Source organism: Candoia aspera, chromosome 2 (assembly GCF_035149785.1).
Source record: "Candoia aspera isolate rCanAsp1 chromosome 2, rCanAsp1.hap2, whole genome shotgun sequence".
Classification (NCBI taxonomy): Eukaryota; Metazoa; Chordata; class Lepidosauria; order Squamata; family Boidae; genus Candoia; species Candoia aspera.
In genome coordinates this window covers 139,304,402-139,592,759 of record NC_086154.1, presented here as the reverse complement: position 1 = coordinate 139,592,759, position 288,358 = coordinate 139,304,402, and the positions used below count along the sequence as shown (strand labels likewise).

Genomic DNA, 288,358 nt, shown 5'->3' with positions numbered 1-288,358 from the left:
AACAAATAGTGCACGTCTCACAAATGGCAGTGATGTCTATGGTACATCTGTTCTGTTACTATGGAGTATCACTCCTGTGTGCCTTTCTCAGCTTTCTCTAACCTGGTGCTGTCTAGAAGTGCTGGGCTATATCTTCCATTGACCCCAGTCAGCAGTTTACATTGATTCTATCCCTTGCTTCCATCCTGTTAAACTTTCCACTCATCACACATTCATTAATGTGAAGCATTGCAAATATTTAAATCAATCTGAGATAAGGTGAGATTTCATGCAATGCCTTCTGATGTCACAAAGTCTGCTGATGTCACAGAGGCTTCTTAAGCAAGGGCTACTCATGGTCAAAGGTAGATGCCGTAGTGGCAGAGAAGAGGCTGAAATGATCTGTTTCAAGTAACATCATGAGAATGGGTGGAAGGCTGGAATGTATGCCTAAATGGTACAAGAAAACCCAAGGGAAAGAAGCAGAGGCTCCATTTTTCTGGGAAATTCTGGAAGCAAAACCCAGTATATTTGCAGGATGATACTAGTCCTCACTTAACAACCATTTGTTTAGTGATGGTTCAGACTTACAGTGGTGCTGGAAAAACCAACTTATGACCAGTCCTCACACTTATGTCCATCACAGCATCCCCATGGTCATGTGATCATGATTTGGGCGCTTGGCAACTGGTTTGCATTTATGACTGTTGCAGCATCCCGTGGTCACATGATCACCATTTCTGACCTTCCTGGCCAGCTTCTGGCAAACAAAATCAATGGGGAACCACGTGATTCACTTAATGACCATGTGGTTTGCTTAACGACTGCAGTAATTTGTTTAACAACTGCTGCAAAAAAGATTGCAAAATTGGGTTAGATTCGCTTAATGACTGCTTCATTTAGCAACTGAAATTCTGGTCTTAATTCTGGTTGTTAAGTGAGGACTACCTGTAGCAAGTTAAGGAAGGGTTCCTTAGAATTTGGCACAAGTGGAGGAAGAGCTAATGCCTTTCTCTCTTGAATTCTATTTATTTCCTGCTCTGGAAACCTGTTTTTTAGTTGATGATAAACCTCTAAAACATTGGCACGAATATCCTAATTTAAATCTGAAAAGATGACACCTCTCTGTTTACAACAACCTTTAAGGCAACATGCGAGCCACAAAGCCTAGTGGAACTGGCTTGCTATTCACGCCACTAGTTCCTCATCCCGCTGTGAGGAGCTATTTTCTCAGAGAATTTTTTTCCACAAGAGTTCCTATTTTTTTCAGCTATGACACACGCTGGAGGGTATGTTTTTGTTTTTTGTAGACTATGGCATTTTTTGGCAGGGCCAGTGTTGGGGAGGAGAAGGCATGGACTCAAGCCATTTGGGCGGGGCAAAATACTTGCTGGAGAAATGTGTTCACAGCCACATTTTTCAAAGGTTAATCATGTGTTTCTGCTGAGATGCCAAACTCAGGTTAGGAAACTGGGAATGAGGAGTCAGGGGTCACCTATGAACCCACCCAAGTGATCAAAATTTGGATAAGGATCTGAGAGCCTTTGCACACTCATTGGGGTTTGGTCTCATTCAGCCTCATGGGACCTGCTGTTTGTGCACACGATCAGCCCCCAAGTCTGCCATTCTAAGCACTTACTGGGACATTTTCCATTATAACCAGCATGGGATTTCACGTCAGTGTTGTCAGGGAGGCAGTGCAAATTATCCAACAGGGATTAGTTCATTGGGGAACCAATCAGTCCCAGTGGAATCCACAGACTTGTGTTCCACTTCAGGATTGTTTGCCATGAAGTGAGACATAATTATCAGACATCAGCCTTTCCCAACCAGGGGACCTCCAGATGGGTTGTACTTCAACTCCCATAATTCCCAGCCAATTTGGCATTGACTTCTGTTAGCTTTGCAGGGTTCTGAAGCCTACTTTCACATCTTCTGGGTTCTCGGGGCTCACGGAAACCTCAAAGATATTATTTATTAGGGTTATGTTTTTTGGGGTCGACTACTCACTACAGCGAGTAGTTCAGAGATAGGAATGCTCAGGCACTCATTTTAGGAATTAACTGGTTTGGAAGGCGGGGGGGGGCTAATCATGATTGTGACCCTTTTGGAATAACATAAACAGTTATTCCAATGTAATAAATCCATAACACTACCTCTCCCAGTCTGATGTTCACCAGAGGTAGTGGGGTTACATTTCTCAGAATTCCCAGGCAGGGTGAGAGATTTGGGAGCTGAAGAGATGAACAGGCATCTACAAGCAGGATCATGTTTGGGCAGAGGGGTCTGGCATTTGGGAGCGGGCCCTGCTAACATTGGGCCCCTCTGTCACAGAGGACTGCTCTCCTGCAAGAAAGCAGAGGAGAACACTTTGCAAGCATCTCCGTGTCCCTGATGAACTTGACAAATATAGCCATGTGCACAAAGGCCATTTCCCCCACTCTAGGTTTCAAATGCTCCCACCCTTCCTTGTGTTGTCAGAGAAACACTGCTTGTCATAAATTTGGTTGTTCGGACTGTCATCTCCATCCTGGTTTGACAGCGTTTGTAGCAGCTCAGTGCTTGAATTATGCTGCCCTTGCTGGTGGGTGAGGACAGCGCCCTCCCTTTCCATACTGTCATCCTTCCCTTTTGTGATTGTCACCTGCCAGTGGGAAAGATGCACAAATCAGGCTGCTACATTTACCTTGGTGGCATTTTGGTCTTCACTCATTTCAGCCTTGTATAGCTCACGTTTGTTTAAATCTGCCTTTGCTCTGTTTGCTTCCTTCCTGGCTTCCTCTTTTTTTTTGTGGGGGCGGAATGGTGGTATTTGCATTATGGAAAACTTTGAAACTGAAAAGGAATCCTTGGGCATTTGGAAATATTTCTCTCTCCCTTCCTGGATTTCTCAGCTGCACACTTAGCTAGATCCTCTCTTTTCTGGGTTGTGCTGTAGTGGGTCGTTGTGTTGGGGGTTGTGGGGAGGGCAAGAGAAGCAAGTGAATTGGGAGAGGTGGCTGAGTTTATGTATAGCTAAACTTCCCACTGTTCAGTATTTGAAAGTGGGGAGCAGGGGGAGGCTCTTGAGACTGATCCCAACAGAGAGGCCAAATGCTGAACTGGATCTTGGCCAGCAACTAGAGGAAAGGGGGTCCTCTTTCCAGAAGGAGATCTGCTGTTAGGAAAAGGTGGCAAAGCAGCAGATCTTTTTACACCCTCTCTTGTTACGGTGGGACTCTGTCGCTTTAAGCAGGAAAATTTGTGGGATGGCTTGGGGGAGAACAGGTGAGTGCTGGGGCACCCTGTTATTGAGTTGAACTGCAAGAAGGGAGAGAGCCAAGTGGATTGAGCAATTCCAAATTAATACACCTTTTGTGAATGTATACTTTGCAGAAATGCTACCTAAAGCCATTGGCCTTAACTCATAGGAATGCCGTTGCCTTCCTTTGTGAGTGCAGCCACTCTTATTTCTAACAGGAATGCAAAACCTGGGCTGATATATTAGGCTGCCCATGAAGTTCTTGGCAGTTCTGGACCCCAGGTAGGTGTTTGGCTGCCCAGCTGCTGGCTCTGCCTGTTACTCATTTTCCTTGAACTCTCGCCCCGCAAGCTTTTCCAGAGTGCTGTGCCATGCGCTGAGGTCTGATCTGCAAAACACATTGCCAGGCGCACACTGTATACTGTGGTGGTTTCACAATGAACTATTCAGTCTGGATTCAGATGGGGCTTCAAAGCCAAATTTCTCTCTGCTTTTTTCGGTGGCTACTGGTGCTTTTCTCCTGCCAGGATCCACAGTTTGGCAGACCTTTGTTTTTGGTGTTTTTTTTAAACCACATTCCTATGCAATTCACTTGTGGAAAGTCTCCCCCTGGGAAATCCACTGCCAGGTTTTTTAATAAGAGTGTGTGTGTCTGTTTTCCCTTACAGCTGAAGCTACAAAAAGAAAAGAGAGTTGAAAAGCTGAGTTTCAAGACTGGGATGCTTCCCTGCCCCGCTGCCCCCCCCCCATCCCCAGTCCCCTCTCACTTGCAATTTCATCTTCTCTTTTTTTCTTTTTGGGTAAATGCTTCGTTTTGCAGCTTGTTCCTTGCAACCACACCCTGGGCTGTGCTGAGTTAGCTCTTGCCAGTTAAACCTGTTTATAATTAGGAGCCTCTCCCAACAGTTTACCAGCCAAAGCAAAACTGCCTTCTGAAAAGCAAAAATCCAGAGAAAGGGAGCTTTCCTCTTTCCTCTCCTCCCTAAGAGGACCTGATTCAGAAATAAAGGACAAGCTTTTGTAAAAGGTCTACCTTCAGTCAAGAAAGTGTGTGTGTTCAGGGGGGGCTTTCTTGTGAGTCTTGGAGGTGCAGACCGCCCCTGCAAGTTGCATGGGGCGTAACACCTGCATCCAAGATGTGGGGATGTCTTGGAGTGTCTGCACAGCAGATGTGGAGAGATTTTTCCTGACTAGAGCACCAGGCGCCACATGCTTTGTTTTTTGTCTGATCCATGGGCCTCCTCTCTGAACGGTGGATAACTGTGTGGTGGGAGAGAGATTCTTTTCAACATGCAGCAACCCAGACATGTTAAATTGTTCACGCAGGCAGGCAGGCAGACACACGTTTAAACTAGTTGGCAGGTGAAGGTAATCTTTGCAGCAGGAGTGTGTCTGGTGTAGTGTGGTAAGACATATTCTCCCAGTGAGTGTTCGTTGTATGAACCTTGAAAGGGTGTTCACATGTATGGGTGGTGATCTCTGCCCTACCCAAAATTTTCTGCTTTTGCTCTCTGTTAATTTTAATTCACAGATCCCTTATCTCTTGCTCCAAAATTATTCTGCTTTCCTGTTCTTCTATTGTATAACCATGATTCCATCCAATCAGGGGTCTTGCTGTAGATGTGATGAGGCCCTAATGTTACAGAACTGGCTATGTGGTGAGGTCACAAAGGCAAGTAAGAGGGAAAGTAGTATTTTCCACTCCAGTATTTAATTGGTTTTGTGATGATATGCCGCCTATGAGATTTGACTACAATGTTACAAGGCTAGCTCAGATTGAGGGCAGGAGAGTAAAATAGATCCTTCTCCTCATTGTCTATTGCACCCTGAAAAATTGCTAGAAGGGGAAATACATTTCATGGAAAGGGGAAATGTTCCTTAATTGCACACTATGTGGATGGCTCAGCAGTTGATACCTTTTTATATCTGTAAAGTGTCCCTGAGCCCTCATTCAATAATCTGCAGTAAGGAAATTCAGAATCAAATTAGAATTGGAATACAACTTGACATAAAACTGCTCATACTTTGCACAGTGATTCTGATACTAGTGATTGGCTATACATATTTCATAAATAACACTGAGCTTTTGATCAGATTCTGTTGTCTATGGCCTCCAACTGTCTACCAGCCAGATTGTACATTTCTGTCTTCAGGAATGCATCAACATGTAGTATCCTCAGAAAATAAGACAGACTTGGTTGGATCAAAGCTCAAACATATCTAGTCCCGTTAGCAATTCCCCACAGCAGTCAGGAGTATGCCTCTAGGAAGCTACAAGCTGGCCAAAAAGGCAATGGGCTCTCTTGATCTCACTCCCAACACTATATGCTGAGCCTCTAAGTTAGGATTAAGATATACCCACTATGGGCTCGTTAAAAAGTGGGCAACTTTGCTGGATACTTCCTGTAGTATATTAGCAGAAGCACCTGGCTTGAGAAAACCTATGAGAAACCTATGAGAAAAACTATGGTGCATGCATTTTTCAGCCCCCTGAACACCCACATTATATTCCTGACATTGGGTGGCAAGCCCATTAATTTTCAGCTGGGGAGACTTCCTTTTCCTGTCCCCCCCCCCCCTGCTAAATTAAGTGGCAGGGCTTAGGGCACTTATTTGGTCCCTTAATCTCTCCCCAACTAAAAAAGATTGAAGTTTCCAGTCCTGCTCACTCGACTGAAACGATGTCATCTGCCACACCTACTGCAGCCCTCAGGATTTGGGAGAAACTAAAAATATGGCTCCCAGACCCCAAAAGGTTGACTAGTGGATTGCAACCAGGACACAGAAGCATCCTGATCTAGCTACTGCTGTTTGCAAACCATGGAACCTCATGGCTTCATATGAGGTGTTGATACAACCATAATACCTTGTTCAACAAACCACAATTAAAGCAAATCATAGTTCCATTGCTTGCTACCTTGCCACCTGATGCATGGCACATTCAGGAGTCCTACAGTATTTGTATAATGGGCAATGGAGGAAGTGGAGTGAATGACTTGGAGTGGAAAAACAAAATTAAAAAAAGGGAAAGTGTAAAGGGGCAGTGCCAAGTCTACTGTGGAATTGAAATCTCTAGGTTGCATCTTGGCAAATCCAACGTGTCCCCATCTAGCCTCCTCAAACCTTCCCTTTCAAAATCTGAACCTTGCCTCCCCACCTGCCCCTTCCCCAGTGAACTGAACTATGATACTCTTTGGTTTCACAGATGGAACTAACTTCCCCTCCTCCCTCAAATTCACTCTATGGGGACAGGAGAGTGTTGGATATTTTGGGCCTTGCTGCCAGGCAGTGAAATAATCTGTCCTCATCAGAAAACTATGTCGTCTTACAAATGTGTCTGCCTCTACCCACCCAGCCGCCTGCCATTTAGAGCTGAAGAAGGGGCTGCCCCTGGAAACAAGAGCTTCTGCAGATGCTCATTTCCCCCCCCCCCTCACTCTTAAAAGTGCTTTTAGCCAATTCCCTCTTAGCGCTCACTTTATTTCTGAGACCCCACAACTCTCATGCAACAAGTATTCCTATCTAATGGAAAGAGACTCTTGTCTTGCAGCGGAGAGCCGAACTTCGCTGGAAGCAAAGAGCTTCTTTCTTCTTCTAATGTGGGCCAAGATCCTGGGCCAGTGAGATGGGCCACAATCCTGTCAGAGACAAACAGTAATATATTAAGAAGAATATTTGTTTTAAAAGGATAAAGCCTCACAGAAAAAAAAAAGAATGTTGCTTTACTGACCTTCATCACTTTCTTCTTTTAAAGGGCTGAAAGAATACTAATACAGCCCATTCATGAAATGTTTAAAAAGGCTGCTCCTGAGCACCATCACTAAGGTTCCAAGATTTTATAGAGATGGGGAATTGTGCCTTTTGTCATAAGTGACAAGATAGAACTTGTCTGACAAGAGACATGGTCCTGATAGTATGGTGTGAGGGATAACGTCGGGGAGAACAGCCACGGATTGTTTTTCAGAGCAGAGTGATAAGTTCATCTGCAGAAGTGCCAGTACTGTTGATTCAGCCTCCTTGCTCTAGAAGTGAATGAGGTGGTATTTTTACTGTTAATTGCAACAAGTTGTCATAGTCAGCTTGAGTTCAATCAAACACTGGTGAAGCCTCAACACAAGTGAGATCACTGAAGGTCATTGAAGGAGAGAGAGAGAGAGAGTGTGTGTGTGTGTGTGTGTGTGTGCTGGGGAAACAATTTCTCTGTGTGAATCATAGGGTTTTGCAAACCATTTGGAGAGAGGGATGTTTCATTTGTGAGCAAATCTCTGTACTGGCTGCTTGAAAGTTTTACTATTTTTACTGTTGGACTGTCCCAAATTTTCTTGGAAGCAGCCTAGAAAAGTTCTTTGAATCTTAAAAAAATGGTGTTGAGTTACCAGCAAGGCCTGAAAGATCAGCTGTTGGGTTCATCTTTTTAGATGTAAATAAAACATGGACATGAACAACTCTGAGCTTTAGAAGGGTTATTGGTGCTCTGGCTGGTGCATGCTGGGTTGTTCCCAGACTCTACCAGTATTAAAAGAAAAACAGAGTGAAGCATGTGGCAACCATTGTGTGCTCAAGGCTCAGAAGGGTAGAAAATACTTCTCACAGACTTTGAGTTTGTAGTAGCCATCCCCACTACTGATTAATTTCGGTACTAGGCTTAATTGCCCTAAACCCTAGACTGTACTGTCTATTGTCCCACTGCCACTTAATGTTTTTGAGGAAGTAGACTGACAAAGAAAAAAAAAACTGTGGTAGGAGGAGAAATTTTTGCTAGCAAATACAAGAAGCTGGCTGATGCATAAGAGAAGGATTGTATATATGCCATCATTCTATGCAAGCCATGATTCCATAGCAGTACAAAAAAGCCTCTCATTTGGAAACGTCAGATTTCTTCTTGAGAAACGTAGATTTCATTTCAGTTTTTTTCTTTTTAAGAAAAGAGGAAAATATTAGCTCTGACGTTTAAGAAGAACCGATGAGAGCGCAGGATGCAGAGAAGATACCCAGTGATCCAGTGCTACCTTCTGTAACTTTAAGAGAGGGACATTAAACATCCATCCTATAGCACCACTCATTGAATTACTTGCACCTCTTATTAAAGCAGAACTGATTAAGGGGTCTGTTCCCCTTGGCCTAATCTAGCCCACAGGCTGACCTATTCAGCCTGCAGGCCACAAGCCCTGTCCGTACAATTGCTAGTGAATAGCTTGGAACTTTTTTCTCTGGACTGATCTGCCAGAAAGTCATCTGTTTCAATGGAGTGTTTCCCTTAATGGCTTTAACTCTGAAATTATTCCAAAACTTCAGCCTGCAGATTCAAAGCTCACGTCCAATTTTAGACTGAATGGATTCAAAACCAGTGGCCATGTCTGGATGTAGCAGTGAATTAAAAGGTGCCCAGTATTTTAGGAAGGGAGTTCTCTACCTGGATGTTAGTTTCGATGAATTGACTGTTGTCTGCTTTAGAGTAGATTTCTATAGGAATGTACTTTTAGTAGTATAATTCCCTTCGGTTTTACATTCCTGTGTCACCAGTGGCTGGAAGTGTGGGAAAGAGAGTCCCCCCCACCCCGCACTATCATTTATCAAAATTTGTGGGATGGGATGGCAAGGCCAATCCTTTAATTAAGCCCTTTTAAATAAGGCTCAATATACGCCTGCAGCAGAATGAGGTAGCAGAGATCTGAAATGATTGGATGGACTATAGCAGTATATAATATATAATAATACAATAAGCCAATGTGCCAGGGAGAAGTGTTCACTATTTTCACTGGCATACTATATATCTTCCCCAGTCCTGACCCTGTGAGTTCTCATTGAGAAGAGTTTGGAAACCATGCTCCCGAAGGGTTGTGATGCTCATTTTAATTATCTTTTCATCAACCCCCCACTAGTTCTTACATCCACATAATTACTTTGGGGTTCTAGCTCGAGAGGAACTATTACACAGTACCCCTTCTACTGAAAAGCCGTTACTGCAGTGGAGAAAAAGACAGGATAACTACAGTATCTTTTGTTTGGTAGCACTAAGAGTCTTTCTCTGGGAGCATTGTTGTCTGAATTCCCCATAAAATTCTGGGAGGGAAGGGAACAGGTTGATTGCACGATCAACATCTTTTCTGAAAGCATCCTCAGAGTAGCAACTGTGACATGAAAGAAGAGTGAGCGCCTGACTGTTTCGGAAATGAAAGGGATCCAATGGATATTGTGGTAGAGAGAATAATGGTACCCATGTAAGTGAATGGATTCCACCTGAGGAAGCATAACATGTTATAGTTGGGACAGTTGGCATATGTCACCTTCCTGAGTCTGCACTTCTAGGGGAATAAGAATTTTGTTAGAAAAGTAGTGAATTATTATTTACACACTCCTGCATGAGAATGTGTCTGTATTGGACTGAGGGAGAAAGGAAAGCGTAACAAATGATTTTTGTTTCCTAACCTGTATTTTGAAATTGAATCTGTAAAGCAGGGTCCTGCTATGGCAAAAAATAACCAGGGATGCTTCTCCTTGCCACTTCCAGGAGAGCATGCAGGAGGTCTACGGGCATGGTATCAAGCCTGCTGGATTCTGCAGCTGCAAAGGGTAGCAGCCAGGTGTGCTAGGCCCTGGCTCTTTGACAGGAATCTACTCACAGAGCGATGATGGAATCCAGGGTGTGGCATGCGCAGGCCAACAGCCTGACTACCATTCCACATTGTGAGCATACCTACTCTGATGATCCCTGGGCACTGGCCTCAAGGGTCACTTTGGTTTGGGCAGCAGGAGAGTCTGGTTCTTTCAAACCAGGCTCTCCTGCTGTACCCTTCCAGGTCTGCAAGCCAATCTCCATTTGGAGACACAAATGAGCCCAAACAGCAGCTGACTGGCATGGTTGGATTGAACGGTGAAGTAAAAGAGACAGATGGCTCTCTCTGCTACTGCCCAGATGTTGTTCATGTTGCTTTTGAACATGGGGCTAGCACTTTTCTAGAAGTATCAGCTGATAGACTGGCTGCTTTTGAACACAGGTTCAGCACTATCTTGGAATAGCCCTTAACTTGTGTTTAGCTCCATTTGAACATGGATTGAGTATTCTTTTGGAATAGCACTAAACTTGCATCCCAAAGGAGTCCAACTATTATTTGTATCAGCTCACAGGCTCCTTTGAATGTGTCTGTACAAAACGCTTTTGAAAGATGCCTAAATCTACTGATCTTGCTAACCGTCAAAGATTGCTTCCTCTTCAACCCTACCAGTATCCATTGGTGGATATTTTCCTTCCAGCTGGTAACTTGGGGAGGGGGAGGGAAAGGGAAGCAAAGCTCGAGAATTCTACCAATCCCTGTTCTTAATGTGCCCAGTTCACCATAATAAGGAGAGCACCATTTGCAGTCTCATTGTTAGGACAGGATAGGGATTGCTAGCTGGGCAGCAAATTTTATGCCAGTATAATTTCTGCTGGCTTAAAGACTGGTGGGTAGCCCTTTCTTGGCAGCAAGGAAAATCCTTTTGTTCCCAAAGCAATTGCAGTGGAGGGGGGAGATTTAGAGTTTAGAGTTTGAGTGCAAACTTCCTATTAATTATGGGCTACAGTGAGAAGAAGGACAAGAGAAAGTGAAAAAGTTCTCCCTGTTTTCCCTCATCCATGTAATCAACTGTGGGCCCACCTTTTCTCCTACTTTTCAATCTACTGGATCTTAGCCCAGATAATACAGCCTTTGCTTTGCAGGTGGCATTCAGATTGCTTTTTATATGGCAACTAGACATAGCAGTGTGGAATCTTCTCTTTGACATGTTGAACAGCCTGGCATCTCTTACCATTTATTTCCTTAGCTTCTCTGCCATTTTTGTGGCCCATTGAATTCTTTCCATCATGTCTTTACCTTTTCTGGAAACTAGAATAGATGGCTCATTAACAAAATCACCATCCCTCACTTCAAGAGGCTAAGAACTGTGATTGGCTGCAGCCTTTCTCAATTTGGTGCCTTCCAGATGTGTTTGGAATATGACTCTTGGAATTTCAGCCATTACGGCTATTGACAAGAACTGGTTGGGAATTACACGGATTGTAGCCAAGCACACTTGGTTTAATGCATTTTAGAGAAAGATTGGGGGGCCCTTCAGACAGTCATGACAGACTCATGTCCTAATCACCTTGTGGCTTGATATCTGCAACACACACTACATGGGGCTGCCCTTGATGACCACCCAGAAGTTTCAGCTGGTCTAGAATGCAGCAGTGCAAGCAGTACTGGGCATGCCTCCATATGCCCATGTAACACCTCTGCTTCATGAGCTGCATTGGTTTCCAGTTTGCTTCTGGGTGCAATTCAAGGTGCTGGTTGTTACCTATAAAGCCCTACATGGCATAGGGTCTGGTTTCTTGAAGGCTGCCTGTGTCCCATAACATCTGCCTAGTCGATTTGATCCTGCAAGGTTCGTGCGCTCCGAGTGCCTTCAGTTAAGCAATGCCATGTATTGGGACCCCGAAAATGCACTTTCTCTATAGCAGCACCTGCCCTCCAGGAAACCTGGAACAAGGTTTCCTCTGAGATCTGGATGGCCCCCCCCCCCTCTGCTGTTGTTTAGAAGAGTTGTGAAGACCTGATCTTCTCCCAAGCCTTTGGCGAGGGAGAATGAGACCCCTTGCTTCATTCCATCTGGTCTATCAAGCTTGCCATCTTTTATCTTTATCTTACACGTTTTATTGATTTTATTGTTCTATTGATTTTATTGTAATTGATTTTATTGTAAAGAAATTTATTGTAAATTCTTTATTGATTGTTTTGAGCTGCCCAAAGTTGTTGAGAATCAGGTAACATAGTTTAAACAACAAGAACAACGACGTCTGTATCAGGCAGAGAGAGAGAGAAAGAGAACATGCACAGTTTATCAAGGCCATAAGCTGAAGCTGGGTTTATCTGAGATCCTGCACTAGATTGTGCTAGTCTTTGGCAGCAACCTGGCCAATCTGGCCAGAGACAATGTTGGTTGTGGTCCCACACATCAGGACAGCCCACTTACAAGAAGAAGAGAGGTCATGTATCTCAGTATGTGATAACTGGCAGTTCCTTGGCTCCCTTTCTTGGATTGATTTTCTCATGTTCTTGTACATTTGTTGTTAACTACCAGGCAGTTCAGGAAGGGCAAAGATGGTCATGTCTAGTTCTAGCATCCATGAATCAGAGGTCTAAAAAAAGCAAAGGAAAAGCACAAAAGGTGGAGCTATCAGCGGTGGAAAAGCTGTCTGATGAGAGAGAGTGAGAGATCAAGCCTTCATAACCATGATGGTTCTTGGGGCCCTAATACCTGAGCTGTGAGGTTCCTTAGATCATATTCCTCAGGTCCAGAGAGTTTGGGGTAGGGATCAGACACCCGTCAGGCGTCCTGCTGCCAGGCTGATGATGTAAACAATGAATGCCCTTTTTGTTCAAGCGGCATATTCCCTCCGGCACTGTGGCCTGGTGGAAAAGCAGCCCATGATGTTCATCGTTCGTCCTGGTGGGTTCATGTGGGCTCCCTTTGTATCGCTGTTGCTTGCCCTTAACCTTTTGCTCAAAACGAGGAGATGCGGCCAGAGAGAGAAGGGCGGAAGGGAGGGAACGGAGAAGAGCTTCCACAGATTCACACAAATCTGTCCCTCATAAAGAGAGGCAGCAGCTAGAAAAGAAACAGCAAGGTACAGAACCAAGGAGGCTAAGAAGTGTTAGGCCATGAAGGCTGTTGTCCTCTACCTGCTTCTGCCAGAACGTGGATTGTGGTGGCTCTGTGCAAAATCAGGCATGGTGCCTCGGCTCCCTAGCTGGGATTAAACACAGTTGGAGCATTCTGGACCTGTACAATTAGAAACAAACAGAAGGAAAACTTTCTGCAGGAAATTAAAGTTGTGTGTGTGAACTGGTTGTGGTTATTAAGATAATTTTCTCTTTGGCTGTTCCTTTTCACAAAAAGCAAATTCTGTTCTTCCTCCTACATTTCCTTTATTTCCCCCCCCCCCTCTCTGTGGTCTGAATTAGGCCTTTTCCACAATCCTATATATGTAAAGAATATACTTGCCATTCGGTAGGAGTGATGATGAACTCCACACATGTTCAGATGATTCTTTTTAACCCCATTACTCTCAATACAGTGTAAGTACTAGGTCAAGTCAATGCTTGTTTTCCATCCTTTTCAGAGAGGAAAAGGAGGGGTGAAATTTTCTAAGAAAAGAATCTACATACTCAGAATAGCATGAAGCAAGGCCTAAGTGAAATTGTATTTTCCTTATTAAAAGAGATGCTGCTTCCCCAGATTGTTTCCTTTTTTGTGATGGTGCCTAATTTATAAAGGCCTGATTGTTCTTGGCAGCCCTGAACCACCAAGATGCATGGAGATGAGCTGTGGTCTCTTGTTAATGAAAGAAAAGCGCTTTGCATGTTCTCAGAGATGCCTTCTCATTGACTTCATGCCTCTTGGAGCTGAGGTCTGGCGCTAGAGACAAATGCTGGGGCTGAGCTTCAGCTTAAATTAAGCTGTGTGGTGCTGGTATACTGGATTCCTTCTGTTTTCTTAAGGAGGATGACATGCCTTCCATCCATGGGAATCTTGCCTGCATCAGTATGAAACGAAAATATTGCACAGTAATTGTGGAGCGGGAAGTGAGAATAGGGGGTGGGAGGTGGTGGACACCAGCCTGGCATAGGATATGCTGCCAAGCAGAGCAGGGTGTGAACTTACCAAACCAGGGACTCTGTATGCCTTGGAGGAAGAGTGTTTGGTTACACAGCATGGGGGGAGAGATGTGCTGTGTATCTAACACAAAGGTCCACACGTGTATTTAAAGGACAGGAAATATGTATAAGAGTTGGTTGTTTAAACAGAACTTTGCTTTTCCATCTTTAGCACACCAGCCTAATGGGAGAGGCAGGCATTTGGGGCTGGCCAATGGGGCGACTCAACTTGTTGAGGAAATGGAAGAACTGAGATAGGAACCTGGGTGAAGTCTAATATCTATTTAGTCTTTTTATTTAGTCTTTTCTTATAAAAGAGGGGCAGACTCCTCTTTTATATCCCCTTTTATATCCCCCTCCTTCCAGAAATGGCAATTTCAGAAGATTTGAGAATCTTTAAGAAACCAGCCATCGAAACTCCCCTTATTCAGTAGCTGTTGCATTAAAAAAAAGGATATCTGAAAATTACACATCTCTGCTTCTCTCTATACAGAATGCTAAGCCCAGATTTTGTTTTTAACTTTGGCCTCTTTGAGAAGCCATATTGGTTTGATTCTCATATAACGTTAATAGGGAGGTTCACACGTTGTGCTAAACCAGAGTAACTACATTTTGGCTTACTCTATGCATAGTTGGCCAATGTGTTTTCTTCCTATCACCAGTAGCATTAATGCTACTCTTCTGGCTTGCTGCCCTCCTTGAATTCCTGAGTAAAAAACCATTATTTAATATTGTTTCTATACTTGTCAGTATATTACATGATAGTTGATGCCCATGCTGGGCTCCTTCCTGGTTGCATCCTTGTTTTGTAACTTTGCAATCACCTCCTAGTTGCGCCACTCGGTCCCACCCAAAGCACTTGCTTTGGGGCTCTGTAGGTGACACTCAGTTCAGGCAGAGCAACTGCTGTGAAGAGCCTTGTTTGAGAGCTGCGTTCTCCCCTGGTGGGCAAGGGTGGCCTCTCAGTCTGGCCAGGGCCCCATCATTGAAGGACTTTTCAAAAGTGAGCAATGTAAAGAATGGCATTTGGGGTCACCCTGGGAAGGGGTGGGGGCTGCAGGTTGGCCATGGGTGTCTGTCTTTTCATTTTAGTCTCTCTCTATTAGAAGAGGGTCATTGTTGAGCAGGGTGCTTGACGAAGCATAAGAGAGTGGATCCCTGACCTAAAGAGCAAACAATGGAAGAGTCCTGGGGAGACAACAAAGGGAATGAACACAGGGGCAAAAAAGAAGGAATGAACAAGTTGTTCGAAGAGCCTAAAAGTGTACCAGGGTGGGGTGGTAGCAAAAGAGTTGTTTTGAGAAGGTGGCTTTAAGGAGCTGTCTCACCACATGAACACGGGGGGACAGAAGGATGGGACAAAGCTTGGGAGATCTTTCCAACTGCAATGTGAAGAATGATGTCTTTGCAACAGTGACTCAAGGGCCGTACATGGCCCTTAAAGCCTTGGATAGGCCATGCCTCCAAACTCTTCTGACGCCAAGTTCCAGATTGTAATTTTTAATATGAAGAGGGAGAAAATTATTGAACACCTGAGAAGTAATTGTCAATGGTACTTAACTAATTTAATTTCCACTAAGCTTAAATTAAGTTTTTACCTACTTTTTTGTCCTGACTCAATTTGGCATGTCTCTCAAAGGATCAAGTTTGGTCCTGCTTATCCTCCCCACCCACCCCCAGTTGGGCCATCCACATTTTTATTTTGAAGTTCACCATTGGTGTGGTTTTTCCATATTCTGTGTGACTGAGAGTATTGTCAGCGTGTTCGTAAATTTCTGAAACTAGACACTCCTGGTCATGTGGATAGTATTTTCTTGGTTTGGTGTAACATTGCATACAAAGAGTTGTGTTATTATTACGATTGCCAACTTATTTATTGGCCCTGCTTCTGTGCTTCCTTCAACACCAACTGACACCAGTAGAAAGGGTAGAAATTAAATCAGAAAATTCTTTGCCTTTGGAAAAGTTGAGCCTAGTAGATCTCTATGCTGACTATCAAGAAAAGCAAAGCAGAGGGGGAAAAAGTTGGCAGTCTTAGTACCTTGTATATATATGAACTTAAGCATTACATTATACCTTTCTTTCGAGGAGCATAGTAGTTAATGTGATCCTTCCTCTCATTTCATTTTCATAATAACTTTGTAAGGTAAGTTAAACTGAGAGGACTCAGGACAAAATTTTCAGGAGGACTTATAGTAGAATGGGGATTTGAACTCAGCTCTCCCAAGACCTAGCCCAGTAGCCTGACCTAGCGATTTTTCACACTGGTGCCCATTTTTAATATTGATGCCCATCAGTCTCAGTCCACATGGTCAATGGTCAGGGATGATGAGGTTTTCTTTTTATTGATTGGACAGGCATTAGGTTGAAAAAAGCTGCTCTAACCACTACAACATACCGGCTCTTTGCGTTGCTGTTTCTTCTGTATGAGAAGAGCTGTGCCTGGCCCTGAGAAAACTGTAAAAGGACTTGTCTGTAATGCATCGGAGTGATATGTTTCGTCGGCTTGTGTTTGTGTGCTATCGCCTGTGTGTAATTGTGTACCACGCATGTGCTGAGTATGCGTTTGATTGGGTGTGACTCTCTCCGAGCGACTGCTTGTCCTGCTTATGTGCTGTGCCTCCCCATCTTGAATGGATTAGACATCGGTGACGCCAGCTGAGCCCAACCCGGCCCCACACTTCCCTTGGCTGCCTGGAGAAGGAGGGAGGATCAGGGGTGCAGTGCCTAAAGATTTTGCTGGCGTTCTTCCACTGTGAAAACATCAGCTGCTCCAGCCTCTCTCAGCGTCCCACATAGATTTATCCCTCTTGCCAAAGAGCGGTGCCCAGTTCTGCAGAGGGAAGGCGGGCCTGGAGCTGAGCGGATGGTGCCTTTTCTCTTTGCTTTCTCTATGGTTTCTCTGCATCCTTGAGCTTCTGCAGTAAAAGCAGGCCCCTCGCTCCCAGGAGACAGACAACTGCACAGATTGAAGGCAATGTGTTCTGGCATTACTAAATCAAGGTGCTTCACATTTTGTTTTGGTTTGCATTTGCATTTGCATCTCCTCCAAACTGAAGAAGCCCTGAAGAGGCCCTGCACTACAACTCCCATCCCCCACCAGCACTGACATAATGCCTGGGGATGAAGTTGTAGCCCAACCTATCTGGAGATGTGTCTGATTGGAGAAGGCTACTTATCAGCCACCGCCTGTAAATCTGAGCTAGGCTAGTTAGCTGTTTGGTGCCAGAGGGCCTGAAAGTTGATCCTGGTCTGGAGCAAGTAAACTCAAATGAGATGCTGTATTAATAACTGAAAGACTTGTGTTATTCACTGGTACTTAACAATAATAAACTGAAAGACCGATCCACCTTCCTCCTCCCTCTAAAATTCATAACTGCGATTGGAATATGAGACTCTTTAGAACACTTACTTTTTTATGCAAGGAGGAACCGTTCAGATGTTTTTCTCCTTGTTTCTAGACACATGCATGTAGGATAGCATTGTAGGGTAATGCAAACAAAAGTAATACTAGTAGTCCTCACTTAACAACCATTCGTTTAGTGACAGTTCAGACTTATGACGGTGCTGAAGAAAAATGACTTGTGACTGGTCCTCACACTCATGACTGTTGCAGTATCCCTGCAGTCATGTGATCACGATTTGGGCACACAACAAGTTCACATTTATGATCATTGCAGCATCCAGTGGTCACGTGATTGCCATTTTCGACCTTCCTGGCCAGCTTCTAGCAAGCAAAAATCAATGGGGAACCATGTGATTCTCTTAACGACCATGTGGTTCGCTTAATGCCCACAGTGATTCCCTTAATGGCCACCACAAAAAAGGTTGTAGAATCGGGTTAGATTCGTTTAATGACTGCTTCACTTAAAACTGAAATTCCAGTCCCAGTTGTGATAGTTAAGCAAGGACTACCTGTAGGCTCCTACTCTGAGAAACGGTATGTCAAAATGTTGACAGCAGGAGAAGAAATGAAAAGAAGATGAGGGTCACAAATGTAAGAGGGAAGGGATTTGAGCAAACACAGCTCACGTCTTTACGAATGCCAGGTTGCCACACAGAGAATAAGCATTTATGCATTGATCAAATAGGAGGCAAGAGAGCCAGCCACAGCTTCTCTCATCTAGTCCTCCCCTTGACTTTTTTGTCTCCTCTTTTCTAGCCTGAAGTAATGCAAATATCCTTTCTTCCAAGAGGGGAATAAGTGGAAGCAGACTGGACAAGGTCTTAGATGCTCATTCTGTGAGTTGCAATGTGGCAACATCTGCACCCAGCGCATATCTTGCTATGAAGACAGGCCTGAGGTTGTGCTGAAAACTATGATGGCCTATCCTCAGTTTCGCTATTTCTTTGCCCATCAAACTGCAACCAGTGAAGTGAACTGGGGTGGAATACAGAGCCATCACATCGTGCCTCTTAAGGAAGCTGTGTATCAATATATATGAATTGACTGCAAGGGTAGCATGGGCCTCCATGCTCATCCCTATTGAAAGGAAGCCCACAGGGTAGGAAGTCAGAAAGAAGCCCCACACTGGTGGTTACTTGGAGGCAAAGAAGATCCAGAGATATATCAGTCTGCCCCTCTTTTCTCTAGCATGAGACAGCAGCAATTTTTAAAGGTTTACAGGTACTTGGCAGAGGCACAATACCTTGTTTGCTCCTGCCTTTTGCCTCTGGCACACAACTTCAAATTGAGTTGTCTAATCCTGTGGGTGGTTGCCATGTAGATAATCTTTCCTGGGGTGGGGGGTATACAAAAGAGGGAGGAAAGATCTTTGTGTATGTATGTGCATGTGTTTGTGTCTATATGCATGTGTGTAGGTGTGTGTGTGGTCCCCAGCTTCTGACCTGGCAAGACAAAGTGCCCTCAAGGCTGAAAATATTGCCCATCCCTCCTGTGACTAGATTTTTTCACTTTCTGATCCCTTGCTTTCCTATGATTCTATGAAATATAGGTTGACCCTGCCTCCCCCTTTCTGGGTTGATTCTCCATACTGTATATTCTTCTCTTCTTTCCTTTGCAGAAAAAAGTGCTTTTATACACAGGGCATCTAAAGTCTGTACTTAAAAGTACTTAACATGTGACAAGGAGATGGATTCTACATAAAATTCCAGGCTTAGAATTAATCCTTAAATGGACCACCAGAGAGGCTGTTTTCTATAGGTACAATCCAGCATGCAATTAGACAAGCGTGTATTGAAATGCCATTTCTGGGTGCTTTAAAGCATCCTGTGTATTTTCTACATATACAAAAATTTCTATTCCACCTTTCTGATGTCTGTGTGCTGCAGTATAAAATATAGATGTGAGAAACCAGATTGTTGTCCCTACTTAGCTGTGAGATATTTTGGGTGGCCATGGGCTTCTCTTGAGTCAGAGATGAGATGTGAGATAAAATTTGGGTGCTGATCTGTGCTTCTTGTAAGACGGGTATGACATTAAAAAATTGTACATTAAGCTAAGTCTCTGGCACTTCTTCAAGGTACATTCATAAGGTCTAGAAGCTTGCTGTTGTATGCTAGTGTGTGTGTTTTTTAAATGGTGGTTGAAATAGTTCAAGACTCTGTTCAAGCTGATTGGGTAAGTTACAGTATATCAGGGTTAGTGGCATAGCTGTGGCTGTGAAAGTTGCCAGAACTGAAGTAAGTTCCATTACCATGTTCTGGTCTAGTTTAGCCTGATGGGCAATTTAACTAATGACATAACAACTTTTGTAAGACTATGTTCATCAGGTCCACTGAAGATCATTTATGTGCACATACCAATCAAATACAAAAAAATGCTGCATCCCCAAAGACCAATAATATTGGAGAGATGAAGAATTGGTATGTGTTGTGCAAAACATAATGTGTGTGGAGTTTTGCATACATGCATCAACGTAGTGCAACTGTCACTTGACAGCAGTACGTAGTATAGCTACTGCTGTAGTAGAAAATGCTCAACACTTATATGTTCATTTCCATGCACCCCAAAAGTGTACTAGCATAACCTGTGTTTCAGGATAGCTTTAGATGGTAGAAAGAACTGTGGCACATAATTCTCTTCTTTCATTAGATATCACAGTGCTGGTAATGAATATTCAAAGAAGAATGTAGGCATTTCTGGGGTATGGCTAATAAATAGGAAGGTGTTGACCAGCTTGGATGAAATATCTCTTCTAGAAGTAATAAATTACGTGGCTCCTTCTCCAATGCATTTTCTAAGCTAGGGAAAGGAATGCTGTTTCCCAGCATCTGCATCTAACAAAGAGAAGGAAAGCTCTATTGCCCGCTGAAGCTAAATCTTATTTTTGTTTTCATGGTAAACTTGAAGGAGTCCTACTGTAGTCCAGAGTTTCATGTCCTGATGTGGCCATGGCTGGGTCATTGGAATCCCTCATGTTGGAGTCAAATGGAGGTGTGCAGTCACCGCCCAGACTCAATTCTTTCTTCTGGGACTTTCTCAATATCCTGTATCTCAGTGAGATGCCAGGAACCATATATGCTCCAAGAAAAGGCTGTCTGGCTGGCCGGCTGGCTTATTTTAATTAAGAACACTTCCCTCTATGATGGATTAGTAACAGAGATGTGAACTACATTGCATGTTGCCATTTCTGAAGAAGTCACAAGACTGCTTTACTGACATTGATCTCCATGCTTTTTAGCCATCTTGTCCTTGCTTGTCACAAGAAGAAACCCCTAACTGGATCATATCAAAGGCCTATCTAATCCCACATTCTGTATCATAAAGTGGCTAGCTCCATACATCCAGGAAGTTCACAACAGAGATGTGGATGATGGTCCCCTTCCCTTGCTGCTTCATAGGATCAGTAGGGAGCAAAGGGTCACAGAATGTGGTGCATCTCACTTCCTCATAAGCCTCTGCTAGGGCAATGCTTGGTGTCTCTGGCTGCTCGCTGAAGTCCCTGGCTGCATGCTGATGGCTCAAGCCATTTCTGAAAGGCTTTCCACATTGTGCTGCCTAGTGATATCTTAGTAGCACAAGAACAGTTTTTCCCACCAAAGTAGTATGAAAAAAAATCTACTATATGAGATCTTTATTTAAGCCATTGGCCTTTGGCCCAGGATTGCATACTTGGGTGGGTAACAGCTATTACTCCAATTAGTTGGGCTATTTTTTTTTCCAGCGCCATTTATCCTTTTAAATGAAATGTGAAGAAGCCAACCTAGGACTCTTTGCAAGTAAAGCGTGATCTCTTCAGTGGCAGAGCTTTGCCGCTCCACAGCCCATTAGCAAGCAGCCTAACTCTAAACCACCGAGAATGGCATGACGCAGTTTGTAGGAAGTGTGGTTTTCACTGTATCTGAAGTGATATGGTATTAACAGTGGCATTAGTTGTCCCCAGGTATAACGTATCATCTGTTTAGGAAGGAAGGCGGGCAGATGTTATTTTTAAATGTTGGCAGCTGCCATCGCATGGCAAACAGTGTACAGTGGTATCCTTCGTGGACTTGTGAATTTTGTCCCCATCAGCAGAATTATTTCTCATGACTAGACCATGAAGCATCTATCTCTTGAGAACTGTAATTATGAAGTTGGGTAGGGTAGTTACTTTGGGGTTCACATAGTACGCTGAGCCAAACTGTGGTTGTTGGTTTTGGCTGTTAGTGTGATGTGTGAATGAAAGAACGGAACCAGTAAATAAATTACAGTTTGATTTGGATAGTAAATCACAGTTCAAAATCCTGGTTACTCATGACCATTTTGGTTTAGTGTTATAGGCAGATAGGGGTGTGATCATTTGCATTCTCTGGCTTATTCTTGGCTTGTTTTTTTCAACTAAGGCATAAGTCAGTCTTGAGTCCAGCCTCAGAGCTATGAGATAGGAGCTGCAAAAAAGGAGGGAAAACAAAACAGGAATTAATCAAACAAACTACAATAATTTTATCTGCAATCTTGGCTTATTTTCCACATGATGTTTAAAAAAATCATGGCTTAGAGTAAAGTATGAATGCAATTTTAATTGTTATCCTAGCATGAATAGTCTTTTAAGGATTGAACAGGTCTTAGGTGTCTGTTTTGTTTTTCTTTCAGGATTTTCAGAGGACCTTTGTCCTTTTCTATGAGGGCCAAACTAGAAGAGGCACCAATACTAATGGCGCAAGTGGCTTGTTAAAAGTAAACAGCAATTATAACCCCTGATCTAACAGGGCCCTGGCATGGGAAGAGAGGAGTTTTATGATTTTGACCCCCTGAGGTCCCAGTTCAAAGGAGGCACCCGGCACATGCTAACTGTACCGGGAACAAGAGCAGAGGATGGTAGACTGGCCCAGTTCACAGCTTCCCCCTCTCGGATCCATCAGAGAAAGCAGAAACCCGGTAGCTGGGCTAGCACGCAAGGGCCAGACCGTAATCCATAGGAACAAGAGAGGGAAGAGACTCCCAGAATGTGAGCAGCAATGCGCAGAAAACAGGCAAGTGGGGAAAAAGAACAGGACAGGAGAGGCATCTTGTTGGAACAAGCAGTCGTTGCCTGATAAGCCTGCAGCATTTATTGGGGGGGGGGGGCAACCAGTTCAGACAGGACTGCTCAAGCCTATCCATCGAACTGGGTTGGAGGCTGCTGCCTCCCTGTTCCACCCTTGGGCTCAGCAGAAGAGGGGCCGGGCTCTCTACTTCACATGGCCCCAACACAGACTGTGGGGCTGAGTACTCTGCAGGGAGTCAGGGGCGTGGAGACCTGGATTTCTTCATCCCTCTCTATGGATTTGAGGAGATGCAGTTGTCAAAAGAGTGATATCCCTCTCCTGCTGCCAGGTGAATTTCTTACTTTCCCATAAAGATGAGTTAGTGGTGGCAGGGGTGGTAGGTAAGAGAGGCCTCTGTTCTCAAACATATTCTCCTTCGCTCTGTCCCGTCAGGACCTCAAGCTTTGGAATTCATGAAAAGAAGAAACATTTGTGCTCCCCCCCCACCCCCCAGATTAGTGGGGTAATTTTCAAAATCAGGTGGCTTTTCATACTCTAGCTAGCATGATCAAAGCTGCCAGATCACACAGCCCATGCTTTCCCAGAGCCAGTGGTTGGCATGAGCATGGCATAGGTTCAAACCCTTTAAAAATGAGGGTTTAGCGGTACTGGTGCCTGCCAGCAGGCTGCATAGTGTAAATGCTTATCATGTCCAGGGTGGATGATATATGTAATTGTCATCCCAGGAGGCAAAATGTGGCATTCTTTAAAAAGGGCAGTCTTGACAATTATTTTGGAACCAGTGGAAGAGATTTAGCTCCTGGCATCTCCAGGTGGGGCTAGAAAAGTTTTGGACTGAAATTGGGGAAGTCACCTGCCCACCTATACAGACAATAGTGAGCTAGGTGGATCGGTGCTCTGACTCAATATGAGGTGGTTGTCTGGACTGTTTAGTATTTCCATATTGACTTATTTGTCAAAGCTCAGGAGAAGTTGCCGAAAAAAGACTTTTTAGTGTCCTCCCAAAGTGTCGATGCCACAATGCCCAGAATTCCATGCCAATGTCTGAAGGGCACCAGGTTGGAGAAGTATGCTGGTCAGGGTCAACCCTATTAGCTAAGATTACTGCTTCCTTTAAAGCCATGGTGCCTTGGCACTGCAACAATTAGGAAAGGCTAAGCAATGGTGGGGATAGAGGAAGAAGAGATTAAGAGCAGGTGGTAAGCCAATTTACAGGAAAGGTTTCTTCACTCTTACTGGTCTTCACTTAGAGCAGAGAGGTACAGCCCCAGATCCCCAGGCTGAAAGCTTTGATGTGCCCCCCATCCCAGACCGCCAAAAGTTGTTACCACTGGGTAATTTCTAATCTGACAGAAGGGGGAACTCATTACACCGATGACAACAGAGCAATCATATGAACTCTATTTATTTAAGTGTAATGACATTTAGTTTTTGCCCTGGTTGGTCCCACTGGGTCCTTGTGGGATAGGCCCTGCTGGCACCCTGTTCAGAACCAGAGGCATACCCTGACTTGGAGACTAGTCCCCTCAACTTCCCCAAAACGGCAAAGCTGCTCGACAAAGTTGTGACTCACAAATGCACTCACAAAGTGCCTCGTGTGGTGGAAGAGCAGCCCTCGGATGGTGGCAGGCAGAGAGTTAACTGAAGGGTTGACACGGGGTTTGGGCTTCCTCAGACAAAACCCCGTGCGCTGGGGCCCACACGGACGCCTGCCCGTCTTTGAGGCTCGGTAGGCACAGGCAGGCTCCGGGCGCATCCTCGCTTGCTGGAGGGAGCCGCCGGCTTGCGGGGCTTGGGAACAGCCCTCGCCGACAATCTGACAGACGCCTGGGCTCAGGGGGAGCGGCCGCGGCGGCGGCGGCCGCGGCGGCAGCAAGAGGAGGAGAAGAGAGAAAATATTTTCCGTGTCTTCGCCTGAAGTCATTCTGTGGTTTTTGAAAAAATGTGCTGTATATTTTCAGGGCTGTGTCACATGATCTACTGGGGTTATGAATAGCCGAGTATAATGATTTCTTAGTGAACGTTAAAAAAGAGAGAGAGAGAGAGAGATTCTCAGCGCGAGGGACGCTCATTCTCGCCCAGGAGCAGCGGGGAGAGACAGGACGTGGAAAGTTCCCCGCGGCTCCAGGTGTCTCTCGGGATCCCCCCGCCCCACCCCGCGTGCAGCCTGCCCAGGCAAACAGGTGAGTGGGCAGCACGCTGGGCCTTGAGGTTAGGCGGGAGGTCAGGTCCCTCATCTGGCGCTCGGGTTTCTTTGCTGGCCACTGGGCTGGCCCGCTTGCTTTTGACTTTCCAAGGGATCTTCGGAGTTTTACTTTAGTGCGGCACTGTGGGGATCCGGTGGGAGGGGGAAAGTCTGCTTGAATGAGAGAGAGAGAGAGAGAGAGAGAGAGAGAGACGGAAACAGAGGGGGAGGGAGGGAGAGAAAAACTGTATATCTGAGTCGGATCTACACACACACACACGCGCGTGCGGGCGGGCGGCAGAGATTGTGTGTTGGAGCAGTCCTGTGAGGGATTTGTATGTCACTCCTTATGAATGGCAGGAACTGTGGCTCTGAGAATGTGTGAGAGTGACCAAGTTGGGGTAAGGATAATTTTATGTATGTATGTATGTATGTATGTATGTATGTATGTATGTATGTATGGTGGTGGGGTTCTTTGGACAGAGGACCCCTCATCTGGGTGAACTCCGGCTTGATAAACTTGGACAACCCTGCTGCCCTTCTCTTTTCCTTCAAATTCCCTTCCCTCTCTAGTCTTAGTGTGTGGAGCGATATCTCCCCTGAATACTGGGGTGAGATTTTATCTGAGTGCTATTTCCACCGAGGCTGGAAAAGTGTTGAGTCCTTGGCTGCTTTCAGTCATGGCACATCTCTATTGAGAATAGTCAGAAGTACGGGGTGGGCAATTAGACAGGCAATTTGTGATTGCAGAAGGAAGCATGTCACTCCCCCCCCCCCTCCACCTAGCTCTCTAGGACCATTTCTTTCCTCTCTTGAATACTTGAACAAAGTTTTTTAAAAGCGGGGAGCAGGCAGTGGCGGGGGGGGGGGGGAATTACTTTGTGAATGTTTGTGGAAGGAGAAGGGGTGTGGCAGCCCATACTGTCTCTAAGGAAAGAGTGCCCAGCATCTGTACGTTTTTGTGGGAAGGCTCTAGGCTTTGGCCGGAAAAGCGTTGTAGTGGTGGGTGGCTGTGGATTAGGTGGGGCAACTTTGGGCCTGTTCTCCAGATGCCTGGACCATCCTATGAACATGGTGCTGCTCATTTCTTACCTCTGAAACCCTTAGATGCTATGAATAACTCCTCTCTCCTCCAAAAGCTAACCAAATCCTTGAATATGTGTCAATTAAACCATGCTGCCATCTTGACATACATTGCTAAAATGGAGAAAGGATTGTTCTGATTTCATAGTCAGATTGTTTCTTTGGTTCTGCTAGGCATAGGAGAAGAACAAAGTAAACTTTCCTGTAGTTCCATCTGGGCACAAACTTTTTTGTCCATCCATTTACTTGTGAGTTGCTATCAAGTCAATATTGCTCTATTTTATGCTCATATAAAAGAAACACTTGCCTACATAATTAACTTATCCATCCATCCATCCATTCTCTATGGCCAACTTCCTGCTCTCCAATCTTTCCTCTTCTGCATTCAGTACCTCCTTGTTGCTTGTATAAATAGCATCCTTGTGTAGACTATTGACTGCACAATGGGCTTGGTTGATGATTGTGGTGCCTACTAGTATGTGTACCTGGATTTGTTCTTTTGAGTAGGCAATAACTCTGTTTCCTTGGTGATCTTCTCTAGATGCCTGCCTAGCAACAGATCCAATTTTCAGGCCCAGATGTCTGGACCTCAGTAAAAGATATGATGGTGTGTAGGATTCCAAAAATAATGAGGCCAATATGTCTGTACTAGGAGTCGATTAAATGCAGATCTAAAAAGTCTCCACTATGTCTCTGTTGGACTGTTTTGTATAGATTAACATATTAATGTTAAGGTTTTCGTTTGAAAATGGAGCCAGATTGGATGGTATAGTTTGGATCTTTTAAGTGAGCACCCCCTAAAGGAAAATTTGAGGATTGCTCCCTAAGATCACTTATTTTCAACTCTCTTTCTGTCCTGTTTGTTATGCATCTGAGCATCTTCAGTTGTCCAATAGGGAAGGGTGGGATGAGTCTTCCTGTTGTAACTATAAGAGATATGAGGCTGAGAGATGTATAGGTTGTTTGACTTATTACCCAGAACAGCAGTGAAGTAAAGTGATGAACAGATTTTCCAAATTGTGTAGAGTGAAAATAGTAGCATATGAACATTTTGTGTTGGTGGAAACTGATTCTCTTGCCTTATTCATTTGCTGCCTGTTTAATTACAAAGTAAGACTTGTTTCTGCTCTCGTCTTATTAGTGCAGAATAAAAAAGGGGAACATGGTATTTCTGCCTCACCTACTAAAATAGCTTTCTGATGGGCCACTGGAACCCTCCTATCTCAGGATTCAGGCTGCTTCTACATGGCAGACAAGGACCAACAGTGAGACTTTTTTTTACTAGAAAATCCTTTGGGGTCCTGCTTACTGTTACTTTTGGTTCCATTGAATGTTTCCTTGATGTTTCTCATTAGTAGGAGCATTTGGCCAAAAGTAAACTGTTAAAAGGATGAAATTAAAGGCAGGTTTATAAATAAACCCATGGTGGATAAAATCTGTATTCAGGCAAACCAAGTAGGGAAGTGCAATAAGAGCTCTTTTTTAACATTGGGCCACAGTAGACTGAAAGAGGTGTCAGTGGCCAGGTGGTGGACTAGGAACTTTTGCAGACTGTGTAGGCTTCTTCTCTAACCTTCTCTAGGGCTTTTTTGGGTCTTTCCCTTTCTTTATGATCTCATTTATCTCAGGACATCAAGAACTTCTGCCCATTTCATCTTCTTAATAATGAGGATTACACTAAAAGATACGGACTGGATGGTAATCATCAAGTGAGCATGGTTGAGGGTGGTTTAGAACCAGATCTCTGTCCTCCATTTGAGCTACCATACAACACTGGTACTCTTGTCTATTTGGGTTCTTCTTAGACATTTCTTTGCTAATTGCTATAGTCATGTTTGTTTTCCATTTTCCTCTTAAAGAATAGTCAGGAAATTGAAAAATATTGGCCTTTATATTACTCCCAGATATGTATGAGACAGTCTTACTGAGTCTTGAATGAGCACAGAGTTGGACAAGATGGCCTTTAAAACCTTTTCCAATTGTATGATTTTTGGTTTTCATTTTAAAAGCTGTTTCTAGCCCTCATTATAAGTTGCCTCCTGCTTATCTTTTCTATTTGTTACATTCTTTGCAAAGCTTTATTTCTTTCCTTTCTTCCTTCAGCATTGCCCTGTATCTCCAAAGCCTGTTGTGCACAGTTTATTTCCTTATGTAGTTGATTGAGTAGAATCTCTTCTCTGGTCATTCACTATGAGTGGAAGCTGCAGTTTTGTTTAACCTATTGTTAGAAGGTGTGCATATATCCATATTTATACAGTATTATAAATTCTTTGAGCAAGAACAGTGTTCCTTTTGTCTCGTCTCTATTGCATAGAGCATGCTATGTTCACTGAAGAGTTAAATGGTAGCCATGGTGTTCATTGTTGTATAAATAGAGCACAAAAAAATATGATAGCAAAATATCATCTTTGTTCTAATAAAGCCATTCTGAATAACTCCCACCCATTCTCCACTTCTGTGTCTCATATGTTCTGTCTAAGAGCCTTTACCCACTTGTTAATCTTTACCCACTAATCATAGCACGAATGTGCCTGGACCACATCTCTTTTTGCCATGTCCTCATGAGATTGCCTTCATCTCATCTCCAGTCCATGAATGAACAAGCGTAAGTCAGCCTTAGCTGTATCAGGGTAGAAATAATACTTTCATCCTTATTTTGGCACCATTCAACGGGAGCCTCCAGGTGTGTGAAATCTGTTAGGCTTTGCCACCTATTACCTTGGAGGGTAAGTGAGTAAGTGAGATCAGAGGCCAAAGAGGCTAGATAAGGAACAGCAACGGAAACAGCAAATTTCATGCTGGTGTAATTTTCTGCTGATTCAAGGAAGGGTAGGCAGATCTTTGACTCAGCAACAGGGAAAGGCTCTAAATGTGACACTTCTAAACAGGATCCAAATTTATGATGGCCAATCAATTCTGAAGAATACAATGATTGCTGCTGAAGAGTGTTTCTTCAAAGAATATTTTGCTCTTGCTTTTCTTTCCATTTACAGGGGATCTAGGAAAGTGTTCTAGAGTACACATCTATCATTTATCAGCTTGGATAGGACTTCACTCAGGCCTCTGAGAGAGAATACAAGCAACGTTGCATCTTGCTCATGGCAGGGAAAGAACAATAATTGTGGGCAATGTGTCATTCAAGACTTTTGTCATTACTGGCCAAATTAAGAAGCTATATACAACTTTCTAGGGTTTTCCAAGACACACCTTTTGTAACCAACTCAAGAATCTTAGAATATACTGGGGGTGGGGGATTAAAAATAATGTGCAGCTGAAATGTGTTTCTTGATTTGTACCTCCTGGCCATAGATGAAATCTGCATAACAAGTACAGGTACTCTGGACAGATAACAGGAGAGATGTGCAAGAAGGTAACAGGTCTCCTACTTCCCAAGCAGGGGTTATGCTACCTTGCCATGGGGTTACTTTGAGGTGCTTCTATTCAAGGTTATAGGACAGCCTTCTCCACTCTAATACCCTTCAGAGGTATTAGATTACAGTCCTGCCATAGCAAGCCAGCAGGGTCTGTAAGGAGACCAGCAGGGTCTATAAGCAGAATTATGCAATTTGTAGTCTAACCTACCTGAAGGCACTAGGTTGGGATTGATGATAGAAAGACAGTTGTGGGTTAATTACTAACAGGAGAACTAGCCAATATAAGATTATGGCAACTCCTGACTCCCATGGGATACATTTTCTTCTAAATCTCATCATGGTTATCATTAGACTTGGATTTTCTATATCCAGTGAGATAGAAAGCTTGTTGTATTGGCAAGGAATTGGCATTTGGGCAATGCAAAATATGTATATTTGAAAAAAAATCCAAGTTTCTAGTCTTTAGGAATATAGAGAATAGAAATATACAAGCACTAACCTATGAAGATTTAAATAAAGAATTCACAATGGTCTCAAGGTAGGGCATTCACTCTGTGTAGCATTCTCTCTCCCATGATTTACTGTCCCTCTGCTGGGCTTCGCTTTGGACTCTGCACAAAGTCAACAAGGCATGCAAATATAGTCAATTCACATAATTCTGCTTGACTAATTGGGTTAACTTAGAAGAGACATTTGTGTGTATCACTATCCCTTTTTTGCTCCCTTTCTTTTTGCATATCTTTCTTCTGGCCAAAAAAAAAACTACTTAAAGAATTGGTTGCTGACCAAAATAAATGTGAATGTACTCTTTTCTACCCCCTGATACTGAATTAAGTGGCAAGGTAATAGTGATTCTTACTAATCTAGCAATGGCAGAGAGAGAACTGTGAAAGCATGAGAAGAAACTCAGAAATGATTTGGTTTGGTATTAGATGGGGCAGAGAGAAACTCTGACGGACTTTCAATGGTCTGTTATTATCCCTTGCTACAATAAAGAGCAATACAGGAATCCCCACTTAGCTACCTCAAAGGGCTGGCAATCCTCTAGATCAAACTTCCTTATTCTGGAGCCCCACAGCATTGGACTAACACCTGTAATTCTATTTTAACTGTGGAGGAGCAAGTCTAAGACATCTTGAGGGCACCAGGCTGGAGCAGGATTTCAGAACTAGTGGAGAGGTTGCACTGTGGGATTTCACCTTTCAAAATACTTTTTATGGGACAGCAGTAAGCAACTGTAGACTGCAGTTCCTGGCATCCCAATAATGCTGGCTGAGAATGATGAGACTTGCTATCCAGACAACTGTAGGAAATCTTAAAGGTATGGGATTTGAGTGGGAAGAAGGAGTTTTCCAGAAGCTAGTTTGTTCCCAGAAAATAATACAGCAAGGTTGTTTATGTTGACTTGCCATGCCCTTTCTCTTGCTATTGTGGATAAAACTTGACAGGTGTTGCTGGCAGGCACTAAAGAGAACTTCATTGTCCTGGCACAAATGATTCATCTTCCAGCTTCTCATTTGTAAATCCATTGCAACTCTTGCCCCATTAACAAAGTAAAGAATTGAGATCTAGTTGAATGAGTAGGAGCATGCCTTTCAAAAGCTTATGACATTTTGATTGGGTCACTAAAGGTTGTGGATTTCAGCGGCATCCAAAGTGTTGCCCTGCTTGGGTATAAATTGAAGATGTACAATATATGCTCCAGAAGACTGGAGAAACCAAATTCAGTGGGCTATAATCTCAAAATGAGTTTGAACAGATTGAAATAACAGAGCCAAGGCTAATTTAAGATGTACTTAGAAAGCAGCTTTCTTCAACATGATAGCTTTCAGATGCATTGGACAATTGCCATCACCCCCAGTCTATATGTTGTCTGGGAATTGTGTGGGTCCGGAAGGAAGGCTACTGTAGTGTATGGTGAGGGTAGCCATGATATAGATCATCCTATCTCATCTTGTGGCCCTTAAGATGTGTTGAACATCAACATCTATAGTTCCCATCCACCTAGAAGTGGCTATGCTGGTTAGCAATTATAGAAATTCAAGATCGTTGAGGTAGAATAGATTATGCCAGGAGACATCAGACCATATGAAAGAAGGGAGAAGTAGCCAGACAGACATAAAGAACATCATTGGTGGAGATTCAGAAGTGGGTATTTAAAAGGAAGATTGCATATGTTAGGGCAAAGGAAGAACTAGACCCAACTCCCAGTGACTTAATGGATGTGTCCGCGCACCTTTCCTGAAAAATGTATGAAAAGGATTTGTCATCACCTTCTTCTGCAATCTTTTTTCAACTTCTCACTTTAGCCTAAGGCCCTAGGATTTCCTAATGGTCTCCCATCGAAGGAGAGAGGGAGGAGACCTGACCAAGTCTGACCCTGCTTAACTTTTTTGAAATCAGCCAAGTTTGACTAGGAGCTTCTCGTAGAGTCATTATTAAATCTGACCTGTGGAAAAATGCCAAGTTATGCTATAGAGATCTAGTTAGATTGTGAGAGCAAGCAATCAGCCACAAGCCAGAAATAGTGACAGAGGAAGTGTTATTAGTTCAATTTGAATGCCATTCTTAGACTAAATGGCGGGGGATACAATATGATGGATCCCAACAACATTAAACTGTTCAGGCAAGGAAAGAAAATGTTGTAGGAAAACAAACGACTATAGTACTCGAGTTCACTGTTTTTTAATTTGATATTAACCTAACATAGCCCTGGGCTAAGGCCTGGAAGGGCAGGGCTGCCATTTGCACCCACACAATGCAACTACTGTTTTCACAAATGATCTTGGCTGAGCTTGGGTGAAGTAGCCATAGTTTATGTGGCAGAGCCAAGGACATAACTTGGAAATGTGGTAGGCAGTGTGTTGGTATAGATTGGGGAAAACCTGTACTAGTTGTTACAAATTAGGACAAACTGGGCACATAAAAATAATTTCTAGCGTTTTGGTCTGTGAGGGAAAAATAATCAAAATCCATAATGGAGTAATAGCTTTATTAGTACTAACCAAAGCAGCAAAAAAGGGTGGATAAGCTTTCAACTTTTCTTGAATTTTTCTTCTGCCAAGTGTTACCAAAAAATAACAACAACTGATGGGCAAGAAGAAAGTTTAAAAATTAGACTGATGTTATAAGATCTGAGATGGAGTTTGTTTACTGAATGCATTTTTTTAATGGAAAGTATCAGTATCCAGTTATACCTTGTAGTCAGGGGCAAAGAAAATAGTCCCCTTCTTCTGAAAACACAAAAGCAGATTAGTCCCCATTCTGCCTTGTGCTTTAGGGGAAATATACTGATTTCTGGTCAGGCAGAAAGCAGAAATAAAAGTCTTTATTTCAGCCACTTTGTCCAGGAGGAGAGAAATAAAAAATCTGATAGTGTAACAAGAGGCATGCAATTCCATCATTTATAATGAAGAGAAAACAAATTCAGAGCAATCATCCAGCTCAGATTTACAATTAGTGAAGAGATATGGAGGGTATTGATTGCAATCTAATGATAGATCTGCACAATTGGCAAAGGTTATTTAATAATAGGATGAAAATAACAAAAAAGCTGCCATGTTGGCCTGTGGGCTAATTGCTTCTCTAAGTGTCAATTATAAAATGTAAGTCTTAACTGGTTGCCTTTGTTCAGTTCTTTATAAAGTCTTGCTAGCTAGCTTTGAAATTTTTTATTAGGAGTTCTGATCTGGAGTAGTTCAAATCCATATTTCAGTTTTCATGTGCAGGTCATGTCTTTCATGGAATGCAAATTGAATATTGACTCTTCCTTTGATCCATACTGCATTTTGTATGTGGTTTCATCATCCACCATCCTGATTTTACACCTGATCTCAGAACTGTACAACAACAACAACAACAAGCATATTCTGCAAGTCTGAAGTTTGACCACTTCTGAACAAATGACACATAAATAGGTTGGTCCACAAGATGTTAACTCTTCTGTGGGTTTTGGGAATTGGCTGCTAGCACCATGACACAACATAAAGTATCTTCCCAATATCTGTATCAATGTGGTTATGTATCGGGTAAATTTTGGCTCAGTTGCATATATCAATTTGGACTAGGAAATAACAGGTTGTACTGACTCTTAGTATAAAAGTATCAAAAATAATTCCATATGCATGATTCTGTGACATATTCAGAATGTGCACGCTCGATACCCTACAGGCTTGGAGTAGAAGATGGAAGGCTGCTGTGTCATTTCATATTCTGAACACTGCTAATCCAAACTGACTATGGGATCGAAATGGAAACAGCATAGATGGTACAGTTCATAGTGGAGTGTGAGACACTATGTGTTGAAAAATACCTGTTTCTAAAGATAAATCTTTAGATATTTATTTATTGTATTTATTTATCAAATGTATATGGCCACCCATCTCACAAAAAGTGACTCTGGGTGCTGCACAGCAAAAAAATATGAACACAATAAACATGCCAAAATCAGTCAAATTAAAAAGTAAAAAAAAAAAAAGGATAAAAGCAGAAGAGATCAGATCAGCAAGGGAGCCACCTCAAGATTTCACCAGTCCCCTGAGATCCCCAGGCCAGATGACAGCCAGGTCTTGAGGGACTTCTGGAGAATAGGCAGGGATGGAGATGACCTCACTTCGGGGGGCGGGGGGAACGTTCCATAAGGCTGGAGCCGCCTCCCTGCTCCCCTGCAGCTCTCACTGGCTGGTTAAGGGCTCCCTCTCCATTCACCCCCAGCCCCACCAATCCTTCCTATTCCTTTTTGGAACATGAGTCTAGGATCAGTTTCTCATCAGGCTTGAATTGTGTTTATTGTACCAATAATCACAGCCTGTGCTAAAAGGAGCCAAGGGTTGCACAGACTGCAAGGCAGAAATGTGGAGACAAAAATCCATATGCCATGTTATATTGGCTGAGGATGATGGAAACTGTGGTCCAGAATATCTGGAGGTTCCTGGGTTAGAGAAGTCTATACTAAACCATGAAAAGATGGAGTGCAGAAAGCTTTGTTGTGAGTGCATAGTGACAACAAGCAGTCTGAACCCTGGCTTCTATAGGCTATCCGTTTGCCAGAGCAGTTTCAGCACCATCACAAATCTAGGTTTTGGTACTGGGCATGTGGTACTGGGCATTGTCTCAGGGTGCTTGCAGCCTGCACCTATGAAAAAGCCATAAAGGAAAGTGTGACAGAGAGGTGGGGAAAAGACAAGCAGTTGCAGGTGTCAGAAGACAAATGCTGGATGCAACAAAGGATTAGGGAGACAGATTAATTTATTCATACCTGCCCCTTTCCTTTTTTTTTAAATAATAATTTTATTAAACATTATAGTTAAACAGATACAAACTGATACAAACTATGAAAAATAAAAGAATAGAAAGAAAAAACAGAGAGTGGAGAAAAAATATAGATAGAAAAAGAAAAAAGAAAAAAATATAGCAGAGGAAAAGAAAAGAAATATATAAAGAAATGACTTCCCCCTTTATCACAACAAGTATAAACAATTTTATCAGCTTATCGCCTCTTAAAATACAACAAATGATCTTTTCTTCCCATATCTCATCTCTTACCTACAATATAAACAAATCCTTAAAGCCTCATTGTTCAGTCCTAGTCAGTAAAAGTCCATAAAGGGTTACCAGAGATAACAACATATCTACTTTAACCTTGATCAAATAAACCCACTTTATATTCCTTCCTTTTACTTTTAACAATCTTGATCTTTAATCCCTTCAAATAATGTCCTAGAGCTTGTTTTCTTTTCATTTTTTTCTTTGTCCCTTCTCACAAAATCCTTCAGCAATTTAACAGATCTCTTTTGTAGATCCAATATTGGATCCACGCCTGCCTCTTTCCAATTGATTTTGGTGGGACAATGTCTGGTTATGAAGTTTGGTTATACTGATCATATTGTAATTTTTGGTGAACTTGAGCCTGCTGAACGTTTTCCAAAGCCAGTTCCTGTATATCTTTAGAACTTCTCTCATTTGTGGGATATAACTGACATTGTTCAGAAAAGGTCTGGGTTTCCCTTCCCGAGTTTCCCTAAACATTCAGTAGGGACCCCTGATCCCTACAACAAGTCAGAGGAGGATGAATCCTACAGAGGCCTGAGGGACCTCCTAGTAGGCAAACAATAAACATTGGGAGCCACCTGTCCCATTCAGAACCTGTCCCCCAAAATTACTTTTTCAGTATCCTTTTAAAGGTCTGGTTAAATCCTTCCTCCAGACCATCAGTCTTGGGAGGATGGGGGATGCTTTGATTCCTTTTATTCTTAGGCCTGCTTGGTACTGGCAAAAGGACCAATGTTTTTTTTTTTCAAACTTTGAGGAGGTCCAATTTTTCAAGTATCAGCTTTTTCAAAAATTAATTATTTTAAGAATAATATAAGCAAAGTACCAAGGTATACAACAATAACAAAATTAAATGAAATAATCCATAAAAATAAAAATAATTTAAAAAGAAAAAGAGAGGTAAAAAAGAAAAAAATCTACCTTGTATCTTAAACTTATAATCAATCACTGGATCACAAGAAATACCATATAACACTACATTATAGTCATATACAAAATATTATTGTAAAATACATAAAAATATATGCCTACGTATTGTTTCATTCTTTGACTGGTAGAAAATACTGACTTTTCCAGGAAGGATTAAGTTACACATTTCCAAAAGCCAATCCTTAATACCTGGAATAATGTCACTTCTCCAATTTCTCAATATTATTCTTTTTTCCACATTCTATGCATGGTACAACAATAATTCCTCATAGACTGTCAGATTCCAGTGTTTTGGTATATATTTCAACACTACATTAACATCTTTCACTTTTAAAGATTTTCTCATAAATCTACTTAAATACATTAAAATGCTATTCCAGAAAAGTGTCAAGAATTCTCAAGACCACATCAAAAGGGTCAATGAAGCTTCACATTTTTTATATCTCCAACAGAGAAAATCTGATATCCTTCATTTTGAGTACATTCTTTGGGGATTCCAGTACACTCCAAATATGTTTTGATGAACCAGCTTTCATCTCAAATCCATCTATACCATTCTAGCATTTTTAAAAACATGAAGCCATTGATGGGGCATTATCGGGGATTCCAGTTATTTTGGTCCAGGTCAGATATATGCCAGTAGTATCTGCTTTAAAAATATTCTTGAACTTTTGATAAAGGTCCATTGTGGGTTTAATTTTGCTATGGATTTGGCCAAAGCATTTAGCCCAAACTGAGCTGTTAAAATGGCTTTATTTGAAAATACTACCTTCCCAGCCACCCAAACACATGAACAGTCTGGGCATATGTTCACTGATGCCCTCGTGTCCTGCTCAGGGGATAGTGTGGACAATTCTCCTTACTGGGGCTCTGCATTCAAGAGGAACCATTTATCTAGATCTGTGTCTATCAGTTGCATACTGAATGTCATTCCTTTGGATGACTGTCTTATCCTGGCAACTGATTAGTTGGGAATATATTTTTTTGTAAAGGGAGATCAGATGCCTGGACACTCCTGTATTTTCCAAGAATTTCCAGCAAGATTCTATTCCCCCCTGGGATGTTGATTGGGACCCTTATTGTCCTAACAACCAGGAAACACACTGAGACAATGAACTGGTCTCTAATATTTATTGCTAGTACTTAACAGGAATCCTAACAAACTGAAGAAGCGTGGGAAAAACCCAGACATATAACCCCCAAGGGTTAAGGCGGTCCCGATCTGTGTCTCTTTGAATGGCTGAACAATTCCTCAGTGCTACGCATGCGCTTGACAGTCTGGATGGGAGCCCCCTGCTCGCCATCCTTACTCATGACACTTATTGTTGGAGCCCCCTCCTTCTTCTCCATCTATTTTTGCACTTTGGACTTCCTACTTTCCCTTGGGACCTTCCTCAATGATCCCTGAACATCACGTAGCTCATCCCATTGCTGACACCTGTAAGGTCTCTGGCATAGGGCTTTAAAGAAATACAGTCTCCTTTAAAGCTTCAGTTTCTCAAATTATAATGCCCAACTGAGGAGATAAGTCTTCTTGGCAGTACAAGTTTATGTCCTTCAGTCTTCCCCTTCTCAACCGCCGTATCTGGTATGCCAGCTTCAGTTGAGGAAGGACAGCCAAGGCAGTTCTTCTTGACAGTAGCTGGCTGTTTGAAGGAATGGCTCAGTTTTCCATTAGGGAAATGAACTGTTTCAAGGCCAGGCTTCTTTGAAGGGTTGGGAGAGATTTACAGGCTGGGATAGAGAAGTCCAGCAACAGAAATTCTGTCTTTTGCCTTTTCTCTGTCATCAGCTTCTCCTCCTCCTCCTCCTCCTCCTCTTCCCTCTAGGTGATAAGGGTTACTCCCAAGGAGGCTGGTGTTTTCCTTTTGCACAGGAAGATGCAGGGTTGACATCTGGGATCAGGTGACAGTATTCAGAGTTTTTGACTTCAGATGAAGGTGGCCTGTCATAACATTTTTAGAGTGCACAACCCAAATGTACCATTCCTCTCCAGGGCTGAGCCTGGAAAAAACTAGTTCAACAAGTTTGAAAGAGAAGCTGTCTGTGTACAATACTGATTGGTTGGTTCCCATTATGTCAGTAAGATATCTTCCCCCTCAGTTCCCAGGCAGTTTTGTGCTATAATTTTTTGAGGGTAAAGTTGTCTTTTTTAAAAAAAGAGGCAATAATTTCATTAGAGATACATAAATGCCTGTTGGGCGCTTTTTAAAAAAAATCCAGAATGGATTAAAGTGTGAATAGTTGGGAAAGTTGGATGGCTCAGCTGGCAGTTGGCAGTAATTTTACATCTGTCATTTCACTTCCAAAGTTGTGGGAAGGTTAGCTTTATCCTGCAACTGAGGAATATGCTGAGAATTCTTTTAAAAAGTTAGATCTGACTTCATCTTTTCCCAAGATGGTGACACGTGTCATTCAGTGTGATTAATTGTGTAACCCTAAGCATAATAGTGGAACTTTAGCTCAAAATCATAATGCTTCTAGGTAAAACAAGCAGTTTCAGATAGTGATTGGGTTCATACATTGCACTGAGACATAGTTTGCCTCATCTTGGTTTTTAAATACCCCATGAATGGCTGGATTTGCCCAACATGGGAGCAGTGTTTTACAAGGTAGAGCAACTGGATTCATGCAGTGTGCTAAGCTAAAATCAAACAACCATATAATGGCATAGCACACAATGTGAAAGCTTCGTTGACCTAACCATAACTGATGTTTTCAAACTAAAAATGAACATACAATGGTGCTGGGTCTCACAGGGGATTGGAAGTACTGTTAAAATGCTGGTTGTGTTGCTACTTCCTGTGGCCTGCACCTGCTAGTATGTCTCTACTAGCAGTTATCTATGCTGAGATAACTACAGTTACACTTTGTGGTCCCTGTCTTGTGCAGACCAAAGTTCAGGAATGTCCTATAGCTGACCTCCGTTAGGAGGAGTTCCATCTTTTAAGGAGCACTAGCCTGCACAAATCCCCTCAGTTCTTTTTTTCCACCATCTTGGTGACTTTGTCAGGAGCATTTCTTTGTGCTTCGTCCACCATACCTGAGTGTTGTTTCTTTTTTCCTCTTTCTCTTTTTTTTAAGCAAATGAACAAGATAGCAAGGTAACATTGTCTCTTTCTTGCTGGCATCTCTTTCAAAAGGCATCTGCTTTTTGAGGCCTAAGACCCTGTGGTCATTCTTTCCAAAGTGTTCTGACTGTGAGACTAACATTCCTCCCAGAGGCTGCCACCCTAAGTGTCTCTCCTGTCTTGGAAAGTGTCACACTGATCTATGTTTCTGTTGCCAGAACTTATGCTGCAGGATTCTTCTGCTGTTGCATGTCTCTCTGGAGGCAGGCTCTGAAAGCGGCACCCACAGTTGCAAGTCACCCTATTTTGGGCAAGGGTTAAACATGAATTTTGACCTTTTCCCAACATATTCTACATGGAAATCTGTGATGTCAAAATTCCCACAATCTAAGATGATTCTGGTTTAGGAACCAAAATACCTTACCCAAGACACTTGTGCCATTAATCCAGGGCAGATAATTTTCACCTTCTGCTTCAGTACTAAGAAGGCTGAAGTAATCCAATGAGGTGCAGCCAACTTTCTGCACCTCACTTCAAGGAACCCTCTACTGCCAAAGTTTCAGTGTTGGATGCTTATGACAATTTGGTTCCACCAAGATTACCTCTCTTTCTCTTCTTGGTACTGACCATCACAGAGCTGGAACACCAAGGATCAAATTCAGTCAATATCTGCAGTACTTCCCACCACTTTTCACAGGCATGATTCTTGGTCTTGGTGTTTGCTCATCATCAAATTCAGAAGCTTCCAAAGGTTCTGTCTTCATGGTTTCAAAGTGTACTAAAAATAGCGACATTCTGCAACATTGACAACCTCAGTCCCTTCTGGATCAGAGTCATTCCAGGTACTATTGGCCACTATACCCAGCCTACCTGTCATGAGTAAGGATGGCGAGCAGGGGGCTCCCACCCAGACTGTCAAGCGCATGCGTAGCACTGAGGAACTGTTCAGCCATTCAAAGAGACACAGATCGGGACCGCCTTAACCTTTGGGGTTTATATGGCTGGGTTTTCCCACGCTTTCTCAGTTTGTTAGGATTCTTGTTAAGTACTACTAATAAATATTAGAGACCAAGTCCTCGCCTCAGTGTGTTTCCTGGTAATCAGGACACTACCATTATCCACAGCAGGATCCCTTCTACCCAGGTTCTTCCTTTTGATATATTTGCAATCATTCCTCTTCTCCACGTAAAATGTCCCCATAAACAATACGTATAATCTCCAGTCCTCTGCTAGACGATGCCTATACAGCAACAGCAGTACACTTCATTAGCAGTGACTGTTACGTTTGCCCTGATGCTGTCTACTGTACCACACAGGGCCACACCCCCCATTCAGAACTGAGTGCCAGGATTGGATTCAGAGAATTTTGCTTCTGATTCAGAATCTTATGCTTGAGCATTTCTTTCTCCTTCTCCGGACTCAGCAATTAGGGATTAACGACTGTTCTTCTCTTGGAGGATGTCCATCTCCATTCATTCCAGCTGGCCAATGCTTGGACTCTCTATTAACAGCAGCAACTGCGCCTTGATGACCAGCCTGGTCCTAAACAATCTGATGCCTTGGTTCCAACATCCCTATCAGTTTTGCCTGTGCTCCTTAGAGGAGCAAAAGGCTGCTAGGATACCTGAGCATCTATTACTCTGTTTCTTGTCAATGGAAGATTCATATTGCATCCAGGAGGAAACTGAACCTTCCTGATTGCATCATGGCAGAAGCCTCCCTGAGGAAATCAGCTAGGATGTTATCAATGCTTCTTGATAAAGAGGGGATTAATTTGAATTCATTTGGGGGATGTTGATATTCTACAATGATACGGAGTTAGTATTCCATACTCCAAATGATAAGTCGCAATTGGCTGCTGTCAATATTTCTTGTGGAATGAAGTAGCATTGCTTTTTTAGCATTTCTCTGAAAATAGAACGTTTAGCTGCTGTCTTCCCCGCTGAGCTTTTAATGGTGCTGGGTCCTATATGGAAGACTATTTTTCAGTCTTAAAGACTTGATCAGTTGTAATTATTATCATCATTAATCACATTTTGATAAGGTCCAGAAGCTTTAGGAGATGGCCAAGCAGAGGAGAATTACACAACAGTCTTTTTCAGTCATTCACCTAGTAATCTTAGAGAGAGGCCTGTTTTTAGCCTTATGTCAGCATTTCCTAGCACATGTTCAACAGAAAACACAAGCTCTACTCAGAGTCACACTCTGAAGAAGAATGGTAAACATCTTCAGTCCGAGGGTTGTGAATGATTACATCGCTCCTCAAAAGTTTTGATTTTGACAAACATCCTGACGCTCCTTCAGTACAGTCACTGATATCCGTCCCTAGACATCATAGATGTTTTCTTACACATTGTCACCCAAAAGAATATCACCATTCCTGGTTTACTTTTGGGTGTATCCCAGACCAGTACTATACCAGATCTTCTCCTTTGGTATCACGGACATTTATCAAGTGCATAGCTGTAGTTATAGCATATCTTTGAAGCAGAGAGATCAATTAACAATTTGTAAATCATCCAGAGTCGCTGGGAGTAAGCATGCATATACATTTAATAAATTATTATTATTAAAAGCCATTCCATGCTGGGACAACTGACTCCTAGTGGCATCTTCCCCCTCCTATTTTCTTTCCATCCTGTCAATTTGGGCCTCTGTGTCAATCTTCATTCTACCCAATACAAATAATTAAGTGTGTAGGATTCATCATAAGTTCCATTGTTGTGAATACCTTTTTTTTTTAAACCTAGTGAATCTTGATGCTCATATCATGAGGACCTGGGTCATGTGGACTGACAAAATCCAGTGTCTTCTTGGTCTCATTGTGGGACCTTCCACTGTTCCAGTCCTTCTTCCTTTCATGTCTCAAGTAACCATTTCTCGCACAAAGTATCTCCAAACGGTGCTCAGAATGTGGTTTTCAACTGATTGCAATTATAATGAGTGATTACAAGTGCACTCTGAATCCCAAAAGCTATGTTAAAAAAAGGAACAAGATCTGTATGTCAGTGCATTAGCTCTCCTGGCAGTACATAAGGTATGCAGAGTTGTTCAGCCCTTGCAGAAATCTTGATTATCTCACTATTGTCTTGTATATCAACAAGCAAAGTGGGACCTGCTCTGATACCTTGCTTTGCCCAGTTCTTGCCATGTGGTATTGATGTATTCTACATAGGTTTTCCTAGTTACTGTCCATCTTTTTGGGACATGCAGCATGTTGGCAAATTCTTTCAAAAGACCTACATTATTCACTACAATGGAGATGCTCACCATTATTTGCCTATGGAAGCCTAGATCTGTTTGCAAACCAGGACAATACCCAGTGCAACTGTTATGGAGATTGCTGGTGAAGAAGAGGGGGGCCCTCTCCAGGGGGAAAAGCACACACGCAGTACTGAATCTGTTCGGTTTCCAATCAAGAGGACCAGAAAAGAACCGCCTTAGGTTTCTGGGGTTTTTCTAGTAGAGTTTGCCAGGGTCTAGTGCCAGGGCTGCAACCAGGGTCTGTGTCACCCAGGGCAAACATGGATTCCGCACCCATTTTGGCACCCCCCCCCAGCGCGGTGCCTGGGGCACATGCCCCAGTTGCCCCCCCTCCCCCAGTTGCAGACCTGGCTAGTGCCTTTTCAGTTCAGCAGGATTTTGTCTCGTAGAGTAGAACAATAAACACTAGAGCTTAATGTTCTGATCTCAGCATGGTTCTTCGCTCTATATCCTGACAGCAACCAATATTACTTGAGAGGCACATCAGAGACAATCTGCCCCACATAGTCTCTCCTCTCTTGATTCAGGACATACTGAGCATCCTCAGTGATCTTATCTTATAGGGCTAAATGGACATTTTCTTTTTTGTTGCTGTTCAGTATTTAGATCCCACCCCTTTCTGGATTATGGAAGGAGTCCTGCCAATTTTTGCTTATTCTTAAACTATTCCAGCTCATCTTTAAAGGTTTGCTTGGATGCTAATTTAGTGTTTCATATTTTTGTTCTTGATTTGTCCTTTTTTTCACTCAGTGGTTGAGAAGTTCTTGTCAAGACTTTAGTTTGCTTTTCCAGCAATTCATGTGGCATTTTCCTGAAATCTTTCAATGTGGCTAGCCCAACTTGCCACCAAATGCCTTGAACCAATGGCTCCCTGCTCCTTGTATCTTCCCACAACTTAGCCAGTATTTCTAGTTATATTCACCTCCAGCCACCTTCCTTAATCTGGCACAAAGATAAGGGTGACCTACATATCTTTTATACCCAAAGTTGTGTCTACATTCCATATATCCCCAGACATCATTTTACCTGTTTTCTTTTCTAGTTCTACCAGCCAACTGGATTCTACGCTACATTGCCTAGATGTCAGACACAGTCTGGCATTCTAAGTTATGAGAACCACATTTTTTTCAATAGGCTGCTTGTTTGTTATTCTGAATGATGAGGTGGCCTTCTTCCCTCCTCCCAATATTTTGTACAGTGGGCAAGTCATTTGTCTGGCTAACCAGCTCATTGGTCCTGGATGATGTTCAAGGCACCTCTGCTAAAACCACTGCTTCTCCTGTGCCTCTCTTGAGGTGTTCCACTTCAGAATATCTGCAGAGTCACAGAGTGGACTATTTAACCTACTCAATGTCAGGTCCACAGCAGGTGGCTCTTCTGATAAGAGGGTTCTCCTTTCTGTTATTGTATCAGACTCCCAACCCTTCACTTTATGATAAGCTTGCTATTCTCCTAAGAGCATTATGCCCAGAGGCCATGAAGAATAACAGATTACATATCTATCACTGGATTATTTCAGTAGTCATATGTGCATTTACAGAATTCTCTCTGCTTCTCTGTTCTGGTGTGTCTCATTATTTTATTTCCCAGGCAGCTGTATGGCAGAAAGGAACTTGGTTTTTTTTGGTTTGCTGCTGCTATATATGCAGTTGGAGACGTGGCTGTTGCCAATTTAGCTCCCCTAAAAAATATTCTGGAATGTTGGTTTGTCAGCCAGAATGCTCAGATGACCACTGAACAGCTCTAGTTACAAGTGAGCAACCTGTTGTATAAATGGCTGGGTTCATACATTGCCCTAAACTATACTTTCACTTATTTTGTTTCAGCTTAATATGTCCTGTGAATCCAGCCATTACGTTTTGTAAACTGCGATTTGTTCTATGTGTGAATGCAGATAATTATGGCTTATTCAACAATTAAAGCAAATTCTGGATGAGTGAAGCCAGCCAGTGTGGAGCTGGTGGTTGTGTAACATGCTAGGATTCATCTCCCTTTAAGTCCAGGAGTATTTTGAAACTGATTTAATGATAATGGATTTGTGTGCCAAATACTATGAGGGTATTATAGTTCATTAAAGGTGCTGAAATGCCTTCTGGGGAAATTTCAGCAGAGTCCACAAATTGCACTAAGCCATAATGTGGTCTGTTCATTTTTGGCTTGATGTGTTCTGTAGACTTAGCCAGTTGTGGCTTATTGAACAAACCATAGAACACAACATAAACTAAATCTCCTTTTATCTTTCTGGAAGTACAGCTACCGCAGTCCTTCATCTCGAAGAAAAAGAATGAAAATTATTGAAATCTGTGGAGGAGATCTATTGTTTTAGAGAGCTAGTCACCCATAAAAGCACTGTAATTGTTAGGGAAAGCTAAAGTTGGAAAGCATGACATTTTTATTCTGGTTTCCTATCATGGAATGTCTTCATCATTATAGGTGTTGCTTAGAAATAGGGTAATGGACAGAATTCTGTCCATGACTTTGGACTTCTGAGAAGAATTAGCTGAAGGAATGTGAAGAGTGCTTGGTTATTGCTTTTCCCCCTTAACTCTTGCATCTAACTTTGCTCACAGAAACATTACCATTTATTACCTTAACAATAACAACCTCTATAACACAGCTTTCCCAAACTTGGTATCCTTTGATGCATCAAACTGCAACTCCCACAATTCCCCAACCAGCGTGGTGAATGGGATCATAGGAGTTGAAATGGAATATAGCCAGAGAATACCAAACTGGGGAAGACTATTGTATACTGCCTATTGTATAAATACATCTAAATATTTAGGGGGCAAAACTGTCACTTATAGTAGCAAAGTAACTCTGGGCCAATGGGAGGGTGTAGAAAGTTATTAAGAAGTTAATTATTGCTCAGAGACAAAAGTAGATAAAGGTATGTCCTGAGATGTGCTTCTACTGTATATGTATATGTATATGTAAAGGGACACGGTGGCGCTGCGGGTTAAACCGCTGAGCTGCCGATCGGAAGGTCGGCGGTTCGAAACCGCGCGGTGGGGTGAGCTCCCGTTGCTAGTCCCAGCTCCTGCCAACCTAGCAGTTCGAAAACATGCAAATCATGTTTTGAGTAGAGTAGATCAATGAGTAGATCAATAGGTACCGCTTCGGCGGGAAGGTAACGGCGTTCCGAGCCGTCATGCTGGCCACATGACCCAGAAGTGTCTATGACAACGCCGGCTCTAAGGCTTAGAAATGGAGATGAGCACCGCCCCCTAGAGTCAGACACGACTGGACTTTACGTCAAGGGAAACCTTTACCTTTTATGTATATGTATATGTATATGTATATGTATATGTATATGTATATGTATATGTAGCATACCCTGGAGAAGATGCTGATGCTAGGGAGAGTGGAAGGCAAAAGGAAGAGGGGCCGACCAAGGGCAAGGTGGATGGATGATATTCTAGAGGTGACGGACTCGTCCCTGGGGGAGCTGGGGGTGTTGATGACCGACAGGAAGCTCTGGCGTGGGCTGGTCCATGAAGTCACGAAGAGTCGGAAGCGACTGAACGAATAAACAACAAAATATGTAGCATGCTGAATTACCCCCTCCCTGCCCTGGAGCATTTTGATACCTTCCCCCTCCCCATTATTTAATGCAGGCAAGGCAGTCCTAGAATCCAAGTACAGCCCCACCTCTGTTGCCTTGCTGCCCACATCTATATAACATTGCTTGGTTCCCACACCAACTCTCACCTCTCCTTGGTGTCCCACCCCTGCCTCACCTCTCCCCACAACACCTACAGGCCTGTAAGCACAGCATCTCTTGATAGGGCGATGCGAATGCTGCATTGTCAATCCTCCAAAAAAAGGGTGTTGGCTTTGACCGTTCTGGGTTGGATCCAACAGAACTCCTGATGTAGGGGGGATGTACCGTGGTTCTGAGTGCTGGCAGCTGAGAGATTCCAGAATGGAGTGAGATCTTATGCAGATCTCTTGACCAGGAAAGCGTTTCAGGAAAGGGCAGGCATATGGTGGGTAGGGGGTGGGGGGAGGAGGGGGGAAGGGGGAGGGGGAGAGCCAGGCCAGTTGGTGAACTGGGCCATGGAAACTGACTTTGGAATCAGTGGCAAAACAGTCTCACCTCTCTTGAAGTGCCAGGCACCACCCTTTTGGCTCTTATAGTCACTGGACTGGCACCTCCTGTTTCTGTACCTTCTTTTGGATACATGCCCAAGGGAAAGGGAATGGTGCTCACCCACATATACTGGGTGAGCCTGCCCCTATTCATGCTGGGCCAACCCACTCCGTGAAAACCCTCATTTGACCTGATAGAAGCTTAAGAACTTACAATACCGGTCTTTTTGGTCTGTGTTCTGGCCTCCTGCCTGGTCTGAAGGAAATGCTGATGGAAGTACAGTCTGGGCTTCCATGTTTCCATGACTTTTGCCCTTGTGATGCTTCACCTGGGACAAGTGGTGCATCTGTTCCATCTACAAGTATAGCAAAAGCTAACTTCTAGCTGCATTGAGTGACTTGCCTTGGCATAATTTATAGTAAAAGTCTTGCAACAAAGAGAGATTTCAACTTGATCTTCAACTCAAAAGGCCAAATTCACAAGGCAGATATTTATAACAGTGGGGGCATCTATCAGAAGGACTCTTTCTTACATGGTAAAAATGAAGATAGATATTTGTAGTTTTCCAGAGGGTGAAAATAATGGGTAGGTGGATAGGCTGAGGCAAATCTGTACATTTTCCTAACTAGGCAGAAAGAATATTGGTAGATGATTTTCATTATGGAACTCTGTGTGATATGGAAGAGTTTAAATGCCCTTTATTTTCCCCCTAGCTATAGTTGCTTTTTTCAAATCTACATTTAATGAGATATGAGATCCTAACATTGTCTATTCCTCAATTATTTTCATGTTTTCAAGCTGTTTCTCCTCTCCCCTCCCTACCTCAGCTACAAATCTGTATGTTGCATGGCATAGGCCAAATTATATAAGAATGTCTTATGAAATAAGGAGCAAGAACAAAAGTGGCTACAGGTTTAGTAGTTTTCATTCACACAGTTAATTTCCTTAAGAGGAAACCATTTGAGGATAGGGGTACTTCTAAAATATGGAAATGTTTGTGCGCATTCAAAAGAAGTAGAATTCTTCACAAACTACAGTTTATGTTCTTTTTCTTTCTTTTTGTGAGTGTGGTCTCAGAATTGTCCTTTTGAATATCCCATGTTGATTCCTGATGATGGATAGTTGATCAAGGTTGTCCAGTTGGTACTTTCTAATGAGGGCAATGGTTTTTTCCCCCCATATACATTCCAGGAAACTTTGGAGTAGGAGGCTGGGGAATTCTGGGAGTTGAAGTCCACACATTCTTCAAATGGCCAAGGTTGAGAAACACTGACCTAAAGTGTTCACATCTCTATTGGCCCTGGTCACTGACATTCTTGGATGCAGGTGGACCAGATTTCCCACTATGATATTATATGAGAATTGGCATGACTTCCCATATGGGTTGGGGAGCAATTTATATTGCAAGAATAATGGGGCTGCATCAACTACAGTAGGTGCTGTCCCTTCCCCCAGGTCTTCTATTGAATTTTAGGAAACGAGGAAGATCTTTTTTTTTAATTTGATCCTTATCATTCTAGTCTTTAGTGTTAATCTTTTGAATGCAGCAATGGAAAGGAACGCCCACTATCACTGGGCTAGCTCTGAAGATCCGAGAAAAGACCAGTGTGGTAAATAGAAAAGAAGGCAGCAAGATGGAATTATGCGTGGAGGGTTTAATCGGAACTCTGTTTCACCCTTTGAACTTGTTTTCAATACTACGACTTAGTTCTTGACCGCACAACATAAAAATGTCTCTGAGTGTTTATTCAGACTCCCAGGTTAAGACAGCCTGAGCACAGTGCAGCACAGCATTTTATTTTGTTTTGTTTATCTTGTTGGCCTTATATGCTACTCAAATTGCTGATAACTCTCAGTGGTATAGATACCTGTCCTCTATAAAACAGGTTAAAAAGAAGATAAGAAATTAGAATAGTAAAAAACTTGAAGGCACACAATACACGCACACACACACACATACACACGCACACCCTAGGGACATTAATTATATTAAAAAATATTCCAGTGCAAGACGGAACAACTTCAAGACTTCCCAACCCCCAGCCCAAGGCTGGCTGGAACAGCTATGTTGTAATGGCCTTTCTAAAAACCAATCAGGTAGGAACCATTCGGATTTCCAGAGGAGTTTTACCTCACGAAGAGGAGCAGCAGTTGAGAAAGCTACCTTCTGTGACATCCCCTGAGAGAAGGGATAGAGAGGGAGACCTTGTTGGTCTCAAGCTTTTGGACAGGGAGATAGAGTTGGGAGTAGGCAGTCCTGAGTTGGGAGTAGGCACTTGTGAGCAGGCAGTACCTTCAGGTCCAGAGCCATGTGGGGCTTCAAAGGTGACATTCCACATCTTGGACTGCATCGGAAGTCAGTTGACAACAGTGGGGCTCATCAGGTAGTGGTGTTATATGAATAAATTGAAATATGCCCATGATTACTCCAGCCACTGCATTCTGGACCAGCTGTAGCTTCTGAATGCTCTTCAAAGGCAGCCTCAGGTAGAATGTGTTGCAATAGTCTAAACCAGTGTTTCTTAAACATTTTTCTCTCAGGACCCCTTCCTACTTCTAAAAATTATGGAGGGCCCCAAAACAGCTTTTGTTTGTAAGGGTTATGTTTATTGATACTTACGTATTAACAATTAAAATTGATACATACGCTGACACTACCGCTTCTCACAATTTTTGATGGGATTTTAATATTGTATTACTATTCAACATAGGCTGGCAAATAATTTTGATTTGACAGACCCTGAGAGGGTCTTGGGGGACCCCCAGGTGTTCTAGGATCACACTTTAAGAAACACTGGTCTAAGCAAGAGGTGACCAAAGCATGAGTGATCATGAACTTCTAGCTGTAGGAGTTTTAATTGGTGTGCAAGATGGAACTGTGAGATGGGATGGGATGGGATTTTCAGATAAGTTTGAGCGCTAGACATTAATCCTGTGGGCAGGACTGGGGATCCCAGGTCTGAGCAGAAGGGGAACCAGGGTTTTGAAAAGGAAGGCGGAGCTGTTGATTTAAATAAGGGTTGGTGGTGATGCAGAAAAGAATTGCAGGCTACGGAACTCAGGAATCTGAGAATAATTATTTTCCAAATGTACCAACACACCTGTGTCCAAAAGAATTGGCCCCACTATTCATTTGTGTGCTAGTCCTGAGTCTCTGGGTGCCATTTCCAATTGTGCTCCTGTTTTCCATGCGCCCTCCGCTTCTTCTCTTGGCTTAACATTTGGTGCACCTCACTCTCCTCCAGAGCATCTGGGGGCTTGTGATTGTCTCCTGGTACAGCCTTGGCTGGAAGATGAGAGGAGGAAGTGATTTGGTAAGCTCAGGTGCCTATGCTGAAATTTACCCTCCCTTCCTAATATGGGGTGTGGGGTATGGGGTGTAGGGAGGGGAGAACAAGGCTTGCTCAGACTTTCCTGCCTGGCTGTCTGAGAGACAGGCCTCAGCTTGCTAGCCATAAAGAACGTGAACTAATTCAGTCATGGAAAAAGGTTTGGGATTCCGCCCCCCCGCTCCCCTGCCTGCTTTCTGGTGGAAATACCTTAAACATAAGTGTGATATTCAGGCAGTAAATGGGGGCTTTGTTTGCAAGTTTGAGCCAGGAGGCCAAGGGGAAGGAGTGCTGAAGCTAAATTCCCCCACCCACCCCACTCCTCATACTTATTTTTTCCCCCTTCTCAAATAAAGTCTCTCAAATGTGAAAGCTCAATAAAAATATGGCCTGAAAGATGGCAGCTGGGGGGCAGAGAGGCTGTGAAAATAGCACAGCAGGATCCAAGTGTCCTTCTTTAGTCCTAACTCCAAGTAGCATCCAGAAGTTCCTAGGACTCAGCAAGGTTTGGTTCTGGAACCCATGGTAGGGTCATGAATCACCAGAGCAAGAAAAGTTCAGAAGCAGTTTTATGTGCTAATGAAAAAACCAGTCACCTAGCAGGACAGGAAAGTGTAAGCTGTTGCCTTGCTTTCATCTTGGACTTCAACTCCCAGAATTCCCCAGCCAGCATGGCTGGCTGGGGAATTCTGGAGTTGAAGTCCATTCATCTTAAAGTGGCTAAGGTTGAGAAACACTGCGCTATAGAGTAGGACACATGATCACACTAGTGATAGGACAATAATTTATGTGGGATTGGGATTTTCAGGAATTCCTGTTTCTTTATGTTGACACTGATGGCGGATTCATAATTTGCCATCTAAGCATTTCACAATTAGCCATATTGATCTGTTAATGCTTCCAGATCAGGGAACAAGGTGGCTTGTATTATGGAAAACAGGAATGGTACAGAATGAATTAGCAGTGCGGAGATGCCATTTTAAAATTTCTGTAGATCCAGGATAGTAGCACATGGCAGATCCCATTCATAGGCAGCTGGCAATATGTTGATAGCTTCTGCAGAGGACTAGGTTTATAGAACACTTGGTGCACATTAACTGTGGGTCTTGAGCTACTTAAAGGTGGGATAAAGAGAAGATGTGAAAGAATGGATACCTCTGACCCATTTGGCCCTGGATTGCTTTGTATGTGACCCTTTGCAGAAGATACAAACTAAAGGGCAAAAAGGACAATCTGTAGCAAGATAGGTGGAGAAAACTAAGAGTGCAGAGCAAAAGGAAGAAAACTTCCTTCTATAGCTCTGCAAACTGCTGAGACATCTTCAGACACAAACGCCTAAGCCTGGCATTTTGATGAGGCATTGCGGGTGTCAAATGTGCCTCAAACCTCTGCAGCCCAAAGCCTTAGAGAGCTTTCCGTATGCCTTTTCTCAAGGCTGGCTGAAACTGTTTTTATGGCTTAAGACAAAAAAAAAAAATCATTTTCTTGACCTCTCTCATCTTGTTGAGTAAAATGTGGCAGATGATCATAATGAGACATGGAAGTTTATGCTTTTCTCTGTGTTTCTCTTGCCTGAGATGAGAGAGAAAGAAGATCTCAATCTGGCGACCCATGGTGTTGAGCAATACCAATTTTCTCAAGGATGTGAATTCTACCCTCTTGAATGGATTTCTTTATTACTCAAATAAGGTAATAAATTCAGACACTCCAGACAGTAGGCTGTATTGCCTAATGGTTATGGCTTCCCTTCTCCTTAATGATAAATTCATTAGATAGATGGAATATACAGTGATATGTACAGATACAGCACAGATCAGGGGAAGGCTCAAATCTATTCATAACTTTGGAAATTCCAAAGCACTGGAAATTCCATTAGATGCTCCTTATCATTTGGCAGGCGACAGCTAGGTCTATCCATATTTTCTTTAAAAAAAAGACTGTGAAAGGCATGGAAATTAGGTTTTCCTCTGCATCTGGCCACTTGAACTAAGAATCTGATCCTTTTTCAGATTATTGGAGGCAGAACTGAGATGGTCCCTGGTGTCTTGTAGTCTAGGCATTCATAAACAAGTGAAGTGTACTTCTTAGACTTTGATTTAATTTCTTTCTAAATTTGGCTGAATTTGGAAGGAACTCTGGCTGTATGTAGATGATGTAGTACCGATACTATCATTAATCAGAAACTGATGGAAAGAAGGGCATTTTGAGCCACATCCATGCGATTTGAATCAGTTTTAACAACATTAACAGCTTTCTCCCAAAGGTTATTGAGAATTGTAATTGGGTGGCATTTCTGTGATCTCCCAACTCTCTTCTCACAGATTTATAGTTGCAGAATTTCCTGGAAAAAAAAAAGTAAGGACTACACCAACATCCATATCTGAATAATGTTTTCGTTAGACCAACGAAAATGTCATAGTAAGCAAAAATCAATTTCTCTAGAGTTCTTCACTAAATTAGATAAACCATTGCCAGTCTGATGCCCTCTAAATGCCCACTACAACTCCCAGAATTGCCAACCAGCATGGCCAGTGACCGATTCCTAACTAGAAAATTTCAGGATTAGTGTAAAGATTTCAGCTCTTGGAATCCTCAGCAATGGGCACACTGGATGGGGAATTCTGGATGTTGAAATCCACATACCTGGAAGTTGCCAAGGTTGGGAAACACCAGGATAGCTGGAGAGCACCAGCTTGGGGAAGGTTAGGCTAGACGTTGAACAAAGCAGCAGCCCACCTTCCCCCAAACTGAGTAGTACTGATAGAAGATTTTACATATATAGAACTTAAATATGAATATATTTCATTTTCATATATTTTATATGTAGTGTTCATATATTAGAGACCTTTGCACTTGTATTATGGCCCTGAAGCTGTGTTGTATTTCCTAGAAGATTTGTTGACTTTCTTACTATTCCTTTCTAGCAGGCCTTGATAGATAGCTATGCCGATAGAGACAAGATAAGATGTAGATTCCCAGGATAGCTTCTTCAGAGGAAAGGCATTGTTTAATAATGGTCAAGGTGCCCTAGCAAGGGTGGAAGGAAGTCCCTTATATGGAATGATGATAGAGGGAAGGAAGGAAATTCCTAATATGGAATAAGGTTAAGGTGGAGTATGGGTAACTGAGTAAGGGGTGGTCTTCTGAAGGAGGAGTTGAATGGAATCTATATAATGTGCTGTAAGAAGGGGGTCCTGCGCGGCCGCCCACCTAACAGCTTGCTGTCATTGCTTTTGCTATTGGGTGAAGACTAAAGCTTAATTTCATGCAACTGCCTGTGTCTTTGATCCTGGCTCAGAAATGAACCTGATAAGGAAAATTCTAACAGTACAATGAGGAGATCAGGAGATCAGAGTTGTCGATGTTGCTGTTTTCCTCTACCCCATTTGCTGTGGTGGTTTGGACAAAGCAGTCATAAGTGAGAGCATTTTTGCGCAGACCAAGTAAAACAACTAGCCATAAAACAAGGGATAGCAACAATTCCTCCAATGCTTGCTTACACTAGAAATGACGGGTTATGTTCAGATGCAAGTCTTCTGTTGCATTGTGTTGATGCTTTCCCGTTTTTTCCATGCTTGCAGTGTAGGATCCCCACAATTAAAATATTTTATTGCAAAGAAAATCTCACATCAGGTCCACCCAGTAGGTGGATCATGATAGGATGCATTCAGACTTTTAGACAATCATCTTGCCTGGTTCAGTCTCTGCTCTCTCCTTGGTTCTCTTTCCTCTTCACTATTCAGTCCTCTGAGCAGGCTGGTAATTGTGAACATGCATGTAGGGGGTTAATAGATCAATTGCACTTGTGTGTACTTGTACAAAATAGATTAATGAATGTCAGAATAATTTGAATATCCATTGCCTGTTATTATTATCAATATTTATCTGTAATGTAAGAATGAAAGAGGGTGCTGGTGGTGGTAGTTTTTTTTAAAACTTTATTAACACAATTCATGAGTTCAACTAAGACAGATTAATGTGTAAGCACATTTTTTATTCAGAGCGATTGGGTTTTCTCTGCAAGATATATAGCCTAATGTTCTTCCAGTCCAGAAGCTCTTCATGCTCCCTGCTGTCTCAGATGGTCAATATATTGTAAGTGGCTCATGGAAGCTCATGTTTTGGCAAGAGACTCATGCTGAAAGATAGGCCCATACCATCAATCATCCTATAGGCTATGATCACGTATCATTTTCCATATATATACATGTACCCTATCATCACTAGCAAGAGCCAGTTTGGTGTAGTGGTTGAGGCATCAGGCTAGAAACTGGAAGACCATGAGTTCTAATCCTGCCTTAGGCACAAAGCCAGCTGGGTGACCTTGGGCCAGTCTGTCTCTCTCAGCCCTGGGAAGGAGGCAAGGGCAAACCACTTCTGAAAAACCTTGCCAAGAAAACTGCAGGGACTTGTCCAGCCAGTCTCTGAGAGTCAGACATGATTGAACGCATAAAAAAAAATCACTAACTGTAAATGGATGCTCATTTGTAGTACTTATTCACCTCACCAAGCCTGATTTTTATCTTTTCTACCAAGATGACCTAGGTGAACTGACATCCAGCAGGAACTTTCATTGACAATCTCAAATCCTTCCAATTCCATGCCCCCTGCCTTTTCTTCTGTTCTCCACCATTCTTTCATTACTGTTTGCATTTGATTTGAATATATACTTTATTGCTGTTTCTATTTATTCCTATTTAACAAAGAATGAAAAGTTGGATCAACTGTGCATTTGCTTTCACATAGATGATGCAGATTTTGACTTCAACATCAAGTTAGTCTTCTCTCCCTCCCTCCCTCCCTTTTGTGGTTAGGGACCTTGCCAACTGAAAAGATTTGGAAACCTCTAAACTGGCCAATACTTTGGTCATATTTCATTGGTCCTAATAAAGGCATTGCTCAGTGGTGTATTTTGAAATATCCAGTAGGTAGATTTGACATTTATACAACTGCCTTTAGCCCAGCAATCATACCAGGTAGAGAGTCTTACATTTTTCCAAATATAAATTATTAAGCTTGTCAGTATTTAGAAAGTGAGACCTCCCAGCAACTAAAGCATCACTGTGGGAGGAGACAAGCAGGATTAACCCAGCAAGAAGGAAACCAATACAAACATTTCTCAGGTGTGGAAAATACCTCATGCCTGAATCCAGTTCACACATTGCAAGGCTTTAGTCTGTATCGTTCACCGTGGGATTATTCTCTTGTTCCGTTCCATGTCCTGTACTGTTGGGGATTTCCTGCATCTCCGGCCTGATAGATTGAGCTGTCTCCCCTGGATAAATGACGTGTTGGTTGGTTGGTTGGTTGGTTTAAATCACTTCCACTTTCTGTCTTTCTGAAATGGTGCGATCATGCAGCATTTTACTTTATTTAGAGTTTAGGACAGGTTAAGCTACAATCTTATCTCATGTTGCCTCTAGAATCATTCTGAGTGTAGGTTAACTAAACTTGGTAGTGAATTTGCCTGGGGGCATTTAATGAACTCAGTAGTGATTTATATTTGGAATTGTTGCGTATTTACCCAACCTTACATAAGGCAGTGCCTCACACTCCAAAAGCAAGGGGGGGAAAAAACTGAAGAAATTGCAGTCAGGCTAAAGAGTGGACCAAAAAAAAAATCAAATGATTTTATTTATTTTTTCCTGAGGGCCAAAGTAGCTGTGAGGTGAACTGTCTACTGGTGTTTAATTTTTCAGCACTGAAAGAGTGCCTAATCCTTCCACTGTGGGCTGCTTCCACTCCACTCCACTCCTTACCTTCTTGCAAGAAAAACAAGAGGCAGACCTGGTATCTTTTTCTTTGTTGACAGGAAAATAGCTTTGCCAAGTATCCCTGACAGGAAATAGAGTATCATAAAATGAAGGGTTAAACCCTCACCCTCCGTGGTCCTCTAGTGGCTGTTGCTGCTGCAGTCATTTTTGGAGCCTATGACTGAAATTAAGAAAATAGCAACAGGAGATGCACACTCTACAGTATCTCCATTTAGGCTCACTGGGTGCTTGTCCACTGGAAAAACAAAACGAACAATCAAACCATGCTGTCTATTTAAATGCCAACAACCATTTTTTTGCATGTGTGAATGCTGTTAAGTTCTCTCACTCCCCTCCTTTTTTAACACTATGTTTGTCTATCTGTCTACCCATCCTTACCTCTATACTATTGTATTTATATACTATTTATATTTATATTCAGAAACATTGACTTAGTTTGAGGATGCGTAAAGGTAGATATATCTTAACAATCAAACACCCTTTGTTTGTTTAGGTTTTCCCCTAGTGTTTTCTGTCTAGTTCATTAATGGTTAGAGAAGCAAGTATAGGATGTGACAAAGCAGGTATTAGCTCAGTACCTCTAGACTTGACCTTGGATGCCTAGATGATAATCTCATCCTGAGCACCAAGGATAGGCAAGATACAGCCATCCCAATGTTGCTGAACTTCAACATCTGTCAGCCAATGTGGCCAAATTTATGGAGCAATGTATGGACCAATATTTGGAGATCTGCTGAACATTCATGTTGCCTACCTCTGCTGTACAAATATTTCATTGTGTGATCTGTAGCAAATCACTTTCCTTTAGCCTCAGTTTTGCTTTTTTATGAGACCTGAGGCTCAACCTCATTCCCTGCTAATCATGGCACAAACAAGCTCCATTAGTGTTTTCCCTCTTCTGACATAATTTTGGCTATAGACCCAATCTAGCATGTTTCATTAATGATGTGGCTGATGATGCAGTCAGAGGCTGGGATCTTCCCAACTTCTATTGGCTGGTTGAGGCTGCTGTGGTCATGCCCCTCCCCTTAAACTGTGGGACACTGCCCTCCCTGGTCATTTTGGCTTGAGCTACAGGAGAGACTGAACACCTGGATTCCACAGAGGGATCTGTATACTTAATACATAACTGGTGCTTTCCATAATTAATGTCAGTCTTACACAGGCTCCTTATAAACACAGGCACAACATTCTTTTGAAAGAGCACTAGATCTGTGTTTTTTTTAAACTGTGTTTTTTAGAACTCTTTCTTCTGTTTATGTATTTACTGTACATTACTTATACTCAATGTCCTTTGACAAACTAGGCAGCCTTAAACCAGTGCTAATACTGTACTTGCAATGTTGATTTAAAGTGGGATGATGCTGATTTAAAGTGGGAAAGAGAGTTGGTTCTACCAGTTGTCTGTTGTTGGTCCTAACCCATTAAGTGCATTATAGGTTTTCTGATGCTTCTTCTGACAATGGGTTTCATGGGGCTGGACTTTTTATGGTTTTTATTTTTTGAGGGGGGCACTATTTTGGCTATCCCTACATCATTTTGCTTACTCTACATGCTACTTCCAGGTGCTACTGGCTATGAGGTCAAAATTGGACTCCTTAGTCACTCACTGCTAGCAGTGCCATTCCATTATGGCACAAGTTAAAGACTGATTGATTGGTTGGTTGATTGATTGATTGATTACGTGCCATCAAGTCATTGTCAACTCTTAGCAAGTTGACATAGATAGCTTTTCTCCATGAGGATCTGTGCCTAACCTGGTCCTTCAGCTCTTCAAACAGCAGCCCTATTGCCATTGTAATTGAGTCTACCCACCTTGCTGCTGATCATCCTCTTCTTCTCTTTCCTTCCACCTTTCCCTGCATTGATGAAGTAGGATAACTTGAGCCTGGTCATTTGTGCCTTGAGTGAGAACTCTGGGTTCATTTGTTTGATGATCTACTTGTTTGTTTTCTTGGCTGTCCACCGTATTTTCAGGAGTCTTCTGCAACATCAAAGTTCAAAAACATCAATACTCTTTCTATCTTGCTTCCTCAAAGTCTACAAATTAAGGGTGGGCCTCACATATTATTGATCGCTCTCTCCCACTTTATCCCACACCACTCTTCTCTGCCTATAAACTGTGAGGTGGACAGTTTGACCAGTTCCTAAACCAGCTGTTCTAAGCACCCTCCTACCCTTGCTCACCCGTGTCCCACTGTTAAGAAGAGTAGTTGGTGGTTGATTTTCCCTCTAGCAGGTGATGCTTGATGGAGGGGAAAATAAGCTAGGGGAATCTACCAGTCCTTAATTTGTCCTACATTAAAACTGTTAGGCTGTATTGAAATGCTGGCTTGATTACTCAGGCAGAACAGGGATTAGCAATGAGCACAGTGCAATTTATGCCAACACACTTTTCTGTCTGCTCATGGATTGGAGGAAAGCGCTTTAATGTGTCCTTTTGGCTGTGTCCTGTGTCTAATGTTGACTTACATCTCAGGGGATGTTTGGAAGGCAAACATGATAATAACTGGAGATCATATTCATGTAGGTCATCACTGTGTGTGGTGCAGGAGGTAACTGGATATTTTCTGGCCATGCCTTCTTGTAACGTTCCATTGTAATTCTTGAGATCAAATTGGAAACAAAGGTCTGATTTCTGCTGTCTATGGACTTAAGATACTTGCTCCCCTATGGATTCATACAAATATAATTAGACATGCTTTCTTAGTGAGGCTTTCAAGAAGTGTGGGAGCATGTCTGTAGCAAAAAAAAAAAAAAAAAAGGCTATGTGTGCATATATACCCATACACATACAAACATTTTTCTATTTATTTTACAAAGCATTTTTAAGATGGGAATGACGGAGGAATTTAAGGATGTGTTCAAGTGCTGGGAGAGTTTTTCAGTTCAGAGAATTGAATTTTCAGCAGCAGCCCAATTGCCTGGAGTAGATTATAAACAAAACATTGGCTTTTCCATACACACCCATTTTTTGTGTGGCATAAGGGTATATTTGTTAGCTCGGTTCTTTTCCCAGGATATATCCCTGGAAAAATTTGGTACACCAAATCTTAGCAGGAGTGAGTATCTGATTAAAAAGAGTACTTGGCTATCTAAGCTATTCTGGACAGTGCCTGTAACGTGGGAACTTTGGATACCTCTGTAGTCTAGGGAAATCTGGACAAACACACTTCTGAATTATATGAGACATAACTATGAATGTTGAATGTTGATAGCTAATGTCAAGATATCACCTTCTTATCTCTGTAAGATTTATGGGGATGCAGTTAATAAGCTTTTAAAAAATAGGTTTTTAAATATTCAAAATGTTAACATGGCTAATTCTAGTATCAATCTCCAATTCCTCTTTAGATAGGCATGGCCAAAGAGGAATTTGTGCAGTACTGATTGTCATTTTTGCCAAATGTAACATCCATAAGGGTTTTTTCTTGGGAGATTGACAACTCCTGGGTAGAAAATTGTGGGAGTCTGCTAGAGATTGATCAAGATATGGATCACTGTGGACTTTGCATACTGTATCTGTCTGCGTGAAAAACTCATCTAAGAGCTTATATCTTCTGCTTAGTTAGTCCATTGTGAAAATATGCTGGTGACTATTCCTGGTAGATAGAAACAGGACATTGTTTGCTGTTCTTCTTAGGGTTGGTTCCAGGGTCCATTTGTTTTACGTTATGCCTCACCTAATTCACACAGTTAAGGTTTCAATGCGTGATGTGATGAGAGGCTTTTTTTTTTCCAGATGGTATGTTGCAGAGTTTGATGCAGATTAGGATTGAGAGGGGTAACTGGCCCAAGATCACCACACTGATTTCTGGACCTAAGAGAGGACTTGAACCTGGATCTCCCTGCTCCTAATCCAGCACTTTAATCACTATACCAGAGCTTTGCTGGCTCTTGTAGAAACAGAGGATATCATCCTCTATTAATCTCCTACTCATTGTCAAAGTGACTTCATGGTGCACTTTTCTGTTCCACTTCCAAAGTACACTTTTCCATGTTATGTCATCTTAAGTACTTCTGTCTGTTTTGGATGGTCTGCTTCAATCTGTTGTAGACTGACACTAGCAGTTTATTTGGTACTTTGCAAAGCCAGGAATGTCCCTTCAAATAAGTCAGTATTTACCATTGATTCTAATGTTTTTAGGGTTAGTTTTATATGAATGCTGAAATAGCACAATGGTTTTAACACTTGCCTTGTAAATAGAAGGTTGATTTTTTAAAAATTGCTATCTTTCTTTTTGTAAGCTTCCTATTTCTGGTCCAACATTGCATTGTTTCATCCTTTTTTCTAGTCCCCCAGGTTATTTGGGCTATATGTGAGCAGAAGGAAAAATACTTCCACCTTAAGTAACTGGAAAAGTAATGAAATGATATGCTGCTGGACTCATTAAAAAAAAAAAGCACAGAGAAAAGTGGAAAGCTAAGCAAAAGAAATATAGTAATTAAGAAATATTCTGCTGGGTTTCATCCTAGCAACATTGAATTTATGAAGCAAAAGTTATAACCATTATGCTATTACAGTATTTGTGATAAAGGTAACTCTAAAAGAAATTGGAAACCAACAAGGCAGGAATAAAGGATATTTAAAAGCTGCTTATTCCCACATGGGTGGGCATTTTGATGCTTTAACTTGGTATATATACATTGAATTTGACTCTGTGTAGGTGTGTGTGTGTGTGCATGTGTGTGCGTATATACCTCATATGTGTATATGTGTATGACATATGAATCTTAAACAGTAACTGCAGATATGCCCTAAATGGTACTCTAGGCAAAATGTGAAGGAAAATTAGGAAATGGCAGTGGAGTTTAGTGGGTTACACAAGAGATAGGTTAGGCCTGTAAGCTGTGACCTGAAGTTTTTTTCTAGATCTGAGAAGAGAGTCAAATTTATAGTATTCCATTTGACAGAGTTACAAATTGGGAAACCTTGTTACAGCTTTTGTGTCCACGTACTTACATGTACAGATATAAAACATACACTTAAGGGTAAGTTACCATGTTATGTCACTAAACAAGACAACGTCATGCAATTTGTGTGGAATTGGTGAAGCCCAGTGAGGCAAAAGAACACAAGTAATGTGGCGTTGTCCTCTAAGTTATGGTGTGAGAGAATCCTGTTGCAGTAGTTCCACAACATGCTTGGATCTAAATCAAAAGGTTACAGATTGCCTAAAAATCTAAATCAAAGTTCTATTTTCAGATATGTTAATAATCACTTTGAAGTCTTCCTTAGTAATTTTGGGTATATACTCACAAAAACAGCATGGTGGAAGGGTTTACCCCATCTTTCAGTACTGTGGTCTGAATCTGAAAGTCTTCCATGCCTTTTTCTAAGATACTATGGTTAGAGTTGTGGGTGTTCTGGAAAATTTCAAATCAGAAAGTTTTTGGAAGATTTCCTGTGTAAATGAGTATGACCTGAATTAGTGTATTAATCCCAATACCATACCTTGCACATGTATTTGGGCTACATTATTTGAGGTGACAAAAAGTAAATCTAGCCCGTTTTATGAGGTTTGGGTGTCACATTCAACAAAACAAAAAGCTTTATTATTTTTATTGGAATGTTTGAAGCACTGTAATGTTGGGCAATAGACAATAAAATAATATGCAATTGTAATGTTCTTTTAGCTTTTTGATTTGTTTTTAGACCATCACCTGAAAAGCAAAGATCATATAATTCTGAAACTACAAAACCTGCCTGAAGTACAACATTTTGATTGTAGAATTTTTTCCAGTCCATATCCTTGACTGAAATCAGCCAAGCTTGTCCTAGGAGACTCAGTTCTTCTACCTTTTTTCTGAATATGCCTTTCCTTCAACCAACATTCTAATCTGTGACTACTGGGGATTCACAGACTTCAATGTTGTTTTAGGTTTTCCTCTCTCTCTTTTTACTACTGGAATGATTTTGTTGAAAATACAGCATTTTTCTTCCTTTTCAGAGATATTAAAAATTATTTTAAAATTGTCTTCGGCTCACTAGAGTTGTCACCCATTTGGTATAGAATGTGGGGAGGCTTCACCTTCCCCCCTTTCTGTTCCCATTTCAAATACACTGCCCCCCCCAAGGTCGTAGTATGTATATATGAAAAGTAATATATAGAATGTATAGAAATGCAAAACATCCCACCATAGTCAGGGAAAATAGTGACCAAATAATCTATGTGCTCCCTGTATCTGCTATTTAGATTTTATTTATTTATTTGAATTTATTAGCCACCCAACTCCAATGGAGTCCAGATGCTATGTGTGTCGATGGACCACTTCAAGGTCTTTTCTGTTTTTTTTTAATGGTTCTTGACAGAAGGACTATTTAGACAGACTAGTCCATAGCAGGTTATCTTCAAATGTTGCCCTGCCCTCTATAAAGTAAGACATATGTCCTGACATCTCTCTTCTCTTTCAGTTAGGTAGCCCTATCAGCCCTGGGGAAGAGATTAAGACTTATTAAGAGCCAAAGTCATTTGGCCTTTGCAGCTAGCAAATTTGAGGATAGCAGCCTGTTCATCTGGGTTTTAAAAGCTTTGTTCAAAAAAGGGATGCCCCAAAGGGATGAGTATAATGATCTGGAATTTCAGAACATATTTTGATATGTTAAATGGGTTGGAGAGATAGCATAGGCAAAGGACTTTGAAGATCCTCCTGTTGTCACCACAACAATGTATGGGAGAATTCATGCGCCTGTGGTAAAGTGCTTATTTCCCATAATGCAGAAAATTCTGGATTGTCTTGGTATCATCCAGTTCAAAAAGTATCAGGCAATTTGGGTGCTGGTGCTGATCTATGAACATAATAACTTTAACTGGCATGGTAATTTGGGGAGAAAAAGGCACTGTTAGTGAGAAAAAACCATACTGGGCCAGAGGGAGTAATAGTCTCACTCGGTAGGAGGCAACTTAATAAGGATATGTAGATTTTTTTTATTATGCTGTTTTGGGAAAGGATGCACCATGGGTACATGCATGTGGGTGTGAGTGAGAGTGCGCCTCTTTGGCTTTCTGGTTCAATTGCCAAAATGTCTTGGGTGGCCTTGAATGCCATCTGTTGGGATAATGAGCATGAAAAATGTCTTTAAAACTTTCAGTTTTTCCCCCTAACAAGTCTTTGGGATAGGTCATGGAAAATGAATAAATATGGAAATATTTTATTGTTTGGGATTGGGACTGAGAGAAAATGACTTGTGGCTCTCAGATTCTGAAAAATGTAGTTCTCAGTCCTCCATTGGGGAGCAAATTACTTCATCCCCACCTTTTATTTCTTACTGACAACATTATCTTGTGACACAAAGAGTAGGAGAGGGAAAAATAAGTTCTATCCCTGTTTTAGCATCGCTAGTGAAAACTACGGTATACTTAAAAATAAACACATTGGACACACTGGAAACAACTTGAGAAGTGAGAGTGGGGTTTCCAAGGAGAAGCGTAAAGTATTTTCTGATATTTATTTTTCAGCATTAAAAAAATGTAATTTATGGATCTATTGATGCCTGCAGTGTAACTAATAAGAAAGCAAAGAAATAATTCATACTAATTAGTGGCTAATTTTGGAATATGCTACATAAGAGGACTTTATTTAAAATCTGTTCTTTGGTAATTCCAGTAACTAATACATTTCATTTGGTTATTTACTTACTTGCAAACAATATTTTTGGCTCACTCTTCAGCTAGAAGTGCTCCAATGGTATTTTTTATACAGTCCATGAAAAGATTCACAGGTGTACAGTCTAAAAGATGTGACGCAAAAGAAAAAAAAAGATGAATAAGTAACAGTAAAACAAGTTCAGGTACCAGTTCTTAAACTTCAGTAGTAATTCTTATAGCTTGATAAACTTCCATTCTCCTTGGAGTACAGTAATGCTGACGAAGCTCAGTTCATTATCTAATCTGCCTCTGTTGTGTCTGTATGTGCATCTGTGTGTGTGTTTTAAGGCGAAACTGTATAGTACAAGAACTATTTCAAGTGTCTGAGGAATGCACATTTTAATCCCTACTTAAAATTACTAAATTGGCTTATCTTCTGATGGATGTTATTGTTCATCTTAACCTTTCTTCCATGTTGCTGCTTGCTGATTCTCATAGGCCATTTCCCATCTAGTGACTTACTGTATTATCCAGTCACTGCTGACGTAATATAAAGACTATCCTCATTACTCTTATTTTAGCACAAAGTTAAAAATAACTTTGGTTGGATGACTCTAGAGGTTGGATGACTCTAGAGTCTAGATCAGTGTTTCTTAAACATTTTCCTCTCAGGACTCAGGAACACTTTCATTAGTTTTTGGTTTCAGTATCTATCATTTGGGAGTAGTAGTGAGTGCGGCACAAATTATGCTCATCCAGTAATGAAGAGAGACTAATTAGGTGACCAGGTCTGGGCTATAAAACTCCAAGTAACTACTAGAGGACAGCAGAGTTAGAGCTTTCTGTATTTCTTTGCTGCCATTTAGTAGTCTTCTTGAGTTCTGCAACTTGGTCTGACAGCAATAAACTCTACTTCAGATAGGAAAGTCTGGTTCAAGCCCTATTGTTTATTTAATTTAAAAGACTGAAACCCCTCAAAAATTGTTCCTGAGGAACTGCGGCTACTTGGAGTACTAAATGCTACTCAATCTGATGGGCTATAACAAGGCAGCTTTGTATGTTCATAAAGTGGCTTCAGGCCTGAATGTGTATCTCTTCATTTGGGCACTTTGGTCAGTGCATACCAGGTTTTCATTGCCAGTGGTTCCCTTGAACACACATAGATGGGTATGTAGACCCCAGACCCCAGAGGCCTTCAGTCCTATCTCCTTTGTGTATGGATCAGACTTGATACCCAGATGGGGATTCAATCTTTCTTAATTGCTTTCTATCAAATTTTGCCCCCACTGCATGTTGCATTGTTGATGGGAGAGAGTGATTTTTGGCATGGAAAGTGTTAATGACTGGTGCTGCTGGGCTCAGGAATGTGGCATTGCCAGTCAGGGGTGGGGCCTCTTTCCCAGGAACCTCTTTGGGGATTGTTTTGTTTTTGTTGCTCAAGCTTGTAGGCCTGGTCCCATTTGGGATACTGTTGGAGAGCTAGCTCATGTCATGAGTACTGATGGGGAGCTGGAAGGGGCCTCTATCCAGGGGGGAAAACACATGCGTAGTACTGAGGAATTAAGCAGCCATTCAAAGAGACACAGATCAGAGCCACCTTAAGTTCTGGGGTTTATCTGTCTGGGTTTTTCCCACGCTTCTTCAGTTTGTTAGGATTCTGTTTTATGTAGCAGTAATAAACACAAGAGACCTACTCCTCGTATCAGCGTGGTTCCTGGCTGTTAGGACACTCCTGTGCTTTATCCTCTATGGGCTCTAAACTAGCCATACCCATAGTAAGTTATTTCTAGCACTCACCTGTGAGCTGGGATCTTAAAAACAAGATGTCTGTGCACATGCAGATGACTCTGGGTGTGTGTGCATGCGCTGATTTCAATCTCCCATTTCACAGCAGAATGCTGGAAGTAGTTCACAAGTATGTAGACTGCAATATAGCCTTCTCAACCTGCTGCCCTCCAGATGTGTTGGTCTACAACTCCCAAAATTTCCTACCACCATGCCCATGCAAAATGGGATGTCTATATGTTATAATCCAGCAACTGGAGACCTGATTACATATCAGCACCCATGGTCAACATTTATATACCATGTTCTTGGAGAGGAATTCATTTAGCATAAACAGTGCTTGCCATCTTCATAAGGAGATGTTTCCCATTCAGTAACTAATTTCCAGGAATAGAAATGTTCTTCTATTTTCTCTTGTTCAGGAGTCCTGTGCCTAGTTTTGGCCTTTTAGCTACCATAACAACAACAACAAAAATTGCTTTGGGATAGGGTGTTCAAGGGGAACAGTGATAATAATAATAATAAACACACATACAAATTGTGGTAATAGTAAACAAAGAGTGACATTTTTGGTGAGAGGCCACCTTTTGTGTTTCAATGACCCTGGCTTTTTGGTCCTAGATAATATTAATAGTGATCTACTTCACAGCATTATTGTGCATATAACAGGATAAAGACTGTGAAGTATTCTTCAAGTCTTTGTTTCTTATTGAAAGTAGCTTATGAACAGGCGTCAACTTTTCAACTTCAGATCCACATAAATAGTCTGTTATTTGGACAACAGAAAAAGTCTTCAACACTAATAAAATAAAAGCTTTCATAATCCACATTTGGGAAATGGGCAGGATGGATTTTCATCCCCCTCCCCACAACATTTAAAGGTTATTTAGGATTCTTAGATGGCGGGGAAGGACAGGGCTTTCCCATCTTCTGAAGCTGTGAAAACAAAATTAAATAGTTACATTAGGTATAGTTACATGTACATCTGGCAAAACAAAAAAGGCTTTGAGGTCCTGCATTGTTTTGTTTTATTTTATTTTGGTTGAGTGTATTAAAATGAACCTAGTCATTGTGCTTAATTGACCATGGTTTATGTCTTTATACAGTGTGTGAATCCATCAGTGACTTACTTTTTGAAGCTACAGTATTTTGATTATGTAAAAGGGAATGGAAAAGAACTATTAAAAATGATCTCTCATGGTTGCATTTAACTCTAATAACAAAACACTGTTTGCCCTTAAGCTCACTCCCCCATTCCTCTTCTTCACCCTTCACAGGAAGAGATGAGAAACTAACTTTTCCTCTTTTTTTATATATAATTTTTATTAAAGATTTTCACAGAAGTAAAAGATAAACATGAAATGATATAAAGTAAAATTTAAAAAAAGAAAAGAGAAAAGTGTGAAAAGTAGAACAGAAAAAAAGAGATTTATAAAGATGCAATTTCTGGTCTTCTTTACAGCAGTTACAAACTTATTATCTCTCCTCCCTCTTTTAAATTTACATCATAATTCACTTCTTCCCATATTCAACTCTTTTAAATCAGCAAATCCATAAATACCAGTTCATTTTTTTCCATTTTCAGCAAAAAGTCCATTAGAGGTTTCCAGTCTGTAATAAAAGTGAGAAACTAACTTTTCCAAATGCTACAAACAATGGTATAAACAATGGCTTGCTCATGGCTTAAGTTCTGCCTTTCTGTAGTTGGATGACATGGCCAACTGTGACCTCCCATCTTTATAACATTCTTTGAGCAGCCCATTCTACATAGACCTGGAATTAAATAAAGGGAAGCAATATTTATTTAAGTATTGTGTATTTATTTGTCAAATTTGTACCCCACTGTCAACACAGAGACACTAATGTTAAAATATTAGATCCCTCCTCTTACTCACTATGAGTAACATTTGGACTTCGAACTGCATTAGGAGTCAATGCAGTATAGTCAATGCATACAGAAGTCAGGATCTTGAAATTATTAGTTTTTATGTAGTATAGGAGTCTTAGAATTCAGAGGTTTTGAGCAGGAAAACCTACATTTGAACTTCTGTTGATCGTGGCTGGAATCTATTTTCCCTCCATCACTGTTCTATATGGTTGAAGTAATTGAGATGAAGTTTATAGGAAGTGGAATGAAAAACAAGAGTTGCAAAACATTGCAACTGCAGTTCAGATAGCTATATTTAATAGCTGATCCTCCATTACAAATAATGTAGCCAGGATAACTCCTTACCACAAAGTTAGAAAAATAACGCTCCCAGGCATGACCTCTTTGTAACCTGATGGCCCAGAAATTATAGCAAAAGAATTTCTGTTGTCCTAATATTATGATTTGGGGGACCTGGCTCAGCTTTTGTGGTTGGCAATATACTGTGGCTCATTCTTAAATGGAAGCTAACATATGTTTCTAGGGGGTAGGCCAAAATCTCTTTAAAAATAATTTCTCTTCTTTTAGCATCCAATTTTTAACAAGAGAGGCTTTTGAGAAGCATACTGTTACATCTCCCCTTGAAAGCCTTTTGCAAGATCTGTGTTTACAAAGAGGTGGAGTTTTATTTATTTTTTATTTGTTTTGGAGGGGGAAATAAAATTTTAAAAAGACATAGAGAATTCATCCCACTATGGGCATTGAAGTCTACAGAAAATACGAACTATGGCAGCTTAGTGCCAGAGGATTTCTGTGCCTGGACCATGAGCAGTCACTGCCTCGAGACTATTTGTATATTTCGTATAAACACCTTTTACCGTAACCCATTGCCCACTATGTGCCAACTCAGTCTTTCGCACATTCCTGTCATTGTGTTATTCCTTTCTCCTCTGGACTACTCTCTCCATCTCTTTTTAAATAAAACTGAATATATATATATATATATATATCTTTTTCCCTTGTTGGAATGTTTTTAAAGCCATCAGAGCGAATTGGGTGGCTTCTGTCCAGATTCAGATCCAATCTCCCACCTCCATTTCTTCCCTCATTTCTTTACACAACTTATTTTTTCCTCACCTCTTAGACTCTGACCACTCCAGAGACACTACAGACAGCAAAAGAAAGTTTAGGGGCTATTTTTTAAATGGAGATTAGGAATGTAATGTGCTCAGTGTTCCCTTAGTAGTTGTGATTGCCAGAATGCTTTGGAGAGGAGATCAAATTGTAGTTAGGGACTATTGTTGTTATAACTAAAGAAGGACTCATTTTTGCATGAAAGAGTCTCACATTCTTGAAGCTGTAAAACAGAAATGCAGCAATTAAAAAATTATGAGCCACCAGATTGAATGTGCATAAGTGAATTATTTTTCTAATGTGTTTCAGTTATCCAATCTGGTGTAGTAATGTAATACTGTTATTAGTACCAACTGCAGTACGTGGGAAGTGGACAGCAGAGGTGCCACATTTTTGGCAATGATTTGGATTGGGGAGAAAAAGGTGGACGTGATCAACAAAGAAGGAGTCAGAGAGGCAAACCCCAATGCTTGGTTTTAATTTGGAACATGGGCCTTTCAACTGTTGGGTTGAATGGCTCTCCACCCCTCCTTAAGTCTGCAGAAACCTATTTTGTTGTTTATTCGTTCAGTCACTTCTGACTCTTCGTGACTTCATGGACCAGCCCACGCCAGAGCTTCCTGTCGGTCGTCAACACCCCCAGCTCCCCCAGGGACGAGTCCGTCACCTCTAGAATATCATCCATCCATCTTGCCCTTGGTCAGCCCCTCTTCCTTTTGCCTTCCACTCTCCCTAGCATCAGCATCTTCTCCAGTGTATCCTGTCTTCTCATTATGTGGCCAAAGTACTTCAGTTTTGCATTGCCAATCCCTATTATGCATCTATTACCTTTGTTCCCAGTCCCTGCAGTCATACTCCAAGGTAATAGGTGACAAAGCCTAAGATATTATACACCTCAAGGCTGCCCTTGAACTGTGTTGGAATAATAGGAAAAACTATGAACAGTGGTACAGATAACAATGACTTAAGTCTGTTTCATGCATAGGGATGAGGTGAAAGCAACATCAAGCACAAAAAAAAGAGGTTAGAAGTGGGGCCCAGAGTGTCAATTCAAAAGGGTTGTCTGTTCGGCTAGGATAGGACTTGGAGTAGGAAGTCTAAGACATGCTGGGTAGAAATAATGGTGCTATATTATGGCACATCTGGAAGGCACATATTGATGAAGCCACTTTATACTATTATCAAAAGAAAATTGTGAGTTCAGCATGTCTAGAGAAAGCTGGTACAAGATACAATTTTGTTTGAACTTACTGTATTAAATAGATTCATGTGTAGCAACCTGTTATGCTTGGTAGGATTAGGGACACCATGTTTAAAGTATATTATGCCGCTCTGCCTCTAGGCTCCTCAGAAGCAATGACTGGATTGCCTAAAAATGTTTGCATTTTCTAAAGTCAACTTGGCGTCTCACAGGAAACTTGTGGAGCTGTCAAGTAGGGTTTCATGGAACCCCCCCCCCCACTTTCTACTTCCCATTCATCAATTAATGCTAATTAGAAAAAAGTTATCTATGTTTTTGCCTCTGCTCATTTGGGGCTATTGATACTTGAAACATGTATCAGTTCAGTAGCCTGGAAATTTAAATTTCTGGTGGTGCTGAGAAACTGCTACAGATTGCTAGCCAATCCCCTCTTCCTACACCCTTCTCAGAAACAGTGGTACTACCAGGAACATGTGTCTTAAACTAGTTTAGGTTTCTAAAATATCGCTTGAGCCACATATTGCAACTTTTTGAAGACTCAAGCCACCCTCATGGAGAGTGAAACTAGGTCATTTTCCCCCCAGGAAGATCTTATCCAAAACAGTTTGAAAACCACTTTTGAGACCTTGTTGGAAGACAGATCATGGCAAGCAGCCTCTGGGAAATTTGGCAGTCAAAGATCATGAACAGTGCACAGACAGACATTAATTCTGGTTGTGAAGCAGAGGTGTCTACAAAATGGATTCTCAGGGATCCATTTATGACAGAGTTTTTGCCCTATGTGGTAAGGGTTCATTCCCGTTTCCCAACCTGATTGCCTTTTCAGCTGTACTGACTGGAAATAATGGGAGTAGTAGCTCAACACATCTTGAGGACACCAGCTTGGGGAAACTTGTATTACCAGAAGGCATAAATCATGCTGTTGCAGATACTTATGATAAGAAAATACGAACTTCATCTCATAAATTCCCATGGAAGACATCTTCAATAAGCATAAAGATTGCCATGAATCTTGAATATTTTTCTTTGATCCTCTCCCCTTGCATTATAGCTTCTGAGAACCTTTCCTTTACTTTTTTTTTTTAATCTGTTCAATTGTGTCCGATTCTCGGAGACTGCTGGGACAAGTCCCTGCAGTTTTCTAAGCAAGGTTTTTCAGACGTGGTTTGCCATTGGCTCCTTCCTTGTGTGTAGGGAGAACTTGAAGGAAATGGAGATTTGATTCAGATGAAACAAGGATCAGAAAGGGGCTGGGAGGGGGAACGAGAGGAGGAATTGGTATTTTACCAAAAATAAAGGCTACTAGACAAATGTGTTGGTGCAGGGTGTCATTTTGAGGTTAGCATGAAATTAATTCCAGAGTTCAGGCTGCCGCCCTGCTTAGATTGAACCTGGCCTCTGCTTTTTTCTCTTCTGCTGAAATAACTGTAAGCTCTTCACAGACAGAGACTGGCTGTCTCCATGTGCAGTGTGAGACTGCCACGGAGAACACAGTAATACAAAAAGTCTTTGCCGTGAGATGGCTCCAGGCTGCTCTGAGCTATTGTATCAGCTGTTCCCTATGTATTTTTAATTTTATGTTTTAATCTTTCAAACAGAAGAGATTTCTTAGAAATGTGCCCCCTCTCCACACCACAGAAATACAGAGCTGTGTGCTTCTTTGCCCATAGGGGCTAGGGGGAATTCAGGAACCCGAAGAACACAGGGGTGCAGCGCCTTCGTGCGGGATCTGTCCCAAAGAAGGAACTAGCGTGACCGCCTGGTGACCCCCACATTCCCATCCACGGATGGGGCAATCAAAGGGCTGGGCTCCCGCTAACGGCAAGGGAGCCCGATGCATGCCTGGAATTAAGCTGAACTCGGAACGGAGATCTGAGAGAGGCAAGAGCCTCGCCTTGGTTTTCTTGAGGTTGCTGCCATTGGAAAACACGCCCTTCCATAACCTCCTTCCCTCGCTGCCGCCCCCACTCCCACTGCGCCAGGAGGCAACTGTGCCCCAAGCTTGCTGGCAGGAGCTCGCGCTGTTTTCTTTCAGTGGGTTTCTTTCCCGGTTTCCGTGCGCTTGGACACCTCAGCCTGACGGCGCGTTTATTTTTGGAACACGAGCTTCGAGAGAGGCCCTCACATATGGAAAAGTTTACGGAAATGAAGCCTTTAAGTTAGCTGCTCGCTTGAAATCTCGTGGCTTTAGCTGCTCAGGGCACTTGGCAGAACCCACGGCGGCGGGGACGGGGGGCGGTGCGGAGTCGGCCCAAGCCTTTGCAGTTTTAAAGGGGCCGAGCGCAAAGCGGTGCCCCAGGTTCTCGTGGGCAGATTTGGCCGGGGCAGCGAAAGGGCTGGAGCCAGAAATGAGTCTGAGCGATTGGCAAGAGGCTGGGTCTTGGCTAGATGACAGACTGAGGGACACTGCTGTGAGGAAACCTCACGGCACCGAAGTTACACGGCGGTAGAGTATTTCTTCCCCCGCCCCGCGACAATAGAGGAGAGAAGATGATTGAGGCAACCTATGCCTTGCCTCTGGTGCTGCGCTACAGAAGCCCCCTCAAATTGGCCTCACTCTGGGTGGAACTCCATCCTTGTGGGAGAAGAAAAATGAAAGACAGGGTGGCGGGGGTGGGTGGGGGGAGGATGCAAAGACGGAGCGGGGGCACAAGGCATGGAGCAGAAAGGAGGTGCGCGCGCGTATGCTCTGCGCGTGCAAGCTCATTCAGCGGCAGGGAGCATTGGAGGGGGAGAAGGTGAAGAGTGAGTGATGCGCTGGGGGGGTGGGTAGCTCGGAAAACCAGCGCCTCCTCGGAGTCGGCAGGAAAAGGCGCTGCTGGGCTGTTGTAAATTAGGCCTGTGGTGTTGGGTTCCATGTGGAAGATGTGAGCTCACATTCTACCTCCGGGGTGGTACAGCCCCAGCCAAGGGCTGGCAGCAAGAACATAAGCTTCATTTATCTGGGAACCTGAAATGACTCTTGATTTAAATCATATGGTAAAAAGCACCCAAAGAAGAAGAAAGAACAACAACAACAAAAAACTCCTTGCTTGCTTTTGGAAGTGGTTCAAAAGGGAAAACTCTCTCTCTCTCTCTCTCATTTTCTCTCTCTCTCAGAAAATCCTTAAAGGGCCAGCCTCTCTGCTTTCTGCTCCAGAGGCTGCTGCAGGGCAAACAGGCCCAGCAGTTCAATTTCACATCGTCCTCAATTGCATCTGTGGATTGGGGCTCAGTCTGAGAATGTGTCTGGCTCCGAATTTATGAAAAGAGACATTAAGTTGTCTTGGGAAGGAGGGCTTTTAAAGCAAAGAACTAATATTGGCACTCTATAAATCTGGTCACTGAGGGGACCTCTAATTGGTGGGATGGCATTATAGCCAAGAAAACAACTGGAATGCATCTATGTCGATCTCCATTTGAGGGAGAGTTTTATATTAGCTGACACCTCAGTGGTGGTAATTGGGTATTTTGATTCTTTTTCTGGAGGAAAAATCTTGAGATTTGACTCGCATTTTACCAAAAGGTTTATGCTTGCTTGTTCCCTTGTTGCCAAAGTTGTCATACTCATTCTCTGCTGGATGACCTTTGCCTGTTCCTTTTCTAGCAGGCAATCCTGGGACTTGAAAAACAGGAAACAGTGAGTGCCCTTGCTCATGTACTGAGTGCTCTTGCCTTATTACAGAACAATCCTAACCAGTTTCACAAACATCTTGGATTTGGGACTGTATTTCCAAAACAGGACGGGGAGGCAAGCTTCAGCACCAACCATTCTTATTTTGGAAATTAATCACAGTGTTTGTGTGACTAGCTTCTTTCCCTAGTACTTTTAAAAAACTGTTTACTGTATTTTTTTTTAAACTGGCCCTTTGCCTATGCCCTTAAGAGCATCTTCCCCATGCAAAGATTAAGCCAATGAAACGTCAGCTGGTGTGGGAATAAGTAGCATAAAGAGTTTACTCTGCTAAAACTCATTGTGTCTCATGCTGCTGATTACAAATAAATAGCAAGGCAGATACTACCCACACCCCATTGACAATACTGGAGTGAGCTTCCAGAGGCCAGGGTGTTATAAATACATATTCCACTAAAGCCTCTTTATGTACACCTATCAAAAAATTAGAAGTAATTTCTTGCCATAAAATGTGTAGCTTTTAAAAAAATATTTATTTGTATTGCTTTTAAAATAATAACAGAAAAGAAGCAAAACACAAAGATAATTGTGCTTTAATAAAATGTGTAGGTTAAGTCCTAAAAAAAGGCTTAGCATAATTTTAAAAACCCAAACTGCTCCCCAGAAGCCATGGAAGAGAAAACAGTCTTGGCCCTGTCTGTGTGGTTCATGTCTGTGTGCATCACCGTGTCACTCGTTGAAGTCTTTCTCCAAATGTGAAGTGTGTCCCCCAGCCACAAAATAGGGGCCCATTCCTGCTGTAACCCTATCTAGTTTTTCTAGGCATATAGTGCCTGTTGCTTTCTTTTCCCTTGGTAGGCCTGCCCCTAATCAGTCTGTTCTCAAAATTCCTTGGAAAGGGACTTTCAAAATTCCAAAATCCCTGGAGCTATGCATTTCTTTAGTGAGGAAAGAGCCCCCATTTTCACATCAAAAGCATTGGATTCTGCTTAACAGTTCAGGGTCAGATACAGTGATCTGCATCTTGTAGCTTTATTCCGCGTGTGAAGAAAGAATGCTTTAAACAAAACACACCTGCTCAGAAGAACTATGTAAAGTAAAAAGACTCTTAGTGGGGTCGTAGACCTAATTTGCCTTCCTGTGCATCTATCAATCCATTTTATAAAGTGAAGCACATTTACAGTGGGTTTTCTTTCTCTTACAAATGCACACAACTTTGGCAGATAGACTCAAAAGCATTTTAAGTGGCATGTGAAAATCAGTATAAAATAGGTAATGGTGCCATTGCTTTTCATTATTAAGAACATTTTCACAGTAGACAGGGGAAATCAGGAACGTGTAGGCAACAGCCGGTTCAGATGTAACCCCTTCCCATCTCCCTAATATCTTTCTGCTGCTGCCACCAGCAGCTGCCACCAGCTTACCTGCCTCTCTGAAACTCTCAGAATATTCCCACCAACTTCCCGCCTTTCCCAGGAGTGGCCAGGCCATCTCTGATCTCCACTAGAACTGTCAGTTTTCCTGCCAAACCACTCTCCATCTTAAACAAACCAGTTCCTGCAAACTGAACTGGCGAGATAAGATCTCTGGAAGAGAGGGACGATCATGGTGTAGCAGCAGTGACTATGAAAGGGAGTGTCCATGGTGTCAGATTCTCTAAAACAGGGTTCCTCAACCTTGGCAACTCTTAAGCTTTGCTAGCTGGGGAATTCTGGGAGTTGAAGTCCGCACAGCTTAGAATTGCCAAGGTTGAGGAACCCTGCTCTAAAAGATGGCCCGTTCAGTTTCGGTAACAAGGGACATGTTTTGCCTCTGCCATTACAGAATACTATGAAGTATAGTATTCACTTTCGCATATCAGAGTGTGTGGAGAAAAGTTGGATTGAGGGGTATTCTCTACACCTCTATGGTAGACTCATGGTTTTCATATACAAAGTTCAAGAGTCAGTCCTATCCACCTCCATTTAGTGCTAGAAAAGCTTCTGTATGAAAGTCTGCAGAGCTTTTCCAAAATAGGCCATCCTTCTGCAACCTGGTTTCCTTCAAATGTGTTTATTACAACTCCCATCATCCCCAACCAGCATGATGAATAGCTTGGGGAAATGGGAGCTATTGTGCAGCCCATTTGGAAAATGCCATGACGGGGAAGGCTGGGGTAGACACTATTTAGAAATATTGATTTCTTGAGGGAGGGGAGCTGGTTTTTTTCCTATCAATAGTTTTGCTGGTTGCCTTCTGTTTCTTTTGTCCTGTAGGTCAGTGGGTGCCCCTGGGAAGTGTGTTTTTTCCTTTTGACTAATTTCTCCTTGCTCTGTGAAGGCCTACTCTGAACCCCAGCAGGCGTCAAACATTGTCACCTTTCGCTGTTCATTTCTTTCACTTCCACAATGAAGCATTTTTTTCTCTGCTCCTGCTTCTTCCCTGTCCCCTGCTGAAGCAGCTAAGGATGAGATGTAGTCATCTCTCTGATACATTTTGATTTATTTATTTATTAAATTTGTATGCCGACAATTCTGGGTGGCTCACGAATAATACTATTTTTTTAAAAAATACAGTAAGAAACAAAAACTAAGAATAAAAGATGGCAGCAATGGCAAAATAATAAAACAGGAGTGGGGGAAAAAAGTTCTTTCTCTTCCTCATCTTTTTTTCCTGCAACTTCCATCTTTTCCTTGTGACCATCCTGGATGGCAATAGAGAAACAGAATGCTGGGAATGGGCTGTTTTCTCTACAGCTGAATGATACTAACGTCAATTCTTTCCCTTACAGGACTGCATCAAAAGGAGACAGGAGAGGGATAGCCCTTTCCCTCTGAACTGGATATCTGCAAAGGCCACAGTCATGGGACCATCTGCCTGGAGCACTGTTGGCACCAACCAGCAATTTTAAGAGGAATTTTCATTTTCTCACGCATTGACTTTCCTGTCCTCAGTCATGGCTGTAAACAAGGAGAGAGGCTGCTCTGGTGGAACTCCTCTGGCTCATGTGAATGGGTTCCCCCCTGCTGTATACCCCTTCCCTTTTCCGAACCCACATTTTGAGGTGCTGACCAATGGAGCTTACTTCCGGAGCTATCCTACCGACCTGCCCAAGGAAATGGCATCACTGTGTAAGTCACTTGAAAGGAAGAGTTGGCAGGGGCAAGTTAGCACAGGGCCGGGTGCAGTTTGGGTCCTGGTACCAGACCCTGAGGACCAGCAGGATTCAAAACCTTGTCCAGCACCGGGTGCAAATTTGGTTTGAGTGCTGTACAAGTGGGGCATAATACAGTAAAAGATCTTTTGGGTATGGATTAATTTCTGCTTTTGACTCGAGTTGTTTCTCTCCACAATGCCAGTTGTAGCAAATGATCAAGCATTAAGTTGCATAGGCTAAATGTCCATGAGTAGCAGTAGGCTAGCTTAATCACTATAATGAATGAATGCCTTGGGCATCTCTTTGAGCCTGGCACCTTCCAGCTATTTTGGGTTACAACACTGATCATCCACAGCCAGCACATCTCATTGCTGGGGTGATGGGAATTGTAATTCAGTGCATCTGTAGATTATAAAGATAGGGAAGATTGCTGTAAATCAGTATTTTGAGCCAGGACCTTGGTTCAGCCCACTCAGTTTCTCAAGCTGTTTCTCATGCATGACATTTTAATTATGCCAGTAGTATATTAAGTGTCATTACATTTCACCTTATTCTTGTTCAGAAGGTCTGGACTCTTTGCTTCAGAATCTAAAAAAGTGATCCCCACAAGTGTAGCAAAATCACTGTACTGATTTGGGGGAGATTTCCACAGGACACTGTGATCTTTAGGAATAATATGATACAGTACCAGGATGGTGGCTCATCTTATCCTGGAAAATCTTTAGTTAAGCAAAGGGAGATGGTAAGCCTGGGGTTTACACTATATGTTAGCTGTATTACTGACTGGGATTTCAGATTTTGTCTGAACAGGCGTTCAGTCCAGTTCACAAAATCTAGTTACAAGCTGATGACTCTCTATTCCGCTCATTGTCATATACTCTGAACAATTCAACTGCAATAATCCATGTGCTGCCAAGTCCTGGAAAGCAATCAGGGAGCAGAATTTAAACATGGAGGGGTCTTTCAGTTGAATCACTCTATAATTGTGTGTAGTTTTGGCACTGCATTATACAACAGTGGCTTCAAATTGTAGGATCTCATATCCTGGAATCCTATTCCTATATACTATATATTGTTCATGAACATACCACTTGATGCTTGCAAGGGCTGTTCAAATAAACAGTCTAAAAAAGAGAGAGAAAAGATCCTTTATTTCTAGGATGCCTCTGAGTCCCATATAGATTTCATGGGCACTCTTAAAAAGCAAAAATGGTGGTGGTGGAAGCTTAGTACTTTGCACAGAAGAGTGCTTCCCTCCCCAGAAAAAGTTACACATAGCTGTGAATAGTATGAAACCTCTTGGAGGGCTAGAGGGAATCATTTTCAAAACACAGAAGCTTTTACAGCCATTGTGAATAGGCTAGACCCATGGCAGCAGGCTTTCAAAATTTCACATATACCCACCAGCCTCCAAAGCTTGTCTGGCTACAGAAATATTTCTTCCCCAAATCTGCTTTTTGACAGCTGATCAAAAAGCCAAATCCCACTCTTCCTGGATACAAATATGATTTGACATCCCTGAGGTGCCAGTTTGGGTACATGGATTTGAACTGGAAACTGGGCACCAGATGCCTGGGAAGACAAACTGTAGCCGCTGAACACTGGACTTTTATCTCAGGACATTTCACACACCATTTTTAGATGAACTATTGCTACATGTGGCAACATTCACAGGGCTCTTTGGTTATCTTAAAAATGAGGGGGAAAAGTCTCACTACTGTTTATCAAGACATTATCAAAGGTCTATATGGGCATAGGAAAGAATTCCATTATATGGATATTTTAGAGGAAATTAATTTTGGGTAGACTGATTAAGCTTATGCAGTACCCTTGACTTGGAAGTAGCCCTTTGTAGAAGCTCTTCGTGAAAAGACCCACACAAGGGTCACATAATACCCAACCTTTATTTTGGGATGAATCACTCTTTGGGAATTGCTGTGTTCTGATTTCCCCAAGGGGGCTACAAGAAAAAGTTGTCATTGTGGAAGTGCCTTTCATTTTGTGTGCGTGTGTTTACTGTCCCTTGTTTGTGTCATAGCACTCTTGACTGGGATGCAAAGAAATTGTGCCCAGCGCTTGCTGGGTGTGAGTTTAACTGGCTCCTCCTGGTTATTGTACTGTGTTCTCCACACTTTGGGGCATGTCCTGACTTCTCTACCCCTATCCACCCCAAGGTGTGCCCAGGCTCTGTGCCAGACCTCCAGGCTCTGCTTAGTTCCACGCCTCCCATCTGCCAATGCAGCAACAGGAAGCCTTTGTGCTTTCTTGTGTGCGGGTTTCAACATGCCAAAGCAGCGTCCCCACGCTGAAGGGCCGTCAGTCATCCATGCCTCTAGTTCACTGCATGTCTGTGCACTTTGTAGCTGTGAGCCTGTCATCCTTCTGTGTGCCTAGGGCTTTCCTGAATGGGGCTCCCTAGACAGAAAGAGTGCCCAGTGAACTTTTATAAGAATAGGCCCCCTTCCCTTTTCCTTGGGGTCCGTTGCACCATTTTCTTTGGGTCCTTTCATGGAATTTTGAAACTTTGATCTCCTCTATTTTTCTCCCAGCGGTGCTTCTATCTTCGTTAAACTGGAACCTTTCTTGTGTTGGCTCTGCCAACTGCAGTTCATTCTGCTGCCCCCACATCCCTACTGCCAGATTCTCTGTGCGTACTTATGCCTGGTTTATCCACCAGGGGGCACCCTCTGAGTTCACGTGACTTGAGCCAGATTCAGATTTCAGCTTGGTTTAGTTATACTTAACTGAGGAAGAAAGTAATTCCTCAAATGAGCTTTTCCCAGCCTGGCACATATGGACCATTTTACACAAATAGGCTTTGCTTTCAAATCTGCTTGTTGGCATATGTAAGGTTTGGTGGAGTGCGTTTATCATGGCTATTTCAAAGTTTCTGTTCTGCTAATATCCCAGTATTCATATGCACCCCCACCCCTAGATCTATCTCAAACATACTTTCATAATGTTTTTATTCAATTACTTCCTGTTCTTTTTTTTTTTTTTACAAGAGATGGATTCTGAAATAAGCACCATTTTATTTTTCAAAATGTAATATTTTAAAACCATTGTGAAATTGGACATTAGTATTCCAAGTGTTTCCTAAAAGGGGACTTGTTCCCAACACCCAGAGAGACTGACTTAGTAGCATCTTCCATGGAGAGAGTTCTGCAAACAGCAGCTCCAACAGCCATAAGATCCTGAACATTTGGCTCGTAGCTCGAACAGAGAGATGCCACAAACCAGCAGGACTTGCTATACCAATCTAAGAAAGTAGGGAAGGTGTTTCTTTAATTAGGTAGAGCATTTTAGGTTTTGAAGAACTGATTATTACTGTTGCAGATATTTTTACTATACTTCAAAATCCATTTTGCACCCCATACTAATCAGAACTCCAAAACTTTACAAGAGAATTCCCAAGGAGAGAACAAATACGCATCTTTCATAAGCAGCAGGGCAAACAACAAGTTTTCAGTGCATGGATGAAAGGCAACAGCTTATCATTTAGGAGTGCTAAGCCACAAAAATCTCTGTCGAACCTGGTAAAATTTAGTCCTGGCCAGCTGTAAATACAAAACACTCAGAAAATACTACCGTCCTTTTTTTCATGGAAGTATGATCTTGTTCTAGTGTGGTAAAATTTAAGTTCTGGGACACAGAAATCAGTGGCTTTTCAATTTTGTCCCTTCTGGGCTTAGCTTCAGCCTTTTATTCTGCATCTATTCCATAATGCTGTCCAGGGATTTATTCTGACCCGTTGCCATCGCTTTTAGATCTGAAGCGAATGACAAACTGAACAGAATGCATGCATGACAATGCATTCTGGACCATGTCATCTGGAAGAGAGAACAGAGTGTACTAAGATACCACATAATAATTTCCAAGAGGCAGAGACACTAGTCTTAACATCAGTGCCGTGAGACAGACAAAAATGAGGGTACCAGTGGAATAAAGATAGGCAAAAAGTAGTTTGGGATGTTCTACGTACTTTCTGGATAACCTGCAGTAGAATTTCAAGGGCTACCAATTTCGAACAGTTTAACAACTGCAAGGAGAGTTGCAGTTAAAAAACAAATGCTGCCATAGTTAAACTTTTGCTAATTGCTCATCTAATTTAGTCTTATGATTCTCACCTGTAAAATATTAGCACTGTTAGTGGTTGATTTTGATCAAGTCTTTACCAGCCAGTTTTGGAGTTTTGTATTACGATTCCTGATGTGGAACAGATCAGATCTACGTTTGTACTTGAGTGTGTGTGTCATCCTAGTGTGTAGCTCGAGAAGTGCAGAAGAAAATGGGTTTTCACCAAGCTACTGTTTTACTGTACATACAGCTTCATCATCAACTTGTTGCTGTTTCCTACTGGACTCCTACATGCCTGAAATTTGTCTACCTCTGCTATACAGTAAGCTTAAGAGGATGAAAGCATATAGTGCTGGTGGTTTTCTTGCACAGTGCATTCATCGATTTGATACTAGTTCTCAGAGAACTCGAACTCAATGATGGCTTCTCACATAGTAGGAATATTCCTCAGAACGACTTTTAGTAAATTTCTGTTTTACAAAATGAATGAAATGTTCATCTTTACAAATTAAAAGGGACAGAAGCAAGGAAAGAGTACATCACAAGGGACCTCAGAGAGGAGATATATATTTTACACACACATGCACACACATTTTATGTGTGTGTTTCTGCCTGGAGAGGCAAAAGAAGTGGGTACGCACGACTGTGGGTTTGTGTTTCTGTTTCTTTGCATGTGATTGAGCAGTAGTTAGCAGCGTAATTGGGAGTGTGAACACATGTCCATCTCTCTCCCTTCTGTCTCTGTGGGTGTGCAGTTAAATAATGCATTTGTTTGCAAACAATTCAGCATAGTGTTATGAGGATAAATGAGCCTTTAAGAGAAGCTGTTATCACAGAAGATAAAAGGAGTGGGTAATGTTGGCAGTTGGCAAATGTATTACAAGAATGCTGGAAACAGGGCAAAACATTTAGAGATCATTGTCCATTAGATCAGTGAAACTCATGAGCATACCTCTGTGACTCACTGCATTAACAGGTAGTGGACAAAAAGAAGAGTTTTAGAATCCCTAGCTCAACATTCAAGTAGTTTTGTTCAGATGAAAAAAGCATGTGAGAAGATTTTCCTTCAACGCTGTTTTTAACATTTCTAGCAGGCGTTTTAGGTCAAGTTTCTTTTGTCTTTAGGCAGAGATAACCATCCTCAGAAAGTGTGCTTAAAGGACACACTGGTTTCAGGAGCTGGTAGTTGTGGCCTAGCATATCTGAAGGCCACCAGGTTGGAGAAAGCTGACTTGGATGATTCCCTGGATTACTATCAGATCTATAGTGATATGTAGGGCGAGGATTTCTATGACATGTCATATTTTTTCTGGAACCTTTATTTGAATTTATAAGTAAATTAAAATGTTTTAGAGTAATCTGGTGAGAATTAGATGCTTTTTATTTTGCCTGAAAAGTCATATTTTGACTTTTTAGAGGTGTTATGTCATATTTCTGCTTAATTTTGTAACAAACGTCATATTTTGGTCATATTTTGGTCATTGGCAACCCTCCTGATAAGCCAGCAAGTTCAAGCCAGCAAAGAAAGAGAGAATTCGCCTGTTTATTTTTTTTCTTATTTGCTTCCCAACTCAGGGCTGTGTGTGTGTAAGAGAGGGAGAGCAACCTTTTTTAAAATGACTTCAGCAGGCAGAGGCTTCTCCCCTGACCAGGCCTGAAAAAAAGAGTGAGAATTTGCCTTTTTTTTTTTCTCTCATTTGCTCCCCAACTCAGGTGTGTGTGTGTTTGAGGTGGGGGAGTCACGTGAGAGCTGCAATCTGATTTCAAATGCCTAAAATAAAAGTTCAGCGAGTGTGAAATTATGGCCTCTTGTTCAAGAATTTGGGGAGCAGATTTTCAGTAGCGATGGTGATATTTTGTTTTGTAAATTGTGTGAAGTTAAGGTATCGGCCCAAAAGCATTTTAATATTCAACAACATTGTGACACCGCGAAACACAAGAGTTGTTTAGCAAGATTTACCTTCACTGAGAACAGGCAACATCTCCTTTTCAAGAGAGCTTCTTCTTCAACTGCAGGTTCATCAAATACCCAGTCAGAATTTTGTAAGGATCTCTGTACAATGAGGGTTACTTCGAATATTCCCTTAAGGAAATTAGGTAGTGGTAGCCTCAGGCATTTTTTTGAGAAGTATACTAGTCACCTGATACCAAATGAATCAACGGTAAGGAAAAAGTACATCTCTGCCTGCTATGAAGATATGTTAGAAAAGATAAGATCTGCTGTTGACAACAATAAGATATGGGTTTCAATAGATGAAACAAGTGATGTAAATGGAAGATATGTAGCCAGTGTTATTATTGGCACTCTGAAATGTGACAAGCCTGGTGAAGTATTTCTTCATGTGAAACTCAACAAAAAGTAAATAATTCCACTATTACTATGCTCTTTGATGATTCTATGAAACTACTCTGGCCAGATGGTGTAAAAAGGGGAAATATCCTTCTCTTTGTAACAGATGCCACTCTATACATGACAAAAGCAGCCAAGGGACTTAAACTTCTTTATCCAAAAATGATCAATATCACATGTCTTGCACATGGTTTACAGAGTGGCTGAAGAGATTCAAAGCAACTATCCTGATGTAGATAAGATAATTTTGAATGGGAAAAAAATGTTCATTAAAGCTCCACTTTGAGTACAAAAATTCAAAGAAATTGCTCCTACTTTGGCTCTCCCTCCCCAACCTGTTGTGACACGTTGGGGGACTTGGCTGGATGCGGCTATCTATTATTTCACAAATTATGTTTCCTTGAAGCGGATAGTTAAAGAAGTTGACTGTTGTGAGTCTTCCTCAATCAAGATTGTGCAAGATTCCTTTTCTGAAACCTTGGCTGGAAACTTAGCATATATAGGATCTAACTTCAGTGGATTAGCAAGCAATCACCCACCTTGAAACTGTAGGAATGGAACTTAGTGATGCACTGAACATTGTAAAACAAACTGAGAGTGATTTAAAGCAAACAAAGGGGAAAGTGGCTGAAAAAATTAGTGATAAACTGCAAAGAGTGCTTCAGTCTAATCTGGGTTATTCAACACTTTGCAAAGTAAGTAGCATTCTAAATGGACTCGAAGCAAAATTTGAAGACTTCGAGTTGTTCCTATAACCTCTTGTGATGTCGAACGGAGTTTCTCCAGATACAAAAACATACTGGTGGACAACAGAAGGAGTTTTGAGTTTGATAACCTCAAGATGCACGTGGTTATCCAATGCAATTCTGCTGTTAATGAAAACTAATCCAGGGATGACCATTTTACTCTCAAAATGTTCATCTGATTCCTTCAATACTAGCACTTCTGCACTGAAAGTGAAGAGGAATAAACCTTTTAATTTGTCTGTGTGTGTGTGTAAGCACAGATTTTTTAAAACTGGGTGCTAATTTCAGAAAAAATTGTAAAGTCATATTTTTGGTTTAATTGGTCATATGTAAATGGTTTTAAGGTCATAAATGCTTGCATATTTCTAACATTTTTAGGTCATAGAAATCCTCGCCCTAGTGATATGTAGTGTTCGGTGTCTATCTGGATGGCACCCAGAATTATAGCAGTTCTCCCTCTAGTGGATGTTAATGGAACAACCTGTACTATATATGCACGTAGGTGTATCATCTGGTGAGCATCAAGGAGAACGCTCCTGTGCCTGTAGCTGCTCCTATATGCAGGCTATAATGAAGGCAGCTATAGATTTTCTCATTTATGTATGCCTAGCACATAAATCTAATCGGTATTCTTCTGTATACTTGAATAGTTTTTTTTAAAAAATTCAGTTTTCTCTTTGCACTGGTTTAAGTATGTAAATATTTGCTGCAAATATTAAATAAAATTATATATATAATATATAATATATAAAAATAAGTCAGAAGTGCTTCCCTAGTTAGCTCCTTCCTCCTGCTTCTTGAATGGTTTTTATTCAGGATGCTTTCTCCTGCCCTCATAGGGTTACTCATAGCCTTGCCTGATTACAGCCTAGACTTCAGAGCCAATTAACTCAGCCTGCAAACTGGTCCTGCACTTTTTCCTGGCTGCCCTGGGAGCTACAGAGAGCTGGTTGCCAGGTTGCACCCTAGCGATGTGAAGTACAGCTTTAGATTTCCTTGTATAGCAGGAATCAAGGTAGCTGCAACTTCTTCTAGTTCTGGCCCAGATTTTGTGGCCAACCTTCTTTTTTCGTTGTTGGAGCCCAGCTTGTATGGCAGGAGGGTGAGGGGAGAATGGCTTCCAATGCACGAAGGAATATAAAAATTAAAGGGAGATCTCTGGGTTGCAATCTGACATCATGTCATCACTTTCTCTTTCAGTCTCTCTGACACTCTTCGGTGATTGCCATGAGCAAGAGGACAGGTATGGGCAGAGCTCTTACCCTTCTCTATTATCCCTGCACGCTCCATATGCTGCAGAACAAGGCCCTCTTTCTATTTAAGGCCCTGTCGCTGGTGGTACCCAGGAGATGGCAAAGAAGGCAGCGTCATATCTTGCCGTTGTGAGTGGCAATGCCAGACAGGAAACAAAAACCATTTGTAGCTAAGCGCTTTGATCAGGACAGCAACACGAGGAGTAGATGGGCCAAATATCCTGCTCGGTCTCTTACAGCCTCCCCCATCCTGGTATCTCCCAGATATGCTTAATTACAGCTGCCATCCGTTCTAGGTTGCTAAGAATGATGGGAATTGTAAATACAGAACGTGCCAACTTGAGACAAGCTGATTCAGGGGATGGACTTTGATAAGATGGGGCTGAGAAGGGCTCCCTCCTACCCAAGGTGTATGGTTTGATTTGAATTGTAGGTCTCCTTTTATCGTCAGTGCTGATTCCAAAAATAAGTGTGTTGACGGTAAAGGAAGTACTTCTGAGCACGTCCAGAGTGCACATCTGGAGTTGGAGCACCAGCTTTTGGAAACACAATACTGCCTTCCCACCTCTGAAGCGGCAAAGCCCATTTTGCGGCAGCTCCCCTACCAAATTACAAGCGTTGAGGCCTGCTTTGGCCTGCAGTGTTGAAATGAATCGGGACTCCTCCTTGGCCAGCTGAATGAGCTGGCAGGGCAGCTGGAAATAATTATTTCATCTAGAAGGAGAAAGCAGGGCTCAGGCAGAAAAGCACGGTGCTGGCACTTCCCGTCTCTCTCTCTCTCTCTCCCCCTCCCTCCCTCCTCAGTTCTCGTCTTTTACTCCAGCACCTCTGGCTCTTGAGCTAGACTGCTTGGTCTCTGGAAGGTTTCCAATGGAAGCTGGGCTAAGGTCTGGGGACTCTGCTAATTTTTCTCTCTCTCCCATGCTGCAGCCAGAAGTAGCTCCAGATCCTGAGAACAAAAAACTTGGAGGATACAGATATAGAAGGAGGGGGTATTCCATATCTTTCCTAAATACCTAAATTTGACTTCTGCAGGAATCTATTCTGTCTGCCCACTAGATCACATTCCTATCACATGACAGAAATTAAAATCTTCAAGCCGTAGTTTCCAACCCACTGATTCTTAAAAGATTTAGTACAGATGATCAGTTTTCCTGGAGCAATGGGGAAAACTTTGTGAATAGGGCTAGACTGAATGCAATTGTAGACTGATAGATGCCCTTCCATGACAAAACACTTGGTGGTGTGAGAAGAAACAGATGCTCCACAATTTTCCCCCAAAGCACAGCCCTGATACAGCACCCAGAGCTGGGTTTGCAAGCTAAACATGGCTCTAGAACCTGGGTGCACTTCTTGGTGGCCAAGGACCACACATGGTCCTTGGGGGGCCTCAAGGACCTCAATGGATTGAGCAATTACACAGAGAAGATGAAGCTAGATTTTCCCCATTTTTCCCTGTGGGGGATGGATGGATTGGAGTAGTTTTCTTTGCTTTGTAAACTGTTAAACCTATTTTTAAGGTTAGCACTATAGCTTTCATGTTCTGCCTATTTCAAAATGAAGGGCAACTATGGAGCAGACCCACGCTTCTACTTTACTTCAGTGTGAGCATGCGCCGCTCACCATATCTAGGGGGCAGAAACATATGACATCGACCTCAACTCACCCCCAGCCAGCAGCTAATACAACTTCTACCCATGTTTTCTGGCTCTGAGTCAAAAGAGTGTTTTGTTCTGGCTCAAGCTGTGCTCTCTGGTTTGCATGCTGTATTCCTTGTAAGCGACCCCCACCCCCACCCCATTTGACTACTGCAGCCTCCTCAGTTCCTGGTCTCTGCTCTCCATAGCCATTTTATTTTTACAAGTTCAGCTGGACCTTTTTTCCTTCTTTTTTTTTTTGGAAGTTCATTGGTAGAAGAGTGGCCAACAAAAGAGTGGACATTTCTCTCTCACTTCCCTTTTCTAACTAGTGGAAGTTGACACGAATTCTGCCACTTTCCCCTTCTAGCCCAAGTGACAGGAAAAATGGTAAAACTGAATTTCTGTCTTGCCTTGTCTGCCCATGCAGAAGGGGTAAAGAAGCAGGAGAATCCACCAATTGGTCTGTGGTAAACATGCTGGGCAGAAGATCAGGCCATCACTGTGGCCAAAGCAAAGGAGGGGTTGAAATCTAGAAAAGGATTCCTTAGGCTGGTTTCATCTCCAGCTGGTTTATGCATGGAAGACAACAGCTGAAGGCTGCAGTGCAGAAAAACTCTATGGCAGATTTCAGCTATTGTGCTAAATGGCATTTTGGGAACTGCAAAAAAGAATGGGGTGAACTGAGGACTGTATGGAGTTTTGTGGAATGTGTTGGCACTTTCAAAGGGGGCTGCAAGAAGGAAATGACAGTGGACAAGGTAGTAAGTTCAGAATAAAAACCACATTTTTCTTAAACTCCCTCCACCTTTTCTCCCCTTATTTCTTTTTCTGCCTATCCTCTCACACTTCATCCAGTCTTAAAACCAGTAAGTTTAATTCTAATTGTTTTGAAAAGCAGCACCTGGGTGAAAGGTGCTGCAAATGTTTGAAAATGAATGTGCGTAAGGCACTTTTGGCAGAAGCGTTTAAATTAAAAGGTTGAATGGAGGAAGATTATCTGTATCTTCTGCACAGGACTTACTTCCTCTTGGAAGTTCTGTGATGCAGAGGGGCTCCAAAGTAATGGGTCCTTCAAGTATTGCTAGTTCATTAGTATCACATATTGCTGCAAGAGACAGGAATCTGTATAGATGGAGCAGAAATGAGAACTATGTCTGTTCACTTTCCTAAAAATAGGAGGGGAAAAATATGCCTGCCTGCTTTTATCCTGGAAAATTAGAGAGTATTTCAACAATAAACCTAAGAAAGAACTGTTCTGAAAAGGGTAAAATATTAAGGAGGAGAAGGGATAGACTGTCTCATAATTAGAGAGATTAACTCTGGTCGGTACATGAGCTCATTTGGTAATATGGGAAAGTGCTCACTTTGGAAAGAGCTAACCAAAATAAGCACTGAAAGAAAGATAAACTTCAACAAGATGTCATGGGGTGAAAACGTGTGTGTCTTGAAATTAGTGACTGCATAGGCACTAGCCAATAAGTATTCGTACTGGTCACAGTAATCTGACACAGAAGTGTCACTGGCAAAAGTATTATATTTAATCTGCAGCACGAGATTGCCATCTAAAATACTGGAAAAATGAGACCCCACCACAATAGAAGCATGATCAAGAGGGAAGGCTTCCTTATCTCCTACAGCAAAACAATTCCAAATGTGACATCCTTTCTTAAAAAGAAGTTTTCACAATCCCTTACACTGTTTGCACTGGCTTTTTAAACACTGCATGAAGCCAAATGTGGTCTGCCTTGGACCAGGGTTCAGGTTCCAAGAAGGCAATTGAAATATCCACCCAATATAATCTGATATTGCTCAGTGAGTGAGCCCTTCCTGTGCACACAGAACAGCCCTGTTCCAATCCTCACATCTTTGCTTCGAAGAGCGAGATCAGAAGTAAGTGAAGAGCAAGATTTTTTCTGTCTGAGATTCTGGAAAGTTACTGAAGGCAATATTAGGTTAGATCAGCCTTTCTCAACCTTTTGACCCTGGAGGAACCCTTGAAATATTTTTCAGGCCCCGGGGAACCTCTACACATTCAGGCTCAAATATAGGCCAGAAGTTACAAAATCATTATATTTGTTTCAGGGTAGGCCTGTTTATATGCATTAACCATGTTCTTAAGCTGAAAATAAAGAATGAAACTTACCTCTTTAATGTGAAGTTGCCCAAATTTGAAATAATTTTTTAAACAAATTGTGATCTCCCAGGGAACTCCTCGTGATCTCTTGCAGAACCCTAGGGGTCCACGGAACCCTGGTTGAGAAACCCTGGGATAGATGGTCAAACAAACTGGCCTGGCCTGGCAAGTTCTTAGATTCAAGGAGTACAGTGGCAGATGGCTTTCAGTCGTGGGCTCTCTAGGCACGTGTTAAGTATTTCTCCCCTTCTTTCATAATAAAATGAATAACAAATTTTGGAAGTCTCTGGAGCTGTATCCAAGGCTTTTAGGGGCTGCAGAGATTATTCCTTTCTGCTATATTTTGTATTTAAATTCAGACAGATTCCAAGCAGACCACAATGTAAAACTGTGGCAGAGAGATGTGAGTTTGAGAGAGACTAACTTCTGCCTTCTCTATTTGCATATCTGGCATCATGAACTCCAGCTGCCAAGCTGAGCTAGGCTGCAGGTTTTAAACATTTTCCTCCTGAACCATAGGAAAGGGTGACCCTTGGATGTAGATGGAGGGAAGAAGGGCAGGAGGCAGCAAAAGTAAAGAGTGCAGACAAATTAAAGAATGCAAACATTCATCCAAATGCGGAATAGGTTGGGGGGGGGGGTAGGGAGTGCAAGAAAAAGCAAAAGTACAACAAGGCCAATTCAGAAGTGTACTGTACTTACAGTGGATCTGCCACTTACATCTTCAGTTATGATCCTTTTCCCATTTGCACCTAGCTATGGCATAGTCTATCAGCTTGGTGTAATGGTAAAGGCACCAGGCTAAAAACTGGGAGACTGTGGGTTCTAGTCCTGCCTTAGGCACAAAGCCAGCTGGGTGACCTTGGGCCACTCCCTCGCTCTCACTCCTAGGAAGGAGGCAAGGGCAAACCACTTCCAAAAATCCTTGCCAAGAAAACTTCAGGGACTTGTCCAGGCAGTCATCATGAGTCAGCACTGACTTGAAGGTGCACACATGCACACAGGGATGAAAATGCTTTCCCCACTTGAACCTAACCATAGTATAAACATGCCCAGAATATTTTCTTCCTTTTGATCCCCAGTCCATGAGAGACAAAGGTTTCAGTCATCCTTAGCTATGCTGGTGAAGAAGTGGTCTTTCCCCCTTATTACCACACTGTCCAAGGGCAACCTCAAGTCACCAATTACCTTGGATGGAACTCGGGGTCCTGTAGGGAATGGGATCACAGGCAACAGAATAGGATAGGGTCTTGTAATGGAGACAGCAGATTTCTTACCAATGTAATTTTCTGCCAGCTTAAGAATGGGTATAGTTTTTCATCTCAGCAGTGGGGGTAGACCTGTGACCCGCCGTTCCATACACTTCCTCACATATTTAGTGGTACATCTGGGGCAATACGTATTCTGATCAGAAGCACAACACTGTGTGGCATTTTGGCTTAGCTGAACCTGATCGCGTGTGTTCCAAGTTATCTGTTACCAAATAGCATCTGGGTTTTCTTTTTGATGTAGGTCAGTTTTTCCAGCTATATTTGCTGTTGACAGGTTCAATGCGAGTGCAAAACTCTGCCAATAAGCACTGGGCAAAGTTTTTGTGTACTGTAGACAATCCCCAACTTTGGGGTGCATGATTTCCATCTGCCAAACTTCCCTGCATTCCCTTCTCAGCCCATTGTTCCCAGGCTTCCAGCCCAAGCGAGGAGACCTTTCCACAGCCGTCCTCTGGAGCTGCTCTCGGTTTCCTTGGCTGGGATATGATGCGGGGGAGGCCAAGAATCCAACAGCCTCTGAGAGTGCGGCAGGCCTCTTATCTCCATCCCTGTTTAACACGGTTCCTCCACATCAGGCAGCTACTGGTGTTAAAAAGATGAGGGAGCCAGCTGGCTACTCCTCCACAGGGTTGCATCCTGCAGCAGTTGAGCAGGAAATGAGAGAGGAAGAATTCTCCAAGCAGGGAGTTCTGAAGAGCCTGACTGTACATTTTTAATTTAATGTGACTTCTTATTACCTTTGTAAAAGAAACATGTTTACTTATTATTCTGGTTTACAGTCCAGAATAAGTCTGCAGTCATATCCAACAGCTGTCAAAAAATGAGAGAAACCAAACTAAGAACCTTTTTCAGCTGACCGTGCCAGATCCAACCCAATATATTTTGCTTCGTGATGAGAATAGCAGTTCCCTCTCTCTACTCGAGCCTGGTCTTGCAAATCAAAATGCCTGGTACCCTAGTACCCTTTTAAGAAATCCCAGAGATATTTCCCATCATTATCAATGAACTGTAGCCTGATTCTCAAAGCAATCCTAGTGTCTGTTTATGTGGAAATCCATTTCACTCTCTTCAGTTACTTCCCTGTAAGCATTACTTGCAGACATACTGGGAAGTAAGCATCAATTGCTTAAATCAGTCCTCCCTCACTACGGCATATTGCTGCTCTTAGGAGAGTGTGGCATATAAGAACAGAAGATTGTTCCCAAACTGTGGGTGGCTTGCTGAAGACTGACTTGAAAATGAAGCCATTGTTTGGTTAACCCCACCCTCTCTATACCATGGGGAGGCTCCATAGAACATATCCTGCACCCTCCATTCCTCACCAATAACATCCTAAAGGAGGAAAGTGGCCCAGGGACTCCTTAGGGCAGTCTGCATTGTAGTCTGTAGGCTTGGAGGAATTTCCAAAGCATTATTGCTAGGCAAAAGCTCAGTGCCACCATAATTAAGGGCAAAGGAAACAACTGTGTGAAGATTAGCCTAGTGGCCCTTTTTGAAGAAGAAAAGCTGCTTCCCAAAGGGAGGAATAGAATAGTAGGGAGGAAGCCCCCTCTCCCACCCCACACCCCCAAAAAAGTAGAGCTCTGTAACGTGAGTTCTAGGGCAAATGTTCCTGTCTTCAGAAAGTAGGGAAAATAGGACCAGGATAACTACAGACCAGTCAGCTTCATGGCAACAGTGGACAAGATTATTAAGCAGTCAATTTATGAGCATTTAGAAAAGTAAGCTTTGACTGACAGGAACTGGCGTGGACTTATTAAAAATAAATCATGACAAATCAACCAGATCTTTGTTTGGGATAGAGTGGCCAGTTTAGTTGACTGTGAAAATGCAGTAGACATAGTATACTTGACTTCAGCAAGGCATTTGGCAATGCTTCTGTGAGATTCTACAAGAGAAGATGGGTTGGACTATGCTATCCTTGGATGGATGCAGAGCTGGTTGAACTATCATACCCATCAAACATAAGCAATGGCTCAACATCGAGATGCAAGTGCTGAGCGGTGTTTTGCAGAGCTCTGTTTTAGGATCTGTGTTGTTCAACATACTTAAAAATGACTTGGATAAGAGGTTAGAAAATATGGTTATCAGATTTGTAAGACAACACAAAGACAGGGTTGGGGTGTGGGGATAGCAATCCACTGAGAGGACAGTATCAAGATTCAGGAGGATCTTGACAAACTCGGCAATGGACAGAAACTGACAAGATGAATTTCAGCAGGAACAAATAGAAGGTCCTTCATTTGGATAAGAAAAATCAAAGTCATGAATCTAGGATTGGGGAAGACCATACTGGACAGCAGTATCTGCAGGAAGGATCTGAATGTCTTGATGGATAATAGTGAACATGAATCAACAGTGTGATTCAGCTGCAAAAAACAAACAAACAACAAACACAAATGCATCGATATATCTGTAGTGTCAACACAAATTTGTCAACACAAATTAAGTCAGTGTTTCCCGCTATTCTGGGTCGGTCAAAGCATCCAGTTCTGGGTACCTGCATTTTAGGAAGAATACTGACATAATGAAGCAACCCAGAAGATAAGGAGACTGGAGAGAAAAACTTATGAGAAGCGGTTGGTGGCATTCAGTATGTTTAGCTTTTCAGAATGTACTATACCGCTGGCAGTAGAGCAATGTTTCTCAACCAGGGTTCCACAGAGCCCTAGGGTTCCACAAGAGATCATTAGGGGTTCCCTGGGAGATCATGATTTATTTAAAAAATTATTTCAAATTCGGGCAACTTCACATTAAAGAGGTAAGTTTCATTCTTTATTTTCAGTTTAAGAACATGGTTAATGCATATATACAGGCCTACCCATGAAATGAATATAATGACTTTGTAACTTCTGGCCTATATTTGAGCCTGAATGTGCAGGGGTTCCCTGGCGCCTGAAAAATATTTCAAGGGTTCCTCCAGGGTCAAAAGGTTGAGAAAGGTTGCAGCAGAGTAAGGAAGCAGCAGATGACAAGTGGGTGCTTAACCCTTTCCCCAACTGCTGTTTCCCTTTTCCAAAATGCAGAACACACATTTGAGACCCAGTTATGGGGGTTAGGGAAAGCTAAGGGTGAATTGCTTCAGTTTGAAGAATCTGCTGCAATTACATTTTTAAGCTGGATCATAAGTGCTACACTTGTATTTGTTTGCATGGAACAGTTTGGTCCTGATTCTCTTGGCAACAGGAAAGAGAGACATATTAGCTGCATTCATGATAATTGAAAAGAAAGGCTTGAACCTATGTTTGAAGCTGATTCAGAAAGTAATTGCATTGTAAGCGGGTGTTGTTGTTGTTTATTCGTTTAGTCGCTTCCGACTCTTCGTGACTTCATGGACCAGCCCACGCCAGAGCTTCCTGTCGGTCGTCAACACCCCCAGCTCCCTCAGGGACGAGTCCGTCACCTCTAGAATATCATCCATCCACCTTGCCCTTGGTCGGCCCCTCTTCCTTTTGCCCTCCACTCTCCCGAGCATCAGCATCTTCTCCAGGGTGTCCTGTCTTCTCATTATGTGGCCAAAGTATTTCAGTTTGGCCTTTAATATCATTCCCTCAAGTGAGCAGTCTGGCTTGATTTCCTGGAGGATGGACTGGTTTGATCTTCGTGCAGTCCAAGGCACTCTCAGAATTTTCCTCCAACACCACAGTTCAAAAGCATCGATCTTCCTTCGCTCAGCCTTCCTTATGGTCCAGCTCTCGCAGCCATATGTTACTACGGGGAACACCATTGCTTTAACTATGCGGGCCTTTGTTGTCAGCGTGATGTCTCTGCTCTTAACTATTTTATCGAGATTTGTCATTGCTCTTCTTCCAAGGATTAAGCGTCTTCTGATTTCCTGACTGCAGTCAGCATCTGCAGTAATCTTCGCACCTAGGAATACAAAGTCTTTCACTGCTTCTACATTTTCTCCCTCTATTTGCCAGTTATCAATCAAGCTGGTTGCCATAATCTTGGTTTTTTTGAGGTTTAGCTGCAAACCAGCTTTTGCACTTTCTTCTTTCACCTTCATCATAAGGCTCCTCAGTTCCTCTTCGCTTTCAGCCATCAAAGTGGTATCATCTGCATATCTGAGATTGTTAATGTTTCTTCCAGAGATTTTAACTCCAGCCTTGGATTCCTCAAGGCCAGCTTGTCGCATGATGTGTTCTGCATACAAGTTGAATAGGTAGGGTGAGAGGATACAGCCCTGCCGTACTCCTTTCCCAATCGTAAACCAGTCTGTTGTTCCGTGATCTGTTCTTACTGTTGCTACTTGGTCGTTATACAGATTCTTCAGGAGGCAGACAAGATGACTTGGTATCCCCATACCACTAAGAACCTGCCACAATTTGTTATGGTCCACACAGTCAAAGGCTTTAGAATAGTCAATAAAACAGAAATAGATGTTTTTCTGAAACTCCCTGGCTTTTTCCATTATCCAGCGGATATTGGCAATTTGGTCTCTAGTTCCTCTGCCTTTGCTAAACCCAGCTTGTACATCTGGCAATTCTCGCTCCATGAACTGCTGAAGTCTACCTTGCAGGATCTTGAGCATTACCTTACTGGCATGTGAAATGAGTGCCACTGTTCGATAGTTTGAACATTCTTTAGTGTTTCCCTTTTTTGGTATGGGGATATAAGTTGATTTTTTCCAGTCTGATGGCCATTCTTGTGTTTTCCAAATTTGCTGGCATATAGCATGCATTACCTTGACAGCATCATCTTGCAAGATTTTGAACAGTTCAGCTGGGATGCCGTCGTCTCCTGTTGCCTTGTTATTAGCAATGCTTCTTAAGGCCCACTCAACCTCACTCTTCAGGATGTCTGGCTCTAGCTCACTGACCACACCGTCAAAGCTATCCCCGATATTGTTATCCTTCCTATACAGGTCTTCTGTATATTCTTGCCACCTTTTCTTGATCTCTTCTTCTTCTGTTAGGTCCTTGCCATCTTTGTTTTTGATCATACCCATTTTTGCCTGGAATTTACCTCCAATGTTTCTAATTTTCTGGAAGAGGTCTCTTGTCCTTCCTATTCTATTGTCTTCTTCCACTTCCGCGCATTGCTTGTTTAAAAATAATTCCTTATCTCTTCTGGCTAACCTCTGGAATTTTGCATTTAATTGGGCATATCTCCCCCTATCACTGTTGCCTTTTGCTTTCCTTCTTTCTTGGGCTACTTCTAGTGTCTCAGCAGACAGCCATTTTGCCTTCTTGGTTTTCTCTTTCTTTGGGATGTATTTTGTTGCTGCCTCCTGAACAATGCTGCCAACTTCTGTCCATAGTTCTTCCGGGACCCTATCTACTAAGTCCAGTCCCTTAAATCTATTCTTCACCTCCACTGCATATTCCTTAGGAATATTAGTGAGCTCATATCTAGCTGATCTGTGGGTCTTCCCTAATCTCTTTAGTCTGATCCTAAATTGTGCAAGAAGAAGTTCGTGATCTGAACTACAGTCAGCTCCAGGCCTTGTTTTTACCGACTGTACAGATGTCCGCCACCTTTGGCTGCAAAGGATGTAATCAATCTGATTTCGGTGTTGTCCATCTGGTGAAGTCCATGTATAAAGCCGTCTCTTAGGGTGTTGGAAGAGAGTGTTTGTTATGCAGAGTGAATTGTCTTGGCAAAATTCTATCAGCCTATGTCCTGCTTCATTTTGTTCTCCCAGGCCATACTTACCTGTAATTCGAGGTGTCATTTGACTGCCCACCTTAGCATTCCAGTCTCCTGTGATGAAAATAACATCTCTTTTAGGCGTGTTGTCCAGTAGGTGCTGCAGATCCTCATAGAACTGCTCTACTTCAGCTTCTTCAGCATTTGTGGTTGGGGCGTATATTTGGATCACTGTGATGTTAGATGGCTTGCCCTGAATTCGAATTGAGATCATTCTGTCGTTTTTTGGGTTGTATCCAAGCACTGCTTTAGCCACTTTACTATTAATTATGAAGGCTACTCCATTTCTTCTGTGGTCCTCTTGTCCACAGTAGTAGATCTGGTGGTCATTTGATGTGAAGTGGCCCATTCCAGTCCATTTCAGTTCACTGACGCCCAGAATGTCTATCTTTAATCTTGACATCTCACCAATAACCACATCCAATTTGCCCTGGCTCATAGATCTTACATTCCAGGTTCCAATGGTGTGTTGATCCTTAGAACATCGGATTCGCCGTTCACCACCAGCACCGTCGGCCGCTAGCCGTCCTTTTGGCTTTGAGCTAGCTGCGTCATCACGTCTGGGGCTAGTTGAGCTCATCCTCTGTTCCTCCCCAGTAGCATTTTGGCCATCTTCCGACCTGGGGGTCTCACCTTCCGATGGTATACCGACATATCTCTGGTTGTACTGCTCCATTTAGTTTTCACGGCAAGAATACTGGGGTGGGTTGCCATTACCTTCCCCAGGGATCGCATTTAGTCTGACCTCTCTGTCATGACCTTCCCGTCTTGGGTGGCCCTTCACGGTTTAGCTCATGGCATCATTGAGGTGCTCAAGCTCCAGCACCACGACAAGGTAACGATCCTTTGCTGAAGGTAAGCGGGTGGGGGGAATATATAAAAGAAAGTGTGCCCTTAGTTTTAAGCCAGCAGGGAAGTTGAACACCCTCTATCTGCAGCAATATTATGGGAGACACATAGTCATCCTTTTAAAATTTAACTTGATGCCCTCCAGATGTCTTGGCCTATAACTCTCATTACTCAAGCCTGAGTGGTGGCTGGGATGATGGCTTGTAGTCTGACACATCTGGAAGGCACCAAATTCAAGAAGGAGGCCCCCAAGGCTTAGTGTCATGAGTCTAAATGCATTTATTACCATGAATGTAGATACATTCCCTCTGGATAAATTTCTAGAGTGGAAGAGAAGTGTTACCTGTGAGGGACACAAAACTGGCTTTCTGTGATGCTTGGCAGAAAACAGGGCCAGGGAGTAAGCAAAAGAGCCTTCAGGACCTGCTCTGCACCTCCCCCTTATATTCTCATTCTTGGATTTCAACTATGTCAGTGTGTTTATGGGATCAATTTAGCTGGAATGCAGAAAAGCGCCTGAGGCTGTTGCTGACTCCTCTGCTGGCTCCAGAAAGAATCAAGCAATACACTTCCCCCTTCCTGCCCTCCTCCCCAAATCTCTTTTTTGACACCCTCAGATTGTATAGAGTAGAATTGGGAGCCAGCTGGATATCCCAGAAAGAACTTTGCTCTCTTTTACAGCTTCCGCCCGGTTTCTTCTCTAGCGCCCATTAGACAATGTTGAAGCCAGCTTAGAAGTCCCATATGCCCTTGTTGGGTTTTTCATGAAGCTACACAGCATTAGGAATAACTGTTAATAGCCAGTTGTTCTGCCCATGTTCAAGGAGCCTTCATGCCACCTACAGAAGAGGAGAAAGATTCCCAACTAATATCTGATGAGGCTTATATATATATATATTTTTTTTTATTTAATACATTTATATGGCTGCCCATCACACTGAACCTGACTCTGGGCTGTGTACAAGCCAACAATTAAAAATAATGTCACAATTGTTAAAAAACTTAAAAATATAAATAAAAGCAAGATTGCAGGAGGAGAACATCTATCTAAACACAAGACAAGTAGATCCATTGCACAGGCTCCTCCTGGGATCCCCAAGGCTGCTGGAAAAGCCATGCTTTCAGGGCCCCCCAAAAGGCTAACAGGGATGGGGCTAACCTCGGGGTGGGGTGGGATGATGTTCCAGAGGACAAGAGTCACGGCAGAAAAGGCATGCTGTATGGGTCCGGTCAGACGGAACCCTTTAGCAGACGGGACCCGCAACATACCCCTCCTGCTGGGCCTGATAGGATGGGTAGATGTTATCAGGAAGAGGCTGTCCCTCAAATAGCCAATAACTTACTAACTTTTTGAAGAGATTTGTGGGCAGAAAGGTTAGTATTTGCTTCTGATAAGAGAAGGTTGAACCTAAAGCAGGCTTTCTTAATTCAGGGTCCTTCAGATAAGTTATCATAGATTTTCCATTATCCCTAGTAAGTATGGACAGTGCACATTGTGGATGATGTGAGCTGTAATCCAATATATTTGGAGAGTGCTACTTTGAGGAATGCTGGCCTAAGGGGTCTCATTATTCATGCTGATTTTTTTATAGGTTGATATTATTTAAAGATGCATCTTCTGTTGTGGCAATAGCTCAAGAAATAATAATTAGGAAGAGTAATTTTCCATTACCACTGAGTAAACACAATTGCTCCCTCCCTCTTTCCTGGTCTAGAGGGCAGGGTTTCCTAGTCTACCAGACAAGCAGTCTTGAGCTCAGCCCAGGAACACTGGCTATGGAATCCTAATTTGGTATAATCAGGCTTTTCTGCATGGGGACCAATCTGAAGGACTAGAAGATAAGATGCTGGTTCTGCTATGTATGTTTCATATAGCATAGAAATAGCTTTGCATGGGAAAAAGTTGTTAATTGCTGATATGCCATATTTCTTCTGTCTTCCTCTACCCTCAGTGAAAAATGTTTCTTGAGATTTCACCTCTTTATATTTGCAATATAGATTCCAGGTGACTATAATGAAAAATGAAGGGCTGATGGCCATTTTTGTTCTTTGTTTTTTTGTGAGACAGGCAATTATATAAGATGGATGGATGGATGGCCTTCATGTTATACCATTCATGGTATGAATGAAGCTTATTCAAATAATACATAAGTGTTCACTAAAGCCACATCAGCCTTAGCTCCAGATATACCTAATCCTGTATTCTAAACAGCAAACAGCAATTCAAGCAGAGAAAGCTGTATCTTGGAGCCTGACTTGTCTTACTATCAGTAATGGGGATCTGAAGGAAAGGCCCAAGGGGATTTATGGTAGGAAGAAATATTCTTTGACATAAACAGGGTGTTTAAGATTTTGAAGCACTTGTCTCCAACCTGGTGCCCTCCAGATATGTTAGATTACAAGCCCCATCATCCCCAGCAGTGGCCCTGCTCACTGGGAGGTGTAATGAGAGTTGAAATCCAAAGTATTTGAATGGTAACAGATTGGGGGAGTCTGCTTTAAGTAGTTTGGGTGCAACTGCAGTTTTTAAAAGATCCCCTTCCCCCTGCCTACCTCTATCCCTGGACTTGTCCTGCGATCCAGCTACTGTATTGTGCACCAAATGAGCAATCTTCAGAGGCAGGGAGTACGAGGCATCTTGTCAATCAGAAGTGTTCCCCTGTGAATGAACACCCTTCTCAGGAGGAGAAGGGGATGGAGCATCATTTGAGCACACTGCCTTAAACACTTAGATATTTTGGGCTAGCCCAGGATGGAGAGCCTTTAGCAAAAGAGAGAAGATAGAAGATTTCATAGCGTCTGTTCATAAGACTGGGAAAATAAGTCTCAGAGCCTTTCCCTGCTGTTCAGTTGAAGTATTATCCATCCTCCCATCCTTGAGTCAGCACAAAACTGCACTGGCATGAAATTTGCTGCCCCCATTGCCAGTCCCTACTTTGCCTCTGCTATATATGTTTCAGTCACTGACAAATGGTGTTGTTCTGATTATGTGTGTGCAGCATGTGATAGGCAAAGTGATTGGTTATGTTAATCTGATTTTGCAGTGTCCTCCCTCTCCAGTGCACCACCAGCCCTGAGAAAATAGCCACCAATCACACACTGTAGCAGGAACAGATGAGTCTCACTCCAAGACTCTTATCTCTCGGCTGCTTTGTTTGTCCATAATCCACAAGTTTAAATTTGATAAAACATTTCTTTTTTTTTTCGAAAGGAATCACTAAGGAAACTGAATTTTGCAATATTTCCTGAGAAATGTTTTCATCATTTTACTTACACTGTTGCAACCTTGTGCAAGACAGGCAAGAGAAAGTGCTTGGTTTTGATTTTGTCTCTGTATTTCTTATGATACAATTTTTATTCTGTTTTATTTTATCTGTTCTTAATTATTTTTAGATCCTATTATTGTTTTTCTGTTTCATATACTGTATATATAGAAGTATGTAACAGTTCAACTCTTAGATATTTTATTGTATCTGGCCTTAGGGCTGTAATAAACTGATTGATTCATTGGTATTTCTTATGATGTTTTAACTGTACACCACCTGAGACTTTCAGTTCTGGTGGCCTTATAAATTCCATAAACACTAATAACAATAATGGCTGGGCGGTCTAGCACTGTAGTGCAAATCCACACAACAGTGGCCCCGTGGCTGTCCCAATTATACATTCAAATGTAATTTATGCATTAGCCTGAAACAGGTGCCTCCTTAGTCATTCTGATTCCTGGTCCCCTGACTTTGACTCCGATGCCAGGGATGGCGAAAGATCACCGTATTTTAGACACCTTGAGGCTGCTGCTGGGCAGTATTAGAATAAGGGGGAAGACTACTATAACACTGGTACAGCTAAAGACAATTAAGCCTTTCTTACTGATTGATTATTGACAAGTAGGAAAGTGTTGACAAGGAAAGAGGGTGCCATGATGAAAGACAAGTGGGACCACAGCCCCAAGCAAATATTTCATATTGCTGTAAGTAGCCATCCTTTTACATTAGAGAATACTGATCCTGTAAAAGTGCCTGTTTCTGGAATGACTTGCTCTACCAGTGGTTAAAACAAATCTATATTTTTTTCATCCTCTTTTCTTTATCAGTCCTGCAGGAATCATAGGGCTAGCATACTATATAGGTGTTACATGGACATGGTGTGGCCTATCCAAAACTGCTTGTGCACCACAATCTGGATCATCTGGAGTGGTCTTCAAGGGCAGCCCCATGCAGAGTGCATTACAGTAGTCCACACATGAGGTGAATATGAGAAGGGCCTCCCAATCCAGGAACAGGCACAACTGGCACATAAGACAAATCTGTGTGAATGCCGTCCTTCTGGATCAGGGCCTGTAGTAGTTATATTTAATATATCTTCCATGCAGTGGCATGATACTTTGGCCCTATCCATTCTAAGCACCTTGCCATGAGAACAGCCAAATCTTTTCCAGCTCCCTGAACAGGAAGTGACTGAATGCCCTATTCCCATCCATGTAAAGATGCAGAAAATTGTCCCCAATGGATTGCAACCCAAAGGAGACCAATATCTGAGCACCAAATCACAGAGTTGCAGCAGACAGACTCATCAGTGGATAGGTACTTGGGTGAACTTTAATTGCTTAACTTATTTATCTCTTGTAGTACCCTGGCAATTCTCTTGTGGCACCCCGTTTGAGACTTGCTATTCTAGTATTTGTAAGTCTTTGGCTTCCCTGGGGTGAGAAGCCCAAGGGCATATCTTAGGTACAAATACTCCTTAGTCCTTCCTTTTCCATCCGTCTTCTAAGCTGTTTGGCCCCACTGGAGGATGAGCACTGCCATGGAGCTATTTGACTTCCTTACATCACAGTAGTGCTTGTGCAGTGTCACTTTTGGGGATAGGTCCAAGGTGAGCTTCCCATTTGAATGAATTTGAATGGGAATTTAATTTGAATGGGAAGCTCACCTTGGTTCCTATAATAAACCAAAACAGGTTCTGCACAGTGCTATCACTCTTTCCCACTGTCCTGGGTGTCATTTCCTTTATAAGCCATGCACACCCCCTTGCATTGGGTACATCTCAATTTGTGGGGATTGAAGCTAATGATCAGTATCTTTTTTAAGATGCAAGAAAAGCCTGTTCATTAACTGAAAGTTCATTTAAACGTTCTCTTTTGCATCTCTTGCTGTGATAGCTCTCTTCCATTTGTGATGCCTGGGGACAATTTCCCCCCTCCCTGAAACTTAAAAAGGGACTTCCAGATTATCCCATCCAAACACCTCTTAGGACTTTTTTTATAGTGACCGGCTGTTATAAAAAGGAAGAATCACTGAGCTGTTTTTCACTTTTACATTTCATCTTTCCCCCAACAAATTCAGGGCAGCATGTAGTCATGAAGTATCCTGGCCACAGTCCTGTGAGGTGGGCTGAGCAAAAAGTTTCTGATTCCCCCAGGATTTCATAGCTTGTAAGAATAATTGTGACTGGTGAAAAAGTACCAATTTTCCTCCACTTTTTGTGTATCACTTTGCCCATAAACATGGGTGGATCAATGTGCACATGTCAACAAAGCTCAGGATAAGCCAATCTGTGGTCAGGAAGACTTACGCTATTAGACTGTTCAAGTGTGATCCTTGGCAGGGATCCCTTCCTGTTTGTCTCTTCTCCAGGGATCTAGGGAGCTTGGAAGGAGAAAATGTGGTTGGTAGAGCTCTAGACGAAAGCTACTAAGGACTGTGTACTTGCTTGGGGGACCAAAGGAATGAATGTGGATGACCTGGAGACTGATGCAAAGATGGTATGTTTTGAGAGAAACATCAGGGACAAGCAACAGCTTGAGTGTGGCTATCAGTTTAAGATATTTTGGGGGTGGTTGGCTGCCCTCAGCAAAGCTTTGGTCTATGCAGTTTCTTTCAGTAAGAGGAAAGGAAAACATCAATAGGTCCTTATTGCAGCAAGTGCATCAGCTGCCACCAGAAGTATGAAACCATGGACTGTACAGTGCCCAGATGCAGTACCCCACTACCCAAACCTGCAGAGGAAATTGTCAACATTGCTGTAACAGGAAACAGTTATCAGCTTCTCCTCTGATGAGAGCTGAAGAAGGTTTGTGCCTACGACCAGTTCCCACAGTTGGAACTTCCTGACTTCCCTTAGCAGGGCTCACGCAATCCTTTAGCTAGAAGACTGTGACAGATTTGGAGGTGGGGCTGCACGATCTGAACCCTCTCTCCTACCCACTCCAGGAAACCCAGGGCATAATGAGCTTCTAAGTAGAGTGGAGTCATTTAAATAGCTAAGTGAGATTGCTCAAGTATGCATGACTCTGCTTCACGAGATGTGCTACAGCCTGTAAAGAGTGAGATGACAGGATACAAACAGAGAGACACAGAAGCAGTGGATCAGGAAGATTAAAATAAAATAAAATAAGCTGCAGAAAAGGTGCTTTGTGAAAAGTTTTCAGTACTACTTATATTAGTAAAAATTCCTTGGAACCTAGTTTTCTGAAGTAGTACCCCAAAGCAGCCTTTGAAATGACTCTTTACCCCATGTCCTGAATTCCTGCTGGATCCCAGCAAGAGAAACAGGTAAATGTTGATCAATAGTATCATCCTGAATCTAAGTCAGATGAGATGCACTTAGTCTATTGATTTCAGTGGGACTAGGTGCACCTAATTGTACATGGCCCTGGGCTACAAAAGAGCAAAGGGTTTGTGGTATGATGAGGAGGCATCTACCTCCATGTAGCCAAATGGGATGAGTCAGCAAAGAAATGTTGGAATACCAGCTTCAAAAGAAATACACATTTATTTTCAACCCAAAAGCACACACTACTGTTGCTGATGCTTTTGCCTCATCGTACTAATGTTTTTCAGAATGTCAAAGTTCATACCAAGGAAGTTCCAAGGTATCCAGAAAGAGTGATGCTGCTACTGGTCAGTAGTTAGAAATAAGTTTAGAACACATCATGCTGCAAAGGATATTGCAGGATATGAGACAGAGTTTGCTACAGATAGGTAAAAATTACTCATACAGACGGTAAAACTACCAGCTGAAGAAAGGGAGAATCACCTCTAGAGAAAGCTAGTAATCCCAAGGCTGCCAATTTCTCCTACAATTGCCAGAGTTGGACTGGTAAAGGCTGACTCCATGGAAGGAAGCTGGAAGCTGTTTTCACGAAAAGCCATGCTTTTGTCTGCCTCACAGCACTCTGTAGTTTCTTGACAGCCCTTCTAATGTCCAATACTGTAACCATGATGGGAACTTTTGCAAACAGGTGGGAACATTCTGAAGTGGGTCAAACTGCTGCCTTCTCGAGTTTTGTATCCAACAGTGCTGGTTTTTGTATTCCAAAGACTGAACTGTCAGTTTTCCAGGACTTCTGAGACTGCACTTCTCAGCTGAGTATTTATATGTTGAATATTGAGGGACCTATGTAATAATACTGCCTCTGCTGGTTTTGACTAGGTGAGTGGGGTCCTGATACAGCCATGCACACTGGCCAGTTCACAGTTGTGCTAAGCAACCATTTACTTAACCATGGTGTGTTGAATAAGCAACAAACCAGGCTTACTCAAACCATAAAGGGTGGCTTACAAACTACTGTGACTGGGTTCATACATCATGCTAAATCCTCATTTTTAACTATAGTTTGTTGAATAACTCACAAGTGGCTGGGTTCACATAACACTAAGCCATAAGCACTTTACAGATCACAGTGGCTGGGTTTAGGTGTCTTGCTAAGCCACTATCAATACACATTATGTATAAACCCATTCAAAACATAGTTCCTATATCAAGTGGATAAATATATTTGGAACTATCCATTGTCTTGAGACAATTCAAAGATAAGCTTTTCTGAACTTTTGAAGCGTTGGTTCTTTGGGGCATTGCCACAGATGACAGACATAAATAGGAATAAAAAAGGAAGCGAGCAAAGGTTTTTGTGCACTAGAGCTGGAAATGACTGAACAACAACTTATTTGTGAAAGCAGATATAACCATATTTATTTCTTATTTATTTTATCCTATTTCTGCGCCAGCCCAATTGTATGATACTGGGTGGGTTACGATAATTAAACACCACGAAAACCATAAAACCATTACAATAAAATAATAAAATTAAATACATACATCCAACCAGTAAAATATAATAGCAGCCCCAATAAATTAAGATCCAAAAGTCTGGCAAAAGAGAATAATTTTAAGCCACCTTCTAAATGTCAGTGGAGGAGGACTCATCACTACCTGGGGGGTTGGGGGTGGGGGGAGACTATTCTACAAGACCTGGGCTTATGTCCTTCTACCCTTCGACCTTCATAAAGAACATCTTTCTGATTCAGACATGTAGGACAGGCAAATTCTACCTGGAGCAGACAGCCCCTAAGGTATCTAGGACCTAAGCCATGATGGGCTTTATAGGAGATTACCAGCACTTTGAATTGTACTCAGAAACATAGATAATCAGTGCAGTGACTAGACTAGAAATGTTGCCCTGCTGAACTAGCTTTCACCAGTCAGCACATGGCTGCTGCATCCTGCACCAACTGAAGTTTCTGAATTTCAAAGGTAACTCCAAGTAGAGCAATTTACAGTAGTCAAGACCTGAGGTGATGAAAGCATATGTGACTGCAAGCTAGCATATCTTGTTTCAAAAATGTCCTTTTTGGGACACTAGCTGGAGCCGGAGAAATGTTCTCCTAGCCACGGCTTTGACCTGCTGTTCCAGCAGAAGCTGTGAGAACCTCCAGACTGTGGACCTGCTGACTGGGGAAGAGCATAGCCCCAGCTAGAGCCAAAGACGGAAAATTGCAAGGAGCCAGGCAGCCACTCTGTCTTGCAGAGATTCAGCCTGAGACAATGTTGGTGCTAGTATTGTTAAACAGAATTCCTATTTTAACTTGAAACGCTAGCCTCAGCAAACCCCAGTTCTCTGGAGATAATAGAAGACAAGAGTTCTTATATTTTTATACCCTTTTGTCCAGGTTGTCTCACACATTTCTGGTTCACAGATTATGGAAATTGTGCAATTTTTTAAAGTCACATTGTTCTCTCTCTATTGCTCTTCCACGGCTTCATGGAAGAAAGTAGGGGTTGTTTTCCATCCCCGCTTTCCTTCCTCCTCAGCCAAACCATAGACATGCTTTGTATCTAGTGCAAGAATTCCTGCTCCAATTCTACTCTATTCCCAAAAGTACGAAGAGGGCTCAGCCTCTCTCTGCAGTAGATTGCCAGGTAGCCAACTATCTCAGAAAAAAGTGGGGTCTAAGCTGTACTGATTGACTTTCCATTCACACAGCCATTGGAGATGCAACTGTTACATTAGAGCTATCTGGCTTCCAGCCCACAATCACTCAGTTGTGTTCATACACAGCATGAATTCAACTTCAAGCATTCACTGCATCTGTCGTTTTTTGAGTATTTATGACGGGATCCAAAAACCATATTCTGCTTGTGGCAACATAGTCGCCCAATCAACTGACCCATGAACTAGAGGACTTCATATATACTGTAAGATCTCTTTATTGTACCAAGTGGCTAAGTAGTTGTATGAATATTTCTCCAGAGGTCTCACTTTTAAAACTATGTTTTTTGTTATTGGTGTGCTTTCGTTATTGTTGTTTTGGGGAAAGGATTGCTGATTAGTTTTGCATTTCTGTCTTGGTTTAGTCTCTCCTTTATTTCAATGCATGTATGCCCACCATAGAGCCTCGTGTCGTTCAGAGTGGTTAGGCGGCAGTATTGCAACCGAAAACTCTCCCCACGACCCGGGTTCGATCCCAGTGGGAGCTGGATTCTCTCTCGGGTAGCCGGCTCAGGTCGACTCAGCCTTCCATCCTTCCGAGGTCGGTGAAATGAGTACCCAGCTTGCTGGGGAAGGTGATGACTGGGGAAGGCAGTAGCAAACCACCCCGCTATAGTCTGCCAAGAAAACATTGCGAAAGTGGCGTCCCCCCAAAGGGTCAGACATGACTCGGTGCTTGCGCAAGGAACCTTTCACCTTTCACATGCCCCCCATCATAATTAGATAGGGGAGAGCCAGCCTACAGCATAATGTTCCTGTATGTGCTGTAAATGCATATAGACATTGGTTTGGTCTGAGTTACTGTATCTCTACTGAGTGTCTCTCTTCCTCAACCTGGCACCCTCCCATTTATTCGCCAACAGCCCCCAGAATTCCTAGCCAGGTCACAAGGAACGGTCACAAGGAACTGCAATCTGACACATCTGGAAGGTGTTGGATTGGGGAAGCTGGGTTGAAAGATGTCAGCAGGGCCAAGAAGTACTCCTGCCTAAGAATATAGACATCCATAACTAGTCACAGTAGGCTGCACCTAATTAGATGGAAGTTGGACTGCCTCAGGATAAGTCAGCTTTGTGTGTTCAGTTTGTGGATCTAATAAAGTGGACTGCTGACACATTCACTAACACACATGTAGTCAATGCTCATTTGCCTGAAGATGAATCTCCTCAAATCATCATTTTGAAAAAAACAGATCTGGACATCAGAGGTTGCTGAACTACAATTCCTAATGTCCTTCACCCCTTGTCGAGCTGGCTGGAGCTTTTTGGAGTTGTACTACAGCAACATACAAAGAACCCTAAGTTCCTTACTCCTGGTGTATTGAATAATGGCAGTCTTTTAAATACCTTAACACTTTTTGCTCTAAAAAACATTTTCCTGGAGCTTTTGATTCAGGGTCATTACAAGTTTACAGTTATGTCTCTTCTTGGTTCATCCAATTTCTGAATGTTTCAAGATGATTTGCTGTCTTCCAATGGAATTAAGTCATGTTTAATCTCTGACCATTTTTCTCTTTCATTATTTTTCATGGGTTCATGTCCATATATTTCTTATCCAGACAACGTTCCATGCATCTGATGGATTGTAGTCCACAATAAGACTGTCCAAAATAAAAAAAGATTTGTATTTACTATCTCTTTCAATATAACTCTCCTTCCTTTCTCTATCAGAGAATAACAATATCCTTTCATGCATGTTTGTTTTTGGCCTAGTGAATGGTTCTTAGGTAATCCGAAGGCTTGGTTACACTTCCCATACTTGAAAAGATACCACTTTTATCTATTTTGTGGTTCGGGGTTGGATATATAGTTCCATTCCCTTTATTAATTTATGAAGATGAGGGGGGATGGGTGTATGTGGGGGAGATGACGTACAGGACTGATCCAAAAGAAGTAACCTTAACCTGGGAAGATGTGTTGTTTTGACTGAGCTGAAAGTTGCAGGTGAATGCAGAAACAACAGCAACACAGGAGTGTAAAGCTAAGACAAAAGAAAGCAAGGGCATTACTAGGTTAAGGAGGACATTTCAGACTAGACATTGGAGAGAGGTACTTTCGCCCGCCTCTTCCCTTCCCCTCTGGAGATAGACGTGCAAGTGTTTGGATGTGGGGGCAACGGGGAAGGGGAGAGGGAGCAAGCGAGGGATTGCCGTTAGGCAGGGGACGCCAGCACAGCTCAGCCACGGAGCGGAGCCTGTGCAAAGCAACTTCTGGTTTGAATTAGTGGGCAGGCGGGTCAGGCTAATTGGAACCTTTCTGATCTCTCCAGTGCAAGCTAGAGGGATGCAAGGAAGGAACCCTTGCTCTACTCAGCAAGGAAAAACCACAAGGCAGAGAAAGGGGGAGCAGCTGCCGGGCAGAGTCTTGTGTCAGTGGAGGCTGGAGGCATTTTTAGGGAGGGAGGGAGGGCGGAGGGAGGACAAGACGCTCCTGTGTGCTCCGGAAAAGTTCCCCAAGTTTGTATTTACTAAGACAATTGAACCGACTAATAGCCTTTAAAACTAAGGTCCCCTTTTATCTGCACTTCCACGCCTTGGTTCTTAAGGGTCGGTGTTGATTCTTGCATGGAGGGAGCTTTCTTTTTTTTATGCACTTTTAAATATTGGGGGAGGGGATGATTGAATCTGCAGTTTAAAACTATCTGTTACGAATGCTGGCGTGCAGCATTAGTTTGGGGGGAAAGCCTAAATGGGCTGCAGAGCAGGGCTTCGTTGTACGTGAAAGGGGATTGTGATTCAGTGGGATGCATTCCTCACAACTGGGAAAGACAGTCACAGGAGTCTTACGGGGCAAAGCACATGGAGCAGGGGTTCCTTCCCGCTGCCCCTGCAGAAAGGCCTCCAATTGATCTAGTTCATAGATAGTAAGAATCTCAGTCCCTCTTGCAGCAAATCCAGAGGGTTCTCTTTCTGGCCACTGTGTAGTTTGCAAATTAAATCTGTCTTTGTGTTATACTGAAACCTTTAAGATTTGTGCTGTTTAGGTCTTCATAGGTCTCTAACTTGTCCTTCCCCACTAACGCCCCGCCCCCACCCTACCCTACCCCACCTTCATGGACTACGCTCAGTGTACAGAGCATAGGTGGAATGAGAGCGGAGGGAGAGGAGAGATCCTTGAGGCTACTGCTCCTCTGTGTATGTGGATACCTTGCATGCAAATCTGAAGCCTTTTGCTAAGAAGGCTAAATGCAACACCGGCTGCTCTTAAGTTAAGTTTAAAAAGAAGAGTTCATCCTGGTTGGAAATGACCTGTTGCCAAAGTGATGGCGAGTGGATGGGTGGAAGAAGATGGGCATCGATGGGAGAACCGTGGACCCGTTTCTGAAGGCTACAGGACAGAAGGAGGCTGTGGAAAAACAGCCAAAGGAAAAAGCAAGGGCTTGCAGAGAAGAGAAGGGAAGGGAAGGGCTGCCATGGAGCTGGGTCATGGAGAGGTTACTGCACCCAAAGGGGGTTCTTGCAGAGTTCATACCGCTGGCTCGGCTGACGCTCGCTCGGCCTTTGAGCTGGAAGGAAAGGGAGAGGCTGCAGGAGAGGGAGGTGGAACAGCCGGGCCTGGTCTGGCCAACCACTGGCATGGAGCCTAGCCCAGCCAACGCAGGGGAGTCAAGCTAACTAGAGGGGGGAAACCCAGTTTAGCCAGTAGGGAAAGCTGATGTTGGTTTGCCCACACTCGGCAAGGGATAAAGGAATGAAGTTTGCAATAGGGGCTGGGGGAGACAGGGAGCAGGACTAACTCAGCCAAGACAGAGGGAGGTACAAATGTGGGCCTTCTCCAGCACAACTAGCAAGTGTGTATATATTGGCCCATTTAGTGGAAACAAGACAGAAACAGAGAGGCGGGTGAAAAAGGCCTAGCAGTCTTGTGTGTGTGTGTGTGTGTGTGTGTGTGCGTGTGTATGTGTCTGTGCATATGTGAGCCAACTTGTCCCAGCCTCTGGGGAGGGGCCAGGCTCCACCATGATGGGGCTATTCAGCCATTTGAGAGGAGAAATCAACACTGGAACATTTTTCTGAACAACCTCAGAGATTTATTCCGTTGGAAAGCAAGCAGATAGCCAATTAACTGGATGGGGTCAGAGCATAGTCTGCAAATGCCATACCAATTGGGAGTTCTGACAACAAGTGCCACTTTGGCCATGGTGATTAACTAAAGTGGCTGAAGACCTGCATCTTAAATAAGGAGAACATTTAAATGCCTGGAGCTGCACCCGATTGAGAGTTGAGCTGCCTTGCTATGCTCAGACTTTAGTGGTTGGATTGGTTTGCTGCACAACTGGTAAATTCCAGAGAGGGAGGCATGATTGATTGATTGATTGATTGACTGACCGATTGATTGATTATGTGCCATTAGTTAGTATCAACCCTTAGCGACCACATAGATAGATTTTCTCCACAATGATCAGTCCCTAACCTGGTTCTTCAGGTCTTCCAATGGTGCACCCATCGCCACTCTAATTGAGTCCCTCCATCTTGCTGCTGGTCATCCTCTTCTTCTCTTCCATCTTTCCCAGCATCAGAGCCTTCTCCAGAGAGCTGAGTCTTTGCATAAAGAAGAATTGAGGGAGGTGTAACCTAGAAAAAAAAATCATTGCACCTTAAAGATGAAACAGATTCATTATGCAGAAGCTTCTGTGGTCAAGAATCAACTTTTTTTCCCCCTTTGATGTTCTTATTCTGCTCTTGGGGCTCTGGGAACAGTCAACTTTTTGATCCAGTCATAGATGACAGGTGACTCTGGTTGGCCTTATGGACAATCTGACCCAGCCCCATTCCTCACTTGCAGTTTGCAACATCATTAGAACACCTTGGTAATCCCAATGTTCCCCTTGATCCTACAACTTGGGATTGATCTCAAGATTTAAACAGTCCTATATTAATCTTTCACATTCTAGAAAAATCTCCAGTTTTTCTGTTTAAATGGCCACAGAGCCATGGTATGTAAACTTTATTGTGCTTTCCCCTCTTCCTTTTTGGGGAGGTGTATTCATGTGATCAGTTCAGTCTTGATCAGATTCTAGGGGACGTGCCAGTGTTTTATAAGGGAGGGTGGGAAGTATGTGCCCATGGTTATTTGTCAGCAAATCAATACCCTCAGAATATTTTCCACTCTCTTCCCAATGAAGATAATCTAGCTACCACGGCAGCAAAAAAGTTAGGGCTGCATATTTATCTTTGCAAACTTTTATTTTGATACAGCGAGACTGAGTTTTGTTCAGGATTTTTAGTGAGGAAAGTTCCCAGATCCATTGAGAGTTTGGGCATCTTATTTAGCTGCTCAGATGATCTTTCTAAGTTCTTATTCCAAATGGTTCTGTTGTCATATCACTTACTTGATCAAGACCGGCCTGGGGATTGGAGTGAAATTTGCAGAAAAAGCAAGGGTCAAAGCAAAGTGTTTGTCCATTGAAGGTCATAATTGTGGACTTGGTGCTGAAAAAGATTTGGAAGGACACAGAATGAATGAATGAATGAATGAATGAATGAATGAATGAAACTGTGTGAGAATGGAGGTACTCTGAGTACATCACAGTTTAGCTTCTTGTGCTCATGTGAGACATGGTAAGGCTTGTGTGTGTCTATCTCTTTGTTTGTATCTATGTTGTCAGTTTTGTTGGATTATTTATTAGTTCATTTTATTTCAGAAAGGCCACAATTTTGACTAATATATGCGACTAATATAAAGTAACCTTGGATTAATTTGCTCCCTTTTACCTGATGAAAATCCTTTCAAGAATCTGCATGCCAGATATAATAATATTTAGCTCAACAATATTTATTACCTACTTTTTCAGGTGTTGGAGAGAAAGAGATATGCACGAAGCCATAATGTGGGATTTTAGTTTTGGCTTGTGTAAACCAGCTATTGTAGTTTGTAAACCATGGTTTATGGTTTAATATGTTGTATGAACCTAGCCAATTGTGCCATGGCTAACCAAACCATTTATTTGTTAGGACATAAGCAGTGCTCTGCTGGATTGGACCCCTGGACCATCTAGCCAGCTATATAAATTGAATGAACAAATAAATAAATAAATAAATCTGTTCTCACAGTGCCCACCAACTGCACAAGGAAGTCCACTAGTCTCCGAGCAGATGTCCTTCAGAGGCAGTCACACTGCCATCAAGGCTAATAGCCACTGATCTGGTTGACTTCCATGAATTGGTCCAACCCTTTACCCAAGCTGGTAGTCAGTACCACATCCTGTTGTAGCAAATTCCAAAATTTGATTACATGTTGTGCAAAAAAATATTTCCTTTCGTCTGTCCTGATTCTTCCTGGATTCAGTTTCATTGGGTGACCTCTGGTACTATATTTTGGGAAGGAGAGAACAGCTTCTTGTCCACTTTATCCACACCATGCATAATTTTATATACCTCAATCATATCCCCTCTTGTTCACCCCTTTTCTAGACTAAAAGCCCCAAAAGTGGTAAGCTGTCCTCAGAGGGAAGCTGCCCCAGCCCCTTGATCGCCTTTGTTGCCCCCCTCTGAACCTTCTCTAGCTCCACTCTATCCCTTTGGAGATGCAGAGACCAGAAGTGCACACCATATTCCAGATGCAGTTGCACCACTGATTTGTGTAAGGCCATTATAACATTGGCATCTTTATTTTCAATACGAGTTCTTATTATCCCTAACACGCTGCTGGCCTTTTCTATGGTTGACATACACAGTGTCGACACCTTCACTCAGTTGTATACCATTACTCCAAAGTCTTCTTCCTCATCAGTCACTGTTAGCTCTGATCCCATTAGTATGTGTAACTAGTTGGGATTTTTGGCACCAACGTGCATCACTTTACACTTGCTCACGTTGAATGACGTCTGCCATTTTGATGCCCATTCCCCTAATGTGCAGATTCCTTTGGAGCTCTTTGCAGTCCCTCATTGTTTTTACCACTCTGAACAATTTAATGTCACCAGCAAACCTGACTATTCCATTAGTCACACCCAATTCCAGATCATTATGAATGTGTTGAAAAGCACCGGTCCTAGGAGAACCCCATAGTTCCACCCCTCCTTTGTGAGAAATATCCATCTACTCCTACTCCTTGTTTTCTATTCTTTAGCCAGTAGCTTATCCACAAGAGGACCTGGCCTTTTTTTTCATCACTTTTAGGTTTACTGAGAAGTCTTGGGTGAGGGACTGTATTAAAGGCTTTTTGAAAGGCTTTTTATACCTCATTACCCCACCTCTCCTCCAGCAGCCTGAAGCAGTGTACATTAATGTTTCTCAACCTTGGCAACTTTAAGATGGGTGCGCTTCAACTCCCAGAATTCCCAGCATGGCTGGCACATAGTATTCCATTTTTCTCTAAGCATCCTGAGTGGTGCATTGGGAGATTAATGGGCTCAGTGACTTTCCACTGCTGAGGACAGACTTGAACCTGAGCCTCCCAGTCCTAGTCCATCATCTTATCCATTGCACCACTCTGTCTATAACCATGGTGCATGTAATATATAGTATGAACCAGGTCAGAAAGAACTGAATGGTTTTATTGAGGATAACACTGTTACCTGTGACAGGCAGGAATTATCTCTCTATAGGTAGCTGCTAGAGTCACCAATTTTTGAATCCCTGTATTTTAGACTAATAGATTAAATAGGTTTAATTTGCTATATAAACACTGAAAAGTTTCACTTGTTGATTCCTGCATATCAAGCTCTGGCCCCATTCACAGGGCCAAATTAGATCCAGAAAGGATTTTGCATGTGAAAAAGTGATTGCTCCAGCTGGTTCAGTTACCACATGGCCAACTTACAGCTCTATATTATACTGCTCCATTACAAAATTGTTTAAAGTGACTTGAGAGACTGTACATCTGAATGTGGTAAAGAATGAATTTGCCCTGTGCTGTCACATGGGAATGTAGTATTCACATAAATCAGTATCACACTGTTCTAGTTCCATTAATTAAATTCAGATTCCACTGCTGTGCCCAGATACTGTACTTGCTATGTTTTTTTAAGTGAATAAAACATGCATTTACAATATGGGATTATTTATCTCTTTAATTATCCCGATTATATGCACAAAAGCAGCAGGATATGTTTTGAGTCCAAGGTTGGTTTATTTTTTTATATGCACAAAAGAATAATCATTTGGGCAGCTTTTCAAAATCCCATCCCTTGATTTTGGATTAACTGTTGGATTTCAGAACTAAATTCCTGCTCCACATAAGTACGTGGACATGGGAAGAGGAGAATCCGCTTTCTATGCTGTGACTTGGCCATGAGGAATTTATCTGCTGGGGATCTCTATGATGATCATTAAGACATAATGAAGAGAATATACATCCCTTTCAAGTACTCTTCTGAATGCCCTGTATCACTCGCAGTAGTCCTACTTAAAGTTGATTCTAGCCATGCGTGGGATGGATCCAAAGCCCTTTCCTACACTAAAGATGCTCCAGGACTATTACTACCCATCCCCAACCTTGAGTTGCTGATGTGTTACTTTGTATTTATTCTATGTGGACTCTAGTTCACTTCCCTGTTATTAGCTCTCTGCTCGTAACTTTTGCCAAGCTTCTTACAGGATTATAAAGGAAAGGTACCTATTTTCCCTCCCACCTTTCAGGGTAGGCTTATGTCTTCTATTCAGTCATTCCCACTCTGTGAATACAGAGGTGTGACACCTTTTTCCAGTTAATTCATTTTGCTGGCAGAGGCAGGCATACAAGAACCAGCTATTTGTAGCAGGGTGAAAACTCCCCTGGGATCAACTTTCGTAGTTATTCAGCCTCGATCATGGGACAGCACCTTCCAACACAATTGAAACGGGGAGCTAACCTGGGAGGCCAGGCCACACTGTTATCATGCCACACTTAATCCCTGCTCCCTACCTTATCCCCGAATCAGTTTCTTTTATAGGTTTACTGAACTCAGTAAACCGATAGGGCTGGCTGCTGGCAGATTATAAATGTGGCGTTCCCTAGGTGGGCATTCCGTCAGTCTTGCCTCCCGAATGCACGCGCGTTTGCTCAGCTCTCAATTCTGTGGAGCTCTCCTCAGTAAAGCTGTACGCATCAGCTGGTACGTTTGCTAAACTTCGCAATCTTCGGCTTGCTGTATTCTGAGTGCCATCGTGGGTGCGGCTTGGGAAAAGAGAAGCAGCAACAGAAAGGAGGAAAAAAAAACCAAACAAACCAAACCCACATACGCACAGCAGCCAACAACAGCCCTGCCTACGTGTGCGCGCGCGTGTTTGCCTATTGTTTCCTCACGCGCTTGCCAAATCAGTGTTTGGGCGCGTTTCCTAGGTCCTCCTCGGCGTGTTATGCCCCCATATATGACTGCTGTGTGTAGTCAGATTTTGTGTATCCGTCCCATCTGGCCCGGCCCCTTTCGCTCCGAAGCCACACCCACAAATTGGGGAGTCCTTAGCCGCTTTCGCGGCAAGGTAACAGCTTCTTAAGCGGGCAAGCTGAAGCGATCGAAAAGCCGGGACTTCTCAGCCCCCAACTTCACGCGGGACGTGTATTACACGCGGGGAGCAGAGAAGGTGGCGCGCGAGTGGACTCGTTTGATAGCGGCCCGAGTTTTTCCTCCTCTCCCCACCTCCCGCCGCCTCTCCGGGAGGGCGGCGAACATTTCCTTTTCTTCCTGGATCACCACCTCAAGCTCACTATTAGTAGCATCATCCTTATTTTCGCCACCATATCCTCCTTCGCCTATTTCCACGAATAGCGGATTCCGGAGGGTGAAGATGTATGACTGCATGGAGGCGTTCGCCGTCACGCCGCGACAGCTCTACGATGTTACTAACCGGAGCGCTTGCATGCTGCGGAAGTCGAGCATCAGTCCGTTTTCTTTGGGCTTGGATCCCTTCGGCTGGCCCCAGCCGGCCAGCCTACAATGTAGGTGGACTCTCGCCGATCGGCGCTCGTGCTGGTCGACATTGGCGGGATGGGGATGAATTGCGGTAATGGGTTCGGTTTCTTAAGAGTGTTGACGTGGGTGGGGTTGTGGATATGTAGCAACGTATAGAATAAATCGCGCGTGGGCCTTGAGCACGAGTGGATCTGAGGGGCATCATGCTAGAGGGCGCTGTTTGCTGCGTAGGCGGACTTGCTTGGTGGATTGGAGCCTAATTTTCCAACTTTTGGTTTCCTGCTTTGGAACTCCAGAATTGCAAAAGAGGGGATACGGCAAGCGAAGTAATTCCCTCGCTCCCCTCATCCCGCTGTCTTTTGATGGGAGGAGGATATGCGTGATTGTAGTTCAGGAACATTTGTAGCCGCCTTCTTCGTTTCTGATCTCGAGAGGGAGTTCTTTCTCGGCAACTGGGGAATACCTCCAGTTTGTGGCTCTTTGTCTTGACTTGGAAGCTCATTATGAACACCAGATGAGGGGGAGACTTTGAAGTTCCTTTTCTTTTTTTAAGGACCTGAGTGTGGGTACAGAGGAATGAACCAGAAACTATAGAAGGATATCTGGGGGAGCCTATGCTGAATTTGGAAGTGGGAGAGGAGGAGGGGGAGGCGGTGGCGGTCATCCTTCAAAAGGCAGACAGCTGAGGACTGATTTTAACTTTCATTCCCCCCTTTTTTGGGGAGGGGGTGTTATACAATGCGCGCGCCAGTGTGCAGACTTGAAGTTTACAGTCCACCATTAGATGCAAGTGGATCCAGAAGCGGGGCAGACCAGTCAGGCTGGCGCGGGGGGGGGAAAGACGAAGCGATGTCTTTATTTTCAGACCCCCTGGAGAATCTGGAAGTGGAGGCGGCGGAGAGATCTGTCAAACACCCAAGGGTGTCCCTTGCGGATCCTCCTGCGTTCCCTTTTCTCTTTCAGCAGCTGCCAGATCGCTTCCCCCCTTCCTTGCTTTCTTCTCTTCTCTTTTTTTCTTGGCACCCATGATGGGTGTTTACAACTTGGAAAAAAAAAGTTTTAGGTGTATATTTATATGCACACGCCCAGCGGGTGTGGGCTGAGAGCCGCGTCGCAGGGGAATACCTGGGGAGTGGAGTTTTGAGGCTTGAGCCCCTGCTTCTTTTGCTCCCGCGCCCGATGGGAGCTCTCGCTCGCTTTCAAAGCGGTTTCATTTGGAGCGGCCCCACCCCACCCTGGCTGCCCAAGCGCCGAGCTGGAAATGTGGCGCTTTAACTCTTTCGCTGGCTGCTGGAAATCAAAACGCTTCCTGGATAATCTCGGCCCTTCCTGGAGCGTTTGCATAAACTGTGGAGGAGCAAGAAGACCCATCCCCGGAGGAGGACAGGGAAATAGTAATAATAATCCAAACTGACATCGCAGGGGAACAGCAATTTCATTAGAACTGTTTGAATGGGAGAAAGGCCTGTTTGGGATCATTTAAAAACACTAGTACTAATTCTCCTCCTCCTCCTCTGACTGACCAGAAATAAGTAGTAGGGAGTGCATCTGGGCCTGAGTAGGACAAGTGCATTTTTATACTCAAGGAAGTTTTGAAGCAAACTTTAGTTGGGGTACCTCCTCATGTTATAAATGAGAGCCAGACACAATGCTTTACTTCCCACTCATTCTACAGGTGGCCTGTATGAGCTATATTTAAATCCTACCTTTTCAAGCTGTTGCCCTCCAGCTAAACCTGGACTACAACTCCCCTAATCCTTAGCTTTTACCCATGGAGTCTTTGCTTTGTCCCAGTACATCAAGAGGACAGTGGGTTGAGGAAAGCTGATTTACGTACTTGGCACCCGCCTGCCCTTCACACTGTTTTTCAGAATCTAAAACTGAGTGGGTTTCTTTCCCTGAAGGACTCATAATTGCTCTTTAAGGTGAGAGAGTGGACATGATCAGAAGAACTAACAACAGCGATAACACGGTGATGGAAATGCAATATAGAAAAAGGGTATCCTGATGATTTTATGTCAGCTGAAACTGTATGACACAAAGCTTCTCTGATTTGACTCCCATAACATGTATGCATAGATATACATCAGTGCATCCTGATGTCACCAAGATTGTCTCTGTTAACCAGTATTGTAACTTAGACCCGCCCCACACACTTTTTTTTTTCTTTTGCAGAAGTAACTGCAGACAGAGCAGTGCACCTCTGCCTCAGGTCTTAAGTTTTTGTGAACACGTTTCTAGTATGATGTTTCATCTGTCTTTTATTTTTATTTATTTATCAGATTTATATAGTCTTGCATTTGTGATACCCCTGTTTTGCAATGAAGTGTGAATTATTGTAAACTGCCCAGAGTCCCCGATGGGAGGAGATGGGCGGGGACAAATTGAATAAATAAAATAAAATAAATTCAGGGAGCAATCAGGAGAAAGTTGTAGCTGCTTTAGTGAATGTCAGCAATCACAAATGAACCCATCATACATGCAATACATATACTTGCAAATAAGAATTGCCTCCAGGCAGAGAATCTTTTACATACTGAAGAGCATTGATTCTGTATATCCCTTCTGGGTTGATGACATACAGCAATTTAAGTATGAACGGTAAAACAAATGAATAAAATCAAATATATAATGAGGACTAGTAGTTTCACCAAACTTAACTCTGTAGGATCATTGTATGTGAGTGCCTACAATGAAGCATGGCATTTTACAGTGTTGCTTGAAACATTAAAACTTGATTGCAGAAAATAAGGTCAAATGAGTTTCTGTGTTCACAGCATGCCATCCTCTGATCACATAAACTGCTACACGAAGTACCAGGGCACACCTGACAAGCCATTTTAGTTTTGCCTAACTTTGCTAATCAAGATATGTGGATTTGACAAGTTATATCAGTCATTGGAACATTAGTCTGGCCTCTGTGATATATGACCCTCTGCAATGGTGGGAAACTGTGCGATCGGTAATATTAGATTGGTTTACTAAAGTTTCTTAGTAAATCTCCTTTTTTTCAACAATCTTGAGAGGAAGATTAGCTTTAAAAAGCATTATTTACCAAAATTGCCCTTCAGCTGAAATAAGAAATAACTGTCTTAGTTAGGTTGTTGTAAGAGAAAATGAGCAGCTTCATTCACCAACCTGTTCTGCTCCTATGCAGGAAGATGTTACAAGTTTTAGACATGATGGAACCTAAAGTAGGCTAGGATACTTATTTTTCATGTAGGTACCATGAAGTTGTAGAAGACATTAATTGAACTTTTTGGCTATATAATTTTGTTTCTGACAGCACTGATGGCTAAAATAGTAAATGTAGGTTTTTAAATATCAGATGATTGTTTTCCACTGCACAAGCTCCAAAATTTCTAATAGATGAGAAATTTCCCAACTTGAGAACCTCATTTGTTTATTTTGATCTATATGTATGGTGCAATACTGTATTTATATAAGAATATAATATACCCATGCCCTGGGTGCAAAATATTGGAATGTATATTGCTGTCTCTTGCAGCTATACTAATATAAGGAGCATGTTGTGTGTCTGTGACTAGAGGGATGGTGGCTAATCTCGAAAGAGAGCATATAAGTACTGTGGGATGGGATTGTGTATGGAATTGGATGGGCAATCACCAAGAAATCCCAGAGCTGTTAACTAAGTAAAGAAATTAAAAACAAAAAACCTTGTAAGGTGGCAGTGGCAAATCATTTCCATACTGCCACCAAGAAAATTATATAGATGTTCTACATAATCACCAGGGGTTAGCTTGACCTCAGGAACACTTTAATACAAAGCCTAAGCAGGTGAGAGCCCTAGCCCACCCTGGCTGATCCCAAAAAGCTAAGCAGAGTTGGATCTAGATCGTACTTGGATGGGAGACCACCAGGAAATCCATGGCATATAAACTAGAATAAAAAATAAAAAACATTTATGAAGAAAGCCGTAGCAAACGAATTCATATTAATTTTAAGAAAACTACAGGGATGTGCCCATGTTGTCTGCCTGAGGGAATCTTTACTAGAATCAACATTTGTAATTGAGCCTCCATCACTTCTGTGGGTGGTAACTTGCTTTGGGGGCATAGGGGGCTTCTTTGTCCAGTTCAGGAGGACTGCCCCCTTGTTTTCTCCCTTTACCTAACAGGAGAGCCAGTCCTCTGTGTGGGTGTGGGTATTTCTGGGGGAACTTCTATTTCCATGTGTGGGATATACTCTGTAGCGTCAGAAATGCCATTGCTGAGACAAATGGCTTATATAGCATCCCAGCTGCAAACATTTTACGGCTAGTTATAAATGGCTTGTTTGAAGCTCCAGCGAGGCAAGGGTAGGAATTTCCTCAATTTCAGTAATTTAGTCTTTTAAAGCTCTTCACCGACCCCTCCTTCTCAAACTGATCTAGATGGCATTTTTGGAGGGACAGGATCAGGGGCCCTGAGTTGGAGAGAGCAGATGGCCCCTGGCTGGGATGGTGCTGGGCGCAGTCTGGGGCTAAAAGCGCTGAGTAACTGCCACTTATGCCCACGAGAGACTATTGAGGAGCCTGACCTTTTCAATTGCCAGTCTCCTTATTGGTAGATCAGTGGCAAGAGGTGCATCACCAAAGCTGCATGTTCAGGATTGCAAAGACGCTGTGTGAATGGATGGTTCTGCTCTGGCATCGGCCACTTTTAACCTTTGGCCCGTTTTAGCCCAGAAAAGGGTGCATATGTTTACCATTCTGAAATGCTTGTTCACCAAGACCACCCATTTAAGAGTATGTCTGCCTATGCAAATGTCTTTTGAGGGGTATCCTATCCAGAGTACATACGCCTGTGCTCTGCCCTGCCAACTGGAGCCCAATAAGAGATGAGGCTGAGTAAGCATTTCTTAATCTGATATCATTTAATTCACAATTAAGCATATTTGGGTGAATATATTGCCGTTCTTCTCAAGTTATGGGCCTCACATATATAAGCAGCACTCTGAAAATGGCACTAGTTACATTTTTAACATTGGCTATGCATGTGAAGATATTTTTCAGAACAATAGCTTGGAGGGTTTTTAAATCATATTTAATGTCTTTTCTGTAATAGGGTATAAACTCATAGCTACGCATCATATGATAATCTGAAACACATGAGTTATAAAAAAAACTATCAGCTTAAAAGTACAAGCGTAGAGATTTAAAATCTTAACTCTAGCAACTGAAATCAGCGCAGGTCTGCTTTCAAGATTTCTTAAGTAGGAATATTATAGCAGAACTGGAGACACACAGAATCTGCCAGCAAACCATTATATAAGTTTAGAGCACTTTGAATGAGCAAGACAAATGGAGGAGAATCGTGATTTCTTTTGTTATAATTCAAGAGGGCCTTCTTGCAACATCCCAGAGTTGTTTGTATATTGTATACTCTGTATTCAGAGGAGTTTTGCATCCTATAAATTTCTTTTTTAATTAAAAAAGTATTTTTAGCAAGAGAACCAATCCTCAACAATCTAGTTTTCATAACTGACTTGAAAAAAATCAAAGCCACAATGAAAATCCAGTGTACTAAAGGAAATTCAGCTGAAAGCTGGGAGTCGTTGGGAGTCAAGTGGCATACAAGTTTAATAAATTGTTATTATTATTTGATTTTGTCACAAATCTCGGAGTTGCAGCCTCTGATGCCTCTTAATCTGAGACAAAATACAGATAAAATATAGATTGCTTGGAGTCTTTCCAATTGGTAGCCATGTATAAACAAATAAAGGGAAAATTTATTTCACAGAAACTTGTGCTTGAAGTCTATATGTCCCATCAGTCACTGTTTTGCATGGACTCCATTTATGGTGTAATTTTCCATGTTCTCCAGTTCTGGTTAGAAAGCATCAATGAAGTTATGCAGTGTAAATTTATTAGAAAAGTATTGTGTGTGCTACTTCAATAATGCATCATGACCTAAAAACTTAAATTAATTCACCTACTCATCAGTACTAAAAGTATAAGAATTGCTTTGCAGTATAAACCCAACTCATCAAGCATCCAGTTATCCTTCAGATAAACCTTTCTGAATTGATCCATTTTACAAATCAGGCCTTTAGAAGTAGGGTGCCATTTACCTATTCTAATTAAAAATGATTGATATAATTTGTTCAGACCTTTTTTGCCAATTACGTGGCAGCATCTAGCTGACTTGACTTTCCCCAAAAAACTAACTGGAATTCTTGGATGAGAGACCACCAAGAACTCCCAGGGTTGTAGGCTAGGCAACTAAGTTAAAAAAAAAACTTTTTGGAATAAGATAATAGTGAAATGCATCTCTGTTGTTGTTTGAAAAAAACACCTACATGGACATACTGCCTGGAGGGTAAACCAGAGTTGAGTTTACTTGGAGGGTAAACTCTTTAATCTGGGGATTCTCAAATTTTGTGGTACCGTAATACGTGAATTTATGTGACATCTCCCCTATGAATAAAATTAATGATTTCAATGGGGTTAGGGTAGGGCAAGAAATAAATATATCACTTGCTTTTAAAAATTAAATTTTAATCTGTGGATCATATATCTCAAGCTTTGTAGCACTGCAACTGCATGCTGAGATTTGTGCAGGCAAAGTAAGGAGCAAATCTTGATGGTGCTCCTCTTCTGCCTACGCAAGGCTGATCAGGTTTCTTAGACAAGTAAGTTGCTTATGACCCTCAGGGCATCCAGTCACACAGTTTGAGAACCCCTGACTTAATCCTTTGGGTGGGGGGGGGGAAGGTTTGTGGACCTTCTTGCAATTATTATATTATTATTCCTTTTTATAGAGTTGGGGAACTGAATGGAGAAATGAGAATCATACCTTTTTTTACATGTGGAGTTGTGCATTTTGAATAATGTATTCTAAGAGCTTGTCCTGGAATCTCCTTTGTGTAGAGATGGGAAGATTTGGCCTCTATGAGTGGTACAATCCAGATGGTGTCCCCCCCCCCCCCTTGTTTCTTCTGGGAATTGCTGAACATCTCCTGCCTCTCCTTCTGGGTGATACTTGTATTTTGAGGACACCAAATAGCTGTGCATGATTGGCTTTCATGCTGTTTTGTTCCTCTGTTATTGGTTGTTATAGGATGGGAGGGATGGAACACCATATTAGGGAAAATTGTGTTTGTAGAAATAAATCCTGACACACATTCTATTTATTAATTGACAATATTGTCCTACTGCCCAACTGCAAAGTTATTTTTACAGACATATCAAATCAATAATATTCACATAATTCTAGTAATATCAAAACAGATATTCAAAAACTAGGAATAGAAAAAAAAACAATAAAAAATCAGCAGTGGAAGACCAGAGCAAAATGAGTCTAAATTGGTTTGAATACTTCAGCCTACAATCAGGTACCCAGACCATTCAAGATCCTACCAAAATTTGGCTGTATCAAAAAAACATAAGTAGAAAGCCTAGGGAAATTTTAACTAGCCCAGCAAAATTACACTCAAGCCAGAGAGTTTCAACAGTGAGTTTGAATGCTCTATTTATCTTTTTGTCCATTTGAAGTAGAGTCTCTCCAAATGGGGTGTCCATGGACCCTAGAAGAAGGGACTGACAACGGTTAGAGAGCTCAAAGTCACAGCTGAAATTGTTAGAGTTTTTGCTGAAATGATGCTGCCTCTGGAAATGCAAAATCTTCCAGGGGCCCACATTCTCTGAACCCTGCTGGTTGGTTTCTATCTCCAGATGCATTTCCTTCCTAGACCATTAAGGCATTTGTTGCTCCCTATGTCCCACAGGGGATGCTTGGATAGTTTATAAACACAGAGAGACAGATAGATTGGGCAAAGAGTTATCCTCTTTCTTTGCTGTCCCTGCCTGGTTCCTCCCGGCCAGCCGTTACAATGGGTGTGTACAGAAGCTATTTAGAGAGGATTAAGTTAGGGCTAAAATGTGGTGCTGTCCAGGAAATAACAGGCCTGATAAGAGCTTGGCCTGACAACAGCTTGAGGGAGCCTCATGTAAGCTTGAATGTGGTTTCTGATACTTCGATAAACAAGGCCTTCTCTCTCCTTCCCGAGTCAGCTGGGCAGATGGCAGAGAATTTGGAGTTTGAGTGACGACTCTGTTATAGATGAGGAATCCTGGTCGGGCATGAATGAGGGCTGAGCGAAAGGGATTCATGGTGCAATCTGGTCATTGGGGGGCTCTGAAATCTCAGAGAGAAATTAAAGAGGACTAAGTAGACAGCCAGTTTGGCCCAGTGGTTAAGGTGCTGGGCTAGAATCCAGGAGACTGAGAGTTCTAGTCCTGTCTTAGGTATGAAAGCCGGCTGGGTGACCTTGGGCCACTCCCTCTCTCTCAGCCCAACCCACCTCACAGGGTGGTGGTTGTGGGGAAAATAGGAGGAGGAAGGAGTATTAGGTATGTTCCCTGCCTTGAGTTATTTGTAAAAATAATAAAGGTGTGATAGAAAATAAATAAATAAAATAAGTATGCCGTGGTGGGGAGAACAATAAGCCACTGGCAGGGAAGATACTTGGCATGCAAATACTCCAGTGAAGACCCATCCTGTGTCTGCCTTGCTATGAGAGTCAGCCAGAACTCTTGGGTCCCATTTTCCACTGAGGGATTGTAGTAAGATTCAGGGATGAGGTTCTTTAAGCGGGCTTTCTTCAGGTAATACATTCGGCCTACGTTCCTCCTATTACAGTTGTTTTACTGGGTCAGATTACTGAGGCTGAGTGATCTGTACAGTCCCCCTAACTGTTACTGGTGTAGCAGAGGGAGGATTTTTTCTGATTTTTCTGTGTGGATTTTCAACATCTATTTCTCTTTCTTCCTTTGCTTATGGACCCCAAAGCATACTGCCAGCACGCGGGCTTGTAGCGCTCTCATTGATTTTGGAGTCCAAGGCCTTGGGTGAGAACACAACTCAGTGGCCTAAGACAGTTTTTATAATCCCTGGGGAGAGAGGTTCAAGCAGGGGGCTTGAGAGGGAGTCAAAGTTCTTCAGCCTTTGTCCCAGCTCTGCCATCATTTTCTGTGGCAGCCATGGGCAAGCTAACTCTGTGGACTGCATAGTTTCCATTCCATAAGATGCCAGCTTGGATGAGTTGTGATTAATGATTAAATGTAATGTGTGTGTGTGTATGAAAGATTTTGGCTGAAGCCTTTCTCAAATGATTGTGTTTTCATTTAGACTTTCTGCCAAACAGCCATCTGTCTGTAATTCACCTGTTTTCTGAATTTCTTTGCTGATTTCTTCAGATAGGTTCCACTAGCAATCCACACAAGAAAATGCCCAGAGGGCACTCATGTTTGAGGATGCCTTAATGGCTTGCATTTAAGACTAGGGATGCCAGAATCATTTCTTGGACTGAAAGACAGATCAGCTGACATTAGTAGGATCCCTGGCCTTAGCAGACATTAAAGCAGTGCATAGCCTCTTCCAATTCTTCTCCAAATGTCTTGCACCTCTGATCCAGTTATTCCTGCTCATCAGTCATACTGGCTAGCTAAGGCTAATGACAGTTGAGTGCCAATGACATCTGGAAGAAGCCTGGTTGAAGATCATTTTGCTAGGGGAACAGAGATTGACTGGGTTCATACATCACATTAAGCCAAGCTATGATTTTTTTGTTTGTGGACCAACACATTAATCCAAGTCAGTAGAGCTTTTCTGCCTTTTCTGAGGCAGAAAAGTGGATGTGACTTGCAATCATCATCATAATTGTTGCAAATAGCAGCAGCAGCGGTAACTACAACCACCGTCACCATCAGCCAGCCATTACAGCTTGTAAACCATGAATTAAGGCTTTTCATGTAGTGTGATTTATATAATACACAGTTGTTAATACATAGCTCAGTGTGATTTGTGGAACCAGCCATGTATGAACCCTGTCTGGAATGGACAATAAAAGTGCAAACGACATCTTTCCAAGGTTTCTGGAAGAATCTTACAATTCCCTTTCTGTTCTTGAAATTTCTAGCAGTTTTCTACTCTGATACATTATCCTGCCACCTGGTTTGCCAAGATACTTTAAATCAGAGCCCATTTTCAGTAGATGCCACAAATATCTTATTTGGAAGCCAGTTTCCCAAATTCAGGGCCCATGACTACAGCCATGCAAGTCTTCATTCATGGGCTTTTATAAGGAGTTCAGACAATATTCTCTATTTATAATTCTCTTGATATCTTTCTACCACTTCTGCCATCATTCTTGGCCAAAGCAGCCAAACTCTGTTAAGGACATAACAAGGGTGTGTGCCTTTTGATTGGTAATGCTACAATCTTTTCAACTGGGAGCAATTTAGCAACCCTAGTTTCAGTCTGTTTCCAGCAGGATGGCTCCTACTTTTTCACTACCAGTCAACTATAAGTGGAATTGCCATTGATTTCCCATTTTATCCTTAAAAGTGCATACCTTCTGTATTTTCATTCTGTTATGTTCCATCCACACCAAGGTGGAGACTTGCCACTGGGGGTGAGAAGGGCAACAGTCTGGTAAGCAGTCATTTTTTGAAAAAATAAAGAATATTTCTTTAAAAGCCATAAGTATTTAGCTAGTTTTAAGCTGATCATTAACTTAAACATGATTGGCTATTACTACCCATCCTCTGAAACAAAATACAGATTTGGATTGTTAAAAGTAACAATGATCAGAAAAGTTTTTTTCCTGTTTAGTTTTGTAAAGTAAGTTTCAAGTACCCTAGCAATATAACAAAGGTGTGCTTAAATAATATGTTAATAGCATGTTATTTTTTTTAAAAAAAATAGCTGATAATTACAAGGTCAAAGAAATAGTGCTATTTAAAAGCTTAAAGTGAAGAGTGATAAAATAATGCCTACTACAATGCTTTTGGTTTATAGGTATTGAGCTGTACATTACATTCATTGTTCAGTATGTAACTATCCTTGCAACCCCCCTCAAGAAGAAGACAGAAGAATGTGCTATGAGCACCCACACCAGAGAAAGTTAGATAGTCCCCGCCCCCCAAGCCAGTTGCCTCCCAATATTGGGAGTGCCATTCTTCAGGGCAAGATAGCATTCTCGGCCCTAGACCATTCCTCTTTACAGGCTGGTAGATTATTTCTGGCAACTTAAATTGTTGCAGCATGCACATTTACAGGCTAGCAGGTAAAAATATTATGAAGCTGGTACGTATTTTAGCAGAGGGACTGAGGTAGATGGATGTACAGACCAATGTAATAAGATCAGAATTAAATAAAAAAGGAATGCACTGTTGTTGTGGTTATTAAACACAAATAGAACTAACACTATGAAAGTTGATTTTACAATGGCCTTCCCCCACCCAGTATTCTTCAGATGCAGTGGATTATGGTTTTTGCCCTTCCCAAATAGCGCTGCCAGTTCTTGTGGTTCAAGACAACTGGAGGGCACCAGATTAAAGAATGCTGCCTTATCAGTTGTTGTTACAACCTGACTACATGTTAATAAGATGCTGTCCAAGCCAGACCTTTGCCCATCTACCTTGGTATGGAAGGTTCCAACTAATGACTGCTGTCCAGGATTTCAGACAGGTATTTTTCCCAACCCTACCTGGAAATGCTGAGAACCTGTGACTTAGGAATACAAAGGTGCAAAGGTAATGTGTAAAATAAGGCTTTAATTCCCAGTGATTTCCAGCCAGAGATGTTCAGGTGCAAAGGTAATGCATACAACTGGGCTTTGATTTCTGCCTTAATTCCTTTTTCAGGTTTTACTGCTATGGACTACTGCTACCTTCTTGCTATTTTTCAACTATTTTAATGAGTTTTACATGTGTTGACATTTGTTTTAATTGGATGCCCATGTTTATTATTGTGTACCTACCCTATGTGGAAAGACAGTTTACCAATGCTTTAAATAAATCATCAGACCAGAATGCCTACCTTTGGGGATTTTTATAGTAGTAAATCTTGTTAAACTGGTGTCCAGATCCTAGACGTGTATGAGAATATCATCAGTTTATCTATCAGGGCCTCTCCCTCTGCAAACAGCAGCTACAAATAAGATGGTATAAGAATCCAAACCCAGTTTGCAAAGAAACACAGAGTGTAACTCTGTGCAGAGTAAGAGAGTTTGCCTGTTTTAATGAATCCCAGAAGGAGTGACTCAACTGTAGCTTCTATCTAGCGAAAGCTATTTTGGGGTAAAGAGATTTTTTTGTTTGTTTCCCTCTGACTGGGACTGAATGAGTACATTGTGCAGAAAAACATTTGTGGTTTGAAAAAAAATGCAGTGGTACAGAACCGTTCTTTAATGTCCTCAGCTTAAAACATGGTAACTTAACATGTATTCTCAATCTACATAGTACTGAGTGAAACTGCCATGTTCAGAGACAGTATACCTGAGTTTCATATGTGGAGGACAAATGGGGAGATGTTTCTTTGTCATCCTGCTCCCTTGCGGGCTTCCTACAAAAATCTGGGCAGCTTAGTTGGAATAAATTTTGCACTGGGAAATTCTAGACAAATAATAAAATCCAGCCTTCACTGTTCAGTATTACGGCACACATATTGCATGGTTGATTCACTCATGGTTGTTTTCTCATATCTTCAGTGGAACAAGGTCAGGTTACGGTGTAATAAGAACAGAAGCTATGAAGATAAGTACAGTAAATCAGATCTTCGTATGTGGCAATTTCCTATATATTCAAATCTCTCCGTCTTAAAGCGGATGATCCAGCTGATCTTATAGGTCATGTTCCATCTGTATGCATCTTATAGTGTAGAATGGTTGCTATGTTTTGGGTTTTTAATATCTGATTTTGTGTGTGTGTGCGCACCTTCGAGTCAGTCTTGACTCCTAGCAAGTGTCTGGACAAGTCCCTGCGGTTTTCTTGGGAAGATTTTCAGAAGTGGTTTGCCATTGCCTCCTTCCCAGGGCTGAGAGAGGGCCAGTCACTCTGACTGGCCCAAGGTCACCCAGCTGGCTTTGTGCCTAAGTCAGGACTAGAACTCCTGGTCTCCCAGCTTCTAGCCTGGTACCTTAACCACTACATCAAACTGGGTCTCCAATATCTGATAATACACTGGAAAAAGCTGCTGCATGTACAGTGGAATGAAAACAAGCTACTGAGATAACTATTAATTCTCATATCACACATGCCCACATATGCAAGTATAGTGTGCACCTATACATTTAAAATGAAGTCTGGATTCCTTATTGTCAAATAAGAGTTTTCAAATTGTATAACACGAAGTGGCAGAAACTCCAAGCTGTTCTACTTCTGGCTATGGGTGCAGAGGAGGATAATGTTTATCAACATATATGTTCCCACTTAAAAAAAAATCAAACAAACCTGCTTGTAATGAAAACTGCAGAGCAGTTGAAGGCCTGTGCTGAACTTTTTTGCCTGACGCTCTAATTAACTGTAGGGAGTGAGGTGATTAGTCAATTTCCATGGGCAGGATTGGAAAAAGATGGCTCTCCCCTGCAGTCTGACAGAGTAACAGGTGAAATTTGGCCATCTTGTCCCACAGAATCAAAGGGAAAAAAAACTCTTCAAGGTTCTGATGTGCCTTATGCCTTCTGTTGGCTTTTGAAATAGAAACCTTGCCATGTGTGGTAACCCAACAACAAAAAATTAGGCTACCTATTAGTATTTCCTGCCTTCAGCTGTTCTCCAAGGGCCAGGGCTCAGCTGGAGAGAAGAGTCCTGTGGGACTGCCAGCCGTATTTCATGCCGCCTGTCCCATTTCAGTGAAGGTGCGGTGGCCTCCTGCCCTCCGGGAACGTGCCTGGGTTTGTTCCTTCTGTTGGAGCATCCGATCACTGTCAGCACAGGGGAATTTATCGCCCGGCCAGCTCTTCCCCTCTACCCACGGAGGCGGGAGAGCCCTGTCCTGCTGTGGTATTTATTTCCTGCCCTCTGCTCCCACCTGTTGCAGAACACGCTCTTGATCTCATTTAATGATGCCTCAGAAGCCCAACAGCCTGGCTTCATCCAGCAGCCATGCGCTGAGGAACGTTGGGTGGCCTTGGCATTCGTCCTTTGGCTACAGAGGGATCATTTCATGGTGTGTGGCTTTGGGCAGCAAGCTGGGAGCTGTCTAAGGCAAAAGGGGAGGCCAGGAAAACAAGTTTGTGCCGGGGCTCAAAGAAATCAGCAGTCTGTCCTAGGCTGCCTGGGGGCACTTTGCTCATTCCCGGTGGAAGGGGGTTCTCCAACTCGGTTTTCCCAGCCTGTGAGAAATTTGTTTGAGAAAGGGACAGAGATGGAACATGGACGCCCTTTTTGCCACATACAAAACGGCCAGATGCAAATAAATAAAATATGACACCTGCCATTGCTACTGCTCATGCCTTCCATGTTACATGTTACAGTTTATTGCACCGAACAGTAAAGGGTTAGGAACATTTTTTCCCCCAACACAGAAATTGAACTCTACCAGGGAAATCATTATGTCTGCCGAATTATTTCTCGTACTTTGTGAAGTCCCACATCTTTGATTATTTTATTTCATTCTTACAGTTTATCCTTCTCTTTCTTTAGAAAACACAAAGCAACTAAACATGGAGCTCCTTGTGATTTCCCATCTGTGTCCTCATCTGGACTTCATTTCTTTGTTTGCAGGCCAATATTCTGTTTCTTTCTTAGCCAATTTTTCATAACGCAAGTAAGGAACTCTTCCACGTCTATTGTCTGAAGGAACATGAAGGAGCAGCCTCACTTGAAACTGGCAGGCCCATGTTGGATGAGGGCCTGCTGACAACTCCATGAAAAAAGCTTTTTGCTCAAGGCAGAAAAGGGGCAGGATGTAAATGAGTTTATAAAGAAAAATAAATCATAAATCAAAGTGTACAGTGTTGTTATAAGTGTAGATCTAAGTAGTTATGGTATACCCGATTGTCTTAAGTGCAGTCAGAGGATCCAGTAGGATACAGTTTATCTGATTTTGAGTGTGTGAAAATCTTTGGGTCTGCTCACACCAGCTGTTTTTTTCTTAAAGTCAGCGAATCTGCTTTTTATATTCTGTTCTGGGAAGTGTTCTTATTTAGGGGCCTTCCCAGAATTTTAAGGACTAGAGGACACTAGTCCTTAATTAAAAGATGCAGTATTTTATGAATGCCCAGGACCAGGACATCAAAGAACGTAGTTTCTGCAAGTGTGTTGACAGGAAATGATAGGGTGGCATGCCTCACCATAATCAGGTCTATTCACAAATAAGCCCTTCAATTTGTCTTACAGTATAGGACACTTGTCTACAGTTCTTATTTGTGAGTAACTTTTGATTATGTATTTCAGGGCTACAAATGCCCAACAAGCAATGTAAAAAGTTTGACAGCAGAGGGATACGATGTGCTGGACCTCAATTCCTCATTGCCTCTTTGAGATCATTTGCAAGACAGCATTCACAGAGGGGAGAATTGGTTACTGTATTTAGTACTGTTTATACTAGGGAAAATGAAAAGAAGCAAAGTTTTTCATACGGTTTCTTCTCCCCCTCCACAGTTTGGTTTGAAAACAATCCCAGGAGCAGATATGATCAGCTTCAATTGGTTCCTGTTCTTTATTTCCCAGTTTCTCATATCTGTCCACATGAGCAATTGACTTAAATCATAAAAAGCCAGAGGGAAACAGAGAGGACAGAAAAGGAAACAATGGTTGTACAGTTCCTCTGTTCTGGCTGGGATGGAGAAGGAATCCAGTGTTTAACTGGAAATAGCCCAGTTGCCTCCCAGTTGCTGAACTGTGTACTGAAACCAATGACACTTCTGTTATTGGCCATTCTTCCTGATTGGTATGGGAGCCTGCCAAATGTGGACACGTATCATTTGACACAGTATTACACAGAGCTAAAATGCAGCAGTTCATGCAGAAGTTGTGGGAAGAAAATACTGTACACCATCATCTCTTCTGCACACATTATATGTTGGCTTTTATCCGCTTTGTGTAGATTACATATATCTTTAGGTAGGACTTTTTATTCATGAAAACCACAATCTATGGGTATTTCATTGGTCTTTTTTATGACTTACGAAGTGGACTTAGTTTAACTTTTGTGAAATGCTTGTCTTTTAATGTACTGCTGATGTGATTCTTCAGATCCTGTTCCAGGGCAGGTAACTTCCCAAAAAGAAGAGCTTGCCCATCTAGAAAGGTACTAATTCAAAGATCTTTGAGGACAAGGAACTTTTGCCCATGGAGCTCTGCAGTATACAGAGATTGCTGTTTTAATGAAAGTATATGTAGGTGTCAGTTTCTTCATTTTTCTGACCATTTGCCTACATTAAAAAAGAATGAAAAAGAATGTCAACTTAACGGGGTTCTTTATTGTGAATAGGACTCAGTAATCCATGTACTTTGAACACATGTTTTGAACACGTAACATAAGCTTGAAGGAGAGATCAGCAGAGCACAAAAGCTCACTTTGACAATTGACTCAATACAGAAAGACTTTACTTCAAGGTTGCCCCAATATTTAATAGTTCCTCTGATCCCTAAGGGACAATCCACATAGCGTTAATGTTTATCTCCTTGAAGCAAAAATCTTCATTTTCTGCTAAAGGCAGAATGGGGAAAATAAAAAAGGGTATAAAAAATCCTGTTTCTCTTAGGTGCTCTATTGAAATTGTGACCACAAAAACTGCAGACAAATGTTATCTTTTTCAGACACTTACAGCATGATGTTATTTCTGTACCATAGATATATCCATCTTTCCATACTGCGTTATTCCTATGTAGCATGAATCCTTGTTTACCGGTACACCTATTTTACCTATTTTATATCTTCTTGGTGATATTAGGAAAAGTACCTTTGATGTCTAGTTTAAAGAACTTGAGGAGTTGGGGCTGCAGATTATCCTGAGTGATGACAGGGAAAGCCTACTGGGTATGTTTGTGATCTTGCATTCCTTCTCTCTTATTCATCTTTTTAAAATTCTCACCAGCTTTTCCACACACATCCCTGTCTTCATGGGCTGCTTTCAGGTAAATAAAGGCTTCCACTGAGATCTAATCACCTGGCTGGGCCCCCTTTTGTCTGCCTCTATCTTCTCTGGCCCTGGGGAGTCAGTCATGCACTGCTGGAGCCGAGGGAACAGCCTCCCAACCCCCATTGTCTTATCGAAAAGAAGAGGATAATGCAGAGGGTTAAAATTCATGAGCTTTTAATTGTCCCTTCTTCTCTGATGCTGATGAGGACCCCTGGGGAGGCTGGGATTTCCAGTTGGGAGAGAGTAGAAGTCAGAATTGCTAAGCAGGAGTTCAGCAGAGGGAAGACCTAAAACACTTCTCCTGCAGGAAGGTATTTTGGGGAGGAGAGGGATGATGTTGGAATATAGATCAAAGCTGGGAGAATACTTACCGAGAGACTCCTAGAAGATTAGGTAGTGCCATTTCTGCTGCACTATCCAAATGCCTAAGCTTATTTTTATTTCATTGGCTTTCAAACTCTTCTGAGGTAGGCTTGGGCTGAATCAAGCCACCTGAAAGCATAGGGTCTCACTTTACATGCCTGAAGCTGGGGCTCCCAGAGGTCTGGCTTTGGTGCCTTCTTGTGACCCCAGCCCTTTTTCATGTCCAGTAGACTGAGTTCCAGGCATCTGGAGTAGCTTCCAGGCTGCAAACTCAAACTACGTCTCTCAAAGCTAACCTCCCTGGTTGAAGCAAGTGTTTGCTTTTCAGCCTGAGAAAGGCATTGCTAATGTAAGGACTTGCCGGCTACCCAACCAAGACATCCCTGTGCCAGTCTTGCGCTCTGCAAACTTTTGTCATGGCCTTAGACAGTGGGTCCAAGCTATTTGGGTTAACTGTGCTTTTGCTGATAGTTCTTCAAATCTCTACCTCCTCTTGAATTGTTGCATACTAACATAGGAGTTTCCAAAGTAGCACCTATGAATGCTAATGCTTCTTAGTGGTCCTCTCTCTTGGCATATCTCTGCCTTTCTGTCCCACCTATTTCAATTTTTAATCAATTATTTAAAAAGAAAAAGAAGCAAGCACTTGGAAAGGAAAGCACCAGTCTGCAGTATCTTTATTTACAAGAAAGTCTCAGGTGCCACAGACATTCTTAGTAAATAAAAATGGTGGGTAGCCACCACCCAATTCTTTGTTTATAAAGGTGCCAATCTGTTCAGAAATAAAACAAAAAGTTAAGTTGGGATTGAGGGAGAATCCTGGAAGGTTGGACTAAGTAGTAAGGAACATCCTACAAGTTTGCCTTCTGGTGTTTTGTGACTTGCCATGCCTGTCGTGCCATCATGGGAATAAGCCTCCAGTGAGAGCCATTTTGGGTGAATACCCTTGGCAGGCTCTCAAAACCCCAAATGATTGAGCACCCCTTGCCAAACATTTCTACAGCCTTTTGGGTCTGTAGAAAGGATGATAAACACCACTTCCCAGGAATTACTCTTAGATCTGGAGGGGGCGGGGTAGCACCAGCATAAAATAAATGTAGGGCTATCACTGAGATAGCTTCTTTTCCTCCCCCCATCCTTATCACCCTTAGCACTCTAATTGCATTGCTGCCTATGAACCAGATGAACGCTGGAGATTTGTATGCTTAGTGGCTTGGAGTCGACCTCTTTTAAAGGTAAGTTAACATTCCTTACCAAGCTTAATTAAATGCCCTCATCAAAGTCTGAGGGCATTTAACATTTTGTTAAGAGTCCTGGTTCTGTGGAGTCCTTGGTGCTCTCTGAGCTTGGTGGTTTGTGTGCAGACATTCCATTACCCGACTAGGTAACATCATCACTGCATGTCTGCACGCAAACCACCAAGCCTGGAGAGCACCAAGAACTCCTCAGTTCACCCCTGAGCTACATCTATTCTCTTCTATTGGTAGTTGGGTCTATAAACCACCTTCAGGCCTGTCCTGGGGAATCTCTGGCCCTTCAGAAGTTGGTCTCCATCTTTCCTTAGCTCTAGCTAGCATCAACAATGGTTAGGCATGATGGAAACTAGAGCATAGCAATCTCTGAAGAGATACTGGTTTCCCAGCACTCTTCCAGCAGTTTGGCAATGTTTTAGTCAATTCTCCAGACCCCAGGGAGTTGTTTCTGCAGATCCACCACAAGCTGCTGTGGCGCTGGAGCCAAGGGCAAGGAACAAATCTGTGGGACCCAGTATTGTCAGATCCGGCAGAGGGGACATTTCTCCAGCTGTTTGAATCCAGGAGTTCCCTGAAGAGGTATCCCTTGGAAACAGTTGCTTAGAGAACGTACTTAGCTAAGGCTCCTAGCATCATTCACAATCTGAGTCACTGCATGAGAGCCTCTTAGTTCTCTTATGGGGAAAAGCAGGTGTATAATAAAGAAAAGGGCTTTTTAGAAGAAGTGGGGAAGTTTGGGGGCGAGATTCAGTACTTTTCTTCCGTCTGTGCAAGGTGACTATCCTTTGCTGTGGGCTACCAGGATTAACATAATTGTTCCTGGGACTCTCCTCAGTGGCAGCCTGCAACTGCACTGCTGAATTGTGGACCAGCAGGTTTGTGTGACATTGTCACCTATGGTGTAATTTTTAAATGGATATTCTATTCATCTATAGGGAAATGGAAGAAATCATGAAGCTGCTTTTATGTGTTCTCTTACTACCCCCCCCACCCCCAAATATGGTCAGGCATTGAACGCTAACTTCTACTTTATCCTGCCATCTTGGTGGTGGCAGTTTTATTTGAGGTTTTCCTGCAGCAAACACATTAACGCTATCAACAGCTGTGCATTCTCAAACATCTATGTAGCGCAACTGTGGCTCCTGAATATGTATGTGGGGTCTTCGTACTTCAGGGCTGTGAACGCACTTGCCCACGATTAATAAAGCAATGGTTTGTTCAGTTAACCCAATTGGTCAGTTCTACACAACTCATTAAACCATAAACTCACCACATGGGCTGGGTTTGCACAACACACTAGGTTAAAAGAGGGCTGGCCAGTTCGTGCTTCAACATATGTTGTGAACACGGTTGTGGGAAACTGGCATGACAATAGCACATCGAGGGCATACAATGAAAAGCTGCTTTGATCTAGCTTTATGCACTGGAATGGAAAATGCTAACTTTCATGAAAGGAAAATTTGCACACCAGAGAAACAGCAACTGATGTACAAGGAGTCCCATACAAGTCATTGCCTATATGTAAACGATGTGGCCAGAATCATCATGTGTCCTATATCAACCTAGCATATATATGAAACAAATCTGCAATTAATGCTACGTAACTGAATCTGACCATGGATCCATTTAACTCAGTCTTGTTTGGTAGCAGGTCTCCTCCAAGAACTTAGTAAGATCCTAGGTTAAGAGTGCAAAGATTTAACCTGGCACCTACAACATCCATTGCATATATACTCCTGTAATTGAGTATGGACTTTGCTCTGCTTCCAGTTTTGGAGAGAGAGTATCAATATTACAGGTAGTCCTTGCTTAACAGCCACAACTGGGATCAGCAACAGAGTTGCTAAGTGCCATTATCACTAAGTGGAAAATCATATGACTGCAATGGACTTACAACATTACTTCCCATTCAGTTGTTAAGCGAGTCACTGCTGTCATTAAGCAAAACATCACATGACCGCTATTTGTGATTTTACTTCCATATTCTTCATTAACTCTGCTTGTCTCAGGCTGGTGGGGAAGCACGCAAATGGTGATCACGTGACCATGGGACGCTGTGATGGTCATAAACGCAAGGATTGGTTGTAAAGCTGGTTTTCTTTACACGATCTTAACTTCATATGGTTGCTAAATGAGGCGGTCGGTAAGCAAGGACTACCTGAAATGTATTTAGTCATGGTGGGTAAGATTTAAGTGCCTAAAATATATCTGTAATAGAAGCACATGTTTAATTCCACACTATGGTTTACTTGTTACTTGCATTGCAATCTAGTGGGAACTTGTTTATCTAACTGATTAGATAAATCTTGCTGGTTGAAAGAAGAGTTATTTAATCAGGAGCTCCTGCTACTCTTGATCAGCTGTTAGGAGTTAACAGCAAGCAGCTGGTTGGTGCAGTCCCCCATCATCACCAAAAAGCTGATCAGAGGAAGTGCTGACAAGTACTAAAATGTGTAGCATCCTTGGAAAATAGCAGTCCTGAAATGCATCAGCAAGAGGTTGTGTAAGATAGGAGAATGTGTCAAACTCCAACACATATTTAACCTGATTCTGTACCTCTGGTGGCAAGGTCTTGATGGGAGAAGGTGTGTGAGTGCATATGCAAAGTACAGATATATAATTCTACTCTGTGTAGAAATAGTTGACAGGAGTGTATAGTTGTGTGCTTTCCCCTTCTCTCTCCGTTTCCCTTGGGCTGTTTTGGCATTATGGGGAGAAGCACCATCAGTTTATATTCACACTAAGTCATAATGTAGTTTCTTTGAGTTTAGCATAGCTTGTTGTGTAAACTCAGCCATTATGGCTTGCAGATCATGGTTTGTAGCCAATTGTGGCTTATTCAATAAATTATAACTTCATATTACATTATATTAAGCCCAGTCACCATGTATGAAAAAAAGCTGTTTCAGATTTTATGGAGGAGTTGGGAGGTGTGAGAATTGCCATGTCCATTACTAATAAAATACATCATTATTCCAGCATTAATGTTGTGGAAAGAAGATTGCATCACATTTTATGTCAGAATAGGCCTGCGGTCAAAAAATATTTAAGTATTTCCTCCCTTTGCTTGCATAGATGTGTAAATTGCACATAAAGTGCAATTCTCAGCAATTTTAGCTCAAAGAAACTCAGCAAACTGAAAAGCTGTGGAAAACCCTGGATTACAACTGTGGGGAAGTTATTGGTTTGAATAGACAGTATAGAGTTAAATAAACGAAAGGGGCAAACTGAGTAGGAATGACATGTGGGGAATTTAAAAAATCATTTTTGCTTCTTTGAAAATATATTCTTTTTAATTTAGTAAAAGGCATTGATGCCTTTACTGATCACTCAGAATATTTGCTAATCAGATACCCCTTTCTGAGTTTCTGAGATTGTACTTCAGCAAAGGATCGTTACCTTGCTGTGGTGCTGGAGCTTGAGCACCTCAATGATGCCATGAGCTAAACCGTGAAGGGCCACCCAAGACGGGAAGGTCATGACAGAGAGGTCAGACTAAATGCGATCCCTGGGGAAGGTAATGGCAACCCACCCCAGTATTCTTGCTGTGAAAATGAAATGGATCAGTACAACCAGAGATATGTCGGTATACCATCGGAAGATGAGACCCCCAGGTTGGAAGATGGTCAAAATGCTACTGGGGAGGATCAGAGGATGAGTTCAACTAGCCCCAGACGTGATGACGCAGCTAGCTCAAAGCCGAAAGGACGGCTAGCAGCCGACGGTGCTGGTGGTGAACAGCGAATCCGATGTTCTAAGGATCAACACACCATTGGAACCTGGAATGTAAGATCTATGAGCCAGGGCAAATTGGATGTGGTTATTGGTGAGATGTCAAGATTAAAGATAGACTTTTGGGCATCAGTGAACTGAAATGGACTGGAATGGGCCACTTCACATCAAATGACCACCAGATCTACTACTGTGGACAAGAGGACCACAGAAGAAATGGAGCAGCCTTCATAATTAATAGTAAAGTGGCTAAAGCAGTGCTTGGATACAATCCAAAAAATGATAGAATGACCTCAATTTGAATTCAGGGCAAGCCATCTAACATCACAGTGATCCAAATATACGCCCCAACCACAGATGCTGAAGAAGCTGAAGTAGAGCAGTTCTATGAGGATCTGCAGCACCTACTGGACAACACGCCTAAAAGAGATGTTTTCATCACAGGAGACTGGAATGCTAAGGTGGGCAGTCAAATGACACCTGGAATTACAGGTAACCATGGCCTGGGAGAACAAAATGAAGCAGGACATAGGCTGATAGAATTTTGCCAAGACAACTCACTCTGCATAACAAACACTCTTCCAACAGCCTAAGGGACGGCTTTATACATGGACTTCACCAGATGGACAACACCGAAATCAGATTGACTACATCCTTTGCAGCCAAAGGTGGCGGACATCTATACAGTCAGTAAAAACAAGACCTGGAGCTGACTGTAGTTCAGATCACGAACTTCTTGCACAATTTAGGATCAGACTAAAGAGATTAGGGAAGACCCACAGACCAGCTAGATATGAGCTCACTAATATTCCTAAGGAATATGCAGTGGAGGTGAAGAATACATTTAAGGGACTGGACTTAGTAGATAGGGTCCCGGAAGAACTCTGGACAGAAGTTCGCAACATTGTTCAGGAGGCGGCAACAAAATACATCTCAAAGAAAGAGAAAACCAAGAAGGCAAAATGGCTGTCTGCTGAGACACTAGAAGTAGCCCAAGAAAGAAGGAAAGCAAAAGGCAACAGTGATAGGGGGAGATATGCCCAATTAAATGCAAAATTCCAGAGGTTAGCCAGAAGAGATAAGGAATTATTTTTAAACAAGCAATGCGCGGAAGTGGAAGAAGACAATAGAATAGGAAGGACAAGAGACCTCTTCCAGAAAATTAGAAACATCGGAGGTAAATTCCAGGCCAAAATGGGCATGATCAAAAACAAAGATGGCAAGGACCTAACAGAAGAAGAAGAGATCAAGAAAAGGTGGCAAGAATATACAGAAGACCTGTATAGGAAGGATAACAATATTGGGGATAGCTTTGACGATGTGGTCAGTGAGCTAGAGCCAGACATCCTGAAGAGTGAGGTTGAATGGGTCTTAAGAAGCATTGTTAATAACAAGGCAGCAGGAGACGATGGCATCCCAGCTGAACTGTTCAAAATCTTGTGAGATGATGCTGTCAAGGTAATGCATGCTATTTGTTGTTTATTCGTTTAGTTGCTTCCAACTCTTCGTGATTTCATGGACCAGCCCACGCCAGAGCTTCCTGTCGGTCGTCAACACCCCCAGCTCCCCCAGGGATGAGTCTGTCACCTCTAGAATATCATCCATCCACCTTGCCCTTGGTCAGCCCCTCTTCCTTTTGCCTTCCACTCTCCCTAGCATCAGCATCTTCTCCAGGGTGTCCTGTCTTCTCATTATGTGGCCAAAGTATTTCAGTTTTGCCTTTAATATCATTCCCTCAAGTGAGCAGTCTGGCTTTATTTCCTGGAGGATGGACTGGTTTGATCTTCTTGCAGTCCAAGGCAATCTCAGAATATTCCTCCAACACCACAGTTCAAAAGCATCGATCTTCCTTCGCTCAGCCTTCCTTATGGTCCAGCTCTCGCAGCCATATGTTACTACGGGGAACACCATTGCTTTAACTACACGGACCTTTGTTGTCAGTGTGATGTCTCTGCTCTTAACTATTTTATCGAGATTTGTCATTGCTCTTCTCCCAAGGATTAAGCGTCTTCTGATTTCCTGACTGCAGTCAGCATCTGCAGTCATCTTCACACCTAGAAGTACAAAGTCTTTCACTGCTTCTACATTTTCTCCCTCTATTTGCCAGTTATCAATCAAGCTGGTTGCCATAATCTTGGTTTTTTTGAGGTTTAGCTGCAAGCCAGCTTTTGCGCTTTCTTCTTTCACCTTCATCATAAGGCTCCTCAGTTCCTCTTTGCTTTCAGCCATCAAAGTGGTATCATCTGCATATCTGAGATTGTTAATGTTTCTTCCAGCGATTTTAACTCCAGCCTTGGATCCCTCAAGCCCAGCATGTCGCATGATGTGTTCTGCATACCAGTTGAATAGGTAGGGTGAGAGTATACAGCCCTGCCGTACTCCTTTCCCAATCTTAAACCAGTCCATTGTTCCATGGTCTGTTCTTACTGTTGCTACTTGGTCGTTATACAGATTCTTCAGGAGGCAGACAAGATGACTTGGTATCCCCATACCACTAAGAACTTGCCACAATTTGTTATGGTCCACAATGCATGCTATATGCCAGCAAATTTGGAAAACACAAGAATGGCCATCAGACTGGAAAAAATCAACTTATATCCCCATTCCAAAATAGGGAAACACTAAAGGATGTTCAAACTATTGAACAGTGGCACTCATTTCACATGCCAGTAAGGTAATGCTCAAGATCCTGCAAGGTAGACTTCAGCAATTCATGAAGCAAGAATTGCCAGATGTACAAGCTGGGTTTAGAAAAGGCAGAGGAACTAGGGACCAAATTGCCAATATCCGATGGATAATGGAAAAAGCCAGGGAGTTTCAGAAAAACATCTATTTCTGTTTTATTGACTATTCTAAAGCCTTTGACTGTGTGGACCATAACAAATTGTGGCAAGTTCTTAGTGGTATGGGGATACCAAGTCATCTTGCCTGCCTCCTGAAGAATCTGTATAACGACCAAGTAGCAACAGTAAGAACAGACCATGGAACAACGGACTGGTTTAAGATTGGGAAAGGAGTACGGCAGGGCTGTATACTCTCACGCTACCTATTCAACTTGTACGCAGAACACATCATGCGACATGCTGGGCTTGAGGAATCCAAGGCTGGAGTTAAAATCGCTGGAGGAAACATTAACAATCTCAGATATGCAGATGATACCACTTTGATGGCTGAAAGCAAAGAGGAACTGAGGAGCCTTATGATGAAGGTGAAAAAAGAAAGCGCAAAAGCTGGCTTGCAGCTAAACCTCAAAAAAACCAAGATTATGGCAACCAGCTTGATTGATAACTGGCAAATAGAGGGAGAAAATGTAGAGGCAGTGACAGACTTTGTACTTCTAGGCACAAAGATTACTGCAGATGCTGACTGTAGTCAGGAAACCAGAAGACGCTTAATCCTTGGGAGAAGAGCAATGACAAATCTTGATAAAATAGTTAAGAGCAGAGACATCACACTGACAACAAAGGTCCACATAGTTAAAGCAATGGTGTTCCCTGTAGTAACATATGGCTGTGAGAGCTGGACCATAAGGAAGGCTGAGCGAAGGAAGATCGATGCTTTTGAACTGTGGTGTTGGAGGGAAATTCTGAGTGCCTTGGACTGCAAGAAGATCAAACCGGTCCATCCTCCAGGAAATAAAGCCAAACTGCTCACTTGAGGGAACGATATTAAAGGCCAAACTGAAATACTTTGGCCACATAATGAGAAGACAGGACACCCTGGAGAAGATGCTGATGCTAGGGAGAGTGGAGGGCAAAAGGAAGAGGGGCCGACCAAGGGCAAGATGGATGGATGATATTCTAGAGGTGACGGACTCGTCCCTGGGGGAGCTGGGTGTGGTGACGACCGACAGGAAGCTCTGGCGTGGGCTGGTCCATGAAGTCACGAAGAGTCGGAAGCGACTAAACGAATAAACAACAACAACTGGCCATTATCTAGCATATTCATCTCTGAAAAAGCTAGAAATCGGTTTTCTTAAGAGGAATGCTGTGTTCAGTACTACATTGCATGTTTTGCTTTCTGCAGAAATCTTTGCAAAGAATCTTCAGCACATCAGGTCAGGTGAAAGACTTCTTGCAGAGCTATTACCTGGCCACAGATTGTATGACTTGGATGATTTCCTGGTCATTTATAAAGTTGAAAGAGAAATACACATACTACAGGAGGTTTTGAGTGCTGAATATTCATTGAACGGTGATTTGGCAAAAGCTGGATGTGTTTATTGTAGGGTCACTGTGAGTCCAAGAGATATGGTGGTTGCTTGGACTTTGTATATGCTAGTTATCTATTGTAGTGGAGTGTCTGTGAAGTGCTGTTTTCCTTTTGCAAATATTGTTTGTGCTGGAGCCAGGATTGGGAGATATTGCTGATAGCAGGAAGGTAAAACTGGGGACGAAGGAGGATTTGGGTTTCCATTTGTTCCTGCGCTGTTTATAACAGTTCGTTTTGTAAGCAGGGTATTCCGTACACAATTCTATCCCCCTCAGATCACTTTGACAGCTTCTAGAAAAAAATGCAAAGTTTTGGTGTTGTATTTCCTGACATGAACAGTTTAGGACTGATCGCTGGTTTTCAAACACACCGTCTCTAATTCAGTGTTCTTTTTCAAAACTGAATAGAACTAAATATTCTGAAACAAGGTCCCTTTGCCTGACTGATCAGATGAACAAACATTAGCCCATCTTTCCCCAACCAGGTGCCCTCCAGTTATGCTGTGCCTATAGCTGCCAGAGTTCTCAGCTGGAAATTCAGGGACCCTGACATATCTGGGGCCTATGAGGCTGGGGAAGACTGGTGTATTTCAACAGAAGCACTGAAATTATCAAGAAGCTAAAAACCAGTGCATTGCAGAGTTATGCCAAACTGCAGCTAGAAAAAGAGGAGGATGTATGCAGTTAAAGTTTAACTGAGAATTGGATTAATGAAATGCTTGTAATTGTAGAAGTATGTTTTATTTTTATACATACAATAGTCCTATATCACCCTTAATTCATATTTGGCAGAAGGAAAGGGCACCACCATCCTGGAGGTGGGAAACCATTTTTTGCAGGACCTTGAAAGGAAATAGACTAGCTGGGATTTTTTAAACTCAGACAAACCAGATACCCTTCAAATGAACTGGACTACAACTTCCATCATTCCAGATCTGGAGGGTCCCAGGCTGAGGAAGGCTGTTCCTCCTCTGTTTCTTTTGGGACAGGCTTATTCTTTTCTTCCCTCCCCCAAGGAAAGGGATTATGTTACAAGGCTCTGGTAACAATTCCAACCTGTTTGTCCTGGAATGTGGCATTTAGGGCCTTGACACAGGAAATTCAGTCTCTGTTGAAAGCTAGAATTGCAAACAGTTTTATGCTTTGCCTGGGTTGGGGGTGGTGGGGGAAAATGCAGGTGGAAAAATGCAGTTTGGGCTGAAAGAGCTCTGTCTAGGCACTGTGGGTCATGACGAGGGCAAGAGGCATGGACTTTCGGGCTAAAAATCTTTGAACATTCGCTTCTTCCCAGGGAAGTTCATCATACAGAAGTAATGTTGAGTTAGGCTTTTCATTGTAATAATGATTACCCAACCAGCTCATTGCTTCTGCTATCCCAACTCATTCTAAGTCTGGACAAGTCATTTATTCCCAGTATTGGTTGATTTCTTCCTGAAATACGTTTGTGCTCTCCTGCCTTAAAATACTGAACGTGGACCAGGAATATTGAACTTCCAGACTGTCTTCAGCCTTGATGTGACCTTTAGCAAGGGATTCTTCTTCCTCTCTCAGTTTCCTCATTGGTACATTGAGAGGAGAACAGCAGGAACTCCAGAAGAACAGTGACTCCACTGAAGTTGGGTTCCTGTATCAAGCAAAGCCATCACACGATTGGATTGATGTTGGTTTACTGTAATGCATATACCCAATCATTTGGTTTGAAATCCATGGTTTATGATTTAGTGGGCAGGAGCAAACTCTTTTCAATATTTTTTCCTGTCAATGATTACAGGAAACATGGCAAGGATATCACCCAAGGGGATAGAGCTGAAATTTGGGGGATCTGTTTTGTGAGTTCTTGAGGTTTGGTGTTTTTATTTCTTTTGTTTTCATAAAATAATTATATTAAGCTAACTAGACGGCTGAGCAGCCTACTTTGGGTTACAAACTACCAATATAATTCCTTTGGCTGTTTGCCAACTCTGGGGGGTGGGTGGGGTGCTATATGTGACTGCATGGTCATGCTGTTTGCATGCTGAAGCAGTTTACCAGTTACGCCCTTTCCTGGATCGAGAGGGCCTCCGGTCAGTCACTCATGCCCTAGTCATCTCCCATATAGACTATTGCAATGTGCTCTACATGGGGCTATCCTTGAAGAGTATCCGGAAGCTACAGCTGGTTCAGAATGTGGCCATGTGAGCAGTTTTGGGTGCCCCAAGGATGGCGCATGTAACACCTTTGCTGCGGGAGCTGCATTGGTTGCTTCCGGGCCCAATTCAAGGTGTTGGTTATCAGCTTTGAAGCCCTACATGGCATGGGTCCAGGTTACCTGAAGGACTGCCTCACTTCCATCACATTGACCTGTCCCACCCAGTCAGGCAGAGGAGGCATGTTACGGACCCCGTCCATGAGTGATTATCGATTGGCAGGGTCAAGGAAGAGGGCCTTCTCTGCCATGTCCCCTGCCCTGTGGAACACTCTTCCCCCAGAGTGAGGCAGACCCCCACTCTCCAGGCCTTTCAGAAAGGGTTAAAGACCTGGCTCTGCCACCTCGCTTGGGGCGGGAAGGGTAGTCAATCCTGGGGGTGGCTAGCACCTTAAAGTGGTTCCCGTGTACTTATGAATTTAAATCAGAACTTTTAATATTGCCATCCTGGATGCTATTTTATATTTTTATTTAAGATATCTTGTTTTTATTGTATTTTAATCTTTTTTAGCTTTACTATAAACCACCCAGAGTCCCCCTTTTGAGGGAGATGGGTGGTGACGAAATTTGATAGATAGATAAATAAATAAGTGACTGCATGTTCACACTGTTTACACGCTGAAATGTAAACTATCCAAGCAGGCAGGTTTCATACAGCAAATTAGGCTAAAAGATGGTTGGCTAGTTTGTGGCTCAGAGAATGAGCACACACATGGCATCGTCAAAGCGAAATAACTGTGGTTACTTTTCTGGTTAAAGGCTGTAATAAAATTGATCCTGAATAACTCTGGTGAAGTTTCATGGACTAGAGCCTAATTAATTAGATGAGTGAAAATGTATTTCCTGTAGCATAAATTTTTATTGACAGAGTATTAAATAAATTATTCATGCACCTGTTGATAAAGTGGGCTCCAGCTCTCTCAGACCCATCCTGCAACTAATCTATTAGCCTTTTAGGTGCCAGAAAATGTTTTTTAGAGTTATGATGTTTGTGTTATGTCTAGAAATAGAGCAAAACATTAAAACATATATTAAGACTATATATACATATTATTTGCCATGGTTATATCTCTGTCCATCTGATAGGTCTGCTGTTCATGTTTGAACAGTTTCCCTCAAACTTTTGGGACTTTTTTCTGCCTTCTGAACTTCCTTTTTCTTCTGCCTCCCCACCAAGCCAGCTTGTCATCTCTTTCATGGATGGGTACAGATTTTCTTATTCAGTTGCAGCATAGCATGGGGTAATCTGCATGGGTTTGGATCCTGATCCCAAACAGAATAAAGTACAATTACCAACAAAGATCACACATGGGTTGACTGATGATCATTGAAGTAGCAGCTCTTCCTGAACATGCTTCTTCCCAAATCAGTTTGAGAGCTGGCATATTACAGTGATTTTGTTTGACTGGAAATACCCAACATAGTTCAAGCTACCACGCAGCCATGAAGTTTTACTGAATGATTTTGCATTAAGCATGATTTTTCCACCTAACTTCCCTCACAAGAGAAAATTGAAGAGGGAGTACTGAGGACGTTGCCTTAACTTCTTGAAGATAGAAGGGCAGAGATGAAGCTTTCTATATAATTGTGGGGTATTAATGATGGAGTCACACACATACACACAAACACCCAGTCCATGATCCCCTGTCAGGAGGAATATATAACAGTGTTCAAAGAGCCCGGTGGGATCAGGCCATAGGGCCATCTAGTTCAGCGTTCTGCTATGCAATAGCCAATTGGATGCATTTGGGAAGCTCACAAGCTTGGACTCCACTACTGCTTCACAGCAACCAGTGAACCTGCCTAGTATTCAGGAATAATTAACAGCTATCACTCTTAGTAGCCACTGATATCTTGATCTTCCATGAACTTGTCCAGTTCTCTCTTAAAATGACCTGAATTGGCTGCTATTGCTACAGCTGCTGGTAGCAGATTCCATAGTTTAACTAAGGTGTTGTGTAAAAAGTACATATTTCTTTCTGCTGATCCTGAGTCCTCTTGCATTTAGCTTCAGTGAATTTTCCTTGTAGTGGAGCTGTTGCAGCCCTCTAATCATTTTGGTTGCCCTGTTTCGTACCTTTTTTCTTAATTCTGTAATAGCCTTCTTAAAGGTGTAGTGAACAAAACTACATAATACTGAAAGTATGGCGTCTCCATAGATTTGTATAGGAGCGTTATTATATCAGCAGTTCTATTTCCAATTCACTTCCTAATTATTTCAAGCATCCAATTGGACTTTTTGGCAGTAGCTGAGCACGGGGTTGACATTTTCATTGAGGAATCCACTGTGACTTCAAGATCCCTTTCCTCCCAGCTCAGATGCCACTACTGTTTAGTCAAAAATCAGGAGTCTGATAACACTTATAGGTAAATGTTGGATTTTTTTTTGTGCCATCATGTATCATTCAATGCATCCAGGTAGATTTGAGAAGAAAATCCCATCTGTCACAGGATCCTGTTATTACTCACCTTTTCTTAGATGTCCACTACCCTCTGGCCAAGTAGAAACAGATGCAATTCCATGCTGTGTGCTAAAAGGAAGAGAAGAGACAGAGCCATGTCTGTAACAACAATTTCTTCCAAGTTGAATTGTTCTGTTCTCTTTGATTGTCCTGTTCTCTTCCCCTTAAGTTTTGGATTAGGAAAAAAATTTTTAAATCCCATTTTGCCACTACTTGTGCTCAATTTCTGACCCCCCCCCCACCTTGTAGAAAATCAGATTCTCTCTCTCATGCATTCTTGTTTCCCTCTACAGCGGTGGAGACCCAGAGTACAAGTTCTGAGGAAATGGTGCCCAGCTCCCCCTCTCCACCCCCACCCCCACGTGTCTACAAGCCTTGTTTTGTCTGCAATGACAAGTCCTCCGGCTACCATTACGGGGTCAGCTCCTGTGAGGGCTGCAAGGTAAGTGAAGGGAACGTCCTGGACTCCAGTCTGCTTTCCAATTTCTGAGTTTGGGGTTGCATTTCCCAAGTGCCTGCCCCCATAGCCTCCACAGTACACATCCTGAGTTCAGGCAGGCATCATGACTCCTGCCTCTGTTCAGCTAGGAGGGTGTGGCTGGCTACTTTACCCAGACCTCCTTCCTCTGCCAAAGAATGTTACAGCAGGGAATTCCAAGTTGCTGCATGCCAACACCCAAAGCAGATTATGCAAGCAAGATGAAATGTGCAAAACAAGCAAATGTACACTGACTTGCATCCTTCAGTCTAATGGCAGAATCTAGAGTTGCTTGTTGCAGAAATTCCACCTATATTTTTAGCACAGAAATCTACAGGCCTTCGAATAATATTAGAGAGTTGAGCTAGCGCTGTTGAAGGCCACCCAGATTTTCTGACCAGCCAAGGGTTTCTGAGGTCAGTGGCTGGATTGTAAGGGTACACTTAACATATCTGCATGATTCCAGACAGAAACTGGATGTCCTCCCAGATGTGTTGGATTTCAGTTTGCAGCCAGCAGGAGTACTGTATTGGCACTTTTTTTTTTCTGGTGCCTTCAAGTCAGTGTTGACTCCTGGCAACTGCCTAGACTAGTCCCTGCGGTTTTCTTGACAAGATTTCAGAAGTGGTTTGCCGTTGCCTCCTTCCTAGGGCTGAGAGAAAGTGACTGGCCCAAGGTCCCCCAGCTGGCTTTTTGCCTAAGGCGGGCCTAGAACTTATGGTTCCCTGGTTGCTAGCCTGGTGCCTTAACCACCGCACCAAACTAGCTCTCTAGTATTGGCACTGGGACAGGCTAATTATATTTGTCCTTTTTTGTTGGAACTGTTTGCACTGCTCAGCTCCCAGGTGCGGTCTCTGGGATCCTAATAATTAGCATCTGCAATATTCTCTAATATTATCAATAGGCTGATATGACCATCTCAATACTGCAGATGGATCCAAGGGAAAGTAGCTTGCCTACAGTCATCCAATTACGTAACATAGCTAAGGAGATATGTGGACTCAGAAATTCCTGGATTCATGCCTTTTAGCTCCTGTATCAGTCTTCTCCAACCCAGTACCCTTCAGAGGCTTTGGACTACAATTCCCATGAACTCCAATAATTGTTCATGCTGGTTGGGACCAATGGGAGTTGTATTCTGAGGCGTATGGAAGGACCTGAACTGAGGAAAACTGCTCTCTTATAAAAGGACACTGTAGCACTAGGAGAAGTTTCTCCTGCCTGAGCACCTTGGGGAGGGGACGCATGTGGGAGAAGACAGCACTAAGCAAGAATGGCTAATAATCTGGCCTTGCATTAGGCAGCTGGTTGCATTGTTACATGTCATAATGCACGTGCATCCCAAGGTTCTGATCAGTTAGCGGGCCATGAGGCTTGTGCTGGTAAGAAACAAGATCTTCCTTCCAAGCATGGCTGAATCACAACACCCACAAGTTCCAATCAGCCAGGCCAAAGAAAAGGCATTGTGGGAAATGTAGTTCAAAACATCCAGAGGGTATCAGGTTGCCTTTACCCTGTGCTAAATAAACGTCTTTAAACAGGAGTCCCCAACAGAGCTGCAACTGGGGGAGGGGCAAGCGGGGCATGTGCCCCAGGTGCTGCGCTGGGGGGGGGCACCAAAATGAGTACTGGGTGGGGCACCGAGGTGGGCAGGGGATCCATGTTTTCCCCGGGTGACACAGACCCTAGTTGCGGCCCTGGTCCCCAAGTGAAACAGTCACTGGTTGGTCCTGTTGGGCTAAGGCTGTGTGGTTTGATTTTGGGAGAGTGTTCTCTGTGAATGCAGCCCTTGTGGCTGGTGAGCCATGTTTACATTTTAATGCACTTTAAGGACCCAATCAATTACTATAGTCAGTTCACTCAGTTGAACTTGGTTGAAGCAAGCCATAGTTTAGAACTGTGTGAGAACATAGCCATGTGAGCACAGTGCCAGCCAACATAGCTGGCATTAGGAAAGAGTCCTGCTTGAAACTATCTCCATGCCATTGTTCCACCTCAATCTTGCTGGTCACTTGTAACTCTTCTCTCTATGACTTCTAGGGCTTCTTTCGCCGAAGTATTCAGAAAAACATGGTCTACACCTGCCACCGGGACAAGAACTGTCAGATTAACAAGGTTACTCGCAACCGCTGCCAGTATTGTCGCCTACAGAAGTGCTTTGAGGTTGGCATGTCCAAAGAAGGTGAGTCCTTCCACCAGAGTTTGAATGGCAGATCCCTTCCAAAGGATCTTGTGACCTCCATATCTGTAGAACGTCAAAACCCAGAATTTGCAGACACCACAGCGAACCAGCCAGATTGGGGAGGGCTGGTTTATATCTTCTGGGGGCTGGTAGAAAGCTAATGCCAAAGGGGTTACCCTTGTTAAATATTGCTGGGGTGCACATAATGCAGGTGTGAGCTGGAAAAGGCCTGAGAATGAGACACAGCAAGGCTAACTGCAAGGAACAGCCCTGAAAATATAAAGCTACTGTACGTTCATAGTTGTGAAAGAAATGGTTTTTTAGAAGGGGATCTAAAAGCGTAAAGGGAAGCAGCATGAACACGTCTGTTCTTGGAGTCAAACAGTGCACATAGGAGACAAAGAAAGAAAGTTAAAAGTACGCAAAGGGCCCTGCTGCAGCTCATCAGACCAATGGCTTCCCCAGTCCAATATCCTTTTTCCTGCAGGTTGGAGGCCCATAAATGATAGCAAAGGAGACTGGGATGGATCAAGAAAGAAAAGAAAGTGGGGAGGATGTGGACCTTTAGAGGAATCACTGTGTATTACTTGACCTGGCCACAGGGCATGTTTGCTTTGGAAGCCTAAAGTATAGGGACTATACTTATTAAATTGCTAAATATGCCCCTGTTGTAGACATTTCATAAATATTTAAATATTTATTGATAGTACCTAAACAGTTTTCTCATGTTCCCCCAGGACATGTGGACATAAGCTATTTAACTCTGTATGACAAATACAAGTGTGTCTAACGGCAAACCATATCTGGGTGTACACATATGCAGACACAATAGGAGGTGCACTTTTATTCCGTATACTCCAAAGCCTAAAACCGCATTGCTTTAAAGAACAGCTTGTGCGTATGATTCTTCTGCAGTTCCCCCCACAAGCCAGCATTGCTTTTACACCCTATGCATAGGATACCCAATTTTTATGCCTATTACCAACGCCTGTGTTGCTGTGATACGGTCATAGATGCACCTAGGAGAATTCACACAAATCTTTCCCAGGGATCTTTGGTTCCTGCAGACCCCATCTGCTTTTTGTATCTGGTTTCTCCGTAATATTTTTCCTCTGTGGCATCGCTTTCAGAAGGATTTTCCCTGGAACAAAAATGCTCCAAACTGAAAAGACACATGTGGATTTTCAGAAACAATAGCGATGATGGCAATTTTCCCCCCTGGATGGGGTGGGAGGAGCAACAAAAGCAACAACCCATGTTGATATTCCGTAATGGGCAGGGACCAGGGGCTGGGGGGCAACGTTGCCCAAAGGGTCCTGTCTTGGAGGAGCCACAGACCAACCAGCGTCCCTTGGAGGTCAAATCGGAGTTCTCTGCTGCCCCTTTAAGAGGGCTGTCAAGTGCCCAGCCCTTCCAGAGACAGAGTGCCTCTCAGCGGCTGTTGCTTTTACTCCCAGCTGCTTAGGCATGTCTTTGCCCTGGCCTTAGCCAGGACCCACATTAATCACCGCCTCTTTAAGAGCCCCTAATTAGGAGCGTCTAGGTCTCAAAACCTGGCGATTTATTTCCGAGGGCCTGTCACTTTAAAGGGAGAGGCGGGGGGAGAGGATGGGGCCAGGGGAGCGTGGTGTCAAGGGTGGGGGGAACTACGAAGAAGAATGTTATCCCGATGGGTTGTCACTGCAGAGACAGGAAACGGATGGCCTAAGGGATCTGAGCCAGCCCAGGCTTTTCCCCTTTCCCTCTGTAGCCCATCTAGGCTCGGATGGGGCTTGGGACCACGCACAGGGAAACGGCTCTCGGCTAGATGCAGTCTCTGAAACCGGGCAGCCTCCACACCTTTTGCTGTTAAAAAGAAAAAGAAAGAAAGAAAAAAGAAAAAGACTAGTTGCGGGGAGAGATTAGGGGGGAGCTCCCCAAAGGCCGTGGAGTGGTGTCTGCACGCAAAGCCCCCTCCAGAGAGCGGTATGCCTGGGCTGGCAGCCCCCCGCTCCGCTCCCCCCAGCATTGTGCTGACTGCGGCTATAAGTGTATATCCTGCCGATTGGCGTATCCTGTTCCCAGATCCCTGGCGCTTTATCCAGGGGTGAACAGGAAGGGCAGCCTGAGAAGGCTCAGGCCGATGAGAGTGCACACGCAACCCAGGACTCTCAGTGAGGAAGGAGTGCTGGCAGGCTTCAGGAGAGGGGGAAGGAGGGCACCCTGGCTGAGAAGAAGCATGGAGAGAGGGTAGAACTTCCCCAGCGCGCCAACGCAGGAGAAGCCCCTAATAGGGCCACCTCCAGATGCCTTGCCCAGAGGGCCCAGGCTTCTTTTGAAACATCTGGAGCTAGTGGGGATAGCGATATAGAAACTCTCTCCATTTTGGCACCCTGCAGTCCAGCTGATCTGTGAAGCAGTGGGCAGCCTTGGGAATGGGCCAGACAGATGGCCGCTTGTTGCCTTCCCAGGCAAGGAAAGTATCCATATGACCACCGTGCCTTTAAATGCCCTTCTAAAACAGCCTTTGTCACTGCAGAGTGTGGATGAAAATCCCTGCTCTTTCCATAACCGTGCACAGAAAAAAACCAGAAGAGTGGCTAAGAACATATTCCTATGTGTTTCTACTCAGATGCAAGTCCTGTTTCATTCACGGGGCTTATTCCTAGGACATTGTGCATAATGGAGTCATAGGACTGTCCTGTACAATGCTCCTTAATAATTCTGATTTGTGTTTTAAAAAGTAGCATGAAGAGTAGATTAGTTATGTAACTTTGCCTCTTGCTCTGTCAGGGACAAGTTGAGGTTGCAATATAAACTTCTCCCATTCTCAACTCTCTCGCTAAAAAAACCTATCTGATTAGAATATAATAGGGTAAGTAATATTTCCAAATAGTTAATAACTGCTCTGAACTGTTTTGGAAAAGTGCCTGTAGAACCTAAGCTCAAAGTATTGTAATGCCCTTACGCCGTTTGGGAACCTTTACACTTGCTAAATTTTCTGACATGGGAAGGTGCAGAAAGGCAAATTAGTAATTACTATCAGTTACCCAATTACAGGTTTCACTTAATTCATGTTTGTTGTTTCTCTTTCCTCTCCAGCAGTGTGGGAGAGGCGAGTTTAAAATTGCCACCAGAGACTGTTTATTTTAGGTATCCTCTGCTATTTTTGTATGATGGAACCTGAGGCAGTTCCTAAGCAAACGCTCATCAGTTGTGTTCACATGGCGTGCTTAACCAGAGCTCTTACATATCTAAACACTGTATTCCTAAAACATCCTCAGCATGGCTAATTTTAACCTTGGTTAGATTTTGTGTTGTGTGAACCATTTCTTTTGGTTAGTTGATGGCTTGTTGTAATGTGCAAGTCCAAAAAATTGGTTGATTAGGGAACCAGATTAAGCAAACTGAATTAACATAGCCATCCAGATACAGACCCACATCTGTTTAATTGGCTTAAATGATAGCTAAAGCTAACTATGCTCAATCAACAAAAGTATGGTTTCCAAATCATGACAATAGTTCCACTTGATTCTGCATTGGTCAAATTCTACCTTGAGTATTGTGGCTAGGAACAGGGTCAAAAAAATCTGAGTTAGTGCTTGGAGAGGTAAAAACAAGCTCAGATGGAATACTTGTAAGATGGAGTTGCTGCTTGCCAGTAATAGATGGGAGCACGATTCCTGTTAGAGACAGTGTCTGGGGAGCCTTTGCCCAGCTTTGACTGGTAATTCAATTGCTGATTGGTTGGATTTATTTATTTGTGTGATTTATATCCTGCCTTTTATACAGGAGCTCAAAACAGTGCGCCTTTCTCCTACTTTTTCTCCAACCTGTTTGAGTCATAGGAAGTCAGCCGTTCCAGGTAGATCAGACTAGAAAACCAAAGTTACAGTGTGAATGCTAATACTACCTTTATTACAGTATAAGGTTACCATAACAGAATCTTGCAAAACTAAATTTGCTTATCCCCTCCCTCCCTCACCTTCGTGAGAACTAGGGAGGGTCTTCTCTGAGACGCTTTCTCAGATTACATTTCTGTCCTGGACTCAGATTTCTTTTATCTGACTGTTGTCTTGGTTGCTGCTCTTCCTCCTGTTCCACAAGGATATTTTTTCTGCCCATTACATCGGGCTACCTCTGAAGTCAGATTAACTAAGCTTAAGTTGGCCGTAAGTGCAGTGGCTCATCTGCTAGCCATTGGTAGCAAGTACAGTCAGGTAAGACTGGTGCTGTAGTTGCTGTACGAGAACTGATTTATTTCTGTGTCCAATTCAAAGTGATGGTTATTACCTTTAATGCCCCACATGGCTTGGATTAGAAGTACCTGCAGGGTCATCTCTGCTGTGAGATTTGGCCTCTTCCACACATTCTTCTAGGGAGGGTTTGTTGAGGGTCGTCAACCCATTTGAGCTCAACAACATTTCTCAAATACTTACCATCTTACAGTGGAACATCTTGCCATGCAAAGTACAAAATGCCCTGAACCTCCTAGCTGTAGGAAGCTACTTAAGGTCGGATTTGGCTTGCCTGAGCCTGCAAACATGGAACATGTTATCTCTAGGATGGGGAAAAGTCAAGAACCTCACAGGTTACTTTTAATGAGCTTTGTTCAGTCCGTGGATCCACACTATGAAAGATGGGTTCTGTCCAGCCGTTGGAGAAGCTCTGACCTTGGTTATTGCTCTACACTGGAGAAAGCAACAGCTCTGTTTGTTGGGTGAAGTGAGCTACAGCAATCCTACCCATCCTTCTTTCCCAACCTGTCCAACATCTGTGTGGCTCTCTATCCAGCCCTTTATTTGGTCCTTCCAGTTTACCTCTGACTGAGCACCATTCTCAGAATAATTCTGTGATAGCCTCTTTGGGGTTGAAGAATTTATTGCAAGGCTTAGAGGTTAGGGAAATGGCAGAGGTGTGGAATCTGGAATCCCAAGCAGGTCATTATGCTGAAAAAGAGAAAGGAAAGAGCAGTGGCATGGGATAGTTGGCAAAGGGCTGAATAATTTTTCTATTCTCCAAGGTGTAGCAATGTGAGAAGCTACACTTGTTAAAATTCTCCCTGGGCAGCACTGTTTAGAGTAACTGCAAGGGTCAAGCAACACTAGAAGGATGGTAAAGCGACTAGGAGTCTGACATGGGGGACTGCTGCTTTTGGGCAGAGCTGTTTGCATGCAGACAATCCCAGTTTAAATTCCTGAGCTCTCCAGTTTCAAAAAAGGATCAGAAAGGTCATGGGAAAAATAATCTGGTCAAAATCCTGGAGAACTGTTGCTTGATGGACAAATAGTCTGAGGTGGTACAGAGTACAGTAATACTTTTAGGAGGAGGATAGAAGACACCTCGGTCACAGTTTGCTCACTCTCATACCACCCTACCCATGGCATGAATGTGTGCCAGTAACTATTTTTTTAATGCCATGTTCTCATCAAGTTCTCTTTGTCTCATTCCCAGCCCAGCTGTTCCAGTCTTAAAGTAGTGTTTTCCCTCTTCTCCTGACACAGTTTTTGTGATAGATAGGCTCTGCCATGCTTCACGAATGAAAAAGTTGCTGAGGGAGTGGAATATGCTCAGCTTCTATTGGCCCATTTAGGCTGCTGTGTTTGTTAGATAGAGCAAGCTACGGCAGTCCTCCCACAGCCTGTCCTTTTCAGGCCCTTTCTCATCCAGTTGATGAAAACTGACCTGCATGGCCTCCATTTTGGCCAGGGCTGCAAAAAGAAATAAGAAATTTGGCATCTGGAGACACATCTGCCCACAAAGGGCCTGACCGGCACATGTCAAAGTGCCTATCAGGTCTTACATTGGCTCCTTACAAACAAGGGTTTAATGCTCTTTTGAAAGAGCCCTAACCCTGTTTTAAAAAAAAACAAGACCAAGACCCTTCACTAGACCTGTGCTGCACAGAAGGTCAATTTAAACTAGGAAGAATAACCAGGTTCTGCAGTTCTGTGTGGCTGGTTCCATCACAGCCAGGCACATTACAGGTTCTCCGCTGCTTCTGCAAAGAAGGGATTTTTTTTTTTTTGGTGGCTGTGCTTTTTACTGTTTTTATTATTGGCATAAGGGTGGCGAGATGGGCATCACTTTACCTACTATGTTCTGGCTCCAAGCTCATCCACAGGCTATATCCAGGTTCTGTTTGCCACAAGGGCAAAACTGGACTCATTGCCAACACCGCCATTTCCTTGCAGCATAAGTTGAGGATGGAGCTAGCTCGTTATCAGTCCCTCCCTCCTGCTCCATCCCATAACCCTTCTCTGTGCCAGTCTCTGAGCACTGTCTAGGACTTCTTCTTTTTTTCAGAAATAGCCCAACAGGCCACTTCTGTACCTGTTAGTTGGGCAACTTGACAGGTGGCTGAGTATATCATTCCAGGCATCCACCTACACTTGCCCAAATTCACTCTCTCCCATATTAGGAAAAGTGATTAATGGTTGTTTTCCTGCTGGCAGGAGGAAGACAATAAGGGCAGCACCAGTTGCCACCCTTGCTACCACAGCAGATTCAGGCTCAGCAATCAGAGGAATCAGTTTTATGATAATGTCCTTTGCTGTCACCAGAAAGACAGGGAGAGCACTTCAGTGCAGCTGGCTGGCTGTTCCCTTAGAGCAGTGTTTCTCAACCTCAGCAACTTGAAGATGGGTGGACTTCAACTCCCATGGCTGGCTGGGGAATTCTGGGAGTTGAAGTCCACCCATCTTCAAGTTGCCAAGGTTGAGAAACACTGCCTTAGGGGTTAACAACGATTTAAACTACCAACTGCTTTCATTGTCTCTAACTCTTTGTTGCCATTTAGTGGTCGCCCAGATATTTACAGCCCAGATATGATGGTCCTAAACAATGCAATACAGCAATTGATGCTTAAGAGAGGACAGCTTGTAGGGGGAAAAAAAGAGTTGGCAAACTGTCTGAAGATATTTTGTAGGAGGAACAGGCCACCTCGTGCCCTCCAGCTGTTTTGGATTACAGCTCCCACAAGCCTTGCCAGTGGCTGTGCTGGCCGGATCTGGTGGGAATTGAAGTTCAAAAGCATCCTCAGAGTACTGGGTTGCCTTTCTCCTGCTTTTTTCATGCATTTGCTTCAACGATGTGAAAGATCAGGATTGTAGGCACTATGCTGCCTCCTGGGGAAGAGAGATCTTAGAGGCCATCCAGCACTCCCATTTCTACTGTACGGCCTGAGAACGTTACGGCAACGTTTCAGCCTTAACCCTCCATAGTCGTTTCTGGAGACATAAATTAAAGCCTCACCTTTAGGGAAATTGTTATGGTCAGTTAAAAATACCCTTTTCCACCACTTTTGCTCTCTCTCCCTTTTCAGCTGTGAGGAATGACCGCAACAAGAAGAAAAAGGATGTGAAAGAGGAAGTGGTGGTAGATAGCTATGAAATGACACCTGAACTGGAAGAGCTCATCCAGAAGGTCAGCAAAGCCCATCAGGAAACCTTCCCGTCCCTTTGCCAGTTGGGCAAATACACCACGGTAATGACTGCAACCTACTCCTTGGAGAATATAATGACTCTAAAACGCAGGACACATTAGGAGGCACTGGGCATTTCTAGCCTTGACCAAACCCACAGAATCATACCTGAGTTGTGAGACTAAATGTTTTGTTTGATAGCATATTATACTGGAGAGCTAAACCACAAATTAAAACCTCTGGGCTTGTGTGCTTTCCCCCCTCCTCTGCTAAGCCACAAGGAGGAATTTAGAAGCTTGACTTCTGCCTTACCCTGCCACAACATGCTTTGTCATCAGAAATCTGAACAAACCTGTTAATTTTAACTCCAGTTAGTTTAAAATTTGATAAAGGCAGCCATGGAGATAGAACAATGATCGGAGTAGCAAGACAAAAGAAAAAAGAAATCCATATCGAAGGATCAAGCACTATTTCTTATCTGTCCAAGATTAATCACTAATCTATACATGTACATACATCCCATCATGCTGTTCCCTTTCAGGATAAGCAATGGTATGCAGAGCATACAAAAAGAGTAAGCGATAGTAAGTCAAATAAATTAAAAGCATGTCCATTTAGTCCTTTGTTTTGTTTTGTAAACTTCTCATCTTTCTCTTTTGGAGGATCTCATCAGTTCCACCCAACCAACTTTCTCGGACTTTCTCTTCCTCTCAACCTGTTTTGCTCCCTTCATAATCTTGTTTTTGCAATTCCATCCATTTGTTCTGTCTTTATTACCAAACCACCTCAAGGTACTTCTTTCATATTGGTCCCTCACTTTTGTATTCAACTTACATTCATTTAGTATCCATTTATTCTTGACCTCATTGTTCTTGTTGTACCACACACACTTCTTAGCATCCTTACTTCCTTCTTACTAAGTTTCTCCTGACGTAGCCTAATCTCCCTTCTACATAACAGAGTAGCCAGAACATAGCCTTATACAATAAAACCTCAGTTGAATAGATCATTTAGGGAGAAAAGGTGTCTGTTAAATCTGAATGTCTATTAAATCCAAATTCATGTAATTGATGCATTTTACATAATGTGTAATTACACAAGTGATGTTTGCATGTCATTTGCATCAATTTTAATCATTTGCATAATTATGCAATTACATAACTGATGTAAATTGATGCAAATGACATAAAATATCAATTACCCCCAGACAGACCATAGAAATAATAGACTTATGCATTATTTCGGTGGTGAAATCCAAATGCAAATTTGATCCTTTGGATATTAAGTCCATTAAATGAACGTCTGTTAAATCACTGTACGCAGCATTCTCATGACAAACATTTATTTTCCACATCAGAACACAGGATACCCACTACCTTTCCTCCAGTACAGAACACTTAAAATGTCTCCATCCATTTTTCCTGTCTTTACTAAAAACTTTACTAAGGTACATGAATTCATCTGCTTGTTCTAGTTCTTTGCCATGTATATATAACTTGCAATCATTCATTCACTCCATTCTTTTCTGTCAGACACAGATACCTTCATCTTCAATAGATTAATTTTGAGATCCATACTTCTCATAACATCATACAAACTGCCCAGAGTTCACAACAAATCATTAGGGTTCTCACCAACAACATGGTATCATCTGCATTAAAAAAAAAATACACAGACAACCATCTTCCCAATCGGTTCTCGTTTAAGGTCACCACGATTCCTTATACGTTTATCCATAAATTCGTTAAACAACAAAGGAGACATCACACAGCCCCATCTGACTCCCTGCTCAGTGTTGAACCAATTGCTAACTATTCCGTTTATTTTCATGAATTCTTTATTTCCTTCATATATATTCGTAGCTTTTTCAGTAACCAACCTTCAACGCCATGCAAAACCACCCACAATTCAAGCCTCTTCTTTTAACATATAAAACGTTTACTTCAAGCAATCTGGTAAGAGAATACAGGACACAACAGAACATAGTATTTAGTACAATTCTCTCAGGCTATTGATGGTGCATATTACAATTAAGTGAAAATATACCAATCCCGGGATGGGGCAGCTGTGACCCTTTAGGTCAGTGTTTCTAGCTGGGGAATTTTGGGAGTTGAAGTCCACACATCTCCAAGCTGCCAAAGTTGAGAAACCCTGCTCTAGGTGGTTAAGATGCCAGCTCCCATCAGTCCAGCCAGCAATGAAAAGCAGCACTGGAGTTGTAGTCCAACATCTGGAGGATCACAGTGTCCCCATCCTTCATGTGAGAATTCCTAAATCTTCACATGAGTTAGGCTTAGCTGCACAGCTTGCCATGTGCTCAGACCTGAAGTTAGCAGCAAAGGTAGTACTACCACTTTTCTTCAACACTGTTCTTGTTATGGATTGTTTAGAGTTGTTATTATTTTTAAAAAGAAGGGAAAATGGAAGGGGAGAAGGGTGGGGAAGACAACAGAGAAAAATACCGATAGGGTAAAGATAAAATAATTTATCTTTGTTTCCACATTTCCTTTCAGAGCTAAAACTGGCTGCTGCAATGTTTGCTATCTGCACCAGCATTGTCCAGCACAGTGCCCAACCTGTTGGCTGCATCTTAGGACTGCAACTCCCATAATTCTTAGCCGTAATAGAAATCCTGGGAATTGCAGTCCCAAGCTACTTGTAGCTGCTAAGCGGGGGGAGACTACTGGAAGGGACAGAACAGGAATGCTGACTGCTGGGGACATCCTCCTGTGTATGTACACAGACAGAGAAGCGAGGGGTGGAGAAAGAGAAAGCAACTGTAATGCCTGACTTCTCCTTTCTTACAGAACTCCAGTGCTGATCACAGAGTACAGCTGGACCTGGGGCTATGGGACAAATTCAGCGAACTGGCTACCAAATGCATCATCAAGATTGTAGAGTTTGCCAAACGCCTGCCAGGCTTCACCAGCCTCAGCATTGCTGACCAGATTACTTTGCTCAAGGCAGCATGCTTGGACATCCTGGTGAGGGACAGAGCCACAGCACTTGGGGGCAGCTGGGGGGTGGTGACCTGCATGGACGTAGGGTGGTTATACATTTGGCCTTAAACAGAGGCAAGAGGGCTTTTTTTAAAGACCCCTGTTCCAAGATGATCCCCAGTGTGGCAGTGTGTCTAAGGCAGTGTTTCTCAACCCTGGCAACTTGAAGATGTCTGGACTTCAACTCCCAGAATTCCTCAGCCAGCATGGAAACTGGCTGGGGAATTCTGGAAGCATGGCTGGCTGGGGAATTCTGGGAGTTGAAGTCCAGACATCTTCAAGTTGCCAAGGTGGAGAAACACTGGTCTGTGTAATGCACATTTAAACACGTGCTTGAATAACTCATGCCTCTGTGAATGCTGGGGAGGAGCGAGGAGCTAGGCAGCAGCATGAGAAGCTCTACCCCTCCAAGCTTTTTTTTTTTTTGGCAAGAATATTTGCTCAGCTTCAAGTCTGGTCACTGAGGTTTTGCTGAGCATTTTCCAAGCATATAATTGTAGGATGAAAGGCCAACATTTATTGGAAAGGCTGACGTTCTCAGGAAGCTGCGTTTTGCACAGTGAAAATTTTCAAAACACGTATGCAGCCCAGAGAGCTTCTTTATTGGATATTATAAGAGTACAAGAAATAAACAAGAGCAAAAAGACTTCTTTCCCTAGAATGTGTTTCTCCAGTGACTTTATTTCTGTCCTCTCCACCCACCGCAGATGCTCCGTATTTGTATCCGCTACACCCCAGAGCAGGACACGATGACCTTCTCAGACGGGCTGACCCTGAACCGTACCCAGATGCATAATGCTGGCTTTGGGCCCCTCACTGATTTGGTTTTTGCCTTTGCTGGGCAATTGCTTCCTCTCGAAATGGATGACACCGAGACGGGCCTGCTTAGTGCAATCTGCCTCATCTGTGGAGGTAAAAGCTCGGTTGCAGCCCCTGCAGCCCTCGTCTTTTCCATGTGGGTTGGAAGGGAGTGGACACTTTGCTTTGGAGAAGAATGCTCTGAATCTCAGAAGAGGGGCAGGGTCTTCTTTTCTTCATAGGCAGGGGAATGGCAACGCAAATGGAAGAGGCTTAGAACAAGTTTGCAGAGGATGATCTTCTCTGCTTGCAACCAGCGAGTCCAGGAACCTTGTGCATTTGCTCACACACACACCCCTTAACCTTTAAGTGCGTTTGCTGAGAAGATAATTCTGCTTTTCAATTAATCAATCGAAGCGAATATTTGTAGCTCAGGGTTGAACTGTGGAGTCCTTGGTGCTCTCTGAGCCTTGCTGTTTTCTTGCAGACGTTTCATTGCCAGGCTAGGCAACGTCTTTGCACTGAAGATGTTGCCTAGTCTGGCAATGAAACGTCTGCAAGAAAACGACGAAGCTCACAGAGCACCCAGGACTCCACATTTCAATTAATTTCTCATAACTACTGGCCAGTAAAAGGGATAACTCACAATATCAAATTCTAAAGAAGAGAAAATTAAATCACACAGCACTAAAAAAAAACCCTAGAGCGTAGCTGTACATCTGTAGGGATGAAGCAGGAAAAAGAAGGAAGGGCATTAGTCGTCCCTGGAATTATTACAGGGAAGTGGGCCACCTTGAAGTCTAAAAACTGGTAGTAATAAAATGAAATGATTTCTAAATTGAAAGCAGGAGGTATAAATATATGCCCTAGACCAGGCTTTCTCAACTTTTTGACCCTGGAGGAGCCCTTGAAATATTTTTCAGGCCTCGGGGAACCCCTGCCCATTCAGGCTCCAATATAGGCCAGAAGTTACAAAATAATTATATTCGTTTCATGGGTAGGCCTGTCTATACACGTTAACAGTGTTCTTAAAATTCAAAATAAAGAATGAAACTTACCTCTTCAATGTAAAGTTGCCCGAATTTGAAGTAATTTTTTGAATAAATTGTGATCTCCCAGGAAACCCCTAGTGACCTTTCGTGGAACCCCAGGGCTCTTTGGAACCCTGGCTGAGAAACCCTGCCCTAGACAGACCAATCTGTATGTACGGTCACATAAAAAGAGCTGTATTATTTTGTATTGTTTCTATCAGATCTCATTCACTTTGATGACCGAGAGTTTGCTTTAGCAATACTTCCATGGGAGAAGGTAATTGATCATGAGCAGATACGTTTTTAGATATTTAGTGATGAAGTACGGTGTGTGTGAATATGCTGTCTTCTACTATACAGTCATTTCTACCTTAGATTCAATGCAGTTCAACCCGGTCTCTGGGGAAGACATTACAAGGCAGTCCTCCCATAAGGTGTTTTCAGTGGCAGTGCTACGGTTCATCTGCAGGGAGAGGTCCACCTTGGAAAATTTGTTAGAGAATTTCTCCTTCACCTGGAGAAATCATCCACCCAATTTCTCCCCTGGTGGATGAGGTGGAGAATTTTTGAAAAGCCAGCCCTTGTTTATTTTTTTCCCGACGTGGTACTGGGATCCCATTCCCTCTTTTGAAAGGCTCACAGAGAAATAGGGGGGAGAAAGAAAAAAGTAAGTGCATAAGGACAAAAAGTAAAGGACTGTGAAGTATCTTGTCTGGAGCTCATGTCAAGCAGAAACCCCACTGAAGATGCTTTCTACTGCGCTAAATTTTTCAGTTCGTTTGCCCCGCCATCAATAAGGATTAAAATTGTTCATCTGGAGTTGAAAAATGAAATTCCATTTATTCTGTGAAACAGTCAAGGCATCCTAGAATGGTCAAAACAACAGAACAAACAAATCATGGTCTTTTTTCTCCCCACAGATCGAATGGACCTGGAAGAGCCAGAAAAGGTGGATAAGTTGCAGGAACCATTGCTGGAAGCGTTGAAGATCTATGCGCGCCGACGTCGGCCCAACAAGCCTTACATGTTCCCCCGCATGCTGATGAAAATTACTGACTTGCGAGGGATCAGTACCAAAGGTGAACAGAATATTCTTATTTGGGAGTGTAAGATCATTGGATGTGAACTCTGGGATGTGAGTATTTGGAAGTTTTGTCATGGGGCACTTCTGAGATGCCGGAAGCAGTCTCTAAGAAGTGTCAATCTAGGAACCAAAGACTTATGGTAGAGGAGATGTAAATTCATTCTATTTTTAATTGCTATCATTATTTTGCTCACTGCATTGTGGAGGAACCATGCTGATCTGGTTGACTCCTCCATTTGCACATAGCGTATCCTGTAATGCAGTGTTTCTCGACCTTGGCAACTTTAAGATGTCTGGACTTCAACTCCCAGAATTCCCCAGCCAGTCATGCTGGCTAGGGAATTCTGGGAGTTGAAGTCCAGACATCTTCAAGTTGCCAAGGTTGAGAAACACTGCTCTAATGGGTGGTGGATGGGTGGACTCTTCTAAAAGCAATAGAAAGAGGAGTTTTCATGCAGCATGTCCTCCAGAGCTATGTCACACCTCCTTCACTAAAAGGTTTTGATTCCTCTCAGGGAGGCTATGAAGTGTCTCGGATATAGAAATATATGTGCAGACAGCCAATGTGCATACTGAAGCACTAGAATACATTGGTAGCTGCCCTGAGTTTGCGCTAGTATCAATGAACCGCTTATGGCAAATGTCCTTGGTGAAAAATACCTGGTCTGCTTGATGGTAAACCTCCCACCAACCTATTCTACCCATTTCCCTCTTCAACAGGTGCTGAACGGGCCATCACCCTGAAGATGGAGATCCCTGGTCCCATGCCGCCACTCATCCGAGAGATGCTGGAAAATCCCGAAATGTTTGAAGATGAGCTGTCACAACCTCCAACTTCGGCAGAAGCCCCGAGCACTGAGGAGAGCCCAGCCGACACCAAAAGCCAAGAGGAGGCCCCCTAGCACCTCAAGGAAGCCAGGATCTAGGCTGAGAAAGGCTGGGAGAAGATCCTTTTCCGTGTCTCACCTTTGCCTTCCCACGGCCTGTTTCCTCCAGGACACGGTTTCGTGCTTGCCTTTCCTGCTCTTGGCTCATCCGCCAGAGTCGGGCATCAGGACAGCACTCAAGTTCAGCTAGGAGGCAGCCACAGCCCGTCCCCCTCTCCTCCTCTGTGTTTGGTGACGTGGGCTGGATGCTTCTTGCCTTAATCTTTTCCTTTGGGGCCTTGGAAGTCTATTCAGAAGCCTTTTCTCCCAACCCCAGAGCTTTGCCAAAGTCCCCAGGTTGCCTGTCCAGTTGAGTCAAGCAGCTTCAAGCCAAATGTTCAGAACCTGGGAAGCCCCAAAGGGGTTTTGACTTGGAGACCCTCCTTTTCAAAATGGGATGAGCTCCATATGTGCAATTTCCCTCCCCATGAACTGGCCTCTGAGAAAAGGGGCACCCCAAGAGCCAACAGAGACTCTGTAACGAGTGGTTCTCAGTTCCTCCCTTTAACCGGTCTGAAATCCACTTCATCCATCTGCCTTGCAAGCCAGGAACCCAGGCGTCTGGGATGCTATTTATTCAAGAATTGGAAGACCAGCAGAGGGACATAGAGCCCTTCCTCTCCCCATTGCACACAAGAGACCTTGGACCAATAATGTTGGGGAATGGAGAAGACAAAGGCAGGACTTCTACGTACGCATCCCTATACGTGTTGTCTTTAGGGTGTGCTTGTATTAATATCCGTCTCTGATGGATTCTAGCAGGCTGTGCGAATCCTTGGGGGGGGCGTTCTTTCGGTTAGCTTTATAAAGTGCTAATGTGTTATTATCGCAGGGCAGAGAGCCGATCCCACAGTGGGATTTAGGGAGGGGCGGTGGTCCTTCCCACTGCCTTCCCCATCCCGAGGCAGAGGTATAGCAGGGTTGGGGTGGGGAGGGGTGTATCTGTTGCTTGGGATGCTTATGACCCTGGTGCTAAGAATTCTGGGAAACAGACCCCAAAGGACACTAGATACCAAAGATATCACGAAAATAGGGGCGGTTTGGGGTGCAGAGTTGCAGACTTGAACCTGTTTGCTGTCCCTCAGGGGCCCCTTCCACCCCTGCCAAGGAGAAGTCAATTGCCCTCTGGGAAAAGCAAGCCATGTGGGTGATCGTGGCTTGCCCTGACTTGCCTTGCCATGTCTTTCTGCAGCACTTTGATGGAGCAGGAGGACCCCTTCTGCTCCGGGAAGCTTGAGTTCCCTCCCCAGGCCTAGAGGAAGGCCTTCTTGCTCCCCTCCCACAATGCCAGGGACGAAACCTAAGTCCAGCACATGCTCTTCCTTATCATTAGAGGGCAAGAGTCTCCCAAAAGACTCCCCCCGCCCACCCCTGCCCCAGCAATAGAAATTTGTAAAAACCCAAACACTACAAAGGTGTGGGGGTGGGTGGGAAGGAGTTGTTACATCATGTTCTTGCCCTTTGCTTAATGTTTTCAGCATTACCAGCTCCTCTTCTCTCTTGGCCTACATGTCCCCTCTTCCTCTGCAAAGCCTTCATCGTGAAGAAAAGGGGAAGGGGCCTTGCCTCTGGGAGAGGGGGCAGGGTGGAAAAAGTTAGCAATCCTTTTTGCTCCCTTGGCAGCTAAAGATGCTGCTTTCCCTTACTGGCCACAAACACTTTAGGACAGTGTTTCTCCATCTTGGCAACTTTCAGACGTGTGGACTTCAACTCCCAGAATAGCTGGCTGGGGGATTCTGGGAGTTGAAGTCCACACATCTGAAAGTTGCCAAGGTGGAGAAACACTGCTTTAGGAGGTTTTATTTATTTACTTAAGTTTACACCAGGGAATGGGTAGTAAAGGGAATTAGATCTTGGCCCCTTCCCCCTGTAAGAGCACGTGATGACAGATTACAACCCACCAAGGGACAGGGCCTCTGCTGAACTGTCTTGGTTTCCCCCCTAAAATAAGCTGTCAAAATAAATACCCCGGGCCTTAAAATGGGGTCTGTTTGTGGTGGGGTGGGATAGGAAAAAAAAGGGTGAGGCCCTTCTTCGATGTTTACATAACCAGCTTTCCATGGTATTTTAGAGGACTCCCCTGCCCCTGCCCTCCCAGCTGTGCCGCAGAAGGGGGACTTTTCTATTTTTACAAAATAAAGTGATGGAAAGTCACAGACCTCCTTTGAATTGGTCTCTTTTTCATCTGCAGTGCTGATGAAGCAAGTCACACACTTGCTGGTGTGGGGGTTGTGGAGGAGCAGGACTTTATGCCAGGCGCTTTCCAAGGCAGATTCTGATTCTGCCCCATTTCAGTATCAGTTGGATCACCTACTTCTTTTTTAATCTTTGTGGTTTTGATTACTGGGGAGGGGGATCTTTTGGCAAGGACTGGACAGACAGCAGGGTGGATGAAAGCTTTACAAAAACTTTATTACATTTCACACTTTTTCCAGTACAAGACCTCTGAGGTAGCTGGACAAGGCTGACTTCACCTTCCCGGCTCTAATGAGCTGGCCTAGCACCTTACCAGGTCTTTGGCCTTTGACTCACTTGTCCCTTTTCCATTGCTTCTTGCCCACATTGGGGACTTTGTGCAGCCTCAGCTTGGTTGCTGCTCATGTATATCAAGCTACAGCACAAAGTTGCTCTCAAGCTGAGTTTTAAGCAGGAGTGCTGCTCAGCATCCAACTCCAGGCAGGGATCGAGCAGAATTGTGGCCTCCTGCTGTGGCTTGTGGTCCCGGCAGCTGGATGCCAGAGCCCTGCTCATGGCCTGTTGCTGCAAAAGGTGCCTAGTGTCCTCTTTCAGCAGCAGGTTTTTCTTCTTCTCTTGACCTTTCAGTCAGCCACATAATTTCTGGGTTAGCTTTCCCTCTGAGCAAGGCAAGGTGGCCTAACCTAGCTGGCTACGGGCATTGGCACATCCTTGAGAAAGCCAGGGTGTGGCTAAACTAAGCAGCGGTGGACTCTGTTATGCCCACAAAGGAGTTTTGTGTGGCCAACCAGCTGGCCTGAAGGCCATCGTGGATGCAGATGAAGTGGGTCTATGCCAGTCAGTCTGGGGCTCTTGGGCTGGAAGGATTGAGCGGTCCTTTGGGTTTTCTGGCAGAGGCAGGATGGCAGTAACTCTCCTATCCCTTTTGGGGGGTGGGGTGGGCTAAGCTCAGCTTGGCTTTGGGAAGGGTGGGGATGGGGCTGTTTCTGCCTGGCAGCAGCCATGCCAGCTGGGCAGTTTCAGTACTGCTGCTTCTGGGTGCAGAGGGGTGCTTTCAACCATGCACTTCTTCTCCCTCACATTTACAGAAGCCACCTTATATTGAAATGTGTATTGAAATACAATGGAGAAATACTTGGAGAAAAAGAGATGCTGCATCTGGGGCCATTTGAAAGCATTTTTATTCACAGATCAACCCTTAACCATTCCATTACTTCTATAGAGCACTGTTTCTCAACCGTAGCAACTTTCAGATGCATGCTGGCTAGGGAATTCTGGGAGATGAAATCCACATAGTAATCACAGAAGGTAGGAATATTCCACAAATAACCCGGTGACTTTAGCATTACCCAATGCAATAATGGTTACCAATGTAGATACAATCATTAGAAAAAGAAATTAGAAAAAATTAGAAGCTATGAATCATGAAAACTAAATAAAGTCCCTGCAATCAACAGAGCTGGCTCTGAATAGCAGATGCTGTGGTGAAATGATTAAGAATGGCCAAGGCTGAAGCCTGGAGTAAAACTATATGACTGCTTATTGTTGGAACACAAAGGATATGCTAAGTACCCATCTTCACCTATCTTGGTTAGAGGGCTGAGGAGAGTCAAGCCCATGCCCATCTTGGCCACCAAGCTTACTGGATAACCTGGGGCAGAGTGTTGTGAGAATAAAATAAAGTTGGTGGGGAGTGGGAGGAAACACGCATACTGTCTTATGCTCCATGGAGGAGAGGGAAGAGATGTATTTGTGCATTTTCACAGAAAAAGGGCCAACACATTACTACTGTTTGTAACCACTGTGCAAGAGTGGCGTTGTAGCAGAAATAGTCTCGGCTCTCTGGGGCAAGCTGCACCCCTTTACATGTGATTATGAGAAAAATTAAGATGCCAATTCTCCTTAGCGTTTGAACAACTGTATCCGACAAAGTCTCAGTAGCTGTTCTGCTCCCTTCTCATCTCACTGGCCATTCAGGGAATACCTCAGTGGTTCTTTTTAATGTATTTTAGTTATAGTTTGGTTGTGATTACTTTGCACTAAGCCAAACAACATTGATCGCAGGGCTGACTGTCTTGCTATATAGCAGCCTTCTCCCGTGTTGCACCTTCCAAATAAATTGCACCACAATGCCTATTGTCCCCATGCAGCAAACACCTCCAGGAGGAGTGAAAAGATTGTAATTGTTACGCTCCCCCATCCAAAAATAGGGTTCTCTGGGTGTTTTGGATGAGTTCCAGGGTAGGCACCAACTTTTCTCCTGCTTAAGCTTATGAGCCAATCATAGCTGATCTCAAAGTGCCAAACAAATTTGGTTAGTGGTGGGATGGGAGACCACTGGGAAATCCCTTGGTGGTAGACTGGATTGGGAAGTCAAAAAACATTCCTGAAGAATGCAGTGGAAAACCAGTTTCATACAGTTGCCAAGAGAATTACATGGCCATGTCTAACAAATCACCAGCTGTTGAGGTGAACTTGAGAGTTTTTTTCTTTTACTCACCATGTTAGGGAAGCGGAGGGATCATATTTTTTAAAAAGCAGGTATCATAAACTATAACTTTTTCAATGTTTAAAGCATTTCATGTAGATCACCTCATTATCGTTTAATGTCCACAATGTGTTTGAAAGGGAGGCCAGTACTGGGGGCAACAATGTACATCCTGCATTGGGAAACTGAAACTGAAAACAGGACTCCCTAACGGCGGCTGTGTTAGTTCAATGTGCAGAAGAGATTTACGCTGGATCTAGCTAGCCTTCCCAGCTGATTGACAGATTTCCACTTGCATGTGCCTTTAAAAAATAGCTGGATTTCCCCCCCACCCCCATTAAATTGCTGGACTATAAGCTTTTGCCCTACCTGTGTCCCATAATAAACCCAAGATGCAAGGGCTGAATTCCACTTAAGCAAATATTGCTTGTAATTTTGCACATTGTCCACCAGATGCTGCTAGTGCTTCTGTGATGGCAAAGGACAGCTCAAATTCTCTCAGTCATAGCCAATTAATTGTCTTCTTTACAGAGACAATTTGAGGAACATAATTTGTGTGTTCATGTATATGCTGTTCCTGTAATTCAGTTCTCTACAAACTGACCTGTCAGTCCTTTTACTCCAACTGCCTTTCTGCAGTCCAGGCTCTTTGATGAAACAGAAGTAAAAATTTAGCTGTTCCGCCCCATTCGCACTTCAGTGGCCATTCAGGGAACACCTCTGTGGTTCACTTTGGGCATGAGCATTTTGCACTAAACCAAAGCAATACCGATCGCTGAGCTGTATGTCCTGCTACACAGCAGTCTTCCCCAACGTTGCACCTTCATATTTAGTATGGAGTGGATTGGTTGATACAGAAAGGATTACACAGCACTGCCTAGGACTAGCTCTATCATTCAACAAAGGGTGGTACTGTAGTTGCCCCAAACCACACAGCAGACTATGGGAAACTGCAGCCAGATATTGGACAACAGGCTAAGGGCTGTGTGAGCTTGGGCATTTGAGCCTGTCTGCTGTCCTCAGGTGTAGAAGAAAGTCACACCTGGGCCAGATGGAGAAACCAAGACCTCTCTAGGCTTCAGAGAGTTGCCTTTCAAACTGGACCTGGGCTAAATATAGAATGCTAGAAACTGCAAGAGGAATTTTCGGCTCTGATTTAAGTAAGTTCATAAAGGCCTTGAATGAGTATTTTTTGTAGGAATATTACTAAAGTTCAAGGTTCCAATCAGGAAAAGCAGCAAGGAAAAGGTATTTTACCTTGCTTCTTTTCTTGATTCCTAGTGATTTCATGTCATGTCCATATAGTTTTCCTGACATGTCCATATAGTTTTTCCTGGCAACACTATGGAAGTAGTTTGCCATTTCCATCTTCTGTGATTTTTTTTTTAATTGCCCAATTTAACCTAATGCCTTGGGAATTTCCTGATGGTCTCCCATCCAAGGATTAATCAGGTCTAACACTGCTGAGTTGGCACACAAATGGCTGACTGCACTTTGAACTCAATGAAGTAACATGAAGAGAACAGAGTAAGAGAACTAACAGAAGAGGAAAATTACATACCCAAGGGGGAATGAGTTAGCTCAAATTGTTCTCTGGTGTATCTCCTTAAACTCATAGCCCATGGATTAGAGCATTTAGGAGGGAAGAGAGAGATACAGGAGCATGGCACTTAGAGCTTGGGCCCAAGCCTCTTCAGATGGGGTGAAGAAAGGAGACAGAGAGGCTGAGTCAAAGGAAAAGGCTCTTCTACCTGTCTCACCTAATTGGGCAGCTCCCCTTCCAGATTCCTCCTTCAAATAGACCTTGCTTGCAAGATGCTTTTTGTTTTTCATCTGGTCCTTATAGCTGGGCCTTCACTAGCAGCTCAAGTGGCCAACCAACTTTGGAAGCAATGTTCTCAGGAAACGACTCTGAAAAGCCCACCCTATAGCCAAGCCTTCCTCGAGCTACTCAGTGGCCAAGGTAGATCTTCGGGAAAATGGATTGAAATTTGGAATAAGTTGTACACAATATGAATATATGGTGATGGTTGTTTTTTAAGGGTCCTTTCCATCAGGAAGCAGGCTTTGTTGGAAGGGCTGCTTCTCTGTGTTCAGGCAAGGGTACATTCTGGGATGCAGCGCTGTTTGTCCTCAGGCTGAAGGGTGACATCAGAAGGAGCCTCTAAAAGGCCACAGGAGCCCTTTTTAATTTTAAAAATAACCCAGACTTTCTAGCTGTTCTCATATATGCAGAACTATGATTCATTGACTAAATTCCAGTTGCCTGTAGATTCTCATAATTATTCAGTGGAAAACCATGGTTTACAAATCACAACAGTTGGATGCCCACAATATGGTAAACCATAACCAAGCAAACCGCTTTAGGGCTGTATATGTTGTGTGAATGCAAGTGTAAAATCTCCTTGGTTTCTCCCCAGTGTGTATGTTTGTGTGATGCAAGGGTGGTTAGGCTGGATTCATACAACATGCTAACGGATTAGCAGCTGATACAGCATTCACATGGTGGGATAAACCCAGCTACTTGTGGTTTATTCAGTAAAACATGGCTAACCTTAGCACGATGGGAGAAATCTGTCAGCAGCTCATGGATTTTCCCAGGGCCAGCCCTACCATTAGCCAGAATGAAGATGGCTGTCTCAGGTAGCAGAGTTCGGGTGCCATGAATGCAGGGCCACAACTAGGGTCTGTGTCACCCGGGGCAAACATGGATTCTGTGCCCATTTTGGCGCCCCCCCGTGCGGCACCCGGGGCACATGCCCCGGTGCCCCACCCAGTGGTGGCCCTGCATGAATGGGTTAGTTATCTGCTTTATTATTCTTGTATGTTTATCCCCAGGTAGAGGGGCAAATGCCTGTAGGATTTTCTGTTTCATGTGATAATGGTTACTACACAATTTGAGATGGGGAGGAGAGGATGGGGGGAGCAGCTGTATTTACCATTCTGACTCTGGCAACAGCTGAGGCCTGTATTTTCCCCACCACATCCTCAGGCAAGCATTTCCTCCCACTCACACACTACTGTCATGCACTATCACGTATGCACTTGGCATTTACTCTCATTTTCATGAATTTTGTTCCTCTTACTCATGCAAGTCTTTCCTCTCAGCCTCTAATGGATGTATACATACAGGAATTATTTGCCAGAGATGGCATGCCCCTTCATGCTGCATCACAACAGATTTTGCTGTTATATCCCATTCAGAGTAATTTAAAGAACAGCCGATCAACAGAAATGCAGCTTGTACTGTTCTTGGAACCTGTAATAAATAAACCTTATTTATTTCTACCTAATAGGCAGAAATAAATAATCCTTTATTGCTGATGCCGTAATATCTGCATAGCAATTAAAAAACAAGCTATTGTAGCCTTGGTAACTCCCAAGTAAGGTGGTGTACTCCCAATCCCCAATGAAGTGGATCTATGTCATACTGTACATAAAAGAATGTGCCATGCAGGTGGTCAAAAAAGTATGGGACAATGCATTAATATAACCTGGCCATAAATAGTCAGTTATCATGTGAGATCCTAGAATACTTTCAGCTTAGAAGGAGGATTGATTCCACTTTTTCTGAAGAAAGAATAAAAGATGGAAAAAGTTATGGGAAAGCACAGGAAGGTGACAATGAGATGGAAGACTTCTGGGGCCTTAAAAATGACCTTAAGTTAACAGAAGCTAGAGTGCCAATGCAGCTTTGGTGGACGTTCCAGAGTACTACGTCCAACTCCAACAAGCCACATTGTCTGGGATCACACATTCCACCACACTGTAGTTGGTTTAATTATGGTTTCTTGAATAAGTCACACTTCGTGCAATACACCAAGCCATAAATTCCCATTTTGCTGTTCAGAATGAAGTTTTGTCTAGGTGCACCTCATTTCCCAGCTAAGTTGCATCACCACATTTCCATGCACTTAGTCCTCTCCCTTCATTTGCACATTTGGAGCCCGGGTGCATTACCATAATTGGATGTATTGCCAAAAAAATTCATTGTTTGCTTTTAGTGTGCTGTGTGAATAATTCTATTACGACATGTAAACCATGGTATATAGATTACTGTGTGTGTACCCTGGCAACTGTGGCTTATTTGACAAACTATAATTAAATCCATGGCTCATAGCAATTTGTTTTAAGCAAAATAAAAGATCTTAATTAACTATATCCATAGAATAGGTTTGATAGTTACCAAAAGTCCTTTTGTTTCAAACTGCATCTTGACTGCAGCTCAGGATTAACTAAATCAAAGATGCAGAGGAGTTGAGAATTGCCTGTTCTTGGGCTCTTAAGCACCTTTTACACAAGTTAGGGCTACCAGATCTGAGCTGCAAAGCTCTGAATGGTGATCAGAAGACACAAATGAAATTAAAAAAACACCCTTTGCTGGTGACTATCTGGAGTTGTGTTACACAACAGAAGTCCTTCGGCTCCAGTTGCCAGGGGTTCAAAATGATTTGGCTATGCCTGCTGTGCCTGTAACAAAATCCTATTTGCTGAAGTGAGTTCATTTCATATCACAGAAAGAAGTATGCTTCAATACAAGCTGATGTTAAAATCATGAATCTGGTAATTGGCTGAAAAGTCAGCAACCTTAAGTTCAACTCTTGAGAATAGTACTGAAATGATGTAGTGTGGTGGTTAAAATGTCAGCCCAGGCATAGAGAAAATTTAGTTAAGACTTGCCACAAAGCTTACTGAAATGACCCAGGGCAAGTTTCTCCTTTTGTATCACTTCTCCCTTGTTTTGCGATGAAGATAAAACTGCGTGGAAGAAGAACCAGATGCATCCCTTGAAGAAAAAATCATTACATAAAAAACTGGTAAGGAAGGAAGGTGGGATGCAGGCAAAATTAAATATGGAAGAGAAGCTAAAAATTCACTTCATGGGGCAGATCTAAGTATGTGTAGAAATCCTCATGTATGGAGGAAGGGAAAAGAAGTAACTTAACTGGGGTTTCTCTAGCCTGTGAGCTGTTTCTCAAATATCCAAAAGGTGTGATGCAGAAGCAAATTATAACATTGCAAAATAATTTACCCAGTTCTGTCCATGAATAGCTAAAAGGGGCTGTTCCTCACAAATCCACACACAAGTATGTTAGGGAGTCAAAGAAAAGCTGCAACGTGTGTCCTCAAACATATGGCTTGTTTTGTATATCAAGAAGAGGACTTTACAAAAACGGCTGAACTGACTTGTCTGATTAAGGGGGGAACTACAACTACCTTTATAAAAGACTGGAAACTATAGACTTTTTGCTGAAAATGGATACAAATGAACTGCTGATTTCAGGATTTATGGATTTATAAGTTTTGTTTATGGGAAGAAGGGAACTATGATACGCAATATGGGAGGGTAGAGATCGTAATTGCTATGTTTGTAACTGCTGCAAAGAAGATCAAAGTTGCTTCTTGAGATATCTTTCTTTTTCGCTCACTTTTTCTTTTACCCTTTTATAATCTCTTTTGCTATTTCTTCTTCTATGTTTCTGTAGTTCTCTGTCAAATCTTCTTTAAATAAAAATTTATTCATAAAAAATGTTAAAAAGACACCAGACACAGATCTGGTTCACCCTCAGCCACAGAAGCTCACTGCAGAACTTTGGACCAGTTCCCCAGTTCAGCCTACCTCACGGTGTTGTTGTTAGGAAGCACTATATACACCACCTTGACCTCCTAAAGCAAGATAGATAAAGCTAACAAATCAATTGATAAAAATAAACTTACTTCTGAATACAAACCCATAGTGTTACATTAAAGGAGACCTGTATAGAGTGATGCCCTCTAAGTGTTTTCTTACTCTTTTTAAGCAATATCTTCCAGTTTGGCACAATTCAGGAGTTCCCCAAGGACTACAGTGAAGAGGAAATAGAGAAGAGGAAATTGTATATGGGCACAACTGAGTTGGTCACTTGGGTAAGTTTGGGTGGTTTTTAGGAAACACAAGGGGTTGATTTTTTATGATCCTACTTAAAATCAAGCGTTGCTTCTTGTCATGGTAATTGCCATAAATATAGCCCCCATCTCACCCCCCACTTTCTCATTTTCTAAAATCATCTAGTTCCTCTGAGTGGTGCAGATGAATTTTATGGGGGAAGGAGGGCTGATACACTGAATGCAACTATGTAGCTGTGGGGAGATTAGATAATATGCCTCGGAAGAATTGGAACCTATTTGCATTATAAACCTACAGGTGGACTTGGTGACCATTCCATCTTAATTTTAAAAAAGGGTTCCCTCTTTCTCTTATGTTCCCTTTTACCCTAGTGGCTAAGGCAACGGGCTAGAAACCAGGAGGCTGTGAGTTCTAGTCCCACCTTAGGCATGAACGCTGGCTGGGTGACCTTGGGCCAGTCCCTCTCTCTCAGCCCAACCCACCTCACAGGGTTGTTGTTGTGGGGAAAAGAGGAGGAGGAAGGAGTATTAGGTATGTTCCCCACCTTGAGTTATTTATAAAAATAATAAAGGCAGGATAGAAAATGAATGAATGAATGAATGAATGAATGAATGAATGAATAAATAAATAAAATTAGCATCACGTGATGCCTATGAAGACCTGGGATCGATTGATACAGAGTTGCTCAAGGCTTCCTCTTTCTTGGATGCAGCTCCGGCTCCCTTTTTTCTAGCTACCCTGGTTGCGGTTGCCAAAGGCAGAAACAGCAACTCATCTGCACTGCTTCAATTACAATGGTACATGGTAGGGGTGTCTGCAGGATGTGGTCAAAAAAGTCAAGGTTGCAGCCACCATGGTGTGATCAAGGCTCTGCCTCTTTTTTAGATGTGTTGCAAATGGCCTATAGGGAGAGCTTTGTTTGTACCATTGTGGCTACCATCCTGACCTTTTTGGCCACACCCTGCAGATCCCCTGCCTACTTGAATTTGTAACTAAAACCTTTGCTGGGCCTCCTTTTCCCACTCTTTTTTCTTTCTCAGTCCCTTCCCCTTTTGTGGGGAAACTTTTTGATGGTCAGCTTCTTCCACACTATTGATCATTTTGTGATCATTTTCAGCAGGAGAGTGGCATTTACTTAGCTGCAGCACGAATAAAGACAACAGGGAAAAGTGTAACCACCCAATAATGCCATCAGCTGCTCCGCCAAACAAACAGGGTAAAAAAGTCACAAGGACTCTACATCTTGAGAATGAATTCAGGTCTGAAAGCTACAGCAGCCTTATTTTTCAGGACTCCTTTTTTCCTCCCTCAGTAAGTGAAACCATCTTGCTGGTTGCAGTTGCTACTTTATTTGGCTTAAAATTGACAAGGCTCCTTTACCCTCAACAATTGCCAGTGATAGACTGGTACCCAACAGGCAGAGTTTTTCACAATTTCACCAGCTTAATGTCTGCTTTTTAAAAAAACAGGGCAGCGCCACCTGATCATGAGCTGACCCTTAGCAAGTGAAAAAAGAGCCTCTCTGGCTTGGTGCCTCCAGATGTGCACACTCCCAGCAGCATTGCTAATCTGCAAGACCACAGGTTGGGGGGGGCAGACTGTAGGGGGCTGTGATAAGTCATGCTTCTCCCCTTGCCAAGAAAAGCTTCATCAGTTAAACTTCCTGCCATCACGAACTCTTTCTTGCTCTCTGTTCAACTCTTAGCTCCCTCCTGTGAAGTTGCTTCAAGGACAGGGGCTGTCCCTTCCGCAGAAGAGAAGGAAAGATGTACGCACCAGCAGAATTGAGAACAACTGGAGGAAGTGTCTGATCAACGCTATTACTGCTCCTTTGAACTGGGAAAGAAAACAAGGGTCTTCTACTGTTCCTCTGTCCAGGGAGGTCACTCTGTCCCAGGCAACTCTGATACAGTAACCAGGTGTGCAAAGGGGTGGAATATGGTAAGTTCTTCTAGCAACTTCAAGGCTGTTTATTTGTTTTTATTTGCAAGACATGGAAAGATTTTGTCTCAAACTGTGTACAAGAAGGGGAGAAGTGAATGCAGCTGCTGTTTGCTGGGGGTTTGTTTTTGTAATTTTTAAGGGCACCACTGTGTGAGAAGAAAACCCAAAATGAATTTTGATAGTCATTTTTTTTCTTCTAAAAGAACAGCATCAGTACCCTGAGAGGGGCTATACGCTCACTGCAGCTAATAGTACAGTCACTGGCCAGTAGCTGGCAGTCACACAATGGGGTCCAAATAAGGAAGGGAAGCACCTTTTGATGAATGACAATCTTACTGTAAATCTCTCCCCTGCCCCCACTTTCCCTTCCTCTTGGCATGTCATGTTTTTCAACTCTGGTGTTTAAGAATGAGGTTTCAGGCACAGTATAAGCACCCTTATATTTTTAAGAATGACTTGTCTTCCCAACTCAGTAAATGGCTCATTTCTAAAAAGGACCCTCCGTGCTAAAAAGATGTAAGTCCACCTGCAGTACAGCATACAATGACATACACTCCACATTAGTAGAAGTGGGAAGAGACTGATCTGAATCTGGTTTGTAGCAGACTTACAGCGCACATCTTTCCCACTTCCAGTTTATTAACTTGAGCAGCAGGAAAACATCTACCCAAATTTTAAATAATTTTGCTGAGATTAAGGAAATTGGAAAGATTCTGAGTTCTGGTCCTTAGAACAATTCATAGTTCAGAATGATCTGATTCTAAGTGTCAATCTTTTGCACCAAGCTCTGGGTGATGGATCTGAACTATTGTTGAAAAACATGCAAGCAACATCTCCAAGCCTGAATTCTGCACTGCAGTTTTCTCTTTGGCTCTTTGGTAAATGCTGAAGAGGAAAATTTGCTGTCACATTCTTAGGTGTATAAATTAAAAGAGTAGCCTGGTCTACCTACTAATTCTGAACCTCTTCATAAAAACCATAGGTGTTTATGCTACTTATAATAATCAAATCCTCATTATCTCTGGGATGTCTTCAATTTCACTAACGTAGAGTACTTTTGATTGATAAAGTGCTTTATTTGTCTTTCTGATTTCATTGTAAATTAGGACTTAGTTATTTGCAAATGAGGCATTGTGTTCTTGTGGCCATATAATAAAGCAGAACATGTCTATCAAAGTGTCTGGGTCCAAATCCAATTTTTGCTATAATGCGTTGTATATACTGTAGTTACAACACTTTTGAAACCAGTTGCTCTGGAATTTTTTTCGTTAGATGGGTCTTTAGAATGTCCAGTCAACTACAAAGTTATTTTCTATTGAGTGGGTGGTCTGCAAATACAATCCTGTCCTCTAAATTTGCTGTGGTTTTCCTGTCATTTTACAAAGATCTCATCTGAAGGAAAGCTATGATTGTTTTCACAATTAAACTGGATGTTTATATTTCCCTTATCTGTTCTTTCAATGCTAAGCCTGCACCAGCAATTCTTTAGCTTAGTTGTACTATAGTTTATGGAATGTACAAAAGGCTCAGTGATTACCTTTGTCCCTTAGAGCCCCAATCCATCACCGCTCTTACAGTGCAGTGGGAAACTCACCCAGCTGGAGGTGGGACTGTATGTTTTTACTAACTGGCAGTGGAAATTTCAAGCTCCTGTTCTATTTTAAGTTTTAAAATGTAAAGTGAGAAGCAGACCTTTTCTTTGGAAATACCCAGATCCTTTGTTTTATTATTTATTTTTTTGCTCAGAATTAATCTAATGGCTCCTTTCTAGTTCTATGATGTCTTTTACCATTAGGAAGTACAATTGTCTTCCCCTTAAAAAAAAATGAGGAGGAGGAAGAAAAACACATTTCTAGCCCTGTTAGCTGCAGAGAAATATTTGATCGATTTTTTACCACAGGGCTGAACCTCAGGAGGAAAGTATGTTTGAGAGGCTTCTGTTTCTTCCCATGGCATCTCCACTTGCTCTTTCCTCTCCTCTGTACCTTCTACTGCAGTGTTTCTCAACCTTAGCAACTTTAAGATGTATGGACTTCAACTCCCCAAATTCCCCAGCCAGCTAATGTCCACATATCTTAAAGTCCATATATCCTAAAATTGTTAAGGTTGAGAGACACTGTTCTACTGTGTCAAATAGCAAGATGTTTTATACCTCTGTTTGATTAAAAGAAGAATATAAAGCATATTGATTTAAATAGGGCAATTATCCACAATTTATTCTAGTCCATGCATTTGGGTTAGGCAGACCTAAGCTTGTTGGTTGTTATTATTAGCATCATCTCAAGATCCTCGATCTAAGTAGGTGAAGGCTCTTTTGAGTTGGGTGCAAATCCTGAAAAATCTGTAGAAGTGTCTATGTAGTTTTCTGGGCCACTGTATGGCCTTTTTCTGGACATTATTTTTAAATTCTTCATTTATCCTACAGCTATGGGATTTCCTGATAGTATCCTATCCACATACTACTAACCATGTCTAGCCCTGCTTAATGCTTTTCTTAAGATTGGCTAAGTTTGGCCAAGTGCTTTTCCCTGCAGTGACCTACTGAACAGAGCCTTCTGCAAATCAGGTTGTGCATGATGCATTACTCAATTTAATTAATTAATTAATTAATTACATATTGCTATTTGGATTTATAGGGTCCTGTTTATCTATTATTTCTATGGTAAAGTGGTCACTTGGTTAGTATTGCACTATTCACTTAGAATCAGAGTTGCCTAGATTTTTAATATGTCTACTTAGCATTTGTATATTCTAATTCAATTGATATTTCCTTTACTATTCCGTGCTTAGTTTTTAAGTGTGATATAAATGATTACTGTTATTACTGTAGAAGACATTACTGCTTAAGCATGCAAATTTCCACCTTATTATTATTGTTATCATTATTGACGTATCTCTTAGGTTTAAACACAGAATGTCTCTGAACATTAAACGTCATTTTTAGTATCAGAATTGAGCAGTTCTTTTACACAGAGGTTCACTTCTGGTTACTCCAAGTTCTCTAAATTTCAGTGGAATGAACATGTAATTCTGTTATTGCTTTTAAAAAATTCAGAGAGCTTACCTACTGAAAATCACCAGCCTGTTACTCATAGATCCAGGTGTATTCTTCTTATCATCCCTATTTTCCAGGGAAATTTTAAGAAGTGTGCTTCTTCCTCCTGCTAAGTTCAACAGGGTCCTGTCTCACAAAGGTGCTTTAAGTACAGCCTTTGTTGCATAATGTGACAGAACCAAAACTTGCTCCCCAAATTCTCCCTGCTTCTTTTGCCTGAGATAATTCATGTAAAACTAAATAATTTGAATGTATGATTTATATATATTTTCATTCTATAGAACAGGCGAGTGAATGGGGGAGGATGATTAATTTCATCTAAGCAATTTCTAAGGAATTTAAAACTGCAAATCAGACTGATTCAATTTTGCAAGCAAATGCAACCAATGTTGGGCTTTCCCCTCTGTCCTTAACCATGGCCCTTTTTCTCCCACGAACCCAAGAGTTGCCTTCAGCTCATCCCCAGCCTATGTGTGAGCCAGTCTTTAGTCATTCTTGGCTGTTCCGATATTAAAACAGGGTTTTCTCCCTTAAGCGAAAGCACCCTAACAGAGGGGGAGGGAGGGAGGCTGAGGCTCAGAGGCTCTGCTTTTCTGTGGCAGGGCCTGCTCTTTGGAACAGCCTCTTGGTTGAGATCAGGCTGGCCTCCTCGAGTTGTCCTTTTGGAAGATGCTCAAAGGCCAAGCTTTTCCCGAGGGCCTTTGGGGAGTGAGCGGTTGCCACCTGGATGTTTTATTCTTGTTCTCGTTTTATTTTTTGCACTTGCTGTTACTTCGAAATTTGGAGAACTTTTCTTTATTGATGTTTTAACCTGGACATTTGATGTGACCTATTTATGTTTTGTTAACCATTGGGAATCCAACCAGTTATGGTGGGAGGCTAGTCAAATAAATAATTCCAACAACAGCTGTGAGGTGTGTAAAAGCTGTTGCACCTCACCACTGTTATACTGGAGGCAAAATCGAGGGATCAGTAGCAGCTGTGATCAGAGAGGCAGTCACTGAAGTGGGTATGGCCTTCTTCCCTCTGATCTCCAGTTAGCCTTGACTGCTTTCATCTTGTGTCTGGCTTGTCCGAGAGAAGAGCCAAGGAGGCCCCTGAGCCTTCTCTCTTAGCTAACATGTCTGGCCCATCCAGCACGTTCCTCCTTGCCTTTCTAGAAGCCTGGTGGAGCTGCCTTCTTGGGATGGCTGTGCAGATATTCCTCCCCAGTGCACAGTGGTAGGACTGCATTTCTGATAAGCCAACGGGGGAACACAGGTGGGAACAAGCAATAAAACCCTAGGAAAAGAACTCAAAAATTAAGGGTAAGATCTAAAGAGAAGAAACAACAGAGAACAAGATGGAGGGTGAAGTAGAATAAGTAAAGACAAATCTAGCAAAAGACACATATACATTTTTTTTATCCAGCACTAATGATATACTGAAAAAAGGGAGGACAGCAAAGTCTGATAATTTAGTAACCGTTTTGCTTACCATGCACTGAATGTCAAAATAAGGGCAGCACCATATGGCAGCAAGTCAGAGCAAAAGCGGGAGAAAGATCCACAATGGCAGAGTTATGGGCATAAGGGTCTCATGGAAAGCCTCTCAGATGGACTCCTATCTGTCCTAACAGCCAGGAACCACACTGAGACAAGGAATAGGTCTCTAGTGCTTTATTACTGCTACATTAGACAGAAAATCCTAACAAACTGTAGAAGCGTGGGAAAAACCCAGACAGATAAACCCCAAAGGTTAAGGCGGGTCTGATCTGTGTCTCTTTGAATGGCTGCTTAACTCCTCAGTACTATGCATGCGTTTTCCCCCCTGGATAGAGGCCCCATCAGTACTCATGACACTATCCCAACATTAGTCATCCGGTAAATAGCTAGTGGCTGCATTTGAAATTACAACCTGTTCTGGTGCCCGGGCTTGCAGATACAATCAGCTCTTGTGGGTGAGGAGGCCAGAGGAGAAGTCAGTACTACTTAGTAAATCTGGGCTGCAAAACTCCAGGTGACCGCTAAGTGGCCACAAAGAATATCCCTTTGCTCCCATCCAGTGTGCCTAGTCAGTAATGCACGGAGTCTGTCTGCCACACCCTGAAGCCCACTGCTGCCATCAATTTTCTGCAGCACCCTGCAATCAGATTCGGGTTTTGTAAAGACTGCTAGCAGAGGCACTGCCCCTGTGCAATTCCTGCAGATTGCTTTTTCAAAGCTCTTGCCAAATCTTATGCGGGTTCCTGATAAACACGGATTGAGCAATCTTCAGAAAGAGTGCTAGACCTGTGTGGTTCAGATTGATTTAAACCGGGAAAGAGCGTCAGGTTCTGCAAACCATGTGTTGCTAGTTGTCACCACTGGGTGCACTACAGGTTTTCTGCTATTTCTGCTACAAGGGGGGTTTATCTGTAGGTTGAGTCATGGCAACTGGATTTCTGTCTTTTTGGTAGAAACGGTTCGCTGCTTGTCCAAGCAGCTTCTTCAGCAAAGAAGACAAGCAGCGAAACATTTCTACCAAAAAGAAAGAAATCCAGTTGCCGTGACTCAACCTACAGACAATTCCACCTGGATGACTGAGAATCCTCATTGAAGGGGGTTTTCTGTGGTGATATTTTTACTCTCTTCACTGCTTGTATTATTTCTGAGGACTTTTGCATGAACATGACCGGATTCACGAATGCTTCTGGGACCGGGATCGTGCAGCTGCAGTTCCTATTACTTCTGCCATTTTTGGTGGGATAGCTCCTTTCTGGCTTTGGTGGCACCAGAGGTTAGGGACAGAACTGTGTTATTATGTGTGGGCCAATCACAATTTCATCCATTGGCTACTTTTGAGTGTCAGGCTTTGTTTGACTAGCTATGCAAGAAACTGCAAAAGCAGACTTTCAAGGACAAAAAAACCTCTGTTGAGTAGATTTATTGTAGAAAAACGAAGGCACCGTCATGAAAGAATTCCAGCAAATGCTGCATATTAAAAGCAAGCCCTATTTATGGTAAAGTTAATGCTCAGATTCCTGCATTTCCTTTTTCTGTCTGCATGGTATAAAGAAGCCGTCCTCTTTTGGACTGAAAGGACAGTTTTTATTTGTCTCTTGTCTGGCCTGGTATCAGGTTGTTTGTAACTGTGTAAAAACTGGCTCTCACATGGGGTGCTGCCTGCCATGGGGAAAGAATAGGATTTGGGGCTCACTTGCTGCCAACGCTGACATTGCAGCAATACTGGAGGGCAGCAGTCACTCATTATCGATCCTATTTCACCATCCACACACCCATGCTGTGAGTATGTCAGCCTGGCTATTCCTGAACAATGGTCTGGCACTCTTTTGAAACAGTGCTCAACCTCTGTTCAAAGTAGCCTGTCAAAGATAGCAGGTCACAGGCACAGAGGAGGGGCATGCAGTAAAGTGGGATGGGCAGCAGCCTTAACAGGTAGCTATACCCATTGTCATAATTATTTGCTTAATTACTCCACCCTATTCACTCTGTGTTAGGGAGAATGATTAGTAGTTGCTTTCCTACCAGCAGCAGTGGGAAAGGAAATGGATCCCCTGGAATCTACCAATCCCTTTCCTTAATTTGGCCCACAGGATGTAAGGGATGACAGTGCCCTACATCAGCCTTGTTGCTGTTGCAGAAAAGGGACCAGCAATGTGGACTAACCTGGATTTTTGCAGCCCAGATGTTGTAGCTCTACCCCATGATTAGGTTTGTTGTAGGCATGGAGCAAGGAGTGGGTGGCAAGGGGGGCCTGTAAGGTAAAAAAAAACAAAGGCAAAGAGAGGGAAGTGGCATTGCAGTGTTATTCCCACTCATACAAAAGGCGTGTGGCTTGCATTACGATGCCACTTCCGCCATCTTGCTTTTTTAAAACTCCCCTCCCCACCGGTGCTGCTGCCCCTTGCCCACAGGTCCAAGGTAAGTGCCTTCACCTCTTTTGCTATACCACTACCTACAGCCCTTGTATTCCCTGGCAGTCCATTCAAGACTAACCAGAACCAGCCCTGCTTAGCTTCTGAACTCCAACGAGGTCAGTCAGCAATATTGTCAACCTGCAATACCTGCCTTGTTATATTTACCAGCAGGGACTTGTCCCAACCTTTTAAGGAATTCTGATTCACAATTGGGTTTGCTAGATTATTTCATTTATTTAAAACTGGGAACACAAAGAGGCACGAAATATTGCACTTTGAATGGTCACATGGGCAATGTCCAATCTGTCTTTGCTGTCTTCAAAGTCAGTGATGTACCGGGAGTTATTTAGAAGAGAAAGGCAGAGATGTGATTTGAATCTCTGGAAGCAAAAAAAAAAAAGTTAGCAACTTTGCCAAAGGGGGGGAAAAACCAGAGAAGATATATTCCAAATGTGTGCAGGTAGCAGAAACCACCTTAGTTGCACTATGATGCATTATTTATTGAAAACTGCTATAAGAAAAGAGAAATACTTTTTCAAAAATAGGTATGTATCTGAGGCTCTTATCATTATGTGTCAGTTCTGGGGAGGGATAGAAAGGGGTGTGTCCAAAAAGCCAGCTACATTGTTAACTAATCACAACATCCTTCCTTGTTTTATCATCCTGATTTTGAATTGACAGGATGATTGAATGGGTGAAGTGGAAGATGTGATCTTTTGATCTTGAAGCAGGTGGTGGCAGTAGGTGGAAACCCAGAATTACCTGCTCTATGTCCCATTATCTACTCCTGGGATCTGTGGCTCTGAAATTACTAGGGAGTAAACTCATTGGCATGATGGGAAGCATAAGCCCGACCACATCATTACTCCCTCCCTCCTCTATAAAACCACTTCATACAAAACAAGTAACTAATGTTTGAGTAAAAACAAGACACTCACTGAAGAGAGATGAATATTTCACAGAGGAAATGTCTTGATCAGGAAATGTCTTGATTTTTCATATTACATCACCACATGCAGCTAAGCAAGTCTGCCTTTTTCTATGAAAGCAAGTTCATTTTTGAAAACTGTAATTCTGATCATTTAGTCAATGTAAGCCAGAGACAAACTCCCCAGGTCCCAAATGTTATTCCAAAGAAATATTCAGCTTGTAAGGAAAGAGGGTTCTTTCCATACCCCAAACACTTTGCCAAATAGATCCAGTTGGGTACAGCATCTTTAAAAGGACTAGTCACTCACGACCACCTCTTTGTTGCTCTAGTTTTAGCAGAAGTGGATCCTGTTGTGTCTTTACTATTAGTCAAACAAAAGACACTTGAATCAGAATGTGGGGTTGTTTTTTTCTGTTGCTTTCCTTATTGAAATTTCTAGAAGACCTAACTCCTTGGAGCCTTCAAGCATTATAACATATACAATTGCAGCTGAGTCTCCAACCATGTTGAGCACAATGCCTTCTTTCTGTACTGCTGTTCCCTTCAGATGGTCACTATGTCATCTCCAAATCTTATCACAAGCAATTGCTATGGTATAAGAAAAAGAACTCTAGTTCTTCAGGTTGTCCATGTGTGCTTCCCGCTACTTTCTCTTACTAGTACAGATTGTCAACCAGACAAATGTTGTATTTCAGTGTGACACGATTGCCCAATAGCTGGCGTTTCATGTCTGGCATGCATGCATTGTGACATGCTAATAGAAAACTTACAAGCTTTTGATCCAGTGTGATATTTTCTCCAGACATTGCTCACAAAGCATTCTTGAAGCTCTGAACAAATCTTTCAGCCAATCCATTTCTAACCATGTAATACAGAGCTGAAATTATGCCTGATCCCATTCTTTTTCAGGAATGTCTAAAATTGTTCAGCTGCAAAGTGTGGTGCATTGTCATTTACTAATTGCTTGGAAACATTTGTTCTCACAAAAAGTTATCCCAATACATCTATGGTATGCGTGGCTGTTTCTGAAGTCACTGGAAACACCTCTGGCCATTTTAAACATTCCTTCACCACCACTAAAAAGCTTGTACCCATAAATGGTTCTGCAAAGCACAGTAGTACTGGTTTTGGCATCTCTTGGACATGGTGGCAACCTGAGCCACTCAGTGCAGGTGGTTCAATTTGTTCGTTCGCCACCAAACAAAACCAGGAGCTGGTGCCTTCATCTTTACTATTTCAAGATGTGTAACACTTAAGCTTCCAGCCTGGACATGAAGAAGACTCTCAGTTCTCACAGAATAGCTGTCAATACAACAGCTTTCGGTAGACTGAAGATTGACGGTTGTGGCTGATAATCTGTGATAAGGGTAAACTCCCTTATGTAGAAGTACTGGATGAAAGGTTTAGTTCTCCCTATCAAGCTCCATACTTCTCTGCCTCTGGGCATAATTTTTTTTCTACAGCTGTGAGCATGATGCAAAAGCTGTGAGGTGTTCACTCCTGGCATTCATGGCATGTGACATAACTGCTGCAGCCGTGCAACAGTGTGAGGCATCACATGCCAATTTTACTAGTCAGTGCAAGGCATTATGTGTGATCGTTGTATCTGAGATCACTGTTTCCCTTACTTCTGTTTTGGCCTCCCCCAAAATATATCATGGTAACTAAATTTGGCAGAAATCTGTTGTTGTCGTTGTTGTTATGATTATCATTACTGACAACACTAAAAAAGATTGCAGCTGTAAGGTACCTTGCGGCCTTGGAACATTCATGAATGTTTGAATTTTCTCTGCCTCCTTGTGTAGGCTTTGTGCATTAGTGACTGCAATAAGAACTCACATTTGTTGTGTCCTGCCCAAAAGCTGGACCCCATCAACCTCTGCAACATTTCCTTGAGGTTTTGCAGATACATCTAATTTCTACAGCAACCATGGAGCTCTGGATACCTAGACAGCCTTGGAGCACTTGATCAGTGGCTTTCAGCCAAAGGACTGGTGCAGATGCTTCTCCCAAAAGGAGTCTGTTATAATGATATAACCCTAGTTGTGTGTTTATGGTGGGAAACACCTTGGAATCTTACTCTGTTTCCATCTATTAACAAGCCTTTGCTAGCTCTGCCTTGATGAAAAGTTATCTCCCAGTAAAGTCGGCCTGTAATAGCGAATTAGTCATAACTTTAAAATCCTGGCAAATCTGTACTTGGTTGGAACTCTTGGGGTAGCCCCTGGGCTATAATCAGCTTTTGAAAGCATAACCTCAGCTTCTATCCCATCTAGTTCAGCCTCTACCTTTGGGCATAAGGCATACGGAGCTAGATGTGCCTTGTGAAACCTGGGCGAGGCATTTTCCTGTCACACTATTTTACTTTTGATGCGCTTGAGTGTGCCAATGCCATCCTTGAACACAGGCACAGCATCATCTAATAGCTTTTTCAGTTTACTCTCAGTCATCTCCACGATGGGAAGTGTCATATGCAGTGTAACTCCAATCCAGCAGCAGTTTCGCTGCCAGTCAGGGCCCCAGAGTGCATTTTGGATGTCTTGTGTTTAGAAAAAGCTGTCAAACTCACACTGTGATACAACTGATTCAACTCAAGCAGTGTCTAATTGCTCTGACACAGTTTTGCCATTCACTTTTGGTGTAAGCTGTAACGTATTGCTAGTCTCGTTTTACCTCTCATGCTGTCAAGTTCCATATTGCTATTCCTGTTTCATTTTCATTATCAAATTCCTACAGGTAGCTCTCGCTTAACGAACATAATTGGGACCAGAATTTCAGTTGCTAAGCGATGCAGTCATTAAGCGAGGCATCATGTGACAGGACCCGACTTTACAACCATTTTATCATGGTTGTAAAGCAAATCATGTGGTCATTAAGCAAATCATGGCAGTCATTATGCAAATCAATGGTTCCCTATTGATTTGGCTTGTCGGAAGCTGGCTGGGAATGTCGCAAATCACAATCATGTGACCGCAGGATGCTGCGACCAGTCATAAATGCAAGCCAGTTGCCAAGCACCCAAATCGCAATTATGTGACCAGAGGGGTGCTGCAACAGTCGTAATTTTGAGGATGAGTCATAAGTACTTTTTTTAGCCCTGTCATATCTCTGAACTGTCATTAAACGAATGGTTGTTCAGCAAGGACCATCTGTACCTGTAATGGCATCCCAACACTCCTGTTAGGTAATGGCTTGCTTGTGTCTTTTTAACAAATGGGTTGCTTTTCCCCGAGGAACAGTCTTTGCAAATGTGTCCAATTATACTGCCTCTTCCACAGATTTCTTCCTTCAGCTCTGCACTGAACTGATGTGCGTGTAAACCTTGATCACAATCCTGGCACAGTACATTTTGACCCTTTATTCTCTCTTTGCATGTTATTGCAAGTGTATCTGCATTTGCATTTATTCTATCTGCAGGTCTATAATATCTCTAGCAGCATTTGCCATGGAGACAGAAATGCCAAGAACATCCTTGAAAGTTAAATCTGCCTCTGCTAAGAATCATTCTTAAATACTTTCTTTAACGTATATGCAAACAACAATAACAGTTCTATTTTCAGATCTTAAAGAAAAAACTTACATATTGAGTCTTCTTGGCCTGGAAATATCTTCACACCCTCTGTTTTTGATGCCACAGCAGGTGTGTGCTGTGGTAGCATCTGTTACTGTCCACTAACCTCAAGCAAAATACTTATCAGAAAGCCAGTACAATGGAAATTGAACATTAGAAGCAGTTTTAGCTGAGCTTTTAGGCATGTGTTTGAAGAGTCATCAGAACCACGCAGTGCTTTATTTTCAAAATCGGGCAAGCTAAAAGATTTCTGCACTGCTTCGGATGAATTAAAACCACATCGCTCCCTTATTATCTGCTAAATGGCAGAAGGACGGCAGTTTAAATGATGAAGGGTGTGTTTCTTTTATAATGACAAGTGCACTGTCATGCCATGGTGAAGACACATCCTTCATAAGTAAAAAAAAAAAAAGATTAGGACAGAAAAGAACTTCTGTTTGTTATCTATATGTTTGCTGCCATATGTATACACTGATGTCTAAACAGTTGGTGCTTCCCTAACTCACTTGGTCAAAAACCAAGTTTTAGAATCCAGAGGTTTGATTTAATTCTTTTTTCTTTGCAATTGGCACCCTTTGTTCGCTCACTCTTTAAAGAGAATCCACATCGTCCCTGGTGTTGGACAGTTCTATTACACTTTCAAGTTTTCTAGGTTATCTGTTTCTTTCATCTTTATTTAAAGGATTTCTTTACCTTTAAAAGACATTTTTGCAGATTCACCTACTGTATTGCTTCCTGTTGAGTAGGGTGGGGCAGGAAAATTGAGCAATGGCTGCTAAATAACTTCTTTTACACTTGCACATTTACCTGTGAATAAGGTTCATGAAATAAGGCTCATGAAATTATGCTTTCATAAGAGTTGGACTGTTTATTGCCCCAATCATCTTTTACTTCCAAAAGAGGTCGGAGAAGAATGATTGAATTGTGCTTCCTTCTGATTAGTAGTCAAACAACTACTTAAAGTCCTTTGGAAACACAACAGCCTTGGGGCAGATAGGAGAGGTGGTTTATGGGACTATGCTTTGCAAATCCTCCTACAAGGGATAGAGGAGGCTGTATTGTTGAACAGAAAGCTGTTAAATTAATGTTGGGCAAATGGTTCTTACCTCTATGCTAGGTGCAACTGGACATTTTTCTATATTGAAATACTAACTGTTCTTAAAGGCTATGTCCCCATAATGCTGCCTTCATCTTATCCCCAGCCGATCACATTTTGTGAGATGGGTGGCTATTTAAATATGATAAAATCAATCAATCAATCAATCAATCAATCACAGAAGCAGCTTACATCTGTGTTTTGCTATTTCAGTTTAGTGTTTACTCTTCTCTTGGCACCGTGGAGAAAATCTACATGCTTCATTAATGATGATGGTGATGACATACAGTATTCAGGGGCTGGGATCTCTCTGGTCCATATTGGCCACTTTAGGATGGTGCGGGCACGCCCCCTACTTTCTACTTGCCTGGCACTGCCCTCTGTGGTCATTTTGGCTAGGAGAGACTAGATGCCTGCTGTCTGCAGTCATCTTAGACTGTCTGGGTGAGACTGAGTAAGAAATACAAATCTGATTCCAGTTCCCATGAGAAACTGATCATTTGAGATCATCCTTATTTAAAAATTTCCAGAATTTGTTCTGCAGTGTATGGGCTGAAAAGGGAATCATTCCTCTTGATCAGCTAATTGTTAATGGTACTTTCAAAACTTTTGAAAAGTTACAAAATAAATATATATAACTTGCCAAAAATTGCTAAATGGCAATATACTGAGGTAGAATATTTATTACGTACTCTGGACCAGATGCACTGGCTTACCTCAGAATCCCATGGTTTTGGACATACTAGATAAAGTTTTTGTTTAAAGGTTAAATCACTTGTTTCACTGACAATTTAAAAACTTAACTAAATTAAATATAGATAATTCATATAGAATCTGGGATAGAGAATTGGAGCTTCCTATTTTAAACAATCTATGGTTTCAGAGTTTTAAAAAACATGAAATATATTTCCTATGATTTTAAACGGAGTTCTATTTATCAAAATATTTTTTCAGATTTATTGGACCCCTCAGGGGATGTTTTAAAAGGGGGAGTTGCCCTTCTTACGTTGGAGATGTAATAAATTTGAAGATACATTAAAATGCATAGTTTGGTTGCCTTGCAGTGGTTGAATATTCTTCTTATGGTGAATCAGGTGCTTGGAAAAAAAATACCAGTTAAACATGCTAACATTCTGTTAAACTGTATTCCAAAAACTTAAAATTCCTCAGTGAAGAATTTTATATATACTGTGCCTGGACTGTTGCTAAAAAGATCATCATGTGTTGCTAGAGAGACACTTGTGAACCAGTCTCCAAAAGGTGGCTGAACAATATGGCAGCCTTTTGACATGGCTCCTCTTTTGGTGTAAAGAAAAGACTGACAATATGATCCCATGTAGTCAAGGTTCAATTTATTGTTTAAAAATAGAATTGTAGCAACATTCACAGAGTTGTAACTTTTGTTATTTTACTTAAACTTCCTTGGTTTTTTTAATTTCCTCTTTTAAAGCTCGTATTCCTATGTTTCGTTTCTCTTCTGTTTTGTAAGCATGGCAAAGCAATGAAATAATAATTTTTAAAAATCGCCACTGCACTATGTGGCTGGGCTAATTCTTTTTCAAGGAAAGAAATGGGTGTGTGGAAATGACACATTTGGTAATTTTGTAGTGTGGTTCTTGGGGAATGAGAGTAATTTTCATTTTCCAACCAGAAGCGTGAAGTTGTGGAGGCAGTCCCAGAAATTGTTTCTATTAATAGGACTTGTGGACCCCAGGACAAGAACTCTAAATACATGTAGTCCCTGAGCTTATGCAGAATGCAATTCCCTTACTGATAAATTTGGGGTTTGGTGAGGTTATAATTTTGTAACAAACCTTTTATTTAGCACATACAGTACATCCCTGCAGTTCAAACACTGTAAAAGATTTGGATAGTGCTTTACAGCATTCCTCATAAAACAGGCAAAGGGAACACTTTTCTGATTGAGCATTGGAAACTGTGAAGAGAGGGCAACTCAGCAGATGATAATTAATTAATGTGGTTATTTTCACGAAAATGCAGTATTTTTACAGTGAAGAAGAGAGTCTCAGAAGTTTAACTTGGCGACTATTTTAGTTGCTTTGATTTTATTTCATTTTTTTCTAGTTTTACTTATTTAAGTTAAATGAGAATCATTTTAAGTATGCATATACTTCTGGCATGGTTTTTAATTTTGCTTTGTTTTTATTTTGTTGAACACTGAGCAACGATTTAGCTATTTTTTTATCCGTGAAAAAAAACCCGACCACTTATTTCCAAAAATACTTTGAGTAGAAACGGTTAGGGTGGAGCGTTTTTAGCTTTGATTTTCTTCGAGCCGTGGCATAAGAATAACTTTCCATGATACTTCCTAACTGTTGTCTATGAAGAAAATAACCCTAAGGGGCAAGTAGTTCACTTCTTGTTTCAAATGCATATTTTGACTCATTATGTTGTACAGAAAAAAAAGTTGTTGAAATACAGTTTTGCACCATTTCATTACATTTCCCAATGGATTAAATTTAGATGGCAATGAATAAGCATGAATATGGTACTATTGTGAATGAATTCGTACAAAGGAGGCATCAGCACTAAAAACCCTTCCATTCCAGAGCAATTGACCCCATTATCCCAATGCTCTTCTCATGAAGTGTCCTTCTGGGTGGCAACACGGAGAATACTGTGTGTGTGCAACAGTTATAAGGAGAGAGAGAGAGAGAGGAGAAATCATGATCCAGCAGCCTATGAGTCTTTGCATTTTCAGGCTGTAAAATATATTCATGGACCCCAAAATGGGATGAGTAAATTCTTAGGAAGCTACCTGAAGTTGGGTTTCTTTATTTATTAATAATATTTATAAAGCCGACCAACTCAGAATGTCTCTAGTCTCTTTGGATGAGACAATTTGGCTGTCTAGTCCAGCATGACCAACTGTGATTGGCAAGTGCTCTGGGTTTTCAAGCATATTTTTTTCACAACTTTGCTACTTTATCTTAAAAAAAAAAAAAGCCACCCTCTAGACATGTCAGGGATTGGATCTGGGACTTTCACATGCAAAACACATGTTCAACCACTAGGTTTTAGACCCTCCCCCACTTCCACCCCGACAGTGATCTTAACATCTTGGTCTTTGGGTGAGGAAGAAAGCAATTTTTAAAAAATCTCTCTTCGTCTTTTCTTTTCTTTTCTTTTCCTTTCCCTTCCTCCCTTTCTTTCCCCTTCCTCTCATTGCTTTCCAGGCCATGCTTTCTGATGGATGGACTGTGAGCCTGGGGATTCTGCTTATGCTCCAAGGAATGACGTATGGGGAGAAGATAGCGAAGACTGGTAAAGTGGGGAACTGATGGGACCTGTGGGGAGAGATAGAGTTCCAAATTTCGGCCACATTGCGACTCTGTATTGATTTGCTTTCCCAAAGAACCTTTTTTGCCCACAGCGTAATCCAACATGCATTTGCTCAGTTGTATGTGTCTCTGGATTCAGTGAAGTGTTCCCATGCGGCTACGCTGGCCTGAGCTTGGCCTCCATGTGATAGCTAGAAGAGCTGTTGTTTGTTCAGGTGACTTAGAGATTTCCAAGATGGAAAAGTCATGTTGAAAGAGGAGATGATCAGGAAAGGATGTCAACGAACTGGGGTAATCGCCAGATTTATCAGCTGTGGGGAACTTTTGCATTATTATTATATTATTGTATTGTGCTATAATTGTATTTGGAGGAAGAGGAATTTAGAATTGGAAAAGGAGAAAGTCTAGAGAATCTAGGGAAGCGTTTAAGGAGAATTTGGTGGAAGGCTTCCTCTGATTCCAGCCCGTGGGACACTAATACATGCACCACACGCTCATTTGTTGAGTGACTTGGAGGCTTTCAAAGGCAGATTTCTGCTTGCAAGCCTCACAGTCTAGACCCTGTCACCAACTGTAGATGGGAAACTTTCATGCAAATTATCCCAGTTATCATGTAAGCTTTTACAGTATATGTTTACTTTCCAATATTCTCAAAGATGGAGGCTGCTCTTTTTTTCTTTCTTTTTAAGACAATGGGATGAGAAAAATGAACAAGTGTTGGTTTAACAAATTAATACTTACTGTCTTATCAGGATTTGGCCTAGAATTAATTCAATAAATAAATATGTGCGCGCGTGCGCGCACACACACACAGACATAATATATATTATTATAAATATGTAATATAAATATATCCCAAACCTTGAAATTCAAGTAGTTGCAAGTTCCCCATGACATAGAAGGGCCATTCCTAGCTAGTTCAGCTTGCCACCAGCAGAGTGCCAGATTGAAAAAGTTATGGGTGGCGTCCCAATCCATTTCCCAAGGGGATGGCTTTACCCTATGCCACCTCATGTATCCTCACTTCAGGGCTTCTTCAGGAAGTTGATCCCCAAAAGGAGATGGGGTCTGTGCAACCTTATGGATTTTGGGGAAGTAGAATGAGGAAGGGAGAGCAGGAAAGAGAGCAAGAAAGGCTTGAGTGGCCTGGCAGAGGGAGAGACAGGCCTCGTTATGGTCGTTTGTGTTTCCTTTGCAGGATCCTGCCAGCCTCGACCTTCCTGCCATGAGTGCATTCAGTCCCACCCCAGTTGCACCTGGTGCAAGCAGCTGGTGAGTCCTTAGCCTCCTGAGCCTCCCTTGCCATGTATTCCCCTCCCTATCCTGTTTCCGACACCACCCTAGAGGGACTCAGGATGCGTTTGGTCTAAGACCGGCCGGCATCCAGAGTGGAAAGATGTGGATTTGATGCCACATGGCCAAGAGAAAAAAGACAGTCTAGGTATGCTCTGCAACACTCTCTTCTCTAGCCAGTGAAGAGGTGACTAAAAAAGAATACATTTCTAGCAATCTGAAGCAGGAGGCCGCTTACGTTACCCGAACCTGCTGCCTTTCTGCTTTGTATCTCTTCCTTCCCTGTGGATCACCGATCTGCCCCTTGAGTAGCCACCCTGGGCTGGAGGGTGAGCCTTGAGGAGATACAAGCCTTTGGGCTTCTGAGTTGAGGAGTTCTCAGCTAAGCCAAGCCAAGCCAAGCCAAGCCAAGCCAAGCCAAGCCAAGCCAAGCCAAGCCAAGCCAAGCCAAGTCAGGCAGCTGCGTTCTTTGGCCGAGGTGCAAGATTTCCTTGAAGACAGCAACATCAGCATATAGCAAGTGGCACAGCTGCCCTGCAATTCACCCCTTGCCCTTTCACTCTCAGTATATGCGTGAAGATTGAGTCAGCAACAGTTTACAGCAGCAGCTGCCCACTCCGAGCCAGCAACCGTGGGAAGTTGGAGTCTACCAAAGTGCTGTGATTGTTTGGCTGGCTAAGTCTTCGGACTGGAGCACCCTACGAATTGGGCTTTTCCTAGTCTCATTTGGGGTTGTTCTTCAAATGAAGCACAATAGGAATATGCAACAGGGCGTGCACATTTTTTGCAGCCTTGACACATGGTGGGAACCATTTGGATTCCTATTTATTATTTGCTCTCCCTGACCCACCCCAGCTGCTCCACCCCAATATTACAGAAGCTGGGCCCCCTAAAATCTATTTAGACCCCCCCCCCCGCAAAGGACCTTCCAGTCAGAACATGCTTCCAAACATGCAAAGCAGGACAAATTAGGGCGAGGTCCCACCCTGCATGTGCCTGTATCATGTGCTGCTGCAAGGTGGGGCTTGTGTAGTGATATCACTGCACATGCTCAGATGCTGTAAAAGCACATCTTGTTCCTTGCTTGCCAGCACAAAAACAGGCCGGCCAGCCCAGACGGTTTGTTTTTTGCTGAGAATAGTCGGGCTGCTGGCCTGGCTTTTGCCAGCAAGTGATAATTAAAATGTCGTTTTTATTTATTTAAATTATTTTTGCCACTTTCTGATTGGATTTTTTTTTTTTAAAATGTGGGACTCAAGTTATATCAGCTGACTTCCCTGGCTGTAGTGCAGACATCCTTGGTACTGGCCTTATGTACCTAATTGCATCTGCCTGGCAAGCCCAAATTCATTCACTGTTGCTTTCTCCATGTATGCAGTGCCATGTGCTTGGCCTACAGCTGCATGAGATCCACAACCAGGGGGAAAAAAGGCAACATTCCTACTCAAAGCACCATTGGCTAAAAATAATGAATTTAAGCCCCACTGAGGCAGAGTGCAACAGGACAGGCCTTTCTACAAAGCAGGATACTTCCTTCACTCATTCCTGTTGTATACCACTGCCCCTTCAGCTGTCTTTAAAAATATCGAATTGATATTAGAGAAATACCTCTGAGTGCAGACAGAGGACTTTTACCATAGAGCAATGGCAAAAATCCATATTTGTGCTGAAGAAGCAGAGCTTCCCCAGGCCCAGGCCTTCTGAGAACACTTTTTTTTTATAATCTCCTAGTGAGTTACAGGGTCCCTCCGTTGCTACGTTCTCCATACCAGCCCCCTTTCTTGAGCCCCATGTGGGGAACTAAGATAGTGGCAGTTTTCAGGCATACAGCTTCAGCTGACATCTCTATCTAGCTCCAGTTCTCCATGCAAGAGTGGGGGAAAACTTTCTTTGGGCAAAATAATCTCCTAAAAAATTGGCACCCTCATTTCCATAGTGAAGGCAGCCCCAGTTCCCCCAGAAGCAGCCCCCCCGCCTTTGGTAAAAGAGTCACTATAATGGCCGGAAAGTCTCTCAGGTGCTACCTCAGTAACAGTGAAAGAATTCACCACATCCTGCCCAACCGCTTGTGTTCATTGTGCGCTTAAATACCATCTTTCGTGACAGTATCTTCTAGGGCCAGACCATCTTTTTGCGGTTGGTGGTCCCTCTGAGGACTTCCAACGGTGTCAGTGTAATGAAGTGCTGTGCTCAGAGGGGCAGGGCTGCAATGTGGGGCCCCTTTCTCTTGCATTGGGGGCTTAGAGGGCTTCTAAAGGGAAAAGGAGGGGGTTGAGCTGGTCAGAGGCTTAGTGCACCAACTTTAACCCCAGCCAAATTAATACCTGCGTTACTGAAAACCAGATCTTTGCTGCCAAATGTCAGGATATTGCAAACCTGGGGTTTTCCTGCCCCAGGTGCATTGCTCTGTCAGACCTGAAGTGGAAGGGGAAAAACTCACCTCAATTAGCCAGATGGTAAAGCAATAATTGTGCTTTTATAGTTTGCCATCAGCCCTGAAAGTGTGGTGCATTGCATGGAACTAGGGTAAACAACAAGTCCTGCCCTCTTTATTCCACCTCCTAATCTGCTAGCTATCACCCTTTATCTCCAGACCTACATCCCATAGCTTCTGAAGCTCTGAAGAAAGCTGGCATCCAAAATCTCTCCTAACAATATTCATTTGCATTCAAGAAAATCTTGAGCATAATATTTTCAGTAGGAGTAATGGAAGAGGCAGGCAGAAATTATCAGTCTTTGGGCAAGAAATTCCCAGACCCTTTCAAAATGGAGCCATCACCCCTTGCCATTGCTTCGGCTGGCCAGAGAAGAGCCCAATGGAAGTGGCGGGAGTTGTTCTTGTCATGATTTTGAATTCAGCAGGTAATTAGAACAAGGGCAGGAAACAGAAAGAAGAAATGCCCAGGAGGTCTAAGAGTTGGTACCATTCCCCTGCAGGGACGTGGGCCTTGAAAAGTTCCCACCAGTGGTGACCCCTGACTCTTGCCCTGATAACCTGAACTGTGCATTGTTGTTTCTGTCTCACGGACAAGCTGGTGTCAGCCTCTTTGAAAGGATGGGCGAGGAACATTAACTTACCTGGCTCTTGCAGAGTTTAAAAGGCGAGCAGACTTGTGGTTGGATCGGTGGGTTTTTCTATTTCTTTTTCACCTAGAAAAAGAGGAGACCCCTGCAATAGAGCTGATAGGAAGTGGCCTCCTTCGCTTATCGGTCTGGCCGTGGGGAGAGGGGGACGGGGGGAAGAGCAGTGGAAGATAGGAAGGATTTTCTCCATCTGCAGATGCCGTATGCTGAGCCATGGAGTGCTGGGGGGGGGGGCACAGGTTGCCCCCTTTTGCTCTTAGGAGACGGCTGCAGTGTCTGTACCAGGGGTATTTATGTATGTCCTTTTAAAAGAATCAAATCTGATGGGGGAATGTATGATTCTGTACCAGAATGAATGCTGTGCCTTAAGCAGAGCGATACATGTTTGTTTGCCATCCATTCATCAGCAGCTTCCTGCCTTGTGGGATAGGACAGAATGACGGTCAGCAGTTCCTTCCTTTCATCTGTCTCTCCATAAATGCTGAAATTCATAAGTCCTTCCTCTTTCCCCCCCCCCCCCCAAAGCATCTCTGCAAACCGTTTAAAGCTAGGCTTATTGGCCAGTGAAAGAACTCTTACTTGGGAAGTCATATAGGCTTTGTCTTCTGCATGGGAAAAAGCAGACTTTTTGGCTTTGGGATCTACATTTCTCACGGTAGGCTTTGTTCTTAAAGGAGATGTGCCACCTTCTCTCATATCTGCCTCTTCCAAGACTGTGCTCACCACCCTGCCACTTTTATAAATACTTCTCATTGCAATATTTTTAATTGGGAGTGCTTTTTGAGGCCATTTAAAGCAGCAGATTTTTTTTTAAGTTGATGTTCTCAAGATGCTGAATTTTAATCCCCCACCCCACCCTGTTTTTAGGCAGGCAAGTTATAAACTGTGACTTCTGGTGCCCCATTTCCAGCTGTCATGTTCCTTCTGAACATGAGGGCAATCAGTGTTGCAAGATCATGAATATAGGTGGGACATAATAAAATGAATAATGAATGCCAGAGTATGAAATTCCAGTTCCTTCTAATGGACTTCAATGGCCATTTGGAAGGTTTCTCTGTTCCGCTATTTGAGATTGTCTCCAAAAACCATTGCATCAAGTTTCTATTCCCCTGGTTTGAAAGCATTGGATGTTTAGAAGGAAGAGCAACATCCCACTGCTATTCTGCTATGGCAGTTCTGAAAAGTGTGATGCAACGAGGCAGTCCTGGAAACGACTACCTCCTCGTTCTTCCCAGGATTTTGTGCAGGCAGGAGAGTCTGACGCGGGGCGCTGTGCCCCTCGGCTGGAGCTGGAGCGTCGTGGCTGCCTTCCCAATGAGATCATGAATCCCCAGGGCTATCAGCACATTTTGGAGGACAGACCTTTGAGAGATAACACATACCATGAGAGCATTACTCAACTGTCACCTCAAAGAATTGTTCTTCAGCTGCGGCCTGGTAGGTACTTTTATTGGAAAGGACCTGCAGGGCCACTCTCCAGACTGTGAAGAATCTGAAGAGCACTTGGTTGCCTGGTCTGAATAGTGTGCCAATATCAAGGTTCCCCCCAATCCCATCCTAGGCCAGATGCATCTTCCTCCCTCCCTTCTGTAGGAAAGGAACAGAGCTTCACTGTCCGCTTCAAACGGGCTGAGGGCTATCCTGTGGACCTTTACTACCTCATGGACTTGTCCTACTCCATGAAGGATGACCTGGAGAAAGTCAAGCAACTGGGACGTAACTTGATGGCTGCCCTGCGCAAAGTTACCACCTCAGTGAAGATTGGTAAGTAGTCGAAACTATGACTGGGGAAACAGAGAAGGTATAGAAAAGGCATCATAGGTTAGTGCAAGCCTTAAAAGAAACGATGTAAAAAGTATTCCAACAATACACTTAAATTAGAATTCTTTTGACTTTGGACCTGTTTATTTTAATATTTTTTAAATGAAGCGAGGATGCCTTTCCTAGCATCTGAATTCTTTGATACAGTTGCTAGATGAAAAGGCCTTGTGTCCTTGGTGACTAGCCCTTACCTAGAAAGTTTTCTTTGTAGGTTCATATGTTGGGCTTTTGTATTGTTTTATTTCTTGAATGAGAATGTTTTCTTTGCAACTGTTGTAAACTGACCCGAGCATTGCAAATGCATTTGAATTTTAAGACGTGTGGACTTCAACTCCCAGAATTCCCCAGCCAGGGGAATTCTGGGAGTTGTAGTCCACATGTCTTAAAGTTGCCAAGATTGAGAAACACTGCCCTGGAGGTTTGAGAGTTTGATTTTTTTTTTAAAGTGCATGAACTTATTCCAGGTCTTGCCCGTTTTTCTGTGCATCCCACTTTTGTATTAACTCACCTCTCCCATCTTTGGTAACTGCACTTGTAGGAGGCTATAAGGTCCCCAGAGCAGGGGTTTAAGGGCAGCATGTGGTCCTGGCGACTGAGGTTGCCCCCCCCCCCGACTTCAAGGCTGTGTGCAGAAGAGAAAACATTGGGAACTCATGAGCAGTTTTGCGATGGGTGCACGGGCTGAAGGAGACTGAGGATCTCTTCCTTGTAGGGTTTGGGGCCTTTGTGGACAAGACCGTGCTGCCTTATGTGAACATGGTTCCCTCCAGACGGAAAAATCCCTGCCAAAACCTGAAGGACAACTGCCAGCCGGCGTTCAGCTACCGGCACGTGCTCGCTCTCACCAACAACACCAGTGAGTTTGAGAGCAGGGTTGGTCAGCAGCGCGTCTCGGCCAACCTGGATGATGCAGAAGGAGGCTTTGATGCTATTATGCAGGCAGCCATTTGCAAGGTGGGTGTCGCAGCAGCCCTGGGTAGACTGTCTTCAATAACAGGGAGGCATGTGCTGGCAAGGGACCTCCGACCCAGGTGTTTGCAATCCTCTGTTCTTTGACATGCCTGCATGAATTGTGCCCATGCTGCAAGTCTCTTGCCTTCTGGACCAAATTCAGTCAAAACCTCTGCTAAAAATCACATCTTCCAATTTGTCCCATTGAAATGGAATCTTTTCCTATTTTAGTCTATCATTCAAAAAAAGAAAAGAACTCTTTTCTCTTACACAAAATTCTAATAGTGAGTTCTTTAGGAACAATTACATCTGTACTATCAATCTTCAGTCTTGTATTAAAATGTTGCTGCAAAACTTGATCTGTTGTCTTCTTCCTGACAAAGTGCACCAAGACGTCCCTTGGAACATTTCTTATTCTCTCACATCTTGTATTTATTCTATATATTTTATCAATTTCTGCCTCTGTATCCTCCTCATCCCATTCCAAAAAAATTGCTAAAGCTTTAATAACCTTTTCTCTAATATCTTCACCAGAATCCTCTGGAATTGCTATAAATCTCAGACAAAATTCCTTCTCTCTGTTCCAGTAGTGCCAAATTATCTAAGTCTCTTTCCAGCTCTCTGTCCATAACTTCTGTCTTATTCTCCAGAATTTACACTTCGTCATTAATTTGCTTTACATCCCAGACACTTGTTTTACAGAGCTGTAAATCTTCTTCACTTCTTCTTTCATCTCCTCTTTCATCTTTATAAGTCTTTCATCCATTCTTTTTTCAAAAGCTGTCAATTTAGTATCCAGTGATTTAGTCAATTTAGTATCAAGTGATTCAGCTAACTTATTGCCCAGTTCCTCAAACATTTTCTGAAGCAATTCTGGTGTAATTCCTCTTTCAGCAGGTTGCTCTAGTGATCCTCTCCTTCCCTGTGCTGTTTTTGCTGTTTTTCTGGTGATTGCCTTTGCAATATTGTAATCTAAAAGTGAAAATGTCTCTCTCACATGGGAAAGAGTAAAAGGCAATCTTGCCCCCCCTTTTTTTCTGTTTTGTCTTCCTGTGCCCTTAATACTTCCATCTCAAATGGCACTCCGTAGTTACACTCAGCATTGTTGTTGTTGTTTATTCGTTTAGTCGCTTCCGACTCTTCGTGACTTCATGGACCAGCCCACGCCAGAGCTTCCTGTTGGTCATCAACACCACCAGCTCCCCCAGGGATGAGTCCATCACCTCTAGAATATCATCCATCCACCTTGCCCTTGGTCGGCCCCTCTTCCTTTTGCCCTCCACTCTCCCCAGCATCAGCATCTTCTCCAGGGTGTCCTGTCTTCTCATTATGTGGCCAAAGTACTTCAGTTTTGCCTTTAACACTTAGCATTACTGTCTGGCTTATATTACCGTTATCTTTTGTTTTGTAAAATCCACCAGTTATCTGTACTCTTTAATAGTAAACAACAAACATTCCCACGAAGTTCCAGTCCATTTGTCTGTTTTAATTCCATTTTTTTCAAAAGCACTTTCACCAAAAAGTAATTTTCCGAAATTACTATCCCCTTTATCCAATGCGGTGGCGCTGCAGGTTAAACCGCTGAGCTGCTGAGCTTGCCGATCAGAAGGTTGGTGGTTTGAATCCGTGTGACGGGGTGAGCCCCCGTTGCTAGTCCCAGCTCCTGCCAACCTAGCAGTTCGAAACATGCCAATGTGAGTAGATTAATAGGTACCGCTTTGGCGGGCAGGTAATGGCGTTCTGTTTAGTCATGCCGGCCACATGACCACGGAAGTCTCTACGGACAAATGCCGGCTCTTTGGCTTTGAAACGGAGATGAGCACCGCCCCCTAGAGTCAGACACAACTGGACTTAATGTCAAGGGAAACCTTTACCTTTACTTTATCCATTTTAAACTTTCTTACATCCAATCCTTGTTAAATCTTTGAAACCATTTTTTTTTCTCTTTTTAATCCAGAAAGAAAGTTGACTCATCAAATGGATTTCTCTTATCCTGCCACTCAGAAAATTTCTCTTTAACTGTAAATTGATTACATCTGAAAGTGTTTAAGAAAGTGAGGTTTTTGCAAACCTTGTGTCCATATAGGCTGCATTATGGTTGTGAGCTTAATTGAAATGCCTCAACTTCCAGCCACTCAGTTCCTGCAGCCTCCTCATTAGGAGCAGCTGTTTGGAGTTCAAGTAGACGATCTCATGATCTCTCCTTTCTCTGGAAAGACAGTGCTGGCCAGAATTCACCATATGGCTGCACTGTCTTTCCACTGCAATCTTCACTGCAATGCTGTCCCCACTCCTTCAGGGATGTCTAGTCCACCATAGATCCTCACCTGGAGCCGTTGATAATTTTTCTCAGTCAAAAGCAGAATTTCACAAGATTTCATTGCTGGCCCACAGTCTGATAGTCACAATGTAATTCAAACTTTGATGCAGGGCTGCAACTGGGTGGGGGGAGCAACCGGGGCATGTGCCCTGGGTGCCATGCTGGTGGGGTGCCAAAATGAGTGCTGGGGGGGTGCCAAAATGGGCGCGGAATCCATGTTTGCCCCGGGTGACACAGACCCTAGTTGCGGCCCTGCTTTGATGACTGCTGTCTCAGACTTGCTTGCTGTTTTTCACTCGGAAATCCTGTTTTCTAAAGACTAGACTATTAGCCTCGAGTGGCGCAGAGTGGTAGGCAGCAGTATTGCAACCGAAACTCTCCCTACGACCCGAATTTGATCCTAGCGGAAGCCGGATTCTCTCTTGGGTAGCCGGCTCAGGTCGACTCAGCCTTCCACCCTTCCGAGGTCGGTGAAATGAGCACCCAGCTTGCTTGCTGGGGATGGTGACGACTGGGGAAGGCAATGGCAAACCACCCCGCTCTATAGTCTGCCAAGAAAACGTCACGAAAGCAGCATCCCCCCAAAGGGTCAGACATGACTCGGTGCTTGCACAGGGGACAAAGACTAGACTAAGTGACAAAATCTGAGTTTTTATATTGGTAGGTCTTGTTGGCAGATTGCTGGGAAAGCCTTTGGCCCAGGAGAGATCAGAAAAGTCACACACCAGGCATTTCTATAAAAATAATTTATTTACAGAAAGCAAAACGAAAGCAAAACATATTTAAAAGTCTTGGGCTCTCAGTGAGAGCAGCCTGACTTTCTACATGCCTGCACAGAGAGGAACAGAAACAGAAACAAGTCTGGGCAGGTTCCTCCCCTCAAGGTGATGCAACCATTAACACGTGAAAAGGAGACAATTAAATTCAACCTCTTCACCCGGCCAAAATGATTAGTTACTATAGCAACCTTAATCTGCAGTAGGAAACATTAACAGGTCTAACAGAACTTGAGCTTTGATCTGAGCATTTAAATGCTATCTTAGCCTCTCCTGAATACGCAACATGGCAAGTCTGCATGTGTAAGTATTCAGATCCAAAATGTTGGTGAAATGGGATTTGCAGTTTTGAAAGCCTTGCATGTGGGGAAATTCATCTGACCCTTCCTCTATCTTTTCAGGAGCAGATTGGCTGGCGTAATGTGACAAGTCTGCTGGTTTTCACTTCAGATGGCACCTACCACACTGCAGGGGATGGAAAACTGGGAGGGATCTATATGCCTAATGATGGGCGCTGCCACCTGGATGCCAGTGGTGTATACAGTAAAAGTCATCTCTATGTAGGTTCCTTTCTCAGCTTCTTGAAAAGATACTGAGATTACTTAGAAGACAAATAGAAGTGCAATCTCTACAACACTGAAACCTGGGACTCTTAGGGGTACAAGCTGGACAATTACATTTTTCAGTAGCATGGTCTTCTCTAACCTGGTGTCTTCCAGGTGCATTGGATTTCAACTCTAGTAGAGGCATTCTGGGAGTTGAAGTCTCATGCATTTGAAGAGCATCAGATTGCAGAAGGATATATTGAAACAGAACCCAAATCCTCTGCACTGATCCAGCTGGAATTTGGAGAGAACAAGAAGATTGCAAAACTTCCCAGCCCATATTGATTGAAATCCCATGAGAGGGAAATGGTGAAGAAGTACTTATAGCGCATGGTGGAAATGCTTTGGGTTGTGAAGTCAAGGGGGAAGGAAGAACAGGGAGAAAGGTAAATGTGTGGGCCATTGGGTAGGTTGGATTGTCTACCATGCCTATCCCTGAATCACAGCCATCAAACATGTTTTCCTCACAGCAAGGTCTAGTTGTTAGCTGAGGAAAAGGGGAGTGAATATTTGTTGTACTTTCCAATGTTATGAGCAATAACATTGGCTGTAAGTTTGCCCAACTTACAGCCAACCAAGTGTCCACTAACAACTCCCGGTAGCCTTGACCAACATAGTAAAAAATAAGAGGCTATGAGAATTGACACACACCTGGAGCATGTCAGGTTGCCTAGCCCTGGCTTACTGTATGAGCATATCCTTAGCCCTTCACTTGGTAATGGGATCATTGCCACCAAGAATGACAGCTGTACACCTACCTCCCCGCTCCACCTTTGTACAGTACTGATCTCTATATCATCACAATGCCATGCTATTCCCTGTTTCTCCATAGTGGCTAGGGGAACTGTAACATCACAATGGAAATAAGCTGCTAGTTTGGCAGTGGATGTATATTTACTTCTATCTGTCACATTTATGCTTTCCCCTATTTAGCAGTAAAGCAGAGAGGGACCTATACATGCATATAAACATCTGACACTGATTTTGACTCAGTCAAGCCATTGGTCCTTCTGGCCTAATACATGACCTGTGTGAGAGGAGCTCTCTTAAGCTTTGGGGAACAGCCTTTCCTAGTCCTTCTGTCCAAGCCCATGCCCATTGGAGATGCCAGGAACCGAATCAGACTTTCTGCAAAAAAAAAAAAAAAAAGCACTCTGTCTCCATGCCCTAGTTCTACCCATGGCCTTTAAAGAGATTAAACATTCCATGCCCTTCAGAAGTCTGATGTAAATAATGCCAATTCAATCAGTTGCTGCCTACACCTGTGCTTTTTGCGGGGTGGGGGTGGGGAGTAAGTTCATAACATTTGGCTTGGAAGGAAGGGCACCAAATCTCCTGGATTCTGTCTGAAGTCCTGGTAAGAAGGAATGGAAGGTTACTAGAGAAAACAAGAAATGAAGGGGAGCCATCTGGCCCTGTAACTACAGCCTCTGTCTCTTTGCAGGACTATCCTTCTATTGGGCACTTGGCTGAAGTGTTGTCCAAATCCAACATCCAGCCCATATTTGCCGTGACCGGCTCTAGGCTCTCCCTATATAAGGTGACTGCTGAATTCAAGAGTTGGGAGGGGAGATTCACTTGGGCTTTTTGGGGGGGGGGCACACATCTCCCTCTCACATTCTCCTCTCCTCTCTAGGAGCTGAGCAAGCTTATTCCAAAGTCAGTGGTGGGGGAACTAAAGTCGGACTCCAGGAATGTGGTGCAGCTCATAGAAGATGCCTATAAAGTGAGGAAATTGGGCAGCCTGGCTCATCTGAAGCTAATCCTGATCACTTCCTAGGGGAGAGACCACTTATCCAGTGCCACCATCTACTTGAGCATTACTCAGAAAATGGCCTGAAGGGGCTCAATGCCCTCTTCCTAATAAAAAATAAGCAGACTTTGTAAGCTGTTGAAGATGGGAGATAATCTAGAAAGCTATCTGAGCCTCTTGCATGGACTGTATATCAGAGAAAGCTTCCTCATACAGCTCTTCCAGTCTAGGGCAAATTTTCAGAGTTTGTTTTGAATATTCTTGGATCCAATGGTGAGTGAAGCTGAGGAGGATCCTGCTCAGAATTTAGAAACACTGCCTTGTATTCAAACATTCCCCAAGTGCAAGAGAAGACAAGGAACCATATGCAGGCAAGTGAATGAATAGGCAGAAAGTGGATGGCATGCTTTGCTCCACCTCTGTGTTGATGCAAACCAAGTTAAACACTGGAAGAAAAAAATTCCCACCTCCAGGCACAGAACAGGAATGTGGCCAGGGCAGAATTCTCTCCTCTTTTTCAGCCGTTCCACACAAATAATTTCTAGGGTGGTGTGGTGGTTAAGGTATTGGACTGGCACTGGGGATATCCAGGTTCTACTTCACCCTCAGCCATAGAAACTCACTGAGTGATTTTGTGCCAGTCATTCTCTCCCAGCCCCACCTACCTCAGAGGGTAGTTTTTGTGGGAAAAATGGGATAAAGAATGCTAGGGATGCTATGCTGAGCTCCTGCAGGACAGAGGGGATACCAATAAATAGGCTATTTTTTGGTATGCCATTTTTGTTTCGGTGGCCCGATTAACTGATTTATAATAATTTTATCCCATTTTGTTCTGACAAAGTATATACATTATCCCAATCATCTTTACTATCAAGTAATCAATGCGATGCTCCCGTGGTAGAAATTGTGGCTTTCTTGTCTGTTTTTCTACAGAACCTCATCTCCACAGTGAAACTGGGACATTTCTCAGACCTTCCTCCTGGGATCTCCATTGCATATGATTCCCATTGTGGGGACTCAGAAGCCTATGGACAGACAAAGGGTGGAGAGTGCAGCAATGTGTCTGTCAACCAGCTGGTGAGCCTTTAGGTTAAGAGCTTCTGCTGGCTCCAAGCATGTCTCAGGAGGGGCTCTCAAAAAGGCTGCTGTGTTATAGTTCCAACAGTCTAATTAGTGTGGATAGAGGGATGTTGTGAGTTGGAGTTTGGCAACATCTGGATTGTCACAGATTTATCACTTATGCAGGATACTGATGGTGTCCCTCTCATTCACCTGTCTTCCCAAGGTGCAATTCACAGTGAAGATAATGGCAACCACTTGCCTACCTGAGTCCCAGAAGCTGGTGCTGCGAGTATTGGGAGTAGGAGAGGAAGTCCAAGTAGAGCTGTCAACAGCTTGTGAGTGCCAATGTGGAGACACCCAACCTGATGCGCACTACTGCTCTGGTGGACATGGCAATCTCACCTGTGGCATCTGCCGGTATTTATTTGACTTATTTCACTGTGTTTTTTAAAAAGCTGCCTTGCTGTGTAATAATAGTGAAAGATCTTGACTAGCTAGGCAGAATCAGACCTGATTAGTACTTGGATGAGAGACTAGCCCCAGGAAATCCCAGGGCTATAGATTTAGCCTGGGAAGTCAACAAAACAAAAGGAAACACACTGTCCTGAAACAGGGGCAATAGCAAAATCCATCTGGTTGCCACTGATGTGTCCAACAAGCCACCAGGAGTCAAGCCTGACTTGAAGGAAGTTTTACTTCATTCCAGAGTGTGGCTAAAAGGCTGATAGTAAAATTAAACAGTGTATAATAGGAATGTATCAATGCTACAATGAATGCTAAATAATGCTTCCAAAAATGCTGCCAAGAAAATTTCATGGACTTGTCCAGGCAGTCACCAGAAGTCAAGATTGACTCCAAGGCCCCACCACCACCCCAAATTTAGAATTCTCTCCAGAGGTCTTGACTTCTCAGTTTCCCTGGGCCTAGGTTGGAACTGGGCTCCCCATGACAGGCCCATAGCCAGGCCACAGACCAGGTACCATTCATTTCCCTCTGACATCTATTTTACTACCATAATCTTCTTTCAGGATTTATTTTAAGTTGTTCTTGTTTTAATTTCTGTACAAGTAGCCACTCTGCATCAACCCACAATATTTTGTAAGATTGGGTGAGAAGAGAAGAAAATGTGAATGAACAGAGGAAGAAGTAGACGATAGGGAGGATAGCAGGGAAAATAAAAGAAACAGGAAAAATCAGATAAAAGGTTACAGGTAGCAGCAAAGAATGTAGGACTAGATGTCACTCCTCCTTTAACAAGGAAGATATCCTTTATTTATTTATTTGTCATATTTCTCTACTGCCCATCTTGCATAAAATGACTCTGGGCAGCTTACAGATAATAAAAATCACAAATCGCTAAAAAACAATATCTTTAACTATGATACTCTCCCCATCACTCCAAAAGCCAACTGATGATCAGAATACCATCCTCCCCTTCAAAATATAACTGTAATGATTGAACTCTGCAATCTAGTCACTACAATAACCACCAAATTGGTTATCCACCCTGGAAAATATGTTGAAAATTTCACTTATATTTATTGTTGCAGTACAATAAATGCTCAAAAGCCTGTTTTTAACTTTGCCTGGAATACCGGCCAGGTCAGAAATCTTGCTATACCCATATAATATTGATTTCACTGCTCTTCTTCTTTCGTGAAGTGTAGTCTTGGGATGTAAATCTTCTTCAAGGATTGGTACTCCAAGACCAGTGAAGAACAAGTGAGAAGAAAGCTCTGGGAACTGCAAGAATTCTAGCTTAATGTAGCAGAGGCCAGTTCCATGGCAAAACTTCTGCTACAAATGAGGGAAGCCAAGGCCGAAGAAGGAAGCACAAACAGCCTGCATAAAACAAAGACTCTCCCAAAAATGAAATCTACGTGTGATTGCTGGAGCCTTTTCATCTACCTTGTTCAGGTGTTACCTTCCTGCTGTTCTTTGCCTACTTGATCTTGTCTCATTTGGCTTCTCCAAAAGAAGTTGCCAATTTCTTCAGAATCCTGAACCGGATCCAGCCGCTCAAACCAGACTTGTAGTGAATTCCTGGCAAACCTGATTAGAGAACGTCTCTGAGAAGAGTAAAAAAGTGAAATCCTCATTCCCAAGTGGCTGTTCCTATTCAGAAGAAGCACTTAACCTACCAGAACAAGCAGTGTTACTTCCACCAGTTTCTGTGGGGTTTTTTGCCTAAGCCTTTTTTTTTTTTTTACCAAACCCAATCTATACAATCAAAATTACAAAACTGCAAGAAGTTTCTAAGTGACCATTTAGACTAGCTCCAAACCTCACCTTTATCTTCTCACTGAAAAACTCAGTGAAGGAAAAGGAGTATCTGGATTATATCTAGAAACAACATTATATGGTAAGATAATATATAATCCTGAGGTCACCCATAAATCTTGCCAGATTCCCTGTTTATTTCTCTGTAGTAAAGGATGACAGGTACAGATATATTTAAACATTTGATTTGAAATGTTTAAAAAAGGATGGTTTCCCTTGGGAAAATCTGGAGGAGGCTCAAACCCCATTACCTCTGGAATGTTATTCCATGCCCTAACCAAGTATCTTTTTTCCCTAAACTGATCTAAGAAGGCTCAAATGTATGTCCTCAGAAGCCGCCATCCGTGCTAAATTCTTTGCTGTTTATGATTGCCCTTGAAGGTGGTTAGATGCCCAATTGTGCCACATGAAGAAGAGTTGGGGGTAAAGACAACAGAACTGGGAACCAGACCAAGCAGGCAGCCCAGTGGTGTGTTGGCAGAGATCAAACATTCATCTGTGACCGGCAGCTGCATTCGGAGATGTCTTCGAATTTAAAAGGAAAAGATTTTTATTTAGTTCAGCATCCGTTCAGAACTTACAGAGATCATTTCATGAGAAAGTTTTGAAAAAGTATTGAAAGGCAACAGTTGAATTACAATACCAATGTGCCACAGCAGTAGTGGAGTTCCCCTTCTCTTTTCTCCCTTCTCCTGCAGATACCTAGACTAAGGATTAACCCCAGCTCAGTCATGATTGGAGGGTTGTAGCTATTTCAGCAGGGAGAGGTAGGAAGATGGTGGGAATGAAACCATGCAAGCCAACAGTTGGCTTAGCAGTGCTCTTTGGCACATGCCCACAGCCCATTTGTCCTCTGTTCTAGATGCCATGAAGGCTATGTTGGTCGGCACTGTGATTGCAGGAGAGAGGAGCTACCTGATTCAGAAGCTGTGGCCCCAGCGAGCGGGCCCTTCTGCAGCTGTGACAACGTTGCCTGTGAACGACATAATGGGCAGCTCTGTGCAGGTAAAAATATGGTGCTTCTCTAAGATTAAAGGTCCTATTACTCTCCAATAGAAGAGAATCTCTGTGGCTCAGGGCTGAACTGTGGAGTCCTTGGTGCTCTCTGAGCCTGGGGGTTTGCTTGCAGATGTTTCATGACCCAGCTATGTAACAGCACTGATACGTTGTGACAGTGCACATCAGAGTTATAAATGCATATCCAGCTATCATTATGAATGTTTCCTTTATATTAACGCACTGAAAATACTGTGGCATATTGAGCATACAATTCTACTGCCTAAGCACTCATTTTCCTTTAAAAAGAAATCATATCTCTAGCCCTCCACCTCACGGTTATGCTTGAAAGTACTGTATGCAGGCAATGCCAGTGGAAATCTGTAAAGCCAGTAGTTTGGAGAGGAGGGAGGATTTGTGGGTGGGATGGTGCTCAGAAATGTGGGGGACAAATAATATTCTATCCTAATCTATGCTGACATGCATATTAGGTAGAGCCGGCAAATTGAAACTGCCTGATGACCCTGGACAGATAGCAAAACCCAGATTGCTGTCTTTTCTGTGGTGTAAAGGGATTTAAGGGTACAATAAAGGAGACTGCTGATGTTAGAAGTTGCAAGTATCAGTAGAAAAGATGGGCTTAGAGTCTCCTTAAAAGAGCAGAATGAAGTGGCAGCAGGTCAGTCCAAAGAAAGGTCACCCCATGTTGTTATCAGATCCTGCATTCCTGTAGCAAAGATAATTTTATAATTTACACTGCTTTTCTAAGTCCTATGTATCACTGCAGTGGGTATATAACCTGTAAGCTGTGAAGTGATATTTCTATGGGTAAAATAGGGTAATTGGTCCCATCTTGATGGAAATAGGCAACGAACATTTTTAAACATAAATGTTTGTATGTTTATTAATGAAATATAACAGCAAAAGATTAAAAGAATATAGGTACAACTTAAATTTATTTTTAGCAAAGTCACAGAGTAGTTACAGAAAGCAAATATCTAGATACAGTATCATTCCTATCTATCTTCTAGATAGATAGATCTCATAAATATTTTAAATAAATAAATAAAGTGAACAAAGGGCAAGCTGGAGGATAAACCCATATCCAAAGTGTACCTGCTATCTCCTGGATTCTGTTGTAGCTCTTCAAAATTAGCCTTTTCTGTTTTGTGCTTTCCTTGAATGGAACCTTCCTTTTCTTCATTTTGCACACATGACGATTTGCATCTAAAACCCCAACAGCAACTGCACACATGCTGGCCTCGCATTAGCTGAATGTTGGCTTGCATTAAACGTGACCTGGTTTCAATTTATAATTCGCACAAAATTGAATATCACGCTATTTGAACTCGCAGTAATCGGGACCTACCTGTAGTTGTGCATGCCAATAAAAGATACTTTGTTGCATCTATCTCCAAACACTTTGGTTTCCTATTTAAGCGGGCATTTTGCCCACAACAGAAAGAACTCCGCCATACTGACTGCTTGTCTCCTGCCAACAGGTAATGGGCAGTGCAGATGTGGCCATTGCCAGTGCCACGCCAACTACACCGGCAGTGCGTGTGAGTGCAGCCTGGATACCGGTGGATGCACCCAGGAGGGCAAGATATGCAATGGGCACGGACACTGTGTCTGCGACCGATGCCAGTGTGACACTGGGTGGTTGGGCAGCCACTGTGCTGACCACCAGATGCCCTGTGGAGAGCACAGGTGATGCCAAGTGGAGGGATTCAGCCGAGGGAAGACAGCAGCTGGTGCGGGGTCCTCTTGCTGCATGCTCATGGCTCCTTTGAAGCAGGGGGGCTTCGTTCAGGAAAGGACATTGTCAGTCACCATCCTGATGAGGGCTGAGGAGAGGACCCTTACCATGTACTTTGACCCGATTTGAGGCAGGTTACACTGTTGGATGCTGACTCAAAGCAGTTGCAGTCTGTTAACTGAGTAGTGTAGGAAGAAGAAATAAAAAGGCCTTACTGTAGAAACTGCTGCAGAGATTCTGCACATCAGGGGAAGGAAGAAGAGTAGGTGAAGGAAAAGAAATCAGGAATCATTCCCAATTCTGTGATTCGGTCCCTAGTCACCTCTGGCTCTTTGTCAAGGGACAGGAGGAAACTGCTTCTCTGAGTTCTTGAAAGCTCACGTTTGTGTGGTCAGTAATGCAACAGGCCTGGGCAGCTTGGGACCTCCTGAGTTGTAATTAGCACACCTAGAGCAACACAGGAATGGTCCTGCCTTCGGGCACCTTTCTGGCACTGCAGGAAAAATGAAGTGGTGGAGCAATCTATCCTTGGCAGGGAACCTGGGCTGGCTTTTCTGGTGAGATGCAAACACTGTAACCCTAACAAACAGAAGAGGGGCCTTATGGCCAGGTGGGAGGGAGGCTGCTGTGCCTGTTTGTATCCTCAGCAACTGGTGCGGTGAAGCCATTCAGAGGTTGGCGCAGGGAGACCAGGGTTTAAGTGCACCCTCAGCCATGGAAACTACCTGGGTGGTTTTGGACCAGCTGTGCTTGCTCCACCCAGTTTGGGTTGTTGGAAGGGGAAGGGATTGCTTTGAATGCCTCGTTTTACTCCTGGAGGAAAATTAGGGAATAAATCATACAAAGAAAGTGTTGGTGCCTTCAAGTCAGGCTTGACTCCTGGCGACTTTCTGGATTAGTCCCTGCAATTTTCTTGGCAAGATTTCAGAAGTGGTTTGCCATTGCCACCTTCCCAGGGCTGAGAGAGAGTGACCGGCCCAAGGTCCCCCAGCTGGCTTTGTGCCCAAGGCAGGACTAGAACTCACCGTCTCCCAGTTTCTAGCCTGGTGCCTTAACCACTACACCAAACTGGCTCTCAAACAAAGAAAGTAGCAAACTAAAATAGTAAGGATAGATTTCATGTTGGATCCAAACTGAAGAATGAACTACAAGAGGTAGCTTTTCTTGGAGAAGAGCTCAACTGTGTGGTAATGAACCAATGGGCCTTCTAGAGGTTTACTTGCTTTTCCCGTTGCCCTACACTTGCACACCGTTGCCGCAACATCACTCAAATTAAGCTGTGGCCAAACATGGAAGAAAGTCCGGGGTGGGGGTGGGGAATCGCCTCTTTAAATTTCTGCCAGGCCAGAGAACACACTGGCAAATGATGTTGCACTTTTCAGTTGCTTATCAATACTGCAGAGGAGCACTGGATACTCACAATGCAAGTTTCCTTGAGCAAGTTGGCATCTTGAGACACTTTAGCTGGAGTACAGGCGGGCATCAGTGAAACAAACAGAGCAGGATCTTGGCACAGCCTAAAGCAGGGTTGCAAAAGCTGAGATGCTAGGATTGTCTGTATCTACTGAATTGTGGGTCCCTAGAGCATCACCCAAGGCTGCCACAAAATTTTAAGTGACAGAAGGGGACATCAACAACTAAATGGAGAATAAACATACTAACTCTATTTAACTAATTTAAGTAAATGTAAATTAAATCACATTTTTAATTTTTGTTCTGTCCCTGCCTGCTTTTTGAATTGTAAAACTCAATGCACTACTCAAAGACCAAGGACAGTCTTGGGTCCAAAAAAGTAGCCTTAAAGATGAAGGCATTTATGACTGGGGCAAACGTTTTTGTAGACTGTGCTCCACGTGAGTTTTTATATTGACAATACTCAGAGCTGCAGTCCTAGCACTTTTAGAAGACGCCAGCTTCGGGAAGACTGCATTGAGCTTCACTGAGTTATGATGACACTGTATCAGCTTGCATTTCTCTTTAATTATTTTAGTAACTCTCACCGCACTTAATAAGTAAATTGGAGCACTAGAGCTTCACTACAGAAGGAAACTTTTCTGTGTGATCATATTGTATTGGGCTGGAGGGAAGCCAAACTACAGTTATGTGAAATAAAATCTGCCCTTTTAGGTTTGTTTGTATGCTTGTTTATCATCAGATATGTAGGAGGTCTCAATCATAGTTTGCAGCTTGAGGCATCCTGCATAATTAAAAACCACCTTCAGAACATTGGCTCATCTTTGCCATTGAATGTTATCAGGGCTTCATGCAGGTTCTACCAATACAGAAAAGGAATCTGGGTGAACAATCAAGCAAAGTTTGGTGCTTGTTTTATTGATTTCATAAACAAAATCAATCAATGTACAATCAGTGAACCTGTAGGAAAAAGTTATCCCACCCCCCACCCCCCAGTCAACAACTGGTTATACCACATTTAGCTGCAGTGACTGCCCGGGTGATCAAACAGTTCTCCATTGGTGCTAGCAATTTGTGTATTGTGTGTGTGTGTGTGTGTAGAGAGACACACTCTTTATAGCAAGCAAGAGTAAATAAAAGCCCCCAATTAAAAAAGCCATACTGTCTGTTGGCAGGGATTGCGCCGAGTGCAAGGCTTTTGGGACTGGACCGCTGAGTTCAAACTGTAGCAGCTCCTGCAGCCAAACAGTGAGGGTGTTGGTGGCCTCCGTGGATGAGAGATGGTGCCAGATGAAGGCAGGAGACGGTCGCCTCCTCATCTACCTCATTGAGAGGGACAAGACAGGCAGTGTCCTCCTCACGGTGAATGACCGAAAGGGTGAGTTGCCAGGGGAAGAAGTGTAAGCATGTGCTTTGGCTCCTCAGCCCTGTTGGGGCTTCCCAGAGACAGCTGGCTAGCCATGCTGGGAAATAAGGGGCTGGGCCTCCGATGGGATCCAGACCCAGGGATCTTCTTACCTAATAGGCATCCTGTTATGCTATAGCAGGCAAAGGAAGTCTCTGTGCCTCTCTGTAAGGAAATCTGGCAGAATCACATTTCTAAACCAACTGCTTGCTATGTTTTGTTGAATAAACCACAACTCATTGGGTTTTCCCATTGCACCAAGCCACAGATAAGGAGCTCACATTATGTCTTAGTAAGGTATGTAAATCTAGTCTGTATGCTTCCATACACCATTCACCCCTTGACAGCCCATTGCTGTAACCCTGTAAGGCTACGTCTATGCAAAGCAGCTTTTTGCTCTTTTGCTACTTATTGGCTCTAGATGGCACTTGGCATGCACAGATTCCCTCCCTGTTCATCTTGCTAACTCTGAACTAGAAAGAGTTGTTATTCCTCCCCAACCCCAAATGTTTGTTAGATGTAAGCACTTGCTAGCAACTGCACACAAAGATGAATGAGGACAATGGCTGGGTTCACACATTGCACAAAGCCTTTTGTTCTGTTTTGGTTAACGCTGACAAATCTTCGGTTAACCGGCAATCACAATTAAGCCAATCACAATTAGTGCAATAGGCGAACACAGCACATAGTTCCCACTGCCAAAATGAAGACTGCAGTCACTTCAACGGGGAGCCCTGAGTTCTTCCACTCTGTAAAGGATCACATTCACTGGTGATGCTATAGAAATGCCATCAGTGGACACGACAGCTTTCCAGTGTTGCTCTTTGGCCTATTTGGGGAGCAGAGCATAAGCAGAGACGGTGGAGGTACAGTAGAACTCTTTTCCCTCGTATTACACTCCTGAAAAGTGGAGCCTCTGGCAAATCTACGGGTCTAACCCTGTAGGGGGCTATAAAATAGACTGTCCCAAATCAATATCCTCCAAACAGTCTGCAAAAGAAAAAAACAGTGTTTAATCTTGGTACACTCTGTGCCAAGGAAGAAGAGGGTTGGAAGCCCTGCTACTGGGAGGTGAGCATGGATGCTAACCTAGCAAGACATGGGACAGGTGGCCACAGCAGAAGAGGGGGAGGGGAGGAGATAGCAAAGGAAGGGAAGATAGCTTCTCCAATTCCTGGTGGGATGATTGGTAACTTAGGGGTTCCCATGCCTCCTTTCTTTCTATCCTGCCAATGCCAGATACCAATACCAGGCAGATGATACTGATGCCAGTGGCACTGAGTGCGCTGGCGGTGGTGATCACAGGGGTGCTTCTCCTTGCCCTGTCCCGTGGTGTTGTGGAGATCTACGACCGGAGAGAGTTCAGACGCTCTGAAAAAGGACAAAAAAGTGCCAAGTGGTCTGAGGTTAGTGCCCTTCAAAGCATCTTTAATTTGCAAGGCCATGCTGAAGGAGAAGAATCTGCCCCACCGGTATGCTTTTCCCAACACCTGCAGAAAATTCGAGGGACAGAGCTCTACCACCTGGAAAATGTAAAACATGCACATATTGTGCAAATTGCATAGATATAAAAAAGAGTCTGCCTGCAAGCTACCCCAATTCCTAGTATCAGCAGTGCTGCCAAGCAGGGTTTCCGAGAGCCACCTTTATCTCAAGCAAGCATGTGGTGGTGGTGGAGGGGCATTGTGTTGCTTGTTCTTAACCCTACATGCCGAGAAGCAGTGCTGCTCTTCTACCTACCACTGAGGACAGGGGCAGCTTGGGACCCTCTTAGAGTTGGGCTACAGCTCCCCTCTGCCCCAGTCTCTACAGTCAGGAATTATAGGGTCCCAAACTTCACTCAGGTTTACATGGATGGGCATACAGTAGCTTTAAGTTATAAGAACAAGGCAATTTAGTCTATCTGAGATAAGTTTAGTGTTGGTGCCTCAAGGCCTTTTAGTGCTATTCAGTTAACTGTAGCACAAACTACGAAGATCTTTTGCACACGGACTGCTCTCGTTTCTCTAGGGATCGACATGTTCTAACTGGTGGTGTCAGCTGGAGCAATCTTGCTCTGAAGGCAACTTGGAGGCTGCGTGGCACAAACTGCAGTTTACTCAATTAACCCTAATTTCTAGATGTAGGTTAGCTAGCTTGTGGTTTAGTGTGTCATAGCAATGTAGCCTAAAATTGTACTGAATCCTCCTTTCTGAGGGGCTTCAGAGTGAGTTCTGGGGAAGTAGCAACTGGGCCTTTTCAAAGATGACCCCACTTGCAGACGAAGTTGGGTCCCACCAACCTGAGCTACAAATTAAGCATATACACTTTGCCCTCTTCTGATTTTTTCCAGGTGAACAACTTCAAGTTCAAGAGTGCCACCACAACCGTCATCAACCCCCAGTAGTGCAAAAGTTGCAAACACAGCTGGAAAACACTGTGCCAACAGCTGGGGGAGATACTGTATGACTTTGGAGCAGAAACACCTGCATGAGAACCTTCCCCTGAGCAAGCCGTAGATGTAGATCGATCATCTCAAATAGGATTGAAATAATGAATTGACATCTGTAGCAAAACCTCAAAGTGGTCAACCAATAAAACCTTTATTGTACTGTGCTTTACTTGACATTATGTGTTTTGTGCTTGGAAACACAAAGGAAAGTGATCAGGGCCTGAAAAGCTGCAGGTTTTTTAGATATTTTTATCCCACCTTTATTATTTTTATAAATAACTCAAGGCGGCGAACATACCTAATACTCCTTCCTCCTCCTATTTTCCCCACAACAACCACCCTGTAAGGTGAGTTGGGCTGAGAGAGAGTGATTGGCCCAAGGTCACTCAGCCGGCTTTCATGCCTAAGGCGGGACTAGAGCTCTCCCACTACACCTGATTGGCTCTTGGGCTGAGAAAGCGTGACTGGGCCAAGTTCACCCAGCCGGCTTTCCTGCCTAAGGCGGGACTAGAACTCTCCCACTACTCCTGATTGGCTCTTGGGCTGAGAAAGCGTGATTGGGCCAAGGTCACCCAGCCGGCTTTCCTGCCTAAGGTGGGACTAGAACTCTCCTACTATACCTGACTGGCTGTTGGGCTGAGAGAGAGTGGCCCAAGGTCACCCAGCTGGCTTTCATGCCTAAGGTAGGACTAGAACTCGCATTCTCCTGGTTTCTAGCCCGGTGCCTTAACCACTGGACCAAACTAGCTTTTTCAACATTATGCATAAAATTAATATTCAGCTTGAGCAAAAACTCACATGTCTCTTGTATATGGCTCACTTTCTGGTGAACCACCTCTGAATGGTTTATCACAATTATTTGCAGATGTGCTGCTACCATCTCCATCACAGAGGCAGTTGAGAAGGTTTAGTACTGTTAACAAGGGTCTTTTCTCACTTGCATCTTCCTATGGCACAAACTTGCCCTGGAAAGCTTTCTTTCAGATGGGTCCCTGTGGCGTGGCTTTCATTTCACCTCCAGCCCATGAATAAAATAAGTTGTCCTCAGTGCTATTGGAGGTGTCAACAACAGCCACAAGGTGCTTAAACTCGTATTAGGGACTGCCACCTATTGAGATGAAGTCATGGAGTCATAGGGATCATTTCAAGCTTTGGGCCCGCAGTCAAGCTTGTCTGCTGCTGTTTTGCTGTTGAATCCCTAGATGATGGACACAGTAGCCAAAGGGCCTTCAGGTCCACACAAGCGTGGCAGAGCTGTATCTATTGGCATTGAGGTTCTCCTTGCATTCTGTTGGCAATCCTGCTGTAGCTGTGCACAAATGCTTCTTGGCCACAGGTATGTCTATTCATAACATGGAATATAACATGGAATGATGGAAGCAATTGTCAGGCAGTAAAGTTAAACCATGGCAGTAAAGTTAAATCATGGTCTATCAGAATTGCAGAAAAAAGCACTAAATTGTTCAATGAGCAGCATTACAAATACTTTTAACTCTGTGACAAGACCCAGCCCCTCATTGCCTAACAAAAGAGGGAGGAATCTGGAAGTCAACATTCACTGCCTGTACAGGTAGTCCTATTTAGCGACTAAAATTGGGACCAGCAACTCGTTCTTTAAGCAAGCAGTTGCTTAGTGAAACTGTGATTGTGCTTATGATCTTACTTCACCTTTCCTTTCCTTGTCATAAATGCAAGGTCACAAAGTTACATTTTTAGCACTGTTGTAACTGGACAGTCACTATATGAGGTAGTTGCTAAACAAGGACTACCTGTCTAATGCAAGGAATGGGAATTTCTAATTAAAAATGCTGCTTGTGACTGAGCTCCTTTTGTGACACCACTGGGGAGAGTCCAGCAAGCAGATCCACCCCACCCCTGTTGCAGTGCTATTCTACCTGCCAGCTGATGATGTGCTGAGGATGGAGGAAAACAGGGCTGGGGCATCCATTTTGCTTATCATGTGCTGCATATGAAACAGGATCATTTAGAGTGACTTGGAACAGACACAACTAAGGCAAGACAGGGATCACCAAGAGGGCACCAAATTTCATGCTGGCAAAATTCACTGATAACTCAAGGGTGGGCAGGAAGCACTCGAATTCAGCACAGGTGAAAGAAACGCTCCAGCAGAAGCAGACACCCCTTCCTTCCAACGCAATTAGGTGGGTTGCAGTTTCTGTAGTCCACCAATAGGTTGGAAGTTGGGTACTACCGGAACCATCAACGTGGAGGTTTAGGAACCTGTAGTTTCCAGCACCACCACTGATCAGGGCGTGGTCAACCTACCCCTTTCCTCTTCCTCCCAGCACACTTGCAGTGATAATCTGAGCAGCTATCATGGCTAGCTGCCTCACAGACTGTAACATGAACCTGGTAAATGTATTTTCCCTTCTTTCTTAGGAATACATTTTATTCTAGATCTAGAACCTAAAAGAAAAGCCCGGCAAGCAACTGCCTATCCGTGTGGACCAGGGACTTAACGTCTCTGAAAGTGAGCCCCATCAACTCCGGCTATGACCTGGTCCGCTGCCAGAATGCAACCCAGCAAACAAAAAGGTAATCCAAGGCTGGTGAGGACAGTTCTGCACCATCTCCTCGGGGCCTGTGTTCCACTGCTGGCCCTTCATCCAAGCATATGGCAGGCTAAAGCAACGTGGTCAATGAATATGTAACACCCAAGTTAATGGCGTGGAGAAGCAGCAAAGCTGAGGGCTGGGAGGGAAGGCGAGCAGAGTTTATTTTGATGACTGAAATAGACCACATGCACAGAAAGGAAAAGACACCACGCTGTAACGGTAAAAAGATACAAGTTTATAGCATCTTATAAAAACTACAATTTAAAAGTGATCCTGTCCTTGGGTAACACACCCCTGCCCCAATTCCCTTCCCGGCAAAATAAGCAAGTTAAAGGGAAGGAAAATAAATTACTTTAGAAAAAGATATTGGACCTTCACATGAAGTCCACAGGTTCTCTGGTCAGGCTGAAGTGCTATAATTTTTCTTCCTTTCAGGAGGAGTATGTGAAAGCCAGTATGAACTGCAAGAAAAGATCCTTTACATTTTCTTCCTATTTGAACCAAATTCCTAAATGAAGACCAGTAGCACCACATCAGAAAGCACCTTAAGGCACCCCTTCCCTGTGACCAGTGCAATCGATCCTTCTGCTACCAGCCCCCAGGAAAAGGAAGGGGAATAGCAACTGTGCCCAACAACATCCACTGACAGAGTGGGATTTCTGACTCTCATGGAGGAAAGTAGGTAAGACAGAGGACACAAATAAAAGCTCCTTCTATCTACTTGCCCCCAGCCGCACTTTAGTGCAACACCGATACAGGCACTCCTTGGGTTACACAAAGGTTCCAGCCCTCCTGACCTTTGCACAGGTTGGCTTGCATGCTGCAGCCATTTTGCACACAACCAAAACAGTGTCTGTCCGGTTGAATCCCTCTTGCATGTCAGAATGACACAAGTCTGGACTTGCATATCCTGGGGACTGCCTATAAGGTACATATTCAGGTTGGACAAAGATATAGGGGAAAAGCATGGCACATACTCTCTAAAGATTGGCTTCTCTACATCCAAGAGAGGTATTACCATAGACCACTGTTTCTCAACCTTGGCAACTTTAAGATGTGTGGACTTCAATTCCTAGAATTCCGTCAGCTGGGGAATTCTAGAGTTGAAGCCCACACATTTTGAAGTTGCCAAGATTCAGAAACACTGCCATAGACTGTGTCCCTATGTTCCTGCAAAGGAAGCACAGGTCAACATTAATGTAGAACTCATTTTCCAGTCTGCTACGACCTGGAATTGTCAAGCCATCCAATTCATCTAACTCTTTGCTGCAATCATGTCAAAGCAACTCCATCCATTGCGCTGGTACAATGAAGAATATTTTAAAATGTTACATTGTTTTTACCTATGTGTTAAGTCTCACTTTCCTCAACCTTCAACACATTAGTCTTCTTTTCACCTCACTGCCTCTTCATGGTTCTGTTTGAACAAATTTCACCCTGAAATGGCTTTGGTCCCTTGCATTTTAAAGAGTGGCAATCAGTTTCACTTCCTTTCAATTTCATCTCCATAAAGAAAAAATGCAAAGAACTTAGTGCAATTATACCTACTGCATGCAATTTCTAGTTCAGATGGACCAGCAGCAATTAATAAATGCTACCAATTTATTTGGGGTGGGTCAAGCTATTTGTTTAAAGGAAACCTCCATCCATAGAAAACTATTTTTCCACTGCTTTGCTAACTTTCTGCCTGCAGGCGATTATTTCTTCTAACAGAAAATGTTTGAACCATATTACTCTGCCCAATTATTAAAATTACTCACTGAATTGTTCTGGTTACTCTTTCTGAAAAATTGTCACCTGCAGTCTTTAGCACCTTAAGCACAAGGAGAGCGAACACATATTTTAAAGTATTTCACAAAAGCTTTTTTTTCCCCAGCCACTTGAAAAACTATGGATTTTTGTTTTAGAAAACATTCTTGTGGAGAATTGTGAACCTAACAGAGTAGAACATAGTTCACTAAGATGAGATGGTAGTCTGGAGAAGTGCATGAACTATAAGCTGGCCAGGTACCAACCCCACTATGAAGATGGCTGCAATAAAAAACGGAAGCAGCGTCAACCCTGCCCACCATGACTGCCTTCTCTCCCATCCTGTTCTTTCAACACTAGAGTCCACTTCCAAGCAAAATTCAGCAATGAAAGTCACACGCAGCTTGTTTTGCGGGTTAGCATTTTTCCCCCTTCCCAACAGGGAAACAGAGCTAGACAACAAGATTGGCACACCACCAATTAAAGCCCATACAGATGATTGTTAAATGGCTGCACTGGTCAAGAGTGTGCAGCAACTTGAAGAATTCCTCTCCCAGCATTAGTGTTAACGAATAACCTCCTTGCAAGATGCAGAGCCTAAGCAAAACACATCCTTGCACTACTACAGTTGCACATGCTTTAGAGGGATCAAAACAACCCAGACTCATTACCCTGCTTGGCACATAAAGGATTTAGCAGCATGAGGCAGGTCACTCAAGAGATTCAGCTCGCTGCTTGGGGAAATACTAGGCAACAGTGAATATGCTGTGTGATGCCATGTCTCACGTACTGGATCAATGCCAGAGGATTAGCTAGAAAGGGACAGAAAAACGTCTATACTGGACAAAGAGGTTTCTTCTGCTCAAGCAGGTTTTTTTCCCCCCAGCTGAGCACATTGCTACTTCCCCCTGAAACAGTCACATGCCAATTTCCTTTCCACTTTCTTTCTAAACATCTACATTTCCTCAACCTTTTTCTACAGCAATTATTTTATTTCCTTTTGGGGAAAAACAGTCCTCAGGAAACTGAAAGACATATGGCGGTACGTTCTTTTTAAAGAGCAGCCATTTTAACTTTTATCAGCCACGCCCAAACAGCAACAAACCACAATTTCTAGAGTTGCGGGATGCCCTAATCAGTCCTACAAACTGCAGAATAGAAGTTGATGTGACTAATTTTGGAAACATAATGAGGCTGGGAATGAAAAAATATTGGCTTTTCCAATGCACAAGCAGAGGGGAATCAAGAACTCTTTTATAAAAAATATGATCTCCTCTACAGTTAACATTCCCTAAGCTAATATTCTCCAGATTTGTTGGACTACAACTCCCATGATCCCTAGGCAGCAAAGGGAAGGCTGCTTTAAAGAACAATGCCTTTTGCTAGTACACTGGAATCTCTTACATGGTTGAATTTGGGGGGAGAACAATCTTGATCTAAAGCAGTTGTTTTCAAACTTGGCAACTTTAAGATGTGTGGACTTCAGCTCCCAGAATTCCCCAGCCAGCATGGTGGGAGTTGAAGTCCACAATCTTAAAGTTGCCAAGTTTGAAAAACACTCAGCTAAAGCATCCCATCTCTATTTATAACAGCTTTCTAGTTGCATGGGCAGAAATGCAGCCCCTCAAGAATAATCTCTCCAGCATGACCAAACAAAGACCACCATTTCTCTACTGGTGCAGCCCTCGGTTTAAACCTGGCTTAAAACAAGGTGTGTATGGTAAACTCAGAAGTTAACTCAGGGAGGCATGTATTTGAAGCACACACGAGATTTGTATCTACCATTCAGATGGAGATGACTCTTCTTAACATGTAGTTTCCAGGCTCAGAGAGAAATTATTACTTGCCCTATAGAAAGGCCACTACTTCTCTGTGAATGCAACAATGAGGAGCAAGAGGTTTTGGAGGTTCCTGCTTTCCTTGCACACTTATGACTGCCTGTTGTAACTAAGCTGAAATAATAGCACATACAAAAATTTGCATATTTTCAAACTTCTACGAAGCCACCCAGGAGCAATCGGAATTAATGGTGCATGGGAATGCTGACCCTTAGTCCTCAAATATTTTATTCCAAGAGACGTATCAAGAGGCCAGAGTCCCTTCCCCATTCTCCCCCAAAGAGACGGCAGTTCTTCAGCATGAGGCTTGGGAGACAAGTGCTCTTGGACTAGAGCTGGCTTTTCACGTATTTACGAAAACAGGATTGCCCCCTAAGACAGCTCTGAATGTCCTCTGAAGGGACAGGTAACAGGGTAGGTCCTGAACGGCTGGCTATTTACAAGGTAAAGCAAAGGGACTACACGCATGGGTCCTCCTCTCCTGGGAAGGAGAAAACAGAGCCTTCCAGCCAGCTGAGTATCTGCACCTTGCCAGGAGGAGCACATCCAAGGCCAACAGCACGCGTCACCTTCTGCAGCCCTTGTTTCTTGGAACCTGAATGTTGAGAATGGAACCGAATCACAAATCACTGTTAAGAGAATAGCACGAAAAGAACGAAGTCCTGTAGATCTCACGGCCAAGCTTAAACTAGACAGACTGCTGCGATCCCAGGCCTCAGTATCCTGCTGCTGTTAATCCCTCCTTTCCGTTCCTTTCGTGGGTAAGCTCTGCAAAATAGTTTGCAGCTTGACTGATGGTGGTCACTGTTTTCATAAAATATTTGCCTGTTGCTCTCCCACCTTTGCAAGCCCAAAGATCAGGCCAGCTGGCAGATCATCTGGGGACCGAGAGCACCGGATCTGGTCGGAACAGCTCGCAGAAGGCCCAGCAGCGCTTTCAAAGCTCTTCCTGAGGCAAATGGTGATCCTTTCAAAAAACTAAACAAAAACAAAAAGCGCACCCCAGCGAAGTCCATCCACAACTGCAGCGGGCTTCCCAATGGCTGGGAGTCAGCCCTGCTTTGTCCTCAATTTATTTACAGTGTCAAGACCACAGTTGAAGTCTGGGCCCACTCGGCTCCGCCCCTTCCACAGGAGCAGGCCCAGCAGGCGAACTCAGGCGCAAAAAGCAAGCAGGTGAACAGGCCCACGCCCAGAGCGTCTGGTGGATGTTCCAGCTCCTCCTAAATGCCTCTTCCCTGGCCTGACCCTAAAGCAGCAGCTGTGAGTCGGACGCTTTGCTGGGGCAACCCTGGCACATTCGTTTGTGTCTCAGCAACCGGTCTGTCCTGGAGAAGCTCTGTGAAAGGGAAAGGAGATTAAAAAACCCAGGAATGACGACCAGAGAGGCAAGGGTCTATCAAAACCAAAAGCAAAGCTGCAAACCCTGCGTTCTAAGTCAATGTAACAGAAAAGCCAAGTGGGGCACGGGCCTTTTGGACTGGAGGTAGGGAGATCCTGGATCAAATCCTCCTTCGATCAGGGAAGCTCACTTTGGAGGAGTTATACTTTCTCCATCCAACCTCTTGTACAGGTAGACCTCGACTTACGACCATTTGTTTAACAATGGTCTGAAGTTACGACGGCCTTGGAATGGGTGCTTTATGGCCTGTAAAGCACTTCCAAGTGTTGCAAAATGTCACACACACCCCTGGGGTCACATGATCGCATTTCAGGCCTTGGCAACTGGCTCACATTTACTGGTTGCAGCATCCCACAGTCACATGATCATGTTTTGCAACTTTTTTTTGCCATTTTCCAGCAAAAAACGCCCATCAGGGAAGCTGGATTCATTTAATGGCCACGGTGATTTGCTTAACGACCACCGTCAAAAATGGTCATAAAATTGGGTCTGGTCATGTGGTGAATCAATGTACGATCACAATGACTTACGATGGAAATTCCAGTCCCAATTGTGATCGTAACTCAAGGATTACCTGTAGGGTTATCACTGAGGAAGAGGTTAGAGGAAGGAGTGCTCTGTACCCCACATTTTTATCCAGAGGATAAAAATCAAACAAATCCAGGGTTGAACCTCAATCAGAAACCTCCAGCTAAAATGCAGGCTGGGCAGTTCAAACTAGTGCAGGAAACCCTGGACCCTTCTTGAGGAATGCCAGATCACAATCCTGGAATGACAACAAAACCACAGCTGACAAAATTTCCTTAGCACACGTAAAGAAAGTGTGTAACTTCAGGTGGGCTAAGTTGGCCTTTGAATAGACTGTCAAGGGCTATGCTCTAGCAGAAGAGCATGGACTGAACAAAAGAGATGGGCCACCACTTAAATAAAATTTTAATTATATTAACAATTACTGATTAAAATTAACTGGTTTCTCCATCAGTTATTTAATTTCTCACAATTCACTCATTCACACCTTTAAAATAGATCAATATTCCAGCTTTAAAATGACATTACTTAAATACAGTTACTTCATTTGTATCCAAGCCTCTCAACTTAGTACTTGAAAAATTTGTGAAATTAATTAAACTGAATGAAATTCAGCCCGAAGTGTTGCTCAGCCCCACCTTAAAATAAATTGACATTCTACTGCGAAAAGGAAAATGAACCCTGGGTGATAGCCTAGTTCTCTGATGGTGAAGACTGGAATACCTGCTGATGGATGCTACAGCCTGCACGCGTGGAAGTCAGGAAGAAAAACGAGAAAGGACACGTTTCAAAATGAGAAGCCTTCCCAGCAGAAACAAAAGAGGCACAAGGGAGTGGGGAGTCAGGGGCTTGTTTTGGGGGATGAAAAATAGTGGTGAACACTGGGGCAAAGATGAGGACAAGGTCTGAGGTGGCAGTAGTTCAAAGAAGCAAGGCCAGTGAGAGGGGCAGGGCTAGCACTGGCCTGGCTCCACAAGGACAGTGAATGGGGTTGGCTGTGGGGCGGGGGGGTGGGGGGTGGAAGGAGAGGAGGTGGGCTTGCAGCCACGCACATGAGCAAGTCCTCTGGATGGGAAGGGGACGGAGCAGCCGCAATCTGGAGGGATGTGGACACAGCTTGCAACTGCACAAGCCAGTCGAGGGGGGCAGGTTTGGGGCAAATACTCAGGGGGTTCTGGCAGATGCATCTGGGAGGCAGACCACAGACGGATACAGGCAGCAGTGCTCTTCTCTGTGCTGATACAAAGTCTTGACATCCCCCCAGCAAGGTTTCCACTCTATAAGGAAGACAAACGGGAAGAGGCCTTACCTGCAGGCAGCGCTCACACTGGTATGGCTTCTCCCCGCTGTGGACACGTTTGTGGCGCTCCAGGTGGTACTTCTGGATGAAGCGCATGTCGCATACATCACACTCAAAAGGCTTTTCTCCTGTAACGGGGGGTAGGGAGGAGCTCCTTATTTCCAGAGTGGCAAGCCCTAGACTTTTGGAGGGCACAAGGTGACAAGAGCCCTTCTAAGCAAAGATCTAACCATACAAAGCAGAGAGAGGATTCCTAGGGTAGACATCTAAGCCACCAAAGGGATGTTCTTGGTGGACTGTCCAGATGCAAATGAAAATGCAGCACCCACCCTCCCTGTTCTCTCTGCTAACCTCACTTTCCTCTCTGCCACACAGGCCCTGGTCCTGAAGGTGGAAGCCCCAGTCTCTAGTTCATCTACAGCTGGAGGCTATTTCGGCCTGAGGAAGCTGCTACTCCTCCGTGAGGTTTTCCAGAAAAGAAATGGCTGAAGCTCTTCCTCACAGTCCCAGGTCAGAAGGAATAGATGGCTCTCTTCCATGACTTCACACAGATAAAAATCCTGCATTTATTTAATAGTAAAGATGAGCACACTCCAGAGGTACGGTGCCGAGATGGGCAGGAAGGTTTAGTACTTACTGCATGTTTCAAAAATGATCCAGGATTTGGAAGAAGGGCTTCAGGCCCCATGCAAACGCCCTGCTATTTATTTAAAGAAAAGCCTGCATGTAAAAGTGATAAAAAAATGTGGCTAATTTAAGAATCACATTAACTTCAATGGGTCAACTACTTAAATCGTCATCATCATCAGCTGCTGCTGCTGCAATTATTTTTCAGGCTCATGGGTCAGCCTGAAAAACGTCCAGTGACTTTAATGAATAGCAGAGAGGAACCCTGCTCATTTGAAATCCAAAGCATTTCTTCTGAATCCCCTTCAAAACAGGGACAGGCCTCATACTACTGCAATCTACTGGACAATTCAATACTGGTAATATTTTGTTCAGGACAGAGTAGGAAACCCACCCCCTTTCTGGCAGATGAAAGATGGAAGAAACTAAGAGTATCTCTCCTTCAGTGAAAAGAGGGCTACCTTGCCACTCCATTGTTTACACTACAAATCCAGAATGCTTGGAAGAATGGAAGAATGGGGTGTGGAATGCTTACAGAACAGTCCCAGTTCCATGGCTAATCGACATGAAGACCTGGAAACAATTCTCTCTCCTTGATATAATTATCAATCTAAGCCTTCCAAATTACTTTAAGATGCCTGCATCCAGCCTGAACCTCTGGTGAATGCATTTCAAAGGGAAGAGCGCCACCTACTGGCAGCACAAGGACAGGGCAACTGACTGGAATTATGTTTTAAAGCTAAAGGGTAAATTGTTGTTTGTTGTTTATTCGTTTAGTCGCTTCCGACTCTTCGTGACTTCATGGACCAGCCCACGCCAGAGCTTCCTGTCAGTCGTCAACACCCCCAGCTCCCCCAGGGACGAGTCCGTCACCTCTAGAATATCATCCATCCACCTTGCCCTTGGTCAGCCCCTCTTCCTTTTGCCCTCCACTCTCCCTAGCATCAGCATCTTCTCCAGGGTGTCCTGTCTTCTCATTATGTGGCCAAAGTATTTCAGTTTTGCCTTTAATATCGTTCCCTCAAGTGAGCAGCCTGGCTTTATTTCCTGCAGGATGGACTGGTTTGATCTTCTTGCAGTCCAAGGCACTCTCAGAATTTTCCTCCAACACCACAGTCACAAAGCATCTATCTTCCTTCGCTCAGCCTTCCTTATGGTCCAGCTCTCGCAGCCATATGTTACTACGGGGAACACCATTGCTTTAACTATGCAGACTTTTGCTGTCAGTGTGATGTCTCTGCTCTTGACTATTTTATCGAGATTTGTCATTGCTTTTCTCCCAAGGATTAAACGTCTCCTGATTTCCTGACTGCAGTCAGCATCTGCAGTAATCTTCGCACCTAGAAATACAAAGTCTTTCACTGCTTCTACATTTTCTCCCTCTATTTGCCAGTTATCAATCAAGCTGGTTGCCATAATCTTGGTTTTTTTGAGGTTTAGCTGCAAGCCAGCTTTTGCGCTTTCTTCTTTCACCTTCATCATAAGGCTCCTCAGTTCCTCTTCGCTTTCAGCCATCAAAGTGGTATCATCTGCATATCTGAGATTGTTAATGTTTCTTCCAGCGATTTTAACTCCAGCCTTGGATCCCTCAAGCCCAGCATGTCGCATGATGTGTTCTGCGTACAAGTTGAATAGGTAGGGTGAGAGTATACAGCCCTGCCGTACTCCTTTCCCAATCTTAAACCAGTCCGTTGTTCCGTGGTCTGTTCTTACTGTTGCTACTTGGTCGTTATACAGATTCTTCAGGAGGCAGACAAGATGCCTTGGTATCCCCATACCACTAAGAACTTGCCACAATTTGTTATGGTCCACACAGTCAAAGGCTTTAGAATAGTCAATAAAACAGAAATAGATGTTTTTCTGAAACTCCCTGGCTTTTTCCATTATCCATCGGATACTGGCAATTTGGTCCCTAGTTCCTCTGCCTTTTCTAAACCCAGCTTGTACATCTGGCAATTCTCGCTCCATGAATTGCTGAAGTCTACCTTGCAGGATCTTGAGCATTACCTTACTGGCATGTGAAATGAGTGCCACTGTTCGATAGTTTGAACATTCTTTAGTGTTTCCCTTTTTTGGTATGGGGATATAAGTTGATTTTTTCCAGTCTGATGGCCATTCTTGTGTTTTCCAAATGTGCTGGCATTTAGCATGCATTACCTTGAAGCATCATCTCGCAAGATTTTGAACAGTTCAGCTGGGATGCCGTCGTCTCCTGCTGCCTTGTTATTAGCAATGCTTCTTAAGGCCCATTCAACCTCACTCTTCAGGATGTCTGGCTCTAGCTCCCTGACCACACCATCAAACCTATCCCCGATATTGTTATCCTTCCTATACAGGTCTTCCGTATATTCTTGCCACCTTTTCTTGATCTCTTTTTCTTCTGTTAGGTCCTTGCCATCTTTGTTTTTGATCATGCCCATTTTGGCCTGGAATTTACCTCCAATGTTTCTAATTTTCTGGAAGAGGTCTCTTGTCCTTCCTATTCTATTGTCTTCTTCCACTTCCGTGCATTGCTTGTTTAAAAATAATTCCTTATCTCTTCTGGCTAACCTCTGGAATTTTGCATTTAATTGGGCATATCTCCCCCTATCACTGTTGCCTTTTGCTTTCCTTCTTTCTTGGGCTACTTCTAGTGTCTCAGCAGACAGTCATTTTGCCTTCTTGGTTTTCTCTTTCTTTGGGATGTATTTTGTTGCCGCCTCCTGAACAATGGTGCGAACTTCTGTCCAGAGTTCTTCCGGGACCCTATCTACTAAGTCCAGTCCCTTAAATCTATTCTTCACCTCCACTGCCTATTCCTTAGGAATATTCGTGAGCTCATATCTAGCTGATCTGTGGGTCTTCCCTAATCTCTTTAGTCTGATCCTAAATTGTGCAATAAGAAGTTTGTGATCTGAACTACAGTCAGCTCCAGGTCTTGTTTTTACCGACTGTATAGATGTCCGCCACCTTTGGCTGCAAAGGATGTAGTCAATCTGATTTCGGTGTTGTCCATCTGGTGAAGTCCATGTATAAAGCCGTCTCTTAGGTTGTTGGAAGAGAGTGTTTGTTATGCAGAGTGAGTTGTCTTGGCAAAATTCTATCAGCCTATGTCCTGCTTCGTTTTGTTCTCCCAGGCCATACTTACCTGTAATTCCAGGTGTCATTTGACTGCCCACCTTAGCATTCCAGTCTCCTGTGATGAAAATCACATCTCTTTTCGGCGTGTTGTCCAGTAGGTGCTGCAGATCCTCATAGAACTGCTCTACTTCAGCTTCTTCAGCATCTGTGGTTGGGGCGTATATTTGGATCACTGTGATGTTAGATGGCTTGCCCTGAATTCAAATTGAGGTCATTCTATCGTTTTTTGGATTGTATCCAAGCACTGCTTTAGCCACTTTATTATTAATTATGAAGGCTACTCCATTTCTTCTGTGGTCCTCTTGTCCACAGTAGTAGATCTGGTGGTCATTTGATGTGAAGTGGCCCATTCCAGTCCATTTCAGTTCACTGACGCTCAAAATGTCTATCTTTAAGGGTAAATTACAGTGGAACATTTTTGTTCCCTGAATGACACAAACTGTACAACATTAAGGAAATCTGAATTTGAGAGATGCATTGGTACATAAGGATTCTGTTATAACCTGGATAGTTGGAAGTTGTTCCAGTGAATGGAGAACAACAGGTTGTGATGAATTAAGTTTCTGCATCACAATCAGTACTGCCAGTAAACTACCTTTACTACACTTTCCAGTCATAAGAACTAGATCATTGAAACCACTTCCAGGGCAAAGATAGGAGCTGGGTTTTCTGGTTCTTGGTATTTTAAGCATCTGAACCTGCATTATACATTTTAATAACAGAGGAAGCTTTCACATTCACACTGAAATGGAAATCTTCTTGTGTTGCTACATCATTTACAATCTAGATGAAGATCTGTCCTCCAGTTTCTGTCTTCTAAAGCAAGGTGCTCACTGATAAACTCATCAATGAGCAAATGACCATACGCTTACCGGTATGGATGAGGATATGTCTCTTGAGGTGGTAGCTGCTCCGGAATGCTCCTAAACAGTGCTCACAAATAAAGTTCTTAGGGATCCGGACCTGGAAGGATCCATTCTGCTCAATCACCATTACCTGCAACCAAGCATAAAGCAGCTTCTCAGCAAGCAGGCAACATGCCTATCCAGGCACATCTTTCAACTGAGTGCTTGCAGGCCCACCAAGAGTTTCTTTTTCAAAATTTTTATCCGGCCTTTATTATTTTTATAAATAACTCAAGGTGAGGAACATACCTAATACTCCTTCCTCCTCCTATTTTCCCCACAACAACAACCCTGTAAGGTGAGTTGGGCTGAGAGAGAGTGACTGGCCCAGGGTCACCCAGCCGGCTTTCCTGCCTAAGGAGGGGCTAGAACTCACAGACTCCTGGTTTCTAGCCTGGTGCCTTAACCACTAGACACTTTTCAGTGGTTATACTTCAGCCTCTTCTATAGATTGTCAACTCTCCCTGTATCAAGCCAAAGCAGAATGAACTGTTCAGCACAGTGGAGGAAAACAAAGAGTATCTCAATCCATTTAACTATTTCAAATTTGTATAATTGATATAGGCTGCATCTTTAACTTTGTTTGGTACAGAATGCTGATTGCCTGGATTTTGTTTTAATTACACAAGTTCATTAATATCTTCTGCTGTTAAAAATGCAAAAATATCCAGTATTTGACCATAGTGGAAATAGGATGATCTTTGCCAGAAACAGGGTGGATATTTGCCCATTTAAACTTAATCTCTTTTAGCTTAATGTATGATAGGCATGCACAAAACAATCTGTTTTTCCTCTGAATCTGAGAACTGCAGAATGGCTTGTGAGTCTCCAGACCAGGAAGTAATTTTTCTTGGAGCATCACAATCCACTTCCTGTTCAGGAGATACACTTCCAGAAATGCACAAACTGCTCTGGTCTGTGTTGGATAAAATCGCAACATTCTGGAAAGGAGCTGCTCTGTTTTGCACATAATCAATATGCAGCTTCCAGCAAATATCTGCTCTGCCACCAACCATTTATTTCACTGCCCTGTATGTTATAGAGTACTTCCCCAGAGAAGAACCTAGCCCTCCCTCATAAGTTTGTCATCTGTCTCAGAGCATCCGAAGGCATCAAGCCGAGTCTATTATCAGCAGATGGGCAGTTTTTAAACAGAACAGAAATCTTGGGAAGTAATCTGACAGCATTAACACTAGCTAAACACGTTAAATGCACTTTGCCCCAATTCTGTTAAGCTCTTTTACTTGAGCTGAACAGTATTTTCTTCAACTCTTATGGTTTACCACCAGAGATTATCTACTGAGCTCAGAGTACAGCTCCACAAGACACCAAGAGGGGTTTTTTTTTGTACTTCATAGAAAGACAATGTCATCCTTGCTTATTTCAAAAGGAGGTCACATCATGTTTGCTCAGTTCCTATTCTTCATTTGAACTACCCCGGTGCAATTGATGCTGGGTGCAGCAACAGTATCTATGCGCCTTGTAATTGGGGCATAAGAGTTAAAGTAGATTCAGATGCACTAACTAACCATACTGCTGTGGCCACAGGTCACAGGATGACTCTGCTGATTCCTACAATATGCAGCAGGGACTAAGTGAGGGGAGAAGCCTCATGGTCAAGCAGCTGACAGCTTGTCTGGCCAATCCTAACCTTCTGCCTTCCAGATGTGTTGGATCACAAATGCTACTGGCTACGCTGGCTAGGGATAATGATCGTATCTGGCTGACCTGTTTGGAAAGGAGCAGATTAGTGAAGGTTGACGCAGATGTTGCACAACCCTGAACAATAAAGTTCTCCTATTTCTTATTCTTCAGAAACACGCGAAGGAGAACTTTTTAAATAATCAAGCTGGTGGAGAAGTTAATATTAGATTTATAGCTTGTGCTAGATAGGGATACATTCCCATGGAAGGTTCATGGGCTTATGCATTCAGGATATAGGAATTGCTGTGGCCTCTGCTTATCTTCTGCTTGTGCAAACAGCTGCAGCCCTTGGTCCCGATTTGGCCAGTCTAGCTCATGCCCTGGCAGCGTCTGGCTAGGATTCTATCTAAGGCTGCCCTGAAAGGTGTGCAGAAACACCAGTGGTTTAAGGGGCAGCAGCCAAAGTGGTTTGAAATGTTCATCTTCTCAGAACGCATTATACAGGTTTTTTCCCCATCTGCACTGGCTTTGCTTGGTTTCCAAAGCACAGTGCAAAGTACTGGTTATTAATTATTAAGCCCTCAACAGCTCTGCACCAGGTCATCTGAAGGAACCGGTACGCCTGCATGAAGCTGCTCAAGCACTGCAATCAGTCCCTGAAGCCCTGCTCCATGTTTTGCTATGCCAGGCTCACAGGTCTCCTTGTTGTGGACATGAGGACAGGCCTTCTTGGGGGTGGCACCCATGCTGGGGAATACCTCACCGAACACAATCCCACTGACCCCTTCTGTTGAGTTTTGGAAGGCCGATACATACTTATTTCATCATGCCTTGAAAAATCATGCTCCGGTTCTGATTTTTAAACTCAGGCAGTTGCTTTAAGCCCTTCTCTTGCAGTTGTTTCTAAAACTGAATTGTACAGTCTACATTTTCATTATTGTTGTTACTGTGTTTCACATATTTAAACCGGAAGCCACTTCAGGTCTAGAAACTAGGTAGAAATTTCCTGAAAATAAATCACAGCACTGCTCACCAATCTGGGGGTGGGGGGAGAACTCACTTCCAACTGATAGCATCTGTTCTTTAGCACCATCATCTGATGGCTCTGAGAACGGGACAGCCATTCTGTGGAGGGCTAGAACTGCTAGGCCATGTAATGAAAGATTACCTGCCTTTTTAAGGGATTTTTTAGGAGGTGATCCTTCTGCTGTTTCTTCTTCCTTCCGACTACGTGATTTCTCACTCTCCTTGCGATGACCCTGGCAGACAGAAAGAAGGATACTGGCTACAAATGGCTTACAATTTAATCTGGCAATTTACAAGCCAAGCCTCCCTATCCCCAATCCTGTTTCCTCTGCTCTGTCATCCATCAACATGCCTGGAACAGAGAACAACGAAGTGCACGTGCAGCATCAGACAGCTGAAAATGGGCTGGCCCTTACCAGCATGTCCGGTGCACCCCCTCTCTCCCCGTTCTCCACCTGCTTAGAGCTTTGTTTCGGCATCATCTTCTTGCTGGCAACTGTTGGCACCAGGCAAACACCAGAGAGTCCCTCACAGGCCAAGAGGCTCGCCTGCAGAGAAAAAAAGCACAATGACATCAACAAATACAGCCAAGTTGATTCCAGCCAAGCTAATCATCCCTATAAGATTGCAACCGTGCCTTCTAAGGTGTGGGCTACAATCTGACATATGGTCATACTGCCGCAGGTTGTGGAAGTTTACCACTAAAGACTGGTGAACACCATTAACATCTGATGAGAGAGAAGACTCTCATTAGGTCAGTTGAGGAAAGTTAATTCAACAGCTTCCTTGAAAGAAAAACCCAAACCAATTTTGTACACATACTGTACTTATCTTCAGGGGTGTGCAGTTATTTAGATCCAAACCCAAAAAGGTGCATGAGATGTGGTGGGCTCACTGCGCCTGCTGGCACCTCATTAAAAAAGCTGCATATTTCGTGGGCCCACACAGTAGCCATGTGATTCCAGGAAAATGTGTTTGAGCTAAGGAAGTGCTGACAGGGTGTCACAAGTTTTTCTTACCCGGTCACCCTGATCCTTAGCTTAAATGTCTATTTTCCTGGGGATGCATAGCTGCTGTGCACATCAAGAAAAAGGCAAAGCTTCTTTAAGAAGCTGCCAACACTTACAACCATCATGCCAATGCCACCTCCGAAGCACTTTTCTGCTTTGGGTCTGAACAGCTGCACACCCCTACTTTTTCACTCTGTATCTTGGAAATAATTTCACATCTACAAGAACCTAAGTAACTCAGCTTTGTGTGCATCCAACCTATCCTTTAAAACAAAGAAAAAAGGACTGGCTTTTCTGAACATTCTTCTACCTGCGGCAATTATCACCTCCTGTAGGCGGCTAGTAAGTTACTGTTTATTAGTTGTGCTAGCGTGGGTCATGAAGAAAGACAGAATTATATATATGCAGGCATGAAAGGTTGTTTCCATCTGCCATCTAGACCATAAAAGTGTGCTTGTTTTGTTTATTTATCCTAGCAAGCATTAAATCCATGGCTATTGGTCAGCCTCCCTAAGGAAAAGCATTTCCCTCCATTCTTCTCCAAAGAACTAGAGACTATACAGGCAGACTTGGCTACTTCTTCCAATGTTTTGCTCATATTTGAAGACAGATGTTGAGAAACAGCCATAAAACAGCAGAAACTCTTCAGCTTTGAAACGTCTGGAAGTAGGAGACCCAGCTTGACCATCTTTCAGGGGCCTTGCTCACAAGTCATTAACACAAAGTTAGTAATGTTGATTGGCAAGAAAGTGGAAGATGTCCATTAAGTGAAAGAAGAACAGAGATGGGAGAGGGAGGATGCAAAACACGAAAGGCATGTCTCATTGTCCCCCAGCATCTTAAAGGAGGCAAAAGTCAAAGGCGCAACTTTTAACTTCATCACCAAATGTGGTGGATGGATCTGCAGCACAGCAGCTGCATAGGCACAGATTTACAGCATGGCAGCAGTTTGGCCCCTTTGTGCCAGGCTCTGGCACACACAAAGGGCGCAATAAAGGCATCACAGTAACAGATGATCACAATTACTGAAAGAGAAGTACAATATTGCAGAGAAGAGCTAGTCAGTCGAGAAGAGAAAAACTGAAGAGTTGGGAGCTGGGCTTGGCTGGGACCTCAGCAGCCTCAGTGGCAGTGAAGTGGGCAAAATCCCCCCCCCCATGAACAGTGAAACAGATACAAGTGGGATTAGTGAAGCCCTAGTTGCCAATAGCCTCCACAGTTTACAGCCAGCGGAGATTCTGCTTGCCTCCCTTTCTCTTGCTGAAGAAAAACAAGCGTTGCCCGCAGTGGCAAAGCTGGTCTTGGGCCAGAAAGTTCTGTGGATGAAGCCCATCAGGGGGAGCCTAAAAAGCTCCCCTCCTCTCAGACACTAAGGCTGACACGGGCAGCTCATGTGAAGGGGCTCTGGTGTTAGACTGGGACCAAGGACACCTGGGTTCAAGTCCTCCCTCAACCAGATAGCTCCCTGGATGAGCTGAGTAAGTCATTACCTCTCCCCACCCCTCCCTCAGAGGTGCTATTGTTAGGGAAAAAAATAAGAGGGCATGGCCCCATGAGTTATTTTGATCTCTCTGAGGACCTTTAGGAAAGAAAGGCAGTAACACGTGGATCTCACGGCTACAAATGTTACTGTTGCTCACATCTTAATTTCCCCACAGCCTACCCAGCGTTCTGATGGGGCAATAAGCTCCAGAGTGACACTTTGAGATCTTGAAAAGTAGCTTAAAAGGCAGATGCTGCTAATGGAAAGCTAGGGGAGAAGAACATTTTCCTAAGACTGTAAGATTCCAAGTCATATGGATAATTGGAGTGAGGGGGGAAGTAAAGAGAATGGGGAATCTGTGAATAATCAATCAATTAAATATATGTAAAAAGAAATAAAGCCATAAGCACTGGATTAGATTCAATGCTTTAAGATCAAAGAAAGATCAGTTTCATGCATCAGATGAAACAGAGATAGTCAAACGTCCTACGACTGTGGCTGTGCTTTTTCTTTTCCTTTTTTCCCTCTGTGGGTTGCAAAGGACATGGCAGATGACATAATCTGGGTGGCAAAGCTGAATTTTTGGGGTGGCTTGTTTGGGGTAGTCTGAAGATGATTAAGAGACCAAAAAAATGTGTATTAAGTTTTATGCAGGCTTTACACATTTACTTAGTCCCTTATTTTCTGCAAACCCTGCTATGAAAAATACTACCACCTAGAAACTTTGGTACTACTCCACCTTCCACGTGGAGGTGGAAAATGGGGTTGGGGCAGTAGAAGCGCCTTGACCTTCTTCTTTCCTCTCCCATCAGCCCCTACTCCAAACATGCATGTAAGCCCCCAGGCTTGGAGCAAAAGACAAGAAAAATACGATATTTCCGGCTTGAACTGGAATTGGCTGTAAGAGAAAGCAAACACATTCTCCAAACATGGCTGTGAGAAGATGGCCAGAATGGCTTGGTAACCCCCAGAGCCTGGACCAGGAGGGCCCAGCACTCCAAGCTCTGCAATGCTGACTCCTGGAGCAGACCATCAAGAGCTGAACAGTTTATGTTACACAGAATGGATTATCACAGATGGCTCTTTGCAGCCACTTCCTCAATGATGAATTCCTGTGGGACAGGATGGGAGAACTGGGGCCTGTTACCTGAGCCATCGCGTTAGTCTGACAGTCCTCAACACGGAGATTACGCCAAGTCCTTACGCTTTCTCTCTCTTGCCCAGGAAAGAATTTTACGACTACAAAGATTTTTCAGTAAATCGTTTCTGCGCTGGTCCCGTCCAATACCTTCCACTTTGTTGACATCTTTCTGGAGTCGGAGAGTCCAGAATGGTGTGCAGCAAGTTTTCCCAGCCTTGTTAAAAGCTGAGGAAAATTACAGACCGTGCTGCTCTTGCAGATGAGTCACCCCAAACCTAAATCCCCCTTTGCGATGGCCCTCGCTGGGGAAAGGATGCTGAGGTCCTCCTTGCACAGAAGCCACAGTATTGCTGTGTGTCCACCTCCAGTTTCCACCTGTTGGTTAAGGAAAAAAAACCCACTTATATTTAAGAAGAGAAAGTGAGAACAATATTTTTTTTTTATAATTACATGCTGGACAGTAGTACTGCAATGGCAAAAGGCACTGGTATCCCTAGTCTACTAACTTGAAAGGATTCTGCTTACTACTAAGTTCCCCAATCCTATCTCTGTAGTAGCAGTAAAACATAAAACTTCTGCAATCTCTTACACAAAATTCTGAACTGCTGTGCCAGTGCATCATCCTGGGTGCTCTGTATTGTTACTGTACTGCAATACCACAATGCAACATTAACGTAAGACTTTTCTATCTCTTTAAAAAAAACCCAAAAAAAACCTCAGTAGCAAGGATCATGTAGAAAGTCACAATGTTTTGTAAGGTCCATCTGAACAAGACAACAGATATCCTGCAGTGAAACAACTGGTCAAGCTCATGCAATGAAGGTAATTCATATGCTCCTCTTTCCTACTGGGACTATTCCTTGAAAAATCTCAATTTCCAGAGCATGTTAACACATTACATCATCCTCTCACTAGGTATGCAATGGATGTCTGGATCAGATTCTGACATTAGAACAGTCATAGGGCAGTAGCTCAAACAGACAAAGTCAAATCTCTACAAAAGTCAACCTAGTATCCAAACATAAGCATTCTGTTTAGTTTTTAATGTAATGTTTATGGTCCTTAATGTGAATAGGCTAGGTCACAATGTCTCTTCATTATTACAGTTCAGCAAAAAAAAAAATCATGTTTAAAACTCAAAAACAGTATGTTCTTAACTCTACACAACAGAGCCTTAAATCTAACACTACTGACAGACTGAAACACAACATAACGCCCTTTAGCAAAACCAACGTAATTGTGTAAATGAGCATTACGATACCCATGTGCCAGTAACATCATCTTCACCAAACTGGGTGCCCTCCAATTATGGAGACTTCCCCCAATTTTCAGAAATGACCATTTTGAGTAGGGAATTTTGGGAGTTGAAGTTTACACATGTGAAAGGCATTTGGGTTAGGAAATACTGATTTATAATGCTGCAGCAAAGAAACCAAATATGTTATAATGACGCAGAAGTGTAAGCTGGCATAGTACAGACACTGAGAACAGCACCAAAAATACAGAAAAATGAAGAAAGATTAGTACTAAAAGTTGAGGGGGGAGTATGAAAGAGCCTATATGCATTTCCATATCAATTAACAGCAACAAAGCATATTGTACTGCTGCAAAAACTTGCTCAAAAACATAACCGCAATGACCTCTGGCTTAAATGCATTAAACATGTGATACAAAACAAATTCTTATTTCCTGTCACTAATTTAAAGCCTTTCCTTCATTTTTCAATAGATTTTGGAACATTAAGAACCTTTAGCCCTTTAAATAAATACTACACAGCATGGATACTAGTATCCACACAGGCCTGGGTTGAGGTTTGGTGTTTTTGATCTCTTTGTTCCTAAAGGATTAGGTCCAACATTTTCTCCAGGTCACGGCCATTCTAATATCATGTTATCTCCTCAGAGAGGATCCTGCAGAACTATGAACAATACCAGTGTATTTACAGTGTTCCTAACTAATTCTTTACTACATGTCCACGAAGAGTTTCAAGTTTCAGAATCTCTAGACTTGATAAACTTGAAATAACATGCTGTTTAACAACTACTTCACAATTTACAACCCTTTTGCTCCACAAAGATCAATATGAATCCCGACAGAAAGTTTAGAATTCAGTTACAATTCACACTGCAAAGCAGCGGAATTTAAACCGACACTCCTAAATTCAGCGTAGCCTGAAGTGGGTTAGTAGTGTGAGTTCGTGGGAAGAATCAGAGACCTGGCTCATTGCTCCGCCTCTCAGTCTCGATCGTACACCTGCCTTGTAAGAGACACCCCCTCCCTATGTAGCCCGGGCGGCTGCACAGCGTGGAGCCGGACAGAGCGAAGAATGAGGCCCGAAGAGCGCGTGGAGGAGCATGCACGGCCCCGCGACGCGCGCCCGAACGAGAACAAACGCCTGCCCCGTCTCCCCGCCTGGGCTGACAATGAACGCGCAACGCCCGAGCCCCGCGAGCGCTAGGCCACAGGCGTGCGCGTGCCCCTCCCAGGGGACGGCCGCGCGTGCAGGCCAGCGCCGCACCTGAGTTCGCTCCCGGAGCGCCTGCTCCCCTCTTCCGGGGAGACCAGGGCAAGCCGCCGCCGCCGCCGCCGCTATTCCCACCACCACTGTCGCTACCGCCACCCTGGAAGCGGAAATGTCGGAACCCGGTACACTCTGAGGGGCTTCCGGTGGCTTTGCGCACGCGCGCGTCTGGCGACTTTCTGGTAGGTCGCGAGTGACCTCCTTGCTGCCGCCACCTTGGTAAGGGGAAGGGAGGTGGACTGTCATCATGTACCAGATCAGGGACGACTGCCAGAGAAAGGTATATTATACCTACTCAGACATCTTTTGACTTGGAAACTCTGCTTCTTTTCCTTTAAAGGGATACTATCACAGCCTAGATCAGGGATTCCCAAACTTTTTGGCATTGCTCCCTTTTAGAAATACTCCTCCGTGCACTTTCTATTCTCTTTCTTTAAGTTTTCTTTTCCTTTCTGAGTTTAGTTTGCATTGTCTTTTATTATTCTTTTTTTTAAAAAATTCAATAAAATTATTCTTTTTTAAAAAAGAAATACTCCTTCCCATCTCTCATTCAAGTCAACCTTCGGTTTTAACAAAATGTCCAAATTAAAAGACACAAAACCATGGTATGCATTTCATGTATTTCTTTTAATTTTTATTAAGAAAAAAACAAGATAACATAAAGTGATTTCACAATATATGAGAGTTCACACAATATGACTGAATCAATTTCAAGATCTTATTTATAAATATTTCTAATTTAAACCACTACCTACCGAGTTTAGAACTTTATATACATAGCACACATCTTTCCATATCTGAACATAAGAAGCAAACAGTTCTCAACTATAGTTGTTTTGATTGGTGAAAAGTTTCAATTTTGCCATTTTTTAAACAGAAATATAGTTTGCATTGTTTTATTCAGAAGTGTAACAAATTGATTAATTTTTCTGCCATTACTATATGCCAAAGCTTTTTATACTATTTATCTAGTAAAATTCCAATATATTCTGCTTCCAATATATTATTATCATCACTATTCTTTCTGCTATGAACTTTATTTCTAATTAAAAATAAGCAGTTTTTCTGGTAACAAAAAAAATCATAAAAATATTATTCCACTGAAATAAGCAGCAGAAATAATCCAAATATAATGTGAAAGATGATGCTGCATTTTCTTCATGTAGGGAAACCCAAGGTTTGAAAGGTAAAAGTGATTAAGACAGATTGTTTTTGATACCCAGTCAATTTCTTTGTTTAATTTTTATTGTGAGTAAAATTGAAAAATATTTTTCATAGAGGTATGTGGAAGAGAGCCAAAGAATGATATGAGCTTCTGATTCTCTAACTCTCAGGTAAATTGGAAATTCTTTTAACACTAATACCCTCCTAAGAGCAGAGACATCATACTGCCAACAAATGTCCTCATAGTTAAAGCAATGGTGTTCCCTGTAGTAACATATGGCTGCAAGAACTGGACCATAAGGAAGGCTGAGAGAAGGAAGATAGATGCTTTTGAACTGTGGTGTTGGAGGAAAATTCTGAGAGTGCCTTGGACTGCAAGAAGATCAAACCAGTCCATCCTCCAGGAAATAAAGCCAGACTGCTCACTTGAGGGAATGATATTAAAGGCAAAACTGAAATACTTTGGCCACATAATGAGAAGACAGGACACCCTGGAGAAGATGCTGATGAGAGTGGAGGGCAAAAGGAAGAGGGGCCGACCAAGGGCAAGGTGGATGGATGATATTCTAGAGGTGACGGACTCATCCCTGGGGGAGCTGGGGGTGTTGATGACCAACAGAAAGCTCTGGCATGGGCTGGTCCATGAAGTCACGAAGAGTCGGAAGCGACTAAACGAATAAACAACAAACCCTCCTATAGAGTAACTCCCCAATTGTATCCACCCAAAAATACTTATAAATCATTGTGGGGGCTAGATGGGGATGCTGAAGATCAAACTGACAAGGGAGAAGAATCCATATCTCATTGATTAGCAGTCACTCAGAGACAGGTTTTGGGTCTCATGCCATCCCTGGAATTGCCTCTTCTGATACTGATACTGTTTTCTCTGACACCCAAAATACACCCATTTCTCTGACAGCTGATCTTAACACCAAACAGTATGTACCAACTCATATTCCCGCCATTCTTGAGGATCTGCCTCTTACAATGACCACTACTGGGAGCTTAGACTGACATTTGGATACCTCTAAAACCCTAACCCTATTCTTTCATGGAATATTGCAGACTGGAATGCTAAATCCAAACACTCCGCTTTCATGACTTATATTGCTGAATTTGACATACTCCTATTTCAAGGAACCTGGCTAGATAACAGCTTGTTTATAAGTGGGTATAAGTCTTTCCCACTTGCAGCAACCCCTGGAGCAGGATGAGGTAGACTGTGTGGTGACTTAAGTACACAAATTTCAACTAAGCTACATTCAACCATTACACAGTTAGACTCAATGGAGTGCTATGCAGTGTCTGTGCTGCTAAAATTTAATAACGCTCTATTATTATTGGTCAATGTCTATCTTCCATCTTCTCAAAATAGGTCCCACTTTAACAGCATATGGTCCAAATTCGAAGAGTACATAAGTACCCTTATGTTTAATAACGCCCCTGCTTGTGTAATAGTTTCTGGTGACCTAAACGCAAGGGTGGGGGCAAATGATAAGGCAGTTTTTACTCAGTTCCAGAAATACCCTCCAGAACTAGTTACAATCCCCCTCTATCAACCTGGCAATCTAATGATTCAAAAGGGGATTATAAGGGGCTGTGTTTATTACAAACAACAAACTAAACTTATATCTATTGAATGGATCTATCAGTTGTGATTTCCCTGGCAAATTCTCTCACTGGGTTGGCTGAAGACCTTCCCTGATCAATTACACTTTAATCTCTTGGAATCTAATTACTCTTGCACAAAAATTTTATCTAGATAATTGACCTGATAGTGACCATCTTCCAGGTATCACAATTATAAAAGCATTCAACAATTGCTTTCTGGAAACAACCTACTCCAGTTTTGGAAATGGACCTAGAGCCAGGGCTGGTCCATGCCAGGTGGACTCAGCAACTCAATGAACAAACCTCTCAGCTGCTTCTGTCTGAAGCAGCATTGCAATTCCATTCTCCTATAGTTAAAGAGAGGTCTGGAAATTCCCTTCCGCAGACATTCACCCAACTGGTTCAGTTATGCCAGCCAGTGCTCTCCATCCAGATACCAAGGAAGAGAGAACAACATGGGGGCAAGGCTTATTCCTCTCGGCCCTGGTTTGACAGAGAATGTTTGGGGGCCAAGGGTAAACTGATTAGGAAATTCAAATTATATATTAACAGAACCCTCCATCCAGGACTTTATGCTCCCGAAAAAACAATGCAAACATCTATTACAAAACAAGAAAAGAGAACTCCCTGGGGCTTCCTGGCAGCAGTTGATAACAGCATCTCAAGCCAGAAGTCCCATTCTCTTCTGGCGCCTGATAGCTTCCCATCCAATTGACAGGCCCCTCTCACTTCCCCACCTCTTACCTGCATCTGTGTGGGAGGACCACATTAGAGCATTGTGTTCACAAGAAGAGTCCTAAATTCAACTTAAATCTTAATGCTAACCTGCTCCCTAACTGGGCCCCAGTTTCAAGTGCTGAAATGAAGACACTTATAAATCAGCTGAAGCCTGGTAAAACTCCAGGCAATGATTTTATTACTCCTGAAATATTATACAATAATTTGGAATGGTGGACCCCAGTTCTTGCTTCCCTGTTTACTTATATTGATTGCACTGCGCAAATCCAAGAGGAATGGGGCCTATTCCTCATAGTGCCCATTTAGGCCTATTAGCCTTTTAAGTATAATAAATAAGTTCTATGCCAGTCACTTGTACCACAAATCAGTTGACTGGATCAACCTAGAGCATATATTGGCAGATGAGCAAGTGGGCTTCAGGACCAGACATTCTATATATGGACATGCCCTTATTCTTCAACATCTGGCTGAAAAATATACATCTAAACCAGGCTCAATATTATATACTGCATTTATTGATTTTAGATCTATATTTGATCTAGTTCCCAGAGCAAGGCTATGGACTAAGCTTATGAACACTACCATTGATAGACGGTTACTGTTGCTTATGCATAATCTTTATAAGAATTCTAGAATCAAAGTTCAATGCAGTATGCAAGGCCACCACACTAATGAGATTCCAACTTACAGAGGAATGTGGTAGAGTGTGTTGTTTCTGCCCTTCTGTTTAATCTGTACTTTTGGTAGTTTGGCCAAAAGTACATATCTACTTTTGGCCAAAATAAATCAATTAGAACATCACCCCCCAAAACTAGCAAACAGACATATTGCAACTTTGTTGTATGCAGATGAGATAGTAATTCTATCACAAACGTTCATTGGACTTAAACGAGCTCTGAATGCCGTAGCCAATTACTGCTCTGAGGAAGCACTTGAAATCAACGATAGTAAAACTAAAATCCTGAAACTGCGAAAAGACCTAAACTGCACGCCTGGAGGATAAATGGCCAGAGTATTGAACAAGTGAAATCCTTTAAGTATTTGGGCATGGTTTTCCCTAGCTCCACCAAATGCAGCACACACCAAAATTATGTCATACAAAATGCTCAAAAAACTGTGGTCGCAATTCATCTTTTCACTTACCCAGAGGAGCACAGCATATCCCAGCCACACAGAAGCTATATGCAGCTAAAGCTTGTACACAACTACTTTTCAGTGTCCAGCTAGGACCTTACACTTCCTTTACTCCTCTTGTAAGGGTCCAATCTAAATTCCTAAGGGCTATATTCCAGGTAGCACCTTGTGTTCCAAATCTAGTATTGAGGAGGGGGGCAGGACTGTCTAAAGTCAGAACAGGTGCATGGACCTTTATCATAGCACATTGGTTGAAGTTACTGTGCTTTCCCACAGGTTTGGGTTCTTTCCTTACTGAGGACAGTTACAAATCAATATGGTTCAGGACAATCTTACAAAAACGTCAACATCTCGGCTTCTCCAGGAAGGCATTCCTGATGAGGGACATTCACCATTAAACAATGTATCAGACCTGGAAGCCCAACAGGACCAGTCTGCTCTGCCTAAGAACGTTTTTCTCAGCAGTCAAGACCCTTTTTACAAACCAACAAGATACTTATATTACATAAAACTGTTTCCCAATTGTAAAGAGCACACTAACTTTAGTGCACTTCAATGCTCTCCCCACAGCAGTTTTGGAGGGCCAATACAAAAAAGTCCCCTATAAGGTGAGACTGTGCCCCTGTGGGCAAGAGGCTGTTGAAACTACAGCTCATGTCCTGCTATACTGTACCCTCTATAAGGACTCAAGGACCCGCCTTGTAACTCCTTACCTGGTAAAACACCCAGGAAATTCTGATCTTTTTTATGAACAGTTGTTAGCAGATCAGTATGATTCAGTCTCTTTGAATGTAGCTAAATTTTGTTATAAGAAAAAAGGCAACAGGTTCCCCAGCACAGTCGTGTCTGACTCTAGGGGGCGGTGCTCATCTCCGTTTCATGGCCGAAGAGCCAGTGCTGTCCAAAGACGCTTCCGTGGTCATGTGGCTGGCATGACTGCCTTTAAATTAGACAGACTTTTATTAGCCACTGACGAACCCACCACCAATTGTAATATTTTATTTTGCTTTATTTTGCTTTATTTTGCTTTATTTTGCTTTATTTTGCTTTATTTTATTTTATTTTATTTTGCTTTATTTTGCTTTATTTTGCTTTATTTTTATTTTTAATGTGTTTGTTTGCAATTCTGGTCAGTGACCGTAATAAAAATATTCATATTTTATTCAAACTTCCTGCAAGCATGAATTTTCAATATTTTGCACTCAATTTTTGTTTTAAATCAAGTGCTTGTTCTTGCAGTATATCTGGCATGAATCAACAACAATGCTGAACAAATTGCATGCTAATTTATGAATGAGACTACCAGAAAAATTGTCAGGAAAGTAACAGAAGAATTCATCTGCAAAGCAATCCAGATGAAGCACAATTGCGTTTTTCACATTCTTTTTACAGTTTTCAATGAGTGACAAAAATATTGGAAAAAGTTGTACAGTATTTGGCATTTCAAAAGCTGGATTTTTCTTTCCATAAATGCTTCAGTGGCATTATGGTGCAATATAATATTTGCAGTAATATTGTGCTTTGTAGCTTTAAATTGAGGTTAAAAAGTCCAGCAAAGTGTGCCAGCAAAAGTTGAAACATTTGATCAGTAAACATACAATATAATCCTTCTTTCTTCTACTGCTTCAAGAAATTTTCCACTTTGTCTTTTAGCTTGTATATTCTGAAAGCATGTACCCTTTGAACAATCATTGAACCACTGTTTGGAACAAAAATGATTTATGGATTGCTCCCTTGTTCACACAAAGAGCTGCAAAAAGTGTCATATTAAAGCAGTGTTCTTCACAATGTTTACATATTTGATGGCCAAACACTTAGAGCATTTGTGGTACCATAAGGCTATCTTTGCAATGAATGGTGAAAATTCACTCTCCATTCCTTGAAGTAAGATCTTTTTTTCTGACAAATGTGTATACTTTATTAATGAGTTAAACAAATTTATATGGCCACCCATCTTAAATCAGTGGAACTCTGAGAGGCAAACAAAAAATAGAAACACAGTAAACAAACAATACCAAAAAGAAGTCACTACAGTATGTACTTCATTGATTATCTAAAGGCCTTTGATTGTGTTGATCATGTCAAGCTGTGGAATGTGCTCAGAAAAATGGGAATCCCAGAACATCTCATTGTCCTAATGAGAAATTTATATACAGGTCAGGAAGACACAGTACAGATAGAACATGGTGAAACAGACTGGCTCCAGGTTGGCAAAGGAATGAGACAAGGCTGTATACTCTCCCCTTATTTATTCAACTTATATGCTGAATATATATTAAGGGAAGCTGGATTGGAAGAAGATGTGCATGGTTTTAAAACTGGAGGAAGAAACATTGATAGCCTGTGCTATGCTCTTGATAGCCAAAATTGTAAAGGATCTGTAGGTTCTAATAATACAAGTTGAGGAGCAAAGTGAAGAAATGGGACTAAAATTAAATATAAAGAAGACCAAACTAATGACAACAGGTAGAACAACCAGTCTTAAATTGGCAATGAAGATATCAAAGTGGTGGATAGCTTCTGCCTTTTAGGATGAACCATCAACAGTAAAGGAACAAGCAGTCAAGGAATATACTGCAGACTAGCACTTGGTAGACCAGCCATGAAGGCCTTAGAAAAGATATTCAAATGCCATGATATGTCTGTACCTACAAAGATCAGAATTGTGCAGGCCATAGTATTCCCTGTGACATTCTATGGAAGAAAAAGTTGGACTTTGAAGAAGAGGATAGGAAGAGTATTGACACTTTTGAACTTTGGTGTTGGAGAAGATTCTTGAGAATACCGTGGACAGCCCAAAACACAAACCATGGAAAATCTCCAGATGTGAGAAGCCCTAAAACCTACAGACACTCAGTCTTGGTAGGTTCAAGCCAAAGCCTGTTCTTCCCCACCCAGATCTTCACAGCTTCCAGGCATTGAGAAAGAACCTCTGTGGCATCACTTGGACAGCCTGGGGCAGAGATGTGTAACTCAGTATCCTCAGCTACTGATGATATGCCATGATGATACATGATGATGATGATACAAGATGATGATGATACATGATGAGCCTCATGCCAACAGATGACTTCACCAGCAGTTCATGTAGATGTTATATAGTAGGGAGAGAGTTGAGCCCTGTGGCACTCCTCAAAGCAAAGGATTGGACCCCTCCCCATCTAACACCTACTGGAAGTGGCCTGTCCTCACTAGCTCCCCCTTGTATGGACCCTGATTCTACTCACTCAGTGGTTGTTCTATCTTTACCTTGCCACTCTTCCTTGCCAGCTAAATATTTTCCACAGGAGTTCTTAGTACAGACAGCTCTTTGATCCTGACCCTCAGTCTGACCTTCTATGCTCCTTCCTCAAAATATCCCCTGATTTGGAATAATCTTAAATACAGGATGCTATTGTCTCTGATCAACAACATGAGACTCACTTCTTATCTCCTTCTTTGATCAACCCAGGTACTATTTTTCCTGTGCAGTCAGAGGAAAATAGCCCCCAGAGGGATTTAGTAAATTGACAATTACACTTTGCCAACAATCTTACCATGCTGTCATGAAACATTGCTGGTTGGGCTTCAAAGCAAGCAGATTCTGATTTCCTTGGATTTTTGTCCCAATTTAATATAATTTTCATTTAGGGGACATGGATCCTAGGGGAATTTACAATCCCCAAATATTTTTCTCTGTTAGCTCTGTAAAGGCTATCCTCAGAGGTGGCAGACCGAAAGGGAGGCTTGGTCTATTTATAGCTTCCAACTTGTGGTTGGAATTGTGAAATAGCCACTTCAGTTTGAGAATGCCCTATCTGCCTTGTTAATTTTTGACTAATTCTGCTTACTATGTACCAATTTTTATCCTCTTCCTTAACAGCTCTGCTGGCAGGACAGCCAAACCTGGAATCAGCCTGAGTCTTTTCTTGCTCTTTGCCTGAATAAATTCCCTTGTGTATATATCTTAATTAGTGGGGATTTTAATGCACGAACTGGTAGCAGTGACAAAGCTCTATACGTGTGCTTGCTTGTCCTCCTGAAGAAATTATTGAACCACCACTTATGTCCAGATCCTTTAAGGATACAAAATTTAATTTATGTAATTGATACTAAGCAAGTGGGATTCCAACCAGGGCAGTCCACCACAGACCACTGCCTAGAGTTCCATTTGGGGGATAAATATCCAAATCACTCTGATCTGACTTTATATACGGCCTTTACTGATTTCAAAGGTCATTTGATAATGTCTCCAGGATAAGACTTCGGGACATTTGGGGTAGATTGTCTATAGATAAATTAGTCTTATTATTAATTTATCAGCTATATAAAAATGGCTTTAGGGTAAGATGTGACTTGGCAAAGGATCTTTCTGATTTTATTCAGGCATCTGAGAGGATGAAGCAAGAATGCATTGTAGCCCCACTACTTTTTAACACATATATTAACTTCCTGATTAAAACTCTTCAAAGAGTCATTAGTTATAGGCCCAAATTAGCTGACGGACATCTTCCAATGTTACTTTATGCAGATGATGCAGTTCTCCTCTCTTTGTCTTATGTAGGTGTGAAGTGACCTGATGTGTCCCTAATGCATCCTGAGGCTTGAAGCTGATGTTAAGGTCCAGGCCTGGATTAGGATTCTAATCTTATGGCTCAGAATTATGATTAATTCTACAGTGTTGCTACCTTTGCTGTTGATGAACAACTACCAGCCTCACTGGTACCAAACTTGTACTCTGTAGCCTTGGCCTTTCTCCTGAATGGATTGGGCATATATATTTGAGCAAATGAAATGAATGGTTGAGGAACAAATCAGGGATATTAAACATCAGAATGACCTTGCCAGTGCTCCTGAATTTTATCACCAAATGTTAGACTATCATAAACCCTCTGTTACAAGGTATGTGCACCATTTAACTCTGAGTAAATATAGATGGGTTTTATCCACACCCCGTTTTAATGCTTTTCCTTCTGTACTCATGGTGGATAGATTTCAAGTTTTTTTTTAATCCGCAAAGACTTCAGAGCCTTTGTGGTTCTAGAGAGGTAGAAATTCTTGCCCGTGTCTTTTTACACTGTCATAATTATGATATTCCAAGAAATGCTTTGCTTTCCCCAATTATTCCCAGATTTGAGGGCTATACAGATAAATGTTATGTACATTATCTTCTAAGGGATGTTAACCTCTCACATTTCAGGTAGCAAAATACCTTTACCAAGCCACACAATTGTGCAAAGCTCTGATTTAAATGTTGTTTATTGTTTTATTGTACTATAACAATTCCTTTGTTAATGGGTTTCTTGTGATAACTTTCTTCCTTTTATTGCAAACTTCCCAGAGTCCCCCCGTAGGGGAGAGATGGGCAGTGAATAAATTTATAAAATAAAATAAATAAAAAATTGTAATGCTGGTCAAAGACGCTAATAAAGATGTATATATGTATGTGTATGTATGTGTATGTAACATAATCAATGTTTTCAAAGGCTTACCACTTTAGGAACTAGATATTTTATAATATACCATGGTTTCTCCACTGGCTGATCATGCACACCTTCACATCAAAAAGCTATATGTCTATCTATCATCTATCTATCTGCCCCATCCCTTGGAAATTCATCATGATCCCCTAAATTTCTTCATGCCATCCTGCAGGGCATTCCTCCCAATTTGGGAGCCCCCAGCCTAGAAATTAGGGCTGTACACAAACTTAATAGCTCTCTTTTCTTTTATCATCACTTAATCATTGCTTAACATGCTCCACAGCTGAACTTTTGTTTATATTGAGTGGCATTTATTGGTAGACATTTTTCTGTAACATCAGTATTTTTCCAATTATGACCACACTTCATAATTTAGCTTTACTGTTCAAATGGCTAAGAGCCACACTGGTGGGAAGAACCTGGCACAACTTGCTTTATTGTGATGTGCGGTAGGAAGTTATCAAGATAAATACAGATTAAACTGCTGTTAAATCCATAACCTTCTCTCTTCTCTGTTTCTGGGTTCAAGTGGTGTTTTCCTCTTCAATAGGTGAAAAGTGGCAGCAGTTTTACTGTGGGTATCAGTTGATGTGCTTCACCAATCAGCCTGACTTTGGCACAGCTGGGATGTTTCAAACTATTTATTTATTTATATTTATTTATTCAGTTTGTGTAGCCGCCCATCTCACATGCCCAGTCTCTGAACATGTCCAGATCAGAGGTCTGCCTTTGAAAGAGGGATCAGTGTTAGCCCAACCAACAACTGGCCAATTAACAGCTAAGAGCTGATGGGAAACTCCTGCATAGTGCAATACTCCTGCCCGCCTGCCCCCCACTTGTCAACTGTCAGTGAACACAGGTTTACCTTTCTTTTGAAGTTTTCATGCCATTTGGTGATGTTTGGTGGAAGAGGAGGGAAAACACAGCCAAGAGCCTCCACCAATTCCTTTCCTTGGTATCCTCTCCATACAGGAAACAAGGACGCCACCAGTTGACCACACTGTCCCTGTGGACAGGGATCGAGATCAGCAATGAGGTCACATTTTCATGCAGAGATACTGTAATGTTCTGCTGGTTCAAGAGCTGGTAGATGGCACTTTGAGCAGACATGGAGAAAGGGCTTTTGAGGGAAAAGATTTGCTACCGAGTTTGATATCATGCTTGACCAGGTAGGTGTGATGATTGCCTTATTCCCAAAAGAACACAGACTCACTAGCCAGGGCTAAGGATTTCTGGTTTATTAGGAATAGAATGCATACACGAAGAAAGACAGGAATGAGCACATGGCGTGTGAGGTAGCTGGTAAATACCCGCGGTGCGGACCTGATCCTTCCCCACCCCCCATTGTCCCAAAGTCCTGATCCGGAGTCTTGATGGGTGATCAGGGGGCGATTCCGGAGTCTGAATGGGCGATCAGGGGGATTAGCGCTGATTACCTCTGTCCTCTTCCTGTGTCCGGAGCAGGTGTGTCCCCCGTGGTAATGCAGAGATGTCGGGGAGATAGGATGATGGCTTCTCGGGTCAGGGCAAAGGTATGGCTCCTTTGTCCTTTATTTGTATTTGTCTTTGTGCTTATAGGATTAGCACTGATTCTTTCCTCCTTCCTCCCCTTCCCCAGAAAAGCATGTTCCCTGTTGTGATGTATGTATACATCGCAATGGGGGACATGACAGTAGGTGGCAACATTAACAGTGAAAAACAAGGACTTCCATGGCTTTGCAAGTCAGAGGACAGCCCATGCTACAAGACTGATTGTGTAGAAAGGTTTTGAAAAAATAATAGTTCAGTCCAGTTTATTTCACTATTTCACAGAAGAACAGTTCTTCAAAGGCTTCCTAAGAAGTTGGGGATGGGGGGTTTCTGAGTGTCAGATGACACACCTGAAAGACAGCACCGCCATTCCTACTTATCTTCCGCCACAGTGCAAGAGGATGCATTTGAGGACACATTTATCTCAGTGTGCACTCACTCATCCTGTTTTTTCCAACGATGTTGAAAAAATGATAAGCTGACAAAACAATAGTCATAGTAATATTTAACAGCAGTTGAAGAAAAAGCCCAAAGCAAACTAAGCAAGAGGTCAAACAAAGCCAAACAAAGGTCTATTTTAGAGTGCAGTTTGAGCTTGGTGGGACTTAATTCTGAGTAAATGTCTTTAGTCTTAGATTGCATGCACCAAGTGCATGTGGAAATGAACAGCTTTACTTGACTTACTGCTAAATATTTAAAAAGAAAGCACCTACTTGGGGCTTTCTTCCTTTGGAAAGAAGGTTAGATACCCAACTAGTGAAGGAAAGGGTCAAATTGCTGCTTCTATCCCTCCTGCATCATGTCTACCTGAACCCTCAAACTGTGAGGTTGTGGCATGTGAGGATTTCTTTTGTGCACAAAGGAGAAACGCTTAGCTGTGGATAATAACCAGTTAAGCTGGTTATTGTAATGTAGGATTTACATCTTTTTATGACTAGGAATTGGGGAATTGTTGGACTTCTCATTTGTGGAAATTTGCCATTGAGTACCCTTTGTCTTGAGAGGACGCGGTGGCGCTGCAGGTTAAACCGCTGAGCTTAGCTTGCCGATCGGAAGGTTGGTGGTTCGAATCCGCGTGACGGGGTGAGCTCCCGTTGCTAGTCCCAGCTTCTGCCAACCTAGCAGTTTGAAAACATGCCAATGTGAGTAGATTAATAGGTATCGCTTTGGCGGGCAGGTAACGGCGTTCCGTGTAGTCATGCTGGCCACATGACCACGGAAGTGTCTACGCACAAATGCCGGCTCTTCGGCTTTGAAACGGAGATGAGCACCACCCCCTAGAGTCAGACACGACTGGACTTAATGTCAAGGGAAACCTTTACCTTTACCTTTACCCTTTGTCTGAAGGTAGAAAAGGGGGAATTATAGCCCTTCAGATAGCTGGAAAATTCCATCAGGCAAGGTCAATTATGAGGGATGAATAGCCTTGAATAGTCAAAGTAATGAATGAATAACCAAACAGATCAATAAATAATCTGGCCATATGATGCAGATTTCAGCTATACCCGTCATAAATATGTCAAACCAGAGGAGCAGAATCCCTAGGTTTGTAATTCCGTTTGTTCACTGACACAGAATACACAAACATTTTCCAGAACCACCAGAGGAACTTATATCTGGACAATGTTTTACTGCTGGAGGTGAGAAAGAAGTTTTTGGATGTGCGTGTGCATCCATGTGCATGCATGTATGCATAATGCAATTACTATAGTTCTTGCATGCAAATTTAGGTCTCCAAATCACTCTGCTTCTGTGTGTATGCCCACATATAATCCATATATCTCTTTTAGAAGCAGTAGAAATGTGGAACCATTGGAATGCAACTGGTATTATTTTTTGGCACAAATATATACTTTTGGCATCCCACAGTATTCTCCCCCTCCCCCTCCTCTCCCCTCCCCTCCCCCCCTCCCTCCCATCTTGTACTTTTTAAGGGTAAAGCAGCTATGCGGGAGGGGGGAGACTTTTGTAGCATGCAATCAAGAGGGCAGAGTTAGAATGCAAATATTTTCACTCCCACAGTATATAATGATACTTGCTGGTTATATGGGTCACTCCCTTTGTACTTTGCCCCTGAAAACAGTGGAGATCTGCAGAGGATTGGGCAGGTAACCATAGTAATTGGGCATTATGTTCTTTCCTTCCTCTGATGTGGTGAGTAAAACTCCTACAAAATAGCATTGGTGCAGGCTGAAAAGAGTTTCCCATGCTGAAAACAGAGCTAGCAGAGGCGGTGACCATCTGAAGACGTGGGATCTCATCCTCTGCCTGTTGAAAATATTCATCTGTATGAAACAGTGGAGTCTTCCTGGGAGGGAGAGAGAGGGAGGCAGCGCACCTGACTCTCAGCAAGAGAAGGTGAAGTGGTATGGGCTGCTATAAGATAATTACACTAGCAAATTTGAAATTTCTTTGAGCTTCATCACTCTAAAAATTTCAGCTTGCAATTTTTAACCTTTCAAGGCTGGAAAGATGAGTTTTCAAAGTTGTGGGAAGGCAGGGAATGTTGAAGTGGGAGGGAAAGGGCCATGCTGGTTTGCTTGCCTGTACAGTAATAGATCATTTTTATGTTAGCACAATCTAGGCAATTTAGGGTTTAACAACATCACCTTCTCTGTTAACAAACTTATGGGATGTCTGCTTGTCTTTAGATATTATAGCCAAAATGGTATCAACCTACACAAGAAGGAGTTATTGTTGAGGTTTTCCTACTAACGATTAAGACTGCTATTGTACCTCATCATTTTGGCCGGGTGAAGAGGTTGTATTTGATTGTCTCCTCGCACGTGCTTCATGCAAATTGCCTGGGGGGAGGATCCTGCCCAGACTTGTTTCTTACTTCCTCTTTTTTTCTCTCTGCCGATATGTAGCAAGCCAGGCTTGCTCTCAATGAGTGCTAAGTCCTTTAAATATGTTTTGTTTTTGTTTTGCTTTCTGTAAATAAATTATTTTTATAGAAATGCTTGGTGTGTGACTTTTCTGATCTCTCCTGGGCTAAAGGCTTTCCCAGCATTCTGCCAAGTTATCAGCAAGTTAGGGCTGCATGTCCCACTCTCAGTTGATGCTGTTTTATTGACTGAGAACGTAAGTGATTTGCAATGAATGTTTCACAGATTGTAAGATGCAATGAGGAGTATGAATGTGAAACTAATGTATGAAAGACAAAGGTAGTTGTGTTTGATAGGGAAAATTGAACTAACAATTGTTATACATAAATGGTGAAAAACTAGGACAAGTAATTGTATTTTGGTTGAAAATAGATGAACAGATTTTAAGATGTGCAAATGCAGGTAGAAAAATAGTAGTGGTCTGTTACTAGGATTAAATGGTGTTGACAACAATAATGGCTGTGTATAAGAATGTGTTTCTGACTACTTCATTATATGGAAGTAAATTGGGTATGACAGAAGGAACATACAAATAAGTTGAATGCAAGGGGAATGGAATACGTAAGAAGTGCTTGTGGTAAAACAGTAAGATCGGGTCGAGAATGATTGGATGGGGAATGGATGTGGGTTGAGCTACCAGTTTGAAATAAGTGTGTTGAGATGGTTTGTTCACACAGAAAGACTGACAGTGGATTGAATCATTAAGCAAACATATGAAGAAAAAGTGAATGGGTTTAGAGTGAGAAAGTTGTAGTTGGTGCAAGCAGATGAGATCCTGAAGAAGTGGGATGAGAAAATTGAAGAGCAAAAGACAATGTATGAAGTAACGAATGATGTGGCAGAAGCAAATATGGTTTGTGAGGATTCAGAGGTCTGGAGAGGTGTAGTACGTAGTGCTTGTGTACACTGGTATTAACCATATTTCCTTTTCTTATTTCAGGCCTTCAATTTCTTTGGCTTACTGTTTCTTACTCCTTTTCTGTGCTCTGCATAATGTTGCTTACCCCAAAAACGAAACTACCTATGTATGCATGAAGGGGTGGGGAAAGGAAGGTCTAGGGAGATAAAGGAAAGTAAACTAACTCAACCCAGTTTTTAAATAAGATTAAGGTAAAATAAATACACTTGGACTGCACTTCTCAGACTCAGCAAAGAATACTTCAGAACAGACTCACACATAGTTGCACTGTTCATTGATATAAAAGCTCAAGAAGGCCTTAACAATAATCAAATCATGCAGAACTTTCACATTTTGGTTAAAAAACATCTATCTCTGTCTGGCATCGATCATCTATCTGTCTGTCTGTCTATCCCTACCTTGTGCTGTCAAACAAAAGGAGGGATATAAATCTAACAAATACATATATAAATATATTTGTATAAGAAAAAATACAATTAAATTAGAAGTCTATTACTGTAACACTGTAATTCGACACAGATGTAGTATTAATTGTAAACAGGTAATACAATACATTTTGTTTTTTACCTGTATCAATTGTGCTTTATGTAGCTTTTGTCTGCCTTCTTGAACTATGAAGCAGTAATGTAAGATAGCATTTATGCAAATCTGCTTAGTACACATAACTGAAATGGAGTATGGACTTTGGTTTAGCATAGAATTTCTAATGTTATCCAGTGTTTTGGGATATTGTATCTCCTTCATGATGGAGACAGGATTAAGATGGGGAAAAAGTGTCCTTGATATGTATAGATGTGTAACTGAATGTATCCATGAATGATTGATATGTGATTGACTCTGCATGATCTGCAAAGCCAGCCATTGTTATTTATTCAATAAACCATGATTAAATATGGCTTATCACATGAGCCTAATTAATATGCATGAACAGGAATGGATCTCTGTATATACCTTTGTTCAGTCATGAGTGCATACTTGTATCTAGCCGCTGCCCCATTTATCACTATTGTCATATGATGGCCTCATGCCAAAAGTTGACTTGATTGATTATGAGCCATGAAGTCATTGTCAACTCTTAGCAACCACATAGATGGATTTTCTGCATAATGATCTGTCCCTAACCTGGTCTTTCAGGTCTTCTCTATCATTTTATATTTCTATCCATGTGGTTTTCTTGGTAAAATACAGGAGGGGTTTACCCTTGCCATCTCCCATGCAGTATGAATTGATGCCTTTGCCATTGTCACCAAAACGTTCATTGAAGGTTAGCTACTGATGAACTACAGTTGGATCCCACACACTGTTAAACGTATGAATGCAAAATGGATGGCTAAGTCTCTGTTAGCACAAGCATTGCAAAGGGTGCTGGAAAAAAACAAGTACCAGTTGTCCCAGAACCAAACTCAAAGGATTGAGAGACACTAGTTGGAAACTAATGTGGACCTGGGTACAATGACTGTTTGCATTCTGTAACATTCTTGTTCTGGAGATACGTACCATGCCAGCATGGAGACATCTTACATTTGCCTTCAGGGGCTTGTCTGAGTCCATGTCATGCTCCCTGGCCTGTTATAGGAGGAGGTCTGTTTGACAATGGCAGCAGAAGATGCTTTGTCATCTCCTGGCTTGGATCAGGTGGCTGGTGAGAAGTTCCTTCAGGAAGCCTTCCAGATCATGCTTGAAGAAGGGATTCAAAAAGGGATGGATGCCTCCAAAGAGGTAAGGTTTTCAGAGCTTATTCCCCCAATATCGTTTTAGGAATTGCCATTCCATATTTCCTTGAGTTGGGATGTCCAATTTATATACTTCAGGCACTGGCCTGGGCCACGTGCCCAAACTGAATTTTACTTGCAAGCTAACAAAGTAATGCCATGGCAGAAAAATCACAATTTCCTAATCCTAGCTGGTTTGCATTAACTAGATCAGGTATAATCCACTCTTTTCTCCATTTCTTCCAGTCTCCCTCCCAACACCCAGTTCACTACTGTATTTAATACTATAGTAGGGCAATGGCGTCTCTAAGAAGTGTTGAGACTATAAGTCCCAGAGTCCCAGCCAGTCAGGAGTGCTGACTGGAAATCTCAGGGATTTATAGTAACAAAACATTGGGAGGGCTTCAGCTTAGGAAATCTGACTTAAAGTTCTGACAATATAGTAACATCATTACAACATCCTCAGGCAGCAGAATTTGGACTTGTGCTAATATATAGAATTTTGTAGCAACCCCTCATCATCCAGGAGGCATAACCTGGATATAGGGTTGCACTGTTAGATTTTCAGCTTGTATACAACCTCCTATGGCCTTTCAGACATGAGCTGACTATCTTGCTGGTAGGTGTGTATTTGGAAGGAACCTGAGGAACTGCAGCAAATTCTGGACCTGGATCTAAAAGACAGTGGGGAGCCACATGAAAGGTTGCTGGAACGCTGTCGGGATGTTATCAGATACAGTGTGAAGACATGTGAGTGTTCTGCACCGCAAGGGTTGAGAGAGTCTAGTTCTTTCTTCAGAACTTCTCAGGAGATAGGATTGTTCCAGTCCAGTTATGGCTGGTTTCCAAAACCTGGTATCTTGAGATGGTTGATTCCTCAGTTTACTATACTTTGTATGGTCCTTTTTTAAAATAATGTGTGATTGATTGATTGATTGATTGATTGATTATGTGCCATGAAATTAGTGCCAACTCTTAGCGACCACATAAATAGATTTTCTCCATGATGATCTATTCCCTAACTTAGTCCTTCAGGCCTGCCAATGGTGTACCCATTGCCAGTATAACTGAGTCCATCCACCTTGCTTCTGGTCATCGTCATCTTCTCCTTTACCTTTCCCAGCAGTATAGACTTCTCCAGAGAGCTAGGTATTCACATAATGTGCCCAGAGTAGGATAATTTGAGCCTGGTAATTTGTTCCTTGAATAAGAACTCTGGGTTGAAATGTGGTGTGTTCCAAGAGACTTAAGTTTCAAGTCCAGGGAAAAAGACCTAAATACTTAGGATTTGATGTGATTCTGTTTCTTTTCAAACTATAGATACATACTGTAGTTATTTTCTTAAATGTAGGGGCAAATGAATCTTAAATGGTTCTTGCACAATTATTGGAAGGTGGCTGAAATGTAAACAAAAAGCTGAGATTCAGGAAAACACTAAAGAATATTAGGGATAGTTCTGGTAATACAAATGAGCCTTTAGTAAGTGCTGTTGTTGCAACAATATTCACATTAATACCTGTTATGGCAAAGAAAATATTAAGTACTTCCATGGAGGCTACTTTGAAAAACAAATCTTTTCCTTTTGCACATTTCATTTCCTCTTGATGTGCAAGGCTACAAGCTTCAGTCTTTTCCTGATCCCAGATCCAAAGGAACACAGTAGATGTTCTCTTTCTCTCTCTTCCAGGTCATCCACGTTTCTGCAATCAGCTATTTTCTGGGCTTGATCCCCATGCTCTGGCTGGACAGATGATCACAGAGATGCTCAACACTAGCCAGTATGTGTTCTCCACTTTCTAATATATGCTGGCATTTTAAAAAACAAAAAGGGAAAAGAATTCCTAGGGTTCAGCTACAGCATAGGTGAACTTCATTTTCTTGGGCTAGAGACAGTAATTTTTACAAGAGTCGACATTTGAAAATGGTTCAGAGAAAAGTCTTTGCTTTTTATGATGTACTGTACCCACAAATTCTGTTAGTCTTCCACTGTTGCTGTATCAGATAAGTTTTGAAAGTTTTGATAAGCGTTCCAGGTTTTGAAGCAATCCAAACTTGCAGAGGCAAAAGTAGAATGATCATATGTCCTATGAAGAACAATTACTGTAATCTACTGCGATATATAATAATATAATACAAATAATCTTCTTTCTCTCTGATTCAAGAGGTATGACAGAATAGCATTCCTCTGATTATGAAACATTTGCTCTAAGGCAACTAGCTAGCATCTCTCTAGAGGGGGCAGGAGGGAAGTAATTTGTTATCACTGTACTAACATTTCTTCCCTGATGGCAAACAGCAGAGACATCCAGTTGAATTCAGTGCAATATGTAGTTCTCTCTCCCTTTTATCCTCACAACCACCGTGGGAAATAATTGAAGCTGAGATAAAATATTCTGGTTCATACATAAAGCTAAGCCAAAATGTGATTTCTTTGTTTGGAGCTTAGTGTGATATATGAATTGCTTGCTTAAAAATGGTTAAAACCAATCTTGGTTTAATGGGAATCAGGCGAGTGACTGGCCCAAAGTCAGCCAGTGAATGTAGTGGCTGAATGCAGACTGGAGCCTGGATTCTCCCATCCTGACCCATCATTGCATTCTATCTCTGCAGGTGAGTAAATACTAATTTGAAAATGCTCTTACTCGGAGATATGCATTGGTAGGATGACTTTATTTTGAACCCAAAGCCCTTTCTTGGCTGTCAATTTAGCTACACTCTACTCCCAGTAGTTGAATTCTCATAGGGCCCATGACTGATAGCTTTCTCCCTCCCATGCTGTCTTCTGCTGTGGTGTCAGGCTCTGCCTGAGACCCAATAAAAACACAGATGCTAGAGTAGGCTTAGGTTCTGGTTTTATTTGGGAATAGAATGCATGCGTTTAGAAAGCTGAGAGTGAGGGGAGCGCGCCGGAACGGGATTTAAATAGCCCGTGCCGGTCAGCGCTCCACCCCACATCATCCCAGGTGCGTCCCACGAGTCCCAACGGTTTCATCCCTGCCAGGTGAGAGGTCGTGCAGCCCCCCTGCGCCCTGGGCATCGCCTCGATCGCCTTCCTGTGCGGTAACGATCCATTGCCGGGTGATCAGGCTCTTAATTCTTCGAAAGCCCAGGCGCACCTCTCCTGTTGTTAGTCAATTACCCGTTGGCTACTTTGTATCTTTTGTTTCCTGGTCTGCCGGTCTTGGTCGTTACTTAGTTTCCTCGCACCTGCTGCTGGTTCTTTGTGTTTCTTAGTTGCCTTTGCCTAATCCGCCAGAGACCCATTTCCTTGTATTGTCATGCGAGCCGTTGCGATGTCACAAGCATCGCAACGGTGATCATGACATACTGCCCCCCTTGAGATAATCAAGCTGCGGGTTTGGAGGGATAGGTGGTATGGAAGTTGCGGATTAGGTCGGGAGCTTGGATGTCGCGGGCAGCGACCCACTCAGGGTGTGGGAAGTGTTTCCATTTGACCAGGTATTGGAGGGAGCCCCGCAGCCTCTGGGAGTCGAGTACCCCCTTGACCTTGAAGTGTTGTGTCCGTCTATCATAACTGGTGGGGGGGGGCGTGCGTGGGTGCCACCGGGAGGGGTCACTTGCCGGCTTGAGTAAGCTGCAGTGGAACACCGGGTGCAGCCGCTTTAAATTATGGGGCAGGTCCAAGCGCACCGTGACTGGGTTCACGATTTGTGTGACCTGGAATGGCCCAATAAATTTGGGGGCCAGTTTCTTGGACGGTTGCAGTGATTTGATGAATTTGGTGGATAGGTAAACCAGGTCCGCTACCCGAAAAGTTGGTTGTTGGCGCCGGTGCTTGTCCGCTTGCAATTTGTATGCGGTTTGTGCCTCTTTAAGCGCGTCCTTGATGACTGGCCAGGAATCTGCGAGTTTCACACCCCAATCACAGGCGGCCACTGCTGGGGACAGGGGCTGAGGTAGCTCAGGGATGGGGACGAACTCCCAACCCGACACCACCCCAAAGGGGGTTTCTCCCGTGCTTTGATGTATCGCGTTATTGTATGCAACCTCTGCAAACGGGAGTAGGTGCACCCAGTCGTCCTGGTGGTAGTTAATATAGGAGCGGAGGAATTGTTCAATTGTGGCATTAAGGATCTCCGTAGATCCGTCCGTCTGGGGGTGCCAGGAGGTTGACAGGGCTTGCTGGGTACCTATTAGTTTCAAAAAAGCCCGCCAGAACCTCGAGGTAAATTGTGTGCCCCTATCGGTCACCAAGCGGGAGGGGCAGCCATGGAGGCGGTACACGTGTACCAGGAAGAGTTTCGCCAGCTGTTGTGCTGACGGGATCGAGGCACAGGGGATAAAATGGGCTTGTTTTGAGAAGTAGTCTTTGACTACCCAGATTACCATTTTCTTTTGGCTAGGCGGTAAATCCACGATGAAATCCATTGAGATTTCATCCCAAGGGCGGGAAGGCTCAGCCACTGGCTGCAGCAGCCCCTGGGGTTTACCGGCTGGTCGCTTGGCCATCGCACACACAGGGCAGGACGCCACATATGTTTTGATGTCCTTCCTCAGCGAGGGCCACCAAAATTGGCGTTGGGTTAGGTGTAGGGTTTTTAGGAACCCAAAGTGACCAGCCTGTTTGCTGTCATGCGACCTGCTGAGGATTGTCGGTCTTTGTGAGTCAGGGACATATAACCTTCCCTCCACCCAGGTGAGGTCCTGTTCCCTAGTCACTTTGTTAGGGTTGGCGAGGAGCCAGGGGTCAGGTTTTAATGCTGTTATAAAATCTGCACATAACCCGCCTGGCATCTGTGGTTGCCTGTGCCTTGGTGCGGGCTGTGCCAGAGTCGTTTGCAAGGGGGGGGGGAAGGCTGTCCCCGAGCGCGTCCCCAGGTGACAGCTGCCAGACCCAATTGGGAGTCAGAAAGCACAGTCCCTACGACGTCGGAGATAGGCTCTGCGTCGTAGTCGGGAGAGTGCGTCTGCCAGGAAATTCTTTTTCCCTGGGATGAACTTCAGCTGGAATTTGAACCGGCTGAAAAACTGAGCCCAGCGTATCTGCTTGGGACTGAGGCGCCGGGGCGTACGGAGCGCCTTGAGGTTGCGGTGGTCTGTCCGGACCTCAAAAGGGCAAGTCACCCCTTCCAAAAGGTGACGCCAAGCCTCCAGTGCTGCTTTGACTGCAAAGGCTTCCTTTTCCCACACGTACCAGTGCCTCTCTGTCTCTGAAAATTTCCTAGAGAGATAGGCGCATGGCTTCAGGATTCCAGCGGAATCCTTTTGCAGTAGGATAGCCCCAATTGAAAAGTCAGAGGCATCAGCCTGCACAACAAAAGGCTGTTTGGGGTCAGGGTGGGAGAGAATTGGCTCCGCTGTGACCAGCGCTTTCAGCCTGTCAAAAGCGGTTTGACAGTCGGGAGTCCAATTAAGCATGGCCCCTGGGTTTTTGACCTTGCGTGTCTCCCCGACACCTTTGGTCTTTAGTAAATCGGTCAAGGGCAGGGCAATTTCTGTGAACCCCCTCGTGAAGGACCTATAGAAGTTCGCGAACCCAAGGAAGCTTTGAAGCTGGTGCCGGGTGCATGGGCGCTCCCAGCTCAAAACTGCCTGAACCTTCGCAGGGTCCATCTCTGTGCCCTTGGCTGAGATTCTGTACCCTAAATAGTCCAAGTGCGACTTGTGGAATTCACACTTGGAGAGCTTAGCGTAGAGTTTGGCTTTCCAGAGCTTAGTGAGAACTTGTCTCACTAATCTCTCGTGTTCCCTCTGAGTCCTTGTGTAGATTAGGACATTGTCTAGGTAAACTAGGACTCCTTTGAATAGATGGTCATGCAGCACCTCGTTGATGAGTTGCATGAAGACCCCCGGGGCCCCCGCAAGACCGAAAGGAAGTACCTTGTACTGGAAGGAGCCCAAGGGACAGTTGAACACCGTTTTCCACTCGTCCCCCTCCCTGATGCGAATTCGGTAGTACGCCTCGCGGAGGTCGAGTTTGGAAAACACCCTTCCCTTTGACAAGTGTGCCAGCATGTCTTTTATGAGGGGGAGGGGGTATTTGTTTGATAGGGAGGCGGAATTTAATCCACGGTAATCTGTGCATAGTCTCAGGGTGCCGTCCTTCATCTCCCGGAGTAGGATGGGTGCTCCAACCGGCGAGTTCGCTGGTTTGATGAAGCCCCTAGCGAGGTTCTTGTCTAAAAATTCTCGCAGCACCGCCAGTTCCCTCTGGGTCATGGGGTAGATTTTGGGCTTGGGTAATGGAATGTCTGGGAGCAGTTCGATTGCACAGTCCGTCTTGCGATGGGGGGGTAATTGGTCCGCCTCCTCTTCCCCGAAGACGTCAGCGAAGTCCGAGTATTGCTCCGGCAGTCCTTCTGTGGGGGGGCGTGGGCTTGTTGGTCGACGATCTCAGCCCTCCCCACAGTCAAAGCGGAGGATTTCTCTTTCGTTGGTGCTTGGTAGACCCCGTCCTCGAAAGTTATGGAACGGGTCCTCCAATTAATGCAGGGGTTGTAGCGTGTTAGCCAGGGGATCCCCAGCACCACTATGGGCTTGCCCACTGGGGTGACCATGAAGTCTATGGTCTCCCTGTGGGTGCCCATTTTCAGGGTGACCTTTCTTGTACCCTGGGTGGCCAGTCCCCCCCCCTCTGCTGTGGAGCCGTCGAGTTGCTGAAATAGCGGTTTTGGGAGGGGGGAGCAGGGCAGTTTTAGTGTGGTGACAATGTCTGGGTGGATCAGATTTCTGGAGCACCGAGTCCACTAGAGCTCCGACTGCGATGGCTTTGGAGCCGTAAGTTAGTTCGATTTTCCCTGCCAGGATGGGACAATCTTCACTCACCCTGAGGTTGTCGCGCCCATTCTTTACCACCTGCCCGGTGGCGCTGCTTAGGGCAGGTGGAAGGCGTTTCCCGCCGGCTGCTCCTGGTCGTCCAAGACATCCCCTGTGAGGTAGGCTTCCTCTTCCTCGTCCGGGGTCGCTAGTGCTCCTGTCAGCCGTCTGAGAGGGTTGGGTGGCTTGTGCGGTGCCTTCTGCGTTGGTCTGGGCGGGTGATCCGTCGTTCTGGTTTTGAGGCATTCAGCTGCCCGGTGCCCCGTCTTCCCACACCTGACGCATTGCCCGCGAGCAAACTGCCGTTGTCGCTCTGTGTCCCACGTCGAGCCCGACTGTGGGACTGGTCCTTTCCCGTAGGGAGGGGTTCTGTCTTTCTTGGTTGCTAGCATGAAGGTGTGCTGGGCATGCTCAGCCTTCCCGGCAAGGCAGATCCACTCATGCAGGGAGTCTGGATCGTCCCTGTATAGTGCCCATTGCAACACCTCACGGTTGAGGCCGTCCTTGAACATGTCGATCAAGGTGGCCTCAGACCATTCCGGGATTTTACCTGCTAGGACCTTGAATTCGAGGGCGTAGTCCACCACTGCTTTTTGTCCTTGGCGCAGTCCTTTAAGGGTGCTCTTGGCCCTTTCCTTTGCCAGGGGGTCTTTGAAGTACCGCTTGAGAGCGGCCAGGAAGGTATGGAAGGTAGCCAGGGCTGGGGCTCCGGACTCTGACATCTGGACATACCAGTCCGCAGCCCTGCCTTTGAGTTTCGTGGCTACTGCCGAGATTTTGGCCCCTTCCGTTGTGAAGTAATGTCCATATTGTGACATGTAGTTCGTGGCGTTCGTTATGAAGAAAGACAGGTTCGTGGGGTCTCCATCAAATTTCACGGGGAAGTCCTTGGTGAGCCCCCCCAATTTGCGAGACCCCCACCTGTGGGTGGCTAGGGATGGCCCCCGCCGGAATGGGACCACAAGGTCCTGAGAAGGAGTCCCGTGCTTGTCCCCTTCCTCTCGGGGTTGTCGATGGGGTGGGTAGAGTGCCACGATCCCCCCCTGCCCCCTGTGCATCAGCAGTCCTTGTGAGCTCGCTCATCGCCAATGCCATGGACTGGAGCATGTGTTCCAGGGTTTTTACCTTGGCCTCCAGGGCTCTGATCCTGTCGGGGGTGACAGGGTCGTCCGTCCTCGGTGCTGCCGGTTGCTGCCTGATGGGCAGTCCTGCGACTCCCCGCTCGGGCATTTGGGGGTAGTGGAGTCTCCAGGTGGTGTAGGATGTCCCCGGCCGGGGTCCCGCTACGCCATCCCAAGTGAAGAGTTGTTGGCCCCTGACTTCCTCTTCCATCGGGGCTCTCCGCTCCGGGCTGGAGCTCCAGGTCTGGAACTGGGGTGCGGTGTGGGCAGGGAGGGAGCCCGTGTCCCATCTCGGGTGCGCCGACTCAAGGAGTTGTCGGGTCATCTCCCCTCTTGCGTTGTGTCCTTCGCGCCTCCGGTGTGAAGTGCCGACTCCATGGCCGTCCCCGGTTCTGTGGTTTTCTCCCACAGAAAAAAAAATTTCCTGGTGGAGACTGGCGAGGTTCGTTTTTTGTGACTCTCAGCTTTATGTCAGGCTCTGCCTGAGACCCAATAAAAACACAGACGCTAGAGTAGGCTTAGGTTCTGGTTTTATTTGGGAATAGAGTGCATGCCCTTAGAAAGCTGAGAGTGAGGGGAGCGTGCCGGAACGGGATTTAAATAGCCCGTGCTGGTCAGCGCTCCACCCCACATCATCCCAGGTGCATCCCACGAGTCCCAACGGTTTCGTCCCTGCCAGGTGAGAGGTCGTGCAGCCCCCCTGCGCCCCGGGCATCGCCTCGATCGCCTTCCTGTGCGGTAACGATCCATTGCCGGGCGATCAGGCTCTTAATTCTTCAAAAGCCCGGGCACGCCTCTCCTGTTGTTAGTCAATTACCTGTTGGCTACTTTGTATCTTTTGTGTCCCAGTCTGCCGGTCTCGGTCGTTACTTAGCTTCCTCGCACCTGCTGCTGGTTCTTTGTGTTTCTTAGTTGCCTTTGCCTAATCCGCCAGAGACCCATTTCCTTGTATTGTCATGCGAGCCGTTGCGATGTCACAAGCATCGCAACGGTGATCATGACATGTGGCTGCTGTTGTGGCTTTGTGCTTGAGCTACCAGTGTGGAGGCTGCAAAAATTTGGATGATGACTAGTCATGGCAGCCAAGAGATACAGAAAACTCTCCTTGCTGCCATGTAGTAGTCTTCCACACTTTTGCAGCCCAGATGTGTTAGTCCATGCTATCAGATTTGCTGACCATGCGGGGCAAGACATAGGTGGCAAGGAGAGGAAAATGGGGGTCTGCTTCCCTTGTCTTTCTCCCTGCAAAGATGTATTTATTTACAGATTTACTTCATTTGTATGCTACCTACCCTTGAAAGCTGTAGGCAGTTAACAATCTCATCATAAGATAAAAACTTCTATAAGAAAAAAAAGAGAAAAGAAATACAGCAGGTCCCCAGTTTAAGAACGTCCCAGTTTACAGATGACTCCTAGTTAAGAACAGACTCCCATAAAGACTATTATATTAAAAAATTGAGTTAAGTACAATGTTTGGGGCTAAATAGACAATACTGCTTTGTGTATTATTATGTTTAAGATGTTTTAGTGTATTTGGAAACATTTCTTAAGTTTTTTATGCATAGAAAGGTAAAATATATATTATATACTAAGACAAACATTTGACTAACTGATGCTAAATAACTGTTCCGACTTACACATAAACTCGACTTAAGGACACTTAGGAACGGAACTCGTTCTTAGACTGGGGATCTGCTATAAAAGACAAATCAAAATTTTTTAAAAAAATCTGAAAACTACGAAAGTCCTGCACTTGCGAACCTATAAGAGCATCCCCTCCTCCTATGCTAGATGGAACAGATCGGTCTTGGCAGTTTTCCTAAAGATCAGAGGGGCAGAGCTCCCTAGCCACTTTCACTCCTAACCTAAACCAGTGCCTTCACTTGTCCCTCCAATGATTTTGCTGACTATTTTGACTGTTTCTTAGATGAGGCTCAGAAGACCTCTTGTGTTTTAGGTACACATACGAGATTGCACCCGTCTTTGTCTTGATGGAAGAGGTGGTGCTGAAGAAACTGCGAGAGTTGATTGGCTGGGGAAAAGGCGACGGAATCTTCTCCCCTGGTGTGTAAGACCTAGAACCTGCTTTTTTGTTTTTGTTTTGTTTTTGCATGTTCTAGAGCTGACACGCGCCCAACCTTAACTCTGGATCATCCAAATGAAACTGATTTCTGCCGTTTGTTATGTCTGCATCCTGATGCGCTGGAAATGTCTGGGAATAATGTGCTAACCTTAAGATTTGACTTTAAAACGGTCATGAGCGAATGAGTGAACAATCCTCTGGGTTTTTTTCCTTGCTAGGAGGGTCCATCTCCAACATGTATGCCATGAATGTGGCACGGTATCACCGTTTCCCAGACTGCAAGCAGAAGGGGCATTGGGCAATACCAAAGCTGGCAGTGTTTACGTCAGAAGAGGTATTGTTTTCTTGTCTATGCTCTAGGGAACCACCTGTTTTCCTTTTGGTCAACCCGGCCTAATTTGCTTTTGGTTTTGGCATGGTTTTTTTTTGTCCCCTGAGATTATGCTGTTGAAGTTTGGTGGCAAAATGGTTTGTTTTGGGGTATGATTAAAGCATACCCCCCACTTTAATAGGCTTAGCATGTTTATTTTGAATAATTCTGCCACATTGTTGTCCATGCCTTTGTGGCTCTTGAAGATCAATAACAAAAGTGTGGTCTGTTGCCCCCCAAATTGGCTTATCCCAGCCCCACTTCTAAGGCAGGGTGACACGCAGTGCCTTAGGCAGGAGATAGTGGGGCTGGGGATATGGGAGAGCCAGCAAGGCACTAGAGGTCTCTGGGCCAGATGCCCTCCCAGTAGTGCTGCCTTCAGAGAGAGGGCCTTGTCTGATCAGCAGTGTTAAAATAAGATTTAGCTGGTTTCTGCATGAGGGCCTCTGGGGGGCCATACTGGAGATGGGGGGAGATGTAGCCCAGCACATTTGGAGGGCACCAAGTTGGGGACGGCTAAGACAGACTGAAGCTAGAATTTGTACATCAGAAGTTGGATCAGACTATGACCCACCAAGTCTGGTAGCCGGTTAATAATAGGCATTTCTGGCAAGACCCAGAGCAGAATATAAAGATGAGTGGACAAAGCTACCCTGTCCTAGGCCCTTTGGGGTATCTTCTAGAGCCTCACCAAAGTTGCCACTTGATTGTAATTTTAATTATGGATTAATTAATTTAATTATAGTTCCTTTTCCTTATTGATTACATGCCATCAAGTCATTGTTGACTCTTAGCAATCGCATAGATTTTCTCTGTGACGATCTGTCCCTAACCTGGTCCTTCAGCTCTTCCAATGGCACCCCCATCGTTACTGTAACTGAGTCTTGCTGCTGGGTATCCTCTTCTTCTTGTTCCTTCCACCTTTCCCAGCATTACAGCCTTTTCCAGAGAGCTAGATCTTTGCATAATGTGTCTGAAGTAGGATCATTTGAGCTTGGTCATTTGTGCCTTGAGTGAGGACTCTGGGTTGATTTGATGATCCGTTTATTTGTTTTCTTGGCTGTCCATGGTATTCTCAGGAGTCTTCTCCAATACCAAAGTTCAAAAGTGTCCATACTTTTCCTATCTTGCTTCTTCTAAGTCCAACAGTGGAGTCACTCCAAGTCAGTGGAGATCCAACATGGTTCTCAGTTGAAAAAAGTTGGATATTTCTCCCCAACAATGAAACAGTTTTGTTTCGTTAATGGTTTTTAGGAGGGGAGGGGTGTTTGTTTGTTTTTAATTTATTCCAAAGAAAGTTTAGTCTATTTCCTCAAAAAAGAAAAAAAATGGTTTTGCCTGCCTCTAAAAAAGATACGTTAGTAGGTACATGATACCCCGGAGAAAGAATGCCAGAGATGGGGCCACCCACCAGAAAATCTTGCTGCTATTCTCTCCCTGCCTAAAGTAGATCAGTTATTCCCATTTTGCAAATAACAGTTGAGACTGAAACTACCAAATGACCTTTGTTTTGAAGCCTCGCATCTTCTGGTAGATTGTGATCTTTGTCAGAATCTGTAATCAATTGCTCTAAGTCTAGAGACGATAAGGAAGATAATGTGGCACCCTATCTGGAGAATGCTCTCCCCAGAACTATGGTCAGGATAATGTTGGTTAGGTAGAAATGCAATGTGATATTTCTTTGTGTAGCAGTTTATTTCTCAGTGGTTTAATTACTAAATGGCTTTCCAGGGCTCAGAACAGATGAGGGGAGTCTTCCCTTTTTTTCTTAGGGGAAGTCTTGAATGGATTCTTCTGAACTTCTCTTTTTCTGGTTTCTAGGGCCACTACTCTATCCAAAAGGGAGCAGCTTTCTTGGGCATTGGCACAGATAATGTCTACCTTGTAGCAGTGGATGAAAAGTGAGTGTCAATCACTGGAAATCCTTACAAGGTTAGAGAAGACCAAAGGTTCTGTCTTGATGTTATGAGTGGATCATTTAATCTGGATTACCTTCCTAAGTATACCCAACTACTGTACAGATATCAGAACCATTGTAGACTGCGTATCCCATTGTTGAACTAGTCCCCCCCCCCAAGTTTTTAGGAACCCGCTCCCCCTACAATGATTATGGTGATGAAAAATTACAATCCCTTAATCTGAGCTCTGGATTTTCAGTTCCATGTCTCCACAATTCAACTGTGGAGACTTAGAACTTGGTGATGTCTGTGGAATTGAGCCTGCTAAGAATAGTTATTTATTCTAAATAAGTTCAGGTTTCTAGCCCTTAAGATTGCAGAAATTGTTTTCCCCATAACCTGTTCTACCTACCTGGTAGCACAGTTAGTTAAGACCTAGTGAGAAGAACTAAGTCTGAAGCATCGCTTTGCATATGACCCTTCAGTATATGATAAAACAAAGGCAGTATTAAGTAAAAGCACTTAAGTAGATTTAGGACTAACTGGATCTGGCAACAGTTCTCGTTCTTTATCATTATTGGTCTGCCTAAGTAGCAGAATCATAGGGAAGAGTTTTTCTAGATCATATCATTTCAGTGTGCATGAAATGGATCTTATTTTGAATGGTTTCCTCTAGAGGAAAAATATTCCTGTGCTAAAAAAATCCTAATGCTTCACAGAAGGCTAATGTTGAACTCTTTTCTCTTGATCTGCTAATTTGCAGTAGAGGTAGGTTCAAACCTGAGGTTTCTTCTATACCAGTGTTTCTCAACCTTGGCAACTTTAAGATGGGTGGACTTCAACTCCCAGAATTGCTGGCTGGGGAATTCTGGGAGTTGAAGTCCACACATCTTCAAGTGCCCAGGGCTGGGAAACATTGTTCTATACCATCAGAGTGAAATACATGCTTGATTCTGCTGCCTGCTTGCATTGGCTTGAAGTCAGAGTGGTTTAAGCAAGGAGGGCTTGATGAAAGGACTTTCAAGGCTCAGTCATTTCAATCACTCTTTTCTTCCCCAGAGGGAAAATGATCCCTGCTGATCTAGAGAAACAGATCAACCAGGCCAAATCAGAGGTATGTTGCCGGTGGAGGGTTTTAAGGGAGGTTACAATTTCTCTTTTGCTCCCACTAAACTATATGTAGCAGGGTGTTTTCTCTCCCTACATCCAACCCAGTGAGCCTGGTAAAAGAGACACGCAATGGGCATAGGGTCTTTGCAGACTCCGCCTCTTTGTATGACGTATGCAGCAGGTGAAGAAGCAGAGAGTGTCCTAATGCAACAGCATGTGCTTCTTTTACCAGAGACCTATATCCAGATGAAGGGAAATCTGGGCAGATGTGACCACATGTCTCTGGTCCTGTTCACTAGGTCATACATATGCCAAAGAAAGCTCTGATCTTCTCTTCCAGAGAGCACTCCCCTTCTTTGTCAGTGCCACCTGTGGCACCACTGTCTTGGGAGCCTTTGACCCCCTGCCTGAGATTGCAGAGGTGTGCATGAGACACAAACTCTGGCTCCATGTGGACGTAAGTACAACCTGTGGAGATACTTCTGGAGATGCTTTGGAATGGAGAGACAGGCCAGCCACAAAAAGAGGAATGGGGTATCTTTAAAACTTGAATGCTGTGAGACCAAGAGGCAAAGGATTCCCTTCTGACGTCTTGATCAGGAGCCAAAGGGTGACACACATATGCATTAAGACTTTCCAGGTCTCCTTTGTGTCACAGTCCCTTGTGCCACTTTCCCAATCTTTCCTAAGATTCAGGAGTTGTTCCACAGTACCCACACAACAGAGCATTTGCACGCATGCTGGTTTCTTTAAATCAACTACTCGGTGTGAGATTACTTTCTGATGTCAGCCTGATGTTTTCACAAGGGAAAGCTGCACCAACATTTATTCCTCTGTACAATCTTTGGTCTGAGAGCGACTTCATGGTCTCCCTCCTTTGGGGCTGTGCTTCCAAATCCATCCTGCTGCTGAAATGTAGCTGGCGCCCTCCTCCAAGGGCAAATAATTTGCTTGTGGTTTAGTGTTGATTGTATGCTCCCTTCACAACTGATCCAGCAGATATACCTTTTGCCCAGTGGAGGGTGGTGGGAAAATATCAGATGAGTGGCTCAGTCACACAGAGGTGCAGCAGGCAGCTATCTTGTTGGGTGAGCATGATTTATTATTCAGGTGTATTTGTAGATATGTGACTTTTGTAATCTTTGTGAACATTCTGCATAAGCCCAGATTTTCATGTTCTGCTAAGAGTTCAGGGCTTTGAGATTCTTTCAGCCTTTAAAAGCTAACCCTTCAGTTTTCTGGGCAGTGGAGAGAAGTTATGTGCGCTTAGTGGCTCATCTGTATTAATGTGCCTCACTCTATTGTGGCTCCCTTGCTAGAGTTTTTCAGCTGCCCCTGAAATTACTCTGCAACCATTTGAATTATTTTCTGGTATTTTTAGTTTGGGGTTTCCAACTGTAGCAGCACTTCAGTCTACTGGCGTTTGACCAGACCACTGTTTAAGCAACTCATGCAGCTCTTTTATCCCACTGTAGGCAGCCTGGGGTGGTAGCGCTCTCGTCTCCCAAAGACATCGGCATCTTCTGGATGGGATTGAGAGGTAGATACTATTTCTTAAGATGAGCTGTGGGTTAGTGGAAAGATACAGCCAAGACTGAATGCAAACAGGGATGAGCAGCTGGAGACGTTCCATCTCTACATAAGGAAATAATTTACAGTCAGTGGCTTTATGGAGCTGGAGTGATCTCAGCTGGCCATTGTGTCACTGGCTCCCCACTGAATTAGATGCTGCAGGACCACTTTCACTGGCTATCTGTCTTGGCAGAACAGCAAACAGTAAGACAAGCCCTCTCCTGGCTGAGCTGCCCCAGTGGCAAAAGAATAATGCTGTTGGATCCTGTTGCTTTAATTCTCCAGCTACAGATGCCTAGTGTCCTGCTACCAAGAGCATGTGAAAATGCAGGTGCAGGCCAAGTATTATTAACTGTATGCTGTTGAGTTGGTAAATTACATTTCTGGAAAGCCTCTGTTTGTTATTAACCCAATTCAATTCCTTAGAAGGTCAGTACCAGGCCCAAAGCCTAGCTAGGTAAAGTCAGCAAAAGGAGAGGCAAACAAGACATCCATAGATGTGCTGGAGTAAAGCACTGGCTCAGGCAAATGCATATTGAAAGTCACAGGTGGGCTGGTAGTTAGATACAGGGCTGGCTGGCTGGCTGGCTGATGAAGCCAGACAGCTTGTATTGTTATACATCAAGGTTGGCAGATTGCTCATTCTGAGGGATTGGCCTGAATGAAAAGTCTTGTGCATCTCCATAGGTCATCTGGCCATCTTCCAGTCCGAAAAAATCAGCTTAGAAGTAAGTAGGTTGGTACTGCAGCCTCCAAAGTTTTTGCAGTTATTCAGAAAAGATGGGAACCACCCAGTTAAGAAACTCTCCTCACTCAATTTTTTGTCCTTAAGAACATGGGAGTTACTGTTTTTCGCTGAATAATACAATGACTGTAGTGGCATTTATATGTCCCCTTGACCTGCTGAGACTTGTCTGTGGGATCAGAATGGCAGTGATAGCACAGGAGACTCTGGTTCAAGGCATTTTTCAGAGTCTGACCCCCTATGGTGCATGTTAAGAATCCCATATAAGGAATCTGGTAGCAGATTAACAAATTGTACAGTATTAAAAGCTGATCAGCCTAGCCACTCCATTGCATTTGATGACATGAGCTGCAACTCAAAAAGCTTATGTCTTTTAATACAATTTGTTAGTTGGAAAGGTGCTACCAGACTCCTCCTGATTTTTGGATACCATAAACAAACACATCTTTCCAACGATCTGTACAAATGGAAGATCCAAAAAGATAGAGCTACACCACTGAATTTTGACAGTCATCTAAATATGATTATTAGCATTTATTTGTGTACCTGGCTTATCCAGTTATGGAATGCTCATTTCTATTTTTCCATCCAGGGCAGATTCAGTGGCTTGGAACCCCCACAAAATGCTTATGACTGGGCTTCAGTGTTCTGCCTTCCTGCTCCGAGACTGCTCTGTAGGTATTCAGCACCTCTCTCTCTTCCTGGGCATGAAGCGAGTCATTATATGAGTAATCTCTCCCTCCAGACAATATGGTTAGAGGGAACCCAAAGCTACCTAGTCCACCGCTCTGTCCAAAAGTCGAAGTGAGGGCTCCTTGGACGTCAACGCAATCTGGATTTATGCTTATTACTACTGCTTCAGCTAGCAATATTAAAGGTGGAACTCCACAGAATAGGGAAGATCAACGTTCTGGTCAAGGCTAATATTGTCCAACTGCTCTCTGGCTCTAAAGCTTTACCACCTATTTTGTTATGAAAATAATATTTAAACCTATTCTGAGTCATAATATTTAGATAGTTAGTAAGAAATCAAAGCTAAATTTCTAAAGGTGTTGAAATAAATGACCAATACAAAGCTTTATACTGGATTGTGGGATATACCCAGCCCTAGCCTTACCTTCTGAAAAGCACTCCTTGCTTTAGACAGCTTGCCTCTCAAACTGGCAAGGTCTATTTTCATATTAGGGAAGGCCGAGCTTGACTAACATGAGCCTGTCTGTTTGTTAAGATCTCTTGGAGCTTGTTGTTTTCCTTCATAAAGATTAGAAATGCATTTGGCTGGGATTAAAAAAAAACAGCCTTTTCCATTGACATGTCTTTATAACAGAAGTTCATCTTGGGATACTGGAAGCTCCTCCTCCCTCTTCCTGTGGCCCTCTTTCCAATTTTGGCTGCATTTGACCTGCCATGGTTTTCATGCTTTGAATTAGAGACTGCAATGAGTAACACCCTTCAGATATGATTTAACGTCTCATCCCACACATAGAACCACTGCCTAAAACCAAATGTAGTTTAACAACATCCCCAAGGTCTTACGTTGCCCATCTCTCTTTTAAACTCTCTGGGTTCTGACTATGTGATCACCCCTCTTCTTATCACATTTTTCCAGTTCATTTTGAAGTTCTTTGAAATGCTGGCTTTATCAGCTTTGAGCATTTTATGTGAAAAACATAGCTTTTTAAAAAAAGATATAATTGTTTTGATACCTCTTTCTTCCCAGGGCCTGCTGCAGAGATGCCACTGTGCCAAAGCCACCTACCTCTTCCAGATGGACAAGTTCTACAACATCGCTTATGACAGGGGAGACCAAACCATCCAGTGTGGACGCAAAGTAGATTGCTTTAAGTTGTGGCTGATGTGGAAGGCCAATGGCAGCAAAGGCTTGGAGCAGAGAGTGGATAGGGCGTTTGCCTACACTAGGTACGTGGAAGCCTGTAGTATGGGATGAGTTCTTCCTCCATTTCCCAGCAGGTGACTGGCATGTGGTTCAAGCATCTTCCCTAGCATTTTCTTCCTTTTTATCCTAGGTATCTAGCTGATGAGATCAAGAAGAGAGAAGGCTTTCAGCTAGTGATAGAGGTATGAGCTACCTGGCCTTCAGGACTTAATCTTGTTGCAGGCACGTAGGGCTCATCCTGAAGCTGCTATGAAAAGGGGGCCCTTCAGCATGTCCAAAGTGGTATTTCTGCCACAATAACTAACTTGGGCTGTTCTCACACATAAGAACCTGCCTTGTGCTCAGAACACTGATCTATGGAACCAGTTAACAAGGGAAGGGGTGAGTTCTGGATGTGCTGAAAAACAGAGGCAGGATAGCCATCTGTCACAGGTGCTTTAATGAGGATTCCTGAACCGAAGGAGGTTTGGTTTTAATGGTCTAAATGGCTCCTACCAAGTCATAATCTGACATTTCAATTCTAAATTGCCATTAAGTCAGCAGCAAGAGCCTTTTTCTTCTTTGCTCCTTGAGACATAATGCCATGTTTTCACATACTGCTAATCCAGATTTTGTGTGTGTGCGTGTGCACCTTCAAGTCAGTCTTGACTTCTGGCAACTGCCTGGACATGTCCCTGCACTTTTCTTGGCAAGATTTCAGAAGTGGTTTGCCCTTGCCTGCCTCCTAGGGCTGAGAGAGAGAGTGACCGGCCCAAGATCACCCAGTTGGCTTTGTGCCTAAGGCGGGACTAGAACTCTCGGTCTCCTGGTTTCTAGCCTGGTGCCTCAAGCACTACACCAAGCTGGCTCTCAATCCAGAAATTAGAAGTTGGCTGTGTGGGTCTCAATTTAGGAAAAAAAAATATTGAAAGGACAGTAATGTAGTGGCATCATCTGAAGGGGTGGAGGCAGGAATTTTGACTTCATTTTTATGGGGGACTGGTGTACTTTTTAAAAAATGAAAAACTGGTGTTTTTAGCCTTTCAGATGACTAATGTATCAATGTATTGCTTTTTCCAAAACTATGTAGAAAATTATGCCACTGTAATTTGGCAGTTTGCCACTGAACTGCAGTGAGGCAGTCTTGAGGAGCTTTGGGCCCCTTCAAAAGGGCTAGGGTTGCCACATGCGGATCAGAAGTTGCTTACAAGTAACATAAGCCATAAGTTAGTAGCCACAATGGTTGGGTTCATATATCACGCTAAACTAAAACCAAATAAACCATATTATGGTTCAGTATTCCAGTTTTTTTACAAGTGACAATGTATCACTTCCATAAGAAAATAACATCCCCATGCACAAAGATTAGGGGGAAGAAATATCATTTCACATGCTTCTCTTTTAGGGTTTCTTACTCCCTTTTCTTTCTTTTTCAGCCCGAGTTCATTAATCTCTGTTTTTGGTATGTACCTCCCAGTCTACGAGGGCAGGAAGGCTGCACTGATTACTGGATGAAACTGGGGAAGGTAAGTTTTGGTGTTCTTGAAATGGGAGACAGAAAAGGAAAACCCCTCTGGAGGCTCCGAACTCTGGCTTGTAAAATAAGTGCAAAGCAGAGTTTACCCATGTTTCTGGATCCAGCACTTCTTAGGGTGAAGGAAAGCTCTCTCAGGATGAATGGACATGTGCACATTTGTTGCTGGCCTGCAGCATCAAGCAGCACTTGATGCAGGAATGCTAATTCCTGGCTCTGAACCCTGCAGGAGAGAGAGACAAGGGGGCCATTTGTGTTGCAATGCGGCGGTTCCCAGCCTTATGTCCATTGATGTTGTTGGGCTAGAAATCCAAGCATCTCTTACAACTGGCTGTTGGACATTCTGGCTTGGTGTGATGGGAGATGTAGCTTAACCCCACTGGAAATCCAAGGTTAGGAACTGCTGCCTAATACTCAGTTTCCCAGTGTTGGGAACAGGAAGCAGGACTAAGGGGATCTGGATGGTCAGGCAGCAGCACTCATTAAGTCATTGGCCTTGTTTCTACAGCATGCTTAATTGGGGGTAAGGGGAGTGGGCTAGAGTAATGTGGAACATTAGGGGAGGGGGTAACTGACTTTGTCAGCTGACCCTCCAAGAGTCCAACTGGGCTCCAAGCTAGACCCAGCCAGTGTTAGCAAGCTCCACCCAGTCAGTTGAAGTAATTTCTAAATCCATCCTCTTGACCTGGTGCTTGCATGAAAAAGCCGAAGAGAGCAGCTAAAAAAAGCCCACCTATTACAGAGCTGTCAAAGCCTAGACGCGCAGAACACACTTTCTAAGCACTGACAGACTGGGGAGGCAAAGGCATACCAAGCCTGCCTGGTCCCTGGGAAAGAGGCTAATGATGTTGCGAAGCCTTGTCAGTGTTTTCCTGGTGCAAAGGTTTGTGAGATATCATCCACCATTAATTCCAATGATGGTTTTTGATCTGGTTAATGTGAATGCATGTTGCCCGAGCCATGAGTAAGGAGTTTTGACTTGGGTTAGTGGTCTATTGGCTCATAGGTAATGTGTGGAAAAGGTAATGAAGAATAACTGAATCTTCGGTGCATGGGTTTTGTTGGATTTTCATACAAAACATTTAGCATGTAGATCAAGGGGAAAGCCTAAGTAGCCATCCTGTGTGAAAATTAAACACAAGTACCTAATTAGATTTCACATTTGGAAGTCATCTTTTCAACCTGTCTGTGAATAAAGTTTCACTAAGAGGGGGAAAAAAAACTCTTGTACCATCATAATGCAACCGGTTTCTGAGAGCTTTTGTTTGTTTTTCCTTGGTTAGGTAGCTCCACTGATTAAGGAGCAGATGATGAAGAAAGGATCCATGATGGTGGGCTACCAGCCACACGGCAAAAGGGTGAACTTTTTCCGCCAGGTGGTCACCAATCCAGCAGTCACCAGAGAGGATCTGGACTTCTTCCTTGATGAAATTGAGAGGCTCGGGAGAGACCTGTAGATCGTGTTTGTATGTTATGCTTAGCTGGACACACACAGATTGGAAGAGTTAAGCATTTTGTTCAAAAGCAGGACAACACATTACTTCCAGTCACTGCACACCACAGCTGAAATGGCTTGGAAGCTGCACTTCTGCAACCATGCACAGGGGCCCATGAGCAGGTACCACTAGCATGGTGTGTTTGCTGCTGCTAAACCATTTTACAGGCAAATGTGTTGTGAAGATGTAACAGTAGCGTGTGCCCTGCCACCCATACTTTTTTGCTGTTATCCATTTGTCACGGTGGGCAGTTTCCAAAATTAAGGCAAACGTATGCTTCAATTTCTCCACTGCCTTCTGCAAAAAACAAGGAAAGCTTAGGACTTCGAAATGTGGGCTCCAAATTCCAACAGCCATTTCTTCTCGTTGTTAGTTGTTGTCGAGTCATTTACGACTCATGGCGACCCTATGTATTACAGAATGAAATGCTGTTCCATCTTGCGCCACATGCCTGACTGTTCCAAAGTTTGCATCCATTGTTGCAGTAATTGTATCAATCCATCGCACTGAAGGTCTTCCTCTTTTCCGCTGGCCCTCGACTTTACCAAACATGATAGATGTGCCCAAAGTATGAGAGTCTAAGCCTAGAAGCAGCAGCAAATAGATACAGAAAACTCAATCTCTTTGCTGCCATCTAGTGGTTTGGAATTTTGCAGCTCAGAATTGGTAGCCCTAGGAAAACTAACTTCCTAGGGATTATTAATTCTGGCTTCACCTCCTCTCTGTCTGAATCAGCTCAATGCTTTTCCATGGTATCTGGTATACTTTTCAGTTGCCCTTCTCTCCTTGAAGAGGAGCAGCATGAGAAAGAGAAATGACTGATGCTGTTTTAAGGGGTTAGCAGAGCAAGAATATAGCACCTCAGCCTCTCAAGGCCTGCTTTGATTATGTGCAAGTCATTGTCGGCTCTTAGTGACCACATAGATATTCTCCATGATCTGTCCATGAAAGCCTGGCCTTTCAGGTTTTCCAACAGTACATCCCCCAATTTCTACTGTGCTGCCTGATTGTGGCTGGGGGTGTTCCTGGGATGAATGAGCGAAGAACATTGAAAGTGTATGCCAAGTGTATATATTCCCAGCAGGGTCACCCAGGGTGTGAAGGTCATCCCAGCTGCCCAGTTAAAGCAAACAGGCACCTATACTGGGCAGCAACAGTATAGGAAGGTGCTGGAGGCAGATGATCACTTAGCGACAATGGCAAAGGCATTAATTCATACTGCGCAGAAGAAGGCAATGGTATACCACTCCTGTGTTTTTACCAAGAAAACCAGATGGACAAGCCCTGCTTTAGAGGGCCAAAAATGGACAGTTCTACCTTTTTTTTGACAAACTTAGAGGAAACTAACTTTTCCTTCTACTTTTCCAGAAAGATTTAATTAAAATCTATTCCACATCCTCCTCCTCTCTCTCTCTTTCTCCGCCTTTGGGTCTATGCTGACTCCTGGTGACTGTCTGGACAAGTCCCTGCAGTTTTTTTGGCAAGATTTTTGGAAGTGGCTTGCCCTTGCCTCCTTCCTAGGGCTGAGAGAGTGACTGGCCCAAGGTCACCCAGCTGGCTTTGTGCCTAAGGTGGGACTACAACTCACAGTCATCTGGGTTCTAGCTTTGGTACCTTTACCCATTATAATTATTTGGTGTTTTTTTTAATTGAAGAAAAGATTTAAAAAACAAATGTAAAGCTAAGTGTTACAGAGCTTTAATTTATGTATGCACATTTTATTTACCCTCCTATGAATTTAGATGTACTGCTTGTATACATAATCATTTTATACATGGCAGCATTAGAAATAGCCAAATCTGCCCCCAAAGAGCATTCAGTCATTTATAAATTTTAAAACTTTATTTTGGTAGAAATATGAAACGATTCTTTGTATTTTTAAAAAGTGCAAAAACAAATATAGGATAAACGTGGACCATGTTAAAATTTACAGAAGCAAAGACAATAAACAGGAAAGAAATCCTACAGCATGAACATTTATTTAAACTACGATCTAAACTACAAGGGTAAGTCTTGAGCTGAAAGATCTAGGTTACTTCTGCCCAGAGTTAATATGCTCTGCAGTGAGTAAAGTCTTGTTTTCTCACACCATTGAAGGGGATGGGAGGAATTCTGCTTGGTTAGCTGCTAGTAGGATACATGAAACAAGGATGGGTGTTGATATCCTGTATATGTCAAATGCAACAAAATACAGGGAGGGTCTACAGACCTGTGGTATGACTAATAAATTCTTAGATAAAGTCAGAAATTCCATACTACCACATGTGGAAGAAAGTATTATCATTACTACAGAGGTGACTACGGTTTTAGAAGTCAGGGGACAGGGTTTTTTCAAATTGTACTAGACAACACGTGACCTGTTGGGTCATTGTTTCAGAGATATTTCCTTACCAGATTCCTCAATGCCTTCAACAATGGCCTGCTTCTAATGTGCTGGAAAAGTTCTTAAAAATTCAGGGAGACATTCAGAAATGTATCTGCCTTGAAGTAGCTCATGTTGGACTGAATAGCTCAGTCAAACATCAGGAGCTGACCACAGGAAATATTTTATGACATTTTGTATTATGTCACAAAAAGTTTTATAATTTTATGTCAAAAAGTGTTTTATAAAATTTGCCAAGTTTCTATTCCATGGGAGTCATGGGTCCCGGATTTTGGACGCATTCTGTAAGTTAGTCTATTTGAGGTACCTTGGTTCAAGAATTGTTGCCCTACAATGCACTGTTTCACCCAGTTAAAGATGATAAAGTAGCAAACAGAAACAAGAGTTTTAGTTGTATATAGATGGATCTTTTTGACCAACAACAACTGCACTGAGCAATACGGAGACCTGATGATGTAGGGGGAACGGCTGGGATGTAGGGCATGGTTTCCTATTGTAGAGAGGTGTGTGTGTGTGTGTGTGTGTGAGAGAGAGAGAGAGAGAGAGAGAGAGGTAGGGGAATATTTAATTTTTATAGGTATGAAACCTACTGAAGGCTAACCCATGTGCAAAGCCATGCAGACCTTTATAAAGCTAAGGCTGGGCTCAAAGCAATTTTTTTTTATCAATCGTGTCCGATTCTCGGAGACTGCCTGGACAAGTCCCTGTAGTTTTCTTGGCAAGGTTTTTTGGAAGTTATTTGCCATAGCCTTCTTCCTAGGGCTGAGAGAGAGTGACTGGCTTTGTGCCTAAGGCGGGACTAGAACTCACGGTCTCCCGGTTTCTAGCCCAGTGCCTTAACCACTACACCAAACTGGCTTGTTGAATAAGGTATATAAAAGCAACTTTTACATTTACATACATACCACCCGAGTTCATGTATTAAATCACAAATGAGACAAACTGCATTGCACTGGTTTAGCATGGTGTGTGAACCCAGCTCACTACCGCAAGAGGTAAATATTATTTTTAAAGAATTTTTTAAAAATGGGAGAGGATCCAAGTGAATAAGGCAGAACAAGATAAGACCAGCACATGACCCAGTTGAAGTGGGGAAGATAGAGAAGAACGGTTAGATTTGCTTTGTCATTTTATACAGAGAAAAGCAAATAAAACTTCAGCATGGAATGAAAGAAATAAAAAGGGAGAAAAAAAATAAAGAGAAAGGAAGGGTTGTAGGCTTGTTCATCAGAAAAAGAGATATTGCAAGAGATGGAATGAGGGAAAGAAAGCTTGGAACACTTCAGATCCAAAGCTAAGAAGAAGGGGGTATGGTCACACATGCTTCACCTTTGTCACTTCCTTAAAGAAGGACCATCTTTTCCTGGGCTCATACAGTAGCCATGCAATTCCAGGAAAATATACAGTCAAGAAGACAGCAGCAGCATACCCACACCTGTTCTGAAGCACCCTGTTGCACCCTGATAGTTTAAAAAATTCCCTACAACTGCATCACACTGAATAGCAAATTTGGTATTTAATGGCAGCACTCACAGATGATGAGACAGACACTGAACGCTGGTGAGGCCCATTTTCTGCAAGGTTGGGCGACCTGTCTTCCAAGAACTTTTTCAGGTGTTTTTTATTCTATCAGAAAAGCATAGACACTGGGGTCAAGTCCTACCCCTTCCTGATTAAGAATGCTATGCAGGTGGCCTGCAGTGGCCTTGTCCTTTTCATGTTTCTTCCATTCATACAGCATGCTGAAAACTTGCATGACCATGTTTCTTGGATGATCCTCTTCAATCTGCTCCAGACGTGAAACGTTCATACCCAGGAATGAAATCCCAATCTGCTTCCAGTTCTTGCCCATTTCGTTGGCTAGTTTCATCAGCTGTTCTTGTGTAACCAGCTTGGGTGGTGCTGAAAAAAGAGGGAAAGAGATAATTTATAGATGCAAAAGAGATGAGCTGACACACTTTCTTCTATATGTATCTCTGATAATATTGTACAGGTAATCCTCACTTCTCCGCAAAGGATCGTTACCTTGTCGTGGTGCTGGAGCTTGAGCACCTCAATGATGCCATGAGCTAAACCGTGAAGGGCCACCCAAGACGGGAAGGTCATGACAGAGAGGTCAGACTAAATGCGATCCCTGGGGAAGGTAATGGCAACCCACCCCAGTATTCTTGCCGTGAAAACTAAATGGATCAGTACAACCAGAGATATGTCGGTATACCATCGGAAGATGAGACCCCCAGGTTGGAAGATGGTCAAAATGCTACTGGGGAGGAACAGAGGATGAGCTCAACTAGCCCCAGACGTGATGACGCAGCTAGCTCAAAGCCGAAAGGACGGTTAGCGGCCGACGGTGCTGGTGGTGAACGGCGAATCCGATGTTCTAAGGATCAACACACCATTGGAACCTGGAATGTAAGATCTATGAGCCAGGGCAAATTGGATGTAGTTATTGGTGAGATGTCAAGATTAAAGATAGACATTCTGGGCGTCAGTGAACTGAAATGGACTGGAATGGGCCACTTCACATCAAATGACCACCAGATCTACTACTGTGGACAAGAGGACCACAGAAGAAATGGAGTAGCCTTCATAATTAATAGTCAAGTGGCTAAAGCAGTGCTTGGATACAACCCCAAAAACGACAGAATGATCTCAATTCGAATTCAGGGCAAGCCATCTAACATCACAGTGATCCAAATATACGCCCCAACCACAAATGCTGAAGAAGCTGAAGTAGAGCAGTTCTATGAGGATCTGCAGCACCTACTGGACAACACGCCTAAAAGAGATGTTATTTTCATCACAGGAGACTGGAATGCTAAGGTGGGCAGTCAAATGACACCTCGAATTACAGGTAAGTATGGCCTGGGAGAACAAAACGAAGCAGGACATAGGCTGATAGAATTTTGCCAAGACAATTCACTCTGCATAACAAACACTCTCTTCCAACAACCTAAGAGACGGCTTTACACATGGACTTCACCAGATGGACAACACCGAAATCAGATTGATTACATCCTTTGCAGCCAAAGGTGGCGGACATCTGTACAGTCGGTAAAAACTAGGCCTGGAGCTGACTGTAGTTCAGACCATGAACTTCTTCTTGCACAATTTAGGATCAGACTAAAGAGATTAGGGAAGACCCACAGATCAGCTAGATATGAGCTCACGAATATTCCTCAGGAATATGCAGTGGAGGTGAAGAATAGATTTAAGGGACTGGACTTAGTAGATAGGGTCCCGGAAGAACTCTGGACAGAAGTTGGCAGCATTGTTCAGGAGGCGGCAACAAAATACATCCCAAAGAAAGAGAAAACCAAGAAGGCAAAATGGCTGTCTGCTGAGACACTAGAAGTAGCCCAAGAAAGAAGGAAAGCAAAAGGCAACAGCGATAGGGGGAGATATGCCCAATTAAATGCAAAATTCCAGAGGTTAGCCAGAAGAGATAAGGAATTATTTTTAAACAAGCAATGCGCGGAAGTGGAAGAAGACAATAGAATAGGAAGGACAAGAGACCTCTTCCAGAAAATTAGAAACATTGGAGGTAAATTCCAGGCAAAAATGGGTATGATCAAAAACAAAGATGGCAAGGACCTAACAGAAGAAGAAGAGATCAAGAAAAGGTGGCAAGAATATACAGAAGACCTGTATAGGAAGGATAACAATATCGGGGATAGCTTTGACGGTGTGGTCAGTGAGCTAGAGCCAGACATCCTGAAGAGTGAGGTTGAGTGGGCCTTAAGAAGCATTGCTAATAACAAGGCAGCAGGAGACGACGGCATCCCAGCTGAACTGTTCAAAATCTTGCAAGATGATGCTGTCAAGGTAATGCATGCTATATGCCAGCAAATTTGGAAAACACAAGAATGGCCATCAGATTGGAAAAAATCAACTTATATCCCCATACCAAAAAAGGGAAACACTAAAGAATGTTCAAACTATCGAACAGTGGCACTCATTTCACATGCCAGTAAGGTAATGCTCAAGATCCTGCAAGGTAGACTTCAGCAGTTCATGGAGCGAGAATTGCCAGATGTACAGGCTGGGTTTAGAAAAGGCAGAGGAACTAGAGACCAAATTGCCAATATCCGCTGGATAATGGAAAAAGCCAGGGAGTTTCAGAAAAACATCTATTTCTGTTTTATTGACTATTCTAAAGCCTTTGACTGTGTGGACCATAACAAACTGTGGCAAGTTCTTAGTGGTATGGGGATACCAAGTCATCTTGTATGCCTCCTGAAGAATCTGTATAACAACCAAGTAGCAACAGTAAGAACAGACCACGGAACAACGGACTGGTTTAAGATTGGGAAAGGAGTACGGCAGGGCTGTATACTCTCACCCTACCTATTCAACTTGTATGCAGAACACATCATGCGACAAGCTGGTCTTGAGGAATCCAAGGCTGGAGTTAAAATCTCTGGAAGAAACATTAACAATCTCAGATATGCAGATGATACCACTTTGATGGCTGAAAGTGAAGAGGAACTGAGGAGCCTTATGATGAAGGTGAAAGAAGAAAGTGCAAAAGCTGGCTTGCAGCTAAACCTCAAAAAAACCAAGATTATGGCAACCAGCTTGATTGATAACTGGCAAATAGAGGGAGAAAATGTAGAAGCAGTGAAAGACTTTGTATTCCTAGGTGCAAAGATTACTGCAGATGCTGACTGCAGTCAGGAAATCAGAAGACGCTTAATCCTTGGGAGAAGAGCAATGACAAATCTCGATAAAATAGTTAAGAGCAGAGACATCACACTGACAACAAAGGCCCGCATAGTTAAAGCAATGGTGTTCCCTGTAGTAACATATGGCTGCGAGAGCTGGACCATAAGGAAGGCTGAGCGAAGGAAGATTGATGCTTTTGAACTGTGGTGTTGGAGGAAAATTCTGAGAGTGCCTTGGACTGCAAGAAGATCCAACCAGTCCATCCTCCAGGAAATAAAGCCAGACTGCTCACTTGAGGGAATGATATTAAAGGCAAAACTGAAATACTTTGGCCACATCATGAGAAGACAGGACACCCTGGAGAAGATGCTGATGCTAGGGAGAGTGGAAGGCAAAAGGAAGAGGGGCCGACCAAGGGCAAGATGGATGGATGATATTCTAGAGGTGACGGACTCATCCCTGGGGGAGCTGGGGATGTTGACGACCGACAGGAAGCTCTGGCGTGGGCTGGTCCATGAAGTCACGAAGAGTCGGAAGCGACTAAACGAATAAACAACAACAACAAATCCTCACTTAATGACAGTAATTGGGACCTTTCCATTGCTAAGCGATACAGTCATAATGCGTGATGTCGCATGACCACATTGCTTAGCAACAGCAATCCCAGCAGTGCCCATTGCCACTGTTAAGCGAGAATCATGAGTTGTTAAATGAGGATCTCCTTGCGACTTCCTGCCGGTTTCCAACAAGCAAAGCCAACGGGGAAGCCGGCAGGAAGTCGCAAGTCCTGGGTGGCTTGCAAGCAGGCCAGCGGACGGGTAAGTGGCTACTGCAATGCGATATGAGCGCAGCTGGGCAGGGGGTAGCTGCTGCTGGGTGCAGGAGGGCACGCCGGTGGCTGCTGTGGCGTGATGCAAGTGCGGCCAGACAGGCATGCACTATGGACTGATGGTGCTGTGGGCGTGTTACAGAGTATGAGATCCCTGGCATCTTGTACTCCATCACTGGGCTTCTTGGGAGAAAAAACAGCGGGAGTGACTTGCAACCTTCCCTGCCAGCAAGCCTGTAGGAAAGGTTGCAAATGGCAATCATGTGACCACAGGATGCTGCAAAGTTGCCAAGGACCAGTCATAAGTATCACTCATTCATCACCGTCAACTTCGAACAGTCGCTGAATGAGTGGTCGTTAACCAAGGACTACCTGTACTCACCTCAAATCTGTTCCAGGCATTAGTACTAATGAAACACCCAGGTCATCATACAAGCCACCCAGAGTCCCTCTTTTGGGGGAGATGGGCGGCGACGAAATTTGAGAAATAAATAAAAATAAAAGATTGTATGATGGTGGTTAGGATCAGACAATTTTGGATTATGATCTATTTTTTTATAGGATAAATAGAATAAAGCAAAAATTGCCGCCTGCTTGCTGTATCCCTAGGCAACTAAGCAGGGAAAGGATTTTGTTGTTAAATTGATTTAATTTGGGGGTTTCATTATACAGTATGTTGGCTTTGGGTATTTAGATACCCCCACAACAAGCTTTATAACAAATTAATAAATTCTAAAAGCCACAAGAAAGCCAGTTTGGTATATTGATTAAAGGCACAAGGCTAGAAACTGGGAGTCCGTGAGTTCTGGTCCTTAGACATGAAACCAACTGCGTGACTTTGGGTCACCCATTCTCTCTCAGGCTTAGGACGAAGGCAATGGAAAACCACTTCCATAAATGTTGCCAAGAAAACTGTATGGACTTGTCATCAGGAGTCCATACTGACTTGAAGGCACAAACACACATGGCACAAGCTGTATAATGACTAATGGTTGATATAGTCACAAGCCTTGTGACATATAACACTATAAAAATGGAGGTACAATATTATGGGTGAACAGGCCTCATGGATTTATTTGCAAGCTGTGGTGTTTTCTGAAACGACAAGGACTAATTTTCGAGTCCGAATTCAGCTGGTCAAAAGAGTCAGTCACAATTCATGGCATATATGTTTGAAAAAAAAAAAAACCCACAATCTGAATAACCCCATAAGCAAGAGCAGCTGCCACTCCTTTGCAGTCCTGGAATCCTGAGAGGTTGGGCTCAACTACAAAGGATGGCAAAAAAAAGCCTTGCTTTATGTCTGCCATATCAGATGGCACCTGACTGAGATGCAGCACAACTTTGCCCATTCCTTCCATCACAGACAACCCAGATTCTTCTTACTGGCAGATTTGCAATGTTGCTTCTATCTGAGATTGTAGCTCTTTGGGGAAGATTAGGACTGCTCCTCAGAACTCATAGGATCCATAGCTTGAGCTCTTCAAGTGCTTCTGCCTTCCTCCTGTCTATTCTTGGTGCTGTACCATCTCAGCCTAACACTATTTTCACTGGGACAGCTGCACTGTGAAATTAATGGATACTAAACAAAAAGACACCATATGACTGCAGCTCCTATACAAGAAGCTCCTAAGCAGCTATAAGGTGCTCCTTGGACTTTCAAACCCATCTTGGGAAATTACTACTCTATCAGTGGAGAGAGAGAGCACAGATTATAATTTCACATATATAAAGGAAGATGTCATTAAACAATACTTGCCTTTATGTATTTGAATTTACAGTATGTGTGCCATCCTCTTCTCAACAGATACACATTTAGTTATATTAAGAACTCTCCAACCTGCTTGAAATTGGGATCCAGGAAATTCCCTTATATAGCTGGCCTCCTAAATACAGGTATTCCTCATTTAGTGCCCACAATTGGGACTGGCAACTTGATCATTAAGCAAAGCAGTCACTAAGGGAACCCGTGACTGTGCTTATGATCTTACTTCAGCTCTCCTCTGCTTTACAGACCTGTGAAGGTCATAAATGCAAGGATTGTTTGTAAAGTTACTTTTTCATTACCACTGTAACTGCAAATGGTCACTAAACAAGGCAGTCACTAAATGAGGATTACCAGTATAAGGGTTCAGTGGGCAAGTCATTCATGCATGTTAGGTACTTTCTTTTTCTTTTCTTTTTTTTGGCAAACAAATAACTTGCAAAAAAATCTAAACTGTCACCCCAGTCAGAGGAATCACTAAAGCCTGAAGTCAAATAGTCATCTTTGCTTGATACCCACTTTTTTCAAATCAATTATTTTTTTATTTTAAATATATGTTTAAAAGGTGTATGCCACCTCCTGAAACCAAGTTTTCCTTACTCTTTCTGAAAAAAAGCAATAGCTCTCCTGCCAACCCCATCCAAAATGTTTGCCTAAGAAACATGACCAGCAAGAAGGTTCACTGAAGAACTACTGCACGCTCAACCAGTTATTTCCACCAATCTTCTCCTCAAAGCCCACCTGTTCTGCAAAACCTTTGGCTTAATCTTTCAGTCTCTATCTATTACTGAAACTCATCCTTAATAAAGCTATATTATATGCTTATTTGGCTTGAAAAAAATTGCAAGTGGTTGTTGTCAAAGAAAACACCACTAAAGTATCATGAACTGGATTGTGCCCTCCAATTCTCCCTGCTAATTTGCCCCTAAAACAGTTGACTTAAATCATCAGCATTCTCAATAGGCAGCACACCCATAGTAAACTTGCCTTGTTTGTATTGTAATTTATGTGTTTTATGGTTTTAATTGTCAATTTTATTGTAAACTAACCAGAGTCCCCCTTTTTGGGGGAGATGGGCAGTGATAGAAATTTGAAAAATAAATAAATAAACTGGCTCCAGATTCTGGTCTGGATCAAGGCCCTGTGACTTTTCTTGGTCCAATGTGGTCAGTTTAACTACTCATTAAAAAAGAAAAAATAATAATGTATCATCTGTGTCAGTGTTTCTCACCCTTGGCAACTTTAAGATGTGTGGACTTCAATTCCCAGAATTCCATTCATCTTGAAGTTGCCAAGTTTGGGAAACACTGATCTACGTTAGCAGACGTTATTCTGTATTCTCTCTTCCCATCCTTTTATTATCTGCTTTATTGTTGAAATGTGTATCCTCTCTTTTTCCTTCTGAAATCCCAAGTCTTACTTTAGTTATAACCAGCCACAGCACCTAGCAATAATCACCCCAGCCCCACTTACTAGGTTTAAATACAGATCTTGCAACCAACAATCTTCAAACTAAATTTTCTACTTTTCCCCCTCTCTCTCTTCTGTCTCCCCATCCCAAGCTGTGCAGCATCTCAACTGTTCTGGAATATGAAAGAACTCAAGAATATTTGAAAGCCTGTCCACAGGAGGGCAACTAGGGTCTGTGTCACCCGGATCAAACATGGATTCCACGCCCCCCCCTAGGTTGGTGAGGAGCAAAAATATACTATTTTGTCATTTTGGCGAACCCCCAGCGCGGCGCTCGGGGCACATGCCCTGCTTGGCCCCCACTAGGTGTGGCCTGTTCATTTCTACACTTTTTTGTCTTGGAAAACGCACTGACCGTCCAAATTGTGATTGCGTGGCAGCAGGGGCACTCAAAGTAAATAGAGCAGTAGATCAATACATACGGAAATAAGATTTTCTGGCCCTCAGCATGGAGCTACATTTCTGTCTTTGCTATTTTAAAGCATGGGCGTAACAATACTACGCCAGGAAATCCTATATAAAATTCAGGACAGCAACCTTCGGCCTCTGTGGACCTCCGTCTGCTAGCCCGGCCACGGCAGCCGCGTCGCCCTTCTGCTCACCTGCGGCTGCCACTTCGATCTCTTCTTCGGTCCTCTGAGCCCGGGGACCCGCTCCTCTCAGTTGGCCCTCAAGTTCCAAGGCGAGATCTCTCCTCCGCATTTTGTTTAACACCTTGGCGGTGACATCTAAGGCTTCCTCGGGGTAATATCGCAGGACCACCTCCGCTAGATCCACCCGGGAGGTAGTGTCGCGTCTCCCGCCTGGGATGTCGCGGGGCAGGTAAAAAGCAAACAAACGGAGCTCTTCATTTGTCAGCTCCTGGAGGATCCCGAGCAATCTGTCTCTCTCGTCCATGACCGGTTTTCAATTCCTGGGGTGCGGGGCTGGTGAGGCGCTGAGCGAAGGGAAGATGTCTGGGGTCGAGAGAGGGGGAGGTTAATCGAAATGCCACTCCCTCCTTCTGCCAGCCCCGGTTTTCCAGCGAGGCGGGAAAATGATCTCGGGAGAACAAAGGGTGCGCGCGAGAACACGGTGCCCTTTCCTTTCGCTTTCAGATCCTTTTCCCGCCTGTGTGGAGGAGATTCGTCTTCGATTCCGGGAAGTGAAGGGGGAAAGAGAAGCCAAGATTGCCTGGGCCTTTAGAAAATAACAACCAAAAAAGGCACTTAGCTCTAAATTCCTCTCCTGTCCCCCACTCACCATCCATAATCGGTTCCACAGACGAACCCGAGGATCTATATATATAACTGTATTCTATATATACAGTTGCTATTGCGGGAATAGCACTCCCACTCCTATACATATTGGAAAAAAATAAAATAAAATCGTCCGGATAGATAATAAAGGCAAGCTACTCGGGCCTGGTACCCTCCAGAAGGGCTGGGGTTGCGTCCCAATATTCTAGTTCGGTGTTTCTTAAACTTTTTTCACACAGGACCCCCTCCCCTTTTAAAAATTATGTAAGACCCCAAAGGAGCTTTTGTTTGTATGGATTATGTTTACTGATATTTACAATATTAAAAATTAAAATGGACACGTTTGCTGCTGCTACTGCTTCTCAAGATTGTTTGATGGGATTTTAATACCATTTTTCAACATAGGCTGGCAAATAATTTTGATCTTGCGGACCCCTGAGAGGGTCTTGGAGGACCCCCCAGGGGTCCTAGGGCCACACTTTAAGAAACCCTGCTCCAGTTAGCAAGGCAAGATGGCCATGTGCTAGAGATGGAAATGGCAGCCCACTCCAGTATTCTGCCAGCAGTGCCAAGGAAGCTAAGTGGACTCACACCCAAAATGTTGGCATGATGCTGGATGCTGAACTTCCCAGGTTGGAAAGTACCCAGTGAGCTACTGGGGAAGAGCAGAGGGCAAGTACAAGTAGCTCATTGCTCAAGATATGGCCTGATAGAAG

At 43.1% G+C, this 288,358-nt stretch overlaps 5 protein-coding genes across 10 annotated transcripts; 3 read left to right on the top strand and 2 right to left on the bottom strand.

Moving 5' to 3' along the window:
* Positions 1 to 70,843: 70,843 nt before the first annotated feature.
* Positions 70,844 to 164,047, top strand: RARG (retinoic acid receptor gamma). 2 transcript variants are annotated; one of them, XM_063293878.1, is made up of 9 exons: positions 70,844 to 71,004; positions 74,942 to 75,281; positions 145,759 to 145,907; positions 147,984 to 148,125; positions 155,429 to 155,589; positions 158,335 to 158,511; positions 159,234 to 159,438; positions 161,276 to 161,434; positions 162,160 to 164,047. In XM_063293878.1, exons 2-9 carry the CDS (start codon positions 75,107 to 75,109, stop codon positions 162,339 to 162,341), a joined length of 1,350 nt encoding a protein of 449 aa, XP_063149948.1. In that variant the 5' UTR covers positions 70,844 to 71,004; positions 74,942 to 75,106; the 3' UTR covers positions 162,342 to 164,047. The 2 variants fall into 2 exon arrangements, with proteins under 2 accessions (XP_063149948.1, XP_063149949.1); XM_063293879.1 differs by lacking the exons at positions 70,844 to 71,004; positions 74,942 to 75,281 and adding an exon at positions 113,980 to 114,410.
* Positions 164,048 to 174,397: 10,350 nt separating this feature from the next.
* On the top strand, positions 174,398 to 214,846 carry ITGB7 (integrin subunit beta 7). 2 transcript variants are annotated; one of them, XM_063293876.1, is made up of 16 exons: positions 174,401 to 174,877; positions 190,629 to 190,716; positions 191,932 to 192,005; positions 196,346 to 196,547; positions 196,704 to 196,874; positions 197,644 to 197,885; positions 201,380 to 201,538; positions 203,028 to 203,123; positions 203,220 to 203,309; positions 204,270 to 204,413; positions 204,622 to 204,815; positions 207,541 to 207,683; positions 209,177 to 209,384; positions 212,022 to 212,224; positions 213,491 to 213,657; positions 214,584 to 214,846. In XM_063293876.1, the coding sequence occupies exons 1-16, from the start codon at positions 174,875 to 174,877 to the stop codon at positions 214,635 to 214,637; spliced, it is 2,238 nt and encodes a 745-aa protein (XP_063149946.1). In that variant the 5' UTR covers positions 174,401 to 174,874; the 3' UTR covers positions 214,638 to 214,846. The 2 variants fall into 2 exon arrangements, with proteins under 2 accessions (XP_063149947.1, XP_063149946.1); XM_063293877.1 differs by lacking the exons at positions 207,541 to 207,683; positions 209,177 to 209,384 and having other exon boundaries at positions 174,398 to 174,877.
* A 2,626-nt stretch (positions 214,847 to 217,472) lies between these two features.
* ZNF740 (zinc finger protein 740) lies at positions 217,473 to 237,621 on the bottom strand. The gene is made up of 7 exons (XM_063293875.1): positions 237,550 to 237,621; positions 235,179 to 235,406; positions 231,814 to 231,945; positions 231,544 to 231,630; positions 228,695 to 228,818; positions 224,085 to 224,203; positions 217,473 to 222,184 (listed from the first exon to the last, which is right to left on the bottom strand). Exons 2-7 carry the CDS (start codon positions 235,194 to 235,196, stop codon positions 222,095 to 222,097), a joined length of 570 nt encoding a protein of 189 aa, XP_063149945.1. The 5' UTR covers positions 235,197 to 235,406; positions 237,550 to 237,621; the 3' UTR covers positions 217,473 to 222,094.
* Positions 237,622 to 251,261: 13,640 nt separating this feature from the next.
* Positions 251,262 to 275,645, top strand: CSAD (cysteine sulfinic acid decarboxylase). Of its 3 annotated transcripts, none has more exons than XM_063293873.1 (15): positions 251,262 to 251,299; positions 254,574 to 254,717; positions 255,334 to 255,460; positions 256,398 to 256,488; positions 264,566 to 264,672; positions 264,910 to 265,025; positions 266,883 to 266,962; positions 268,019 to 268,073; positions 268,410 to 268,526; positions 269,545 to 269,609; positions 270,979 to 271,060; positions 272,107 to 272,306; positions 272,414 to 272,465; positions 273,699 to 273,788; positions 275,080 to 275,645. In XM_063293873.1, the coding sequence occupies exons 2-15, from the start codon at positions 254,592 to 254,594 to the stop codon at positions 275,251 to 275,253; spliced, it is 1,482 nt and encodes a 493-aa protein (XP_063149943.1). In that variant the 5' UTR covers positions 251,262 to 251,299; positions 254,574 to 254,591; the 3' UTR covers positions 275,254 to 275,645. The 3 variants fall into 3 exon arrangements, with proteins under 3 accessions (XP_063149943.1, XP_063149942.1, XP_063149944.1); XM_063293872.1 differs by lacking the exon at positions 251,262 to 251,299 and adding an exon at positions 251,379 to 251,549; XM_063293874.1 differs by lacking the exons at positions 251,262 to 251,299; positions 255,334 to 255,460 and having other exon boundaries at positions 254,650 to 254,717.
* A 3,331-nt stretch (positions 275,646 to 278,976) lies between these two features.
* LOC134490666 (FAS-associated death domain protein-like) lies at positions 278,977 to 287,392 on the bottom strand. Of its 2 annotated transcripts, none has more exons than XM_063293867.1 (2): positions 286,942 to 287,392; positions 278,977 to 279,577 (listed from the first exon to the last, which is right to left on the bottom strand). In XM_063293867.1, the coding sequence occupies exons 1-2, from the start codon at positions 287,299 to 287,301 to the stop codon at positions 279,545 to 279,547; spliced, it is 393 nt and encodes a 130-aa protein (XP_063149937.1). In that variant the 5' UTR covers positions 287,302 to 287,392; the 3' UTR covers positions 278,977 to 279,544. The 2 variants fall into 2 exon arrangements, with proteins under 2 accessions (XP_063149937.1, XP_063149936.1); XM_063293866.1 differs by having other exon boundaries at positions 287,007 to 287,387.
* Between the last annotated feature and the right edge of the window lie 966 nt (positions 287,393 to 288,358).

Coding starts and splice junctions, on each gene's coding strand:
- RARG (XM_063293878.1), top strand. CDS start 75,107: ATGGCTGTAAACAAGGAGAGAGGCTGCTCTGGTGGAACTCCTCTGGCT. Junction 158,512..159,233: donor CAGCATGCTTGGACATCCTG/GTGAGGGACAGA, acceptor CACCCACCGCAG/ATGCTCCGTATTTGTATCCG. Junction 161,435..162,159: donor GCGAGGGATCAGTACCAAAG/GTGAACAGAATA, acceptor CCTCTTCAACAG/GTGCTGAACGGGCCATCACC.
- ITGB7 (XM_063293876.1), top strand. Junction 196,875..197,643: donor TACCACCTCAGTGAAGATTG/GTAAGTAGTCGA, acceptor TCTTCCTTGTAG/GGTTTGGGGCCTTTGTGGAC. Junction 203,310..204,269: donor TCATAGAAGATGCCTATAAA/GTGAGGAAATTG, acceptor GTTTTTCTACAG/AACCTCATCTCCACAGTGAA.
- ZNF740 (XM_063293875.1), bottom strand. Junction 224,204..228,694: donor ACATATCCTCATCCATACCG/GTAAGCGTATGG, acceptor CCCCCGTTACAG/GAGAAAAGCCTTTTGAGTGT. Junction 222,185..224,084: donor AGTGTGAGCGCTGCCTGCAG/GTAAGGCCTCTT, acceptor TCCCTTTCACAG/AGCTTCTCCAGGACAGACCG.
- CSAD (XM_063293872.1), top strand. CDS start 251,481: ATGAAACAGTGGAGTCTTCCTGGGAGGGAGAGAGAGGGAGGCAGCGCA. Junction 266,963..268,018: donor CTTGTAGCAGTGGATGAAAA/GTGAGTGTCAAT, acceptor TTTCTTCCCCAG/AGGGAAAATGATCCCTGCTG. Junction 268,074..268,409: donor TCAACCAGGCCAAATCAGAG/GTATGTTGCCGG, acceptor CTTCTCTTCCAG/AGAGCACTCCCCTTCTTTGT.
- LOC134490666 (XM_063293866.1), bottom strand. CDS start 287,301: ATGGACGAGAGAGACAGATTGCTCGGGATCCTCCAGGAGCTGACAAAT. Junction 279,578..287,006: donor GATCGAAGTGGCAGCCGCAG/GTGAGCAGAAGG, acceptor CTCTTTTTTCAG/CACCACCCAAGCTGGTTACA.